Here is a 288,358-nt window from a genome sequence, read left to right on the forward strand (position 1 = left end):
GCCACCTTTCGGTACGGCGCAGGAGCGAAGGGACGGCAGCTGCTTTGAGCCATGGGGTTGTGGGAGGTGGAGAAGGAAAAAGGCCTGGACTATGTCTTTGCCAAGCTTATCTTCCTCCACTCCCACCCATGGCTGGAAGCAGCTTGCCCCCTCCTGCCAACATCTCCAGGCCACTTCTGGCCACTAACATAACCTAGCCATCTCCTGTTCCCAGGCTACAGCACAGGCAGGAAGAGGCTCTAGGCAGAGGATGCATTGCACACCAAGGCCCAGAGAACCGGACTTCAGAGACACCACGAACTAGTCCAAGCCAGAGCTGCAAGGGGAGCACCAAAGGGACAGGGCAGTTATGTACTCCCTGGGGGCAGGCCCCAGGGTGGGGATGAGTAGGAGATCTTGCATGTGCTGCAGCCTGCACTGGTTGGCTCCTCTTGGCCTGCACCCTAGGATGGAGGGTTGTGAGCTGTCTGGGGCACCAGCCCAGTCACGGGGGGAAGGAAGCAGCCTGCCAAGCTCTGGGAGAGCTGAGTGCTCTGATGGGGTCAGGTGCTGCACAGCCCGCAGAGTGGAATGTGCCCCACCAGCAGGGAGTGGGAATAGGAAAGAAAGGAGGGGCTGAAGCCAGTGAAGGGCCAAGCAGTGTGGTGTGGGGGGAGTAAGCGAAGGGTTGATAAGTGAGCAGCAGAGGCAACATGTAACCAGCCGGCCACTGTCAGCACTGACCAGGCAGCCCAAGGAGCAGCCAGCACCAAACTAGAAATGGGAGCTGGGTGGGCCCCTGATGGCTGAGAGCACGATGCTGCATAATACCCAGTAAGACTCTCTCTCCATATTTTGCCTTGTTTATTTCCTCTGCTTACAAGGCTAGCCTCCCCGGTGTAGGGAAGAGGAACGCCAGATCACTATAGGGAATTATGACCCCTAACAGAGAGGTAGCCAAAGCAGCAGAAAGGTAGCACTTTAAAGACTAACAAAAGGATTTATTCAGTGACGAGCTTTCGTGGGACAGATTGGTCTGGACCTCGACGACAGCTCGGTCTGGCCCTCGCCGACAGATCGTCCCTGACTAAATCCTTTTTAGTCTTTAAAGTGCTACATTTCTGCTTTGTTTACGACCTGTGTTATTTTTCTCTTTCCATACTGCTAGCCTCCCTCATGTGGAATAATGCCCTGTGAAAACTCAATTGTACAGGTGCTACAAGTGGACGATACGCAGATTAAGTGTCTTCCCAGTGAGGGATAATATCCTGTACAAATAAGTCTTGTCCTTTATGTCTTGTGCTTTTGCTGTTGATGTCAGTAATGCCGATGAGAATATGAGAATTACACCTATGGATCCAGGGTAGCTCTTGTCCCTAGCAGTAATATCAAAGGAGAATAGAATACTGTCAGAGAACGGGAACACAAATAATATCCCTCTCTAATTTGTGGGCCTAGCTCTGGCAAAAAGAAAAGGCCCACTCTCCAATAATCTTCTGAGCAAAAAAAAAAACAGTACAACAAATGCCAGCAATATGGATTGGTGTTACTGGTATTTTGATGGATGTGTTTTCTGTAGAGGATCAGTGTTTATTGGGAAAGAAAGAATTTTCTGTCCCAAACAGATGAGTGTGAGCAGTGAGTGTGACAAATGCTGCCATGAGTGATCGTGCATATGTTAGGCTATTTTGAGCGTATATGATTCCTGTGGGACGAGCCAAGCATATTTTCTTCTTTATAAATCAACCAGCTTTACTAACTTGAAGTCTCAGTGATACAGTCCTATTAAAGATATCCTACCCTCTTGACTTTTTTTTTTTTTAATCTTCGTTAATGTAATGCGAGTGGCCCTGATGCAAAGTGAATGTCCTTGGACTGATTTAATTGGTCAGAAATCTGTGAAATATGCCCCAGGCTAATTCACTTTGAGGGTTAAAACAATGAAACCCTGTAGAAAATAATATATTAGCAGGTAAAATGATGAATTAATAGCGTTACTCATATAGCATCTCTTCAGTAACAAGCATAGCTGAATTAATATCTTACTAGAGTTTTATTATTCCCTGAGAATTACAGCTACAGTGACACTATAGGCAAACCAATCTTTGCCTTTCTAGACATGGCAAGACGTGTGGCTTCTTGAGAGGTTTTTCCTCTTGTGATCATCGGGCAAGATTACCCCAGTTACAGAAGCATCTTCTTTATTATCCATCTTTTTCCTCATTCTGTCAAATTCACAGGCAGGCCATGCATTTACATACCAATTTCTACAATAAACCTGGGCTCAGGCAAATCAGTAGTGCACCATTTGCTAGTTATACAGATTGTACCTCCCTGGTCTGGCACAGTCAGGACCTGGCCATCCTAAACTAGAAAATTTGCCTGATCAAGGGAGGTCCCCTGCAACCATCCTTCCATCCCCAGCACCTGCTGCAGGCATGCTGATTGAGCTCACACCTTCCTGCAGTCCTCTACCTTGCCCAGCTACAATGTTTTGGGTAGACCAGCCTTTGCCTCCTGTTGCATAGCTCCAGCTATGGTCCTTGCCCCATGCTGCCACAGGCCTTCAATCCTAGCCTAGTGTCACCGTGAGGCTCTGACTCCAGCCCCCATGCTGCTGTGGGCTGCCCCAGTGCTCTTACCCTAGTTCCGGGCTGATGCCAGCCAGGCTGCCCACATTGTTGCAGCTGGCAGCCTGCCCATAGGCTCCCAGGCTACCATGCAGGAGCATCCTGGGTCCTGCTGGACCCCAGATGTTGCCAGACCAGAGAGTGACGATTTCCGGAGGTGCAACCCATCACTCTAAAACCGACTTATTTGGCAAGAACTGTTAAAAGATAAGCAGTCATTCTTCACGCAAAAATGCTTTATGCTCACACATTCAGCTACCGCCTTAGCAGCCCAGATAGTAATGGGGCAAATTCTGTTGTCAGTTTCCCTGTAGTTCCACCGCAGTCAATGGCATTCCTCCAGCATAAAACCAGACTAAGGGGATAGAATTCAGCCTGTGGTCTTATTTACGATGCATATCATCTATCTGCATGCAACTGTTTGTGCTTCACAATTGAAATATTTATCCCAGTGTGCTTTTCCTAGAGGAGAAAAAAAAAAAAAATTGGGCAAATCCACCAGACACATTTGCGCCTACATACCATTAAGTACATCAAAGGCCGATACCAAAAAGTTAGTACAAGTTGTCCCCTTCTGTCTCGGGAGCACAGAAACAAGCAAGTAGAGTAATATGCACTGAATTCTAGTCAGGGCACTCATTTTGGCCAAAAGGTTTTTAACTCAGCACCGGTCTGTATGAAACAGGGCTTTAAACAAACATCAGGGAAGAACAGGATAAACAAGTAGCTACCCCATATTCCAATCCCGAGCCTGGCATTAAAAAAAAGAGCCTTTGCTACAACTGAGAAGACATGAAATCGTTGGCTGGGTTTTTGAATTAGGAGAGAAAATTGGTTTAGTGGAATTAAGAGTGTGTACAGCAAACCACGTATTCAGCAAGCTCCAAATCATTAGCTGAGCCTTCTAAAACTGCAGGCAAAACCTGCCTCCCTGGTCACCCAAGAGAAAGAGAAGGAAAAGGATTTAAGGCCGTTGCAAAAGAAAAAAAGTAAGCAGCCTAAGGAATTTATAGATTTCTCTCTTCACCTGAGACTCCACTGTGCCTGTCTCCTGTCCCCCTTAAAGCCTCTTTCTTAAAGGTATTGTTTACACAAAGGTCAGCGAGAGTTGTTTGGATAGTTTTATTTTAGTTCATATAGGATTGTGTCTTCTCTCGTCTTTTAACGTGACTTGAGCTAGGAAAACAAAGTCACAACCCACTCCTGTAGTGTTCACGGAGCAATAGCTGGGATGAAATCAGCACCTTATCTGCTCCCAAAACTCAAACCAAAAAGATAAATATAGTGAGGTCTAGCAGATAGGGCACACAGAGGCACCAGACTGTTCCACTGTTCGGCTGGGTAGCAGCATTGGGAGTCATTTCACCTCTCCCCCCTTTTGTCTGTCAAGCTTATTTAGAATGCAAGATCTGCAGAAAAGGAACTGTCTTTCATCTGCATATAAGGCCTAACGAAACATGCCTCCACCTGAGTTTGGTCCTGCAAGCATCATTTTAAAAGAAATATAGGAAGAGAAGTTAATTAATTCATGTTTTATAGAGAGGCTTAAGCAGCTCACTTTATTTAGTTTAACCCAAGAGAAAGATACGGGATAGATCATAAGCAAATCACAAGTACCTACAGCTGTTTCAAGAAGAGATTTTGGATAGCTGAGGGCTCTTTAATATAGCAGAAAAAAAAGCATGAGATCCAAGGGATGGAAAATGTACCTAGGTAGATTCAGCCTAGAATTAAGGTACACACATTTAATTGTGAGGGTAATTAGCCATCACATCAACATTTGACTTAGTGATGTGATAGAGTATCATTTAGAGGCTTTAAATGGAGCCTGGGGCTTTCTGAGAGACACACTATACCTCAAACAATAGTTATGGAATTCCAGCAGAAGTTAGTGGACAGGATTCTATAGCCTGTGTTCAGATTAGATTACCAGCAAGTTTCCTTCTAATTCAAAATCTATGCCTTTCCCAGCAATGGCTAGTTCTGGGAGTCAGAGTACCAGAAGTCATGCAGAAAAGCTGGTCTTCATGAGATTGCCAGTCCAGTATTGGAAACCCAACAGATTCTGGTATGTTTGGATAAATACCAGAATTGCTGGGCGTTTACCCGAGTGCCGAACTCTTTGACTTCCATTCATTGCTAACCTGCATCTGTGCTGGGACAAGGGTGGAAAGGAAATTCCCCTGAAATGGAAATAAGTAAATGTAAATGGAACTGCAGACTGATCTTACACTGTAGTATTTTAATGGTGGTGTTAGGCAATACAGACCTAGACAGATAACATTCATCTGCAATATTGCAAAATTTGTTATTTCTACTAGAAACACAATGCTGAAAAATTATGAAATCCCATCATCTGAACAAAACTGTGAATTGTGAGGGTTTTACCCAAGGCAGACATGTTATGAACAGCACATTGTTGGTTTGTGAGTGTGGAAGGAGAGGGTAATCCTACAGGATTACAGGCTAAGGGACAGGTTTGCCATTCTCCATTAACAAAACACTGTTTTGTTCAACCTACTGATCTCAAACACTACCCTACATTCATTCTGGAGCCATCATAAATTGCCCCTTCAGAAGTCAAATGTTTTCTTTGAGGTTCAGAGATTGAGTTATTTGTGCTCCCTGAGGGGACTAAACTTGCAACCAGAGTTATCCGGGGTATTTTGCATGCCTGTGCTCAGATCAGCTAGTTTATCTAATGAATGAGATGTGAAATGAATTCCTAGGCTCCGGAGAAAGCTGGAGGAGGATTCCTTGGCCTCTCTCGAACTCCCTGCATTAGTCCTTATGTGCTATTGAATGTCAGAACCAAGCAAATACCTAGACAAAGCAATCCATCACTAAACCTTCTGCAAAGCATTAAGCACCCAGTGAAAGGGAAAAGCAGTTTTGGTCATTTGCACTAGAAACTTTTGCCACTATAGTACTGTGTGTTAGAGGCATTACTTTTTGCAACCTTTCTATCCGGAAAAGCCTCAATATAGATGTAGTTATGCTGGTATAGATGTACTTTTGCTGGTTCAGGTATAGCGTATTTTGCTCACTTAATTGGTATGAAAACAGAAAAGCAGTAAAGTAGCACTTTAGAAAGACTAACAAAATAATTTATTAGGTGAGCTTTCGTGGGACATACACACTTCTTCAGACCATAGCCCTACCAGAACAGACTCAATACTTAAGGCACAGAGAACCAAAAATAGTAATCAAGGTTGACAAATCAGGGGAAAAAAAAAAAAAGCCATCAAGGTGAGCAAATCAGAGAGTAGAGGGGCTGGCAGGGGGGTGAAGTCAAGAATTAGATTAAGCCAAGTATGCAAAAGAGCCCCTATAATGACCCAGAAAATTTGCATCCTGGTTCAAGCCACATGTTAATGTGTCAAATTTGAATATAAAAAAAGAGAGTTCAGCAGCCTCTCTCTTTCAAGACTGTTGTGAAAATTCCTCTTCATTAAAAGGCAGACTTTTAAGTCATTAATAGACTGGCCCACTCCATTAAAATGTTGGCTGATCAGTTTGTGGATCAGGAGTGCTTTTTAAGCATTCACTGGACCTAACCAGGTTATTCACAGATTCACGGGCACATTCTTGTGTTCCTCAACTAACATCATATATGCCATCATGTGCCAACAATGCCCACATGCTTTGTATATTGGACAGACTTCCAACTCTCTTAGAGAGTTAATGGCCACAAAACAGACATAAAAACACTGCTGATCCACAAACCTGTCATCTTACATTTTAATGAGTGGGCTATTCTGTTAACAACTTAAAAGTTTACATCTTACTGAAGAGGAATTCTCACACCAGTCTTGAAAATGAGGCTGCTGAACTCTTTTATATTCAAACTAAACACATTAACATGTGGTTTGAACCGGGATGGGAATTTTCTGGGTCATTATAGGGGCTATTTTGCATACCTGCCTTAATCTAATTCTTGATTCCCCGCTCCCGCTGCCTCTACTGTCTGATTTGCTCACCTTGATCATTTCTTTTTCCTGATTTGTCAACCTTGATGACTCTTTTTGGTTCTCTATGCCTTAAATATTGAGTCTGTTCTGGTATGGCTGGGGACTGAAGAAGTGGGTCTGTCCCGTGAAAGCTCACCTAATAAATTATTTTGTTAGTCTTCAAAGTGCTACTTGACTGCTTTTTTGTTTTGATAGTATTTGTTATTGGTATGGTTGAATGTGTCAAAGGCACTTCTGACAGACACGTCTGTGCTGGCATAACTGCATCTGCACCATGAGAATTTGCTCATATAGCAATGCTAGCCAACATTTTCTCATGCAGAAGAGGTCTTAGTTTGAAGACATGTAAAGCAAATTGCAATTGTCAGTCTTACCATTTGTCACTTCTAGAGCATTGTATGAAATCAACTTAGTGGAAATGACTTCCAAAATTCTGACCCAAGTTGTACATTCTAAATTGTTTCTAAATTCTAATCTCAGTTTGCACTCAGCACTACCTGGTTGCACCCACTCATGCATATTTTGCATGTTATTCATAGAAACTTTGGACCAAATCTTAATCTTGAGCAACTCTGTAAGAATAGAAGCTTCCAGCACCCAGTGCCACTGAAGACCAGGCTACACACTTTGGTACATAAATATGGATCAGTCTCTCTGGTACTCCCATAATCTAAATAATAAATGATACCTATGATTTCCATATCATGTACTTGGCATTTCATCCACGTTCTAGCCCTGCAACCTCAACCCTGCTGGGTCCTTTCCATCTCATCTGCATACTGTAGAGATCGGTGTGAGGAGAACCAGAACAGAGCAGAAGCCACAGTAACAAAGGCTCCCTGGGTCAAATTGGGCCCCCAATACACCTCAAAGACCCCCCACTCTTTTCAAATGAGGCCTTGGTGACACCCCAGTAACCCCCTTCGCCTTCTGTGGCTTGCACTAATTCTTAAACGCTTTTTGGTTACAAATCTATTCAGCCATAGCTATACAAAGAATCTAGATTCTATTGTACCCAACTGTGTCACTCCCCTTCTCCCTCCTGCTATAGCAACGGAAAGGACATGGACCTCCAGACAATGATTGTCATATGGAAGGGAGGGACTCTTACTCCTCAGTCTAGCCCCTGCCTAGAATGGCCTCTTCTTCTGTGCATTTCTGTAGTTTCCAAATGTAGCACTGAGGCGTCTAAGATTTCACGGCCTAGGTGAACCCTACTTTGGAGACAATCCTAAAAGGTGACTGGTTCCTCAAGTGTATGTAATAATCCACAGCACATTATTAAAGGAAACATTCTTTACAGAGCTAACAAACTCGAGTCCTAAACCCAGAGACCCCTAGAACTGCATAAACTACAGTAATAGTCAATGTTGTGAGTTCTTCTAATGGCTCAGAATCACTCAAGATTCATATTAAATGTTCTTTTTAGGCTTAAGGCTGCTTTAGAATTCAGTGGGCTGCTTTCTGCCTCTGGGACGGAAAAAATATCCCTCTGCCATATCGGCTTGTGAGTTAGACACCAAATCTCAATTCTTTTGAGGTTTGCCCATCCCTAGAATTCAGTCAGCACATAGTTATTCAGTAAATAGCTGCTGTAATTAAAGTCACAGTGAAGCAGTGGTCCGATTTGTCATTTGCACTTCATAGATGTAAGAGAGAGTGTAGATTAAAATCTATTAGTACAGTCTGACACCCAGGAATGTTTCAGTGGCAATAATTAAATCCCAATGTCAAACTGCTGTAAGTATTTCCCAAAAACTGAAACAGATGTTTCTGCAATCAAGTGATAAAGAAATCCTGAAAAGTTCCCCCAACCACACAAGGGGGCACTTCTGAGGGAAACCGCGGCACAACTTTGCTACCATGCTGTCTCTATTTGCCAGCAATGTTAAGTAGATACAAAAAAAATGGCCTGTCTTGTATTATTATCCTGGTCTCCAGTAGCACACCAGAAGCAGCACAATAATGTGTGTCAGGGGATGTTGGAGTAAAAGAAGGGTAATAAAAAGGCACAAGGCTTGTAAATTTGTTTCAGTTTCCAAACCCATCATAAATTAGTACAAGTGCCCAGATTCACTCATGACTCACAGAGCATATCCTTGTGTGGCTTTTATGCATTATATCAAATTAATAACCAGCAGTGTTTTATATGTAAAATATTAAATTATTGCTACCATAGTCATTCCATTGGTGTGGAGTTAAAATAAAAACACACCATGTGTTTTAAGCTCTGCCATGCTGCGAGATCTACACCCTCTGCCCTTTCTACATTTAACTATTGGCTTGGGGAGTTGTCTCATGGAAAGTGGCACCTCAGACGCTCCTACAAACACACTTTCCTTCATGGTGTGCTCGCCATGGAGTCGTCAGTGGAATGAAATGAAGAACTGTTTGAGCCACAGGGACATCAATTGGTAACAGACATACAGTTGCTGCTCTGATTCCCCAAGTACGAACATGTTAAGCAAAATTCTCCATTGGGCTAGTGTTAATCCACAGCAGTGCAGCTTCAGCAAAAAGAAAGATGTTGGGTCAAGTGTTCAAAAGCATGCCATTTTTGCACCATAACTGGGAAAATCTCTGTCTTTGAGCTCCCTCCCAACTGGGCACATTAAGAATTGTTGTACCTTCTAGACATCGAGCACTTTTACAGCTCGAGCACCAAAATGGGAGCTGAGCTCTTTAAAAAACTCTACCAATCAAGTTACCCAGAAGATGCAACGCCTGTACAAATGTCCTACTACAAAGCACAAGGACAGCAGCTACCACTTGTTTAAAGTAGCACATTTCATTATGTCAGGGTAATTGCTGGACTGGTACTGTAGCTTATTAGTGCTAATTTATTATCAGTGTTAAAGTGGTTAACTGTGCTGTTATTTCCTCTGCTACTGGACTTTATTGCATATCTGACGCACAGTGTTCAGAGTAAACCCAGGCAGCAAACAACAAAGGCTATTGCTTAATAAATATCCTGTGGAGGAACGTGATTGCCAGGTATGGGAAACGGAGCAGCATGCTTGTGGGGAAAACCAGGAGAGCAAAACTGTAACAGTTCTCGTCAGCTCACAGGGAATAACTCAAAGTCATTTATCCAATGGATTTATCCTCCTCTTCTGCTTGTAAAATAACTGTGCAGGTTGCAATTCTCACTAGTGTAGTAAGTTTTCATAATTATTCCAGACCTATCTGTTGCTGAGAGCCCTCAATTTTTATTATACAAGCTGCATTAATTAGTTGTGACTGGTAAAGAAGGGGGCATGGTGGGGAAGCACTGTACTATTGCTGTTCTCCCATTGGATGAGCTCCCAAGCACATCCACTGCCAATACTTGCAGTCAGTGGCACTCACAAAATGGTTAAGTTCTTTCACCCCTCAAAAATCTTTACAAAACACAAGCTTGACATAAATTAGTTCCAATAAAACTCAACTACTGGAAAAAAAAGCAAACAAACTCAAACAAAGGTGTGCAAATGTGGCCATGCACGTAACCTTAACATTAGTGGAAGTATTTTTACATTAATTTTCCCAACCATGTATTAAATACAAAATAAAATAGCTTTGACTGCCCAACACTGAAAGTTAACAGTGGAAACAGATAATAGAAAGCGGAACAAATAAAAACAGTTACCATACTATTACCCCAGTAAACTAGCACATCTATAATTATATGTATTTTATATACACACCCCCTCAAGGATTAGCATGTCACAGTCTAAATTAAATTATATGCTGTTTAATCATTACACTCAATTACATAGTTACAAAAAGTACTGAGCTGGAAGTGAAACTGATAGGAAACAGCCCTTTCAAGGCTTTCCTTGATCGCTATGCCAAAAGCATTATTTCCTTACTTTCCAGTTAAGCAAATTTCAGTGACCAAGTCTCATTTAAATAAACCAACAATGAGTCCATTTCTTAAATCATTGGAGTTTTCTTAGTTTCTTTAAGGATCAGAATCAAAGCCAATGTTTCTCAAATGACTCTCTCCATTACTGCATCTCCAACAATGGACATTTAGCACTATTCTCAGTGCCCTGTAATCTATAATAAATGAGCATATGATCCATAAATGGGTAACAACAGTTCACCAAATCGGTCAGCTACAGCATCCAATCTCTAGTTACATACACACCTACCTTTTCAATGAAATTGGCTAAGCAAGGACATGGGACTATGATGAAGTAAGCAACCATGACCCCTAAGTCTGATATGCATGTTAACCAGCCATTGGCTCACTTTCCCCAACATAAAATTTGGGAGAATGTGTGTTATAATTAATGCTATAAACTCACAACCACCTACTATCTTGGCTCAACACAGGGAGATACTTTTGTAACTGAAACATTTTCTAAGCTCCTTATAAGGAGCACTAGCTGATTTCCAGCCTATAAAACAATACTGCTAGGTACACATTTTGAGTACTGTCCTTATTTATGCTAGTGAGAAACATAAGAATGTAATATTTACCAGCTTGACTAAAAGAATATGCAGCCCCATGAAAGTATTTCTCTCTTGGCTTTACAACATATAAAAGGCTAGCTAGAGAAGGGCATGCTGGGAAATACCATTCTTAGAAAAGGGAAGTCCTTCTTCACAAAATAATCAGTATAACCTAGGTTCTCAGAGCCAAGAGTTAGGTATCTAAATACCTGTAAAGACTTGGTCCTGAGTGTTTATCCTGCTTCAGCAAAGATGTTAAACATGTGCTTAGATCCCAGTAATTTGGCTGGGACTCAGTGCTTAAGTATTTTGCAGAATGAGGTTCTATAATTACCTCTCCTGTGCGTGCAGCCCAAATTTACATGGTCCTTTCTTGCTATTAGGTCACATTGCAATCATACAGCTGATTTCCTGCATGCCATCAATCCTAAGGTCTCTTCAGCTTCCCTCCTTTTCAAATTCCTCTCTCTCACGGAGTATCTGTGCTCTATTTTTACTTCACGCATTAACTTGTGCTTTTCAAAGAGTCATCTGGCTTTATTTTCTGCTCATGCTCCTGTGAGTTTAGTTAATTAATAATTTTCATTAGGTGAATCAGAATTAGTGAAAAGCACAGGAGATTTGGACACTCATTCAAATCTAATTACTAAAATGCTGCTGCTGTTAGCATTTCTATCCCAAATATTCTTGTAATTGAGTTTTACTAGATTTACCATGAATGTATGTGGAACACAAGCCTTACACTGGCTTTGTGTGAATATTCACCTCAGAAGACTGACTATGAGGATTATGCTCATTCAGTCAGGAAGTAGAAAATCATGCTATATAACATGGGGTGCCAATTTAAGAAGGAGTTCTGAGCAGTGAACTCCTCAAGATCCTTCAAACCAATGCATCCAGCTGCAGGATCAAAAGCTAAGTGAAGCAAATATAACTGCCCACAGGCAGACTCAAACCTGGGACTCCAGAGTTTAGTGCAGGCACTTCTACAGTTGGAACTAAAAGGCAGCTCACCCTCAGCTTAGGCTGTAAAGGGCACTCATTGGCCTGCTATGATGTGGTCTCGGTGTCACTACATGGAACAGTGAACCACACATAGGTGTGTGAGTTGCACAAACACACCTTGACATTGTTTCTTGAATGCTGAATAGCAAGCTAAAGGATCTAACAAAACATCTAATACAACATTTCACCAAATAATTTTGGATGAATAAATGAAACGGGACAGATCCTGGTCTGCTCCTAGGTTTGAGTCAAGGGCTAGTCTAGCCTGTACAAGCTGCCAGCAGACCCAAAGCCATTGCACTAGCAACTTTCCCTGTCATACTCCTCAAACCACGCCTCCAGCACTAGTCGCAGGGGAGAAGACACCACAGGAGTCATGACAGCACTTGTGAGCCCTGGAAGGAAGATGTTGTTTACTTTAATCACTGTGCACCAGAGGAATCGCACAAAGGCCCTGCAGAATATCCAGAACCAGGGCCCAGCTTTCCAAGCTGTTTCTCATGGAAATAAATGTTTCTCCCATTGAACTTGTGTATCTTCAATCATATGTTTATTGCAATCCTCATGACTTGGCTGGCTCCCCAAAACAACAGATTTATGATTTATTGACAACTGCCCTGTGATATTTAGCAATCACCATAGATCATTTTTCTGAAAGTGCTCCTCTCTGACAGCCAAGTGAATTAGCGGTAACAGAGCTGGGAAATAAATTTTGAAAGACATTGTTTGGTAGGCTTTTCTTTCCCAACAGGGTTAGCCTAACTGCACCCTTGCTCTGTTCACATGTAGTAGAATAAATGTGCTGCCATTGTTTTTTCTCCCGTTTAAGATAAACAGTGATAGGAACCTGCATCAGTCTGTCCAGTGCTGTAGCAGAGAACTAACACAATACCATCTCAGTCATTCCAAGGGTATTTTTTCATGCCACTCATGAGTGAGCATTCCTAAATGATTTAGACAAAAGATTTGTTGGTAACACTGAACCAACAGGTGTTGATGGTTTTACACTTTACCTCAGTACAGTTCTCAAAAGAGCTGAGACATTAACTAGATGTTCTGAGAAAATGATGTTTGAGTTCCTTACACTGAAAAAGTGAGTAATATAATGCACCCATCTCTTTTCTAAAAAGGTGAGCCAGCGTGTCAGCTGCTATAAAATTTACTTTGGAGTTATACCAGCTGAGGATCTTGTCCATTATTTCTGCCTCGCTTGCTGATCTCTTCAGAATGCTCTGCACTGCTGTTCAGCAGATCCCATGGTTGATTTCCATTAACACTCCCTCATTTCCCAGTGCGGGGGTCCCCTAATACTTAAAGGGTCACTAACAAATTCCTACACACTGTAACCAACCTATATTTTTTCCTTTGTTGCCTCAAGATGCCCCTATGTTCCATTACTAGGAAGAACTGGCGCTCACTGTAGAGATGGTCTGGCAAGAGAAGATACATTACATCCATAACAGCCTGAAAGAAGAGGGAGTTAGAGTAGCAGCTGAATAAGTAGCAAACTGAGGAGATCCCAAGATGTCCTTCAGGAATTGTGTTTGTTCAACATTGAACACAGCTAAGGAACCTCATGCTCTGAAACCTAGACGGAACATAGAACAATCCTGTGGTAATATAAGAGACTAATTAGGTGTACAAATTCCAAGGCTGTGTTATGCATTTCCCAGTGTAGATTTCCTTCACTTCAATGTTGACAAGCTGTTGGTTTTTATTTTTAATTATGAACTGCAATCAGTTTTTGCTGTCAGTTATAAATATAGCACACTGCTGCTTAACTTCAGATGCCCTATCACCAATATAATTTGTAAGTATAGTCAGCTCAGTATCTTTAAAATAAAATGTTTTCTGTCAGGAAAGGGAAAAGGAAATTTTATCTCATCTGAAATAAATACAGAACTATATGGTTGTTGGTGAAAATATGGGTAGATGGCTATTATTAACATTGCAAGGGTGTTAAATTAATCCACATTTAGTAGAGCTTTTCAGCCCAATTTAATCATCAAAAGTAAGGCAGCAAAGATGGCCTTGTGGTTAGGGTATTTGATTATTACCCAAAAATCTGGATTCAATTTCTAGCTTTGCTGCATGATGGAGACTAAATCGCATAGCCTGCCTGTGCTGCAGTACCTGGTCTGTGAAAATGGGGATCAGGATCCTTCCTTTGTCTATTTAAAATGCAATTTCTTGGGGGGCAGGAAGGGTTGTGTCTTAATGGGAGTGTAAACAATGGCCAACACAAGGGAGCCCTGAAATTGGCTGGGGTCTTTTGGCATTACCATCATACCCTTAAATAACAGTGATAAAACAAAACTTGGCCTGTCGTAGTTCCTGTTCAGTCATTGCAGCAATGGCAAGCTAGCAAGCAGCTAAATGATGATTTTAGTGGAGGCAGCCCTGAATACCACTTTGAGGGCCTTTTTAAAAATAGCAAACAGACCTTTCACTGACTAAACCGAAATCCTAAAGGAAAGATTTCCCTGAGCAGTAAGCTTTGTTAACAGGCAGTATAACACCTTGCAATTATGCTACGAGGGGCTGCGTTCCTGTTACAGCAAAGTGTGCTTGCTGTGAATTTAAGAACTGGCATTGGTCCTTATAATAGGTAGCAATGAATCATAAATTTCCTACTTCCTCATAGATCGTTATACATTACTATCTGCTAGTTCAGCTCTCAAATCCTTGTATCTCATATCTTTCAGGGGAAAAGAAACGTATATCTCTGCGCCTTCAGAACTTGTGCATTATATTTCAGTTTTTCTTCTCTGTCCTTGAGCCAAGAAATTTCCTTCAGCAGCCAAAGCAATACTCTTGTCATTGAGAATTAAATCAAATCTTGCCTACTGGCCACACCACTGGGAGGGGCATGTCAATAGCACAGAGAGGTCAAGAACATGGAGGTTTCATATGAGAGACTTTTTCTAGGCTTGTTATGCCATTCTCTTCAGTCTGACTCCATTCTGTCTTGTTTCTGATAGCATGAAATATTCCTGTAGTCTTGAAAGGATCAAGAAAATCATAGAATCCTTGAGCTGGAAGAGCCCCCAGGAGGTCATTGAGTCCTATCCGCTATACCGAGGTTGCTGCTAGGCAACTTCTATATAGATTTTCCAGGAATACATTAGGTTAAGAAACAAGCCCCTTCTGCTCATCCAGCAAATCAGTGTCAGGTGTGCTCATTGCAACTTGGCTGTCATCCACCATAGTTAACATGCAGTTTCAGCACAAAAAGGAATTGAAACAGCTCTATGTCTATGAGTCCTGCTCATGCTGCAATTTAGAAACATCTCTGCTCTATAGCATCTTTCTAGGAAACAATTAAAATGCTGCATATTAAGTCAACAGGCATTATTCACTTTAATTAACTGTATAGCTCTTCTTCCCCAAACAATTTTGGTTTTTTGCCACATTGGAAGGTTTACAGCAATTAAAGTATATTCCCAAAGGGTCTGTTCCTCAGCCAGCACAGCCAGTGGATGTTTCCCCAGTGACAGAGTGTGGACCTAGCCCTGGCCCAGATTAAAAGACAGCTCTTTGGAGGGAAGGGGTTTAAATAAACAATTGGGATGATCTTTCCACTACTGTTATTGTTTAAAATGCTTTTAATAGCACTTCTCTTCAATAGTGCAGGCTGTTGGCCCATTCATTGTTAACAACAGAAAAAAAAATCTAATGGCCTTCAAAAGCGAGAGGATAAATATCTGAGTGTTTGGTGCTGTATGGAATACAATCAACAGTCCTTCATGAGGAAGGACAATGAAGCCGTGTGGGTAAATTTCTCATTGTGACCACTGTCTGCAAGAAAAGGGATGCATACATAGGGCTATTTATCTTCCCTATAAGACTTCCAATTGTATATTCCTCTTCCACCCAATGAGCCTTTTCTGCAATGTTATTAGACATCGTTGCTGTTCCTATTTAAAAAAAATAGCAGCATCATACAGCTTTCAAAAAATCCTTTCGTTCCCAAGAACCATTGGGTAAAGTAGCACATGACACATCACCAAGAGGATCCTATGAAGAAAGGAATGTAAACTAAACTATTTAACATTTGTATCAAGGACCAGAAGAAAATGTAGCAGCATCACTGACAAAGTTTGAAGGCACCAAAGAAAAAAACAATGGGGGAGTAGATAATGAAGAGGACAGATCATTTAGTCAGAGCAAATCTGGATTGCCTAGTATTTGACATTGGTGTAGTTGGTGATGGGCACAGTACAGGTTGAACCTCAGGCCCTGACTGGTGCTGAACAAGAGAATTTGCCAGCCCACAGGAGATTGATATTGTCTAACAGCATTACCAACACTTTCAATATTGCTGGGCTCTTAGAGGACATTTAGGAGTAAATTACAGGTAAATAACAGCACAAAACACTGAAAGCCAGGACTGGTGGCTGGAAGCAAACTTTATGAGATCATGGGAAACTTGGCCATACCAATGACACATGATCATCTGGTTAACTAAAATCATGCCAGATTATGGATGTTGCTGGAGGAGATAATAGTTATTTGTGGTGCCCAGAACTGAAGGGTGTTGACATGTGGCAAAGGGTTCATGGAAGAGACACAAAAATGATGACAGACTTAGCAAATTTGCCTTACAGCGCTAGACCAGGGAGCACAAACTATGTAGCTTATCCAAAAGTGGCTGGGTGACAGTTACAGTCTGTAAGTATCTATCATGGGTAACAAATATTTAATAATGGGCTCTTCCATCTAGAAGAGAAAAATATAACATGTGCCCATGGCTGGAAGATCGAGCTAGATAAAGTCAGACTGGAACTGAGGAGTGAATTTTTAACAGTGAGAAGCCGTGTCTACACGTGCACGCTACTTCGAAGTAGCGGCACTAACTTCGAAATAGCGCCCGTCACGGCTACACGCGTCGGGCGCTATTTCGAAGTTAACTTCGACGTTAGGCGGCGAGACGTCGAAGTCGCTAACCCCATGAGGGGATAGGAATAGCGCCCTACTTCGACGTTCAACGTCGAAGTAGGGACCGTGTAGTCGTTGCGCATCCCGCAACGTCGAAATTGCAGGGTCCTCCATGGCGGCCATCAGCTGAGGGGTTGAGAGACGCTCTCTCCAGCCCCTCAGCTCAATGGTGGCTGCGTGGAGCGGCCCCTTAAAGGTCCCCTCCCCCTCCCTTCCTGTGCAGGAAGCTGAGGGAATGTGCAGGCGGCAGCCCAGACACGCGGCCGGCCTGCACGTCCCTCAGCCACCCAGAACAGGGCCAGCACCTGCCATGGCTGCCCAGCAGCTCCCCCAGCGCCCCCAGGGGACCCCTCCAAGGGGAGCCAGGGCAGCCAGCCCAGCCAGACAGGCAGCCAGGCTGGCAAGCGGCAGCGGGGCCCCTCCTGGACGGAGGCCGAGATGCGGGACCTGCTGGGGCTCTGGAGCGAGGAGGAGGTGCTCCAGGTAATGGGGAGCAAGAGGCGGAACGCGGATGCGTTCGCTCGGCTGGCCGACGGCCTGGCTGCCCGGGGTCCCCCTACCCACACTCCTGATCACATCAGGAGTAAGGTGAAGGAGCTGAGGCAGGGTCACTCCCGGGCCCAGGATGCGGCCGGCTGATCTGGGGCCGCCCCCGTCACTTGCCCCTTTTAAAGGGAGCTCAGGGACATCCTGGGCCCCCGGCACATCTCCTTCCCTCCGGCCACCCTTGATACTTCGGACGACGAGCCCCAGCAGGCCCTGCAGCCGGAGTCCGCCCCGGAGGTAAGCCCAGCACCCCGGGGGCCCTCCCCCCGGAGCCCACTCCCGGGACATCGCGGCAGGAGAAGGAGGAGGTGGGGAGCTCCTCCTCTGCAGAATCCGGACTGCAGATCCTCCTCCTGTCATCCCGGAGCAGCAGCCGGGCCTCCACTCCCCGGGGATCTCCAGACCGTGGGAGTGGACCAACAGATATGTACCCCGCTCTGGTGTACACCCCTGGGCTTGAGGGGCGGGGGGGGTAATAGATATGTGTCCAGGGCCCCCCACATGCTCACATGGCCATGGCCCCAAAGACAGCAGGGCCATGTCCCTCACAGCAGTGCATCAGCCCCTGCCCCCCCGCCCACCCCGCACGACAGTGCCATGCCCCATCCCCGGGGCAGGGGGGAGCGGAACCTCGAGGGGCCCCCAGGAGGAGGGGGTGGGACACCCCGCAGCAGCAGCAGCAGCAACAGCAGCACCAGCAGCATGTGATGGAGTGGGGGGAGTGCAAAAGGGAGACTCAGGCTAGATATGAGCAACAAGAGCCGAATAGCTCCCAGGGGCAAAGGATGATCCTGGGGCTACAGCTGGCAGGTGACACCTCTGCCCTGAACAAAGAGGAGGGAGGAGCCGAGCTGGCTTGGAATTGGCGGGGGAGGACGGGGGCCACAGGTAGAGGCTAGGGGAAGGGAGAGCTGGAAGGCAGCCAGCCTGAGGAGGGGGAAAGCTGCATCCCAGAGGGGCACCCCTTGGGGTCTTCTCCCCAGGACGGGTTGGAAGGACTGTCTCTTCCGACAGCTGGTGCTGTCACTCCTGGGAGAAACTGGGCATCTGTGGCCTAAGAAACCTCTCCTGCTGTCAGACCCTGCGGAGTGAAGTGAGAGTCGCTCCCACCAGGGGACGGGGTGCAGTGCAGGGGGACCCCTGAACCCCATCCATCACAGCAGCATCTCCCAGGGACGGGGATGGGGAACCTGCAGCACAGGGCTGGGGGGACAAAGGCCACGGCTCAGGGCCCACACTAACACCTGTCTCCATTCTTCTTCCCCCCCCGCTCGTCTCCTGTGTCCCGCACCTGCACCATCAGAAGGACCGGAAGAGAGCGCGGGCGAGGCATCAGTGGTCCCGGAGACCCCTCCGGGGCCATCACTCCAGGCAAGCCCCTTGGCCGAGGACCGACCGGCCCCCACGGCGGGCTATCTGGCAGACCCCCCGCTCCACCACCAGCCAACGGCGACGGAGCCCCAGCTGCTGGCCATCCACCGTCGGCAGCTCGAGGTCGCGGAGCAGCACCTGCAGCTGCAGGAGTGGGCACTGGCCTGGCACCAAGAGGCATGGGGGGCCTACATGGAGACTGTCAACCGCCTGGTGGACTACCTGGCCCCCCATGCCGCACCGGCCGCCGCAGCGCCCAACGTGCCCACTCCACCCGCCGCACCACCAGCTGCTCCACCCATCGCCGTTCCGTCCGCCATCGCCCCACCACCCACCGCCGAGGGCCGGAGCACCGAGGGACCCCTGGAGCCAGCTGAGACTCGCCAGGCATATCTTCCGGTCCACCCCGCCCCCCAGCCAGCCCCGGACAGGGCTGCAGCCGCGGCGGGGCTCCCGGCCGCCCACGCCCAGTGCCGGACTTTAGGGGCGAGGGGCCCGGGACGTGGGCCCCCCCCTTGTATATAGTTGGGACTTATTATTTTGTGCCCCCCGTTTGCCCCATCCCCCCCATGTAAATAGTTCTCCCCTTCATCCTCTCTGGTTTTCTTTTTATTACTGAACACACTTTTTTATTACTATTGTTTTATTTGTACGTATTACTTTGGTTCCACACATGTTGCATATAGTTTGTTCTTGTTTTATATTTATAGTTAAAAAAAAAGTTCTAAAAGAAAAAGCAGTTTAAGTTCAGCCACAAGTGCGTGCTGTCATTTGTCCAGGAAAAGTGGGAGGGGGGGGGTGCGGTTGGGTGCTCCATGGTGTGGGCATTGGGGCAGGGAGTGTGGTAGACGAAGGGACGGGCAGTGGGGGGCCTGGCAGAGTTCACCCCACGGCCTCATCATCGAAGTGGGCCCGCAGGGCCTCCCGGACCCGGGTCCCTTCGGGGTCCACCTGCCGACTGGGGGCAGCGGGTGGCTGCACGTCGGCCCTGCCGGCCTCCACAGCCCAGCCCTGGAAAAAGGCCTCCCCCTTGCTCTCCACCAAATTGTGCAGGGCGCAGCAGGCACCCACAATCAGGGGGATGTTGTTGGGGCCCGCAACCAGGCGGGTCAGGAGACATCTCCAGAGTCCCTTCAGGCGGCCAAATGAGCGCTCCACCACCTGGCACACCTGGTTCAGGCGCTGGTTGAAGCGCTCCTGGCTAGCGGAGAGATGGCCCGTGTACGGGTGCATGAGCCAGGGCCGGAGGGGGTATGCTGCATCTGCGATGACGCAGAGGGGCATGGTGGTGTCCCCCAGAGGGATCTCCCACTGGGGGATGTAGGTCCCCGCCTCCAGCCGGCGGCACAGGCCCGAGTTCCAGAAAACCCGGGCGTCGTGGGTGCTGCCAGGCCAGCCCACATAAATGTCCTGGAAACGGCCCCGGCTGTCCACCAAGGCCTGGAGGACCACAGAATGGTAGCCCTTGCGATTCATGTAGCGTCCTCCACTGTGATGCGGGGCGCAGATGGGGATGTGAGTCCCATCCAGAGCCCCGAAGCAACTGGGGAAGCCCAGGGTGGCAAAGGCTGCGATGGTGGCATCTGGGTCCCCCAGCCTCACGAGCCTGTGCAGGAGCATGGCATTGATGGCACGCACAACCTGCAGGGAAAGCACATGGGACAGCACCAATGAGGGGTGAGCAGGGTGTGCGTGGCCCTGCCCTGCCCTCCTCTGCCCTGCCCTCCCTCGCCCTCCCCTCCCCTCCTCTGCCCTGCCCTGGCCTCCCCTCCCCTCCCCTGCCCTCCTCTGCCCGGGCCCCCCTCCCCTGCCCTGCCCTCCCCCCATGGGTTCTCTTACCTCCATAAGGACAGCCCCAACGGTGGCCTTGCCGACACCAAACTGCTGCCCCACGGATTGGTAGCTGTCGGGAGTGGCCAGCTTCCAGACAGCGATGCTGACCCGTTTCTCCACAGGGAGGGCACGCCGCATGGCGGTGTCCTGGTGCCTGAGTGCGGGGGTGAGCCACTGGCACAGCTCCATAAATGTCTGCCGGCTCATCCTGAAGTTCCTGAGCCAGCGGTCATCGTCCCACTCCCCAAGCACCAGCCGCTCCCACCAGTCGGTGATGGTGGGGTAGCTCCACAGCCACCGGAGTGTGAGGCGGGGGAGGGGGCGGGGTGCTGCAGGGTTGGGGGTTGAGCCCTGCTGCCCTGGGGGCAGCTCCTCCTCCGGTGTAGCAAGGAGGTGCTCAGCTGCCTCCCACATGGCATGGAGCAGGGCAAGCCCTGCTCCTGCCGGGAGGGCTGGGTGGACCTCTGGCTGCTGCTGCTGCTGCTGCTGCTGCTGCTGCTGCTGCTGCTGCTGCTGCTGGGGGTCCATGACTGCGTCGCCCGGGGTCTGTGTGCCTATGGCTCCTCAGACCGCGTGCTGTGCAGGCTGAGTATGTCTGGGAGGGGCCCTTTAAGGGAGCGGCTAGCTGTTGCCCCGGAAGTGCTAGTCCGCCCTGTGACCCTGTCTGCAGCTGTGCCTGGCATCCCTATTTCGATGTGTGCTACTTTGGCGTGTAGACGTTCCCTCGCTGCGCCTATTTCGATGTTTTGCTGTGCAACCTCGAAGCTGAACATCGACGTTGCCAGCCCTGGAGGACGTGTAGACGTTATTCATCGAAATAGCCTATTTTGATGTCACTACATCGAAATAAGCTATTTCGATGTAGGCTTCACGTGTAGACGTAGCCAGAATGATTAACAATTGGAAGAATTTATGAAGGATGTTGGTGGATTCAACATCACTAATAATTTTTAAATCAAGGTTAGCTTCCCCTCCCCTGCCCAAAAGTTCTGTTCTAGGAATTGTTTTGGGGACGTTGTACGGGCTGTGTTGTACAGGACAGCGGCCTGCATGACCCCACTGGGCCTCTCTGGCCGTGGAGTCTATGAAATGGTTGTTTCCAGAATACACTGGGGGTGTACTGAATAAGCTGCTGGATGGCCTGTCCTCCTGGACAGTTAGGAGATGAGGGTTGTTTCATATGCCTCTTGAAAGTTAAATGCCCATTATATTGGGGTGTCAGTTTTACATGAGGAGTCTCGTAGCACATTAAAAATTACCAGATTTATTTGGGCATAAGCTTTCCTGGGCAAAAATCCACTTCATCAAATGCATGATGGATCTGATGAAGTGGGTTTTTGCCCATGAAAGCTTATGCCCAAAGAAATCTGTTGGTCTTTAAGGTCCTGCAGGACTCCTGGTTGTTTTTGTGGATGCACACTACATGGCTATACTTCTCAGACCTGTCATGGCATTCCTGATATCCACATGAAACAAAAATTGGCAGCTATACTAGCTATTCAGTTGAAAGTGTAAATTCAATTATTAGCACTTAGTTTTGAAACTATTATTACCTGAATATTACTGGCTGTCAGCATGGTAGCTCCAGCAAAACAAAAAGCAGTCAAGTAGCACTTTAAAGACTAGCAAAATAGTTTATTAGGTGAGCTTTCGTGGGACAGACCCACTTCTTCAGACCATAGCCAGACCAGAACAGACTCAATATTTAAGGCACAGAGAACCAAAAACAGTAAGCAAGGAGGACAAATCAGAAAAAGATAATCAAGGTGAGCAAATCAGAGAGTGGAGGGGTAGGGGGGAAGATCAAGAATTAGATTGAGTTAAGTATGCAGATGAGCCCCTATAGTGACTCAGAAAGTTCACATCATGATTTTAACCATGTGTTAATGTTCCGAATTTGAATATAAATGTCAGTTCGTCCACTTCCCTTTCTACAAAGGAGTGATAATTTCTTTTCAGTAACACACATACCTTGAGGTCATTGACAGAATGGCCCATTCCATTAAAATGTTGACTAACTGGTTTGTGGATCTGGAGTGTTTTGATATCCGTTTTGTGCCTGTTGACCCTTTGTCTAAGGGAGTTAGAAGTCTGTCCAATATACAAAGCATCTGGGCATTGTTGGCACATGATGGCATATATGATGTTAGTAGAGGAGCATGAGAAAGTGCCCATGATTCTGTGAGTAACCTGGTTAGGTCCAGTGGTGGTATTTCCAGAGAAGATATGTGGACAAAGCTGGCAGCGGGCTTTGTTGCAGGGAAAGGTTCCAGGACTGGTGTTCCTGGGGTATAGACTGTGGCTGTTAGTAAGGATCCTCATGAGGCTGGGAGGTTGTCTGTAGGAGACAACAGGCATGTCAGCCAGGGCTTCTGGAGTGTAGCATCCTGATTAAGGATAGGTTGTAGGTCTTTAATAATTCATTGCAGTGGTCTGAGTTGGGGGCTGTAAGTGATGACCAGTGGTGTTCTGTTCTTGGCTTTTTTGGGCTGATCTTGGAGTAGCTGGTTTCTGGGTATGCGTCTGGCCCTGTTGATTTGTTTTTTTACTTCTCCTGGTGGGTAATTCAGGTTTATGAATATTTGGTAAAGTTCTTGTAGTTTTTGGTCTCTGTCAGTTGGATCAGAGCAAATGCAATTATACCTAAGAGCTTGACTGTAAACAATGGATCTAGTCACGTGTGCAGGATGGAAACTAGAAGGGTGTAGATAAGTATAGCAATCAGTAGGTTTTCGGTACAGCGTGGTACTGATCAGGCCATCCTTGATTAGTACTGTAGTGTCCAGGAAATGTATCTCTTGCATGTTGTAATTGAGGCATAAGTTGATGGTGGGGTGTAGATTGTTAAAGTCTCTGTGGAATTCTTCTAGAGCCTCTGTACCATACTGTACATACTATACTGTAGCTCCAGTGCTTCAATACAGTTTCTGTGCTCCTAATATAACTCTGCTTAAGCAGAAGAGAAACTCACCTAGTTTTCAAAACGAAAAAGCAGTCCAGTAACACTTTAAAGACTAACAGAATAATTCATTAGGTGATGAGCTTTCGTGAGATAGACCCACTTCTTCAGACCATAGCCAGACCAGAACAGACCCAATATTTAAGGCACAGAGAACCAAAAATAGTAATCAAGGTTGACAAATCAGAAAAAAAATGGTCAAGGTGAGCAAATCAGAGAGTAGAGGGGCAGAAGGGGTGGGGGTGTAAAGCTTAATCTAATTCCTGACTCCCCCCGCCCTTCTGCCTCTCTACTCTCTGATTTGCTCACCTTGATAATATTTTTCTGATTTGTCAAACTTGATCACTGTTTTTGGTTCTCTGTGCCTTAAATATTGGGTCTGTTCTGGTCTGGCTATGGTCTGAAGAAGTGGGTCTGTCCCACGAAAGCTCATCACCTAATAAATTATTCTGTTAGTCTTTAAAGTGCTACTGGACTGCTTTTTTGTTTTGACCATATATAGACTAGCACGGCTCCCTCTCTGTTATTATTCACCCAGTTTTGTGTGTGTATGTGTATGTGCGCACACGCGCGCTTCAGCTGTAGCAGTTCAGAGCCTTGCTCACCTGCGCTGGTGTTCTGTGTGTGCCTATGTGTGCACGCTGCAGCTGTACCAATTCACAGCCTCACTCACCTGTGCTTGCGCACCTGTAATTGATTCCTACAAGCCCATGTTTGCCATGGCATCCAGTTCCATTTAAATGCAGATGTGGACTAATGGCCAGACTGTGCATTTTGAAGAGAAGCCTAGGGACCATATTACTTGCTTATTCTGTGACCTGAATGTGTTTTGCCTTTTCCTTAACCACGTTTTTTTTGTTTTTAAAAATAAATAGTGATTTTTTTCCATGCCCCATTCAGAAGGAAGGGGGAGGGGAAAAGCTAATTATATCAGAACTGAAATGTAACAGTGGCCCTATTAAATAGGTAGCAGATATGTGCTATTGATCGCAGTTCACAGGAAAAGCTTGTCATGTAGTGTCAAGAGGTTAATGTAATTACAAGAGCGGGCAGCAGGATCAGCTGTAGCCTCGAAGAGGCGAATAACTAAAAGCTGCTTTAGAGACACATAATGTTGTCAAAGCATAAATAATTCATCCCAACATTCGAGAAGAAATTACTACTCCGTTCCAGCGTATTATTCAGCCATTAAAACCCTGCCCTTGTAAAGACTTTTGATGTAGTCATATTTCCAGTTCTAAGAACAGTTTTGAAGCATTCGGCTTTTATTAAGCTTTATATTGTGCCATTTTCAAAGTATTAGAAAGGATTTGAAATAGACTTACGCTTTGCTTAATAACCTCATTGCAGGTAAGAGTGAGGACTATATGGATTTATGAAGCAGCTGTTTATGCAAGTGAAGAGGAAGCTGTGGTATAATAGTGTGGATTTCTTGAACTCTCGTAACCAGGCAGAGTTAAACTGACTACAGTTATTTACTCCGTGCAGTTTAGTTGTAGCCATATTCGTTCTGGACTATTAGTGAAACAAGGTGATTGAGAGTTAATTGGGCCAGCATCTGTTGGTGAAAGAGATAAGCCTTTCAGCTCATCTGGAGCTCTTCTTCAACTGTTCCTGGCACCAAAAGCCAAAATGATGATCCTTGCAGCATTTGATGAGCTACGTCTCTGGAACTGCATAGGGAGGAGAACCATGAGAACTATGCACATGCACTGCCGGCCTCCATAACAGGTCCTTGACTCCAACTATTTGTTTGTTCTTAGAATCATAGAACAGTAGAACTGTAAGGGACCACAAGAGGTCATTGAGTTCAGTCTCCTCCCCTCACAGCAGAACCAAGTACCATTTAAACCGTTCCCGATAGATGTCTATCTAACTTGCTCTTAAATATCTCCAGTGATGGAGATTCTGTAACCTCCCTAGGTAATTTATTCCAGTGTTTACCCACTCTGACAGGTAGGAAGTTTTTCTTAATATATCACCTAAACCCCGCCTCCCCTTGCTGCAGTTTAAGCCATTGCTCCTTGTCCTGTTCTCAGAGGCCAAGGAGAACAATTTTAATTCCTCCTCCTTGTAACCCTCTTTTAGGTACTTAAAAACCACTACCATGTCTTCTCTTTTTTAAATCTGGATAAGCCCAGTTCTTCCAATCTTCCCTCCTAGCTCATGCACTCTAGACTTTTACTCATTCTTGTTGCTCTTTTCTGGACCTTCTCCAATTTCTCCACACCTTTCTTGAAATGTGATGCCCAAAACTGGACACAATCCTCCAATTAAGGCCTATGAGTGCTGAGCAGAGCCAAAGAACAACTTCCTGTGTCTTGCGCTCAACACTCCTGTTAATGCATCCCAGAATCCTGGTTGCTTTTTTTGCAACAGCATCACATTGTTGACTCATGTTTGGCTTGTAGTCCACTATGACCCCTATTAAAGTCCAAAACAATTGGGCATTGAATGGACTCCTCTCTTCACAAGTATCTTGGCAGTTTAAACTATGTGATTCTGTCAGTTGCCTTCTATTAAAATGTCCAATATTGAATGTGTTTGTAGTCCTGAAGCACTCCATTTTATAGGAGGTCACAACAAAATGACCCTAACGTGTGATAACACATATGTACTGAGAACCAGAATGTGGGATGTGTGGACCGGAGAGGGGGATGTGAGAAAGGGAGATGGTATACGGCATCTCTCTCACACACACCTCCTTCCCCACAAGAGGCCAGTACTGGTTGCAAGCCTTGGACTATCACCAGCACAGAAAATTCTCTCTGCAAGCAACTCATGAGGTACAATTCACCTCAAAATAAAGGAGTGTGGACTCATCTGCTTCTGCCCATCCCCTCTAAAGAGCTAATAGAAATGGCTAGACCTGCATACTGTGACCTCTTGAGATTCTTCCACATTTATGGCTCTCCACTTTACCTCCTTCTGCAATAATTCAGCTCCACACTGCACTCAACTAAAGATAAGGAATAACTGCAAGGATCTTGCTGATATTTCCTCATGGATTTGGCCCCCAGGGGCTGCGTCTACACGTGCACGCTACTTCAAAGTAGCGGCGCCAACTTCGAAATAGCGCCCATCATGGCTACACGTGTTGGGCGCTATTTCGAAGTTGAAATTGACGTTAGGCGGCGAGACGTCGAAGTCGCTAACCCCATGAGGGGATGGGAATAGCGCCCTACTTCGAAGTTGAACGTCGAAGTAGGGCACGTGTAGCCAATCCGCGTCCCGCAACATCGAAATAGTGGGGTCCTCCATGGCGGCCATCAGCTGAGGGGTTGAGAGACGCTCTCTCTCCAGCCCCTGCGGGGCTCTATGGTCACCGTGTGCAGCAGCCCTTAGCCCAGGGCTTCTGGCTGCTGCTGCGGCAGCTGGGGATCCATGCTGCATGCACAGGGTCTGCAACCAGTTGTCGGCTCTGTGGATCTTGTGTTGTTTAGTGCAACTGTGTCTGGGAGGGGCCCTTTAAGGGAGCGGCTTGCTGTTGAGTCCACCCTGTGACCCTGGCTGCAGCTGTTCCTGGCACCCTTATTTCGATGTGTGCTACTTTGGCATGTAGATGTTCCCTCGCAGCGCCTGTTTCGATGTGGTGCTGCCCAACGTCGAAGTTGAACGTCGACGTTGTCAGCCCTGGAGGACGTGTAGACGTTATTCATCGAAATAGCCTATTTCGATGTAGCGTGCACATGTAGACGTAGCCAGGGTGAAATAACCAAAGCCTCATAATTATACCTGGTTTTGATTTGAAAACATGCAAAGCTATACATTAATCCAATGAAAGAAAATAAGTTAGTTTGGATTTTACTTAAAACAATTTATTTTTTTCAGTTAGGCTGTTCTGCATTTCCAGTTCACAAAGAAACCTGAAGGCAGTCGAAGGATGCAAAAGCTGTGCTGCATTTTTCTCAAATAAAGGAGCACTCATTGATTGGGTCCTCCTATTTGTGTCGCAAACACTACAGGCTGAAGGAGAATCCTGCCCTTGTTGTATACAAAGACAAAACTCCCACTGCGCATATCAGCATAGCATAACTGAGTTTACCAGAGCTGTGTCGATTTACACTAACTGAAGATCTGACAAATTAAAAGCAATATCCAAGATTTGTTTCCCCTTACTAAGGATTTTATTTTATTTTGTTTTGGTCTTGTTTTGCCTTTCTCTAGTCTGCTCTCCCCACCCCCACCACCTCCATGCATTGCGGCACTTCCAGGAACAACTTTTGGTTAACTGAAGATCTGATTGGAGTCTGAAACCTCTTTGGTCAATGAAATAATGATGCAAAATCCAAACATTTGTACTTTTGTGAGGAACATATGTTTGATTTTTGTCCATTTAAAAAAATAATCTCCTCATCTTCTATAAGGAAGTATTATGGTCTTTTTTTATATAAATCAAAAGAAACAATGCTACAGATTACCGATGCTAAATCAGATGTGGATGGGAGGAAGCATGTAATATATTACAAACATCCGCACTTCATCTTTGTTTAAATCTAGAGACTGTATCATATAAATTGTTCACATGGTGGACTCGGTAACCAGCAACAGATTTTCCTTTCTTATGTATTTTTAAACGATGCTTAGTTAATACAGATAATATGTGGTGTGTTTTCAATTGAGCAGCTAGGATAAGGATTGAACACTTTTAATTTGACTTCAGTCTTTTGTTATGACTACAAGGATAAAACTCCTCTTACAAAAGCTTTGGAACTTACTATTTTCCATATTTTGGTGTTTAATAATCACTTTGTACTACATGTCTCATCTGTTTCCCTTCTTCCCTAATCTGCCTTTTGCTACTAAAACTTTATATACTTCTAGTCACAGGTCTGGCCAATTGTTGTACAACCCTCATCTAAAAACAGAGAAATGGAAGAGCAAAAATAGCTTTATAATACCTCTGGGCTGCTCTGACTGATCTCCATTTGCAATGTCCCTCCCAACATGTTCTCTATGTCAGAAGCTGCAAATAGTGGATAACTGGTTGGTCTGGCTCTGTGCCACCATATGCCAAGGAAACTTCCTGCTGGCCTTTTGGGCTAAATTTAAGATTCCTTTGCACCACCATTCTAGCACAAGCCAAACACTGGCCTTGAGTAAGAACTGACTATTTTTTTTTAACTATAATCTCTTTTTGAGAATGTTTCAGTTATCCAATCAGTCAACAGAAAAATACCTGTGATTCAGCTGACCAGTCACAAAAATAAGAAATTGCAGATAATTAAAATAAACTGTTTGTGAACAGATTGAAAATTGTTCATCCAGCCCGTTCATCGAACGGTTGCTAAAAAGGAAGATATTTGTAGTCATCTGGATTGGTTTCCAAATTATCCATAAATGGACAGGGGGCTACATTTGCAACGAATATTATTTGGAAGCATACAAGCAACTCAGCTATTTGCGTTTCACTCGTACACAAACCTAGAAGCACTAAGCTGGAATGCAAACCCAGCGGACCATAAATGAAGGAAAGGTTTGCAGAAAAACCTCAGCAAAATGAAGCCAGTGAATTTTGCATTACTGTAACGATAGGCCCCACCAGTCCAGCTACCCAGCAGCAAATATCTGATCGTGAGTTTTACCCTGTGCACTGACAAATACTGATTTCACATAGGTTATGTACGGAACTGAGATATTGAATAATCTTTCCATAAAATGTGCATGAAATTGAACCTGATGGTGGACACAAATCATTCATGAATAGGCCTTCCAGTTTCTCAGATGTACATTTCCTTACCTTTACTTCAGCTGAATATAATGAAATTACAATAGATTATGAGATAAATGCCCTATAGCTATCATTCAAAATGTAAATCTATATATCCATGGAATCCCCTTTTTCAGAGAAGCAGAACAAGTTTAATTATTCAGGTTAGCATAAATTTAGGCCTCAACAAAAAGAAATTTGAGTAAATTAGCAGAATGGTGGAATACTTAAAATACTGCTCTTTTACCCGAGAAATGAGGTTCAATAGCACTCCAGCTCTGCTCTTTATCCGCTAAGGTACCATGTGCTCAGAAGCAGCCTAGGTTGCATGCATGGTCTTGAATGCACTGCTACAGCAATGAAACTTTTCCAAGGTCTCCGAAAAAGTCTGCAGGCCAGAGCATTAAGAGATGTGTCTTCTAAGTGCCATACAGTTGGCCACATTCAGCTGCGCTGTAACATCTCTGAAATCAATGAGCATCAAGGCTAAATTTGCAGCATGGTCCTGAAGACGATGTAGTAATTGTATCAAGAGATAATGGGAATTTAAAGCACAATTATATCCATCCGCACACAGATAGGGAATTTATACTTGCACTGATAGCCAGAACGTGGTGATGGGTGCTTAAGGCTCAGACCCATGGCCTAGCAGATAGCTGAGTAGCCTATCAGGAAGAAAGGCTTGCACAAGATGCTTCAGCAGGACATGCAAAAACCAGTGGGCTACTTTAGAATTGCCTGAGTCCCATGATGGTTTCAGGCTAAAACTTAATTGTTGGAGGTTAGTTTAAATGCTAAAGGTTTCATGTCTTTATGAAACGTTGATAGCGTTAGCTATTTCATCTCAGACATTAGTCACAGGAGAGGGGAAAGTCATTGGCTTTGGACACCTAACAGCTCAGTCGATCTACCCACTCTCAGAGCATCTGAATGAATGTGTGAAAGATTGGATTCATGGCTAGAATGCTTCCTCTTCATGGCTGGGTGTGGTATAATTTCTCTAGCCTGTAGGCACCCCCAGCCAGTGTGTAGGATTGAGCCTAGGCACTCTAAAGCTAAAGAGGCCCAGGTATTTAGCTATGGCTATAGCAAACTCATTAATCGCTTGGTGTAATGACAGGGCACAGAGCACCACTCCCAGGAGGTGTGTGGGTTGTATCAGCATCTGCTTTGCTCCTCTGGTGGTTCACCTTTTCCCACGTGTTGAGATAGATCACAGTTTAAATCCACACCCCTTCTGGCATGTTAAAAGCCAAAAAAGCTGTCTATGAACTCAAAGACCTGGGTTGTCCAACACTTCTTCAGAAGGACCCCACTCTTCTGTTCACAAAGAATCTTCCAAAAGCCAATCCCTTTAGTCAGTCTTCATGTATCTGGTCTTCCCATTCACTATCAGGTTCAACGAGGCAGCAAATGGTCTTAAACTCTTGGCAGAACTCAAATGTCCCCAAACAAGAAAAGGGCAGAACTCTGCTCTCCTGCCAGATCAGCCCTAAGCTAAGCTGGTTGCTTCCTTCCTATTTTGTTCCCCACCCCTGCTAACTCCTACAGGTATAGATGAGCAGGGTCAGTCGGCATCCCAGACCCTCATTAACATCCTCCTTGTCAGTGTGGGGCCTGTCTTTGCCATCACAAGCTGGTATCCAGGCTGGGCACACTCCAGAACTAAGATCTCTTTACCAATATCATAAGGAGCACATAAACACCGTATCTGCCCCCAAGAATGCGTAACAGCATGCAGCAGAGACACGGTACTGTGCACAATCATGTCATGTTCAACAGCTTCTTTCTTTTTCTACAGCTTAGGGAAGCATTCAAGGACCCAACAGATCACTGTCTTTGTTTCATCTTCCTATTATATGGTCACGTAATTTAAGCAGGTCTGGTTTTCATTTATTTTTGAAACACACTTGTATCTGCATTGCTTGCAATTGTCACCCTCTGTGTGTCTCATTATGACCTGCACAAGCCAATGTAGACCTTAAACCCGTGGAGGATTAAGAAGTAAATCATTCTGCATTCAGAATATGTGCAAACAGAAAATCCTTGCCCAGTGGCAATTTTACGGTGAAGGAGGGTTGGAATTTAGTGACACACTAGGAAGAAACTGACATAAATTGGGACAGGTGAGTAGGAGCAATGAATTACTTTGAGTTAAGCACAGGGGAAAAAAAAGGAATAAATAAAATTATAAACCAGTCTTTTTTCAGTCAAGCCCAGATCTGAGTTCATATAGCCTCTCTGCAGATGGAATTTGCTTCAATTCCAGCAACTGATGGTTGCTGCAGTGCCAACCCTAACCATAGGCAAGGAAAGTCACCATTCGCACGGATGATGAAGCTTAGTGTGTGGGCTATTTGTCAATATGTCTATTGCCTCCTGATAAATGTGCGGGATCTTTACAAAATAAAAGTTTAAGTGAGATGAATTCCTTGCAAAATCTCAAATAATTGTATTTTTATTTCATTCACAGCCCAAGCAAGGGCCTCACTAGTAGACAAATGCCATAACTCTGCCTTGGGCACTATGATCAACATAATATGGCTCAACGTATGGCCTAGCATGTATTTCAAGAATACAAATGAGTCCCTGCTAGGCTTTCCTTCCTTCATTGTGAAGAGCCAGAGATTGTTCCAGTTGGCTTGCTGTTTGGTAACAAAGAACTTTAGAAAAAGAAGGGTAACGGAGCCTGCATCATCCTTTTATAAACTGAAACACTGCAACCCAGAAACAGTTCCTTGCTTTAAATGGAAACATACCTATTTATTTATATTTTTAAAAGCAGCAGGATTTTGCAAGTGTTTCTCATTTGAGCAATGACTACTTGCTTTCTTGTTTGTACATAAGCAGCCCACCAGGGTCTTGTTTAAGGTACAAACACTCCGATCACAAAAGCACCAAACAGAACATCAGATCAAATTTTCATCAACCCATTCTCCATTCACTCGCTAATTCAGATTTCAGGTGTGTCTAATGGAGGCCTTAGTCCATTGTGCCTCCATCAGCTACCACATAAGGAAACAACTTATGGTTTCTGTTTTCCAAGAACTGGGCATGTTGCATTTACCTCTGCAGCCAGCCATGCAGTGGGGGTGTAGTCCGCCTTCTCTTCACAGTGCCTTGCACCTCCTAGCAGGTACCAAACAGGATGTTCCTTGCGCTCGTCCACACAGCCATGGGCTAAATGCATTTTGATCATTAGTTCTTTTATACGTTGTGAGTGAACTTAGCAAAGAGAAACTCATAGGGCTCCCAAGAAAAGGGAACACGTCCATCGCTGGTGGAAGTAGACACAACAGGATGAAATCGGGGGAGTTGTACTAGATACTACCATGTCACACTTCTTTATGTATTGTGACAAACCCTCAAATATCCCTTAGGGGTCCTACGCATCCAGGCAGCTCCTTGTGGGACTCAGAGAGGCCCTTTTGTTGCCATGGAGCTTCCCAAGGGCAAGAATCTCCCTTTACTGAGCTATGTTCACCACAGGCCATTCTTGAGTGAGGGTGGAGTATGATCCTCTCCACCAGACTCTGGCTACACCAGTTTGACCCAAGTTTGGTACACCTCCAGGGGAAGGGTGGGGGGGGAGTCCAGTCCCACCCACTGCCCTGGACTCCAGCCTAGGGACCCTAGGAAGGAAGGGAGCAAGCAGGGGTTTCACCCCTGCTCCACAGCAGTGACCTTTCCCCAGGCCTCTGCACCCACCACTTCCCTCCAGTACCTGGTGGCTGGCGTCCCTTGGCTTCACTCAGCCTGTCCTGCTTCATACTTCTCTCAGCCTTCCAGCCTCCTTCTCTCTGGACCCTGCTCTATCCCTGCTGTCTGGGGAAAGCCTTTTATGGGGAGCCTGGAGGCCTTAACTGGTAGCAGGAGTTTGATTGTAAGCAGTGGCTGGCTGACTCCTAACGAGCCCCAGCTGCCTATCCAGCCTGCAGGTCTGCACCTGCTGGGAGCTTAGGAGGGGAGCAAAAAGGCATTCCTCCAGCATCCAAAATGTTAGCCCTCTATCAGACATTTGTTGACTGCCACTTCTGGTTTGCTATAGTATACTACATACATTTAGGCTGGGGATAGTTGGCAATTTGAAAGGAGCAATCAAGGACGATAAATCCATTGTGGAGAGACTTAATGATGTCTTTGCTTCAGTCTTCATGGCTGAGGATGTTGGGAAGATTCCCAAACCTGCACCATTTTTTGTGGGAAATGAAACTGAGGAACTGTCCTGGATTGAAGTGTCAGAGGAGGTTTTGGAACAAATAGGCTAACTTAATGTTAACAAATCACCAGGACTGGATGGCACTCATGCAAGGGTTCTGAAAGAACTCAAATGGGAAATTGCAGAGGTATTAACACTAGTTTGTAACCTGTCCTTTGGATCAGCCTCTGTACCTAATGACTGGAAGATAGCGAATGTAACAACAATATCTTAAAAGGGCTGGAGTGGTGACCCTGACAATTACAAACTGGTAAGTTTAACGTCAGTTCCAGGCAAACTAGTTGAAACAATAGTAAAGAATAAAATTGTCAGGCACGTAGAAGAACATAATTTGATGCACAAAAGTCAACAGGGTTTCTGCAGAGGGAAATCATGTTTTACTAATCTGTTAGAGTTCTTCGAAAGGGTTAACGAACATGCAGACAGGGGAGATCCAGTGGATATAGCATACCTAGATTTCCAGAAAGCCTTTGACAAGGTACCTTCTCAAAGGCTCTTATGTAAATGAAGTTGTCATGGGATAAGAGGGAAGGTGCTTTCATGGATTGAGAACTGGTTAAAAGACAGGAAACAGAGGGTAGGCAAAAATGGTAAATTTTCCAATTGGAGAGGGGAAACTAGTGGTGTCCCCCAAGGGTCAGTCCTAGGACCAATCCTGTTCAATGTGTTCATAAATGATCTGGAGAAGGGGGTGAGCAGTGCGGTGGCAAAGTTTGCAGATGACACTAAACTGTTCAAGATAGTCAAGACACAGGCAGACTGTGAAGAATGTCAAAAGATCTCATCAAACTGAGAGACTGGGCAACAAAATGGCAAATGAAATTTAATGTGGATAAGTGTAAGGTAATGCACATTGGAAAAAATAACCCCCACTATACTTACAGTATGATGGGGGCTAATTTAGCTATACCCAACCAGGAAAGCGATCTTGGAGTTATTGTGGATAGTTCCTTGAAAACATCCATGCAGTGTGCAGAGGCAGTCAAAACGGCAAATAGGATGTTAGGTATTATTAAAAAAAGGATAGAAACAGGGATAGGGATCAGGGGCTTGGGACAGGTCCAATGTGAGGAGAAGCTAAAAAGATTGGGACTTTTCAGTTTAGAAAAGAGGAGGCTGAGCGGGGACATGATAGAGGTATATAAAATTATGACAGGTGTGGAGAGGGTGGATAAGGAGAAGTTATTTACTTGTGCCCACAATACAAGAACTAGAGGACACCAAATGAAATTAATGGATATCGGGTTTAAAATTAATAAAAGAATGTTCTTCTTCACTCAGCGCATAGTTAACCTGTGGAACTCCTTGCCAGAGGAGACTGTGAAGGCTAGGACTATAACAAAATTTAAGAAAGAGCTAGGTAAATTCATGGAGGTTAGGTCCATAAAAGGCTATTAGCCAAGGGTGTCCATGGCCTCTGATTGTCAGAGGCTGGAGATGGATGGCAGGAGACAAATCGCTTGATCATTGTCTTCAGTTCCCACCCCACCCGCCCACCTGGGGCACCTGGCACTGGCCACTGACTGTGGCTACTGGGCTGTAAGGACCCTTGGTCTGACCCAGTATGGCCATTCTTATGTTCTCAATGTGGTATACATTGTACCAAGCAATTTGTGGGTCAGTGAAAGTCCTGTTATCGCCAGTCATATGGCAAAAGTAGAGTCAGGAAATATGCTTTAGGAAGAGGTGATACACTTTGAGCCTTCCTGGGAGTCCTGGCTTGATATAATGCTGAGTGTAAGTGAACCCGGCAGAAAGCCCTGTTTTTAAAAAGGAAAAAGAAAATTAAAAAGAACCAGCACAACTCCTAAACTGCAACACGGCAGACAGAGGCCAAAGCTACTCTGCCTGTGTGAGAAGTCCAGCCCACGTAGGTAGCCAACAAAAGGCTTATGTACCACTTTTGAGCCTTATGCAAGACTCAAGAGATTCCTAACTTATAAAGCCAAGTGGGACCATTGTGATCATCTCATCTGATCTCCCATATGACACAGGCTACAGGACTTCTTCTGGCCCCTTTTCCCAAGGGTCAATTTCACCTTCTGTGAAACTGGAAGCTGAAACTCTTATACGGCAGAGCACAGTTGGAGGATTTTTTCCAGTATGCATGCCAGAAAAATTATAATACCCCCAAAGAAAATTGCTGAGTTGAAGTGGGACTAATTTGGCTTCTCCTAACACATTCCCACTAGACAGAATAAAGACACTGAAGCCACCGTGTCTGTAAGAGCATCTAAGGAGTGTCTGGGAGAAGGGGATCTACTGTGAGATTGCTTAGCTGCAAGGTGTCACTGGCTGTCATTGGCAGAGTTTAGAGCCAAACAAAGAGATTCCATTGCTCCCAACACTTATCCTCTTTCAGGCTCAACAGAAGACACAACCAACCCCATTTGTATAATAAAGATAGATGCAAACAAAGGAAGCTACCACCCATGGACTAGATTATATGGCAGATCAGAGATAAGCCACATGGACTGAAATATTTCCCTGGCTGCAAACAAAGTGGCCAGAATATTGGTTTATAACCAATGTATCAGGAGCAGAAAAAGCTGAGAACAGGAGTTGTAAGGGTGACCCTGAAAGGAAGCAGAGAGACAGTGCAGGAAAGTTTGGAAAAGTAATGAAAATTTACCTGCTGTGTTCAAAGAAACAGCACTATATGTACATTTCTACCTTTTAGGCCAAGGCAAAGTTCCTTGTATACTGTGCAGCAGTTATTTGAAGGCCACTTTATGCATGTGAAACCTGGACAACATACGAGCATCATCTGAAGGCAGATGAACTATATAATCAATGCTGCCCCAAGAGAATCCTAAATATTTCTTGGGAGGATGAAGTCCTGGAAGAGTCAAACATGACCAGCATTGACACCATGATTGTTCATCAACAACTTCATTGGACTGGTCATGTGGTTCACATATCTGATGAGTGCCTCCCTAAACAGATTGTTTTCCAAGTTGAAGCAAGAACAGAGGAGCATTGTGGGCCAGCGGAAGCGATATAAGGGTGTGCTGAAAGCACACATGAAAAAGTGCGGCATCGGTGTTGACACTTGGAAGAACCATGCCTAGGACCATTCCCAGTGGAGAGAAGTAATCTGTGAGGGAATGGCACAATTTGAGAGGTCCCACCTCAGAGCAGATGAGGAGAGGCAGAGAAGAAGAAAAGAGAAGCCAAAACTACCTCTTGCCCCTCCAACAGATACTGTCACCTGCCCCTTCTGTGATAAGACCCATGGCTCCAGAATTGGGCTGATCAGCCATCAACAGACTTACAAAAAGGGAGGGTGACATGAAGACGTCCTGCTCGTTATCCAGTGATCGCCAAGAAGAACAACTCTTTATAACTGACATCTCATCTCAAACATTTCCTCCCTGATTCTCATCTCCAATGTCTTATCTTAATGGAAACATCCCTGCCAGGCCCTGAACTTTGATTAACCACTCAAGCCATGGAGGCAACAGCATGCCATTACAGATCATTCCTTAAAGTGGCACAGCATTTACACAAGAGCATCTTGACCACTGACCAACATCTGACTCTAAAAACAGGTCTAGCAGCCAGTCAACTAACTCCTTGAGTAAGGTGGCTTTTGCTAAAACAGCAAAACTGTGTCTAATCAATCACCCAAACCAGTTTCCTCACATAGAGGTCTGTTGTAAGTAATTACTGCTGATTAAGAGTGGGTTAAAGGAAATCCATTGGAGGCCTCACAAGTTCAGTCTGGTTATTAATGAATGAATGAATAATTAATAAGTCCTTTACTGGCTCCTGAGCTCAGAATTATACTCCATTTCAAACGGGGCTTTGTAAAGGATCTGTTTCCTAACCCTAATTTCTAGCTATTTATTCATTCACCTACAGGCAGAAGAGACTTAAATTGTTTCCGTGTTTATTCCTGCCAACATCCTCTAACCTGCAGGTTGCAAATGTGCTTATATTTGCATAAATCTAGCCACAAGCCCTTAGATGTATGTGCCAGATGTTTTTTAAAGTTAGACACTAACAAGATTTTGCTGTGTGCTTTAGACTGGTGTCACTGCAACGTAACAGAGATTTATTTCATGGTAACTGAGGGCAGATTATAGCCCTTGAAATTTTAAACATCTATCATTGAATCAATTCTTTCTGACTCCCTTTGTCCCAGCCTGAAGCAAAGCAGCCACTGTGCATGAGTAAGTACACTACAACATTCATCCCAGCAACCATATGTCCAGACATTATATCCAGTGGCTGTGTCAACACTAGCATTGTATTTTCAAGAGAGGCATGCAAATGAGGAGATTGAAAATGCAAATAAGGTACAGGTTTAAATATCTAGCACCTCATTTGCATATTCTTTCAAAAAAGCTCCTTTCGAAGGGAAAAAAATGCAGTGTGGATACGGCTCTTTCGAAAGTAAACCCCATCTTTGAAAGAACCCTTCTAACTGAAACATAATAGAAAAAGGGGTTCTTTTGAAGCTTGGGTTCACGTTCGAAAGAGCCACATCTACACTGCTTTTTTATTTTCAAAAGACACTCTTGCAAAAGGAGAATATACAAATGAGGTGCCAGATATGTAAATCTGCACCTCATTTGCATTTTCTATTTCCTCATTTGCATGCCTCTTTCAAAGTGCGATGTTAGTACAGACTCAGCCAGTGAGTTGAACAGGCACAGCACCAAATGCTCATTCATCATTCTTTTTCCTCCTTCGTTTTTTTCTAGTGCCTCGCTCAGTACCTTCTACTTCTTCATCTCCCGAGAGCAAGCACAAATAAATTCTTAATTGTACCCCCTGCCTTCTCACCCCACTGACCCATATGTTGAGCTATGTCTACACAGCAGTGTTATTTCGAAATAAGCTATTGCGGAAGAGATTTTCCAGAATAGCTTATTTCAGAATAATGCAGCTATACATAAAGGCTACATCTACACTAGCAATTTCTTTCCAAAGATTTGTCGAAAGACGGGGGTGCTTTAGAAGGATACTGTGGAGCATCTACACACCAAAACGTGTTCTTTTGTAAGTAAATTGAAAGCGTGTGGTGCTCCTTTCAAAATCACACTTCCTCGCCTGTTTCAGGAAGAGCGCCCCCCCCCCCATTCAAAAAATTCTTTCTAAAGAAAATATCATAGAAGCTATGCAGGGCCTTCCCTCCCCCACCCCACCCGAAGAGCAGCCCTCATGGGGCCTGATTTTTTCAGTCTCTGGCCTGTTCTTTTGAAAGAGCAGAGGCTTTGTAGATCTGCTCTTTCGAAAGAGCAGAGCACTCTTTTGATGTGCTTTTTTTGTGTCTGGACACTCTCTTTCGAAAGAGGTTCTTTCAAACGAGAGCTTCTGAAATGGTGTCTTTTGGAAGAGTTCTGTAGTGTTGATGTAGCCAAAATTTGTGTCAAAATAGTGCAGAGCTATTTCAAAATAGAGCATCCAGACACAATAAAGCCTATTTCGGATTACAGCCCTTGGGTGTACTACAGTTTGTTTTAAAATAGTCACTCTTCATTGTCACTGCAGCCTCTCATGTGACATATTTATTTCAAAACAGCCGTGTCTACACGTGCACGCTACTTCGAAGTAGCAGCACTAACTTTGAAATAGCGCCTGTCACGGCTACACGTGTTGGGCGCTATTTCGATGTTAACATCGATGGTAGGCGGCGAGATGTCGAAGCCGCTAACCCCATGAAGGGATAGGAATAGCGCCCTACTTCGACGTTCAACGTCGCAGTAGGAACCGTGTAGTCGTTGCGCGTCCCGCAACATCGAAATTGTGGGGGTCCTCCATGGCGGCCATCAGTTGAGGGGTTGAGAGACGCTCTCTCCAGCCCCTCAGCTCAACGGTGGCCGCGTAGAGCGGCCCCTTAAAGGTCCCCTCCCCCTCCCTTTCCTGTGCAGGAAGCTGAGAGAACGTGCAGGCGGCAGCCCAGACACGCGGCCAGCCTGCACGCCTCACAGCCAGCACAGACAGCCACCCCAGCTGTGATGGCCGCCCTGCAGCACCCCCAGCGCCCCCAGGGCCACCCCCCCAAGGGAAGCCAGGGCAGCCAGGGCTCCCAGGCTGGCAGCCAGGCTGGCAAGCGGCAGCGGGGCCCCTCCTGGACGGAGGCCGAGCTACGGGACCTGCTGGGGCTCTGGAGCGAGGAGGAGGTGCTGCAGGTAATGGAGAGCAAGAGGCGGAACGCGGATGCATTCGCTTGGCTGGCCGAGGGCCTGGCCGCCCGGGGTCACCCTGCCCGCACTCCGGACCATGTCCGGAGTAAAGTGAAAGAGCTGCGGCAGGGTAACACCCGGGCCCGGGATGCAGCCGGCCGATCTGGGGCCACCCCCGTCACTTGCCCCTCTTACAGGGAGCTCAGGGACATCCTGGGCCCCCGGCACACCTCCTCCCCTCTGGCCACTCTTGACACCTCGGCTGAGGAGCCCCAGCAGGCCCCGGAGCCGGAGTCCGCCCTGGAGGTAAGCCCTGCACCCCGGGGGCCCCCCCTGGAGCCCGGCACCGGAGCAGGAGGAGGAGGAGGGGGACTCCTCCTCCACTGAGACGGGGCTGCAGATCCTCCTCCCATCCCAGAGCAGCAGCTGGGCGTCCGCCCCCCCCGGGTGTCCCCTGGCCGTGGGAGTGGACCTACAGGTATGTACCCCCCCGGTGTACACCCCCGGGGTTGAGGGGCGGGGGTAATAGATATGTGGCCAGGGCCCTCCACATGCCCAGATGGCCATGGCCCCAAGGACAGCAGCGCCATGTCCCTCGCAGGAGTGCATCAGCCCCTGACCACCCCCAGCACGACAGTGCCATGCCCCATCCCCGGGGCAGGGGGGAGCGGAACCTTGAGGGTCCCCCGGGAGGAGGGGGTGGGACACCCCGCAGCAGCCGCAGCAGCATGTGATGGAGTGGGGGGAGTGCAAATGCGAGACTCAGGCTAGATATGAGCAACAAGCTGAATAGCTCCCAGGGGCAAAAGATGATCCTGGGGCTACAACTGGCAGGTTACACCTCTGCCCAGAACAAAGAGGAGGGAGGAGCCGAGCTGGCTTTGAATCCGGGGGGGGGGCCGCAGGTAGAGGCTAGGGGAAGGGAGAGCTGGAAGGCAGGCAGCCTGAGGAGGGGGACAGCTACACCCCAGAGGGGCACCCCTTGGGGTCTTCTCCCCAGGACGGGTTGGAAGGACTGTCTCTGACTGCTGTACTGTCACTTTTGGGAGAAACTGGGCATCTGTGGCCTAAGAAACCTCTCCTGTCAGACCCTGCTGACTGAAGTGAGAGTCACTCCCGCCGGGGGACGGGGTGCAGTGCAGGGGGACCCTTGAACCCCATCACAGCAGCATCTCCCGGGGACGGGGATGGGGAACCTGCAGCACAGGGGTTGGGGGACAAGGGCCACGGCTCGGGGCCCACACTAACGCCTGTCTCCACTCTTCTTCCCCCACTCCTGTGTTCCGCAGCTGCACCATCGGAGGAACCGGAGAGCACCGGCGAGGCTTCAGTGGTCCCGGAATCCCCTCCAGGGCCATCGCTCCAGGCCAGCCCCTTGGCAGAGGACCGACCGGCCCCACGGCGGGCAAGACGGCGGACCCAGCACCACCACCCGACGGCGACAGACCCCCAGCTGCTGGCCCTCCACCGCCGGCAGGTGGAGGTCGCAGAGCAGCGGCTGCGGGTGGAGCAACACCGCCTTCACCTCCAGGAGCGGGCGCTGGCCTGGCACCAAGAGGCCTGGGGGGCCTACATGGACACGTTCAACTGCCTAGTGGACTACCTGGCCCCCCCATGCCGCGCCGGCCGCCGTTGCACCTGCCCTGAGTGCTCCACCCACCACACCACCCGCTGCTCCGCTCGTCACCATGCTGGCCGCCGTCACCCCACCACCCGCCACCGAGGGCCGGACCGCTGAGGGAGACCTGGGGCCAGCTGAGACTCGCCGGATGTATCTTCCGGTCCACCCGGCCCCCAGCCAGCCCCGGACAGGGCTGCGGCTGAGGCGGGGCTCCCGGCCGCCCACCACCAGTGCCGGACTATAGGGGCATGGGGCCCAGGACATGGCCCCCCCCGTATATAGTTTGGACTTATTTATTTGTGCCCCCCATTTGCCCCATCCCCCCCCATGTAAATAGTTCTCCCCTTCCTTGAAATCCTTTTTTTTTTTTGTAAATATATGCATACTTTTTTTATTTTTCACTTATAATAGCTGGAAGTTCTTGGATATAGTTTGGTATTAGTTAAAACAACAGTTCAAAGAAAACCAGTTTGATTTTACAAACAAGTGCGTGCTTTTATTTGTCCAGGAAAAGTGGTGGGGGGTGTGCTGTTGGGTGCTCCGTGGTGTGGGCGTAGGGGCAGTGAGTGTTGTGGAGGAAGAGGGGGGGCGCAGTGGGGGGCCTGGCAGAGTTCACCCCGCGGCCTCATCGAAGTGGGCCCGCAGGGCCTCCCAGACCCGGGTCCCTTCGGGGTCCACCTGGCGACTGGGGGCAGCGGGTGGCTGCACGTTGGCCCTGCCGGCCTCCACAGCCCAGACCTGAAAAAAGGCCTCCCCCTTGCTCTCCACCAGATTGTGTAGGGCGCTGCACACACCCACAACCTGGGGGATGTTGGTGGGGCCCTCATCCAGGCGGGTCAGGAGACATCTCCAGCGCCCTTTGAGGCGGCCAAATGAGTGCTCCACCACCTGGCACGCGTGGTTCAGGCGCTGGTTGAAGTGCTCCTGGCTGGCAGAGAGATGGCCCGTGTACGGGTGCATGAGCCAGGGCCGGAGGGGGTACGCCGCATCTGCAAAGACACAGACGGGCATGGTGGTGTCCCCCACAGGGATCTCCCACTGGGGGATGTAGGTCCCCGCCTCCAGCCAGCGGCACAGGTCCGAGTGCCGGAAAACCCGGGCGTCGTGGGTGCTGCCAGGCCAGCCCACATAAACGTCCTGGAAACGGCCCCGGCTGTCCACCAAGGCCTGGAGGACCACTGAGTGGTAGCCCTTGCAGTTTATGTAGCGTCCTCCACTGTGCTGCGGGGCACGGATGGAGATGTGAGTCCCATCCAGAGCCCTGAAGCAATTGGGGAAGCCCAGCGTGGCAAAGCCTGCGATGGTGGCATCTGGGTCCCCCAGCCTCACGAGCCTGTGGAGGAGCATGGCGTTGATGGCGCTCACAACCTGCAGGGGAAGCACATGGGAGAGCACCAATGAGGGGTGAGCAGGGTGTGCGTGGCCCTGCCCTGCCCTGCCCGGGCCCCCCTGCCCTCCCCTCCCCTCCTCTCCCCTGCCCTGCCCTGCCCTGCCCTGCCAGGGCTGCGTCCCCCTCCTCCCCCCGTGGGTCCTCTTACCTTCATGAGGACAGCCCCAACGGTGGCCTTGCCAATACCAAACTGCTGTCCCACGGATCGGTAGCTGTCTGGAGTGGCCAGCTTCCAGACAGCGATGCCGACCCGTTTCTCCACTGGGAGGGCACGCTGCATGGCGGTGTCCTGGTGCCTGAGTGCGGGGGTGAGCCACTGGCACAGCTCCATAAATGTCTGCCGGCTCATCCTAAAGTTCCTGAGCCAGTGGTCGTCGTCCCACTCCTCAAGCACCAGCCACTCCCATCAGTCGGTGATGGTGGGGTAGCTCCACAGGCGGCGGCGTGTGAGGCGGGGGGGGGAGGGTCGGGGTGCTTCAGGGTTGGGGGGGTGAGTCCTGCTCCCCTGCGGGCCGCTCCTCCTCCGGTGTGGCAAGGAGGTGCTCAGCTACCTCCCACATGGCATGGAGCAGGGCGAGCCCTGCTCCTGCAGGGGCTGCTGGGTGGACCTCTGGCTGCTGCTGCTGGGGGTCCATGACTGCGTCGCCCGAGGTCTGCGTACCTATGGCTCTTCAGACCACGTGCTGTGCAGGCTGAGTGTGTCTGGGAGGGGCCCTTTAAGGGAGCGGCTAGCTGTTGCCCCGGAAGTGCTAGTCCGCCCTGTGACCCTGTCTGCAGCTGTGCCTGGCACCCTTATTTCGATGTGTGCTACTTTGGCGTGTAGACGTTCCCTCGCAGCGCCTATTTCGATGTGGTGCTGCGCAACGTCGATGTTGAACATCAACGTTGCCAGCCCTGGAGGACGTGTAGACGTTATTCATCGAAATAGCCTATTTCGATGTCGCCACATCGAAACAGGCTACTTCGATGTAGGGTTCATGCGTAGACGTAGCTAACAAGTGCTGTTCCTCATAGAATGAGATTTGCCAAATTCAAAATAAGCCATCTGTTATTCTGAAATTATTTTGAAACAGTACTTGCACTGTGTACATGCTCACAAAGTTATTTCTGAATAGTGGCCATTACTCTGAAATAACTTTGGTAGATAACTACGTCTTTGGCATCCCACAAAACAGCAGCAGCAGCACCCTCCAACATAAAAAGGGGTAGCAGGATGTGTTCCTCTTCCCACCATTATCCATCAGTCTCCTGCACGACTTCATTGGGCAAAAACCTCAATTTCATGAGGTTGCCGTGGGCACTCAGAGGCTATGTCTCCATAGCCCAAATCTTCGAAATGGCCATGCAAATTGCTATTTTGAAGATTACTAATGAGGCGCTGAAATACATATTCAGCACCTCATTAGCATGCCGGCAGCTGCGGCCCTTCAAAATTGCCGCGTCTCGCTGCTGTGCGGTTTGGCCAGACGGGGCTCCTTTTCGAAAGGAACCCGGGAACTTTGAAATCCCTATTCCTATCTGCTGACTAGTGTAGTGTATTCCTATCTGCTGATAGGAATAAGGGGGTTTTGAAGTTGCCAGGGTCCTTTTGAAAAGGAGCCCTGTCTGGATGAGCCACGCGGCAGTGAGCTGCAGCAATTTCGAAGAGCTGCGGCCACTGGCATGCTTATGAGGCACTGAATATGTATTTCAGTGCCTCATTAGTAATCTTCGAAATGGCCATTTGCATGGCCATTTTGAAGATTTGGGCCAGTGTAGACATGGCCAGAGTGACAAAGTGTAGTCATATGTGCAAACCTCCCTGAGTTGGTAACTCCGCTCTCATATGTCGTAATAGGTGAATGGGACAAAAATCGATCTCTGTAGTTCATCTGCATACCTGATACATCTTTTGTGTCTTTTTCAATTGTGACAGCAACAGAAAAAACTGACATATCTTCTTGAGGAACAGAAAGTGGTAAGAAAATGGCTGACAACCAGAAACGAGAACAAAAATGGAGATAAACACACCCTATCCATTCTAAGAAACCAAGAGGTTTCTTGTATCTATGGAAAAAAAAAAACACTTGATATATTTCAGTAAAATATTTATATGGATGTACTCAGTAAAAACTGGATTGTGGGGCTGTGTGTTTATTGTTTCTCAGGGACTACAGACCAAATGTGTTCTATTGGTAAGACAAACTATTCCCTCCCATCTTTTTAAGTACTAGTAAGACCTCTTTGGTTTAGGCTCTTTCCTTCTTGTGTGCTCAAATTCCACAGTCACAATTCTGATTCCACAAGAGTCTGATGCATGGATTCTGCTTTCTGTCACTCTTCCCTTCAGAGTATTTGCGTACCATGAGAATTGTCCACAATTAATGGATACTCCAGAATGGGTGGATGAACAATGGATATTCCAGCTCCCTCTGTTGAAAATCCTCTACACTTGTCCCCCAGCAGTTTCAGTCTGGTGTCACTCTCCATGCACAGCAGGCTGCAGAATAAGAAATGTGAGTCCCAGCACACAAACTGTGCAAGTGAGGGTGTAGGCTGTATGTAGGATCTGGAATGTAACAGAAAATCAAGGAAGCAAGTAGAAGATTCTCTTTGCTTAGGCTGATGTATATTGTACTAAGTGGATCTTCAATACAGATTTCACATTCATTCCCAACTTTGAGGACATTGTCTAAGTAAGAACATAAGAACAGCCATACTAGCTCAGACCAAAGGTCCATCTAGCCCAGTATCCTGTCTGCTGACAGTAGCCAATGCCTGGTGCCCCCAAGGAGATGAACCGAAGACAACGATCAAGCGATTTGTCTCCTGCCATCCATCTCCCGCCTTTGACAAAAGGCTAGGCACCATACCTTACCCCTTGCTAATAGCCATTTATGGACCTAACCTCCAAATATTTATTGAGCTCTTTTTTAAACTCTGTTAGAGTCCTGGCCTTCACAGCATCCTCTGGTAAGGAGTTCCACAGGTTGACTGTGCGCTGTAATGGTAGAATTCTAATCCATGTTAGAAACAAAAGTAATGGAGATTTGCTTTTATTGTCAACTTATAGGGCTCAGACTGCACAAACTGAGCAAATGGTAACTTCTTAGTGTGGTCAGTCTTCTGGGTTTAGTCTGATCTCATTTGCACCAGTGCAAATAAAGAGTAAATTGACTTACTCTAGACTTACACAGGCATCAGTGAGATCAGCTTAGTTCTGGATTTGTTTTCTTTACTCATGGCCTCCAAGAAAGACTTAAAAAAAAAAACTAGCACCAGTTTAGATGTACAAGTCTAGAAAGCCCAGGAGTCCAGCAACCCACAATCTACCTATATTAAACCATACAAAGACCCTTACTGGAGAGAGAATTAGACAATCTGTTAGGGCTTTCCAGGATGGGTGCTACCAAGCAATACAAAAGGAAATGATTACCGTGATTGAGGTAGCATCCTAACATATCCTCCTCATATGATCCACGGAATTAACGTAGCCACTCAGTTCATACTGCACAGGAACGGAACAGAGGAATGGAAAACACGTATTCCAAACAGGTGCACCTAAAGAGCTCACCAACACTATACCAGTTCATAATCTAATTTAATACACTGTTTACAGTGTAATTCAAACACAGGTTTACTATGTCATTTACAAGTGAGTTCTAAAATTAAAACAGCAGTGTGGGCTTACTTTATACAAAAATAGCTGCTGCATAAATGTTCCAAAGCCAATCAACTAATGAAGCTAGAGGTATTCAGTCAACCAGCGCTGATTAGATTTGGCAGTTGGCAATTGATTTTATTTTTTGTCATTTCAACTCCACCCACTTTCTAAACAAATTGAAGAAAAAAAAAGCTGGCAAGATTTTCCATCTGATCAGGATGGTAAGTGGGCACCAAGTCTAATCAATGTCAAAACTTTGAATGTTTACAAGACTTCAGGAGGTCTTGTAAAGCCCAGTAAGGGTTATGGGGGCCAAACTGAAGAACAAAAGCAGATTAAAAAACAAACAACAAATACACGGGTGTGGATGGGGTAGAGAAGATGCAGATAAATTCTTGACATCAGTATCGCTGCTGGTCATGTCTGTTTGAGGATAAGGTGATATACCCAGGTGCAGGGAGAGTGGAGATTGTGACTTCGGGTATCTAGTAATTGCTATCAAATAGTTTTCCCTACTAATATTCCCAGTTCAGAAGGAAAGCTATAACAAGGGCACACAAAGCATGAGGAGTGAAATGGTGTCATTATGGGTCAGCTTTTAAAATATAAAAAATATGCCACTGATACTTCTGAAAAATAATAGTTGGCTTATTAGATAGTTTACTCTTCTGTGGCTCAACAAAAGACTCTGTATTCTTCCTCAGCATTCACTTTGCCTCTTCAGGCATAACTGAACAGTCTGTTGCATGTTTGGATTGTTAGGTAATTGGAAGCACTTCTTGTTTATGTGCATCTGGTGGAGTGCCCATGTCTAAAACTCAGTTAATGGAAAGAGGGTGCATTCCCCTTGCCTGTTTCCAGTACACAGGAGATTAAATGTTGAAAAATGAAACATTGGTGCCCTTTGTCTTCAGTAACCACAGCAGAACATTCTAAAAGAGTGTGCAGAAATGACATTCAAGTCTCTAAAGATCTAATGCCACAATCCCAGCCTTGTTAGCCAAAGAAAATCCATCTGCACTCACAATATGAACCTGAAAAACAAATCTGATCATCACATAGAGGGTTTTGGCATTATTTTTCAAAAACTTAATGCTACTCGTGTGATTTCCTCTCCCACCACCATGTAATGGTTTCAATAGGAAAAATGATAATTAAAGTCTATAATGAGGTTCTACGTTTCATAGTTAATGGGACAGAACTTCAGCTAAATTGAAGTTAATGTTTACTGAGTACAATTTTTCCAGTTATTTCACTGGAAAATGATATATTCTCGTACAGAATAAAAAAGCAGTCAAGTAGCACTTTAAAGACTAACAAAATAATTTATTAGGTGAGCTCTTGTGGGACAGACCCACTTCTTCAGACCATAGCCATACCAGAACAGACTCAACATTTAAGGCACAGAGAACCAAAAACAGTACTCAAGGAGGACAAATCAGAAAAAAATGATCAAGGTGAGCAAATTAGAGAGTAGAGGGGTAGAAGGACGGGGGAGGTCAAGAGATAGATTAAGCCAAGTATGCAAACGAGCCCCTATAGTGACTCAGAAAATTCCCATCCCGGTTCGAACCTCATGTTAATGTGCTGAATTTGAATATAAAAGATTTCTTTGCTGTCTCCCTTTCAAGAGTGGTGTGAAAATTTTTCTTCAGTAACACGCAAACTCTTAAGTCATTAACAGAATGGCCCACTCCATTAAAATGTTGACTAACTGGTTTGTGGATCTGGAGTGTTTTGATGTCTGTTTTGTGCCCATTAACTCTTTGTCTAAGGGAGTTTGAAGTCTGTCCAAGGAATACCAGTCCTGGAACCTTTCCTTGCAACAAAGCCCACTGCCAGCTTTGTCCACATATCTTTTCTGGAAATGCCATCACTGGACCGAACCAGGTTATTCACAGAATCAGGGGCACATTCACCCATTCCTCAACTAACATCATATATGCCATTATGTGCCAACAATGCCCACATGCTTTGTGTATTGGACAGACTTCAAACTCTCTTAGACAAAGAGTTAATGTGCACAAAATAGACATCAAAACACTCCAGATCCACAAACTGGTTAGTCAACATTTTAATGGAATGGACCATTCTGTTAATGACTTAAGAGGTTGCGTGTTACTGAAGAAAAATTTTCGCACTACTCTTGAAAGGAAGACAGCCGAGCTATCTTTTATATTCAAATTTGGTACATTAACGCATGGTTTGAACCAGGATGGGAATTTTCTGAGTCACTATAGCGGCTCGTTTGCTTATTTGGCTAAATCTAATTCTTGACCTCCCTCCCTTCTACTCCTCTACTATCTAATTTGCTCACCTTGATCATTTTTTCCGATTTGTCCTCCTTGAGTACTGTTTTTGGTTCTCTGTGCCTTAAATATTGAGTCTGTTGTGGTCTGGCTATGGTCTGAAGAAGTGGGTCTGTCCCACGAAAGCTCACCTAATAAATTATTTTTTTAAGTCTTTAAAGTGCTACTTGACTGCTTTTTTGTTTTGATAGTATATAGACTAGCACAGCTCCCTCTCTCTTACTATTCTCATACAGGTTGAGCTTCTCTTGTCCAGGGCTCTCAGGACCAGACTGCTGCTGGACGAGAGAATTTATAGATGACGTGAGGTCAATATTTTCTAGCACATCACTCACACTTCCACTGCTTTCTGTCTCCTAGACGACATTCAGGGGAAATTACAGCTAAATAAAAGCATAGAATATTCAAAGCCAGGACTACTGGCTGTAAACAAATTTTATGGAATCACAGGAAACTTGCCCACACTCATGATCACCCAGCAAACTAGAATCATGTCGGATTATGGAGTTTGCCAGATGAGGAGTTCTGGATTACAGAGTATCAGTTTCATTTATTGGATGTGTTTGATATCATCTTTCCTTTCTACATAAAAGACCACAATCAATTTTAATAGTCACCTTATAACCAGGGGCATCAACCAAGTGTTACCATCTCCAAGGTGAAAAAGGGGTACTTGTTTAATACTTGTACATTGCAACTCTACACAACATCCTAAGCAGGAAGTTAATAACTTTTTCAATGATTTTCAAGAGAAGTTAAGATGGGTATTATTTTTATTTACATTTGCTGGTATATACAATTTTTAGGTATCCAAAACTGAGGTCAGTTCTGTACATCGATTCAGCCAAAATTCAAAATAAAAATTGAAATCAGGTTTGGAAATATCAAAATATACTGTTTTGCCCTGTTTGTTTCAAATGGGCTTGTTTTCTGAATGAAATATTCATTAGCATTTTCTAAATAAATAATCTCTGTCCTGAAAGGCAATCTTCAGGCTCAAAAACCACCCCATTAAAACTAATGCCAAATATCAAACCATTCAATGAAATATTACTGTGTTTGACAAAACAGCATTTTTGGACAAAAAAATTGTGCGGAAAAATTTGCAACCAGCTTATCCTGCTAAAAGAGGAAAAACAGATTAGTCTAAATTCTGCCATTAACTAAATCCTTGCAACCCATTTGACTTGAAGACATCCTGAAAAATGAAAATGGTAGTGAAACAACCTATCAAGTGGAGAGATGTCCTGGTGCATAATGCAGGGGAATCTTGTGGCATATCAGAATAAGTCAATGTACACATCAAATGGTTCTGAAGATGCATAATCTAATGGGCAAAATCTGAGTAGTTTATGAAATGACAAGCCTGAACTGGATGTATAGCCTTGTAATTAAACAATTAATTTTTTAATACCTCAGTGCTTCTCCATCATCATCGTCTACTCCAATGAATAGTTTCAAACTAACATGTTCTCTGGGAACCATATTTTTAAAATGCACTTATGTACTAAATATACAGATATGTGCGCTAAGGGGTCTTTCAAAAAGTACCTACAACCTGACTTCCATTGATTCCCCAATGACAGTGCCTCACTGGTGATTGACTTTCATGGAGTTGAGTTAGACTGCTGGAAGTGAATTGAGAGTCAGATTCTCAATGTTTTGTCAATCAACTTTTGACCAAAAATACACAGAAGTTGAAGGCAGGACTTTGGCTTTGAAGTGCCTAGTGTAGTTTGAACTGTTTTAAGGTACATTCTAGGGAACAGGATACTAAATAAGTAACTAAACACTTATGAAAAACATGGGTCTCATTCCATTGTTGGTCTGCTTTCAAGCCAGTAAACCACAGCAGATTACTGGGATATAATTGGCTCTTTTCTATTATACGTATAATACTTGCTTTATTTATATATATTAAAACAAGTTATTAAGTAGTCCCGTGGCTACTTTCTCCACATGTGCAGTTAAATACATGCTTTACTAAGTTGATTGGAATGGAATGCTTTAGATTTTAATTTTATATTCGAGGCAAACTTGTACATATTCATAAAGCCTTCTCTGAGGCTGCTGTAAACTAAGAATTATGTTCAGGGCCACTGCCAGAAATAAGATATGTCAGCAGTCTATTACCCATTCAACAGCAAATAAGTCAATGGCCCAAGGATACTTCCTTAAAAGGGAAAGGGTAAAATACCTAAGGTCAAGACCTCCAAAGCGTCTTTAGTTTCAATCACGGTGTCGAGAGTTAGTCTGAGTGGGTTTTTTTACAACTAAAAGAAGCAAAATGGATTCAGACTCTACAACGGTCCCAGCATCTGAAAATGTTCTTTTTATCAGACTATGCTACTCAAAGCAGTCTTCATGAAGCAAGCTGCATTCTTTGCAAGTAAGGGACATGACAACTTGCTCTAGGTATTCAAGCAGTTCACACCCTTTCGTCTCTTTTATTGTCATGTTGTATGGGGCTTTGTGTGGGGGTGTGAAACAAGTGAGCGTTGGTGGCACTGTTACTTTGGTGCAAGATGGGAAGAGCGCAAATGTGATCCATTAGCTGGACAAAATGGATAGCTTGACCCACTTTTGGTTCACAAAATCCTTCAAAACCTTTTCCTTTCATTCCAGTGTAGAATAAATGCGCATTTTAAAGCCTCTAAAGTTTTCCCAGTAAGGAAACTTTGTTGTCTTCCAAGGCAGCATGCATGCGCTCCATGGGTAAATGGTAGGAGCTTGATATTTTTTCCCAAGTATAAATCATACAGACGTTCACAGTATACTGCACAGAAAGCATGACCTATTTGGACTAACTTATCCATGTTGCAACTCCACTGACATCACCAGAGTTTCAGTCATGGTGAGTTTTCAGTTTGTTTTTCAAATGGATGAGTAAGAAGCTAAATAAATCTTGACGAGCAACTTTTCTGAAGAGCCACCTCCCTTTTTGTGGTGCATATGAATTGCATATAGTATTCTGCCTCCCTAACCAGGCTCATTAAGTGAACGCTGATAGGATTGTAACATGTGGTTCCAGAAAGTCTGTGTATTCCAAACTTGATACGTGGACTACGCAGCTGTGCCCCGTGGCAATGTTTGGTTGCATTTGCTGAACATGGGAGATTTTAGTCTGACAGTTGATAGAATTCCAAACAGTTAAATGCTTGGCTCTTTTCAGTCTATCTTCATTCTTCAAGAATGGAAACAAGAGACAATATCACTCAAATCTGTTTCCAGACAACTGCAACAGTAGTCTTAGCAAACCTGAATGAATGCAATGTAGCCTTACGTGTTGTCAAAGTTTGACTCAGACTCACAATTTATCAGACCACTCTGTTTTATTAGCAAAGCCACTCTGCTAATACATTTAGAAGTGAGCCCCCCGAGTGGGGCTTGTGTCTCTTAATTTATACAGTTTTTTTGGAGAACAAGTTACAGAGAAGTTACAGACAAAAGAAGAAAAAGATTTTAGTCACCACCCTTCGAGATCCCTGAGACCAGTCACGTATCTTCAATTACCTGCCACCCTTAACAATCTCCTTTAACAGCTTCCAGTTAACTTAACTAATTGCCCTTCACACCTTCCATTCTGATGCCTGCTTCTTAGACGTGCTGGCTCCATCTTAATTGCTTCTCCATTCAAAAGCTAACTGTCCCTACGTGTGCTCCCTCAGATACTTTGTAACATGTTTTGGCATGCCCTCTCATATACAATGTATCCAGCATGTCCCCTTATACAACGTTATACTTATACAATGTTATACTTCCACAGTGTTAACGTTATGTGGGCTAGAGAACTTCTCTTGCTGAAGTCTTCATTGTTACACAGGCCTTAATTCTACCTCAATAAGTTAAAACAAAACTCTGTGGATTATACTTTGAGTAACTTCAGCATTTCCTGAGTTAATGATTAGGGATCATAGGCCCAGGGCTTTTGAACACTCTCCCCCACGTCCATGGCCAGGACAAGCAGAATCCTTGTACAATTACACTCCAAGATTTGTCCAATGCTCTCTTAAAACAGATTGTTTGCCCCCTAAGTCCTAGTGGGAGGTTTTTTTTCCAAGAAGTTCACACCCCCACCCCCAATGGTTACAGACATTTTAATTTCATAGAATCATAGGACTGGAAGGCATCTCGAGAGGCCATCAAGTTCAGTTCCCTGCTCTCCTGGAAGGACCAGCATTATCGACCACCCCGACAGATGTATGTCAAACCTGCTCTTACAAATCTCCAAAGATAGCAATCCTATAACCTCCCTAAGTAATTTATTGCAGTGCTTAACCACCCTGAAAGTTAGGAAGTTTTTCCTCATGTCCAATGTAAACCTCCCTCAAGCAATTTAAGCTCATTTCTTCTTGTCCTATTCTCAAAGGTTAAAGAGAATAAATTTTCTCTTTCTTCCTTGTAACAACATTTTAGGTACTTGAAAGTTGTCTCAGCCTTCTTTTTTCAGACTAAATAAAACCAATTATTTCAATCTTCCTTCATGAATTGTTTTCTAGACCTTTCATCATTTTCATTGTTCCTTTCTGGACTGTCTCCAATTCGTGCACTTTTTTCAAAATGTGGCACCCTGAACTGGATACAATATTCAAGCTGAGGCCTAATCATGGTGGAGTAGAGCAGAAGAGTTACTTCTCATGTCTTGCTTACAACAGTCATGTTAAAACATCCCATAATGTTTGCTTTTGTGGGTGTGTTTTGCTTTTTCCCTCCATCACTACCACTTTGCTTCTGCAGCACATTCTATATCCACATTCCTGTTTAATACTTTTAATCTGTTTTCCCATCCTTTACTTCAGTCTCTTGCCACTTTCTGCTCAGCCTCGCCACCATCTCTGTTCTCTCCCCCACTCCACAGCCCCTGATCCTGTGTCTCCTCTTTCCCTCTTCTGCCACACGTTTCCAAGCACATATCATTGCCTCCACTCCTTATCATGAAAAGGTAACAAGAGCAGAGCAGATCACCAGTGTCCATTACCCAGGGATGGACTCAAAGCTTGAGTGTTGCATTGTCAGTGTTCCCACACCAAATGATCAATCATAAATAGAAGCAATAATTAGCAAATAACCACATTTGAGGTTCGTACAGCAACTACTTTATTATTTTCAAATGCAAACTTTTGCATTGTTTACTATTTTACAATTTTACAAACTAGGTATAAAAGACCATAAATAAATGACATAAGTTATGTGTACCCAAAATTCATGGAGGGGAAAATTACAGATTAAAACAAAATAGAAAATCTATATGTCTAACCCAGAGACTGCTCAAATTCATGAACCAAGAAATGCTGTTAGAATCTTTTACTCAGCATGAACTAAATTATAATATGCCTCAGACATTCTACTTTGACCGCAGTCCTTGCATATGCGAACGTACTTGCAGTGATACAAAAAAATAAATGTACTCTCTCTTCATTTCTTTGATTAGTATTCAGGATATTTTTCTGGTTATGAAAATGTCACAAACAAAAAATACTGCTTTTTAAGTTCTGTTTACTAGTTAAGTCCCAGCCTTTTTAATACATTTTTTTAAAATACACAGATTCGTCACAAAATTATTACAGCAAGAAACCTGGACGAACATCAACTGGCGACGTGGTGAGCAGAGCAACTTTTAACAAAGGCTTGCCATGCTTGAGAGACCTGTTGATGATGTCTTCTGTAAGGGAGAGAGAAGGTGGAAGCAAAGTTGTAGTAACTTGTTAATTTTTTAACCCAAGCTCCTTTTAGAACATTTGACTGCAACGTGAATGTGCTGGGTCTGCTATGCACAGTTCTGCTCCCTGATGCTTTGATAACGTTGTTTGCTTTCTGCCTCCAGCTCAGGCATCCGAGCTCTTCCACATCCTCCTTCTCCAGGCTATATTGACCTTGAATTTCTGGTTCATGAGAGCCGGTAACATTATTTTAATAATGAAAATAAAAGGGTCGGCAGAGAAGAAGGAAATAGAAATAGCTTTGAGACATTTCTTTAGCACTCCATTCACTGTGGCATGCTTTCAGAACATAGCAACATCCATAATTTTTCTTGGCTTTTCCAATGTATGCTTGTCTGATTGTTTCTCTGGTTATAGGTGCACTGTGCTACCTCAATAGTCCTCTGCAACCAGAAAAATGGTTGAACCTACCTGTTGCTGAATTCAGCACGTGGACTGGCAGCACATGTCCAAGACTCTAGCATAAGGCTACATTCTAAGGCTATGTCTAGATTACAGGGATTTGTTGACACAGTTTTTTGTCAGACGATATCTTCTGTTCTGTTGACAGATCACAGCCAAACTGCTACGTGGATTGCAAGAGTGATCTGTTCTATTGACAAAGAGCGACTGGACTGCCCATCTGCTCTATTGGCGAAACAGACAACTGGAAGCACAGCAGACAGGGCTGTCCAGTGTCCTGGAAGCCCCGTCTGTCGACAGAGGCCCCCCGCCCCCCGGAACATTCTCACTGGCTTTCTGTCAACAGATCTCTGCTGACAGAGGCATTATTCCTCACGGAGAGCGGGGTGCAGCTGTCGACAAAATTGATGCATTCTGTCAACTTACTGTCAACAGAACCCCTTTGGAATCTGGACTCTGCGTGGGTTTTGTTTTGCCAGCAAAACCCTCTAGTGTAGGCATAGCCTAAGAGTAGTTTACAGTGAACAGAGACTACTCTGTATTAATTAAACTTTTCTAAGTAGTATGGGTAGGTTGTTTGAACATGTCTTTTGGCCACAGAAATTACCTGGTACATTCACAAGTTTGAGAGGGGTAGTTTCAGCAAAAACAATCAGGAGTCCTGTAGCACCTCAGAAATTAACACAGTTTTTGGGGCATAAGCTTCCTGGACTGGAACTCACTTCATTCCAGACCACAGAGGCTCAGGCTCACATAAATCTGTTAGTCTTTAAATTGCCAGATAAATCTTTGTTGTTTTTTCTTGTACATTAATTCACCTATCCTTTGACTATGGAGTATAGGAACACGACACACTTTTGCAACCATTTTGTAAACAACTGCAATCTTAAACATATCTTGCAATTTTATTTCCTCAACTGTTGCTGGGAGAAAAAGTCTTTGACTGTCAGCTACAGGACACACATTTTCACAGCTGGCACACTGGGCAGTGCGAGTCTGTGAATGCATAAGAATTGCATATATTTGTTTGCATTCAACAATGTCTTTAAAATCTCAGTTTTGCAGATAAAAAGGGCTACATAAGAGTTCAATTGGATGGACACAGGCATTGTTGCCTCTCCCCTTTTCATCAAGACACTGGTGTTTTTGATCATTAACTGATCTTGGTAAGAATAAGCGATATTGGTGAAAAGCTTTATCACCGTTATAGATTGTATTACTTAATTCTTCACTTCCCAACTCAGATGAAAGTGCCCTTGTTTCTAGGCTGTGGAACCAGTCCTTAAGGTTAGCGTGGCAGCTACAAAATACATTTACAGATACGGGAATTTAAACTTTTTGTGTGTGTTTTCTTGCTAGTGTTGCGGACATGGTCCACTAGCCTGCTTTCTCATGCAGCTCGTCAACTAGCAGTGGATGGAATCCAGATCTCCCAGAGAGACTTTCGGCACCTTTACAGGCAGTTCTCTATACATGCAGTGATGCAGACGCACTCAAACACACACACACATGCTCATTTGGAAGAGGTCAGAAGTCCGTTATCCATTCTAAGTAAAAATATATATATTTATATCACTGTGAGGGCACATTTTGAATAACGTGTCACTTCACCAATGTATATAGGCAGCTCATGTGAACTGGGTTCTGTGTCACGGCATCTGACTTGGTGTCCATAGTAATATCTGTAGTGCTCTGTCACTGGCACTCAAACAAAATGCAACAGTGACATGTGGGAGGGACTACAAATGTATAAATAAAATCATAAGAAGGAAAAGGAGGAGGGAAAATCCCAGAAGTCTGAAGGGCTTTGAAACAGTACATTCCTCATATGACAACTGGAAAAGAGCTATTGAGCCTTATAGTCTCTTTTTTTGTCTTGTAGAAGTCCCCACTCTTCAGGGACTGATTCTGCTTACTGAGTGTCTGTTCCCCAGAATCAGAGCTGGCAAAGCAGGGCTTGTGGAATCTGGAAGGCTTCATGTCTGGTCCTTTGTTCTCCTATGGTCAATATGACCAATAGGAAAGGCTGTCAGGCCAAGGAAGCAGAATCTATTTTCCCTGAAAAAAGGAAACAGGAATGCATTAGACCAAATACAAACTTTTGGACAAATGCAACTATAGCACCTGGAGAGCAACCACTCAGATTTCCAAAGAAAGTTGCCACTGCATATTACCCTGGGTAATGAGGCTTTCTGCACAAAGCAGGCAGGAATAACTGGTTTAATTTTTTTTTAATTACACTCCTTGGGTTATTACTTGTATATAAGCATGAAGACAATATTCTGATTCACTGAATAATTTAAAAAAATAATTGAGGAAGAAAAGGATGCTTAAATGCAGGATTTCCAGTTAACTGTTCTATGTGCACTGCTTGGAAAAGTTAGTACTAATGGAAGTCCAACCACTAACAGTGCCTTCTGTTATCCTGAAGGATGTCATTGAATCTTCTAGGAGCAGTAGAGTTAATTCCCACAAATCATAGCAAGGCGTGAACAGTGGAGGATCTCCAAACGCATTGGAGAGAAAAAGTCCATTGTAAATGGTTTAGATGAGAAGGGGAACAGAGAACCACAAACACCATGCTAAGGCCACGTGTCTATGTGTTTTTGCATGCACATGTCCACGTCACGGCGGCAAAGAAATAAGGGATCAACACTGAATTTACTTTTAGCCCTGCCCCTTTCTGCTATTCTATTCAATTCCACAATGGCAAGGAAAAGAGAAGATTATTTATTGTGACAAAATGATGAATCCTGGGTGTACTTGCAGACAACATAACTGGGTAACACAGGTAGGTCCAACAAAATTAAAGACACTCCCAGTGTGTGGGAGAAATGACTTCCGAATAAGCCAAAGCGGGTTTTGTTTCAGAGTACAATTCACATGTGCACATTAAGAATTCCCACTGGAATTCACAAGCATCTTGTTGACTACGTTAAAGGCAATTCAGCCCGCCAATGCACAGTACAAAAATCAATGTGTGCTCCTTTGTAATACTTTTTGCTAGGAAGCTTTCATTCCCCTTGCAGCAGAATTGACATCCTGGAGTTTCCTAATGCAAAGTCCTAAGCAGAAACATCATTCTAGGGGAAAAAAAAATAAAGCTAAACAGGCAGAGGATTCAGCTATCTAGTGTTGTCATTGGGCTCACTGCTTTGCTTCAGATCAGAGGTACAGATAACTGACATTATCTTAATGAAGAAAAACATCATTTTCCATTTAAGTTCTCTTTCTGCCACCACTTCAGCATTACACACATACAAAATGGGTACACCAATAGGATGAATACATTCCATGAATGTAATTAAAGTACTGCTGGTTTCCTCCAGTTAAAAACATGCTCATGCCCACTCACCCCTTTCATTTGATCACAGTGAACTTATGGTATGAGTGACAGCACTGAAAACTGAGCTACTGAACTGCCTTCACAATTTCCATATTATAAATATTAAAATAATCTGGCCTTATTTCTACTAGATACCAACCACACAATTCTCCAAACTGTCCCGCATATTGGGCACATTTTGCTTTTATTTACAAATAGCCTTGACTTTTTGTAACAGATTTCCAGCAGGGGGAAGCTATAATGTCACTGTACTGAACAAAGGATATTTGCTGGTAAAGTACTGATGTTGTATCATTTAAATGAATCTCCAGTGAACTGGAGTTAAAACATGATGGTCTAAATAGTTTTTTTAAAAAAAGCTCAATTTACTCTCAAAAAGAACAGCTCTTATGAATAATGTTGCAGAAAGGTTTTTAATTTTACAGGTCCGAAATTTGGGATTTTGAACAACTTTCTTTCAGAATAAGCTAGGGCATGTGGACTGAAGGGAACTGTGTGGCTCCCACCAGCAGCAGAAATGTAGCACTTTAAACACTAACAAAATGATTTATTCGATGATGAGCTTTCGTGGGACTGACCCACTTCTTCAGATGAATTTCGTGGATCTGTCCCATAAAAGCTCATCACCAAATACATAATTTTGTTAGTCTCTGAAGTGCTACGTTTCTGCTACTTTGTTTTGTTAGAGCACAGACTAACACAACTACCTCTCTGGTTACTATTCTTACCAGCAAGTTATTGTTACCAGCGCCAAAAAAGTATGCCAATGACTTTGCTGTTACGGCAAGTTGACTTGTTCCACTCAGGTCAGCGCTACTGGATTCAAAATAAATGCAGTGACTTTAAATGTTAACATAACAGCCTCAAACATTTGTTGAAGCTGCAAATGTAGGAGACCAAACCCACCTATGACCTAAAAGATCTCACCATTTTTGAAATGTGAATGTCACCCTAGTAAAATTTTGTCTGTTACTCACAAACCCCAATAGCTAAACTGTGCAAATCAATGGTTAGGGGTAAAGAAATCTGTTCTCTACATCTCCACGTCAAACCACAAACTGATCGTGTGATCTGGCAAGGTACTGCTCTGGAGTGTGAAAGGGTCTTAGAAGGGAGTGTATATGTAATTTATGCCCAATGAAAGGCCTCTTTACACTGTCAGCATAGTTTAAAGGGGCCTTATTACAAATAAAATTCAAGCCCAAATGTGTCTGGAGTGCTCCTGATCTAACCAAACTGAACCCCCATGTGTTCAAACAAAGTTGCAATGCAGGGATCTCCTAGATTGTCTGATATGCAGCCATCACTATCCGCCAGCTCACATGAGCAAATGGAACAAAAATGCAAGTATAATTCCATTTTATTCCATTCTTGGTCACATAACATCACACATGTGCCAGCAGAGATGGAGTTTAAGACTTTAAAAAAAAAAATCAGAGTTTCACTTTTGTTTTTTCACCTAAGTAGAGTATTTCACGTTTCCCCAGACAGAGGAAAATCTTAGGAGTTGTTCCCTACCAATGGTACCTTTACCAATACTGGTGTTTCAGGTATTAGTGCCCATTTCTCTGGTTTATTCCACCCAATTACACAGTCTCATTCTTTACCCACCAGTGAGAAATCAAAAAGGAAATGGGTCAGACTCTTCCTGAGGAGCTGTGCATTAACATCACCTACTTCCCATCATCTGTATGCAGTCCACCCCAAAGGTTTGAAGCAGCCCAATTTCCACCATCAGCAAAGAGTGTATGCAACTGAATGTGACACAAGAGAAATTGCTGAGCTCTTAGTCTGGCATACTAGTAAAAGTTTATCCAAAAAAGTTGGGAACCACAATCCTACATCAATTTTCTTCTACGTGGTATTTATACGTGACCATATAGTTTTAAAAAATAAACACACAAGGAATAGAAGGGAGGCTATACTTTCACTGACCTGTTCAATATTTCAAGAGTGACTGCTCCTTGAAAGGGGAAAGGGATGAGTGTCTGGAAGTTTCACAGTCAAGATTGTCACAGCGGACTGTCAGTAAGATGTTTGCAAAAGGTTTAGACTTACAACTCAGTAGGGCGCAACAACAGCCAAGAACAAAACCCCTGGAAGTCCAGTTCTGTCCAGTAATCCTCAAGATGGGTCACTCCCAGTCTCATCCTGTAGATGGGTAAATCACTGATTCAGAGGCACTAATCAACCAAACAATACGCTCACTGCAGCTTCTGCACAGTATCAGTGACACGCTGGGTCTGCAGAAAATATCCTGGGGCCAATTCTTCGTTCCAGTGAAAGATGCACAACTGTGGTTTATCACACAAATAAAATTCTATGGTTGTAATCCCCAGGTCTTTGGGGGGAAGGAAGGAGTAATTATTTTTAAGCACAGTATCTGGCAGCAAACACAGCATCAAAACTTGAATGTGATGTTATATTTATATATAGATACACGTATTTTACATATTGTTGATCAACGGAAATATATTCCAAGAAACAATTTGTTCCAGGTCTGGTTTAAAATGACGGTGTGTCATTTTGGTAGCCCCTGCTCCACAGTTTCAGCCATCTGTACATCAAGCAACGCTGAAGATCTTTATTTCAAAGGGCCGGGAGACGAAGTAAAAAAAAGTGCAGTTCTTCAATTAAAGTGCATGGATGAGGTAAACTAATTTCAAGAGTTTAAGTTTATTCAGTACTGGTTCAGACGGGAACCATTCTGCCGTGCATCTGTTGCATTTGGGTCCGCATTGCCTGGACGCTGCCCAAAATCTTATTCTGGTGTGCAATGGTGGTAATCCCAATTCTTGCCAGATCCCTGATTAAAACAAGAGAAGAAGCAGAGGGCTGAGACCTTTGTGTTAAACGCTGACGCAAAGCAATATAGGAGAGTCAACCACATATAATACTGCAAAAGCAAAGCAGATGTAGAGAAATGTTTAATTAAATAACTGAAGGCATTGTGGAGGCATTTTAAAATTCTACTCTATCCAAATGAAAGGCATTCCATTCCTTTAATGAACGTAATGATATGCAGCACAAAGCAAAAGAAGCCGATTAAATCCAGATTTACCAGTTTTTGTTATACGCTGAGTACTTACTCCTGGTTCATATGCACCACAGCCTCTAGGGTTGTATAGCCAGCAGCTGTGAAATTATCCTTATATCGATCCATTTTAATGGCCTGGAGCCAATCCCCAACAGAAACAACGGTTGAGAATTCTGGAGAACTAGGATCCAACAGAGCAGTGTTTGGTCTAGGAACAGAAAATACATGGGCAGATATTAGCCGGTTAATGGAACGAAAGCTAGACTCCACAGTGATCATGCTCAGGGACTAGGCAAAACAGATCATTAGTTCACATAGAAGCAGCATGTTGCATGTAACTAGGAAAAATTGGGGTTCATGAACTATGAAATGTAACATGGCAAATTTAGCAGACAAGAACGGGACAATTTGCCCCCAGAATGAATTTGCTCCTAGGTGCCTATTGTTACCTTCAGCTGAAAATCAAATCATTGCGCCCTTTATAGTTTAAGCCCCACATGCAACAAAGCTCAGGGAAAACACTTTTATGGCAATGTGCTCAGGAAAGGATGAGTTCCTGGAAGGTAGAACATGTTCAGGCTACTGTATCTATCTCCTGTATACAGCAATTCAAGTACTTGAGAATCCCACATGTGTCACGCCTTAGTTAAGCAACTACAAAAACACCGCTGAAGTCTGAGCAGAACCTGCCAGACTGGATCGGAGCTCAAAACTCTGGGAGAATTCAGATCAGACATGTTTCTAACCAGGTTCGCAAGTAGACTCAGTGCATTCAAACATACTCAGGACAGCAGGGAATTAATCCCCTCTTTAATCTATCCATTCCTGATCAGCATGTGTACCAGTATTGGTGGGAATAATGGTCGCTTTGATCTTTTTTTTTTTTTGCTCTGAGGAATGTGCTTCATATTTTGCACTGCAGATATTCCAGAATCATTTTTTAAACACAGTCAGTGCCCTTATTAATAGCTCAGTTATTATTTTATGTATGTGGAAAACTTCAGTGTTTTTCATTTGGCCACTGTAAATTACTGCCATGTATCTAAACAAAGCAAATGCCATCTTGATCATTTATTTTAAAGTACACAGCATCAAAGGTGTGCAGCAGAGCTGTTCTACATTGTCCTGAGGGACACTGTTCTTAGAGATGTCAGTCTGTACTGAAAATGTTATTGATCTGATGAAGTGGATTTGTCCCACAAAAGCTCATCACCGAAGAAATCATTGTGTTAATCTTTAAAGTGCTACATTATTGCTGTTTGTTTGTTAGAATACAGACTAACACGGCTACCCCTCCTTTACTATTGACCCGAGGGACTGAATCCACACTGGTACCACTTACACAACTTTTACAATGCTTCACGGCAGTCTGTTCAGTGTCTGCTCATGCTATATGGAATGCACACACAATAAGCTGAAGTTTAATTATCAGTCATCAATCTCAACACATAAAAGCATATCTATACATTTGTTTGGATTTCATGCCCTGAGGAAAAGAAGTCTGCAGATGGGATTTGGATGCAGAGAGAAGGGATGCACAAGAGGCTGTAAACTATTGTAATAACTAAATGACGCCGAAGACATATGCTATCTGTGAGATGGAATCAAACCTAGTTGGAGAAAATTAAACAGTTGGTATTATGACTCTCTGATTCTTAAATTATTTAAAACGCAGAGGTGGATGCACACGCCAGGCTACAGCGGCAATTAGGGCAATCTGGAGGAAGTGTGGTGATGGTGGCCTCAGAGGGCTAATAACCTGTCTTTGGTAATGTAAATGGTAAGCAATAGTCACCAAGGGATTGACTAGTTTAAAAGTGAAAAACAGCTTTTTCCATTGTGCTGGCCTGCCGGTGGCTGCATCAGGACTTGTCTGGCCTCTGTTATTGCTCTGCTGATTCAGGGAGCCTCATTCCAGGCAGCGCAGAGAGTGCAGATGTTATTTTGTTTCAGTTCGGGGATCAGCTCATTTCTAGAATTTTTCTCCCCCTCCACCGTCCTTCTCCGCTAATATTCTTCTCCTTCCAGACCCTTCCACTTATTCACTGCAAGCAGACTAATTTTGCTTTAAAACCGGACAAAAACAATCTCAAATAAAGGTTCCGATCCCCATCCAGTGTCAGCTGCTGAAGTTCTATTGATTTCAGGATTCTGCTTATTTGTACCACCAGAATATCTGGCTTCAAATAAAGGTCTCTCTTTAATGGCTTTGAAATTTCCTTTGCAACATAACACACGATTGGTAGAGACATGAAACTGTCTTGCCGCAAAATTAAATTCAAATTCACATAACAATTAATCCACACTGTGAACTGTGCCCACAGGGTTTTGGCTGTAACCCTGTAACACTCATTTGCAAATCCTACCTAGGGTTTATAAAACTTGATGATGTATTTTTCCCTGTAGCAAACCAGATCACTGCTAGGTACACTGCACTGAAGCAGATCTTTTTTTTTTTTCTTCCCCCAACAAAAGAGAGACTCAGCATGTCTTGTTTAGCCAAGAAAGCATCACTTGATTGCATCAGGTCTTTTCAAAGCTAGCCTTAAATCTATGTTATAAATATGTTTGGAGCTTGTAGGATAAAGCAATTGTTTTCCTTATTCAGGTTTTGCCTTCACTGAGCCAGGCGCGTCTGGGCTCTCCAGTGCAGCTGGATGAAATGTCAGCATAACCCCAATGGGAAACAATCTTCCACTGGATAAAAAAAGACCTGTGCAGTCTAGCAAGTGCTGTGAAGCATACCTTAACGTGAGCACAGAGGTTTAGGTGAGTTACAGCTTGCCTGTCACCTCTAATGTAGTCCCTCATAGATCACCATTAAGAAAGCACGGCTGACCTGGAGTTCTCGGTGCCCGTCCTCTTCAAGCTGTTGGGGTTGCGGATGAGTTTGTCCAGCATGTTGACAATCTGTCCAAATTTAGGCCTGTCGCTGCGTTCCTTCTGCCAGCAGTCCAGCATCAACTGATGGAGAGCGATGGGGCAGTCCATTGGGGGTGGCAGGCGATACCCTTCCTCAATGGCTTTAATAACCTACCCAGAGCACCAATAAAACACAGTTAACAGAATTTCACAGAATGTAGCCCTGCAGAAACCATTACTGCTTGATCCTAAGCATGAAAACAAACCCACAATAAAAAGAAACAGTGTGGAAAAATAAATTCATACTCAAGCTGCTTGGGACCTACCTACTCATTTCCTTTTGAGAATTCAGAAATTAATTAAGGTTTGAACCCAGTGGAGCTGAGCATATTTGGGAATGTCTACGAGGGGAGGTCCAAGCATAACAGCATGGGGAAGACAATCACACACATTTCAGCTTCACAACCAGGATAAATATCACTGAGTATTGCTGCATTAGGTACGGCTGCTGACGCACACATGCCTCCAGAGACACTGCCCACTGATGAGCCAGACAAGAAACTAACAGAGAGGAGGGTCAGGGTATTACGGGAAAACAGCTGGGATCAGCGTTAAGCTGCTGGTCATGTAGGAGCAACGTGCGGCAGCAATCCTGCAGGAATTCCAGCCAGTTCTGGAGACTGCCCCTCTCTCAGCCTTTTCCCAAGGTGCAGCCTGTGCTCCCCTCCTCTTGATCCAGCTCAGCTCCACTAGCACCAGGGAGAGAGACCAGGCCTTGCTGTGGCTGGTTCATATGCAAAGAGAGACGAAGGCTCATTTCAGCTTCTTCCTCCTTTTCACATCACCATCTCAACAGCCACAGTCAAGCCTATTGTGTAGGTTAAAGTGCACTGCTTACCTTTCAGTGTTAGCATTGTGCCCCAACTGATCCACAGCCTGGCTCTACACAACCACCTCACACCCTCTTGTACATAGGGCTCATTACTAGGCGAGGGCAGGCTGGCAATCTATGGGATCGTTCCAAGATCCTGTTCCTACTGCCTGGTACCCACATCACAGCCCTTCTCTCCACCACAGCCAGAACAAAGATGTACCCTTGTTGGTAGGTTTTGCAGGGAGAACAAAGATCAACAGTCCATGAACCAATACTTCAATAGACTGAATTACGCTGTTACCCTTATATATCTCTTACTCATCCAGAACACTGGCTAAGACATGATGCTCAACTGTCTGCACTGACACTGACCATTCAAAGAATAAAGAGAACTAGAGTAGCCCAGGCATTCAGTCAAATACTCTTCACAAGCACGAAGCTCATTTTAAAATCATTTTCAAAGCTTTCTAGGCAACTTTGTTTCAAAGGAAATGCAAGTTAAACAACCCATCACCACAGTACTTTCTTTCTTTGCCTGTATGATTCTCCATGGATGATGGGAGCAGCACAATGCTTCTTCCTTTAGGGCACACAAAGGAAACAATAACTACCTCGCTAGTTGTGTTAATTTGGATACGTTTTTGGATCTATCTGGACTCATCAGACAGGGAGGGCATCTGCAAACCCACTTCTGTGTTGTTCTGGATTACCTGTCGTTGTTAATGGAAATATATTGTGTTTGTAAGGTGCATCTGGTGCTTCATTTTCTTGTAAAGCCTTGATGACTTCCTGTTGATACAGGAGGGCAAGGCAGGGTGCCAGGAGAGACATTCTCCTTCAGAAGGAAATGTAATTAAATCCTCTTTTTAGATTAAACACCATCCACCTATAAAGGCCCTTCGAAAATATTCAGCTGTACATAAAAAAGCGGGTGACTTGGAAAATGTTCCTACCACTGACACAACCATTTTTGCGACCATATATTCAGGTTAACTTTTCCCCCATTCCTTTATCTATGTCTCATTTTCATGGGAAATATTTGTTTTATTTAGTAAAAATTCTATTAGCACAGACCCTTATTAGCATTATTATTAAATACTCTTCTGAAATAGTAGCCATTGTGTGTACCTCCCCCAGCTCAGAATAAGATGAAGTAGTCCAGATGGTACAGTTAAAAAGGGACTTGCATAATTTAAGAACGGTCATTTAGTGAAGCTGTTTTTTAATACCCTCCTGGGGCAATTATACTATTGTCAAGGGGATGCTTTGAGTGGTAATCACCATTATACCTTATTTGTTTTGTTCTGACTATTGTAAAAGCAATAAAATTATCTGGACAAATACCAATAATTTCGAGTTACCATGGATTGGAAAATTAACTCTTAATAGGAAACCCCATACATGGAAGGTTCTCCCCTCCCCCATTGACCCTCTTAAGTGTATCATCAATATTCACATTCTCCCCTTTTTCTTTTTAATATAATGTTTTCTGAAGTCTTTTAAAGGAGAACTTACGAACATTTCAACCCCACTCCTCACTCTTCTACAGTAAATCTTTCATATCCAGCATTCTGTTATCTAGAACTCTCAAGTAACTCACATTTTAACCATAAGCAAATTTTAGTTATGTTTTCTATAAGTACAGATTAGTGAAAGTAAATACAAATAAATACAGCAAATACAGTATACTTGTACAGGGTACAATTCTACTGTTGTTGGTAAATAAAATACTCTGCATTTTAAGGTTTCTTAATGTCTAATCTCGTTTTTCTTTAGTGCTAGGCATTACTAGGTATACCTCTCTATTTTTCAGATTGTGTGAATATCCAGCAACGTCCCAATCCCAGGGCTGCCAGATATTAAAGAGTTTACTGTATTTCCTTTAAAACCACTATTTTTTAGAAACTATAACACATGGCATAAGTATAGAAGAACAGCAACATGTAACACATAGGCTCCAATTCAAGAGAACATTTAAGTACATATTTCATGTTAAATACATGGCTAAGCCCTATTGACTTACAAAGGCCGTGTCTACACGTGCCCCAAACTTCGAAATGGCCACGCAAATGGCCATTTCGAAGTTTACTAATGAAGTGCTGAAATGCATATTCAGCGCTTCATTAGCATGCAGGTGGCCGCGGCGCTTCGAAATTGACGCGGCTTGCTGCCGTGCGTCTTGTCCAGACGGAGCTCCTTTTCAAAAGGACCCCGCCTACTTCGAAGTCCCCTTATTCCCATCAGCTGAGGACTTCGAAGTAGGCGGGGACTTCGAAGCAGGCGGGGTCCTTTAGAAAAGGAGCCCCGTCGGGACGAGCCGCGCAGCGGCGAGGCGCGTCAATTTCGAAGTGCTGTGGCCGCCCGCATGCTAATGAAGCGCTGAATATGCATTTCGGCGCTTCCTTAGTAAACTTTGAAATCACCATTTGCGTGGCCATTTCGAAGTTTGGGGCTAGTGTAGACGTAGCCAAAGGGACTTAAACTTCCTTAAGTGCTGTCCTGAACAGGGATCCTTTTGAGGATCAGGGTTACTGTGTTTTCTGGAAGTCACCCAATCATAGTTTCAGAAGAGTACTTTATCTCCATTCAAAATCCAGGATAGCTCAACTTTATACAAAACTTGCAATAAAAGAACAAGTAGATCAGGTACTGTTCACTTCTAGACACTGGACACTAGACTGAATGAAGCAATGATCTGATACAATATAGAAAATGCCTGAACGGCCTAATTCTGCAAAGGGACATACTCTTGGCCCACGGGCCCACCCATGCTAATCCTTTGCAACGTTTCGGCACCACCACACTAGGTGGAAGAGGAAAAGAAGAAGAAACTGAAACAAAGAGGAATTAAAAATAAAACACCTGTTGGAAACTTACATCTTGGTTTGACATATCCCAGTAAGGTCTCTCTCCGTAGGACATCACTTCCCACATTACAATGCCATAGCTCCATACATCGCTAGCGGAGGTAAATTTACGATAGGCAATTGCTTCTGGTGCAGTCCACCTGATAGGAATTTTGCCACCCTGATAAAAGCAGAAGAAGACCAAGGCTGGTAAGCTATTGGACAGATGCTTCTTGTGGATGTCACTATGCCAATTCACTAGCTTCAAGACTGCAAGACAGACCTCTGTAGACAGATGCCATCCATCTGTTTTCTTTAGTCATGGGGATGCAAATAAGTAAATTGTTAAATGTATTTTTATCAGCCCACTGCCAGATTTATGCTTAGGGCTACACTGAGCATGGGAAAAAGCCAGGAGTTTATAAAGCATATATTAGAGGATTAGTATACAAAACAAATTAAGTACACACTGTTAGTGCAAGGGCTTGACTGTTTTCTTGCTTCCCCGTCTGACCTACTTGTCCCAACTCCAAAAATGTGGGTTTTATCGACTTTTTTTCAGAATAACAAAATAAAAAGATCAGCTGTAATTCAGAGGTACAATAAATCAGCTTTTAGGCTGCTATAGTCAGTATTAGAACATAGTTAAGTATCACATCACCTAACAAGACCACTTCCGATACCAGCAAATACTGGAGAGAGCTTCTTTTTTTTATTAAAGTACACACAAAAAAAAGGCTTGGGTATCTGAAGTGGGCAACTAGGGTTAAGTTATGTTTTAAAAAGAACTGCATGTTGTTTATCTGATTTTTGCCTTGAGTGATGCTGTGCCAGAGATTTCTCCTTTTGTTTATGCTAATGCACAAGGTGTTTCTAATTGAGCTTTTGGTTTCTTGCAGTCCCATCTGGGAACATTCCTGAGAGTTGAACAAAGATGTTTTATCTTCTTTGTTATAATTTATGTTGTTCAATTTTCTTTTTCTATGCAGCTTTTGGAGACACACTCTGCTCCCCACTGCTTGCCCTTTGTCTCTGTTTACCTGGCTGATAGTTGATTGTCCTTTGTGTGTCAGTCAAATATTCAGGATGGGGCTGTTTCAGACCCCATGGAAAGCAATGGGAATCCTTCCATGGCCTTCAAAGGGCTTTAGATGAGGCCTTCGTTGAATGCATATATGCATTATTATGTGTCTTTCTTGTTTGTTACAATGGGTTTTAGGATGCTCTCACTTCAATGAATTAGAATATTGATGGAGAATAAAACAAACAATTCTGTTGAGATAGGACTAGTGATTTTTTAAAGCATTTTCACATATTATCTATGACCATGAAGCAAATACCCTTCTTCTGTCAAACACAGATGTATGGACATGGCTTATATGTGCCTGTTATTTTAAAACTGTCAGTAAGTAGGACATCTTTTTAAGCTGATTGAGTACAGTGAAGCTCATCCAAATGTTCCCAACACTTTGTTACTGATACTAAAAGAAGACAATGTACTGTAATGCAAATTACATTGATTCACTGCAGTTTACTCAGAGAAAGCAGAGTGCTATATTTGCTCTCAATAAATTCCAGTAGTTTCTGACTTGCCCTGTATATTTGTCTATATTTTTATTTGCTTGAATACAGCTTTCCAGACCTCTGTTTCAGCCTCTCTCTCTCTCTCTCTGTCCCTCACCACCCTTATGTGAGTGGAAAATACCAGGGTTGTCCAGCATTTAATACTACATGAGTCTATCTTTCCAGATAATGAACTGTGAATTCATTAAAGGACGAGTAGAGAGATTAAACCACAAAAATGGAGTACTACAGACAATCTCTGCACTCGGGAGAACAGATGGAGAATGGTACATATTTAAAAATGAAAAAACCAAGCAATTAAAAAAAGACTTCATAAAACCTCTGATTTTTTTTCCTGGTACATGTTAATTTTAAAGGTGGTGGTAATGGCCGGAACACTGTCTGTGAGAAGCACTGTTGGTATCATTAATATTTTACAAGCAGACTCACTAAAATTAGGATAGCAAAATTACATAGCACTATGGTGCTAAAATTCTAGTAGTACTACACATCTACTCTCCACTTAGTCATAATTAAATATTGACTGGCATACGATTAGCAATAAACAGAAATTCTTCACAACATAAGGGTCTTTGTAAGTTACTAGGTATCCATGGCATAAAATGCATAAGAGCTGGAGACCTTAAGAAGTTCTTTAAGCACAGTTAGAAGAGAATCCATTTTAGGGGCAGGAATAGGTTGAACAGGTCATCAAGGCCAAGCTGGTGCAAACACTTAAGTAGACTGCTACATATGCACATGAGTAATAATACCACTAAATTAAATGGGACTTTCCACATACACTAAATTAAACACACAAACGTTTGCAGGATTAGGACCCAAAACACTAACTCCCAGTGTTAAACTCCTGTCACCACATCCTAGAACTGACGACAATGGGCCAGAACCTAACAGAGGTGTACTGAGGTAACTGCACCAAAATCAGTGGATCTACAATGATTTACTCTGGCTGAGATCTTGGCCCTAGCTACAATTCTAATGTAACGAAACAGGGTTTCACATGTGCATGAGATTATTTAAAAACAAAACAAAAACAAAACCATTTTGTAAGGAGGAAACGGCCTTTCATGACTTACCCTAGTAGTATAAGCTGCTTCAGGATCATCTTCCAGAACACGGGACATGCCAAAGTCAGACACTTTGCAGACCAAGTTGCTGTTAACCAGTATATTTCGGGCAGCTAGATCCCGATGCACATAACTCATGTCTGACAGATATTTCATTCCAGAGCCAATCCCACGAAGCATTCCTACCAACTGGATTACTGTAAATCTGCCATCGTTTTTCTGTGGTGGGGGCAGGGGAGGAAAAAAAAAATCACAAAGCATTAAGCTAAAAGCTACATTACTGCCACAGCTGAAGCTGGCAAAGAGCATACTCCTAGATCTTCATCTAGTTTGAAATGAAATGCAATGTTATTTCTTCACCCTCCTGACTAGTGTCTATAATTCACCAGTAAAGTACAAACCCAGAAGTTTTGTCACTGCTTCCTGTGATGTATGGAATATATCCAGTTTTAATGAATCTACAGCACTGCATGGCTTTCAACAATGGAATAAATCAAAATTGTGCCTATTAAATGTGGATTATTTAAGAACCCACATTTCAATGTTCTATCTACTCTACATCCCTCCACCAGTTACTGGCACTAGAAGAAAAAAAAATATATCAAAAAACATTTCCCAAGCACAAACATTCTTAGGTTTATATTCTCCTGTATCCCTCCACCAACTAGAACTAAAACATGGAATCAGAGATCGTTCCTCCATGTAAAACCACCTTGCATTTATTGTATAGCAGTAACTTACCCTGAGGAAGGCATCCAAGGAACCGTTTTCCATATACTCAGTTATGATCATTACCGGTTTACCTAGAGTTTTCAGAAAGAAAAACACAATTCCTTGATGAACACCAATGTTAATGAGATAAAAATGGGCTACACACGATTTTACTGCCAAGACACCTGTCTTGCACAATCTAATTTAATTTTAAAAGTGCCAAGCTTATGCCTCAGCTGTAGGAGCTGGAAAAAATATTATGGGACAAGAACATTGAAGGGCTCCATCTGGAAGGTTAACCCTGTAAGGTGATTTGTTGACAAGGTCTTTAACTAAAGTGGCCCATGGTCTCCAGGGAACCTATGAATGGATAATTGCCTGCTAAATATAACAAAAGAGGCTAAGGTTGAGGTGACCAAATAGAACTGTTTAAACTTGAAAAATGGGTAGGATAATTAAACTCTTTGCTAGAATATGCTTTTTCTATCAGAAGCAGACTCAGTGAGCACTTGGATTCTTTTCCTTTTTTTTTTTTTTTTAATATCAAAGCTTCAGGGGAGTGGAAAGCTGTCAGCAGCTCAAAGATACTCAGATGCAGCTTGAGATTTTGAGCATGCAAAACATAAACTCCTCTCTGCTCCTGACTTTCACAGTATGGAGCTTATATCCTGTGTGTCTTGCTATTTCTAAATGAGCCTTCTTCATTTCCCTCATAAAATAAACAATTCAATGAATTATGTCAAATACGGGGTCAGATGCAGTAGCAGCACTCATCTTTCCACAGTGCAACAGGAAAAATGAGCTTTAAGAAATGTAAAAATACTGTGTTACTGACATAGGCCAGTTTTCTCGTCACCAGTCTAACTCATAAAAATAAAAGTACAGTACAGTACAGTACAGTAAAAATAAAGACCAAACATGCACATATATGATGCTTGACATTTAAAATTAAATGGCCCTGATCCTGCACATGAGAAGCCCCTGCACTTTCAATGGACTTCGTGTTCAGAATTTGTGTTTGAAGGACTGAGGCCAATCTAATTACTCCTGTTTTTAAGACGTACAATGGGAGGCACAAAGGAATTAGGTGATCACCAAGTGTTAAACAACCAAAGCCCAGTCTCCAGAGCTGCTAAGTGAAGGCTCCAAGGAAATCAGCTCTCTCTAAAGTCAGAGACATAGAAGTGCTCAGCTCCTTGGAGTATCAGCCTCCACACAGTGGCAGTAAGAGTGGGAAGTTCATGCCTCCCAGTTTGCTGCTCTAACATTTGGACAAGCTGCCTCTACTTGTTTTTAAAGGTATGGGGAAAGGGATAATTCCTATCCCTGACAACATTTGTTTTTGTGTTTATACTGATAGGAACTGCTTTAAACAAGGAAAATTTACAGAGAGGCTGCAAACAACCTGCAACTGAGATTGCAGGGGCCTGCAGTGTAAAGACAGCACTGAGCTGGCATAAACACTCAACTCTTGTTTGCTCCATTCACCAGCAGTGTCTGCTGAGGACAATCAGCTATAAAAATTGGCCATCTGTGAAATATTTTAGCACTGAAAAGCTCCTGTAGTTATTTATACATCAGTGCATTTTTCACTCCCCAGAATGCCTCTCCTTGTAATTCTGCCAGAGGTGTGAAAAATCCACACCCCTGAGCACTGCAGTTAAGCCAACCCAACCCTCTCCTCCTCCTGGACATGAAAACACTGTTAGGTGATGCAAGAATGCTTCCATCAATCTGTCTAATGTTGCTCGGGAATGTGGCTTGCTACGGCACAGACAAACCCCTTCCCACTGATATTTCTGCACCCTGACATTATGCCAGCATAGCTGCAGTGCTGTAATTATGCCATGCAAGTCCCTGTTAATGTAGACACAGCCCCAATAGTCCTGATTCTTCTACCATTTCAGCCAGTGCCAAAATCTCTCATTGTCACAATGGCACACCACACTTGCTCATGCAAACTAGCATGTGTGTGAAACTGTAATCAGGCAGCTGGATACCTACTCATCTGATTCTCATGAACAAAGGTGAGCCTTGAGCAAAACAATTATGTGTGTGCGATCTTGAAGGCCTTGGCTGAATATTTGCTTTCTTACAGGAAAAGGCTGGGTAAGACATCACTCCCTCCTTCTCCCAGCAGGAAAATTCACCTATCTGAGACATCATCAATTAAGAATGGAAACCACTCTAATCCAATCTGCATATTTCTCTGTTTCTTTTACCTTCTGAAACTGTGACGGGCCCTTCCACAGAACAAATACATCTAAATGAGTTTTAATTAACCTCCCTCAATCAAAATACACTTTGTCAACTTAAAAGAAAGGGAGACTCTCTTTCAGTGCATTAACACACAATTCCATTATTCAGCTGCTGCTTGAGCAGTAGGGAAGTAGGAGGGGATGAGAAGGGCCAGGGGAGGGAGCAAGTTACCATCATCTAGTCAATTATGAAAGTACTTGACTAGCGGCCAATAATGCATTCAGATTTTCCAGCTTCCTCTCTTCCAACAGCCCCCCCGCACTGCTCCACCTCCACAATTCATCTTGCATCTTAGTTTTCAGTTTATTAAATGCTTTCATTTATCACAATCTTCAAAATAATCTACAAGAGGAACCAAGATGAATGTCTTCTTAAGTAGCACTCTTTACCAAACAGCCCCCGTTCTGAGGTACCCGAGCTGACTTGGAGCAGAAATGCTGCTTTCTGGGAGCCAGACACCAGGACGCACCCGGGTCAGCCTATCACCTCCTACATGAAAGTCTTAAATCATTTTAATTTGGTGAGAACTGCATTATGCAAATGACTCCAGTCATTTATAACTGTTACAGCTGTACTAGCTAAAGGGTTTTAGAGCCTCGGTGGGATGCCAATACAAAGGTCCCCCTGTTGCTTCTCTCTTTTCCAGAAGTGCTATGAAATCACTATCTGTAGCAAACACATCACCACATACTCGGCGCCCCCTCCCCACTTTTTTAAAAAGGCAGCAGACCTGCAAAGGTATTTAATTATAATATTATCTTGTAATTAAAGTACTCAGGGACTTGGCAAGGTCTGGCAAGCCACAGACTATAGCAGCCTAGAAGACTATTTTCCCTTGTGGAACTTGTATTTAAAAAGAAAACAATGGATTCTATACTAATTGCATTTCCAATCACAGCTAAAAAACATGCACATTCTAAGGGGGGATTCAAGGATATAAAGGAGAGACTTTCAAGATTTTCAAAGGCACAAATGAGCAGAGTTAGAAATTCAGTTCCCATTTGACATTCCAGAAAGGTTATCGCAGAATCATAGAATACTAGGACTGGAAGGGACCTCGAGAGGCCATCGAGTCCAGCCCCCGCCCCAATGGCAGGACCAAGTACCGTTTAAACCATCCCTGATAGACATCTATCTAACCTGTTCTTAAATATCTCCAGTGATGGAGATTCCACAACCTCCCTTGGCAATTTATTCCACTGTTTGACCACCCTGACAGTTAGGAAATATTTCCTAATGTCTAACCTAAACTTCCCTTGCTGCAGTTTAAGTCCATTGCCTCTTGTTCTATCCTCAGAGGCCAAAAAGAACAAGTTTTCTCCCTCCTCCTTATGACAGCCTTTCAGATACCTGAAAACCGCTATCATGTTGCCGCTCAATCTTCTCTTTTCCAAACTAAACAAGCCCAGTTCTTTCAGCCTTTCTTCATAGGTCACATTCTCTAGACCTTTAATCATTCTTGTCACTCTTTTCTGGACACTCTCTAATTTCTCCACATCTTTCTTGAACTGCGGTGCCCAGAACTGGACACAATACTCCAGCTGAGGCCTAACCAGCACAAAGTAGAGTGGAAGAATGACTTCTTGTGTCTTGTTCACAACACAACACACCTGTTAATGTAATGGGTTGGGTGTTTCACTGAAATTTGCCCTGTACAAAATATCATCATCACTGATTTTTTTTCCACCCTCTAGTTCTTTTCTAATATAAGTTCATTAGAAGTTATGGGCTCTCTTATCTTCACTCTACTCAGCCACTTTACTTCAATATCCAGATATCATTTCAATTAAATGCCATATTCTCATTGCTTTGTGCAGGGTTGGATACACAAACCTCCATCCATTGACAACAATGGATATAGAGGATTTGTTCTGCTGCCTACGCTGCCCTGAAAATGAATCTCCTTAATCTAGAGAATCCTTTACTTTTAGCATATAGGAGCTATACTATGTATTTTATTTGGAGCACAGCCATCTTAAACAGTACCCTCCTCTACTACAGAGTCTCAGTGTGCTTTCCGAAGTCAGACCCACATGAGTCTCACAGGTGTATTTCAGTTCTGGCTTGGAAACAACACCTGTTGAGCTTTGTCAGATTCTTACTCAGACTGGAATTCAGGGACTAGGTGCTAACCAGATTTAAACAAAATGATCAACCAGGTGTTACTGTAAAGGGAAGCAAAGCTATCACAGTCATAAATCAGAGACGGCATATAAGCAAGTCTCATACTAAAATAAAGACTACTTTATTTCAAAGACCTGCTTCTCACAGCTCTGCCTTGTACTTCAAAGTACACCGGCACTATCGTTTTGTTTGGACTTTTTTTTCCTAAGTATTTAAAATCCTTTGCTTACCATCTGCATTCACCTATCTGGTAACAAGCAATTCAGTCTAGCAAAAGTTTGAAAGATGCTTGCGCGGCAACCCATAAGAACTGCAATATTAATTCCCCCTAAAAATCTTGCACAAGCTGCCTGCAGATAGAGTATCAATTGAAACTATAAACCCATTTACAGCTGACAACAAGATTAATGGCTTGTCCTGCACTGATTTGCTCCTATTAGCTATCAGTGGATCTGCTCCATCTGTCACTTAACAGGGGAAAAATATAGGCAGATGTAATTTCTCGATGGCTTCCAAATTGGTCTTGTCAGAGAAATGACCTACTTACATTTGGTAACTACACCTTCCAAATGTATGATGTTGGGATGGTCAAACTGTCCCATGATGCTGGCTTCGCTTAAAAAGTCCCTCCTCTGTTTGTCAGTGTACCCAGCTTTTAGAGTCTTGATAGCCACACAAATCTCTCTCTTTCCTGGTACTTTGAGACGTCCGCTGCACACTTCACCAAATTCACCTGAAGGAAAAAAGACCAAACAATCAGCCATAACTACGAAACACATGTGACCCTCTGTCACCAAAATGTAATTGTTAAATGCTCTTCTGAAAAGTCCTGTTTGTTTTAGGGTGTGACATCAACAAGTTAGATCCCAAGATACATAACCATCAGCGAAAGCTGTGAGCATACACAGGTGTCTTGAAACTTACCCACACCTATGACTTTTTCAATCTTTATACAAGAGGCATCGATTTCTTTGGCAAATTCCCGCACAGCTTGATTTGGATCCTCGTACGTAAAAGGATCCACGTATGTTCTCACACCTGCAGGACAAAAATATTTTATTTGACGTCACTGATCTGCATGATGCTAAGCACAGAACATACAAGAAATAAATTCTTAATGGTATACAAATACAAAGAAAGCGTGCAGGAAAGAGTCACCATATCAGCCCTGGTTGAATGAAGAAGAAAGGACTTAAGGGAGAGTAAGATTTATTTTTAAATGCAAATTTTTCATTTCCTATCTACTGAAACACAGCATCAGGCTTTTGACAGTGAGAAAACTCCAGAAATTACTGATATTGGTAGTAGGCCAGTTAGCTGACTCCAGCCTTGTGACTTAGGCCTGGTCTATGCACAGTTAGGTCGACCCAAGGCAGCTTATGCCTATCTAAACATCAGTGTACACACTGCACTCTTGTCCTGCCAGTGTAAGAGCCCTATTGTTCCAACATAATAATTCTGCCTCTAGGACAGGCATTGGGCTTCTACTAGTGCACTTAGGGCAGAACAGTGTTCATGTAGACAAGTGGTCTCCAACTTGCTAGCCACTAGCCACATATGGTTACTTCGCCAGTTGAATTAGGCTAGTTTGCTTGAACAACAGACATATTTTCAGAATAATGTGGCTAGCTCGTGATAGCGGCTACTGCTTCAGAGCTGGCTGGACACCAGGGCTGCAGACACTATGTCATTTACATTGGCTGTTAGCTGTCTTGTCAATTTCTCAGCTCCAAGATATTGACAAGAAGGCTCTGCACCTAGAGCATAGCTGCCCCTGGTTCCCTGCCAGCTTGTGTCTGCCCAGCTCCCTACTCAGAGAGCCAAGGAGACCTGAATGGCTACCCCTGCCCCCAGCAGAATACAGGGAAGCAAGAATACACTAGGCAGCTAGGCTCCTAATGGGGGCCTATGTGAAAATGAGCATCCTGGCTCTCAGACCCACCTCTTCAATCAGTGGAAGGCCCACCACTGATAGAAGGCAAGGAACGTGGACATCAGCACTGCAGTAATTACTGTGGTGGATGTAAGGCGACTTAGCATAGGTCAATTTAAGTCTGTAGCGTAGTAGTGTAGACATACCCTCAGAAAATAAATGCATAAAACTGCCATTTTGGGGCCAGAGGAGTTCCGAGTTCAGACCCTAGGTTTGATTCATGACTTAATAAAGCTGTAAACACCAACATGTTCGGAGCGCTGTACTGATTGTATTGGAGACACTCGAAGCAAGATGCCATTAGCTGTGTTTGCAGAGAAGCTCTCCTGACAACACAGTGTATCCGAACCAGCATTTAGGTTGGTATGAGTTTTGTTGCTCATTGGTGTTGATTAGTCACACCTCAGAGGAACATAAGTTACACTGAAGTAACCTGTAGTGTAGACAAGGTCTGAGGAACATTCAATGTCCCCTTGAATTCATATGCGGATTTTTTTCCATCCATGTGCAGAATAATTTTATGTGCTCCAAGGCATGAGCAAATGTGCACCACCAATAGAAACAAAAACACTATTTTGCGCTCTGCTAATCAGCTGGGTGGTATTTGAACTTTTCTTGAGTGGCTGCACAAGCGCACAGCTTACAGAGAACGCAGCTCAATTTACTCCTAAGCACCTCCTCTGACCCTTCCTGAAGCATCCCCGACATACATACTGGGAAGAAAAGAATGTCCACCGTCTTCAGCCAAAAGCCGAGGTCGCTCAAACATTTCTGAGGGAGGGAATAATGGGGGATGGGGGGAGGAAAACAGGATGGCTGCATTAAAATCTCCCCAAAAATCCCAATGGCTTTTTCAATAAAGCTGGCTATTCAAAGTTTTCCTCATACTCAGAAGCTCTGTTTTCACAGAACAGGGTTGCAAACAAGGCAAACAGTGAAATATTCATCTCAGGAGGAATGTCATTCTTTATTTTCTGAACATAAGAAAACAGACATGCTTTGTGAACCAGATAAAAAAAAAACACAAGCACCACTGCCTTTTACCTTGATTCAAATGTTTCTCCTCATCCGCCTCTTGCTTAGCCTTACTGTACTTACTGCGTCTGTCGGAATGAAAAAGAGCATTACAATTCAAAATAAATCTCTTACAATCTCTTACTTAGAGATAAAATCAGAATCTTCATGACCTGCCAGGACTTGCATTGCTGTACATGCCAAGACCTATGTTCTGGGTTTGTCCTATAACAGTTGATGACTTAATTTACAACCAAGAGCAGAGCAAGCAGCTGCATTCCTTACACAGCTCAAGGTGTTACAGTCATCAACAAATGTATCAAAGGAAATACAAAAACTCAAACTTACATCTTTACATTTACGAAAAAGAAGGAGGTCTATTTTGTTGCTACATTTCTTTAAAACATCAGATCTTTGTAATGCTGAGGAGAAATTTTGAAAGGGGACTCAATTAGGCCTCCTGGTATTTTTTAGCATAATTAAATGTGGATGCAAATGGTAACATTTAAATGTCTTACTGATTGATTTGCAAGCACAATCAGGCAGACATCTAAATACTAGCCTTTGTAGGCAGTTCTAACTGCATAAAATTAGAAGTGAAATTTAAAAAGAAATCCCTTCCAGTCTATACATCTGTGAATAATAACGCAATAGGTGTACAGCATATTAAGTTTACACATTATTATTTCTACACATATACACACAGAGTCATTTATACTATTTATGTCTTCAATTTTAAAAAAGCATTTGCATTCAGCTTTAAGCATCCAAGTTAGTTTAGATTTGAGACAAATTAACATCAGAAACATCTTTCTAACAGGGACTTTTATACCAAAAGCTGGTAAGTTTAGATCTGAAGATTTCTGATATTTGGTAGCATTTGAATGTAAAGGTTTGGCCGAACCATTGTAAAGATGGAGGATAGTTGAAAAAACACAGACTCAGATCTAACGTTGGAAGAACCCAAAGCTGGGGGTTGTTGCTGCCCAACTTCCTCCATTGGTTTCCTCCTGCACGGACTTCCTAACCTCTGATCCCGTGATACTAACCTCCTTCATAAAGCACTCTGAGGTCTACCTGTGAAAAATGCTACCCTCAGAGCTAGGTATTGTTATACAGTGTTGCACAGGATCAGGGGATGCTCCTATTGACATTAATGACAAAGCTTCTAACAGTCCAGCAGGGAAACTGGGATGGGGAGCCACGGCGACTAAAATCAGGTAAGAAGCATGTGTTGGGAGAGTGGGACTGGCTAAGTAAGGAGATAGGGACTACTAGGGCACATGATGCATGGAGAGTGAGGAAATGAGTGAAACGGACCAGAGGAGCCTGTGGGGAGGAGACTGGAATTGCAGGACAACTATAACCCCAAGGAACTGATGGGTAGTGGGAGACCAGGACTTGGCCTGGAAGGAGAAACTAGGACTAAACTTGGGAAGGAGCCTGAGATTGGAATGAGAAGCATTAGGAGCGTGAACTAGGACTATGCAGGAGAGGGGAATGGGAATGGATTGGAAAGATGGGTGGCAAAAAAGACAGGAGAGGGGACAATTAAAGGTGATCGAGTGCAGGGGTCAAGTCTGGGGAAAAGAGAAAAAAGATTCTGTGACTATCACAGCATTATCCTCTCCAGAGCTTGGAATTCCACTGCTGTCAATAAATACCGATGCTATGCACTGGCGAAATACATCTCATCTCCCTTCAGTGTCTCTCCACGCAGAAGCTGACAACCTACTTCTGCTATCTGTTTCGCCAGTCGCTAACTTAACATTTGCATGCTTGCTTTTGCAATCATAACATTTCTCACTCAAGGGGGTGGGGGAGGAAAAACAGTCCACACTGCCCTTGATCCAGAACTCACAGCTCTCAATAATGTCATGGGAATTGTATTCCTACACCCAGGGCAGTATAGACACAAGTGCCTGTGAAGTTTCTTCTTTGCTAAGTAAATGAACAATAAATAATGTCAAATAGATACAATATTTAACTCCCTGACCACGGTTCGAGTTCAGCCGTTTTAATTGCCTGGGGACTGAAAGCTGTTGTGTGAAGTATGCCAAGTCATAACTTCGTCCACCTCCAGAAATCACAGGACCAAATTCTGCTTTCATTTCACAGGGGAAAACAATGAGGATTACACAGCGTGAAAGACAGCACAAAATGTGGCCTACTGTCTGTATGTATATAAGAATTGCTCTTTAACAGAGACAGGAATGTGTCAGCACCACTATTGTTGTGCATGCATAGAATGCTTTCAGTTAAATAAATGATCACCACAAAGCCTAACTTAGAGAAAAAGAGTTATTCTGAATTTCATGTGTGACCCCTGCAACCTAATTCAATTAATACTGACATGAAGACTTGTGAAACACAGCTTGACTGTGTATTACATGAAAGTGACTTTGTATTAAAATATTCCTGTTTATCTTGCATTAAAACTTCCTTCTAAACCCTAAACAAAAACTAGTCCATAGTACCCCAGGACATATAACAGGTAAAAGTAAGCATAGGAATTACTGTTCAAACAATATAATTGCAGCTTATTAGCTTTTAATAATACCTTCCAAACTAACTACCTGCTTCCACTTCTATCTTTGTCACCTGCTGACCTTTTTTCCTTGGCTTGGGGCGGGACACTGCTGTCTGCAATTGTCCCTGCAGAAAAAAAGAAAACCCTGAAAGCTCATTATTCAGTCATTGAGCCACAGGGAGGAGATCTGGATGTGAACGGACATCCACAGAGCGCTCACCTGAATGACAGAAGGAAACCTTTGTCTCAGGTTTGAATTCCATAATTATAGGGATTTCAGGGGTGGTAATTAAATAGGGGTGGTGTTCAGGAAGAGAATACAGAGGCTTTCACAAACTGCAGGGGTCAGAGATGCAAGCAACTCTACAGGTGAGACTTAGACACAAAGAAGAGGTGGAGCATTTTCTCTACAGGTCTGCCCCCTGAACAACAAAGCCAGGAATTAGTCTGCATTGTGGCGAAGCAGCATGCACTCTGGGCTGCTCTTTCAGCCACCGTATGACTGTGGGCACCTACACCATTTAAAACAACAGAGAGCTGAGGTTTAGAGCAGCTCTGATGAAAATACTGCCTGCCAGGGGAGCACAAAGCTGGGACAGAAGTAGTATGGTGCCCAAAAACTCAACAGCAAAGGTGGGTGACCCATTCAGCTAAGTACCCACCACCTGCCTCAGAGAGTGGGGTATTTGTTAGGGCCAGCAGTGAAGGGGGATACCAGGTATGTTCTCCCCTTGGGAGACTCTGGCCAGATGTGGGGCCAGCATTCCCCAGCACTCAGGATTTAACCTGGACTGGATGCTATGTGGAGCCTTTCGGCTCCATTCCAACTCTATCTAACTAGGAAAGAGAACCCAGCCTGACAGGTTCAAATAATAAGAGACCACAGTGAAAGACCTGGAATTTGGGGATGGGCTTTGGGCTCAAGTGACATTGTGAGACATTGTGGCCTTTTTCTGCACACTCCGTATCCATTTGGGGAGCACAGTGGGAAGTGTGCTCTGGCTCAGAGAGAGCAGAGTTCAGAGGAAGAGGTGAAGGAGAAACTACCTCAAGTTACAAGTTATTTGGTAAGGAGCCCTGGTGCCCTTGCACTGGCACTGATAAAATGCCTAGTGTAGGAGAGTGTGGGTGATGGGCAGCTAGCACTCCTTCCCTGTGCTAAAGTTCAATATGAGCTGCTGCCTGCCACATCACACCATGCTTGAGTACATTCTCATTCTGTTGCTGTGCCTGCAACAAATTGACAGCATGGAAGGTAAACCAATCTACAAGCCAAGAGAGCTCTTAACAAGACGTGTTTTAAAAAGAGTCACTTCATTAGATAACCAAAATGGGTTCATAAAAGCCATTTTTCTCCACCCAATTCCCTTCTGAAAATACAGCCTCATCCTCTAGCTCCAACTGCTCCCTAAAAGCTACATTTGACAATAATAGTCTGTGTTTAGCGAGGTGCTTGCAAGCAGCTTTGTAGAAATGCTCAAGCTGCCATCTGTCATTTGCTGTATGAATTTACATGACTTAATCTATGCAAGTTTAAACTAACACTTCAGTGGATTATTTCTAATGTTAACACACTCCCAGGGACAGAAGAGAACATATTATCAGGCTGGCTGGAAGTAGGAGGCATCAGGATCCTTAGGAAGATTTCTGCTGTGAAGATGAATTTTGGGTGTTTGAGCAACTGACTTGATTTAATGCTAAATGACCATATTAATCCTGGTTTTAACTGTGGGCACTCTAAATGGATATCCCTACCCCACATTTGCATAGTGGTATCAGTACACCTGCATGGCATGGAAGTGCATCTATCCCAGTGCAGACTTGACGGCACAACTGTGAGATGGAAGCCAGGTGTACACCAGAAAAGGTTTTGCTGGTATAAGCTATCCTAGCAAAAGTCCCTTTGTGCTGCTACCACAATGTCTACTCTTAGGCTTCTATTGGTATAGAAATGTCACAACAATTCACCTCTTCTACCCATATTGCCATCCTGGGAAAAAGTTTCTAGTGCAGATGTGGCCTCAGCTGCCTCGTTAAGGCACCTTCTTTTGAAAACTGGGCTCTGTGTATCAATAGCTACTCCCAACTACTGGCAGTGAATGTATACACAGGCAGCTAGTATTGTGATAAACACTCTGCAATGCACCAATATTCCAATAACATCCCACAAAGGGACAGCACTTTTGTACTGCTTTAGTGTTTCTCTTCTGTCTTTTCTCTTCCACAGTCTCCTGAGGCAAAGATGAGGGGCATCTTTGAACCCACCGTCACTTGACTAACTTTATCTGCATGCCCACCAGCACTTAGGCCAGCTTTTCATCTTGGCGACCAGCCTGCTCTTTATCTGTGTTTTATTCAATTTGAACACTTCTAGGCAGAGATAACTAAACCGACAGCCTGAGTGGGGAGAAGGATGGGCTGAGTGCGCATCAGCGAGTCTGTCAGCTACCTGGCTCCAGGCAGCCTTTCCTTTGACAGCTTTATGGCCGATACTAAAGAGAATCAATATGAGGGCAAGGGGTTGACATTTCATTTTCTAAAAAGTGATCCATTGAGGGCCAATCACCAAGCCATGTTTATCAGCCTTGGGAAGTGACATTTTTTTCACTGGGGAAGGCAGGGGAAAGGAATCATCTCAGAACAACTCGACAGGCTCAATTCTCCAAGGTGGCGACTCATAATTAGAAATCCAATGTATCCTGCTATCAATCTGGCCTTATATAATAAAGTGATCAATAAAAGCAGAGAGGAGATTAAGTCATCAAGCCCTGCTGATGCTATTTTCTGTTGCACTCGCTTTTAATAAACCTGTCTCTCTGCATTACATTTTCATATATTCTTTCCCTCTTTCTTCCTGTCAGCACGGATGCTTTGAGCTGAACACCCACAGAAAGCCATTACAATGCACGACTACTTACCAGATATTACAATCACACCGATTTAACTACTTTTTTTAAGATGATTTGAAGTGAAAGAGTAGATCAAAACCCCATTTATAGCTAATATTATCAGACCCCCACTAGGGAGAATGGGACAACTTATATTTTTTCCCCTCTGATATGCTGCAGTGATTTTTCTGATGGTTAAATCTGGTTTGGGGGGGTGGATTGGGGGGAGAAAGCAATGGGTGCTTGATGGGAGATTATGGTGCTGCCCCACCAGTATAAGCCCTGGGTCCTGATTAGTGTGTTACTGTATAACAAGTGTTGAGGGCCTTTGGCGTCTCTTCAGAAAAATCTTTCTTCCCAACAACGGAAGAACTAAACCAATGGCTGATGCAGACATATACAGATAACCAGAGCAGGGTATTAAAGCAAAAACACCCAAGCAAGACAGTTTAAACTTCTCAGTGCAGTTTACTTCACTGCAGTGCTGCTTTTTTTCCCCTACAGATAACAAAGCCAACCCAAGAAGGTCCCCTCTACTCAGACTCATTAAACTCAACATCAAATTACAATATCCTCAGTTCTCCGGGCTTGCTTCTCAGTCCCTGTTATTGAAATCAGCTTTGCATTTGAAGGGCAAATAGTGCTGGAACTACCACCATTACATTACATACTGCTGTGGTACTAATACTGAGAAGATCAAAGCTACATGGGAGAGGGCTTGTAATGCAAATACACTGTTTATGATGCTAATCAAAGAATTCAGCTTTGTTTGGCCCAGACAAAAAGCTCCCTTGTGAAAGGGATGGGGGAAGGCTTAAGTTCTTACCTCCTGCTGATAACAAAAGCAGTAATGAGAATGACCACGAGAACAACACTGCCAGCCACTGAGACCAGAAGCACTGTGGGATTGGTACCATCACCAATGATGGGGGAAGGAACTAGAGACAAAGAAGATATCAGTTAGTGACATACATACAGGTGACTGGTGCCCATGGGAGGATGGGGGACAGGGAGAGCTACCCAGAAGAACAGGGAGCGGGCACAAAGGGGCACCTCATTAGCAATTAAATTTTTGGCAGGGACTTGGGGAGGAGGTTCACCCCCAAGTGCGGCCACAAGTCACCTATGGACACACACCTAGGACACAGCCACCTACAGTACAAAATTTTCCCGGGCAACACTTAGTGCTGCATTCTGGTTTTCAGAGGCAGTTCAGGGTATTATCCAAAGCTAATCTCAGGCCTTCATTATGTATTCTCTCAACATAATTTTCCAGGAGGGCCCTAATTAGTTAAAGACATTATGTTTGATAATGGTTTGGGGAACTTCAACTTGCTGAAAACAAGGACTTCCTCTCCTTCACCCCCTCCATTCTCAGTCAGAGGGTATAATGCCTGTTTTATTGCCTACTGAATTGCTTCCCAGTTTACTTTATTGTTTTTAATGGACCACATGCTCATTCCTCACTGACACAAACAGAACAAGTTGTTTTAAAAAGTATTCCTTCTGCCTGTTGGATTGACTATGTAAGTTTTCTCATGCCAGGCCTGAAGGAACTTAACACAGAGTGACGTGACCTGAAGTGATTTAAATAGAGCTGCATAATAGAAATTAAAGAAACAAATTTGGTCATATCCTCTTGGGAAGCAAACCCTCCATTCACATTTTAATGGGGAACTACTTTTTACCTTGATTTGAACAAGTGAGAACCTACCCACAGGACTGCACAATCCACAAATGTCTCCCTTTGCAAACTTGTCTAAGAGAAAATGCACGAGCAAGGAGACAAACACAAACTACCTCACTGACTCTCCGAAAAATGGAGGGTATTACTAAAAAAAAGAGAATAATTGGGGTTTATCCATCTCTAAATGAGGCACTCCAGAAACTTTACACAAATAATTGATGTTAATGTTAAAGGAAGTTTAGAATATAAATCACCCATGAGTCAATGGGAGGAAAAAACTTCACAGCATTTATAGTGTGTACTTCTGCAATACCACAATTAACATGCAGCACTTCCAAATAGCTGAGCAAACTCACATTTACTAAGACAAGAGCAGTGAACAGATATGTTTACAAATCATAGTCCCTTGCAGGAACATGGCACAATGTGGATGCTACATTCAAGTAAATAAATGAAGGCAAACTTTTGATGAGAAACCCCATCAAATTCAGTGCACTCAGCGAAGTCTTCTATGAGAAAGAAAGACAAAGTGGAAGGCCTATATCTATGGTCAGTCCTCTGCAAATGACGCTGATGTTACCTGTGTTGGTGGTGAATTCAAATGGCCCACTGAAGTCCCCGTATCCCGCTGCCGTCCTGGCTCGCACATGAAACACATAAGAAGTCAAAGGGTTCAGGCCTTTGATATCTGTGTTCCTGGAGGCTGTCTTCACAATGCGATAGCTGCGCTCATTTTGGTCCTAGCAGCAACAGAGCACAGGGTGAGATTCACAAAAAAGTCTCCCTGCACAGTGAAACCTGGACCCCCAATTCACCGCCAAATCTGTTTTGAGGCTATGGTTATTAGTAATTGACTTTTCAAAAGATCCCTACAAAGGTTTTTTGTTGTCGCTGATACTAACATTGGTTTTAAAAGGGAATTTTGGAGATGGCCAGAAAGGATGATGGGGATGGTAGGTCTAATGTTCAGGTATCAATGACTGTTTCAGACATTGAACAGGGAAATTCTTTGGAAAGTAGCCATGTCTTCAAACATGATCCTGCTGATGAACAAATAACATTTTATTCTCACTGACTCTTTTCTTCCTCCCCTCTTCCAGCCAGGAGCTACATATCCAAGAAGCCCTTGGGAAATGTCTGCTAGAAAGCCAATGTCTTAAAGTCTATTTCAGGCTGGAAAATGTGTCAGAAAATGTTGTAATCTAGTTTCAGTGAAAATCATCTGCCCTTTTCTGGCTTTATTAAGGAGGCAAATAACAGATTACCTTAAAAAAAAAAAAAACGAAAGAAGAGAGGGAGAAGAAAGAAAAGGTAATTGTTCATTTTCCTGGCAACCTTGAAAGCAAATAGCTCTTTTCATACTCTTTTCATAGTTCTGTACTTGAAGAAAGACAAATTATTTTGTAGAAATAATGCCTCTCTACAACTTGGAGAGGCCGAAGAACATATTTTTTCCTCTTATTTTCTATTAAAAACCATCCAACCCACACCATCACTCTAAGCAGAAGCCATCGACTTAAACAGATCTTATTATTATTACTGTGTTACATGGTTCATTATTACTCTTCTATCTCTGACGTAAGGCTAATGTATCACTACTTCTCAGCTATATTGATTCTCATTATAAACACGCTCACTGTAAAAACCTGGCGCTAAGGGAGAAAAAAGAAAAACTCAAATACGCTGTTAGAGCAGAGTGCAGTATATTATTCTCATTATTCAGTGTAACTGCTCAAGTGTATGAAATCCCTAATTGGATATGATTATAAAGCCAAACCTATTTGGTCCTGAAAATGAGATCCTATCTGGGAATGGCTGTAATGGAAACAAACCTCATCTGATCATTTTGAGTAATACCTTCTCATAATATTTGACTTCATATTCCAAGATGACTCCATTTGGCCTGTCAGGTTCTAGCCAGGCCAATGCAACGCTGTGCCTCGTTATTTCTTTAGCCTGGATCAAAGCAACTGGAGATGGAGCTGAGAAGAAAAGTAAAACCGTATATTAGCAATATGTTAATTTTTAAATGAGGATTATGTATTTTTAATTGTAGCTTTCCTCCTCAACGGGCTGTGCAAATCTACAGTGCGTCCAGGAATTAAACATCTCTTGAAGAAAAGAATTGTGTTCATGCATAAGGCTGCTATTTTTGCTGCTATTATCTACAGCACAGTGAGCTCTTGTTCTTACAGAAAGATTGTCTAACAATGTCTAACAAGCCCATTCTTGGATTTTGATCCTTACGAGAGTGGGAGTCTCCAAAGCAACCTCATGGTGGTCCATATACTGTGATGTTACACCATGCTTGCAGCCAAACTCTAAGATACTAGAAGATGTCAGTTTATTGCTTACCTTTACTAAACATGTTGCATGAGGCCCAGGAATGGTTAGTTCTGGCTATGCAGCAATTCTACCTATGCACCTCCAGTACTAGCTGGTGTTATTTCACTAGCTACTACAATTACAAGAAACAGGATATTGACCTTTGGATCTATCCTGGTTCCTCTGAAGTTGAGGGCTTTTGCTTCAGTGAGAGCAGACAAATTCAACTCCTTCCATGAATTCTGGAATACCTGCATCTCACTTATATAGGCCAGTTTTTCAAATACCCTAACACATGTTGTGAAGTACCATGGTCTGTGTGCAGGCCAAATGAAATCAATGGGCATGCTCCAAATGGTCAGATTCTGACTTTAATGAGACTACTTGTGAAGCCAGGTGCTACCAACCATGAAGACGACACCAGAATCTGCTGTAGTGTAAATAAGACTCCAATGGTAACTATCTGTATACAAAAATGACAGCTAGTTATAGCTGGATTGCAGTGCCTTACGCTTTCAATTCCACAGAAAGAGCAGAAAGGAAAATATGACTCTGGAAAATTAGTCAGGTATCAAATACACGTCAGTTCAAATTTACATTCATGTTCAATAACGTTCAGTTCAACAATCAAGACAGACGTCCCAATGTACACTCCAGTCAGGCTCTTGATAGTGCTGAAGTTCAATTTTTGAATGGAGGGAGGACATAGCATTTTCCCTGGGACTATGACAGTAACAGATTCATGACTCTGTTGGGGAAATAGTTTTGCTGAAGATTTATGAACCAGGCTGCCCAGTTCTTGTTGTGTTGCTGTGTGGTCAAATCTCTAGCCAGCTGTTATCAAGCTCTGCCACAACTGACAATAACTGATACAAATGGTGGGGTCTCCAGGGATGAAGAGGACATTCGAGAATTTTTTTTTAATCTTATCGTACAAAGCCGTTCTGTATCACCAGAGATTAGAGGGGTTCCTAAATTGAATGCACTTCATTTTTTGTCCCCGAAACCTTAGAAAAGCACCTGATTTTTATTTTTATTTTTTTAAACTCTGGGATGCAGATCCATGAAAGCAGTCAGAAGAGAAAGGCGGATGTAATGTGTATCCCTGAAAACCACAGAGAACGAAATAAAAGGGTCACAATAAACAAAGGGGAAACTGAATGTGAAAGCTTTAAACCTGCTTGGCTGTATCAGACATCTCTGATGGGAGCGAAAATAAGCAGCAGGCACCACATGGGGCCTCTAAAGGAAGTCTCCCTCTTGAAGTGAAGTCATCAGGGAGCCTCTGCCTGATTTATCATTTGACAGCTTGGCACCTCTGTTAGAAGTGCCTCCAGACTCCTTCTCTCTGTCTGCTTCTCTCCATGTCTTGTGTGCATAGACAGATACTGGATGACAGAGGAGACTATGAACATAAACCAGCAGGGAGGATTCAGGTGTGTTCCATCCAGTTTTAGATGTGACATGTCTGGGATTAGGAGTGCAATTCTCCTATGGCTCCTCAACCAAGGGCACATTCTCCTCGCTTTCCTCTGCCGTAACATCTCTCTCTCTCTCTCTCTCTCTTTCTCACACACACACATCTCCCACAGAGAATCTGTCACTTATTCTGGTTTGACCCCAGCAAATCAGACCCAAAGTTCATGTCATGGCTTCCCTCCATCATCCTCTTTTAACACCCTCACTCCTCTCTTGCATCTCCACAGGCACAAATATTGGACTAAGAAGACCTCTTTCTCAGCAATCATGTTCTTTAGAAATACCAGACAATGTGTTTTAGCACCACAGTAAAATGACTGTTCACAGTACATGAATACACACTGATCTCCTCTTTACTTAGAGCACACAGCCCCTACGAGTTAGCCAATGATTTGCCACTTGTCTATATTTGCCTCAAAAACTGTCCACTTACTCTCATGCATTTCAGCATACTGAAGAGAAAAAAGTTGGTGCTAAAACAGGAATGGCTGGGCAAGGCTGCCATTGGGGAGGGGGGCAGGGAAAGGGGGCATCTTACAAAGGGGGCTCTTTATATCGCCACGGGAGCCCAAAGTAGAAAAGTTTGGGAGATGCTGAGGGCTGTCTGGAGGACAATATCCCTCAGTTCCATCCCTTCTACCTGAAGCCACACCCCTTCCAGGAGACCCAAAGCTAAGCTCCCCTCACATCGCCCAGGACTCAGTGAAGTCTGTCACCAGCCCTGTGGATGGACTAGATGGTCCTAATAGTTCATTTTTATCTCTAATTTCTATGAATTAAGCTAAATGATGCACTCTGCTTTCTCTCTCTTGTTCTTCACCAGTAATATGCTGATATATAAAGGGTTGTATTCTGTGGGGAGGATCTTGTGGATGTGTTGTTGTGTGGATCCACTTGTTGATCACCCTTGCTCCTGTGGAAGTGGCAAATTCAAGAGTCACAGGGACTATTACAGCTCACTGCTTGGAGAAGTTGGAAATGTTCCTTCCCTGTCCCCCACCCCAAACCCCACACAATGTTTCTGAGCACAGCCATTTGCTTAAGCTTTGTGCGTAGCCCGTCTTTTGTCCCATAAAGAGTTATGGCTGGAAGGGTGTCATTTTTGAGATAAGGGGAAGAGGATTTGTGCCATCCTAGGGTTTGTCACCACATTATCAATTTGGACACAATGTTGGTCATGACCAAACAATTTGCGCGGGCCAGGACAAACTGTGTTCAGAAGCACATCAGCTACTTGTGACTAGAACCCATGAAGCTAGGGATGCACTAGGTCAGCTCATTGTACTTGACAAAGGATCCTATGGAAATGAAGGATGTTCCAATGGTTATGGGAGTAGTATAGCATTCAGGAGATGGGGGTTCCTTTTTCTGCTCAGCCAGAGGCTTCCTATGCAATTCTGGGCAATTCAATGGGCCTCATCTCACCTTCTGTAAAATGGGGATAACTCAGAGCTGTGTTGAAAGAATAAGCCTACATCTATACTCCAGCCCATATCAATGCACTGAGATCAATCCACTGGTGGTCGATATAGCGGGTCTAGTTAAAACCCACCAAATCAACCTCAAATTGCTCTCCCATTGACCCTGTTACTCTACCCTGGACAAGAATAATGGAAGTCGATGAGAGAGTTTCCCCCATCGATTCCCCACAATGTGGAGCCTGCAGTAACCTACCTATTAGTATATTATTGACTTTTTGTTGTACTTTACATGTAGCCCACATGGGTCTGTGAGGTGCTCAGACATTACCATGATAGAGGCATCTCAGAGACAGACTTTTCACAAACTGGAACAGGCTAAAATTCTGTAAAGTAGGTAAACAAGTTCCTACTCCATGCCTAATAAGAATAACTTCACCTAACAGAGTAAAAGAGACATAGTTTCACAGATGTTTGTAGAGGCGGTATATTGTTCCCCCATATCCTCTTTCTTTATTATCTCTATTCTGCCTAATCCTTCTGCTCACTCATCTTAATTTAGATGTGTTATATGTGATTTATTTTAATTGATTTATAAACAATATACAAAGAGAAAATAAAACAAATGAGAGAATTCTCTGAGCTGAGCAGTGGAATGGAGTTCCAAAGCTCCTCCATCCACTCCTCCCACATCTTTATTTTCTAACACTGTACAGCAGAACCCCATTTATTAAGACGGAATGGCATATGTGGATTTCACTCATATAATTGAGGCATCATGTAAGTGATGCACACTGGAAACATAACCTCCATTATTTAAATTTAAGTTTTCAAGTAACCATTCTAGTGTACTGGAAAATTGATGTCATAAGCTAATTTAAACATCTTTGCTGGTATTGCTCTCTCGTCAGTTAATGAAACAGCTATAAAGGATAGCCTCACACAGTTACAACCCATATAGGATCCTGAATGAAATCTTCCCTGAACTTTCTTTTCTGGCTTTCAATCAACATGCCTCCCACTTCTCCAAGCTTACTATCAGAAGCAAGCCCCTCACAGACCAGTCCACACCAATCCAAAGAGGCTCCGGACTCTGCCAGAACACCAGATATTAAACTTGTATATATGTCTCCATAGCTTCACAGTAGTTCTCTCCCACTTCCCCATGACTGGAAATATGTTGACAAGCTATTTCACCTTGAATAGTTCCTTGAAATATGTGTTAACTGCTTGTATTAATTAGTCTCAGAGGAGTAACCACATTAGTCTGTATCTTCAGAAATAAAAAAGAAAGCAGTCCTGTAGCACCTTAAAGACTAACAATATTACTTATTAGATGATGAGCTTTCATGGGACAGACCTACTTCTTTAGATTTGGAGAATACTGACTGAGTATTCTGCAGATCTGAAGAAATGGGTCTCTCCCCTGAAAGCTCATCACCTAATAAACAATATGGTTAGTCTTTAAGGTGCTACAGGACTGCTTTTTTTGTTTTGTAACCGCGTAACTGGAAGCTTTGCTCTCAGACATCCACACAGCACAGCTACTGTGGAACTCTATTTCTAAAAGGAAACTCTGCCTCATGAAATCTGTATTATTGGAAGTGCTTAATCGAGAGAAAAACATCAAGTAGAACAGAAGTGAAACAAACTCAACTGTCTTTGTAAAGTAACAGAGAGGAAGCCATGCTAGTCTATACACTATCAAAACAAAAAGCACTCAAGTAGCACTTTAAAGACTAGCAAAATAGTTTATTAGGTGAGCTTTTGTGGGACAGGCCCACTTCTTCAGACCATAGCCAGACCAGAACAGACTCAATATTTAAGGCACAGAGAACCAAAAACAGTAAGCAAGGAGGACAAATCAGAAAAAGATAATCAAGGTGAGCAAATCAGAAAGTGGAGGGGTGGGGGGGAAGGTCAAGAATTAGATTGATTTAAGTATGCAGACGAGCCCCTATAGTGACTCAAAGTTCCCATCACGATTTAAACCATGTGTTAACGTGCCGAATTTGAATATAAAAGCCAGCTCAGCTGTTTCCCTTTCCAGAACGGTGCGATGATAATTCTTCAGTAACACACATACCTCTGGGTCATTGACAGAATGCCCCATTCCATTAAAATGTTGACTAACTGGTTTGTGGATCTGGAGTGTTTTGACGTCTGTTTTGTGCCCATTGACCCTTTGTCTAAGGGAGTTAGAAGTCTGTCCAATATACAAAGCATCTGGGCATTGTTGGCACATGATGGCATATATGATGTTAGTAGAGGAGCATGAGAAAGTGCTCGTGATTCTGTGAGTAACCTGGTTAGGTCCAGTGATGGTATTTCCAGAGAAGATATGTGGACAAAGCTGGCAGCGGGCTTTGTTGCAGGGAAAGGTTCCAGGACTGGTATTCCTGGGGTATAGACTGTGGCTGTTAGTGAGGATCCTCATGAGGTTGGGAGGTTGTCTGTAGGAGACAACAGGCATGTCACCCAGGGCCTTCTGGAGTGTGCCATCCTGATTAAGGATAGGTTGTAGGTCTTTAATAATTTGTTGCAATGGTCTGAGTTGGGGGCTGTAGGTGATGACCAGTGGTGTTCTGTTCTTGGCTTTTTTGGGATGATCTTGGAATAGCTGGTCTCTGGGTATTCGTCTGGTCCTGTCAATTTGTTTTTTTACTTCTCCTGGGCTACATCTACACGTGCACGCTACATCGAAATAGCTTATTCCGATGTAGCGACATCGAAATAGTCTATTTCGATGAATAACGTCTACACGTCCTCCAGGGCTGGCAACGTTGACATTCATCTTCGACGTTGGACAGCACCACATCGAAATAGGCGCTGCGAGGGAACGTCTACACGCCAAAGTAGCACACATCGAAATAAGGGTGCCAGGAACAGCTGCAGACAGGGTCACAGGGCGGACTCAACAGCAAGCCGCTCCCTTAAAGGGCCCCTCCCAGACACAGTTGCACTAAACAACACAAGATCCACAGAGCCGACAACTGGTTGCAGACCCTGTGCATGCAGCATGGATCCCCAGCTGCAGCAGCAGCAGCCAGAAGCCCTGGGCTAAGGGCTGCTGCACACGGTGACCATAGATCCCCACAGGGGCTGGAGAGAGTGTGTCTCTCAAGCCCTCAGCTGATGGCCACCATGGTGGACCCCGCTATTTCAACGTTGCGGGACGCAGATCGTCTACACATGCCCTACTTCGACGTTCAACTTCTAAGTAGGGCGCTATTCCCATCCCCTCATGGGGTTAGCGACTTCGACGTCTCGCCGCCTAACGTCGATTTCAACTTCGAAATAGCACCCAACACGTGTAGCTGTGACAGGCGCTATTTCGAAGTTGGCGCCGCTACTTCAAAGTAGCGTGCACGTGTAGACGCAGCCCTGGTGGGTAATTCAGGTTTATGAACTTGGCTCAATCTAATTCTTGACCTTCCCCCCGACCCCTCCACTCTCTGATTTGCTCACCTTGATTATCTTTTTCTGATTTGTCCTCCTTGCTTACTGTTTTTGGTTCTCTGTGCCTTAAATATTGAGTCTGTTCTGGTCTGGCTATGGTCTCAAGAAGTGGGTCTGTCCCACGAAAGCTCACCTAATAAACTATTTTGCTAGTCTTTAAAGTGCTACTTGACTGCTTTTTGGTCTTTGTAAAGTTATTGTTGCCACAATAATAGCAAGTTACAACTCCCCAGGCCCTATATAGATGTCTATAGGTAGACACATACATTCTAGAATGGTACAGACCGTGTAGAAATTCCACGAAACCAGTACATTTCAGAGACTAGATTGACCAGAGATATTTTGGTATGAAATACAACACAATTCCCTTGAACAAAATGGATGAGAATAACTTTCTTCAGTTCAAAGCTCAGCAGTTCAGCTCCATTAAAAACTTCACTCCCCTACTGATGTGAATGCAGCAATTTTCTTTTATCTACTTCCTCAATAACCTGTCATTAAACACCTACGAGTAGTTTTATTACTGTAGGGTTGTGCTTGCGGCCTACAAACAGAGAGAGAGCAGATCCACTACAAAAATTTCACCTAAGTGCCATAAAGCCATTTCCTAGGGCCAACCAGTGCTGAATTGTAACAGTTTCAGGGCAACTGAAAGGAGAGCACGGGCAGCACGACAATGTTTCATTACTGGTTGAAATTAATATCAGGAAGGTGACAACAACAGGAAATAAACATTCCCAACGGCTAAATGCAGTGCCTTGCATGTTGAATAGTAACAGACAGTATAGTATATAGACTAGCACGGCTTTCTCTGTTACTATTCAACATGCACAGAAATAAACAGTTGCATTGAGAGGTCTCCGGCCTGTAAGCAGCCATGAGTGAAAACAGCCCTTTATAACAGAATGAAATCTGAGCACTTGGATGTCAAAGGCACACAATGCTCAGTGTTTTAGTCAAGTTACCTTCTTAACCACAGCAGGGTTTACTTTCTACTACCCAGGATTTGAATTTAAGTGTATCATGCTTACTCAAGAGGTCTTTCACAGATCAAAAAATATACCCATAGTTTATACATTACCTCAGCTAAGTTCAAATGACATATTTAAATTTAATTACTTGAAGGTTAGGGTTTTTAATGCTTCCCCCTCAATTGAACATAATGCTTATTTGTTCTTATCAATGGCTATGTACTTTAAATGCTGTCAAGCGTCAAAATTAAATGCTTGAATGCACTAATGATGTTGCTGTGATTAAGGGTTTTACCTTCCAGGACACATGCTAAAAGCCTACTTCATTATTAATGACTTTTATATATTATACATGTGAGAGATTAAAGCAGAAAAAAATCATAAGAGAAATAAAATAAGATCTGTTTTTGTCAAATGAAGCTAATGCAAGACTCTTGATACCTATAAAGATTTTTCTCTGAATCTACATTTTGTAATATTCTTTTAAATCTGGTTTTGAAAGCTTTGTTAAGGAACCTGGCAGCATGAACAGGATCTGTGAAAAGGAAGATTCATAAAAGATTCCTGAGATCATGTGCACCAGATTCTTATAAACAAACATATTAGATAGCATCAGTTGTGAGCTATCCCACTGATGTGGAAGGAATCAGAATTTGGTCCTTCATTTTTACATGAACAAGACTCAATTAAAAGGGCATCTGCTCTGCTTTCTCTTAAATTAAGTTGTTCTGTTCCATTGCCTACCAATCTATGAAGTGTCTTACCCATTCCAGTTTCTTCCATTGTGATTTGGTGACTGCTTCTGAAAGTTTGGATGAGCTTAACTAAGTTAGGCTTGGTTTTCAATGACAGGCACTGACACCTGAATACAAACACTTAAGGTTCTGCACAATGACCTTCTGTAGGGGTGTGTTAAAATTTTTCACCCACAGAACCAAATTCTCCTCTCACATAACTACCAACAACTACCTGTGTAAAGCCTAGTTTTCAAATATAAATGTGACAACATGCCTGTGTGAAACATGCAATGCACATGAACAACCCTAATAACAAGCTAGCTATGAATGCACTTCTGAAAAACAGGGCTAGAACTTTGAATAAGCACCCTCTGTGTGGCTTGCCTCTCTCACCAACAGGAACTGGTCTAACAACAGATGTTACCTCACCCACCTTTTCTCTGGAATATCCTGGGACTGACACAACTACAACTACACTGCATATTCTTCCCTTCCATTACTCTTAACATTTTTCACAGCTCCATTTTCCATGCTGGATTCTGGGAACAGTGCATGCAGCCTAGTTAGGGAAACCATATCTCCCTGTCCCAGATACAGGACAGGAAGATATGGGGGGGAGAGGGGTGGCTCCTCCAGGGTTCCCCAAGCCCTGGGGAGCCATGAAGTGGGTGGCAGCCACCGGTGCTCCCCAGGCTATCCAAAGGTGCAGGGAGCTGGGGAACGGAGCACCAACCTACCCTATCTTCGGAGGTCCCCCTGCTGGGTCCCTCTTCCTGTAAAGGGAGAGCACATAAGCTCTCCACAAGCTCTCCGGCCAGCAGCTTCACCAGCGCATGCTGCTGAGGGAAAGGGTCAGCTAGCAGGGGGGACAAATATGGGGCAATTAGTCTCTTTTAGAAAATAAGTCAGAGTGCCTTTCTAGTGCCTGAAATACAGGGCTGTCCCACCCAATACGGAATGGATGGTCCCCCAAGCCTGGTACATTTAAGATTATTTTTAAATAGCATCTGCATTATCAGTACCTTTCTCATCTGAACCCATGTCTTATGTAATTACTACAAAACCTATTAACAAGGGAAAGAAGAACTACATGTGCTACGTGACTGCTGCTCCTTTTTTTAGTAAAAGAAGTTTGGTTGTTTATCACAGCCCCAGAAAGCCTCTCAAAACACTATAATCCTTCGCACAATCATCTTTCCTCTGCAGTCTCCTGCTAGTTATTGTCTCCTGGCAGGAAAGATGCTACTCTCCTCCAACTGGAAACACAGAGGCCATGTCTACACTAGCCCAAAACTTCGAAATAGCCATGCAAATGGCCATTTCGAAGATTACTAATGAAGCGCTGAAATACATATTCAGTGCTTCATTAGCATGCGGGCTTGCTGCCATATCGGTTGTCCAGATGGGGGTCCTTTTCGAAAGGACCCTGGGAACTTCAAAATCCCCTTGTACCTATCTTCTGATAGGAATAAGGGGATTTCGAAGTTGGTGGGGTCCTTTCGAAAAGGACCCCCATCTGGATGAGCCGCGCAGCAGCGAGCTGCGGCAATTTTGAAGTGCCGCGGCTGCCCGCATGCTAATGAGGCGCTGAAATACATTACAAATACAAATTCATTAGTAATCTTCTGAATGGCCATTTGCATGGCCATTTGGAAGTTTTGGGCTGGTGCAGACATAGCCAGAGAGTTTAAGAACAACATTTTCAAATGTCAATGTTGAAAATGAAGTCCCTAGTTCTACAGCTCTGGAACTGGGTGCCTAATATTGGGCACTCAAGGTTATTTTTTTCCTTAATTTACATGTCCCAAGTCAGCATGAAAGCTGGGATTCGTCTTTGCTCTCAATCTCTGGCCTAAACCAGGGAACTTATTGAGGGTCCCCTCTTTATGGCCAGAAGACATGCTAGTTGCTCAGTAGAAGAACCGACTCAGAAAGTTAGGTGACTAATAGCAAGCTGTTGTGGCTCTAATGCCATTAAATACAGGATTTGCGCTCATTACATGAGCTATACATGAGGTCGTTCCCTAAGACAAGGGGCATATGTGTTTTCTTCTCCAGACTGAAAACACGGTGAATAACTTGTGATGTTTAGGGTAAAGGAGGCATGACAAGCTCTCAGGTTAAATGACTGGTTCATACAGTTATATTTGCCTTCACAAGGAACAGGGCTAGAAATGTACGGTTTAAATAATTGTTATTTTTTAAACAAAAAAGCTTAAATTTCTCTCTCTCAGGACACTTGCCTGCACTGGGGGTTTTACAGAACCTCGAAAGCTGGCTCTGACTCACATCCAGTCCAACGTTTACAGGAGTGATGGGAACCTTTTTTTTTGGGTCGCAGACTACAGACCCACAGAAAAAAAATATCAATCAGGAGGCCACATGTGAAAAGCAAAAAAAACAAAAACAAAAAAAACCTACTCCCCACCAAAAAACTACTGACGTGGTCCCTGACTGAAAAACAGAAACAACAGACACTCCGCTCATTCTCCTCACAAACTAGCTCCAGAACCTGTGGGGCCAGGGCTAGTAGATTTTGTGGGCACCCACAGCCTCTGAGGTGGGGCCAAAAACAGGATTCACTGTGGAAGGGGGCTTCCAGGAAGTGGGGGTATAGGAGTGGGGTGCAAGTGCCATTGTTCTGGGCTGGGGTTGCAGGACCTGAATGATGGGGGTGGGGAGCACTTACCTGCACAGTTCCCCAGGGACACACAAGGTTCCGTGTCCACTACTGCTCCCAGACCCTCCCCCCCCACTGCTCCTACTGGCCACAATTCAGGCTAACCAGGATGGCTGGAGAAAAGCCTCCAGGCAGTGATTTTCAGTGCTGCTGTCCCCACTAACTGGGGGAAGAGAAGAGGAACGGCAGCAGCAGCAGCATGTGTAACCACTTCTTCCTCCTGCCAGGCAAAGCAAGGACCTGTTCTGACCCTGGCTTGCCTCACATCACCTCACAAGGCTCAGGGCTCTACATTCCTTAGCCCACACTGGTGGGGATGCTGGAGGGGAGGAAGTCCCAGGCCTTGGGGTCTGGATCCAAGGGCTGCAGGTTCCCCACTCTTGGTTTACAGCAAAAGTTGGGCCATTAACAAAAAAGTCACTTTTGAAAGGAACCTCGGTTTTAATTTGCAAAATGCCAAGTTTAAATATGCTGGTTGAATCCTGAAGCCATTTGTATGATCTTAGCTACCCTAACCAGGGATTTTCCAGTTTTCAAAGACATCTCACAGCCTTTAAAATCTACAAGCAGATGCTTAAGTATGACAGAGCTATATTGAGATTACCCGAGAGGATGGGTGACTTTTCGGCAGCTACATTGAGTCCTGTAGAACAAGCCCAAGTCAGTTGATTCAAGCCCCAAGACTCCCTAACATGTTTGTTTGTTTATTTGCTGTGTAAACATATACTAGCTCTCTGGCCACAGCCCAGCCTGGAGCATATATAAGAAGCTCTGATGCCGGACTCCGCTACACTGGCTTTGCACCCACATGAGAAACAAATGAAAAGAACCTGCTATTAATCTCCACGGGCCAAATTCTCATCTCATACAGTTATATTTGTGTATAGCTGGAGTAACTCCAAAGACTGGACTCTGTAACCTGCACTCCACATTCCCAGAGAACAGCTATAAACCGAATATCGACTGTGCTGAGCATCATTTAAGGGAGCAGAGTTTAAGGAGAATCCTGCATCACAACCAAGCATGGGGTCTGTTTAGTCTGAGCACTGCTTGTTTTCTTTCTGATAGATTGCTAAGAAATCCTGTTGGCATGTTCTGAGCTGGTTAACAATTCTTGCCAACAGAAACATGGCAGGATACGGTGTGTATATTTCCTATATGCATGAATGCCAGTTTAAAATAAACAGGAAAACAAGTCTTTCAATTCAAAGGCACTTTATAAAAATCTGTCTGAACACTACAACTGCTTGGGGGAGGCAAAGAAACAATCCTAAATGCTTATTAACACAAAATGGGTGGATGCATTTAGCACTGTAAAATGCTTTAAAGAAATTCTACAGCCGTAAGCAATTGGCTAGATTTGGAATTAGCTGCCAGCTTCCTAACCTGACCAGGAATTAAGTCACTGGACTCAGTGGAGTTACTTCTATCTGTAACCAAGGCTACGTCTACACGTGCACCCAACTTCGAAATAGCTTATTTCGATGTTGCGACATCGAAATAGGCTATTTCGATGAATAACGTCTACACGTCCTCCAGGGCTGGCAACGTCGATGTTCAACTTCGACGTTGCTCAGCCCAACATCGAAATAGGCACAGCGAGGGAACGTCTACACGGCAAAGTAGCACACATCGAAATAAGGGAGCCAGGCACAGCTGCAGACAGGGTCACGGGGCGCACTCAACAGCAAGTCGCTCCCTTAAAGGGCCCCTCCCAGACACACTTTCATTAAACAGTGCAAGATACACAGAGCCAACAACTAGTTGCAGACCCTGTATATGCAGCACGGACCCCCAGCTGCAGCAGCAGCAGCCAGAAGCCCTGGGCTAAGGGCTGCTGCACACGGTGACCACAGAGCCCCGCAAGGGCTGGAGAGAGAGTATCTCTCAACCCCCCAGCTGATGGCCGCCATGGAGGACCCCGCTATTTCGATGTTGCGGGACGCGGATCGTCTACACGTCCCTACTTCGATGTTGAACGTCGAAGTAGGGCGCTATTCCCATCCCCTCATGGGGTTAGCGACTTCGACGTCTCGCCGCCTAACGTCGATTTCAACTTCGAAATAGCGCCCAACACGTGTAGACGTGACGGGCGCTATTTCGAAGTTACTGCCGCTACTTCGAAGTAGCGTGCACGTGTAGACGCAGCCCATGATCAGAATTTGACCCAATATAGATAAGAAAAAATATGCCATCTAAACAGGGTAACTCTGTCCTTTTAATAGACTGCAATGGATAATGAAAGTAGCAGAAAGCGGGACACACAGCCATGACAATAGGAGATAGTTGGGACATCCCTGAACTTGATTCTGGGTTTCAAGCCTGTTCTGAGTGAGAGCATGAAGGGACCATACTGAAGCAGGAGCCTATGGGCTGAATTGAGGCTAGGGGCACGTGGAGAGCACACATTTTTCTATCCTGATAGAGAAGGCACCAGATTCTGTTCTCCATGAGCCATCAGTTTTACTTGTTGGTGTAGAGGGCAACCCACTGTCAGTCACTTCTCTTTTTGGAAAACCAGCACCACTGCCAGTTACCCAGGGCAGACTCTCCACAGGTAGTACTTGCTGTAAGGCATAAGGGTGAGTCTACCCTCTATCACTACAGCTTCATGCAGAACCAATTAAAATTCACTCCGCATTTTTAAAAGCAAATTCCTTCACTTGCTCATTTCCCTTCAGCCATCCTGCCTTCACTCTCAAGACCTAACATGCAACTATTATTGCCTGAACTTCAGCTCCCATTTCCAACTACCCTGCTTCTGACATCACGCCACTTGCCAGCTCCTCAAGTCTCCTTTTTATCTCCTTCCACTCAGTCACAGGAGTGCTGTCTAGTACAGGTGCATATATTATATGTAAGTAGTTACTGGGCAAGGTTCCAGTGGACAGCCCTCAAGAACTTGAAGTGCCATTTCTGGGTTTTGTAGGATCAATAAAACTTCCCGTTGTCGTGCACCACAAACAGCTTCCTGTGTGCAGCTTTTAAACCACTTCTGACAGATATAGCGTATCAGGGATCAGCAAACTATGTAAGATGTGCTAACTATGGTCTTTAAATACCAGAGTGACCACTTGACCCTTATTAGAAGGGATAGCTCTGGCTCCATGCCTAATTTCTCAGATCCCGTGTATGTCAATATGGAATTTTCTTTCTCTCTTTCCTCAGTTCTTAGTCTGCCTTTTCACCATGACATCTGAGCACTTAGTTATTTCAGCAGTAATCATGAAATGTTTAATGCACTATGGCATAAATGAATGATTTTGTTTCCAGGGCACCTCAGTGCTCGGCAGGGATCCCACTAATTTCTTCCAGCCATGGGTGGAATAAACTTTATGTGCACCACCAATAGAAACACATGCTGTGGATGCTATGGGTGCTCTGCTAACCAGGTGCATGGCACCTGAATCTCTCCTGGACGGCCGCCCAAGTGCCCACCTTGCAGGAAACAGTGGTGCCTATTGATATTTTTAATAAGTATTTTCTGTATTTCCCAAACTCTTGTCTTTTATTTGCTTGGAAAGCAGATGTCCAGATGATCCATACCTGGTGAATCATTTCCTTTGCCATTTAATCTCAGCATTAAGAATACTTGATTTTATAGACAGAACTGTTTAAAAGCCTGCCTAGAAAGCCAGATAAATACAAGCCTTTTGTCCTATTCACGTCAGTTTTTGAAATTCTCCCACACAGAAGTACCTTTCAAACAAAAGTATAAGATGTTGATCGTTCTGCTAAAGCACCTTTTCTTATTCAGGTAAATAGATTTTAGTCATCTTGGCTTTGAACGTGTCATGATCACTTCAAAAGAGTGAGGCTGAACCATTTGTGCTTCTCACATCATACAATACAAGAATTGCCAAGGACCACAGGGGAAGGAAGCTAATAAAATAATAAGCATTTTTACCCTAACAGTGATACAAGCAGGTCACACACAGGCTTCAAAAGCAATTGAAAGCTTTATTTCAAATATGCACTTTTTGAGTGTATTGTGCCTGCAATATCAAACAGCAAATATAAAGGTTCAGCTCCTAGTTTGTAGCCTGAGGGTGGCATGGTGTTTTTAAAGCCAACAAAGTTCCTCACCCAAGTTCACATTTCAATACGTAAATTTAAACTGACCAATATAAAGATTTTCATTCTATTAGCTATCGTGCCTAAGCGAGGCCACTGTCTTGCAACACAATGGTTACAGGATGTTTTTGTCCCTGGCATGGTCTCCAGTGCAGCTGAGAAACACTTCACATTGAAGCCAGCTTGATGGCTTTTCATCCTCACAGCTTTTAAAGAGATACACAGAGTCCTCTGTGCAAGGTGCCTGCATGACCACACTGGAAGATGGATCCCTCGGTGTTTCATGAATAGTTACAGAATGGATGCTTTGCCACACTGCCCTGCCAATGTGCCTTTGATACATGCAGACCTCATCTCTCTTCCTTACAGACCACCTCAAGGGATGAAAAGGGAGTCTACTTTCAGAAAAAACAGTGCTGCTACTTATAATCTAGTCTGTCCAGTTCTTTTGGATGGTCACATTCCTCTTTTTATTCCCCTGTATTTCTCTGGAACAGAAGCCCCCTTCTCTAAACCTGAAACTGGTAGTTAGCTCTAGATCAAACTATACAGCATATCATAACTAGATGATGAAGACACAGTCATTCTGCACACTGTATAATTTTGTAAAAACGAGAGCAGTCTTCACTCAATTCAATTAAAAAACAGTAATGAGGGATGGAAATTGGAGGACAATCCTTAAGCCTTGAAATATACAGGCCTAGAACTAAAATCTTGCTTCAGAGTGTCAGGAAGATTAGAGGAAGGTGACACTTTATTTCAGTTCATGTAAGGTTTTAGCTGTGTTGATTTTAGTTTTATGTGTAGTGCTGAAAACAAATGAATTATTCATCTTAACAAACCACTACTTGTGTCAAGTACAAAACTCATCTGACGGAGCAAGCACTTAACAAAAAAAAATCAAGATGGTGCCCTGAACAGAAATGATCAGGAAAGTGAGATAATTGCTAGGAATTTTTCCTTAATGTTAGCACTATTTCAAAGCCAAAACAATTTCAATGCTAAACTAACATCCTGTGAAGTCATGAGGAATTAAAACAGGAAAAAAGCAATTTTTTCAAAAAATTAGTTTTTAAACTGGCTGCAGACAACACTGAAGAGCACAGAGTCCATATGGATCTGCAAAGAAAATTCAGTGACAATAATGATCTTCACTTTGGCCTGCCACTCATAAATCTATTTGTGTTCTGATCCCAGCTTTTTATTTCTTGGCCCAGCATGCTTGTCAACTGAGGAAAGAGGCCTCCCTTTGCAGCAGGTCCACTCTCTTCAAATCATCTTCCTTGCTGCTTTTTTCCCATCGCTAGCCTAACTGCAGCGTTTTTAACTTTCAGCACATCCAACAGTGATGGCAACAGTGTGGCAGGTTCATGGAAATGCACTGGAGGGCTCTGCACATCATCATCTATGACAGACTGCAGAAACCATCCCCCCCCCCGCCCAGCAAAATCCTGCAGCACCCTACAAAATCCTACCAAACACCATGACCCCAATTATCCTGGGAGCTGAATGAGTATTTGTTAAGCATGCAGCTACTTGCATATTTAATGTGCCTACAGTCTTATTTATGTGCATACACCAAGTCTTGACAACTAGAAGGAAAGATGTGGCCTGTCAGTCCGCATTCACTGTTATGCTAAGAAAGATAAATGGTGACTGATTCAGAGGACAGATTTAAAGAACATGGCATGCTATCTAGACAAACACACTCATCCCAGGAAGCCATTGTTCTGGGCTGTCTTCAGATCTTGCCTTTATTTGTTTGCTAAAATGAATGGCTATACACAAAACATGCTTCATATACTAGACAACAGTTACATATAACCTCTCTGTCTTGCACATTACCCACCCAAACTGCTTTATGCTATTATAAATTAATGTGCTCCTATCACAGGCTATGATAGATTAAAATAATAAAACATTCAATGTTTCACTAATTTTCAGGACTCTTTGATAGTATATTGATATTCACTACATCGTACAATTAACTTTAGCACTTTTGCTCTCTACAGTAATCTTTCATGCAAACATTTTACAAAATGTAATACTGATGAAACCAATAAGGGATTAATACAAATTTCTGTAAAGCTTAGACTGTAACAGAAAAGTATAGTCTTTTCTTTCTTTGTGGCTGCGTCTACACGAGAGGGTTTTGTCGGTAAAACTGGGGTTTTGTCAACAAAATTCAAAGAGCATCTACGCGCACAATGTGTTTTGTTGACAAAACTCGGCACTTCTGCTGACAGCGTTCTGCCTCTCAGTGATGAGGAATAATGCCTTTATCAACAGTTTCTGTCACCAAAAAAGTCATATAGATGCTCTGGGGGGTGCCCTCTGTTGACAGACAGGGCTTCTGGTTCACTGAGTAGCCCTGTCTGATGAGCCTCCAGCTGGCCATTCCGTTGAGAAAGAGGCCACGCAGTTTGGCCGCTCTCTGTTGACAGAGCGGATCGCTCTTTTGATCCACTTTTGTGTGTGGATGTGACCTGTCAACAGAAGTTTTGCCAGAAGATCTCTTCTGACAGTAACTTCTGTCAACAGGTCTTTGTAGTGTAGACGTAGCCTCTGTGTGTGTGTGTGTGTGTGTGTGTGTGTGTGTGTAAAAAACACAGGAATATGGCAGGAATATAATTTTCTATTAAATTCTACAGGACAGTTCAAAAAGCCTAGAGAATGGTGATAATTTTCTGTTAAGTTCTATACAGACTTTTCCACAAGAGAATCTTTGAAACAAAAATTAGAATGAGACATTTTGGCTTCCTTTCCTTCTCTCTAGAATTATTAAAAAAATACTATCCTTGTTGTTACATAGAGATAACAAATATTAATCTCAGACCCACTGGATCAAAGTGCTCCAACAGCCTCAGCCAAATCAGCTATGAAATCAGAGATTTAAGATGTCAGTATTTTAATTTAGTAACAAAGGCGGATTACATTAATCTAAAGAGAAGCCATGGAATCCTTCAAGAGTGTGCAGATAGAGGACACACATTCACATGATTTGTTCTTGGGGAGAAGACACCTACTGGAGTCCTGCCATAGTAACGGAATACTCTCTTCCTACCAGTTCACACGTGAGGACAAATCAGAAGTGACATTTCTGAGCAAAGGAAATTTCACCAGCAATCTTAGCATTATGATAGTCCGGCCAAACATTGCCACTTTGATGACTAAGTCCATGGTGCTGCTCTATTTGGCCCTCACAGACTAATAAATCTCGCTACACAAAGAAAAACAGGAAACCATCAAGGAACAGAATCCTTGAAAGCGTTTTGCTTGCTTATGGATAGATCTGGGACTCCCTCTCAGCCCCCCAACAGCAGCTACTAACTAACCATTCAATATACAAATGGCACAAAACTATCCTGACCACACCCACAGTCAGGTCAACTAACTAACCTGTTTTTCAGTACAGGAGACAGTGCAGAAACTGGGATTCAGAGACAGGCTATATTTATTTGTGCTACATTGCATGGCATTTTAATTAGTAACTGTGAGGATTTAAAACCTCTGAATGGACACACAGGGGCAGTTGTGCAGCCTTGCTTTTGTGTGTTTCCTCTCTAAAAAAAATCCTGTTTGAGGACACCAGAGGGGGGTTAATGGAAGCTTTGATAAAGTTCTCTGAATCCTTTTATTGTTGCTCAACTACAGACTGGATTCTGGTGTCTTTCTGGCTGCTCTATGTAGACAGTAATTAATTCAGTCAGTTGAGAAGAAGCTAGAAATACAAGAAGTCCATATGAACATTTGGTAGCCATACACTGTCTTGTATGAATTGAAAACTCTTCTTTGCAGCTCTTTTGGGGAATCACTCAAATCAGAACACAAACAGAGACAGCATGGAGGGAAGAAACATTGCCAGGAAGGGAAAATATACAGCTAACTAATTCGTAGTAAATAAAACCCCATAGGGTCTGATTTCAGTACAGCTATTCTGAATTTGTTCTGGCATAACACAGATCAGGATGGACCCAAGGAATACATCTGGGTTAATAATAAAGGTTGGTGCTGCTAAGTCTTGAAACAATCTTTTCTGAGGAGGGCATATAAGAATTCCCTTTCCCGTAGTGAACCATCAGATCTTTCAAAAAAAAAATGTGACCAACTTTTATTTAAATGCTCTAATTACTTCTTGGCACTATCTGACATGCAACTTGTCTAAGCTGTTCACTGAACCCTGAAGCTGGTTATTTACTAAGGCTCTTTAGAAAGCTTGTCTTTCTCCCCTGACTGGGACTCATATTCTCCACCTTGAATACAAATTCATGGAAATGGGTGGTGCAGATGGCTTTGCCAGAAAGCAGGCGGTTGTTATTTTTATTATTTTTTTGCGTACAACTGCAATTACCTTACAATAATAATGTAATTCCTCCCAACAATAGTTTTCCTCTTAAGCTGGTAGAACATAAATTTATACTTACAATTACACCTTCCTTATACACTACCAGTAGAAACAGAAATCTGTGTATGAACACAGAGAGTTATTAACAAGAAAACTGCAATTCCTTATTCCAGAACTCTCTTTTACACACATAATTAAATGTGCCTGGGAATGAATTTTCAACTACCCATCACTCTAACTCTGAAATACTCTGAAATACAAATTTCACACTTAACCATCTGAGACAGCCAAATGCAAAGTATTCATTACCTAGACACTTACTTGTCTTCCACATAGTTTCATGTCCTGGAATTATTTCTTTGGAGGTTTCTCCTACACCAGTCATTTGAAAGTTCCTGAAATCCATTATTTGTTTTGCTTAAAATTGTAATGGAACAGGTCAACAAGGCTTCAAATATCCAATACTAAAAGCAAAACTTTCTTGGAAAGACAAGACAGAAAAAAACGGAACAGACCCTCAGCGGACGTAAATTAGCATAGCTCTATTGATTTCAATAATGAAGCGAGCATCATTAACACCAAGAGGCTCTCAGTATGGTCAGCTAATAAAAAAAAAAAAAGGTGGTTGTTTCTGTTTAGTAGATGAATTCCAATTCCAATTGTTAAGAATTCACAAAAGTTTACATTTTAAAATAATCACACATAATTTACTTGAATCTCTACCAAATCCTGATGCAAAACATTCAACACCTGCCACTGAACATATCACATGTTCTCCAGCTCTTCCCTCCACTAGCTCAGAACCTCCTTACCAAGAGAGCTCAGGAGCGATACTCTGCTGAGAAGTGCTGCTCCAACTCCTTTAACATAAAATGAAACACCTCTCATTTCCAATTCTCTCTTTTCAGGACTCTACAATGGAATTTTCTCCTAGCTCTGGCACAATCTGCAGCACAAGAAGAGCACAGCAGTCAGTGGAAGCACATGTCTCATGCACTGGACACCTGGCATGGCCTGGATGTTGTCCAACAATCACTTTAACTCACTATTTTTGGGTAGCAGACCATATTGTCTCCATGCAAAACAGGGGCAATGCAAGAAGCTTCCTCCTCATTTTGTGTGGTCATTCAAAGGTCTCTGTTGCTGGTCCAGTGCTCATCGGCATAGTACTATGCTTTGGTGTAATACAATACAGCACCTCCAAAACACAAGGAATCCAAAGCAAGACACACAGGAAGGTGATCAATCAAAATGTGTCATAACCATGAGCTGCGTGAGTCAGCAACAGCCTTGACAGAACATCGCACCAGTCCAAATGATAGGTCTGTAGCAGCAAGCACTGAGTAACCGCATGCACCCAATGCTGCGTTTACACACACACACGCACGCATGCACGCGTGAAGAGGAACTGGAACACTGAGTTCAGTGAGCAGGAACCAGGAATCAAACAGGACAAAGGAGCAGGAAGCAATAAGCAGGAAGGCAATATGCCCACGCCCATGCCAGTCATCCTAGTCTGCTAGAGTAGGCTCTTTAATCCTGACCCCTCTGACCTATTGGGAGTAACTAATTCAAAAGGTGTGGGGGAGAAAGGTGGGGTCACGGTGGTAGGAATGCGGTAGGAGGTGGAGCAAGGCTAGTAGAAAGGAATTTTGTAAAAAGGTGGATCTTTTCTTTAACTTCTCCCAAATGTGAGGGCATCTGATTGTGACAGTAAAGTGGTCTGTCTTAGGTGTCCTGACCTCCCGTTGTTACTGGATCTTCAGCCACGGAAACAAAATATTACCCCACTGACTTACACCTGCTATTGGCGACACTACTGCACATCAGACACAGGTCTAGCTATAGAAATCCACTCATTCATTGCCTCCAGGCTTGTTTATCATTCACAAATGAGTCACACCTTGAATAATCTTCACGTGGTAGTGTGTGTCGTAGCCTGTCTACTTACCGTGAGAGTTCAGGGCAACTGCAGGTGTATTTCCCTTCTGTGGTTTGACAAAGGCAGTCACCCAAGGTCCCCAGCCCTCATAGATCATCTCTACTGGACAGATACCTAACTATCTTTCTCCTTCACGACCACTGATCTTCCAGGCTGCACGCTTCCTTGCCCACAATGCGAGTTCCCCACAAGTTACACTACCTTACCAGACTTGTGTGTGTGCTTTGATCTTTCCTCAGATGCTATGCACACTTGTAATTGCCTGCACTTAAAACTTGCCTCACAATATATCCACAGATCCTTATAAGCTCCTTACAAGCAAGCACATTCATTCTTAAGCTGAAAGCCCTACAGAGAAAACACATTAAAAACAATAGAAGAGAACCTGCGCACCTGCTAGATGTTTACCAGAGGTCAGGTGAACCATCCTGTCTTATAGGGACTGTGTATGTCAAGTCCTTCCAAACTCTCTGCACGAATTCCTCACCCTCAGCCCTTGGACAGAAGTCCTGTCCATCTGCAGGATCAAAAAGATGACCCTGAGTCAGTTTAAACTCAGTTTATTTATCTAAAAGTCCTTTGTGTGTGTGTGTGTGTGTGTGTGTGTGTGTGTGTTGGACTGACAAAAATCCAGTTTCAACCAGTACATACAAGTGTCACCAAGTTGTGGTACATCTTTGGAAGTGGTACAATCTGCCTAATCAAACCTGTTGTTCATAGCTCACAGAAGACCTGTGGCCACCACACCACATCCCATGAGCACATCACTCCCCATACTGAGGAGTCTTGTTCAGACCCCCATCCTGGCAATCACAGGCCTCCTTCCCTCCCTACCTAAGCAATAACCTTTCCCTCAGGCAACCACAATCTCCCCAAAAAACCGCAGTCCGCTAGAACAATGAATGGTGGGCAGACAGGTGGAAGCTTTTGAGCAGCGGAGACAGAACTTTTACGGGAACTTGGCCCTCACCACTTTCAGAATGAAATGCAGAACTCTATTCTTTGACTCATTGTCCTTTCAGTAATGTTTTCAACACATACATGCTGACCCCCACTCATTTCCCCATATAAACTGGCATGCAAACAAGAAAATATACAGCTGAAGAACTAATTTTATTTTCACGTGGCTTACGACCTTATATGAAAACTTACAGTTTGTGGAAAGCCAGCGTCTGACCATACCCTGCACCATCCTGCTGTACGTTAACTGTCCACATGGACTCTGCTGTTGGGTGTTAAGAGTTTGCTTTGTAAAAAAAAAGCACATTAAAGTGTTTCTGCTCATTGGCTGGATCCATATGGTCACTTACCGCATGGAAGAACAGACTTACAACCAGGATTGCTGGAAACTAAACATTCGAGTAGACAAGTCCTAAGAATGCCCATGTAGTTGCTATGCTTTTTCTCAGTTCCTACAAAAACACACTTTGTAGAGCTCTCTATTTCACTGTGGAGCAATTATTTATTGCTGAGTTATGAATATCTAGGAAGAAGGGATAACATTCAAGTGGCAACAGTCAGGCCTTTAGTGATATTGGTATTCAAAAGAAAACACCAACAAGCCCTTAGCTTAGGTGAAATTCCCAGGTTTTGATCCAAACATGGGAATCAAACTAAATTTCTGCATGCAACTTCTATTGTCGCCAATGCATGCTGTCTGAGACCTTACATATCCATGGATCCTTATTGGCTTTTGCACAGGCTAAACCAGATTTGCAGAACATACGACCCCATATGCATTTTTTGTGCTGCATAGTGCAATGTGTGTTGAATGCTAATAAGCATTTGGAAGAAAAGACAGACTTTGAAAGAAGTTACACCAAAAGACAGAATCAGAATTTGTTCCCCTACCATAAAAATCCTGTAGAGAGGATGAGACATTTGGAAGCAAATATCCTGACCTCTCTGATTTTGAAAAATTCTAGTTATTTTAATAAAACTCCTTCCATGGGATCATTTAGATTTCCCTGTTTTAATAACTGTGCCTCAATAAGGAATGGGCAGGGTGGGAGGGGAGTGAAAAAAGTGTCAGTCTTGTTCTTTCCCACATTGAGCATGAATATCTATACTGGAGATGGTCACCACAGGTTAACAAAATCATAACCACTGAAATGAGCCCCCAGGGAATAACAGCTGATTTGCGTACACTCTGCAGTGGAAGACATCCGGCCCCAAGCGCTGACAACATAAACTGGAAGGCAAATAACTGCTGGGTTCTCTATGATATGGAGGGTTCAGAGAAACATATGGGTGGGATAGAAAGACAGGAACATATCAGCCACAACTCTCTGCCTCTGAGATGAAGCATCTTTGAGACAAGCAAACAGCTAGACAGCTTGAGGGAAGGAGGAGGGCGGCCAGAGATGGACAGAAAGTCTAAAACAATCGTTTTCCAGACTCTGAGCACCAGCACTTTACAAGAATCAGAGTCTGGTGTGATGAGGAAAAGCCCAGGTCTGGTTATTTCTGCAGTATTTCTGTCACAATTGGCATATCCTCTATGCATCTGTGATGGTCCACTTAAAGAGAAACTTAGCAGACGTTAACCTAACAACATAACAAATCATGAGGCAATCTGTTTGTCTATTCATAAACATCAGCCACGTAATTTCATCAAGAAAAAGGACTGAGGAGGGAGTCTTGCCTCTCTAAAATGAAAAGGAGGGAGGAAGAAGAGCATAATGATATTCTAGTTTGAATCTCATCTGGGGTTTGTTATTTCCCCACATTGACCCTCCACATGAACTGCTTCAGCATCAATATAGAACGCTGGACTCACTGCACTACGCAGCCACGCACACAGATAGGGGAATACTCTCAGTGAACTGGGCTGTCAGGTTTCAGACCTAAAACAGCATCAGCTGTATTCTAATAAAAACATAAACTGCACTGTGCCCCCCTCTATGAAACAAATATTTCTTAATTGCCATGAAAGGTCTCTTTATTGAGAGATTTACTTTTCATTTTAAACAGCTTCACAGCATTATCCTTTGGGAAAAAATAAGTATCTGAGATATGTATGTCATTCAGTCAGCATCCTGGTAGGTTCCCAGTGAAAGACAGCCTCTTTTTGACAAAGAATGAGAATGGTGTCTCTGCAGCTCTTTCTCAAGACTTTCACTTCACTTTTAGATGATAAACTAATGGTGATTTTATTTGGTTGTGAACGTAGAGAGCAGGCCAACTTCACCAGGGTACCAGAAAACACAGATGCCAGTCATTTGTTGTGTTCATTGCAATAATAATACAGCCAGTTGATTTAAACAACATCCCTTTTCATATTTTTCTTCTTTAAAATAGACCTATATTTCCAAGTCTAAGTGAGGGGAAGTGACCTGTGTGTCAGTCTCGTCAGTACTAAAAAAAATGTAGCATTCTGTAACCAAAGTGCAGAAAGCTGAGCTGAATTCCTTCCCAAAATTTCATGGCACTGAAGGGCTTTTTTTAACATTAAAAAGATTTTGAATTGTTTTTTAGAGACCCCTCAAAAATACCAGTGGCATAAGTTGTGTTTATTTTCATGTACACACTTTCCTGCAGCACTGGAAACCAAGAAGGACTGCTAAATGAAAAAAATATAGAGAAAAACAAAAGCAAATAGCCTAGTTCAGTGTCTCAGCTGAGGTGAGTAAAATGGCAAAAGCAAACAGAAAGCACAAATGCCCTTCAAGTTTGTACCTCTGCTGCAGCAGCAGTACCTATCTTCCAGCTCATATCACATACAGTAATAAATGTACTGACTTCCCAGTGCCTCTTCTCTGCCCCCACGTGCCTCCTCTGAAAGAGGCTCACACATACTGAGCATTTGATATCAATGTTTAAAAATCTACTCTAAGATTTCAGGAAAATGCACACTTTGCAGCTAGAAATCAAACTTTTTCTGAGAATGGCATCTCCTAATCCCCTTAGGAGGTACTTGTACACTTAACATGCAGCCCCCACACCTCCTGTCACCCTATGCTTTTCACTCAATAGACTCAGGGCCTTATATAGTCACAGAATATTTGCAGGAGTGAGGACCTCAAGAATTGACCCAGGAAAGCTCCTCACATGAGTAGAGAATCATGTTAATGGAGTGCATCTATTTTTCCTTCTGTCAAGTGTTGGAACATCTTCAGATAGACAGCAAAAATTTAATACGGTGTTTTAAATTCTTCCAGTTTTAACAGCTATAGTTTTATTGGCAAAACACCTTTTTATTATAGAGGCTTGAGTCTCATCTCATTTCTAGTAGCGTAAATCAGGAGTAACTCCAGTGAAATTAAAGCAGTTATTCTAGTGTAAAAATGGTGTGAGAGCAACAACATGCCTTGTGATGGAGATCTATATGGTTATATATTTAAACACCACAGTGTCCCTTTATAATGAAATATTACAACAGAAAATTGCTGCCACAGGAATTTTAGTGCACTCTTGACTCCCATTTACAATGATTACATGAATAACTACTTGTAAAAACCCTAGAGCCCAACCTTGCCAACCTCTACTCAAGTCAATGGGACTGTCTGCATCTGTGAGGATTAATTCCTGGAAGGAAAGATTTGTAGATTCAGGTCCCAAGTTCCTACTTTTCACATCGCTATCTTAGGAAGTTCTACGTCCCATGTGATGTGAAGTTGGGGTAGGGGTTCATTCCGGCACCTTTGAGTTGCTTTTCATTCACACTAGCATAGTTTCCCTGACCTCCTGAAGCATTTGATAGACTAAAAACAGGAAATACTTTCAAAAATACAAACCTCCTGATGTGAAGAAAAGTAATGAAGAAAATCAACACTGGTTTGCACATTGGATCAGATTCCGGTTGGAATATTAAATCATACAATGGCAGAATTTTTCACACAGTAGATGGATCCTACTGAATTACTGTGCATACATGCATCCACTAACCCCCACCCATGCTGAATAAAATAAAATAAAGAGTAATTTTTTGCTTTCCCTGAAGAAAACAGAGTTCCCACTGTAGTCCGCCTTACTTTTTCATATTCTGCATGGAATGCTTTCCCAAAGCTGCCTTCCAAAATTTTCAGTGTTTTCTGTTAATCCTGGAGATTTTAGTTACTTGCATTTTGAAAACACATCTTAAGCAATATCATCACTTAAAAGCTTCTGAAAAAAACTATGGGACTATGTTTTTAGAGTGGCTCTTTCTACAGACAGATGCAGATACAAATTTTGTATTTAGAACCCTGCAAATTTGCAGATATCTTCTTTATATCTGTGGGTATGGATGCAGATATCTGTGGATCATTTTTTGCAGAGGTGAATTCAGAAATCAAGTCTGTAACCTTGCAGGGCTCTACAAATTTTCAAACAAACTGTGACTCTAAAATTGTACTTGTAATTTTGCCTGTTTATTATAAATAAGTTTACTTTTAACGATCTACAGACTTATACAACAGTACATACACAAATCCATGTGATAACTTAAGTGATAACCATGGACTCACTCCTGAGAGATACTGGGTCCCTTTCATTTAATGAAAGATGACACCATTTGGTATGTTGCTGAAAGAGATATCTAAGGGTCTAGTAACAGGAGTCTGGAGATAGGAGTTGTGCATAAGCAAGTGCATATGTAAATAATTTTGTTCCCACACACTTCTCTTGTAGAGGCTGTATTTGAAAGTTTGTGTATGAATAAAAAAAGTTTTAAGTAAAATTTCTAAACAGAATCTGAATTAAATGCTGCAGTTCTCCCGCAGTACTGCGAAGTCAAGCAGAAAGAACCAAAACCAAAAAGTGGAAAGGAGTATGGTTTAAACAGAGATGAACTAAACTTCACTGTCTTGGAAGGAAGACATACAAAAAAGCAAACAAACAACCAAGCATAAATGGTGAGAGGTTAATTTGATATTAAGAATGATTTCAGTTCTGACAAACTGAAATGTTCGAAAACGTGGTTAAAAAGACATTTAACAATAAGATTCCACTCGTCATTTATAAGGGTGCATAGTGTAGGAAAAGCATGCAAGGAGTTACTGTCCCTGATCCTTAAGCAGCCCTGTAAATGCCGAGCAAAAGTGCAATTCCTATGCTTAGAAAAATGCAGACTGCTTCCCTGTAACTCCCAGTCTAGTAACTTCCACTGTTAGGAACCCACAAGATGCAGAGAGGATGCAGAGCCTCCATGCTCTGTACTACCAACAATGTGAGACTGGAGACTGGTACCATGCACCAGTAAAGCGCTCCAATGGGGAGAAGAGCATGGCACTGCCACTGCAGAATGCCTCCCAGTGTGGTACAGAGCTGGACTGTACCTAGTGCAGGGCTGTACCTAAAAAGCTCAGAATCAAACCCTTCTGTTTTTCTGCCCAGAGCTTAACTTTGAACACTTTTCCTTATAGGTGATCCTGAAAATATGGATCCCTCTCAGCTAGGTGGTTTGTTTTGGTTCTTTATATTAATGTGATTACAAAAAGATGAACCGAAGTCAGGACGTTTGCCAGAAACAAGTGCATTTAGAGGCCTACCTGCTTGGTTAGTCGTCACTGTGACTGAGACAGCCTGGTCCTGGCTGGGGTGTTGCTTGGACACCCCGTTCACTGCCCAGATTTCAAAGGTGTAGTTAGAGTGTGCCAGAAGGTCAGTAATAGAGACCTTGGTGGTTTTCAAGCCATTCTGCTGGGGACTGAAGTGCACGCCGCTGCCACATGACCGACACCGGTTGAGGTCGCCAGCCCCACATCTTTTGCACACCACGTTGTAGGAGATGTCGTCGCGACCACCATTGTTCTCAGGGGCGCTCCACTCCAAGTTCACTGATGTCTCATTGACGTTGGAAATGAGGTTCAAGGGCGCAGACGGAGGGCCTAGGAAACAAATGCCTTCTCTTAATAACACGTGAAAACAACCCTTCAGGCACCTCAAAACTCTGTCTCTGGTCAGCAATGAGCGTCCCTACTCCCACTGCAGTGAGAGTGGAGATGGCAGCATCCATTCACTAAGGTGAAAAATTAACACATTACTAATTAATAATCATCCCCTCTGGGAAAGAATTTTTTCAGACATTAATCAGGAGCTAACTCTTGATATCTTAAGTGTTATCACAGATTTCACAACAGGAGGGTTGTGAGGTTTTTTTTTTGTTTTGTTTTGTTTTTGTTTTGAGTCTCCTGATGCTCCCATCAAACTCACAAACTTTCGCTCTTATGTACCATCACCTCCCGTCTCAGTCAAGACAGCCACCATCCCTCATTCCTTCACTCACACAAAGATGGCTGCCACATCCCACTGTTACCAATTAGACTAAAGCCAGGCTGCATTCAGTGAAAATGGCAAACCCGTTAGCAGAGAGCTGGATAAAAAATTCAGTAAACTCCTTTATATCCGGCAGCCCCAGATATTTGTTCACATCAGGAGGTCTGACAGATATGCAAATATTCTGGTTAATAGAAAGGCACAAGTGGGGGTTAGAGCTCCCCCCGGCACAAGCTCATGCTCAATCACTGCCCCTGCCTTGCTGGTGGGCGACAGTGTAGAGCCACTTGAAGATGACGACAGGCGGGGGGGCAGCGCGGGAAGGGTCACCACACCATGCAGGGAACAGCTCTGGGTAGCGGACACCAGGTGGAAGAGCGGAGGCTGCACACAAAGGCAGCCCAGAGGGATGCTGGGCATACACTGAGTGGGCTGTCCCTGAGGGGTGGGGGCACTGCTCTGTAATTCACAAAACCCAGCCAGCACGCAACTTCCCCACTTTCCCGCCCAGTGTCTACTGCCCAGAGCTTCGGTTGTAAGCTATGCCGGTTATTTGAGCGTGCTGGTTACTCAAATACCAGATTAAAAAAAAAAAAACAATTTAGTATACCAAACGAAGGAACGCGGGGTGCAAGAATGAGATGAGTAACAAGAGACTGTTGCAGGTGATTTTGGAAAAACAATATGAGTGGGGCAGACGAGAACCAGGAGCAGAGGAGGGAATGAGAATGGATTTGAGACAGGAGACAGACAGAATGGCAGCCCTCCCACCACAGGTTTAGGACAAAGTAAGTGGAGGAGACCTCTACCCAGTAGCCAGTACACAGGTCTGCAATTTTTTATGAATTTAAAATAGGTGACTTCCTTCACAGGCTCCCACCTAACAGGAACATCCAAAAATTAAGTTTTAAACCATGTGATTTGAAAGCTGGTCTCATTTTTTTGAAGGCCAGACATGTATTTGGTAAGCTCAGATTTCACAAGAATGACTCAGAACACGTCTCTGAGGCAGCTACTTCACTATGCACCTCAGCACAACAACTTAAACAGGAACTAAGGAAGAATATAGTCTATGACTCAAATGTAACTGCCAGGAGAATAAGGCAGGCAGAAAGTAGGAAAGAGGGTTGATAATTGACTAAGATATTGAAGGCCCTTCTCTGAACAGCATAATCACATGTGCTTACAGTCTCAGATTTACATTTTATGACATCAGAAGGTACCAGGAAGCAACACTTTTCTATGGGGTCATAAGATAAAACGAGACTTTTAGAGCTAAATCAAAATTGGGGGGAAAAGTTGCAAGTTTTCTTGAAAATTCTGTCTCAGAAACTATATCAGCTCACCAACACTAAGAAGTTCAAAAAATTTCAACTTTCTATACACTGAAACAAAGATAGGAAGGAAAAAAATTATAAAATTCCATTCAATTTTTTCATTGTTTTTAAAAATCCATCAATTGTTTTGGAATTTGAGAAAAATGAAAAAATTCAGCCAATTTTATGAAGTGTCAAAATAAATTATCCATCATATGACAGGCAGCAAAGGAGTAGAAATACCCATCAGGCAATGACAAAGAACTGAATGCATCTCATCAAACTTCCATTACATTATTGCCACTGCAAAGAAATACAAAGGGTTCAAAGAATGGTAAAGGGACAGGTTTAATCCAGTTGCCCAGACTCAGCAGGACAAGAAGGCCTCAGCTTTGGAGCAGACTGTAGGGGCAGTATCCTCTACTCAGGAAGAGGTGATTTTTAGGACCATAGACATTTGCTAGGTCTCATGACACCAATTTGAGTTTTATGTACAGGAAGGGATTTATCAAGTCTCTGGTCTTCTGCTTGTGAGGTAAATGGGTGAAAGAAAAAGTTTTATGTAAGGTATCCATGTACTCCATCTCCCTAGTACCTGAGTGCCTCACACAGCAACTTTTCCAAGAGGAACTTTCTCTTTTTCCTCAGTTCATTGATATTAAGCTAATGTATTTACCTGAAATAAAGCGCAACCCCTTGGATGCATCCCAGCCTGTGAAACACCGCTTCTCTCTCTGTACCTGAGAGGGAGTGGAATTGGTGGGCTTCAGTGGGTCAGGTGGTCAGGCTACAGAAAGCATCTGCAGGGGGTAATCTGTATTCTTTGCTCACCACAGAGTGGCACTCAATGTGGTTTTTATGTATAATTCCTTATTTGTACTAAGGTAACACCTATTGCACTGAGGCACTGATCTCAACTGGGGCCTCTACGATCTGTAACTACACACAGTCACAGCCTCTGCCCTAAAGAGCTGAATGAGACAAAAGGTAGAAAAGAACAATTATTATTTCAGTTTTATGGACTGGAAACTGGAGGTCACACAGGAAGTATTGCAGAGACAGGAATGAATCCCAGACTTCCTGGGTCACAGTTCAAAGCCTTAAACCACAAAATCATCCTTCCCTTGTAAAAGTTGATGTAAAACTCCATGAAGGGGGAATGTGTCAGAATCAATCAAGGAAAAAGCATAACCATTGGATGTACAAACATTCATATCCACTGGTCAGAATAGCCCTTGAATGTGGTGAGGGTGAGGACAGTGGCTCGGGCTATGACTGCAGTCACAGACCTACTGCTTGGGCACTGAACTGCGGCCACAGGCAAGACTGCCATTCATGCCCCTCAGAGTCACAAAGCCCATTTGCTCAAGCCATGTCCAAGGATGCTTAAGTGACTAGATGTCCTGGTTTTACAGGGCAGTCCCAATACTTAAGGCTTTGTCTTCTATGCACATCTATTGCTTCCCACCCCCTCTCAATTTTTCACTTGCTCTCTGGTCACCCTAAGACCCACAGCATTTGGCCCTAGTACTTCCGTCTCACAGGAAATTTTGCCTTTTCAGCTGGCAGCAGTTTCATCATGACAAGAAATTTAAAAAGTTAAAATGTCTTTTGGTAAATAAGTAAATAAGTAAATAAATACACCTAGAACCAACAGTAGAAATATGTCCCAATAGACGGAGGGCAATTCAACCCGACCCTTGCCTGCAAAGGGTGCTGAATGCCCAGGGGAATTAATGGATCCCTGCAGATGCTAAGAACCTCACGGAATTAGGCCCTGAACAAACACAGTTGCTTGCTGCGTGGAAATGTTAAGTGTTTTAAAGTGAGACCCTAACATGCCAAAGAACCACTTTTTCTACTGCCCTGTCACTACACTTGCTAAAATGCTGCCATTCCTCAGCAGCATCTGGGCAATCTTGTTTGCACGTCATCTGCAAGTCTGGAGAGCTATGAGAAAAGATGCCATTAAGGAGAGTCTGATTAGTGCTTTGCCACTTCGAACAGGACCAGCTCCTAAAACCCTTGTTCTCTACAATTAATAATAATAATAATAATAATAAGTTCCATTGGCATCAATGGGGGTATTCATGAAGTAAAGAGCTAAGTATGAGAAAGGTTTGTACCAGCTGGCCTATAATATACAGTAGGGTCTCAACATTCGCGAGGGTTCTGCGTTCAGAACCCTCGCAAATGTTGATTTTCATGGGTGGTGGGGTCGGAGCCCCAGGAAGCATCAGCCATGGGTATTCCTGCCCCACAGCCCCGGGGAAGCAGCGGCTGCTGGAGCTCTGGCCCCGGAGAAGTGGCGGGTACAGGTGTTCCAGACCCTGAGGAAGCCACAGCAGTTGCCGGAGCTCCCCACCGTGCAGAAGCCATGGTAACTGCCGGCGCTCCCTGCCTTGGAGAAGCCATGGCAGCCACCAGCACTCCCAGCCCTGGAGCCCCCGGGTACCCGCGGCAGCCACTGGAGCTCCCCATCCAGAGCCCAGGGAAGCCACAGCAGCCACTGGCACTCGCAGCTCCAGAGCCCTGGGGAACTGAGACCACTCGCAAATAATTGAATGTGTGAATGTGGCACTCAGGATTGTCGAGACCCTACTGTACTTCAAATATCCTAAACAGCTGCAACGGGCTCAGACACTGCAGCCATTTTTGGGTTAAACCTGGAGTTACTTTTAAGTCCATTAAGGCTTTAAGATGCTTTTCCAAGACTCTATGTCCAGTTTCACGTGGGAAAATGTGCCACAATGAATAAAGCTCCTCAGAAGCAGAAAGTCAGTAATTAGTATGTGGGACAGGGCACGGCAGTGTCTAAACAGAGAAGCAATGAAGCGGAAAACTAAGGAAAGCAGATGCTTGCAGGTCACAGAAATGAGCACACCATCTCCAGTATGAGAAGGAAGATGCGGGGGGAGTTACCAAATGACAGTCTGACATTAAGGAAAGGAGCAAGGCAATTTCCTTTTCTCCTGAAGTATACTTGCTAATGGAGAAACAAGAATTAGGAGTGGGCAGAGCTTGCAGATTGACAAGCCCAGTTTCAGTCTGTTTTGTAAAACACTTGGCATTTTTTTCATCTCACTTGCAAGCCACATGTCCTTTGTTTTGCATGGTCGAGCTTCCTATGTGTATGAGAAGAAAACACCCTTACACAGGGGAAAACCAATCTTGCAATTTTTGATGCTTTTCTAAAAGCTGCAGGTGCAGGAATCTTAATAATGCATGTCTCATAGACAAACAAGGAAGGGAAGTTTTAAATTTTATTTGGATTCCATAAAATTTCACTTCATAACAACCATCCTAAAATCAATCTAAACCATGAGGTAACTTGAAGCAAACAGATGACTGAGTATAGCAGAAGAGGTACATTTCACTGTGCTGATTATGCCCAGCCCTTCATGCATGCACAAGGGAAAGGAAAGGCACCTTGCTCACTTAGCCTCAGCAACCTGGGCATAATCACACCCCTGGCACTCAAAATATACCAGGACTGTGCAAATCTAGCACCAGTCCTGGCACAGGACCCCCCAGAGTAGTGAAAAATTGGGCCACACCCCCATTACAGACAGCAAGACAGATCCTGTGTGCTTGGAGGAGATCCGATACTGCACTGTGTCAAAGGGTGGTGCTATGACTGTGTTTTCTCTGCAATCTTAGAAGCTCTGCCCCAGCCTGAGGTATTCCCATCGGGAATTCTCTTAATACTACCCACCATCATGATCTGTGACACACAGCCACTGTCAGTCACTTCACCCCCACACACCCTAAAAGTCCCAACCTGCCCTGCCTATAAATCCTCCCTGACCTTCGTAGCCCTTAAAAGCCTTGAGAAACAACCTGCACTGGGGCAGGATGGTTAGAAATCTGAATATCTTGTTTCAGATAATTGCGTGTGAACGCTTGGTCTGACTAAGGTTTAATATCGGGGATTTTACATGTTGCATTTTTATTTGTGATCTACGCAGCAAGGTGTTTCTCTGAATGCCTCCCTGTGTGCGTACAGGGCAGACAGTAAATTCAGTTATAATTTTCCACAATGGGACCAGATAGACTAGTTTGGCATAGGAAATACTGTTTTCACTAGACCAGTTAATTTAGTCCAGCCAACAATACATGGTTAAGAGGGTTGGATTAAAGGAGTGAAAGAAGAAGAGAAAAACGATTCCAGCAAAGCAGCTCTGGAGCCCCTTTGCTGTTCTGCATAGTGAGAGGCTGTAAAGCAAGGAATTGATAACATGGCTCTCAAGCCATCAAAACAGCCTCAGCCTGACAGGATGTCAGCATTCCATCTTGAAACAACTTATGTTCTGAAATCCTGGACAGTCTTTCAATGGGGATGGTACGTGTGGGGGTGTTTTAAACCAGTGATGACGTATATCTTTTCTTACCAAGGCTACTGAAGAACTTTTAGTTATATAAGGGAGAGGATGTATTTATCCCCTCTTTTCTTTGGATTTACGCAGACAAAGCCTTTAAGATAAAAAATGGTGTTTTCTTGTTAATGAACCTGAACAGTCATTACAGAGTGTCTTAGTTACTCCTTTTTTTATTAGATTAAAAAAATGATACTTAGCTCCAGCACGGGTTTGCATCAACGTCCGGGGGAAATATGCCCCTTAAATGTTTTTAAAGTGAATTCAGTGCTTGTGAGAGGTGCTAGATTGATCACACTGACAACTCACGTCTCTTTAGCCACAGAACAGATAAAGCACTGACAGCAGCTGTGAAAGTTTGCCCCCAACTGCCTTGCCACAGAGACTCAGTCCTGTAACAGAGATGGATTAGCACAAGAAACTGGAGGGTGTGGCTTTACCTCCATTTCAGACCTTGGCCTCTCTGCATGAGATGTCTATAAGGGTACTTGTGTGGGTGGCTTTCATGATTGCAACACTTCCCCATCAGGAACTACACTGACATTATCAGCAATTGGATGGTAACAATTTCTGAGTACGTAGCAACCTGAGCTAAGATTCTGTTTACTATATTGGAAGAGTGCATGTGTGTGGGTGCAGCTGTATTAAAAAGCAAACAGAAACCCACACTCTCCGCAGACACGCTAACGGAGGTTTTCCAAACAAACCCCACACGGCAAGGTCAGGCTTTATCTTAAACCGTTCAGTCTCTGACATCAGTGTCTCTACAAGGTACTCTTTCAGTTAATCACTCTTCAAAAGAGGTGGGGATTCCTAACTGGACTACTAAATTGCCCAAGAGAATTTTCACTGACTTCAGCGGATTGTGTATCAGGCCCCAACAGAACCTCATCTTCCTAGTTTCACTTCAGCCTTTTTTGTGTAATGAGTCAAAAACAATCAGCTATGGCTGTGCACAGCCAAAACCTCCAAAGGCTGAAAGGTGTTGAGTCCTCCTCTGCAGAGAGCCTTTAGCAGGCATGGAGACGGTTCAGACTCAGATTTTGAAAGCACTACAGCATCTAATTGGCTGAGGAGTCCCTGTCACATTTTCAGTTGGACTTAAATTTCTAAGCCCTTGTGAAAAATATGACTTTGCTGTTGCACTGCTCAGTACCATAATGCTTAAATCACTTTAAAAAAGTCTGCTGGGAAGTACCTAATAAGTACCCAAGTACCAGGCCTCACTCATAGGAATCTGAATCCATTCTTGTGCTGTGTAAGTGTGCCTGTAAAAGAACATTTTCCCATCATGATAGACATGCAAAATGTGCAATGGATAAGTATAGCTTTTGAATAGGTTCCTCACCCAGCATTCAGTCTACTTCTGCTTTGCAGCATGCTGCCCACATGAATCTGTCCTTGACTTACTTGACTTAAAACCTTGTACTCTTCATGGAGCATAGGTCATCTACAAGTCTCCTCCACTTCAGTCTGTCTTGGGACAAAACTTCTAGTTGACTCCAAAAGTACCCCCAGTTGTTGTCCTTCAATCTCATTAGATCTTCTCTATGCTGCTGAGCTCTTCCTCTTTTGCATTTGCTTTGCAGGTTCCAGATGAGAGCTTGATGGACTATGCTGGATGACAGTTTTCTGAGTGTGACCTAGCCATCCCCACTTTCTTCTCTTGATTGGAGCATCAAGTGATTCCTGTCTTGCTCTGTTCCAAAGTCTTGCCATTTGATGCAAAGGATGTACCTCACCTTGAAGGTCTGTAGCTTGTGATTTGAAGACTTCTTAGTACTCCAGGTCTCACGTCCATACAAGAGCCATACATCATATTTGTGTTGAAGAGCCACAGTTTCATCTTTTCAGATATTATTTATGAACTCCATATGGGATGAAGAGTCTTGGATGCAGCTGTTGCCTTCACTATCCTGACACTGATATCCTTCACTGTTCCTCCGTCTCATCCCGTAGTACTCCCCAGGCAGGTGAACTGCTCCACATCTTCCAGGTCATCCCGTCCCAGTATGATGCCGTTGTTGCTGGACTGGTTGAGCCTCATAGTCTTGGGTCTTTCCCTTGCTAATGCTCAGTCCAGCCACTGAGGCAGCTTTTTCTAGCATTTCAACCTTTTCTTCTATGCTTCCATGTTGGTGTGAAAAGAAGGTGACATTGTCAGAAAAATCAGTGTCTTCTAGCTGTTTGAAAAAAGTGTCCATCCACTGAATGCCCTGTTGATGGCCATCTGATGTCCTGCTCATAATCCAGTTCATTGTGATCAAGAACAGAAAAGGTGACAATAGGCATCCTTGTTGCACTCCTGACAGTATGCTGTCAAGACACCATTGTGAACAACTTGGCACATTGACAGTTCATACCTTGAATGGATCAGGTTAATAATTTTGTGTGGGATGCTACGGTATTGCATCAGTTTCCACAAAGTGTCTCTATCAATGCTGTTGAAGGTTTTTTCGAAGTCTATGAAGGTTATGTACAGAGGGGAGTTCAACTCAAGCAACTGTTCTATGATTACTCTGAGGGTTGCTATTTGGTCAGTACAAGATCTCTCACTTTGGAAACCGACCTGTTCTTCCCTGAGCTTTTTCAATTTCTGTCTTCATTCTCTGCAAGAGAATCTTTTTGAACACTTTTCCTGGAATAGACAGTAATGTGATGCCCCTCCAGTTCTTGCATTCCTTCAGGCTGCCTTTCTTTGGACGCTTGATAAGGTAGCCGTGTTTCCAGTCTTGTGGGATCTCCTCAGTGTCCCACATTTTCCCAAACAGATTATATAAATGTTGATTAATGTCTCACTACTTACCTGGATTGCTTCTGCAGGGATGATGTCTAGACAAGAAGCTGTAACTCACTGGCAATTCCCATCAAACATTAGGAAACCTCATACATGCAAAACAGACTTGTATCTTTTTTAACCACCCCGGTGCTGCCTTTGGCGGAGGGGGGCAAACTCATCTCTCCACCCTGCTATTGACAAGACAGATGCTAGCTTGAGAAGGATTTTTGTAATATTAGCACAAAATAGGATGTTAAGATGCCTCACTGCAGTTTAAAGCAAGACTAATCTTCAACCTTAAACCAAGTTTTATTGAGCACTGTCAAATTCAGCCAAATGTAAACCATGGGCCTGATCCAGAGCTTACCAAGTCAACGGAAGGAATGATTGGCTTCTGTGGCTTTGGATAAGCTCCACAAAATGACGTTCTTAACATGTGAAGAAGAGCCTAGTCCACTGCCTGGTGGAATTGTAAAAACAAAAAGACCAGAGTCACTGCAATCTGAATGGGACCTGGTATGAATAGGACTGTTTCAAATCAGTAACTCGGCTTTGAATAAACTGTAGGAAAGCCCTGAAGTTTTTCATAAGACTCAAGAACAACTTTGCACAATCAACATCTGGAAGTAAGTCAACTCCTCTAACAGCAGAAAGCTTAACTGGACACACTCGATTCACTGTATCGTAAGTCATAGAAAAATAAAATACATTTTTGTGTGAGGTTTGGAAGCTAGATCTTGCATATTATTCAGGAATAATAAAAATATAATATAAAGAAATGCAAAGAGGAATAAGATTCATAGCTAGAATAGCTCCCAGAACCCAGTCTTTTAACCATAACAGAGTATTTTTTAAATTCATCCCAAGTCTAAAATTGAACTCCCAAGAGACAATGTTCAGTTTTTCAGACTGGGTGAACAGGAAAACAAAACCTCATATAAAACAGTAAGATAAATTAATTTAAACTCCCATTGTTTCCTCATGGAAATGCCAGGGAAACAGGTGCAAGGCTGAGAGTTCAAGAAGAAGCATCTTGGTTCTCCTCTTTCTATTGTATAAAGGTTCATTAATCATGTACAACTTTGGAGCTGTCAATAATGCTTCAGTGTCTGAGATGTGAAGCCCTTCAGATAAGCCTTTGTTGTTAATCTCCCTCCTTTTGAAAGACGGGTTATAATACAGAGCAAACACTTGGGATGTGTAAGTTTTGACTCTGAAATAAAGCCCAGGCTTTCCCTTGACGGTTGTATATCTGGCTGCCACTAATTGCTTTCTTTCAGCAGTTGTGGGACAGCTCTCTGGATGCTGCAGGCTAGTTTACATAAGGGCTGCCATTTAAGGCAAGTATTGCTTCTTAGCTGCATGGGCATCACTGGTCATTTGTCATTCTAGGCTATTTGTTTTTAAAACTGGGAGAGCTAAAGTCAACAGTCCACTAACTGTAACAACCACTGGGAGATCAATCATTTACTACTTCACTGTCTTTTTGAGCACAGATTAATATTAGCTCAAGTTTTTAATAGATTAGCCGCAGCATATAATTGATACACAAGGACCCAATAACAAATTTTTTACTTGGGCAAGACTCCTTTTGACTTTGGTGGGAGTTTTGCCTATGAGGGGCTCTGAAAATGGGCCAGTCCTGGACGTGCCTTGACCAAGGACCAAGAGGTTACCATATACCTAAGGCTTGGTCTGATTTAAAGAACTATGCCCTTGGTACTTCCACTTTCCTGAAGCTAAGGCAGTTACTGCAATGCTCTAATTATTAATGTCCCATGGGAGGTTTGAGACACACGTCACCATTGTGTAGTCTCTCTCAATTCTCCCACCCATAACTACCCTAGTGACAACTACTGATCTTTCTAAACCAGCATGAGTGTCAGCTCTGGCTCTCTAACAGCATTAGGAAGCATGACCATATCCTCTCTAACTAGCTTAACTTTAACTGCAGCTACAGCAAACATTATCCAATTGCTTTTTAGATTAAAAGCAATGAAGCACGTTATGAGATGGCAAAAGGTTCTTTGGACATTTGATAGGAAAAGGTCCAACCTGGAAAAAGAGATAACGTCACTGTCACTGGTGAATCCTTTACTTTGGCAAAAACTCAATTTACTTCAATGGGAATTTTACCTGAGTATAGACATCAGGATTGGGTCCAAATCAGAGTCTCAAATTAACCCAGTAAATAGACGTACTAATTTAAATATATGGAGAAAGAGAGGCAGAAGTTGGCTAATATTTTCAGGGGATCTTGCATTTAAGGAACTTTTGATTTTAGCTTTATTATAAAGACTTACTCACACAACTTTCCTGACTTTCCATTCCAAAATACTTCAAAAGGGTTCAAAAATGCTCTCTGTGTTTTTAAAATGTTCTAGAGACTTGTTCCAGCAAGTCAACCCCTCTCTTGTCCTACACTCAATCTTGCCTCTCCTCAGTCCAACTACCTTCTCCTGTGAAGCTCCTGGCAACTCAACTCCCTTCCAATATAACTGAAGGTAACCGATAAAATATTTTTAAAATCTCATCTAAACCCAAACCAACAACAACAAAAAATCTCCTTTCCCAAGCCACTCCCTTCCCTATTGCCTGTGTCCTATGCAAAAATGCAGTTCTTTCTCTCACCTCTGTTGTGTGTATCAGTATGCAACCCAGAAGGGTTTCAAGATAACAGTAGGGATGAAGGAAGTTCTATTGTTCCTTAAAGGTGAGACAACATTTCATATAATTAAATCTTTCATAAAGGAACAATAAAAATAGTTGTTTAACTGTAGTCTTCTAATGAGCAAGGGAGGTTTAGGTTGGACATTAGGAAAAAGTTTCTAACTGTCAGGGTAGTCAAACACTAGGCAGGTTGTGGAATCTCCATCTCTGGAGATGTTTAAGAACAGGTTAGATAAATGTCTATCAGGGATGGTCTAGACAGTACTTGGTTCTGCCATGAGGGCAGGGGGCTGGACTCAATGACCTCTCAAGGTCCCTTCCAGTCCTACTATTCTATGATTCTATGAATAAGGTGGGGCAGAATTATTACATTTGGAGATACTGTCTCATGACAGGAGGATGTAAAATAAGGGTGGTCTCCTGTATAAGTTTCAGTGGCTGTGTCTACACTAGCCCAAAATTTGAAATGGCCATGCAAATGGCCATTTCGAAGTTTACTAATGAAGCGCCGAAATACATATCCAGTGCTTCATTAGCATGCGGGCGGCCGTGGCACTTCGAAATTGACGTGGCTCGCCGCCGCGTGGCTCGTCCCAATGGGGCTCCTTTTCGAAAGGACCCCAGCTACTTCGAAGTCCCCTTATTCCCATCTGCTCATAGAAATAAGGGGACTTCGAAGTAGGCAGGGTCCTTTCGAAAAGGAGCCCCGTCGGGACAAGCCGCACGGCGGCGAGCCGTGCCAATTTCGAAGTGCCGCGGCCGCCCGCATGCTAATGAAGTGCTGAATATGTATTTCAGCGCTTCATTAGTAAACTTCGAAATGGCCATTTGCACAGCCATTTCGAAGTTTTGGGCTAGTGTAGACATGGCCAGTGTAATTTATACCCGACCACACTTGCTCTTTCACAGCATATGGTACAACTGCTCAACAAAGGGCTCAGACTGTATTTCTTATTATTGGAAAAAAATAGTGTGGGAGAAGCCCTGGAAAGAAAATATGAAGAGGTCCATATTAAACCTGCCTGCAACACACTACAGCTTTTGTGACCACATTACTCCTTAACTAGCTGGTTCTTCTTCACCAACAATTGACCTCAAATTCTATAAAATTTGCACAGGTGACAATCAGAATTTGTCTGGCTGCGCAGTAAGGCTACGTCTACACGTGCAGCCAACATCGAAATAGGCTATTTCGATGAATAACATCTACACGTCCTCCAGGGCCGGCAACGTCGATGTTCAACTTCGACGTTGCTCAGCCCAACATCGAAATAGGCACAGCGAGGGAACGTCTACACTTCAAAGTAGCACACATCGAAATAGGGATGCCAGGCACAGCTGCAGACAGGGTCACAGGGCGGACTCAACAGCAAGCCGCTCCCTTAAAGGGCCCCTCCCAGACACAGTTGCACTAAACAACACAAGATACACAGAGCTGACAACTGGTTGCAGACCCTGTGCCTGCAGCATAGATCCCCAGCTGCCGCAGAAGCAGCCAGAAGCCCTGGGCTAAGGGCTGCTGCCCACAGTGACCATAGAGCCCCGCAGGGGCTGGAGAGAGAGCATCTCTCAACCCCCCAGCTGATGGCCGCCATGGAGGACCCAGCAATTTCGACGTTGCGGGACGCGGATCGTCTACACTGTCCCTACTTCGACGTTGAACGTCGAAGTAGGGCGCTATTCCTATCTCCTCATGAGGTTAGCGGCTTCGACGTCTCGCCGCCTAACGTCGAAGTTAACTTCAAAATAGCGCCCGACGCGTGTAGACGTGACGGGCGCTATTTCGAAGTTGGTGCCGCTACTTCGAAGTAGCGTGCACGTGTAGACGCAGCCTAAAGGTCTAAGTTTAAGAAACATGGACATGTGCATTCTTTATGGAAAAATGTAAACACCTGTAGTAAATGTGCTAAATACATGCTCAGATGACCACTTCTGTGTGGAATTAGTCTTTCATGTGTGGAGTTATTGTGAACATAATTTGCAAATAAGTATGTAACTGCACCGACGCCTTTGAAAATGTAGGCTAGTGTTTATCTTTGAGATATTTTATATGTAACAGAGGATGGAATCAAGGACACATATGAGAATATAACATTTGCAAGATTAAAGTCTTTAGAACTTACAGAACTTTTTTTAAACCTTGACCTTGGGAACAAATAAGGACAGTGTTATTTTAATTTACATTCAAATTTTAGCTAAACAATCACACAGCACTACTGGAATCCACATTGAGTTTCCACTGTAGATTGCTCATCATTTCATTACAGTTCATTATGCTGATAACTGTCAGAAAGCATTAGAAGCAGGGGGCTTGAGTAATAGGACTGAAATGGTAATTTAAAAACAATATACTTTCTGGAGGAAATGCAGAAGTGCACTAAATTCAATTAGAAGAGGTGAATGTAAAGACAAACTAAGTGATGTTTGCTGTTTGAAGTAAGGCTCTTTTGATTTCTTGATAACCTAAACTGGAGAAAGCTTTTTTTAAAGCAGGCACTTTTACCATGCATCTTGCTAAATTTGTCCTCATTAACTCCACACTCCTGTGATATAAACGGTCTTTAAAAGCAGCTGTTTTAGGAATATTTTAGTCCATGCCAAACTATCAATCAGTTCTTGTTTGGGTAAGACGACAGACTAAATTATTCAGGGTCACTTACTTAGAAAGATCTCAAGCTAGATAGTCTATGCTAATAATTTCTTCTTTCTAAAATTCCCTCATTCACAAACCATTAATAATTCTGACCAACAGCAACACAGAAACAATACAAGAGTGCCACAGACTGACTTATAATTTGTGCACAGTTTGTTAACGAACAGGGAAAGAAACACATAGGGTAGGATCATCTCTCATTAACTTAAGTAGAAATTATACCTGCCTGTGCTACATCGGAATTTAGCAAGTAAAAAAGAAATTTAAAATCTGTGTGCTTGTGCATTAAAAGAGAAATTCAGAAATGAAGAGCGTGACTGTTAAACTGGTGGCTTTCTACCTCTCATAGGTGCATTTATTGTGAAGACAATTAATACCTCATTAAGGTGCTAACCTTTATGACAGACTCATCTTCTTTGCAAGTACTGAAGCATAATGAAGGTCTGAATAGTTCCATTCATATCGCTTTTGCCATGCTTTGGGGGGAGGGGGAAGATTGTTTTTGACAGTTTCTGCTCAAGTGTACAATACATCAATCATGCTGCCTCCTTGCGCAAGAGCCCAGTCCCTGACTTAGCCTGTGAGGCAGATCCAAACTAAAAAGGAGAATTTTGTGTAAGAAGAGAGATGGTTCTCTTCCCTTGGTGATGACACATCAGCGATTATCCCTCAGAGAGGAAAAAAGTTCCCTTCTGTCCCACATGTAAACGATTCTGTGAGTGATTTGTATAACCAACACAGGACAAAAGAACATATAACATTTTCCTCACCAAATCTTTAATTCAGTGGGTGTGTTCTCAGATTATTCCAAGCTCTGGGGAACACATTCAGCCCAGTGCATCAGAAACTGGGTACAATTTTGATGGACTTGAGAATTGTGTAAAAGGGAATGGAGGAAGATCTTTAAATTCTCTCTCACCCATAAGCACAATCAGGCTAATGGAAAGCGGCAAGAGTCTTCTTCCTCGAGCCGTCAAAGGGAAAGATACAAGCGACACAAGAGCAGCCAATGGCTTACTAAAAGAAATTGATACCAAAGGATCAAGCCTATAGAGAAACAAGTCCTGGGATGACTCAAGTTCTTCATCTTAAAAGATTTTGAAATAATAATATATAGTTTAAAAAAGGATCAATCCACAGTCCATTCCAGGTGCTTCCCTCCAAATTACCCAACACTACTTTTGTCCACCTGGTCTAATAGGTCTCCAAGTGAACAGGAACCTGATTTTACAACCCACTGGAGCATAGTCTATCTTTTTAGCCAGAAGAATGAATCTCAGATACTGTGTTTTATTTCTTCATTAGTGTGCCGTCACACTGAGCGATTACTAAATGAAGGTCTGAATGAGAATACCTGGGTTAAAGAGAGCATAATGAACAAAGAAGGTACCTGATTATTATGGCTGTCAGCACAAGGGAATTGGCTTTGTCACCTGGTTTAACCAACTGGTAAGAACTGATTAGTGTCTGAAGTCAGTTTGGAAAAACAACAACAAAAAACCCTTAATGTTTATGCACCTCTCTGTCTCCACATCTTATGAGGAAAGGCAAAATCGGGAAGTTCTTCTAGAGAGGTTACTAATACACAAGGTCTCCGCATGACTTCCTAACTTGCCCAGAAGGTATTGGCAAATTGCTACGTGGAGGAGATTTGGGAAGGAGGGGTGGAGTGGGTGTCTCTTGCAAAACCCATCTTGCTGTGAAATGCCTTAACATGCTCACACAGGGATGCAACTTTGTTCAGAGCCTACTTTGTTGTGTGTGTCATAAGCACACATAATCATAAACAACATTAGAACATAGCTACAAAAGCTTCAGAGGATGGTGGTGTTGGTGGAGGAGGTGAGGTGCTTGTCTGCCCTCTCCTTCATAAGCAAACACAGAAGTAACCCGATTGTTCTCCTTCCCATTGGGCCACACTGAAATAAACCCTTCAACCATTTCTACCAATCCCTCAAAACAATTCCATGTCACTTATCTTACACATTTACGTGGCCTTTCTTGTGATGTGGACAGGTTCAAATCCTAGCACTTGGCCATAGTGGGCACAGGATAAACTCACATTGTCCCAGGAGACTGACCATGGTTCATCCCCAAATGTGCCAATGTATTTGGTCCTGTGCGGCCTCCTTGGCTGTGTGTGCCCAGTGTTCTCAACAGCAGAAACGAGGAGTGGAGGGCAGGGCTGTGCCCCATTTCTTCATCCCCACCTTTCCGGGGTAAGGCTACAAGTACAATCTGAGAATGGCAACTGCGGTTGTTACAGACTATCACAACACACTCAACCTTACCACAGACAAAGCTGGTCAGAACCTTAGCCACAGTGATTAAAACTTAGCAAGCATGGACCTTAGCGCAAACAGATCGTCTGCAGGAATACGCTTCACGAGAAAGAAGCATACCTTCCTGTAAAACCATTTCCTGGATATGACTCACTCTTTGCCCTTTTGTCACCTGTATAAACAAGGTCTCCTCACCTCAAACGTTTGTTTGATAGTGTCATTTTTGGTGGGGACTTCATTCATTAGAAACTTTAGCTGGTATAATAATGGTACATTCACGGGTGCAGTTATTGGAAGTGAAAGGCCAGAGTGTAAAGATGTAAAGGGCTGCTGTAACAGTAATGAACAAAAAATTGGATTACACTACAAAACTAATAAACAAAAAACTCTCTCTCTCTCTCTCTCTCTCTCTCACCACGCTCCCCCCTCAACCCTGGTGATTCTGGCTCCAAAAGTGGTCTACATGACCTTCAATGGGAGCCATACAGAAAGAGATACCCGAAAAATATAGCCTTTATGTTCATTAATTCAAAATGTTATATTCGTGTAGGTGCGTTTACATCAGGATAAGCAAACTTTTTATGTCGGGCCCCTAACCTAATCCAAACCAACAGAAATTATCGTTATGTTCAAATGTGGGGGGACTGTCTGCGTGTATGAGAAAATAAGTCTGTAGAATGTAAAAACTTTATGAATTGGTATCTAAATGTGAGTACACAGACATAAACACAGTACCATATTTCAAAATTTTTAACAAGTTGGACGAGCCTGAGACCCAGCAGCCAATCATGCTGTGCCCCACTTATGAAATTCCCCACCACCACCCCCTGAGAGCCTGCCCACCACTTTGCACACCACTGGTTTAAGTCCCACTTCTTCAGCAGTATGACACACTAACATATACCTGGATTGATACTTATCAACTTACACGTGCTCACTGCACCATCCGTCTTGTTATCCCTGACAAAAACATCTCCTGTTTCCTCATGATTTGGAGCAACTACAGGATTTACAGTCTGCACACATGCAGTTTGAAACCCTGTATGTGTGAGGAGCACAAGGAGCCAAGCATCTTGGTATGTAAGACTGCTACTGCCATCATTAAGGAGACATGCTATAAATTTTATGCTAGTCAACACAGAGTCTCATTAAATATCCAGATATTTACATTCGCCCTAGCAACTGTAAGCAAATATAGCATAATTTCTACAAGCACTGAGGTTACAAAGTAGAAGAGGCAGGATAGTGCCCAGAGCTAGGACTCAACGAGACACAAGTTCTGTCCCTTTCTCTGCTATTGATAACAACGACAGATGAGGCCGAACCTCAGGTAATTATTGCTGAGCCATCTACTCTTACTGAAAAGGATTTCACCTCTCGTTTATTTACAAATTTTATGTTATGTTTTATGTTGGGAAAAGGACTACATCCCGATGCATTACCATTATTTGGTTGAAGGAGAACTGTTACTGAACACTGTGGCTGTGAGTTTCTCAAAGTGGGATGTGAATCTCAAGGGACAATTTTTCATATGAATTAGTGTGGCAGAAAGAATAAATAAATAAGAGTCCGACTTACGAGTGCAGGGCATAGAAGCAGCATCGTTTTCAGCTCGGAAAAAGCCCCGATCACAGGTGCAGGAGGTAGAGCCTTCCCAGATGGAGTAGCTGTGGGATGGGCATTTGGCACAGGAAACATCTGTGGAGAGAGCCTTGTAGTATCCAATTTTGCAAGCTGGAAGGAGAAAAAGCAATGGAAAGTGTTATTTGCCCAGGATGTGATAATAAAACACTGCCTCCTTTAGTCAAACTCTAGCCAGGAGACATTTTAGAAGAACAACAAATCGTGTCTACATAGGCCTAGGTGAGAGGTTAACACACCAAAAAGCTCTTAGTTGCTCGCCCTACTTCGAGGGATGCCAAATTCTAATTCAAACAAGGGCTCTTTAAGAATCTGGTCTTTCCATGTTACAACAGCACCTACAAGCACATTTCCCTACCAGCTTTGCTGGGAAAGCTGCTTCACCTTTGTGGTATACCTGGACTTACATGTCACTCCCGCTTCTCACCTGCACTCACACACACATGCAGCACAGTAAACAGGGTACAACTGCTTAATTCCTTGGTCACTTTAGGGAATGGCAGCTGATAGTCTGACAGTGCCAATTTTGGAGATGGAGTGGAACAGACACCCACTGTGATTGGCAGAAGGGGTACAAGTCTAACATGTCCGGAAATGGCATGTCTCCCTTCTGGCAAGGCAGGATTAATTTGGCTTTCTCCCTCAGGGAGGAAATCAGCATGTTCTCAAAGCCAGGGTATCCAATAGCTGCACTGCTGGCACTGAATCCCTGCACACTTGGCAAGCTTTCAGTGACATCATCTTCACAAAGGTGACACTTACACGGATGGCTACTTTTACATCACTGGGAAAAAGCTCATTAGTATTGTTAATAGCGCATTTTAATAGGGGGCTCTAGGTAGGGCATCCTAGAAATCTGTGCCGTGGCAAAAGAAAGACGGCAGCCAACACCACTGGCCTTCAACCCTTCTTCACAGAACAGAGCCACTGGCCAGGCATTTTTTATGAGGACAGAAAGCGTAAGAGGGAGGATTACTCCCCGGGGCTATATCATGTCTTTGCTTTCACAGCTCTTCATTTTGCACCTAGACTATCCTTAGGGGGCTCATGCTATTACCCGTATGCCTCCAGAAAGGAGCCGGATGTCCCATACAAAGCCCTTCTTCCTTGCTGCACCCTTCCAGTTGTGGGGTTTTTTTTCCTTTATTTCTTTTATTTTTATGATACATGCCCTGGGCAAGGGTTTTTAGCACCACATTTGTGAAGCAATGAGTTCCTTCACTCTTCCTAACCAAAGACATTTAAGGAATTTCCTTAACGAGTCTAAACTTCATGATGTGTAGCACACTGTCAATAAAAGCACAAATCTCCTCCTCGCTCACTTGGGCTGTCACTGGACCGGTGAATCTTACATAAACGTGCTCCTCCAGCGACTAAGATTTATGCTTCCGGAGTTTATACGCATCATATAATTAGATCAGGTTCAGCTTGCAAGGTGCTTTTCTGGCTACACTTCAAATGGCCTTGGGGTTTCGATTAAAATCAGAAGCCGCTGCTTTGGCAGGAAGAGAAGAACTGGGGTCAACCCAGCTTCTCCACATCAAATACAATTAGTTCCTGAACACAAATAGAAACCCACTGGGTACAGGCTGTCAGTCAATCAGTCACAGTAAACAAAGGCAACTTGTGTAAAATGGGTTTTCTCTGCTTGTAGTACAAGGTGCCAAAAGAAAGCTAAACTACCTTAATTTTTTTAAACATCTGAGTTGCAGTGTTTGATGAACGAGCTCAAATTCTGCTAGTAGCCTCAGTGCATTTGGATTAAGGCCACTGACATGTACACAAGAGATTCTGATGCGAGTTACACCAGTGTCAGCTGGTGGTAACTCAACTGAAAATGTTGGTGCACCTGGTTTACATTTGCCTAACTTGCATAATAAGCATGCCCTAATCCTGAAAACAACAACTACAAAGATGCAGACAAAGAGCATTTTTTGCAATGTAAAAAAATGAAAGGGAGATGAAAAAAAAACATACAACCTGAGACCTAATTCCATTGTGCTGCAAACTCCCTTTTGACATTTAATAAAAAAAAAATTAAAAAACAAGTGTCTAGCTTAATTGCATCAGTAGCTCATACAAATTATAAAAAGAATGACTATCATTTGATGTTTTTCAAATACCCAGACACATGGCAAACAAAGACAGATTAAGCAGCCCCACACAGGAGAAGAAAATTCTGTGGAGGCTTTAACATTTATATCACAAAAACAGGAAGATGCAGCAGTTGCACATTTTGGGAGACAAGCCCCACATTACATCCACTTTTCAGGCTCCGGGGTGAGGAAGGAATTAAGAGGATGTGGGAGGAGGGGGTTGAAATTCTAAAATTCACAGGACTTCTCTACTTTTCCTAACACAAAATAATATTTTGTTTTCTACTACATTAAACCTTGGTCATTAATATTTCAGGACCTGCAGAAAGCTCTCTCTAAATACAGTGGTTGCTTCTGAAGCACAGAGCCATTTTGCTTCGGCTATACAAAAATCACTGACTAACAAATTGATGGTTTTCTTCACTTCATCATGTTCACAGATGCACTACATTTCAGCATTTAGCCTGTAAGACTCCTTGAGAATACGCTGCATTTATTCAACAATTCTTTGCTCATTGGAGTTCTATTGTATTTTCACTTAAAAACTTGATCCTAACCCTGTCAAGGGTATTCTCACTCTGAAGTACAGCTGACATACCTATTATGACTAGTACTGGACTTTTAAAAAATAAAAGCTAGGATATTATACAGTATTTTTAAATGTTAACGAATAAGTAGACAAACAAGTGTGAATAGAACTCCCTCCTTGAAAGTCTTCAGTGCTTGCTAATGACAATCCTTCATTTTGTTCCTTTTCTGGGGAGGATTTGCTAGATAGGACAGGGCATGAATGGTATTCTTACACAGCTTTTGAGAGATGCCATTGAAAAAAAGATTAGTTTACATGAGCAATACAAACTTTGAATTCAATTCCTTTAGCTCTTTCTTAATTAGTTCTATTAGGTTTTTTTTTTTAAAAGGGGGAAAAAGAGAATCTTTTCTTTCATTTAGATCACCCACCAACATAATACGGTTATGTATTAAGAGTTATCCTTACTAGTTGCAAGGAAATTCTTAAACAGAAATATTTTCAGTGTGACATAATTGTGACATCTGTATTTCTTGTCTGAGAAGATGAGGCTAAAACAAAACCTGGAACCACAGCTGCATAAATCCCCAATTTTAAGCAAATTATTTTATTTATCTTTTGCAATCAGCCAACACAACTCTGTCAATCTTAGCAAGGAAAAAAAAAGAAGTCCTGCCATTCTTACAGTTTTTACTAGGGTTACCTACTAGAGCAGCACTTTGGCTGAGGAAAAATGAAAAAAAAAAAAAGCCCAACTTTCACCAAATGTCAAAGGGATTTGAGCGTATAACTTCCTTAGGCTGCTTTTAAAATCCCAGCCTCCCATTATAGACTCCTGTTTTCAGAAGCTCATAACTTCCTGAAACAATTCATGGGCAGACTGAAGTTTGCTTTGCTTGTTTTCAGACAGAGTGAATTTTCTATTGCAAAATCGGAGGCCTTTTCGTTCAGCCCACACAGAATTAAGAGAAGTTGAAAAATAAACAAAACAACAAAAACAAAATAGTTCTCCTAGCTGATAAAATTCTTCCCATACTTAAATTATTGCATGTAAATTAAAGCAACACTGTTGACAGGTTTGGAAGAAAATAACTGAAAACTAAAAATTATACATCAATTTATTTATATATTAGTTTTATTTCACACTGTGGAAAATGCATATATTGTCACCCAAAATTTGCTCCTTTTTTTTTCTTTTTGAAATTTTAATTTAATTTTTCATCAAATATTTTTAAATAATTGAATAGCTCTTTAGATGGTGGAAAATGAAATCATTTTTGGCCAAAAAGAAAAAAAAAATCCACTCCAGTTTTCTCACTGAAGCAAAAAATATCTATAAAAAAACTTAAATCTAGGCGATTTCATACAATTATTTATATTTCTTTTGGCTCTTCCTTGGTTGATTTACTTCCCTTTACCTTGGTGACCCTCCCTCCCTGTCTATTCATTCATTAGAAGGCAAAGACTACTTTGGGTGTGGATAGGGGAGTCTCTGTGGGCTAGACCTTTTGTGGTGGATTTCAGTGGCACTCAAGCAAAGAAAATGAGAGATGCTAGGGTCAGCAGGTTGCTGCTTAAGCCCATATTCCTCTCTATACAAGAGCTCTCCTAACAGTCAGATAGATTAGGGAGCAATATAAGACCTAGTCCTAGAGGAAAAAAGACTTAAGGATTTACCAGCTAACTCACTGCCACTGCAGAAGCACATTGTTAATGGAGTAAATGGGACAGATCACAGCTTCTGGATGTGAAGCTAACAAAGAGAAGAAGGTAAACGGATAGACAAAGGGTCAGATTCTTTGTTGGCATAACTCCACTTAGTCAATGGGAAGGTCTGGTACCTACATTTTAGATTTTTAATTCTTTGTGCAGCAATGCAAAGAAAGTTACTGGTATAGTAGAGGCTTGAAATGAGGACATTACGGGTGTATAAACTCCGGAATGTCAACTTTTAAAAAGGTACTTGTTAGCCTTCATTTGGAGCCCTAAACCCATGAGAAGCTCTAAAAGAATGGATCTGGAGCCTGCAGGGACCTCACTGCAGGATCTGGACCTTGGTGCGAAATCCATCCATCCCCCTCAGAGGGTCAGCGTTGGGCCAGCGTACCACTTCAATTCCACTTAAATCTTTATAAATGTGACCAAGTGAGTGGGGACACAATAACCTCACGATGTGTCTTCTACCGTCTCCGGTTAAACAGGAAACAATAATATTGCATTTGCACATTTGATTGCATTTTATAGGCAAAGCACAATCCATCTGCTTAAGAGAAAAATTAGATAGTTGGGTAAATAAACTTAGAACCTGTTTAAACTCCCCTATGGTTGCAATAGCATACAGGGTCTGTGTCGATACAAGATGAAGTGAAAAGATCCTGCAGCGATAGACAGCTGAGAAGGCTTGGGTAGGGAGAAGCTAGTGGAGTCTTTCCCCACTACCTCCCTCTGTCAAAACTTCTCTGCATTATCAGTCTTTTACTGCAGGGAAAGGCTCTGTCAGCTGGGGCAGCAGGATGCTATACTGCTAACAATAGTAGTGGAAAACATGTAAGGCTTTGCTCGAGTATGTAGAGAACCACAGAGGGTTCGGGAGTGTAGGCTTATGGTTCAGGAATGCAGACCATACTACTCTTGTTATTTAAGCAGTGCCTTATCATCTACATTGCTATCTACACCAGTGCTAGCTGAGCGTGGGCTCTCTGTAATCTATGAGCTGTCAGAAGCGTAGACATACCCTAGTTTCTTGAGCTTAGATTTGATTTAAATGACCCCACACCAAAAACACTGCTTAAAGCAGCGGCCTTCATGGATGACCCTAATGTGTTCAACAAAGAAAATGTAAACGCTCGAAGGAAGAAGATCTCAGCTTCAAGCATCCAGTGAATTAGTTCTCAATAACAACAGGAAAAGAAATGGGTTTTCAAAATTATTAAAGCCTGACACCATTTTCTTAAAATCTATTTTGGTTATTGAGGACTGGTTCTCTTTTCAGCCATGCCTGCTACTTCGGAAATATTTCCAGTTTGTATTCTAACTGCGCATAGGAGAATGGAAAGTTTTCATTTTCAACTCCTAATGTTCTTTTCGCTATTTAAATGGGTGGATCTTCTTTCTCAAATTTTCACAAAACCACATCTGCCATATGAGCAGGCAGCTTCTTCTTAGCTCTCTTTTACTGTTATTACCATTTCTAAGCAGATTTTTGTGTGTTAATTATAGAACTCAATTGTTCGAATAGTCTCTTTTGATGAGCTTTCTGCCCCGCACCATGAACCCCTCAGTGATTGTACAGCTGTTTTAGTTCTAAATGTTCATCAGGATTTTCTAATTGTCAAGCTGTCCCAGCAACTAATTCTTTTGACCTAAAAGTCAAAGAAAAGGAGTCATCCTTGTCTCCCCAACATTAATATAATAGGACTTCCTATGCCCCCCTCCCCCACCATTACCTGTGCAACAATGCTTGTCCCAGCTGCTGCCAGTCCAATGCGTAATTGGGGTTTGGGTTAAATGAGAAGATTTTGAATAGGATGAATTAATGAGATTAATTAAGTCGTTCTTCTGGTCCAAACTAGTTACTTACTGTAATGCCCTTCAGGGTGATGATGAATAAAGATCCTCAAAAGCCAGGAGAACAAAGAATAGTTAACTTTCTCTCAAGCCCGTTTTACATCAAGTTGTAGAATTCCAATGTGATGAACGTGATGCAGCTTCCAAATAAAGTTAGCTTCCTTTGATGATAGCACTGTCAGATCTTTGTCTCCTATTGCTAATGACTTCCTATTTTCTACAAATTACAATCAGTTCCATATCTCTAACTCACATCACTGGTGAGAAAAAAAAAAGGCAATCACTTGTAGTAACCAAGGATAATTTTTAGCTGAGTGAATTTAAATATATATTAAAAAAATACAAAGCACCAACAATAGCACACTGGATGGGTGATGTAGATTTGCTGGTTGGTTAGATGGTTTTGGTATTGTTTCTAATTGGGTACACTTCTATGAGGGGCTTGAAGACAAAAATCACAGGAACTTAGGGTGAACAAGGGACTGTGATCATCAGACCAAGCCAAAGGATATCAATTGATCTGGACTGACACTATTTGCGATACCAGAAAGGTCTCCGTATGGTCTTCCCTGGCTTCCACACCCTTATCATTTCTGTCTTCAAGGCTAAACAGGCCTGATGCTTGAGTATTTCCCAAACTTTGCTCTTGAGTTGCTCGTTTGCCCTAGGAAGTTCAGGGGTGTCAATGGCCATTTCCTTCATATTCTACCTCTGTGAGGTCACCAGCGAAGGCCACTGTTCTTCTCCAAATACAGAAGATCTTCTATAGGATGATGGATAGGAGGCATGTCCCAGAAAGCGGTCAGGTCCTGTCACAAAGGAGTAGAAGGAGCAAAAAGTTCCTATCCTCCAGTGAAAATAACAGCTGGTGAGGAAAGTATCCTAGTGCAGCTGACGGTAAGCAAAGTGAAGGCCCATAAATCTGATGCTTGACTGATTGAGCCTTCTCTAGTTTTAACACTAGGTATTTAGGGGAGAATCTATCTACCTCTGATTTTAGATCAGTTTTTTATTCTGGTCACAGAGTGAAAGTTGTTCCCTCTTCCACTTCTCCGTACATAGTGGGGGCTGGTCCAAAAGCTTTCAGCTACAGTTGCCAGGCATCTGGGTTTTTACCAAAACACCCACGCAAAAAGGAACTCTGGTGTCTCCAGTTGGCACCACCAACTGGGGCATCAAATGTCCAGTCAGCAGTGCAGCAAGGACCACGGGCTAAGGCAAGCTCTCTATCTGACCGGTGGCAGACACTATGTCCCCGGGCAGCCACCATGTCTCCATACATTGCCCTCATGCCTGTAGATACCACCTGCGCAGAGCTTATTTGCACCCAACTAGCCACCTCCAGGAATCATGGTAAACAATGCCGGGATCCCATATCCCAAACCACTGCCCCATCTTGGAGACCCATTCCACATCCACAACTTCTCTCCTGGAGCCTTAAGCGCCCCCCTGGACCCCAAATATTTCATCCTCAGCCCCGCATACCAAGAGCTCACACCCCCTGCCAAGGCCCTCACCCCTCTGGGAAAGAGCTGAAGAAAGGCCCCATACAAACTCTACAAACAAGCTGAAGTAGCTACGCCAGTGGGTCCCCCAACACCAAGAGGAAGGAAAGACCTAGAAGTGGTTGGGATGAAGGAGTCACTGGTAAGAACGCTATGAGCAGGCCTGCCAACAGAAAGAGGGAAGAGTCAAATGAGACAACTGCCCCAACACTTGCAATTCAAATGGGCCTGGAGGTTCTGGTCACTACTGCTGCTGCTGTCGTGGTGGTGGTGGCCAGTACCCCGGGTCCTTTAAGGCACTGCTAGAGAGCTGCTCTGCAAAGCTCTGAGGGGTGGGGCGGGGCGGGACCATCACCACTGTCCAGGTGTAAGCCACACACCTACTGTGTGTAGTTCACTGGCCCATGTAGTGGTACCTAGACCACTTACAGAAAGAACACATGAGTCTCCTCTATAGCCTTAGCTGAGAGGCAGCTGGCTTTTAGCTCTAACTGTAGAGGCTCATAAACTAAACTCCAGAGGTCCCAGCTTTGAGTCCACCTGTTGGCCGTTACACAGGCAATGCTGGGGAATGGCTGCCCCAATCCTACCCCTTCCACCCAAGACCACCTCCTTTTCTGAGGGCACAGAGTCAAGTCCCCCTCCACATCTTGCCCGGGGGCCTACAGAAGCTGTCGGCACCCCGGGTACAAGAATTCCTCGTGCAGACACAAACTGTACAGAAGCAAACCAGTAAGGGGTAGTCAGCTGGCAATTCCTGCCTGAACTGAACTTATGGACAGCCAAAATTTATGCCCCCACCAATCAAACCTTACTCAGGGATTTGTTTGCAGTCGCAAAAATTCTCTCCTGTTACCCATTTGTCATTCACTCCCGAAGTCGATCCTTTAGCTGTATACTATGAATGCCTCGGAGAACATGCCACTACGTGCGCCAGCTCCACCTACCCTGTGGAGTTGGGTTATTGTAATACAGTGACTCAGCTGTCAATAAAAGATTACTCCATCAAGTGTGAATTTACTGCTTCTCTTTCCGGCACCAGGGGAGGGGTCAGTGGCAGGCAGAATGAAAGCCAATGAGCAGCAACTCACAGGCACAGAGTGTCTGGGTTTACCCTGTGAGAAGCCTGATGATTGTAGATAGCTGGAGTGGCACCTCAGAACCCACCACGTGCTAGTCTTAACAGCGCACCTGACATACTACCAGAGATGGGTGTTCAGCTTGGCACTGGCACCCCCACCCCTGAGCTGATGATCACACGGGTGGTAAGATCTCGCTACAATACCAGGGGTCCAAAACCTCCAGATGGCTGCAGAACCCACCAACCGGAGGCAGGGGGAGGGGAAAAGGGGCAGATGCTGTTGGGCCTCATGTTGCAAAAGGGCCTGGAGCTCCAGCCACTGCTACTTTGGCAGTGGCAATGAGCAGAGCTCTGGGCCCCTTTGAAACACTGTGCCTCTGCTGCATGTGGGGCTCTGAGGGAACATGGGGTGGGGGGCAGGGCTGACTGACCTCAGCCCCACCCCTTCTGCCCTTGGCCCTGCCCGTTCCAGGGCACAGAGCCGGGTCCTCCTCCCATCTTGCCTCAGGGCCTGCGGCTGCCAGTGCTGCTGAGTGGCTGACACAAATTAGGGGTGAGCAAGATGGCAAAATGCTAATCAGTGGTTGGAAATGAATAGCCTTGAAAATCCAAGGTGTTTCCTTCTGCTGAAATGGAGCACCAATGCTGACCTCTACTGTGGTCTCCCATTAGTCTTCTGGGAGAAGCTTATCCTGAGCACTGGTGTTACCTACTGTACTGCTCATCTTCCTACTTCTGTTGTATTATCTTTAATATACAAGAACGTCAACTTAAAAAAAAACAGTGATAAAGATTGTGCCACTGTTAGCCCAACACAGAGCACCCGCAGAACAGGAGAGGGCAGCTGATACTGAAATCAGTTTGAAAAGACACTGGAAACAAACAAAATCAGACAGACAACATTTAAATTAGAAAGGTCTCTTCCTTCCACAGATAAAGGGACTTATTTGCCCTTTTACCCTCTTCAGGTTATACTCTGCAGAACCAATTTTCGAGTCTTACTGATTTCAGACCATATTCTTTGCCCAATTAGGGGGATCTAGACCCCCACAGTTTATGTGCCCATGCTTGAAAACTGTGTTGTATAAATTCAGTGTCATGGCCCCTCCAGCACAGGGTGCTTGTACAATCTCATCACACGACAAAAGGAGTCACTCCTTGTGTTAGGGCCTGAATCAGCCACCATCACTCGCTCTGAGCAGCCATTATTCTACAGACAGTTCCATTTGCTAAGTAATACTCACAAGAAGAAAATGTCCTCTCAGGTGTAATGCACTAAAGTAGCCTATTCTAATTGTTAATGAATTTTAACCTTAAAAATATCGACGGTAAACCAAAATTAATTAGGCACATAACTCAGCCATCCATTCATTTTAAAAACTGCATCCCCTTTCCTTCCACAGTATTTGTTTATTTCCAGTAAATCCCTATGCTTGTTTCAATCAAAACTGGCACCTTATCACTGACTGACTTATCTGTTATCTACTATCTAGAGAAGACAGGCCTGAGAAATTGACATTGACTGCATCACATTTCCTTTGAAATAATGGAAGAACTCCAACTGACTTCAACAAGTCCAGGATCAGGCCCTACAGGGAAAAAGTTACTGCCAAAAAGCATGCAAAAGAAATATCCTGAAATTCATAGTTCACCACTGAATGTAACAAAATTATTGAGCAAAGCTTGGAAAGGACTGCAAAGGTCACCATCACCTTGAAATGTGACTTCAGACAGAAAATGTTGTGCCTACTGTAGCCATGAGTAATGCCAAAAATTACTAAATCAGGGAGTAGTAGTTTTGGGGGAGGACTCACTCTATTTGCTTAGGGACTCTTGACAGCATAATTTATATTGGCAGTTTCCCACTTGTGTTCATGGTCATTTGTACTTCTTGTCTCACTCGCTAGCATGATCAACATCTCTTTCAGGAGTTGCTTCCAGGCAATCCATCTTAGTGCTGAGTGACAATATTCCAGCACAACTGTATTTTGAGTGAGAAAAACAAGCTTTTGATGAAACAAAATTTCTCCCAGAAAGTTTCCTGAAAATTTTTTGATTTATTTTCCTCTGATCACATGGTGCAAAGTGAAAATTTTTCATAGTGAGAAAATAAATTCTGACCAGCTGTATTCTCTTACCCAAAGAGCACACAGTTAGGTCTGCGCTATGAACCACCACAAAGGTGAAATGACAAGAAAGCATGCAGGCACTGAACAGATGGGAAGGGAAAGAAAAAGGACCAGTGGGTCTCACAGGCTGCCAATCCTGCTGGTTTCACTGGGAGTCTTCCAGTTCTGGTTCTATCTCCCAGAGATTTCTGAAGTCAAAGCAAGAGATTGGCTGTTAAACTCCAGTGGTGCAGTGGGGCTGAGGTAGGGTGCCTGTCGGCTCTGTCCCCATGCTGCTCCTGGAAGCAGTCAGCGCCTCAGCCCTGGGGCCCCAGGATGGCCTAAGGCCTCTACATGCTGCCCCCACCCCCGAGTGACAACTCCACAGCTCCCATAGGCTGGACCATGGCCAACAGACATGGTGCCTGCTGGCATGAGCCATGTGCAGAGATAGCTGGCCTCACTCCCAGAGATCACAAGGAAAGACATGCTGGCCACTTCCACAAATGGTACAGGGGCAGCACTGACAAGGGAGCCTGCCCTAGCCCTGCTACACCACTGACTCAGGTAAATGCCACCCAGCTGGAGTCTGCATCCTTCATCTCCTCCAACACCGAAACCCCCATCCCTGAACCCCCTCGAAGGGCCTGCATGCCCTCTTACACCCCAACCCTCTGCCCCATCCTTGATTCCCTCACACACCCAAACTCCCCTTCACAGCCCCCACCCCTTGTGCACCCCAACTGGCTGTCCCAGCCCTGAACTTCCGACAAGAGCCCACACCCCCATTTGCCTGCTAACCTCCTGCCCCAGGCTCAGCCCACAGTCCCCTCCCATACTGCAACCCTGGAGCCCATCCCAGTGAAAGTGAGTGTGCAAGAGAGGGGCCTCAGGGAAGGGTAAGGTATCTGGATATGTGTAATTTGACAACTGGCAACCCTAATGCGTCAGCATGTATCGCACGGCTGCACCTTGCCCTATAAACATCAGTAGGGCCCCAGTTCAGCCAAGCATTTAAGCATATGTTTATCTTCAGGCTTGTGGGTGGATTGCTGAATTGGGGACGAAAAGAAAAAAAAGGTCTCAACATTTGCTGTTGTGATTAAATAGTAAACGTAAGCCATGTCTACAAGGATGCCTTATCAGAAACCTGAACTGTTTGAAATGAGCGGTTTGGTCTCTCTTTAATGCCAACCTGCATTTCATACCAGCTAATGTTTGCGCCAGTAGCAACCAGGCCTTTAAACAACTGCTGTCAGGGGCACCTTGCTAATTTCAAACAGCTCAAGCTGCGCCTGTGCTCTGTCACAGATTTCATCTGGCTGTAGAAGTTTAGTAGCCTTCTTCCAGGAATCAGGAGCTAGTGACATTCCGGAGATGAGTCAATTAATCACTTTCAAATAATTAAATAAAAAACAAAAAAAAAAGTAAAGGGTTTCTTTTGAATATGAGTAAGAAAAGGAGTTCCAACCATAATTAACAGCTAGGCGGTACACAGCCCAGCATTTTGTTTTGCACTTAAACATAAATTAATGTCCTTTTTATTTTACCAGCAGAAGCAGCGAGGCTTTCCAGCACAAACCACAAGTTTAAATTTTTACAATGTACTCTGGTGAAAGCTGATTAATTGGCTGAATCCCTACTCTAACAAGCTATAATCCTTTTGTCAGGAGACCCGCTTACAAGCTTCCCTCCCCAGTCAGTGAAAAAGCATTGATGGGAATGAAGATCTATATCTCAAAGCAGTGGCCAGTCAGCCTGGGATTATCTCTAATTTCTTAAATCTTAACAGCTCTCTAAAAGGGCAATTAAATTTCCAAAGTTAGATGAAGTCTGCGATAGAGCACAGTAGCAGCTCGAGCAGTTTGAAGCTGTAAAGCCTAACATTTAGCCGCGACCGTATTACTTAAAAGGTCCACTTGTTACTGACACAAGCATTAGCTGTCATGGACTAGATGTCTGAAAAAAAAGATGCCAATATGGTCTATAAAATAGCATAATTGTGCCAAATACATATTAGCATGAACAATTATTTTAAGTGAACCAATAATATATATGAAATGATGAGTTGTCCAAAACTGTTTGAAATCATATGACTCTTAAAATTTAATTCCCTATTCTATTTAATAATTATGGCCTTGATTCTGCCCACGAGTCCTCTCGCACAGCCCTCCAATCCTCAGGCAGAATCCCACTGACTACAGCAGAACTCCACAAAGCTTCAAGGGTCTATACCATTATTAGAACTTAACACTCATTTTGCAATAGTACCTTGAATCCAACTGGACTGGGGGCAAATGGTGTTAGGTGCTGTACAAACCCTTAGAAAACTATAGTTCACTATACAAAGGCTAGCAGATCTCACACCCAAGTCAGAGCCTCCCAGTGCATTGCAGAACTGCCATGGAAAGAAACTAGCAACCTGACAGTGGTTTTAAAGGGCACTGTTTACTTGTGCTGATGAATGATTTTAGAACTACAGGTTGAACTTCTCTAATCTAGAGCCCTTGGGACCTGACTGATGCGAACAAGAGAATTTGCCAAACCATGGGAGGTCAACATTGTCTAGCAACATTACCTACACTTCCACTGAAAAACGTTCTTAGAAAACATGTAGGGGGCAAATTACACCTAAGTAACAGCACAAAATACTAAGAGCCAGGACTGGTGGCTGTAAAAAAATTCTACAGGACCACGGGAAGCTTGGCCACACCCATGAGAAGTGGACATCCAGCTAACTAAAATCATGCTGGACATGGATGTTGCGGGACCAGAGAGTGCAGAACCAGAGGGATTCATCATGTGTTAGCCAACAGAGGTAGCAGCATGATGCAGTGGATCAGACACTGGACTGGAAAGCAGGAGATCCACAGTCTGTGCCTGGTTTTGTCACCGATCTGTTGTGACATCTTGGGCAAGTCACTTTCCCTACACTTTCCTGCTCCCCCTATCATGCTTTGTCTGTCTTAGCTATTTAAGCACTGATCCTCGAGAAATACATGATCTGCTAACATGCTGCTAACAGTGACGAGAAGGAGACTACACAGCGCATAAAGCAACGCACGAGCAGGTATGTGCGCAGGACCATGGCCATAGAATGTAAGCTCTCTGGGGCAGGGACCATCTCTTACAAGATACGTGTACAGTGTTCAGCACAGAGGGGTCATGATTTCAAATGGGAACCTCTTGATAATGTTTTATTCATTTATTTTATATGTATTTTTACTTTTGGCATTAATATACGCCATCGCATGTATAATCAGTCCCTGTAGATACACACGCATATGATTGAAACATTTGTATAACTATCATTAATGTTAGGAAAATGTGGCAGGGGGGCATTATTAAACCTACATTTGGGGCCATAGCATATATCTGCTATATACAACCTAAAACCAGCCCGAATGCCTTTCACTGAGTCAGTGTTGCACAGGTTGACCTATGTGGGGAAGTGAAGCCTGAAGAGGTAAGAGAACCTCTCCCACACCAACCAAGGGGCAGACTGCAGCTCACAAGCCTGGCTGCTGTATGGTGGCTGTTAGCACAGATCATGGGGCTGCTGCATTTTCCTTCCACCACTCTCACCATTGTGTGTTTGGCCAGTTGACCTATGGCAGAGATGGCCAGACCTACTGGCCTGCCAAGCCACATATGACAATCTTCAAAAGCTTGAGAGCCAAGGCACTCTGGGCTAGGGGTTTCAGGACCGTGAGAGGTGCCTGATGAGGTTTAGGCTTCACTCCTGCTCCTGCTGAGGCCCTAAACTTCCCACCCCAGTCTGGTGGATGGGTAATGTAGGGGAAGGAACTCCATGAGCCTCACGTTAAGAGGAAAAGAGCCACATGTGGGTTATGAGCCAGTCTGGACACCCTTGACCTACAGTCCCAAACCTGCTGAATACACCTCTGCCACTTCTCCTGTCACAGCCACCTTTGCTAAATGTTGTAGTGGTATTGACCATGACACAGTGTTGCTTCCCCTGCAGCGTTGGTCATTCCCTGAAGAATGGAACTCTGACAGTTTTCAGAGTTCCACCAAGGGGACAATATTTGGCCTCTGCTATGGCAACTGGCAGTATGTTGATTAAAATCAAGGTTAGGGAAGCATTCACATGTCATGTTAAGTTGTTACAGTGGATTTGTTTTTTGCCACATTCTAGAGACTTCCTGCTCAATGGCAGTAAGGCATGACAAAAATGAGGACATTCTGCTTCCACAGTGCATTGTTCGGCATGGAGGTTTAGGAAGGTTGCCTAGAGTTCAGGCAAGATCAAAATCCACTGCAAAGTTACTATTCTGCTCCACCTTTCCATGCATCAGAAAGCCACTCCAATTGATAAGGCAAACAATTCTTCAAAACAAACAGCACTGCAGACCTCTTGAACATTAGAGTAAATAGATGGATATACTTCTGAAAGATACACATAGTTTTTACAGGGATGCTTATCAGCCCTTGTCTAAATAGTACATCAGTGAAAATGGTGGCATGCAAGTCGCAATCCATTAGCTACTCCACGCTTGATTACCCATGACATTTCAGAAAGGTTCACACATTTGATGAGGTACTTCTGTTTTCCTTATCCTCTGATATTTGGGGTGCGTGATCAGTACCAGCTCATTAGAGATGCAAAGGTTACCACACATCACGGTTTAATACAAATGAGTAAGGAAACAGATGTTTCATTCCCTTTCTTCCTCAGACTCATGCAGACACAATGTTTTTCTACATTTCTATATGCAACTTTCACCTGTAGCAACAAGCTTGTTCCTTCTTTGCTGGCTGGTTTAGATCAAGTTCACAATCACTGTAACACCCAATGCATTCTTTTACCAAAGCACTACATCATGCAGTTGCAAGGGACGGCCTCAAAGAGTTCAAAAAGGCTTTCTCCATACTGTATGTGACTTCTCCCATTCTGTTCTATGCACAACAGACCAGTGAAATGAAAATGCAAACTGGTTCCACAATGTGCCTGGCTTGCAAGTACTACAATTTCACGAAGCGAGCTTTTCAGTTCTGATACAGTCCTGCCAGCATTTCCTGAAATGGGGCATGATCTGATAGTTCAAGCAGGAAACTAGGGGTCAGGACTCCTGGGTTCTATTTCTGGCTCTCTCACTATGGATTAGATCATAAATTTCAAACACAGCCTCCAGTAATCCTTTCCTGATCGTGCATGGAGGGTGAGCAAACTGCTCCATCCTGAAAGGATAGTACAGCCTTCACTGCACAGCCTGCCGGTGCACTGATGGAGCACGGCCCAGACTTCTCCTTGAGCAGTCTTAGGTTACTCCTTGAGCAAAGGGGCCACAGTTGTGACTCACCTTTCCTAATGTGGGCTGATCAGAGTGGAGATGGAGGCAGACAAACCCTCTCTCCCCAGGGCACTCACATAATCACAAGCCATATTCTGCCTCTCAATTTGCCTCAGTTTACCTATATGTAAAGTAGCTGGAGCATGTATAATAATTATCTCAAAATAAGCTGGGAGTATTAACTAATATGTGTAAGTCACATGGAAATCATCAGATGATAAAGTGGCATGTAAGTCAGTTGTTGTTATTCCATATGAAATAAAACCCTACAGCCAGTAACTTGATATGTGCAGCAGGGAGCATGTGTATCCGTATCTTCCCTTTGGACTGTGATGGCGAAACTTGTAGTGATTCAGTCCTCCAGCTTTTTCTATCAGAGGTCTTCAGCAATGGGGGAGGGCAGAGAAGTGCAATTCTGTAACAGCTTTATGCTCCCGTCTCTGAAATCCACTCTCACTAGAAATCAAAAGGAACAGGAATCGGATCCTGCTGAAGATTAGTTCAGCCAGAAAGAGCAACGTTGCAGGGCAGATGAACCCTCCCACCTCTGAGGTAGCTATAAGGTGGAATGCATTCTGGCAACTTTTGCATTTTTTTGCCATACTTCGGTTGTCTGGGAAAGCGCATGCTGCCAAAAGCCCTTGCAGGTGAATTCTTTGGCCTTTTCATGTCCCTATGATTTAGGCTGATGAGTTGCAAGTGTGTTTATCTAGTTGTTTGCAGGATTATTAATGAGATCAGTGAATCCCTTCCATGTATAAATTATAAATCACCTTCAGCGATGCCTGGCAAATTACCAAGTAATGTGAGAATATACTCATTTGCCTGTGACAGTCCTTTGCCACAAACAAGCAAAAATGAAGCAGGAAGCTATCTGGGAAGATATAGATCACTTGTAACCCCAAGACAATCTGTTATGTCATGAATGGAAATTCTGATTCCATTAACCCCCTCTTAAACTGGGCGCTATGATATATGGAAGGAGACACCATAGTTGGCACACTTACAATACTGGAAAAAGGCAGAAAGCAACCAGCATAATAAAACAATAGCTACTTCGCTGTACTGTTTCTGTTCAGGTTTTATGCACATTCAAAACGTTTTCATAATTTTTTGTCTTCTGGCATTCTCTGTGTAAGGACTGCAACTCTCCCACTCAAGGGCAAAACTCTCTACCTTCCTGCAGAGGATAAAGATGGGAAATAAAGGTGCCAGAATCTGTGGACCTCTCCCCTTATTACCACCTCCCCAGACAACAAAAACTTGAAGAATGAACTTCCCAGCTAGATTCTGACAATAGTAGTCCCTCGAGGATTGCATTCCCACGCACGCTCTCATAACTCGAAATTCGCATAAGTCAGGGGGGTGGTCCCCCAGCCCCCCAGCTGAATGCACGTTCTGCAGCCAGGCAAGCAACAGGAGCTCCTTTTGAAACGTAAGTCCTGGGGTTGGGGGTGGGAACTGGGGAGGGTTAAACCTGGCAGTGGTTTGGGGCTGTGGGAGGGGGACAGGCGTGTTAAGCTCAGGGTGGGTTAGGGCTGTGCAGGGGACATGACTGAACTGGAATCATGCATGGGGGGTTTGAAACAGGGCAGGGGGGCTGAGCCAGAGCCACGCACAGGGGTGGCGGCCCCGGCTGCGAGGAGTTGAGACAGAGCCACGCGTGGGGATGGTGGGCCAGAGCCGGGTGGAGCGGGATTTTGAGTTGCGCTGAACTCGTGCTAATGCAAGTTAAGCGCAACTCAAAATGGTGCATTTCAATGGTTTACTGTACATCATTCTTTACTGTAGGAAATTCATGGGGCACGCAGTTAGACTACAGGTTTCATTTAACTTCTGAATAGTCTCTGACCCTACACCAAGCCATTCTATAAAGACTCCTAATGCAAATACAACGGTAAGTTAAGGGAAATGTGAACTGTGAATGGAGGGCTAGATGGGGCCAACGCATTTCTTCAGGCAGTTCATGTGCCTGTGCCCTGCCCAAAGTTGTTATTTATCAGTTACACCATGGTATGGCTGAGGCTGCAGTCAGGGATGGAGGCCCCACTGTGCTGGGTGCCATGCACACAAAAAATGACATTACAAGTAATTAAAATGCAGTTTCAAAGCCACATTAGTTCTAGAACAAGTAACAATCCACTGGGTGACCCCAAAACTAAGCTCAGAGCTCTCAAGGTGCTGGTTAATGTTAGATGGTTGCTGGCATGAGCAAGTAAGTGACTGGTAACTTTCCGATCGGCTGAGCTAGACCTAATATGTTCTCTGGGGAAAAGCTTCCTGCATAGAGTCAGAGCCTGTTAGCCAGCCTCCTGCTGCCAAACAAACCCAGTTAAAAGGATGATCTCCCTTCTTGCTCATCAAACATAACTGCTTACCACGTTCCAATCAGTGACAAACTGGGCAAACTCACTGATGGCACAATGGGACTGCGCTGGTTTCACTGTGGCATAGTTTAAAGACAATGAGGCTGGATTGCTGTAAATCAGGGTCTGAAGAGTCTTTCTGACTGATGATAATGATGCAGCATGAGCAGGAAAGAATACAGGTGGACTTTCATCCCCACAGCTGATGTTCCCAGGCTGGTAGTTAGGAAAAATCTGATTTTACTCGTAAGCCAAGGGATGCACCAGCTACCGTAGAAGGAGCACTGTCGTGATTTTAGGTTATTGGGGGACATTCATCAGTGATGTGTGTTAGGAAGCTTGTTCAGACATAAACTGATACAGAAATTAGAAAAAACTGATTAACATGGAACATTAACCTGTTAACAATACCTGTACAGTCCTTTCCAGAGCAGAATCACATTTTAAGGGCCAGATTCTCAGTTGGTCCAAGCTTCACTGACTTCAGTGAAGCCATAGCAATTTATACAAGTGAAGGATCTGGCCCTATGATGCCCTCAAACCCCCCTATATCCTCACCTACTGACGTGTAACCTACATCACCTATGAATTCAACCTGGTGCCTTTCCGAGATGATTAAAGCTATTGGTTTACAGCTCTTATGACATTACTTTTATCTAGTTTCAATAACCCATGTTAAGACTTAATTTTGCTGCTGTGATTAGCAGAATGCTATCAGTAACATCCCAACTGTGCATGAAACGGATTTACACAATGAGGCTTTAGTGTATCACTGACAGAGTAATCTTACACCCAACAAAACAAATAAATTAGCCTTTGTGTGTGCAAGAGTGTCACTTGCAAAAACACACATATTTCAATTTCCTATTGATGCCAAATTCACATGGAAAAAAAATATCTGCTACCAGATTTCTGCCAGGAGACTGCAGATGTTTTTTCAAGATGTGTCTCGCTTTATGTCTACCTGTTGAAGGATTTCTATAAAATCCATGTGAAATTTGATACAAAATATGTCTTCAGTCTGTGTACTTTTGTGATCTCAAGAGGTATCGTGTGATCAAACTCAAATCGACCCAATTTGAAACAGTACCATGACTGCAATGAAATGTGCACATGCAGGCAGCGCAAAAGACGACTGTACCCAGCGTAGAGGCGATGTTCTCACGCATGATTACTCTCCAGAAATACTAAAGGAGGGTAAATATTGGGGAGGGTCAAGAGCTATTTAAGCTAAAGAACAATGTTGCCTCAAGAACACAGCTGGCCATGAACGAATTCAGACTTGAATTTAAAGGGTTTCTAACCCTCCCAGGGGAAAGGTTCTCGAACAGCCCTTCAACAGGAGTTGTTGGGAGAAACAAACAAACAGTCTAACCGGCTTTGAGAGAGGGCTGGACAAATGTTCAACTTTGTGACAGGGTTGCCTGAGACAGCAGCAGGCAGGACCCAGCAATCCTGGAGCTCACTTTTAGTCTATGTCTTATGGTTTTCAGTGTTTCACAGCTGGGCCACAATTGGGTCAGGAAGAGATTGTTCCCCTACAATATAGTACACTTCTCTTTCTCTATCTCTCTCATTTCAAGAGGACAATCTCCTTCCTCTGGAGCACCCAGGAGGTCTGGGGAGGAAGACATTAAACGGGAGAGCCAGGTCTCTGAGGTGGCACTGAGCTCTTCTCAGTGCTTGGCTGGCTGATTCTTGCTCATATGCTCAGGGTGTAACTGACCACTAGATGTGAGGTTGGGATGGAATTTTTCCCTGGGTCAGACTACAAGTGACCTTGGGGTTCTCACTTTCCTTTGCAGCATGGCATACAGGTCAGTTGCCAGGATTACCAGTGTATATCGCAGATAACCATTTTCCTGGCATTCTAGGGGATTTGAATATTGGTGCCCTTCGGTTCCTCCTATTCTCTGCCTCTGGGTTACTAGAATTTGGACTGACTTCCATTTTTGGAATTCCCTCTATTTTTTTTTCCCATTCACAGGTTGTAAGAAATTTTATTTGCATCAAGGCATATGTGGATGTGCACCACCAGTAAGAACATATGCTGCCGGCTGTGAGTGCTGTCGGCGCTCTGCTAACCAGCCGGTTGGCACCTGACTCTTTCCTGGGTGGCCGCCCAAGCACTCAGCTTACAGGGAACAGTGGTGCCATCTCAGAGGGCTGGATGGTATTGGTGGCCTGTGATATGTAAGTGGTCAGATGATCGGGTGGTCCCTTCTGGTCTTAAACTCAATGACTCAGTGAAGTTTGTTAAGATGCAAACTAATCATAGAATCATAGAATGCTAGGATTGAAAGGGACCTTGAGAGGGCATCGAGTCCAGACCCCGGCCCTCATGGCAGGACCAAGTACTGTTTAGACCATCCCTGATAGACATTTATCTAGCCTGTTCTTAAATAGCCCCAGAAATGGAGATTCCACAGCCTCCCTAGGCAATTCAGTACAGTGTTTGACCACCCTGACAGTTAGAAGCTTTTTCCTAATGTCCAACCTAAACCTCCCTTGCTGCAGTTTAGGCCCATTTGCTTCTCATCCTAGCCTCAGAGGCCAAGTAGAACAAGTTTTCTCCCTCCTCCTTATGACACCCTTTCAGGTACCTGAAAACTGCTATCATGTCCCCCCTTAATCTTATTTTTCCAAACTAAAAAAGCCCAATTCTTTCAGCTTTTCTTCATAGGCCATGTTCTCTAGACCCTTGATCATTCTTGTTGCTCTTTTCTGGACCTTTTCCAATTTCTCCACATCTTTCTTGAAATGCAGTGCCCAGAACTGGACACAATACTCCAACTGAGGCCTAACCAGCGCAGAGTAGAGCAGAAGAATGACTTCTTGTGTCTTGTTCACAACACACCTGTTAATGTATCCCAGAATCACGTTTGCATTTTTTGCAACAGCATCACACTGTTGACTCATATTTAACTTGTGATCCAGTATAACCCCTAGATCCCTTTCTGCCTTACTCCTTCCTAGACAGTGGCTTCCCATTCTGTGTGTGTGAAACTGATTGTTCCTTCCTAAGTGGAGCACTTTTAATTTGTCTGTATTAAACTTCATCCTGTTTACCTCAGACCATTTCTCCAATTTGTCCAGATCATTTTGAAATTTGACCCTATCCTCCAAAGCAGCTGCAACCCATCCTAGTTTGGTATCAATGTTGCACAAAACACTGTTTTCACAGAAGCACAGGGAGCTTTGAAAGGGCTAATGCTTCACGTTTTCAGTTTCACTGCAAAAAGACTTTTATTTTTACTATTTTAGCTCAGTACTGGAAATTTTCTTGTTTTGTAAAAAAAGAAGATGTACCAAAACTTAGCTTGCTCCCCATTTCAGTAACTGGGACCTTGTGCCTCTGTTTGGTGAAAATCCCCCTGGCATCAATGGCAGCTTTGCATCTATCAGCACTGCATTGTACTCAGGACTGCAAACATTTACTACCAGCTGCAACGCTTTCTACAGCATGGACTGCCCCTCATTTTCTTTAGCATTCTTTCTTTCTGATCCCCATCACAGTGAGATCTGACCCCAGTTATCCCAAAGATAATAATGCTATAGTTCCCACAGAAGCACAGGAAATGTGTCTACACACACAAAATACTACTACTTTAAATATCCTGCTACAGTTTAAGTGGCTGTTCTGATAAAACAGTACAGCCACTCCCATCCACGCCTTGGAGATACCATGCAAGTGGTATCAAAACATAGTATGTTGCTATGGCTGAGCCTGTAGAGGAAAGGGAATGAGGGACCACTCACTGTAATAATTACTGTGACCAGCAGGAAGTGTTTGCAGGATCAGGTCCACAATAATTTCCTTTACTAGTAACAACTTTCCCTTAGTGGGTAGTTAACATCTTGTAAAGCTTTACAGATCAGATGCATATCCCACCATATGCTCTCCACAAACTCCTACGAATAATTTTTCATATGAGGTATTTACCAAAAATGTTATTTTCACTACTATCCCTCTGAATGTTGTAAAGAGAGGTGGTTTTCTGTTTCATGATAGACTCTGTAATATTTACTTAAATTTGTAACATGGTAACCCTATGTTACTTGAAACATTAATTTACCTGTCTAGTAGGTGCCGTTAAACAAATTTCTAAATAAAACTGGGCACAAAACACCAATGAGCACTGATTAACCTGATCTTTCAGAGACAGTCGGTTAATAAACAGACATGGTTTTCCTTGCTTATGTTTGTTCATTTAAAAAAATGCATTGGATGCATTTTCTATTAAAAAGTAATAGGAAAAAAAACACAGTACAGGAGTGCAATGAGTGGAAAGGGAAAGTGGTGACTGCAATGAATTAGTTATGGCATGTCTGATGTTTCAACTTCATTCATTACAGAGGGTTTTTGTTTCGCTTTTTTTAAACCCATGTAACAGTGGAGCAGCCAATAATCGTTAAGTAAATTTATACTATGTCATGAAGAACTAACTGCTTATGTGAGATCAATCACTAAAACAGGAGAAACCATGGATATTTTCCTGTATTTTATGTGTATGCCTCTGCCCACCTTTCATTAACATACCACTTAACCAGGTCTGGTTTGTTTTTTTTTAAGTTGCTTCTAATTCAGTGGAGAAGATACATCAACCTATTCTTGGAACAGCAGCATAAATCACCTTTACCACCATAAAGCAGGGTCTGACTACACCAATATTTAATGATAACATTCTCACCAATGTGCTACAAATGGGAAAATACACCAGAACCTGATATTTGCTTCAGGGCTTCACTGGAGTGTGGTACTTGAGTGCCTATCAAATGGATTCTAGCTCCCAACTGCTTTAAACCAACAGAGAAAGCAGAACAAAGGCAGTCATTCATGCGCAGCAACAGCTCAGTTCAACTTGTTTACAGCACAAAACTCCTCAGAAACCTGGCTTATGGTGCTGTCCAAATTCAGGGCATCTCAATTTTGTGCAACAGACCAGATATTCCTCATTGCAAATTTTGGGATCTCCATCAGAATTCTGATGTGTGGTTTGCTGTGGTGAAAAAGCAAAGCTACCAGTGATTCGTCCACTCATGTAAGCACACAGCATCATGCAAAAAGTGAGGGTTACAAGAAGCTGAGTACACAAGACAAAACATAGTAAGAAGGTTCTCAGAACTGTTGTTAAGCAGCAGTCTCAGCATCTGAATACTTGAATAGCAACCTGCATATTAGCATCATTAAGTCAGTTGAGCCCAAAATTCTGCCACGGGTGAGGGGGGCTTTAAACACACTCTTCTGAACTTGACCACCCTCACTGGCACACACTGAGCCAATAAAACAGGGAATTTGGAATTCAAAGCACTCTAGTGGTCAAGGTCAGAGATTTCCAGCTCTGGAATCCTTCCTATGTGTAAAATGTGAAGCAGCAGCTCTAAGAGACAGATTTCTACCTTTCACCTTCTGTAAACAGCAAAAGAATGAGCACAATCCAGACTTCAGATTCTTAGGGGGCTTCACGGCCGATGCATATCAGCAACTTGCTAAGTTTTGCAGTAAATTATGTGGAAATATGAGCTCAGCAACTGCCACAGGCAACAAGAGTTGGATATAAATGACAATTAGAAAGGTGTGTCCAAATTCTTGAGATATGAGCAATGATTACATGCTTGTGAAATTTCACCTGCGTGGGTGGAAAGGGGAAGAAGGGTAGGAAGAAGCACTGCCTTGAAGAAGCAAAGTGTCCGGTGTTAACAAAATAACATCCATCTATCTATCTATATCACATCCACAACTTCCATCATCTGCAGGTAGTAAATCATAAAGGCTGTGGGAATCAGTCTGAATCAGCTCTCATTACAGACATACAGCAAGGATGGAACAAAATGTACAGTTGCACAATCTTGATTATTAGTAAAAGTTTTTTTAAGCTAGTGCAAAGCCTATTTTTGTGTGTGAGTGTGTACGTAATAATGAAATTGGGCTCCATGTTTTTACAGGTCTTAGCAAGTTCCTCCCCATACACTATTATTTAGAGGGCATTTTAGGAAAGTATAAGGAGCAGACAAATGTCTACCTGTTTTAGGTCTAGAATGAAAGAAGACACTGATCATATAGTCACTTTTGTCTGATGAAATGTTTAGCAACATCCATTATAGTCAACAGCAGCTAAAATGACTAACAAGAAACAACATGAAATCACATCATGGGCTTTGGCAAGCTATTAAAATACATCACTTTTCACAGTCAAAACTAGCATATCCTACCGGCCTTGATTCCATCAGTCTATTCTGTCAGCAGTAAAAGCTGTTTTCTAGGGCATGGCATTTTCCATTAATGTAATCTGATTTGCAACTGCATTTTTGGAGAGTTAAGGTGAAAGTGAGATACAGGGAGAGGGCAGCCAGTAATTCCAGATAAGGAAGTCTACAATCCTCATCTAGGGCAAGGTCGAAGAATAGCTGTCTATGAAACACTCTGCAAATAACAGCTCACATCCTGTGTCACATCAGTGTGCTCCCAAGACTGTACAGCTAGGGGGACTTGAAACAAGCAATAATAATTCCACAAAATGTTCAAACTAAATATAGCATATGATGTGCTGGATTGATTTTAACAGCCGAATATACTTTTAAATCTCTGGCTCCGATAGGCTTATTTTCCATATTAGCTGAATTCCTATATATGCCTATAAAGTGCTGATTATGACAAATTCTGACTAACAGTAAGCCTGTTCCTACTAGTAAATTAAAAATAAAATAAAACAAATCAAACCAAAACCTCATGTATTTTTTAAAAGTGAAGACAAAAATAACACACACAGCTGAGTCTTAAATACTGTCTATTTCCAAAAATTCTGGTACCACACAATAAAATAATGGAAGAACTAGATGTAATTTACTGTGGCAAAGATTAGATTTCCTATTATCAATTAAAAATATTAACAAAATAAATATTACCTCCATAAAGCAATAAAAAACTAATTTTATATTAACTATATTTTTATATCTGGATAACCTGCTTATTACTCTGATGGGAGCATTCTGATAACAGGCCAGGTTCTTCTCACACTGACACCAATGTACATGAGGAGACTTGAAATCAGTGGAGCAACACACATATAAATGAATGGAGAATCAGGCCTTTAGGTACTATGCTCTGAGAAAACTGATAAGGAAATCAATTTTAAGTGGTAAGTGGAAACTGGCCACTATGGGTAAGAGACATCTCTGATGCCAACTCTCATGGTTTAACTTCAGGTCCCTCATGATATTCAAGCTGCGTCTACACGTGCACGTTACTTCGAAGTAGCGGCACTAACTTCGAAATAGCGCCCGTCACGTCTACACGCGTCGGGCGCTATTTCGAAGTTGAAATCAACGTTAGGCGGCGAGACGTCGAAGTCGCTAACCCCATGAGGGGATGGGAATAGCGCCCTACTTCGACGTTCAACATCGAAGTAGGGACGTGTAGACGATCCGCGTCCCGCAACATCGAAATAGCGGGGTCCTCCATGGCGGCCATCAGCTGGGGGGTTGAGAGATACTCTCTCTCCAGCCCTTGCGGGCCTCTGTGGTCACCGTGGGCAGCAGCCCTTAGCCCAGGGCTTCTGGCTGCTGCTGCTGCTGCAGCTGGGGGTCCGTGCTGCATATACAGGGTCTGCAACTAGTTGTTGGCTCTGTGTATCTTGCACTGTTTAATGAAAGTGTGTCTGGGAGGGGCCCTTTAAGGGAGCGACTTGCTGTTGAGTCCGCCCCGTGACCCTGTCTGCAGCTGTGCCTGGCTCCCTTATTTCGATGTGTGCTACTTTGGCGTGTAGACGTTCCCTCGCTGTGCCTATTTCGATGTTGGGCTGAGCAACGTCGAAGTTGAACATCGACGTTGCCAGCCCTGGAGGACGTGTAGACGTTATTCATCGAAATAGCCTATTTCGATGTCGCAACATCGAAATAAGCTATTTCGATGTTGGCTGCACGTGTAGACATAGCCTCAATGTTTTGTTTGAAACCCCAAATCTGGGAAACAACTGGATTATGTGAGAACCTTGCCTGACTTTTTTTTTTTAAAAAAAAAAAAAAAAGGGAAATAAGATTTTTAAAAAGAACATTTTGGACTTGCTTATTGTGGAGAAAAGCTTGAAATCATGGCCTACATGATTCCTAAAACAACAAAACTCAAAAGTTGAATATAAACTATATGCACTTCATTGTTTAAAAAACAAACCTTATGTTTGTAATCACTTGGAGTCAACAGTACTGTTCTGGTTTCTACTAGAATATTATACCAGAGTCTTAAAAAACAATTCTACTTCTAGAATTGTATCTGAATTAAAAAAAAATGTCCAGCTTGAAGAGCTGTCATGAGTTTTAGTAAAATTATGTGAGAAAACAAAACTAAAATATATTTCAAAAATAATTCAAAAATAATGCATGCCTTTAAAAAGATATTTTTGTGGCGGTGGTGGTGTTGCTATAATAGGCTGGATAAATCAGCTGATAATTCACTCTCCATTACCAAAGTGCATTCATTCAGAAAGATCTTAACATTTATTTCAGAATGTAAATTTGGGAAAATTAAGGTTCTCAGATGGCTTGCTAACACAGACAGCGTGTGTTCTTCAACAGGGGAGGCGATCACTGATTAGGACTCACAAGGTGAATTTCAAACACCACTCAGTTGTCTGTATGTTCCGAATACCGAAGTCCTCTTGAAAGATGAAATAAACTGATAGCCTAAGACTGAACAATCTAGCTTATCCCCCAGATGTCATGGACAGTCTGAGGTCAGCTTTTAACATCCTAAGCAGGCAAATGGCTCAAAAACTAACAAGACATTTTATCAATATCAAATCACTAACAACGTCCATTTGCTTTCCTGCAAACCAAGCAGTTATTCGTTCCTTCTTTGAGGCACAGACTGCTTTATAAACAAAACAAAAAAAAATGTACGAATGTATTGCACATTCAGCCACTGCTGACTCTTCCAGCATGACCATTATACATAGTGTGGAAGTAAACAAAAGTTGTCCCAAACTATCCAATGATTTACATTAATCTGAGTAGGAGCCAGTCCTACTGTGCGCTGAGCACTATACACTCCCTCTGACTTCCAAGAAACGCTTGAGGATGTTTCCAAGGTTTTGTCACTGGCATTAATGTCGAAAAACAGAAACGTGGTCTGAAGAAAAGCATTTGCTTCATAGTATTTAGAATAGTTAAAACTGTGTTGTGTCTGACTATTTAAAATTAACGTAAATTCAATCTTCAAACCCCAGCAGTACTCCCACTCTGAACCATCTCTGCAGGTCTTTGAGATTGTTAAAAAGATACAAATACACTTCCACAGCTTCTGATTCTCTGTCCCATAAGAGTTATACTGAATACAGGGAGGGAGGGGAGAAGGCAGAAGTGGCTCAGATACCATGATGGCAGGTACACTGTAAGAACCTGGGTAACAGAACTTCTGACACTTCTGTAGCTCTCCATATTCTGGGGATGGTGGGGTACTAATTGCTTGGTTCCTGAGGAGAGTTAGAGCAGCTTCAAGGCCACTCAAATTTATGCTCATCTCTAAGTCACTGCAACCACTGAGAAGGAAGGATTGCAGTGGGATACCAACAACATCCTCCAGCCACATACAGCATGCTCTTTATTCTACAGCTGGCAAGCCGGGGGAAGAGCTTTGTATAGTCAAGAAAGGTGCCAGTGACCTACATGCCTTTTAAGGAAGCCCCAGGATAAGTGTATTTCCTGGGGGGGAAGGGGGGAACTACACCATCTTATGGCATGTTTCACTCATCAGAGAAGTATAAAATGTACCAATTTGCCATGATGCAAACTCAGGCCGGCTATGGACCTGATCTACAGCCCAACTCTTTCCATTAATTTCAATGGCCCATGTCAAGTAGAGACAAACACACACTGCCATTCTCACTTGCTCAAGTAGTACTGATTCATATTGCAGTTACCATGCCACCCTTTTCAAAAGTACTTAAAGTATAGCGTGGCTTAGGGATGAGCCCAGAGAAACTGCACAGTATCTGTTCCCCAAAATAGTATTTCTGACTGCAAAGCACATTTGGGTGACTCTACATTTACAAGAGCAACGAAGGGTCCTGTGGCACCTTATAGACTAACAGAAAAGTTTAGAGCATGAGATTTCGTGAGTTAACTCACTTCTTCAGATGCTGGTCCAGCATCTGAAGAAGTGAGTTAACTCACGAAAGCTCATGCTCTAAACTTTTCTGTTAGTCTATAAGGTGCCACAGGACCCTTCGTTGCTCTACAGATCCAGACTAACACGGCTACCCCTCTGATACATTTACAAGAAGAGCTAAAGTACAATACCAAAATTGCTTTCAATTTTCATTATTCAATGGATTTGCTTGCTCACTTACAAAAATCACTAAACACTTCTGATTCATCAAAAGTAACAATTTTATATACATTTTTCACTTTTGCTAACTTTTTTGAATCACAGAATCCTAGGGCTGGAAGAGACCTCAGGAGGTCATCAAGTCTAGTCCCCTGCCTAAAGCACGAACAATCCTATTGAAATCATCCTAGAGAGGATTTTGTCGAGCCAGGGATGGAGATTCCACCACCTCTGTAGGTAACGCATTCCAGTGCTTCACCACTCTCCTGGTGGAATAATCTGTCCTAATATTCACCCCACAACCCCTTTACCCTCCTCTCCCCCATAATTTGAGACTTTTTTCTTGCGCTTGGAAGAAGACAGGATTAGCATAAGAATCAAGAGAAAAATAGCTACATCCAAATTATGATGCCATTACACACTCTTTTAGAACAGCATCATGAACCTCATTCTGATTTCCTGCTACTCCTCACTTACAGCAGTGTGATTCCAAGCAAGAGACATAAGTAAACAGCCACCGGTCCAAGATTATTGAACCTAGTGCACCTACCAAGTACACATTTTTTTTTCCTGTGGTAGAGATGTTTTTATGCACTGTGTATGCATCTTGGTACAGTTAGCTGACAAAACTCTTCATGTTCAAAGTCAAGTTCATTGTGGACAACCATCTTATATTGGAGACACTGGTAAATTCCAGGCTTTATTCCTTTCTCTAGAAGTGCCAAATGCTGAACCCTGCTGCATGCCTTATACTACTCCTTATTAACAGGTGCAAGACTCATATTATGACGTTTAGGACACATCACAAAGATAAAACTTGTTATGTGCCAGAAACATAACTCAAATGATCAGTCTTTTCTTGGCACTTCACTGAACCCATGAGTTTATGCTGGCAAGCAGAAAATGAGCTGTACACAACTTCACTCTGATCTAGTAAATAAACCTATAGGCTGGGTCTACACGTGCCCCTTCCTATCTGTGATCGGAAGAAGGGCTTTCGAAAACTGGGGGGGCTCCTTTCGGAAGGGCCTGTCTCCATGGGCGGCGTGCTATTTGAAAAGCCACACTTTCAAATCGCTGCGGCCATCATTATGCTAATGAGGCTCACTGCAGAGCCTCATTAGCATCTTTCGAACTCGCTCATTAACATGCCCCTTTTGAAAGGAAGGGGCACGTGTAGCCCCAGCCATAGAGAATTCAGATTCAGTTACAGAGTTTAAATTTACAACATTTACAGCACTGCAAAAATCTGGTGACAAATGCCATTTTCAAACAGAACATAAACATTAACATACATAAGCTGAAAAAAAAAAAAAAAGAAAAGTCGATCTTCTACCCACCTATCAAAACATATTTGGGAACTTTTTACATAGCCCTTTATACACATGTCAATAAATCTGATCGCAGCTCCATTTGGCATTAGCAACCCACTCTTACAAGAAACTTTCATCCTGATGCACTGAATGGAAAAATATTTGCTTTACTAGATATTTTCATATGTTCTGCAAACGCACAAGTCTGGCTGCTACTATTACTGAAATTTCATTTGCAGCAGAATGCCTCATCCAAACAACAAATGGTGCAAATTACCAACAGCATAAATGACTCCATGAAAGCAAAAACTTCAAAGGATCTGGTAAAGCTATTTGTATGTGGGGCCTGATCCAAAGAACTATGTACTCAGCTGGACTCTTTCCATTTGCTTCAAGGATTTTGAATCAAGCACCTTGCATTTGTTGTCTGTACAGTTGCAGATAAGATGATTGTGAATTCTGATGTGTTCTGGCTTATCCAGATGATTTTATGACTGTGGACATTGGAGTCTGAAATATACCTCTTACGTCCCTCCGTCTCTAGTCCTCACTTCACAGCAAACATGCTTTTCTCCCTTGCCTATAACTCTTAATTTCTTTCTACAAGTGCTGGTACTTTGTAATAATATTATTTAGTTCTGCAAAGTGTGTTCAGATACACAACCCACATGAAAGGATTATCTACTACAATGCATACAAATACCAGCTATCTTGTGATCTGTGAAAAGCCCTCAACAGGCTTCTGCAAAGAGTATGCACCTTGTTGCGCACCCTGGTGGTCTTATGGCAACCCTGCACACACCTCAGCTTCCATTCTTGAATGTACAGGTAAATGCCATGCAAAGTTTTTCCAACCCATTCACAGCAGTCTGGGCTAGAATCTGATTTATTAGCTTAACACTCAAAATTAAACTTAAAGAGTCTGCCTCCAGTGTCTCACAGGGTACAGCTGAAGCTTCCGCGGTCTGATCAAACTCCCTTCTGCTTTAGCAGGTTCCGCATACCTGTTCTTAACTAGAGAAATTCCCCTGGTCTCTGGGTCTTCTCTAAACTCTGTCCCATCCTGCAGTCTCACTGCAGCATCCTAAGCTTCTCCCTTTCTGCAGCCACATCCCAATCTTCACAGGAAATTGACCAATTTCCATCAGGAGGGGATCATTTTGTAATCAGGACTGGATGGGTCCCAAGCACTCGAGTCCAAGGGCAAACCTCCCTGTTACTGCTTCTAAACATAGAAAGAAGTAAGTACAAAATTGATCTGCAGATACCCACATCTGCAGGTGAAGATACTTGCAGCTATAAAGTGGATAAGCCACAAATTTGCAGGGTCATAGATACAAAATTTGTATCTGCATCTATGGCTACGTCTACACGTGAAGCCTACATCGAAGTAGCCTATTTCGATGTGGCGACATCGAAATAGGCTATTTCGATGAATAACGTCTACACGTCCTCCAGGGCTGGCAACGTCGATGTTCAACATCGACGTTGCGCAGCACCACATCGAAATAGGCGCTGCGAGGGAACGTCTACACGCCACAGTAGCACACATCGAAATAAGGGTGCCAGGCACAGCTGCAGACAGGGTCACAGGGCAGACTCAACAGCCAGCCGCTCCCTTAAAGGGCCCCTCCCAGACACACGCACTAAACAGCACAAGATACACAGAGCCGACAACGAGTTGCAGACCCTGTGCATGCAGCATGAATCCCCCGCTGCAGCAGCAGCAGCCAGAAGCCCTGGGCTAAAGGCTGCTGCACACGGTGACCATAGAGCCCCGCACGGGCTGGAGAGACAGCGTCTCTCAACCCCCCAGCTGATGGCTGCCATGGAGGACCCCACAATTTCGACGTTGCGGGACGCGGATTGTCTACACGGTCCCTACTTCGACATTGAACGTCGAAGTAGGGCGCTATTCCGATCCCCTCATGAGGTTAGCGACTTCGACGTCTCGCCACCTAACGTTGAAGTTAACTTCGAAATAGCGCCCGACGCGTGTAGCCGCGACGGGTGCTATTTCGAAGTTAGTGCCGCTACTTCGAAGTAGCGTGCACGTGTAGACACAGCCTATATCTGCAATAATGAGTCACAGATATCTGTAGAGCCTGCAAATCCATAGATAAGTGTGTCCAGTGGTACATTTGAGAATAATCAGTTCAAGAAACATTGCTTCACTCATTAGTTTTGTGTTTCCAACATAGTTCTTCATTTGGTTACAAATACAATACTGTAATACCTTCTTCCAAAGAAGTAAGAAAAGGCTTCTCAGAGTAAGTGATGGGAAACTGTGAGGCAAAGAAAAAATTATAAGGATCTGTCACAGTACTTACACATTGAATAGATATGAAGATAATGAATCCTGTGCTTGTGTAAAAGAGCTTGAATAATTGATTTAAGAAACACTTCATTGGCTGACTGGAACACATCATTAAAAGAAGGCTTGCTCTGATGTACACATTAAATGAATGCCCTGTCTAGCCTATATGTATTAAATGGAAAACACACACACACACACGCACACACACACAGGAATAGAGCAAAAATATACTATGCTGTGTGTGTATTTTTCCTTTCTGTCCATATTTCAGAGACATAAACATTCCTCGTATATCATGGTTAAAGGTTTTATTTCTTGGCTTCCACGGCTTAGGTAATGATATCATAACTCAAAAATGGTGCAAGGCCTGGTATACTTCTGAACTCATAAACAATTTTAATACCCCTACTCCTCCTCCCACCAACTCACATAAATACTATACCAATACAACCCATCTCCTTATTAGATATCTACTTATTAGATTAATTATCTGCTTAGAGAAACAGGTAGATCATGCTGCACATTAAAATCAGTCTAGGTGCAAATGAAACATTTCAGCTGATGTGAACAAGGCCATTTTTCAACATGATGTAAACCAGCAAAACTGGAGGGCTGTGGGTAGAAATGTGATATTAAAACAGATTACAGAGTTACAGACATCAGCATGAATCTGATACATGTCCTACAAGAAGGAACTCATGGGGTGAGGACCTTTAAAAGGATTGTACACCTTAGGAAGCAGCTGCTAGCTAACTGCTCCAAACCAGATATGCCAGCTAGCACTGACGGAGCCATAAGCACCAAGAGTCTTCCCAAGGCAATTGATGAAGGGAGGAGGAAATGTTAGTCTGGTGGTGATGAGTCAGATGAGGAACCAACCCCCTCTGTTCTCATGGCAGCTCTGCAAGGACTTGTTTCAGCCATTACTAGGGCCCTACCAAATACATGGTCCATTGTGGTCAATTCTACAGTCATGGGATTTTAAAAATCATAAATTTCGTAATTTAAATCTAAACTTACACAGTGTTATATTTGCAGGGGGTCTCCATCCCAAAATGAGGTGGTGGGAGGTTGCAAAGTTATTGTACAGTCCTGGGGGGGGGGACTTCTAACCCTTACTGCCGTGCTGCTGCTGGTGGCAGCATTGCCTTCAGAGCTGAGCAGCTGGAAAGCAGTGCTGCTGGCTGGGAGCCCAGCTCTGAAGGAAGAATCACAGCCAGCACAGCACAAAAGAAAGTGTAGCAGAGTATGGAATCACCATCCTAACATTTGACCTGCTACCTGCAGAGCTGGGTGTCTACAAAGTGACAACTGATGACTGAGGGCCCAGCTCTGCAGGCAGCAGCAAAGAAGTAAGGGTGGCATGGTCTGGGATTTCCACCCTTACTTCTGTGCTGCTACCAGGGTGCTGACTTCAGAGCTGGGTATGTAGCCTAAAGCTACTGCCTTCTGGCCACACAGTCAACACAGAAGTAAGGACCTTCCTGAAATAACCTTGTGACACACATCCTCCCACAACTTCCTTTTGGATCAGGCCCCCCTATTTGAGAAACACTGGTGTATCCATGAAAGCTATGAAGTATAGGGTAAATGCACACAAAGTCCAGATTTCATGGACAAAGACCAGATTTCACAGTTCACAACACATTTTTCATGGCTATGAATTTGGTAGGGCCCTAGCTGTGAGGGTATAGTGATCCCAAATAGCCATACAGGGCCAAAGTAGGTGCAAGAGGAAGAGGAGGAGACTTCATGTCTTCAAGGTCTTTGGCCCAGAACAGCTACCAATTATCCACTCTATATTCACAAGTTTCTGCAGATTATTTGAGCTAATGTGTGGTTTATGTAAGAGCCAGGGGGCTAATATCCACATCATTCCATTGTAACCGGGAGTCAGGCTTTGGACCTGGATAAGTAAAAAAAGAACATCATCTAGGTATGACAACTTTTTTTTCCCCAATTATTTTCCAGAGTATGAAGCCAGATTCGGATATCTTTAGTGGCTTTGAACAGTATTTTAGGTGAGCGGACCCCTTGAAGCCAAAGGAATTGCTTGTGCAATGAAATACTACTCAGTGTGAGAAAGTATATCAGATTCTGACCCCCCCTTACAATGAGGCACAAAATGAAATCAGCTCCTTTCAAGGTATATTATTTTTATATATCATTTCAGTATATTTATTTGTTATTGCAGAGTTACTCCTGAGATTCATGACTATGACCACAGGGCATTAAAGAATTTATTTTGAGAAATCAGATATTTTTAAACCAGATGTTTTTGTATAGCAAAGAGTCATCTCCATTTAGCCATGTGACAATGAAATTAATTCGGTATTAACCTTCTGGTTTTCCAACATGTAATTCGCTGAAATATATGGGAAAAGATTAGGCTACTCTCCAGCAAATACAGAGCTACCCAGGCTAATTTTCACAGTGTTTCTTTGGTATGAGATATTCCCAATCCACAGAGACGTGGCTGCCAACATCTCTGTTAGAAATTGATTACAGCATCACAACACCAATGCTTGAGTCTGCAGGCATTACAGGAGGCCTGGGAAATACTAAGAGTCCACTTTGCTATATCTTGGTATTTGCTGATAAATCTAGTTGTTCTTTATAGAAGATTTTATACATATATATCTTTCAACACTAAAACAGATGCCACAAACGTGACCTTTCGGTCATCTTCCCATTTAATTCAGCTTGTCCTCTGATGATCAAATTCTGCTTCATAACACCTGTGCAATCCCATGGCCTTTATTAAAGTGACCGGGTGTAACTTACAGCAGAATTTAGCTAAAACTCTGCAGAGGATTCTGTTTGAGGACTTAAGCTGTGGGAAAGAAAGGTGACATTTTTAACCCCAACCATAAAGCTACCATGATGTGATATGTATCACATGTTGCATATGTTCAAGGAGTTAACCCATCAAGCACATATCTTTTTTTGTTATTTAGTAGAGCTGAAGGACACTTTACTATCAGTCACTGAGAGAAAGAGGCAACAAAATAGTTGCTCTTAAAAGAAGAGCTTTGTTTTTAATTATTGCAGGATCATCTTTCTCTAGAACTTAGGAAGAGAAAACAGTGATTGACAGAATGTCTCTGGATTTCAAAGAGCAAACTTCAAACCCAACAAAAGGGAATGTTTACACAAGAGTAAACTCATCCAGCGAGGAGTGCTAAGAAAACCTGCATAAATATGCCTATTCCTTAGTCCCATATAAGAGCATTTCAAAAACCAAGATTCAGCATTGGTGTACTCAGAAATCAAACAGCCATGACTGCTGTAGAAGTTTAGCCCCAAGTACACATTATAAAAATGGGAGATAGCAATGAATTTTCAAGGAGATGAGACACACCAAAGGGTAGATCCTGGCCCCTGACACACAGGTGGCATGTGTGATATAGTGGGGGTGGAGGATGTGTGTATGTGCGGCAGGCTGAGTAGCTCAAACAGGGTATGGAATCCCCTGCTGGCTGTAACCTAATCTGTTAGGTAACACCTCTCCCCCCAAACAAAGAGCAGGGTGGTGCCCAGCGGGTTTTGAATTAGAAGCAGGCAGTTAGCGAGGAGAGGGGGAGAGGAACAAAAGCAGGCAGGACCCCAAGCACGATCTCCAGGCCTGGGGTTTCCTATGGGGGATCTCCTCCCGCAAACATGGGTCAGACAGACCACCTCTGGTTGTCTGTACCAAGCTGTGTATCTGTCATCTGATAAACCTTCTGTTCCACCTGCTGAGTGAGAGTCACTTCTGGCTGTGGATGGGGTACAGAGCTTGGGGGGCCCTGAACCCCATCACAGCATGTATAAGGGATGACAGTCACCTGTTAAGCGCCCCCCCCACACACACACACCCCCAAGTACACAGACATGTCTAATTTACCCCCACAACAGTAATCAGATACAAAAGTACCTCTAAGTACCTTTTACAGTACCTCATAGAGGATAGGGACACCATTCCAACCCACCCTGGCTAAGAGCCATTAATGGACCTAGCCTCTGTTTGTCAGAGGCTCAAAATGGATGTCAGGAGAGGGATCGCTTCTGTGATTACCTGTCCTGTTCACTCCCTCTGGGGCACCTGGCATTGGCCTCTGTCAGGAGACAGGACACTGGGCTAGGTGGATCTTTGGCCTGACTCTGTATGTTCATTCTTATGATCTAAGAAATTTCCCTAATATCACAAAGGCCTAGTCAAGACTGAGAAAGGAATGCATGTTGAACCTTGTATTCCATATATTTGGGACGTGTGGGAGGGTGGGTGTGCAGGGTTTGAGTGTGCACTCAGTAGCATACTTTTCATGGAGAGAAAAAAAAAACCCCACCTTCCAATGATGTAATCTTTGCTAATCTGTGTTAGAAGGCCTTTAAGGAGAGATTGGCCCTTTATGGAGAGATGGGTCCCTCCCTGCCTACGACCCACTTAGCTTGTTTCTCAGATGGAGAAAGCAAAGCAAGTCACAATGGCAGGCAAGTCATGTTGCTAAATCGGATCATAGAAAGGACCAGTGGCTGCTCCTTGATAAAGTGCAGAGAGAGACTGGAAGGAGGTCTGAATCATGGGTGGTTCTACACAATCTCCCCTGCCCTCTCACGCAGAATGCCTGGGGTGCAAGCCTGTGCGGAAGACTGAAGCACGGAGAGAACTGTCACAGACCTCAGCAGAGACAGGTGTAAGAACCCTGCACCCAGTGTTGTGAGACAGCAAGGCAAGTTGGCTTGCAGGTCTTATATTTCCTTGTGAACTCTGTTTATAAATTCAGACCCTGGAGGTGTCTCTCAACACATGAATGCCTCTGTTAAAATTAGTGGGGAACCCAAGGGGGGAAACTGAGGCAATAGCTAGCCTAAAGTCAGACTGGGTAGATGGCACTGTGACAATATGATATGAAACCTCATGGGTGAGGTAATAATGTTTTATTGGGCCAATACAGCCACAATGCTACTGCAAACATTGAATATTATCTGTTATAGGGAGAGAGCCCCTGATGAATGAATTACGGGACTGCATCGGCAGACCCACTCCTAATTTTAATGATGTTATTATGACTAACTTCGACACTTACAATCTACAAAAAGTAATGAGTAAGTTCAGTATGGTCATTTTGAGTGGGCAAAGCAGAAAGTAAGTGTACAAACAATATGAAACAGTTTCAGGTAGAAAAAGCCTGAGACTGATTTGTTTTCTTGCTGTGCTGAGAAGCCATTATGGTCCCTTCATTTCAGGCAGACTAGGGTGTAATCTGGATCAATAAAAGGGATTTTTTTAATGCTGGGTTGAGGTCAGGGAAAGCAACAATTTTCAAACAAGTGTCATTTACTAATTGGAGTTTGCAGAGCTGTCAGGGAAGTGGCTTGCAGACAACAATGCCCCTGCTGGGAAGGAGGGATACCCTCTAGAACCTCACATCTTCAGAGAATTCCTGGGAGGAAAAGAAGGATGACGGATATGAATTGTTAGTCCCATTTGACAGATAGGCTGGTTGAGGCAGTGACCATTCGTACACTGCAGAAGTATACAGTAAATTCAAACATCCTTGGTTCCCAGCAGACACACCTTTATCTGTCACTAAAAGACAGAAGCAAGCAATTACAGTCAACTGGAAAATTGGGCAGCAATTCTTAAAATAAATAGTAATAATCTCCTTTTCACAGAATATACAGTAATGTAACCAGAACTGGGCCAGTTTGCAAACTGTATTTCACCATGTAAGCATTTGCCGTACTCTCCTCTTATAACTACTCCAAGTTCACCCCCTTTTGTTTACTTGTCTCTTGAAAATGATTGAAGAAATCTCCTGCATGCACAGGCTAAGCATTACAAATGGAGTACGCCAATATCTAAGGAGGAGTTCAATCAACTTGTGCCCTTTATTGATCTCTTGTTTCTCCCTACTCTTTCCTTCTAATCCTCTCCATAATTATATGAGCTGCTTGAGCTTTCCAAAGCTGTCAGTTTCTCTTGACTCCATTTTTAAATGGCCATCCTTGAAAGAGTCTGGGCACTGGATCAAGCTGTCTCAGCTTGATTGCAGTATATCCATGTTGCCCACACTGCTATCGACAGTCCTCCTGAATCATACTGGCACAGCTGTCAAGAGGCTTCTAGCGCTGCTCAAATTCTCCCCTCTGAAGAGAGAGAGAGAGAAAGGAGGAGGGAGAAGGAGGGAAAGGGGAAAGTATTGATCCAATTCTTTTAACATGCTAATTTGCCTGGAGGCTGTTTCAATCACTGCCAGACCGGACACTTCAAAAGGAAACTGTTTTCAAAGTGGGGATGTCTTTTTCAACTACAGAAAACACTTAAAACTGAAAACAAATGAATTCAAGCACCAAGTTCACAGAAGCCCAGCTCGACACTTTTTTCATCTCTCCCGCCAGATATGTTTTATGTCTGGAAAGACAGACTTGTTAATTAACACTTTACAATCTGGTCTGGCAGGAAGTTTGAGGTTTTTTTTTTAAATGATTATTCTGCAGTCTTTAAGAGGACACTTGGAAACAAATGCAGAGGTTTTTTTAAATACAATTTGTAACCTGTTGAACAGTTTCATTTTTTTTTTTTTAATTATTTAGTTTTTAAACCAAGCCTCCTGTTCTTCTCAGGATAAAAATTAATCTAGCTATAATTAAACTGCTGTAATTCATTAACAGCATCAATGCTGATGAATGCTTCAACCTTTCTTAAAATTTAGATAATAGAGAAACAAAGCCAATTGTTCAACGATTGAGTCGGAGTCTGATGAGAATGTATAGCAAATATTATTCTCCCCCTTCCAGTACCCCCCAAAACATCCATGTGCAACAGATTCATTGTTAAACTATTTAGGAAAGATGCAGAGTTATTGCTGGAAGCCTTTGTTACACACATGCACTGTCCTCAATCAGTGGATAAATACAATGCAGAGAATGGACATGTAGACGAAGTCCACTGGTTACATCTTGTAAGTCTTGAACTATGCTACATAGACAGAACGTTTATGAAAGAACTGAAAGCGGTGAGTATTCTGCATGTTTCCAGGTCACAAGTGTGCTTTTGGTGGAAAGTAGAAAGGGTTTCTTTTCAAGTTCACGGCTTTTGGAGCTTGGGTTCCAATTGTGGCCCATTTACAGAGACCGGACACAACTAAAAAGTTTAGAGCCAGATCTTAATTTTCCCAAAGTGGAAAAGGATTTATATATGGGATACCGATTAAGGCCCTTAGCTCTTATTTATAAGGCTATGCTTCTCATTATGGAAATACATCCAGGAAAGATCAGAGCCCTTTAAAAAAAATGGTAATTCAGAAAAAAAGTAGCTGGGGAAATATTAAGTATTCAGTCTAGCCCATTAATCTGTAACAAAGCCCAGCAGATAAGCTCTCCAGCCAAGACCCTATCTTAACAAAGCGCCAGGTCTTGCCATATTTACCTTTCGTCAATATCGTGTTAGAAGCCAGCATTTTGTAACCTCTGAGCTCCTGGAACTGAAGAAGACAGAGCCAATCTGCAGCCAGTGGAGAACATAGCCAAATACCAAATGGCAGAGAGCCAACTGTAAAGTGACACTTGGCTCTGGGGTAGGCAGTTTCATTGGGGCAAACGTGTTATTCACAGAAATAAGGCATGAAGAGATAACGCCATAAAATACGAACAAAATGGAACTTGTTTCCTTGCCACTAAATTGTTAGCTTTATAGGACTTCATGCTGAACAGTATGAAAAAAATCCAATTTGCTTTGAAGCACATTAGTCTGTCTAACATCCTAATTATTGTTTACATTGCCATTTGCCTTCTATTAAGAATTGAATAATTACCCTCTGCTTCATAGTTTAAAAATACAAGCAAACAGGATTATCTGGGTAATTAAGACACTGTACTGCAGTCTTGTATTAGGACTGTGTATTCACATATATAAGGGAACCGATAATCACCAACTACTTTAGTTGAAATGGTAATTTAAGATTTTAAGCAGACAAGTCTGTAACATATCAGGAAACTCTTCCCAGGCTCACCTCTAGAGAGGCTTAGATCAGTCTGAAGGAGGAAGCATAGCCTGATAACTTGCTCTGGGTTGCACAGGAAGTCTATGGCTGATCTTGGAACGGAATGCGTATCTCCAGAGTCCTACTTTAGTATCTGAGTTATCTAATCGCTCTGTGCTTCCATTCTGTATCTATCAAAACGGGAACGGCATTACTCCCTTTCCCTCTTCCCCCAATACCTTGCCTGTCTTGTCTGTTTCGCTTGTAAAGTTGTTGGGGTAGAGGGCCATCTTGTGCTAGACACGGCAAAACACGGCCCTGATCTCAGTCAAGGCCTCCAGGTGCTACCAAAATGCAAATCTTACTTTCACTGTATCCTCTGAGAGAGACAGAGAGAACATACTCAGTTTTCTCTGGGCACTAATGACTAACTCATGAACCACATACCAAGCATACAGTGCCTCTCAGTATTATTTAACTCTAATAATCCATTCAACTTTGAACAGCACCATTTCATTTCCTTAATCACTGCACTAGGCAACACCAAAGATTTTGTGCATTTTTGTTGTTGTTTTAAACACCCCTTCCTCTGCTTAATTATGCCACACAGTCTGACACTGTGCAGTTTCCAGCCCTGTGAACTTATCTTAACATTAAACACTAATTGGACTTCAAGGTCCAATACATTTATAGTTGCAACAACAGGAAAAAAAAAAGTCTCTGTTTATAGAATGCAGCCGCTAACATGATCACAGTCCTAACTTCATACTGTTGATTTATAAAACACAAAATTAAAAACAGTGCTTTCAAGCAAATACAGTACATGCATGCAGCATGTGTTCTGACTTAAATCAATAAACCTTTCAACAAATCCATCCCAAACAAGCCTGGGTTTGGGCAGCATTTAATGAGTCTCAGCTTTACTGCAGACCAAAAGCAATTTTTATGTAAAGTTAAAGGGAAAAAATAAAAAAGGGAACGCTACTTAAACCAAAATATACGGATACACGTGTAATTAGGGAGCTCACAGGGGGCGATACTCTTTTTGGAGAGATTCCTTTTTTAATACAGAAATGCTGGAGTTTCATATGCACAAGTTTAAACAAACAAGGACTAAAAGCTGACTCCTCTCCATCCCCCAAACCAATAATTCTGGGCCCAGTTCATTCCTGTGGCAAGTCCAGTGAAGTCAAAGGCATTATACCACATTTGAATTGGCCCTTTGCTTCGGAGTCTTCTCCAGATACTTACGCTTATATTTCTGGGAAGTTCCAGTTCCTGAAATTAGTTTCCTTAGAGAGGATGTAGCTACAAGGAAGTCCACCCACAACCATTGAGAGTAAATCACACCCAGAAACATGCACTCTCCTCCCCAGAAAAAGAATTACAAACAACACCTCAAGTGATCAGTTGACAAACAAGCCAAGAGTTTCAAGAGGTAGCAATTTCCCACATGTCAGCTAGAAATGAGCAAGTGGGCTCCCTCATTTAACAGAGAGGGACAATCAAGCACACTTAGGAGGAAAAGAGCAGCGGTATAAATAAGAACGCCTGCCAACAGCGCCCTCTCTATCTCGTAAAGAAAGAACTTAAACCCAAATGGAATTAATTTGCATGAAATCTGACTCTTCAGGTTCTGCCTAAACAGAAGGAGATATTGGCCGTGCTGTTTGCAAAGGAAGCCCTCATCTCCTTTGTGAAACAGGGAAATGGGTGTGCTACTTTGCATGAGGGTGTATACAAAACATGCAAATGAGGAATCTGCTGCACGCAAAAGGAAAACTGGCCAGACAGCTGACGATCCCCATTCACAGACAAAACGTTCTCCTAGTCTCCAATGGCAGTAAAGAGAAGGGAACCAGCATGTTTGCTTCCCAGGGAGGTGAAACAGGCTCTGAATATTCATAAAATGTCCATTTAGTCATGGGAAAGTTAATTGTGTCCAATTCATGAAACGATATGATCTTGTCTGCTGCCCAAAAATACATATAAAAAGGAGGCAATGTTATGGGATGAAACGAGAGAAGATATTTAGATCACAATTTGGGGGAGGGGGGAGAGCAGATTCTCAAAAGAGACAAGTGTACAGCTGAGATTTTCGTTCATCATTTCTTCTCACAATGAAGTCCAAGATCATTGGACCCTGGTCTTAGGCAGACAGAATAACTCATTGAGAGACAAGAGCCATATATCTGGGTCTCATCACATGAGCCAAAACCTGAATTCTGGAGATTTTTATCCATAAATGTTTTTCCTTGTACTTACAAAAACAAATGAACGTTGCTATAGAGCCTTAAAATAACAAGTTCTTTTTCCATTTGGTTTTGAGGAATATAGCTTGTTGACCCTTCTTCCTCACTAATAATACCCCATTTAACAACCAGATCCAGGTCTCACATAAATAATAGTTTAGTCACTGTTTCCAAATGGAAGCAGATCCACAGATATGTGCCAAGGAATATTTTACTGGGACCTTTTTAGATTTACATCTAAGGGGGGAATTTTCAGTCTGCCAAATATTTAACTGGACATCTTGCACCACACTGTGGCACAAACTCATACAGGGAGCTATGTTTACGGGCTCTACTAAAGGAGAACACATTCAAATCACTTGCTTTACAGAGCTAAGTCTTTAAATTAATTTGGTTCAGGCAGACTGTCTCGTTACAGCTCTCCCTTCCCCCACCCCCAACAGCTTCTCTCTTCCAGTTTTTACTTTTTCGGTTGCCAAAAAATAATCAGTTTGTAAATCTATGAATGGTGAACTCAATTCTCCCCCTCTCTAGGTAACGGTCACAACTGCCCTGTGCACAGAATGCAGGTAGATTATTTTGGCACAAATTTGGCCCCCATCTAAACAATGCGCTGCAGAAAAAATGAACAATAATTAAACTCTGATCCTCAGGTATAAAAATGAATTGCTTTTCTCAATAATCACAGCTATCCTTCAAAGCCATGGAGATAAAAGCAATCATATTACTCAGGCGACTGCATCTTAAGGTTGCCATTATCAAAGGTAGGAAGGACAATTCCAAAAACGGTAGGAATATGAAAGGGCAACTCTAAGCCCCATTTTAAACCAGTTTGGATTTTCTACCCAAGTGACCTATTCAGAACTCACAATAGCAAGTGGGTATGAAGATGCAGCACTTTGTGCTCATAACCTTTACACAAAACATAGTAAAACTCTGGATTGTCTCACTTATTTATACTAAATGGCAGGTCTCAATAGCATCAAAACCATCCCGGATAGTTACAAGCTACTACTTTCATAGTCTATTTTTCCCTTTTGCTTCCCTTCCAAAATATACAGGCTGCCATTTTATTGTGATAAGAAAATTACATTACTAAATCTAAACCACACAATACTCATGTAACAAAACAGTTTATATCACAGTGATATAGTCAAGCTACATCTTTTAAAAAAAAAAAAAAAAAAAAAAAAAAACACTAAGGCTTGACTTTCTCTAAGAGCAGTAGCCTTAGCCTTGAGTTAGGTCATGAGATAAGATAATTTTACATTTCATTTATTAACAATATTCTCCATGAGTTTTTTCTTTCTAAAAGCCGTGACCACAAATGTGGGGCGGGTGGAAGGAGACAGAGCGGTGAGAACAGAAGAGGGAGGGAAGAGAAGTGTGTGTGGATGAAATCAATGGTCAATTTACCTTCTTTCCACCTCCTGGGTGTTAAACCTGAAGCCTCCATCATGAGTGCAGAATGACTACTCAACTAACTGGTTCTGTGTGGGTCAGTGTCAAATATTCCAGTGTTCCACTGTACCTACAATATCTGCAAATGCCTGAGAGGAATAAAATTTAAGATGTAATTTTTCCCCTTCCTTGATTTGACAGATGACAAGGTCTCAGTGGAACAACTGTCCTTTGGAAAGCTTGTCAGAATATTTTCCAACAAAAGAGGGCACATTTTTTGCAATACTTGTTACACACACACACACACACACACACACCACACCAAAACAACAACAACCACCCCACACCAATGCTGGTTTTTTTGACCTGCTCTAATCTTCAAACTATTCAACAGGTTCAAACTGCTGTTAACTGCAGACATGCATTTTACCTGAAAAAAGAGTTGCTTAACACTATGAGGTTGTCTTCCACCAAAGACTAAACAAAATCAGCTCAGAAAATGTTATTCAAGATCAGGAGCTGGAATGAACTTGCATCTGCTTTTGGGGCAATCCAACCATCACCTTATAAACTCTGACATGTCTCCTCATTCTTGGCCTCCATTAGCATATACTGCTGCAGATGAGAATGACAAGAGGAAGTGTAGTTTTGTCCCCAAGGCTTCTGAAGTCTCCAGCAGATGACCAGCGTTAGATCTCACAACAACAGGGGAGCCCCCCCCAACCCTACCCTAACTATTCTTGTCCACCAAGCCTTTGTCAAAGTTTTAAGATCTTAATCAATCAACTCTGACCTCAGGAGCACAGGAAGAAGATGGATGAGGAAATGGATGACCTCTGACCTACTCTTGTATTTGTCCTGCCACAGTCTACCCATCGAAAAACAATTGGGGTGGAACTTGCTTCCAAGCTTCCAGAGGTAGACTGGTGCCCTTTTGTAGCTTTTGCACACTTAAGATCTTTCTTTGGTCCTCACCAGCCCCTCAAAAAAAAAAAAAAAAAAAAAGATGGGAAACATTCCAACTTCTTACCTGTCCCCACAGAAAACCTGCAAGAGCAGCAAAACTGCTCAACTGTAAAATTAAGTGGACTTTGGATATGGGAAATGTGGAAACTTCTACAGCAAGGCCAAAAGCCAAGCTGGGATTATACTCAGTAGAAATCAACAGGAGGTGAATTGTGAACTTTATTGAAAACTTCATGAAGCAGAGTAGTTCTGGTAAGATACTCCAACTCTGGGAATGGCACCGCCAAAAGGGAAACCACAACTAAACAGCGATGAAACTATTTAAAAATTACTTGATGGCTTGCATCTTTTGAAAAGAACTTCAATGGCCTAGCTTTACACAAGAGTTTCTTTCTCCTTTCTGTACATGACTCCATCAGATTTCTCTTTAACTGAGGAAATGGAGAATCAGGTTTTGTGGGTCCAACTCTCATGGGTCCAGTTGAGAGTTTACAGGAAATCTAGCTGAAGATGCTAATTCTCAATTTCCATTCCAAAACTGCCCCACCATCTGTACTGCATGCCAGTAAAACCTCTCCGAATGACTTCCCTGGAACAACACAGTATTTGTCATGCAATTAGTGCATTGAGTTTGAGCCAGTAGCTTTATTAAAAAAAGAATAGATCTGCATCAGTCAATCTGACCCAATATTGACCCAATAGCCCTTGAAGAGAACTCAGGATAATCTCCATGCAATAAACCAAGATGCCTATTTCATTCACCTCCTCCTCCCACAAATTGGGTTGTAAAAATGTCAAGGAGCCTTGCCTACAAGTTATTGGGCCATTTCAAAATAATAAAATCTCTCCAGCCACTGATGCTCTCCACAACAGCCGTGTGTGTGTTTACTGACATACAAAAGATTTCCAAGCTTCTGCCTCATAACATTCCATAAAACAGAGTAATTTACTGTAAATAGAGTGCCCTGACATTGTGCTGTTAATATTTCAATTCTCGCTCCAGCCATTGTAATTTTTGTTTCCGATGAGATAGGCTTATGTTTTTCTCCAAATTAAAATGTTAGAATGAAGGCTGAGATTTGTGCTTAGCATGGCTTTCCTGCCAACAGTTAATTCCAATGCATAACAATGAACTTCACATTGGCTGTAAATTATCATTTTAAAGAATTTCAGTATGGAATTTAAGGAAAAAATAGCCCGTTTCATAAACTGGTCTAGTAGAAAATCTTCCAGTTGCTTCTGTTATTACCCCATTCTCAATCAGACCACAATATTAAATTTGCCCTAGGAAAAATGCCCAAGTAGTAAAACAGAAGACTGTCCACGATGACCAAAATCATCTTTCCAAGCATCTCAGAGGACAATACAAGGCCCAATCCTGCAAAGTGCTGAGCACCCTTAATTCAGCACTTTGCAGGATTTGGCTCATTCATCTGCGCAAGAAATCATTAAAGGCTGATCTTTATTTATGCTCACAAGTAAGGGTTTAGCAGATCAGGCCAGAGATGTCTAATAGTTTATTTATAAAATAATAGTAAACTCTTAGGGGGAAATGTAAATCTCCTTAGAGATAATCTGCCTTTTATATGAACTTTAATCCCTAATTCTGCAGGGCCTATGATGGGGGAGAGAGGGGCTTTTAGCATTTCTAAGAGTATCCTAGCACCTCCATTGTAACGACAACAATAGAGACCCTCTGAGAAATGAATATATTTAAACAAAGGCATCAGTATCAAATATCAAACGATTATTTAATATAAAAATTTGCAACAAGTGAAACACCAAAGATTTACACTTCTGGAGAAGTTAAAGTTACCAAAATAAAACACAAGATTCTGCGATTGATTCTTTTCCCATTTTAATACCAAAGTTCTCTATTTCATCCTGAAGGAGAAAAATACTTTACCTTAGCAGTTTCTCTGCTTAAACTTTGTTTGTGAAAGAGACTGTCTCTTTAAATGATAGTGGCTTGAGCTTATTACTTTTGCGCTCGATTTCGGTGGCCACACCAAGCTAATTCACATCCAAGGGCCTGTTAGCAAATGTGTTTTGCCTTCTGCTGACTGTAGTAACATCATTTGTTTTGTCACTATTATACACTTTTTAGCCTTGCCACCTGGAGCTACTGCGCTCTCTCATTAGACACCACCTCGGTCCCACTGCGTCCCACTGGGGCTGCTAATTACTGGCTTTACTCCATTTACTTCAATCTCTGATTCAATTACCCACACTGAGGCCTTATAAAGAGTGCAATAGGACTGATCCTACCTTGGCATTCTCCATTGTGTTCATCATAGCCAGCATTGCACAGACAGTTGCCAATGGGTACCAGCCATTCGCCATCTGCCCCACAGTACATTTTTGGCACATCCTTCTCTTCCGAGTTGTTCACACAGGAGCCACGAACTTCCACTAGAGAGGACGTATCTGCTCCAGTGATAGTGTCTGGAAACTGAGCCAGGTTGCGGACCGTCAATGGACACTTCTTGTAGAAAACACGGACAGACACCAAGGCAATGCAGGCACCTACATCCTGAAAAGCCAGATAAAACCCCTTCTTGCTCAATGGGCCCACATCACGTATCTCTGTGTTCAGCTTCATGATCCTGTCACCGATGTCCACCTGAGTGAAGCTCTCATCGGCAGCAATGGTATCAATCTTGGCAAACAGGCTCTCGCGGATATATCGCTCTTTATCATTGTTGGATTCATAATAGTAAAGGTTAAAAGTCTCTTTGCAAGTTCCCATGACACCTGGCAGGCTGTTGCAGTCTCTCAGTGTGAATTTAATTTCAATATATACCCTCTGAGCCCCCTCGCGGGGAATCCAATCAGTTCGTAACCAGTTGTTTTGACTGGGTTCCATCACATTGCAGACTTGATAGGTGCGGATCGGAGTGTTTTTCTCATCCATAATGCTTACTTCCTCCCACTGTGAAGAGCCAAAGTGAAAATTACGTCAGTGTTAATAAACGTAGACCAGCTTTTCACTACAGAACTAAACCTTCTGTTTCCACTGGTAACATGCAGCTCACTTGTTTTCTGTTACAGAAAAGTCATTAAACCAAATCTGTAAGTGTTATATCAAGTACCTAAAAGCACTCTGCTACCGGGAAAACAAGTTCAAAATTAGATTGGTAAAAGCAGATGACAAAAAGCAAACAAAAATATATCCCACTGAGCTAGACGAACAATTTTCTTATATTATACTAAAACCAAGAGTCCCCCAACCAGATCTGGCCCAGTTTTGCTCAGCACATACGTCTAGATAGCTCCTGCACTGCAGCGTGTGCAATCTTAAAAGACAGATAACGTGTTAATTATTCCCATTTTACAGATGTGAACTGAGGCACAGAGAGAAAAACCATGAGTTGCCTAAACACAAAGGCTATGGTTACGATACAGTGCTCAGCCAACAGAGTCACTGTTGGAAGAGATTTCCGGACAAAACTTCTGTTGACAGAGTGCGGTGCGGCCACACACAAAAACCAATCAGGAGAGTGCTCTGGTCTGTCCATATGCACCTGGAAGCACAGCAGACAGGGCTGTCCATTGTTGTGGATGTTCTACCTGTCAAGAGAGGACACCACCCCACCCCGAGTGGCCACACAGCTTTTTTGTTTTCAGAATGTGTTGACAGCAGCGTTGTGCCTCAATGTTTTGAAGCATAGCATTGCCAGCAGAAGTACTGGGTTTTGTCCCGATATTGTTGACAAATCTCATTTTGGTTGTGCATGCACCACAAGTTCTGTCACCAAAACCAGGGTTTTGCTGGCAAAACTCACTAGTGTAACTGTAGTTACAGACTGTGGTAGAGCAGCAACTGAATTCAGATTTCCTGGGTCCCTATCCAGTGTCTTCATTAGGCAGGATGGTTTTGTGTCATTTCTCTAAGCTTTCAAAAACCAGCTACAATCAAACTCCCCATTACACCATCCTAAATTTGGCATGGCAATAGTACAGATTTAGCTACAAATGGGTATCTATTATGAACATTGCTCTACTGGGGTGAAATTCTGATCCAAACCTATAAGACTTTTTTGCCTTTGACTTCAATAGGGGCACCATTTCCCTCTGCTTGAATTGTTAAAGACAGGGACAGAGGAATATGATGAAGATATTGTCAGTTAATTAGCATCACAGACACAACTTATTTATCCCCTTTTATTTTCACACCATTGTGGAGTTAGGAATCTCAGGCAGTTAAATTTACAGTCTAATAAACACTAACATGTAATAACGCAGTAGCATGCTTTAAATATGCATTGATGTAGGGATTTCCCTATTTGAAAGGCTAGGGAAAATGGAAGCAATAAATTTAACCCGCCCTCCCTTCCCCCCCCCCCCCCCACAACTATACTCAAGTCAGAGAAGTTATGTGAAAAATGAATTTGGCTGGTTCCTGTGTGTGTGAACCAATGTTTCAGCAAAAGTGTGATGAACATGCCATAAAAGAAAGGAAATGGTAAGTAACAGCTTTGAAAAAATGTCAGAGATTATGATAATCACATATTGCATAAAAGAAAGCCACCACAGTGGCCTTCTTTTGTCTCTTTTTCAGAAAGAAAAGAATCATGGTTCTGCTGAATTAGGAGGGGGAAAAAATCCTTTTTAAAACATTTGTATTAGATAATAGCTACACTCTGGCTGAGATTCCAGGCTGTACAATGAAGCACGTGAAATTAGGCTTGGAAAATTGTTATAATGCAACTTTCCAGGAGCTTCCTACAAATGTTTCTGAAACTATCAAAAAGGGCTGCTTTGATAAATGGTAACTTTTTTCAAAAAATGGTGGGTCTCAGCATATAATATCTTTCATTCTCTTTTATAAGAATTGCTCAGCTGCAAATTCTCTTTCATGTAAAAGCATCCAACATAGCTGAATATGCTTATGGATCTTTGACAGTTAGCACCATGAGTTAAAATTTGTAAAGGGGGTAATATTTTAGTTTCTGCCTCCAGATACTTTTGAATTAAAAAGGAGGGATGTGGGTGGGGGGGGGAAGCCCAACACACAGCATGTCTCTCCATGTTGCAAAAAAGGGAAAAACTGGAATGTCATCTATCAATGTAAAATGTAACATGGAGTTAGTTACCAGATAGAGTTCTTTAATTTGCAGCTGCCACGAAACTAGTTTTGTGTTACAGGGCTATACTTATGATCCACTACTTTCAATTCTCCTATCGTGGGACGGTCTGGACTTCTGAGTGTGTGAGTGGGCCGGATGGAGGGAAATAAAGAGTTCTCAAAGGGATTTCCTTCATCATTTTCACACAAACAGAGGATCTAGTTATAGGATTTGATCTGAACCCACTGAAGTCAATAGAAAGACTACAACCAAATTCAGAAAGTGTTGGGTCAGGCCCTCAGTGCAAAATACATAGCCTTTTTTAAAAAAATCCGTTTCTTATTTAATTTAAAAAAAAAATAAATCTGTCAGCAGCTGAAAACAATTAAGAGTCCTAAACTTTGAAGCACTAGAGTTTATATACAACTCTAAATGTCTAGTCAAAGAAATATATTTTTGCTTTCCAGCTAAAACGAACTTTTATGATCCAACTTTTCCCATGGTTTAATGAGGCACAGAAAAAAGCATTCCGAGCATAGAATCTCTCTTTCAACTGTGAAATTTAAGAGTAATCTGTTAATTAAATTTAAAATGCAATGCTTTAATTCCTCCAGGGTTACTATTTATACTGGTGATGGTTTGTTCCATTCACTGGTCAATGCACTATTTTTACCTCCAACGGCTCATATCAAAACAGAAAATGCTCAACATCTATAAAACAGGTTTTTACTACGTACAATGAGCTAAACACAGTAACAAGAAAACAAACCAAACACATAAGGACTAAACATCAGGGGTTCTTTTCAAAAGGGAAAAAAAGAAAGAGACAAAGGGAGTTCTTTTCTATTGCTTTGAAATAAATTTGCAGCCTAAGAAGTTATAATAATTGCTTTCCAAGCGCTCTATGGCACAGACAGACCACATACTCCTTAAATTTTTCACTACCAGCTTAAAAATAGAACACACAGAGGTCAGCTAGTGAAACCAGTCACGTCCACAGTAAAACAGTGCCCATTTCCTTCTCAAACTCGAGGAGAGCCTTCCAACAGGATGAAGGACTGGGGAGGTTGGGTGGGGGAAATCAAGTAAGTATTATAAACACACACAGTTTCTTTGGTCATCAATTCTGTTACTGACTTATTAAAATACTTTAATATATTTTAATCTACACTGTAGGTACCCCTCGGTGAAGCATAAGAAAGGCTCTGTCTGAATCATTGACCTTTCCAGGGTATAGAATTAACAAGGAAGCCTGACTCTCACTGAGATAAGGCTGTACCTTTCCCCACTGTCAAAAGATGAGGGCAATTGCCTGCAATCAGCAGTGAATGTGTGCTGTCTACACCGCTAGAGACCTGCCAATCACTTCCCTTCTCTTTAAAAAATGGTCTCCGGCACTGTGCAGCATTCTACAGTCAAGTTCAGGCAGAACAACAATGGTGGGCAAAACAATCCTCCATTTTCCCATGTTATGGTTAATTCAAAGCTTATGCATAATGCATTAGTAAAATAAAGAGCCTCACATTCCTTCCATTTGCTACTGTTTCCTTTCCTTCTTATGTGGGTGGGGGGGAAGGGGTGGAAGGGAGCAATGTTAGTCTACAGTATGTTCACTAAGGCACTGGAAGAATCCACTTACACAACTACTTAACTTTGTGGCCCTTTATTTTTCAATCATTTTGAATCAGTAATACAGTGCTTGTGTTTAAGAAAGCTTACTTCTTTACTCTTAAAGAGCATCCGGGTATATTTAATATGATGGGGTGTACATTGCAAGCCCTTCAAAAATTTTACATTTTCCTATCGAGAAAAGGATTCTGGTTGCTTTAATACATTGCCCCCCGCCTCCAGTCTCAAATGGCCCAATCCTTCAAGGTGCAACACGTCCTTAGCTTCTATCTAGTCCTACATAGTCACTGACCCGGGGGGATCTGCTGGGTCACAGCAGCATCTCCCAAGAGGTGCTCTGAACCATGTTGGATTGGAGCCATTGTAGATAGCAGCCAAATTATGCCAAGCAATACTTAGCCAAATTTGCAACAAAGGTTTTGCATATAAAGGACTAAGCTGAAAATTCCTAACTCCAAGCCCCAAATACCTGACCCTTCCTTTCCAACCTACAACAATTCTGTTGATTACAACTTATTTTAGGGAGCCCTCAATAGAAATTCATATAATTTGCCCACCTAAAAGCTAAAAAACACCCTAAGATTGAGGTTGATCTATACAGGGATTCAAACATAATGTTTTCACTTTGAAATGTATATATTTAACTACTGCACCTTCACACCCTAAGAAAGGTCTGGTACTTTGTTTATTGTTTCCTTCTCCCCCACACCACACTCTCAATTTAGAAATAGAATAGCAATGGCTCTGAACAGAGACTGCCCATGGATATAACAATTACAAGGGTGGATTCCAGTTTGGTCACCAGATCACATTTCTTGTTGGTATGTCAGTTTTAAATAGGCATCTAAGTCCATGCTTTGACCAAACTCTGAATTTTGAAACCCCTTCTCTACCTTTTTGGTTTCTAGTTCTTCCATGATAGAACCATGAGAAGGGAGTATAGGATTTCTTCAACAAAGTGTAATTCACTTCAAGGGTCATGCAAGAAATCTGACCTCCCTACCACAATCAACAATAATCAAGCCATTAGGACTCTCCAGAATCGTAGTAATCACTTCATTTTACCCCTTTTGAACAGACAGCAATTCAGCACTTACCCCTCCTTCCAAAGGACTTGCTATCCACCCAAGTTCCCCCTGAACTGATCTGGAATCCAGCAGGGTAACTGCAGAAACACGGGGAGGGGGGGGGGGAGGAAATAGATTAATTTCCAGTTGCCAAATGTCAATATAATAGATGGTATTTACCAGAGCGTTTCCATCATGCAGAACATGACCATACCCACCTTAGAGCTAAATGAAAAAAACTTTTTTTTTTTATTATGTAGGTATTTACATTGACTTGATTTTCACTCATTTGAAACCTGAAGTAGTTTTTAAGAGTATTTAACTTCCTTAACCATTAAAATTTCTTCCAAGAGTAATGATCTAACATTGTTAGTACTCAAACCTGTTGGTTTTTAAAATGAAGAATTATTCCATGTAAGACAACTAGAAAGGATAGAAGATATACAGCAAACAAGCTCCCAAATATCTACTTATGCAAACCTTGTATTTTACATTAGACGATACAAAAAAATGTGAAAAAAAATATTGTTTTTTTAAGATTTAGGATGATCACATAATTCCTGATTCTTGACTATAGCTGATCCATAAGTGACTTTGTAAGGGATTCCCTATTTATTCTGTTTCCTATTCCAGTTTGATATTTACCTAACTTATACATAAATGAGTGTTTTTTAGAAAGAAGGGTGAAATAAACTGCTTAGACATTCAGAACATGTGTGACATCACAAGCGTCAGATAACACTGACATCACATTTTGGATGTTCTGCATTTGTATGAAAATGTGTTTGCTCTTTTAAAAAAAAAAGTTGAGTTCACCATCTGCGTTTATAAGAGTTCCAAGAGTAAAAAAGAATAGCCCACCAGGTAATTTTAAACGTCCGGTAGCCCAATCTTGCAATTCCTTCCAGTACTATGTGCATAGTACGCAAGATTGTTCACCTAACATAGAGTTAACTACACACACAGACCAGGTGAAATTCCAGCTACTTGGTCTTTCCACCTTAAGCCATCCTATCCTGCAAAAGCACAGATTTCAAAGGCACTGTAAATTAAGGCTCCAACTGTAAAAATCCAGTGGCAACCCCCACTGAAGGAAGGGCTCAATTATTAATCTGATCATTTATGGCCGTCAAGGACGAATGTGGAATCTGTGTTTTTAAATGGCTTTAATTAAAAATTATCCTCTCCTACCCTTCCATCTTGCCTTCCAGGCACATGTTGTAGATTTAAGATGCCAGTTAACTACGTTTTAAAACAGTTACAAGACTAGCTCCTTCTCAAAACCCCCTCATTCTTTTTTTGCCCTTGGAGAAAAACACTGCTACATCCATTTGGATTAATGTAAGGTGGATTAGGGAGACAAAGGGAACAATGCAACCCAATTTGCCCCCTCCCCCCAAAAAAGAGGAGGGAGAAAAGAGGGGAGAAAAGGAAACGTGAGGAGAATGGAAAGGAGCGCGAACTGAAGAGGAGGGGAAGAGGCCAGAGTAACCCACAGCAGCTTTTCCATTCTCCTCTCAAGTTTAAACTCTGGGATCCGCGTCTGTGTCACTCGCCGAGCCGCTTTACAGCTCTTGACTGGTCAGAAAGGCAGGGGGCGGTAGAGAGAAAGCGGGCAGGGCCAGGCGAGTCCCTCCGTGGCTGCACCGGGTGGGAGATAAGCCGCAGGGAATCAGCACCACTCCCGGCCAGACGTGGCCAGGTCTCGCGCCGGCAGCACCCGCGTGGGTCCCGGCGGTTGTGCCACACTCCCGCAGCTTCGCCTCCGGCCGGCGGCCAAGGGCAGGGGAGCCCCCACGTTTCTCCCTCGGGCGGGTCCCAGCGGAACCCACCGCCCGCAGAGGGCTGCGGGAAGAGCGGGGGGTGCTGTGCGGCCGGCCACTGGCTGATCTGCAACCTCGGCCGCTCCGAGCCGCCTGGGGTGGGGGGGGACAGGGTGCGAGCGGGCGGGGGCATCGCACGTGAGGCGCTGCTCCGGTGTCAGGTCTGCGGCAGCCCGGCCGCAGGGGGCCCACAGCGCCGCAGCCGCGTCTGGCTCAAACTTTCCTCGCCGGCGCTGGGACGGGAGCGTGCGGGAAAGGCGCCGCGGCAGCAGCTGCTGGGACCTTGCACCCGCTCCGGCCCCGCGCGAGCGGCTGCGCAGCCCGCGATGCCCCTAGAGGGGCACGAACTCTGCCCCCCCGCTGCAGCGGTGCCCAAAGCCGCAGCCCGCCCAGGCCCCGATCCTGCCCCGGCTCCCCTACCTTCATTGGCCGGATACACCCGCGAGCCGGTGACAGCGCCGCAGACCCCCCAGAGGAGCGAGCAGAGGGTGACACGGACAATCCCAGCCATGGCTCGCCGCTGCCAGCGCCGCTCCGGCCGCCTCTATCCCAGTGGAATAAATGCTTCAATGGGGAGGGCAGCAAGCTGTAGACATTGCCAAGGGGGCGGGGCAGGCAGCTGACGCGACGCTGTCCATCAGCCCCATCCGCCAGTCGGAGTAGCTCGCGGCGGCTCCAACCCCACCCCCTGGGCCCGCCCCCACCTGCCACCCCAGCCGGGCTCGTGCGCACAGGGCGGCGGGCTGGGGTGGGGTGTACGCCGCCCTGCAGGCAGCGCTGGCCGGCGGTGCAGCCCCGCTCCCGGCTTGGCACAGCGGGTGGAGGGGTGCGCTGCTGCCGAGCCCAGCTGCGGGACGGCGGCGGCGGCGGCTAGCGAACGGGCCCCAAAAGTACCGGCCTGAGTTTTTATTTGGTCCTTTTCAACCCAAAACTCCGGCGCACGTGAGCCGCGGGGAGCCGGGCTGGTCAGCAGCGCTCCGGGTTCCGTTTGTCTCGCTGGGGCAGGGCCCTGCTGCACAGCCGGACTCCGGCGACCTGTAGGTGGTTTGCAGCTGTTAATTCCTTGTCAGTCCCGACCAGCCCCGAACCCTCCTTCTGCACACAAGGCATCTGCTCCTGCACGGAAGAAGTGTCTCTCCCTTGGGAGCCGGGCTTTTCTTCTGGGGGATGCTACAGCGGAGGTCTGGCACCGTTTTTCTGTGAGAACACCAGAAAGATGGTCACCCCCAGTCCTGCAGCGGCACAGGGTCGGGGACATTAAACCTGAGCACCCCAACCCCTATGAGGACTCATCATATTTGAGTTCAGCCCCCTTTTTTCCAGGAAAAAAGCAATGCATGGGAGGGAAACTGACAAATCCCCCCCCCCGCTTCCCTGAGCATGGGCTGGCACCGAAAATATGTGCTCCGGCCCCATGAATCCAGCAAAAACGGCAACAAAAAGGGGGATTCCAAGTGTGAAGAGCCACAAACGAGAAATGGTGCAGGAAGCGTGCAGGTTGGCATCAACAGCAGCGGACTGAAAAATAAGTCCCTGGAGCTACCAACTCCTCAGAGCCGCGAGAGGACACTCGTGTAGAAAAATCGAAGACGTGGGCGCAAGGTGGACTATCCACCCGCCAAGAAGCCTTTCTGTCTGCAACAGCTAAACCCGTTTCTCTTGCATGATCATTGAATAATGCACACTGCAAAAATAGCCTCCTGCCTTAGAAGCCAGGGCAGGGCGTGCTATTTCCTGTGATATTTACACACGCACACACAGAGAGAGATTTGCAAGTAATAGTCTGACACACGTATTCGCTGCACATTCAGGAGTGTATCAGCCCCACTGAACAGCTGAAAGTCGGCAGAAGAGGTTGTGCCCTTTGGCGTGCAGCCTCCTGGAGCATCCTAGCCGAATCAGCACGAGGTGGGGGGGGGGAGTTTGCAGTTTCTTGCTCTTTTGATTGTTTTCGCCTTAGCGCGTGGGCTCGGGATTTCCCTACCAAGCTTGCAAGCTCAAGGCTGGCTGCATAGACTGGGAGCACAGCGCAGAGCTGGTTCCCCAGCGAAAAGTTTCTCATTGTAAACCACGAGCGCCACCTTGTGGTCTCAGGGAGAGCGGGGGAACTCAGACAAAGACGTCAAGGTGACATGTCAAAGGAGGGGGTTTCGTTTTTCCCAAGGCGTTTGCACTGAAATAATTTCCTGGGGTCTGGGTAACAGGTGCCACATACTCCCTTTTTCCCTGCAGAGTCGTAATCCTGCAAAAGCTTCATGTTGCTGGGGTGATTTTACCAGGGAGGAACTCCCTCATTTCGCTAACCAAAACACAAGCAGACCTGGAGCCCCTTAACGACTGACAATTTTATTTGTTATGTAATGAGCTTTCATGGGTGAGATCCACTTCGTCAGATTTGTGAGCAAGTACGTTGATAAGCCCCACATACATAAAATTAGTGGATTTTCCTCTAACCTATTGTCAGAACGAAATGTGGGATAGTTCTGAAGAAGCACGTGTGAGAGAAATGCCCACTGCTGCTCAGCTAGTGAAGGGGCTGTCCGTGTTATTAATTATGATTAACCCATATTTCCTTTGCTTTCATGATTACCAGATGCTAACAGCTCACCAGTTGCAGCCTCTGCAGGGCTGCCAGCTAGAAAAGTGGGTTGGACTCTTTGCTCTCATGTTTTTTTACTGGGGGAGAAGAGGATGGTAACAAAAATTAGAAAAAAATCAAAATTTTGGCTTTAACATTTGCAAATATGGGCAGTTAAAATAGAATGTTCAAGTGGCATTTCCCTCTGCTCTTACAATTAAAAAATAAATAAAGGGGGGGTTGCTTTAATTGGAATTTTAAAAGGGTGCCAGCCCAAATGTCTACCAGATTTGCATCTTTTAGGACAACACCAGTGGTTAAATTGAGAGGGAAGGAGGAAGCATTTCCTGGCTGCTGGAGAAGTTCATTTCCACCTCCGAGTGCTTGCTAAATGATCCTGGACACTGCCAGAGGGTAATTATATTCCTTTGCTTGGCTTCCCCACCCCTTCCTGGACCTCCTCACACATTTTAGAATGAGCTAGATTGCCCCAAATGGCAGGTATCTTCCAACCAGCTCTGTACCTTCACCACCTGCTCTTCCCACTTCAAATGGTTCAGATGAAATGCGTGTGATAAACTCATGTAAAACAGTCACCATATGTCATTTATGAATGCAAGGCTTGATCTTGCACACCAATAGGAATGTTCCCTGAGGATGAGACCCTCAGTTTTTTGCAAAGATGTAAATTCCATTTTTTTTAATGCACAGCAGCAGCCTGTGGAAGTTTTTCCTTTTGTTTTTTATTTGTTTGTTTGTTTTGGTTGATTTTTTTGAAGCAATGAAACTGTAGTAATATGACTTTTTCCCACTCCTTTGGATTCTGCACATTGAATTTTAAACAAAGCCTTTCCCAGTGTAGCTGCCTTGCATTAGTCACCTGCAGTGAGTTTAAAAAGAAAAAAATAAGATCCCCTATGTCAAACAGTCTGCAGAAGGAGGGATCAGTAAATATTCACAGGCTGGACAGATGTAACAGCTCTTTGGGAAGTGTAACAGTCTGTAGTGCAAAACAATCAAGTTTTTGTTCATTCTGTGAACACTGTGGACCACAGCAGTTAGAGAGATTCACAGCTACAGCCACACACATTCACGCATACACCCATTTTTTTTATTTATTTATTTTAAAGCATATATTCTGATGGGGGTGAAGAAAAAAAGAATGGGCTGAGAGTTTCAAAGCAGAGCAGGGGATTTTGATTTGAATGGGGAGGAGTGGTTGGACCCCTGCAAAGCTTTGAAAAATCTCAACCAGGAGACTTTTTAAAAATTTTTTCTAAATGGATATGTACAATAAGCCTCTGGTTTTAAAGATCCCTAGGTATTTGGTTTATTGGCCAGTGTCATTGTGGTAAACAGTGCTCTTTAAAAGTGTATTTGTTTTAAAATTATCTGAACTTGTGCTTTTCATGGAAGTATTTCCTTTCTTTCAAAAGAGAAAATAAGAAAAATCTCAAAATAATTTATTCCAATGTAACAGTTTTGCAAAATGTTGTGCTCTCTCTTCCTCTCTCTCTCTCTCTCTCTCTCTGTATATACCATTTTTATTATTTGCTCTAACATTGATCAATTAGTGATTACTCATACACGCACACACACCCCTATGTATATAGTGCTTTTCTTCTTTAAAATACATTACTAAAACTAGGTAATGTATGCCCTGTTGCTACTGGGTTCTAATCTTTCTTTACTTTGAAAGCAATTGAGTTTGGAAATGCTTTGTTTCTTTGCTGAATTGCACCCTAAAGAAATAATTAAAATACCGATTGTTTAGTTTAGGCTACATAGGGATTGGAAGTTCATCCTTAACTCATGCTATGGATCCAAGTATATCAGGGGTTAATGAGATTTTTGCTGCATGTGGCATGAAGAATCTACCCTATTCTTCTCTGCTAATACATCTTAGAAGCAATAGATGATCCTACATCCCAAGTTTTCAGTGAGACGACATAGTGCAGTAATCACAGTGCAGAGCACTAAATGTTGGCAAAATCAGGCCCTGCATAAATTGTAATAGTTAAGTCTGGTGGGCAGAACGAAGGACAAGAAATGTGTGGTGAAGTCTTGTCCCCACTGAAGTCAGAGGCAAAATTCCCCCTGAATTCCAAGTAACTAAGATTCCACCTCTAGTCCTGATTCCTGTACTCTGAGAACTTCCTTTGAATTTAATAGGAATTTGGGGCACACATCAAATGCAAAATTGGCTCAGAGTTTGATTCCCTCTGCCAGAGATTTGTTGGAGTAAGTGTGCAAGATCAGGCCCCTAATGCCATCAGTCCAAATTTCTTAGCTTGGTGGATCAACTCCAGATTTTGAAAAAGATTTGCTGAGTGATGTAAAATGAATCACTGTTGAGCCTTTAACTCTAGATTATTCAAAGATGGCCTGCAGATACAAGATGGTTCAGAAAACTACAGATGCAGAATTTAAAGTGTAACTATCATTATTCTGTAAACACAACACAGAACCTTAAAACTGTTTTATGATTCAAAAGCTATATTTTCTACATACTAGTATCTTGAACAAATACAAACAATGTTTTAATACAACTTTCTGCATCCTAAGACAGAGACTAAATTGATGTTTTCTGTTTTGTTTTTGTTTGTTAGGCTCTAGTTAGGATAATTTTTGGCAACATTTTAAATGGCTGTTTTTATAGTGTGTTAATACTGTTCAGGTAATGAGGTTGCTATGGTCAAGTTCCTGCCAAACACTTATTTTGGAACATCCACTACTAGCAGTATCCTCAAGATAACTTTGATGGCTAGTGTACTTCATTCTTGCAGTAGAAAATAAATCCTTTAAGTGGCTGTTCAGATAATGGAACTTTGAAACTAGTCCTTGCAAAGTGAGTACAGCGTTTAAAGTGTAGTTCCAGAGCTTAATTATCTACAGGCTTTCTTTGCCTAATGTTGGGGGGAGAGGTTGAGTTTATCTCCTGTTTGGCTATTTATACAAAAATTAAGCCACTGATTAATAAAAGCAGTCTGACTATTTCTATTTTCATACCTCAGAGGCTTCCAACAGATCTACTAGAAGTCAATGGTAACTTTATGGAAGCAATTAAACATTCAGGAAAAGCACCTCCCTCTGTGAAAACAAAATACAGACCTTGCTAATAATGTTGGAAAAATTAGTCTTAACTACACTATTTTAAATCATATGTATTACATTACTATCGTTTTTATTTAATAGGATAAGGGGCTTTCCCATAAAATCACCACACACAGTGAAAAAGAGGACTGTAAATGGAGTACACTAGAAACAGACAATTCTATCAAACCCCACCATACTATTTTCTCCTGTCCAATTGTTTAGTCCTCAGTAAACATTCACAAAAACCCCTACCATATCTTCCTTCCCTTGTATATCTTTAATGACAACTGTACATTCATCTCAGTTCTAATATTTAGAATTTAATATTTAGACCAGTTCCGTTCTCAAATTAACTCCAGATTGTAGAGTAATAAGCAAAATCTCAGAATTTACTCATTAACATTTTGTTATAGCAATTGGCATCTGTTACTTTTTTAACTGCCTATTAACAGATCTGTCTGATCCATTGTCAAATTGCCTCGTTATATTATTATGCCCCACTATCAGAAGTGATTTAACTTTGATAGGAACTAACCATGTTTGCACTATAATCAAGATTACATAATTTAGGCTATGTCTATTTTTAATATTCAACACCAGACACTAGAGCGATCTGTCAACAGATATCTTCCGACAAACCTGTCAACAGATTGCAGCCAGACTGCCAAGCGGATCAAAAGAGCCATCCTCTCTGTCGACAGAAAGCTGCTGGACTGCCCAGCCGCTCTCTCTCAGTAGAACGGCCAACCAGAAGCATGCAGACAGGGCTGCCCGGTGTCCTGGAAGCCCTGTCTGTTGACAGAGGGCCCCCTGGAACATCCAAACAAGCCTTCTGTTGGCAGGATCAGTCAACAGAGGTGTTCTGCTTCTTGGGGGAGCTGCAGAAGGTTGTCAACAGAAGTGCCAAATTCCGTCGATTTACTGTTGCCAGAAAGCCTTGGAAATGCGGATGTTCCATGGGTTTTGTAGACATAGCCTTGGATAGCTAATTTAATGCAACTTTGCAAAGCATAGCCAGGTTTGCTCTATAGTCTTACTACTTCTTATTATTCACTTTCAAAAGTTTTGAAAACCATTTTAATTTGAAGCACATCTTGTAATAATTATGATGCCATATTAACTGTTTGTCCATGTCTATTTCATAGAGGTCAACCATGACTGAATTATTGAAACCAGTTTATAAGTCTAAAACTCACAAATATTCATGCACACACATATACAACAAACACATTTCAGGATGTTTTAGAGTTTTGAATGTTTCACTTTGAAATAATTTACAATTATATTGCTTGTATATTATGCTTTTTACATTTATACTTTTTATTTATTCTATTATATTACTTTTTCTCACTAATAATATTCCAAAATATTCGGACTATATTATGAAGTTAGATAGTTGGGTATTTACATATAAGGTTGGTTGTAAATGTATTTTTCTGATTAGTGTTTCTTCTTAAACATATGACAATAAAACAAATACATATTTGTTGAGCTGTTTTACATCTGACAATTGTAATAATAATAAATGCATTAGAGACCAGTAAAGAGCTGTGATTTAGTCCTAGCATTCTCGTCTTTTTCATTTAATCTTTTCAGTCCTCTGCTTTTCCATGTCCACCTACTCACGTCCGTCCATCTCCCCAGAAGCCTTTTGCTGTCATTCAAGTGACAGCCTCAGTAGGAGGTTTTGTGTGTTTGTGAGCCTCCTGAGGCTCAGCACAACATTTAGATGGAAAAGGAAAAAAGGAAACACAAGATCTTCCTTTAGTACAGTTCCACAACTGGAGTGGGGAAAATCACCCAGTCTTTCAGAAAAGTACTCTCCCACAAAAATGCAAGCCCACTCACAAAACGCCCACACACCTTGAGCTCTGCATAGTTATTTGGAATGCGGCGTAAAATCACAGTAGGAAATTTAGCATTCATAGCCTAGTTGTCAAAAAGAATAATGCACAAAAGATGGACCTTTACCAGGCTGGTCACCAGAGAATTGCTATAGTTTCCTTCCTAGTACATGTCTTGAGATGTGTCTAAGATTTCCCTTCTTGGATTTACAGATTCTTAACTGACCTGTGAGTATTCATATATTTGCTGATAAATTACTTGAGAAAATTTACTACTAGTAATGTGAGGATAATTGTTGCCTTTATTCATTATAAGCAAAATTTTACTCCTCATTATATAAAGTTGTATTAAGTGAACATTTATAGGTGGATAACAGTTTAGTTCTGCAAAAGACAAATTAGAAGACTGATCCTTATTGAGGTCAACTGAAGTTTTACCATTGACCTCATAGACTCATATTGTAGCATGTTGTCAGACTTAAGCATTTCAAGTTGGTTAGGGTTCTTTTATTATTTTTATTACAGCCTTCACAGAGACTGCAGAAAATCGGACATTGTGATTGTTATAACTGGGTACTATGACACACTGAGGATAGATAGTAGTTTTGCTTTCTTTTCTCATCAGTGCTGGATCAGCACATAAATAGATAAGAACCGTAAATGAAATGTAACAGGATGTTAACGATAACAGTAGAAGCACTAGTTGCTACCCTGCTATTTACAATATTCTTCAAATCTCAATGTCAGAGTGAAATTTATAATATACCATTGTCAGATCCTAGAAAGAAAATTAGGTCACATAAAAATATTTATTAATACAGCAATATTTATGGTGCAGGGGAAAAGTGAAAAGAGATAGACCTACCAGAGGAAAAAATTATATACCAGAATGTCAAATCTGGTATTACAGCTTTTTATATAATAAGCACATCAAAAATAATAAATATAAGTGCCCATCGCTGTGAGATGTCAGTAAGAACAGTTCATTATGGCAATCAGCCTGGTTAATACTGACAGGCAAAAGGCAATCTGCAGTTATTTTATGTAAAAGTGTAACCAATAAACCCGTTCAAATAACTTTATAACCATGGGGGTTGCTTGCAATGCTGGCACTGATGCCTGGCAACCCAGCAAGGAATGTTTGTGCATATGCAGTATTTGATTTAAAGGTTATTTAAAGTTGTTGAGGTTAAAGAGGCCTTAATTATTACAAATGCTTCTGAATCTCATTGGCTTCATAGTGCCAGTCTTCAGCTGTTTTTCTCTTCTAATTTATTATCTTTGGGGAGTATTAGTAACCTTCAGAGAAACAGTTATTCCAATGAAGATTTGGGACTCAGTTGTGCAACCCTTCTTTATGTTGGCAAGCTCTTACTCAGGTAAGTAATCCTAAAGGCATGAGTAACATTACACAATCAATCTCTGAATGAGTATTCCTTGGGGTGTTTGGAAAAGAGTGCACAGAAGAAAACAAATATAACTGAATAGTCTGTGAAAAATCATACAAAGGCTGTTTCTTGCACATTTAGACACGTCAATTACATTCAGACTGAAGGTTAAAAAGAACGTGAAGACACAGAGTTGCAAACTGAATGTGAGCAATAATTCTTTTAAAATCAGAAGTGCTCATTTTACCATGAGAAATATAAGATTTAGTTAGACAGTTTATCTTTCCCTTTCAACAACAAGATTATGTAAATCTTTTAAGAACACTGAGCCAGATCCTGTCCTCCTTGCTCAGGCAAAGCAAGATCTTACTCTAGGAGCACTTTGATCATTTACTAAATCTAAAGGAGGGACCAGAATTCGACCATCCATGTAGAGAAAAATACGTTTGCAATTAATATTACTGAAATATCAGGCTTTCAGATTTGGTTTCAGACTGAGATTTCAGTTTTCGCTCACATTTTACTCCAAGAATTCCTAAAAGAAAAAGAATAAAGTACGGCTATTAATATTAAACCAGCACACATTCTATATAAACCTCTACTGATAGACTGCGCAGTGAAATTGCCTTTCTCTGAGTTACATTTTTGGTAAAACATGTAAGGAAAAGAGTGACAAATTTCTGAGTGGCAGAGTTCTAATTTGTGTTTATTCTGGGTGTTTTGAGACAGAAATCTTCATGGAGATCATTTATGCAATGACAGCACAAATCAAATTGCACCCCAGACAGGCTCCCTACAGAGCACAGGAGATTTCTGTCACTCCTAATGGAGTGTAAACCCTAATGAATGCAGATTAAACCATTCTATCCAAGATAGACTATCACACTTCCATGAATGAAATATTTCCAAGCATGTGGATGGAAACCAATTATTTCTGCAATGTATTTAGAATAAAAGACAAAATACTCTTTATTTACAGAGAAAGTGGTTTTGTGTTAACTGTGGAAAAAATGGCCCTAGCCTTTCCTTTAGGCTGAATATAAAATGCTAATATTTGCTATCCTAGAAAGGAGAATTGATCTCTGAAAAATTTCCAGATATGTAAGAGAGGTTTGTATTCAGAAGATAAGAGAAAGATGGCTTAGTTGTTAAAGCCCGGAACGGCACTTTAGAAGTTAAGGATTTGTATAACTAGAATTGCCACAAACTTCCTTTGGTACCTTAGACAAGTCACTTTGATGGAGTTTTTCAAAAGTGACTCACAATTTTGGTTCTCTCACCGTTTAGATATCCAACTTTAGATGTCCTGATTTTCAGAAACACTGGAACACAAGCCTTGTGAAAAATCAGACCTCTATCACACCTCAAACATCTGAAAACTAAGAAAATCAAAAATCAGTTGGGCTTAAAGTTAAAACTTTGAAACTTTGCATTTAAGTTTGTCACCAAAATCTTTAAGTAACTAGCCTGATTATTAGAGTTTCTGAGTTCCATGGTTGTAGGAGCTCACCATTTCTGAAAATTAGATCACATATTTAGATGCCTCCAAATTGATTAAAGACCTTCACTTTACACACCCATGTTTAAATCTTTTAGCCTTAAGCTAAACACAACTCAGTTTCCCATAATTTCTAAATGGGGAATACTTTCCTCAGGGATGTGAGTCATAATTCAGTAACATTTGTAAAGCACTTTGGAATTTTATATTGGAAGTTGCTATACCTAGTGGTTGCTCTTAAATCATGCTATTTTTGTCTTAGATAAACTTACTTCAGCATCAGCAACATTCACTTTATTTCCCTATCCTTGTTGTAGGTAATAATTTGCAGATACCAAGTAAGAGACATGTTTTTAAGTCTGACCACTTGTTGTAGGAGAGGGAGGGGGCAGTGAGAGAGAGTGTACACGTATGTGTTGTTCTCTACAGCAAGGAATGCAGCAAATGCTCAGGAAACCTTACTTAGAGTAGAAATGGTAACTAAAGGTGAGTACTGTGTGGAGCACCTTCTACCTAAGGTTCTCCATGAAGAACAGTGAGAGAAACTGGCCTTTTATTGCAAATAACTTGCACTCGTTAATTTCCTCTGTGTTTTAAATCAATCTTTAAAAAATGCTCTGTGCATAAGATAAAGACATCCTGAGGCCCGTACTTAATCAGCTCACGCCCTCACTCTCAGTGGCCTTGACAGCATTCCATGCGCATAAATCGCTTTTGAGCAATTCCTGTAATTTATGAGGTACAAATTGACTTCTCTCATTCCATCCGTTGCATCAAATATTTTGTGTACGTCTGTGGCCATTGATTGAAAAATCCTATTCCCCTGTCAGGTCTGAATTTCCCTTTACCAGCAGCTATTTCTCAGCATTTCAATGGGACTCAGACAACAAAACACTGTTCTCTTTAAAATTGGGCAGGACTCATGTTGGCAGAAGGAAAGTGGGGCAAAAGGGGCAGTTGCCCCCAGGCCCAGCATTTCAAAGGGGCCCCAAGCTCGCCATGGCTAAAGTAGGAGTGGAAGCAGCTGGAGTTCCAAGCCCCTTTGATAGACCATGGAGCACTGTACCACCACTTCACCCACAGCTCTGAGAGAGTATGGGGGGTGGCCAGGGCTGACTGCCCTAAGCCTCACCCTTAGTTCCAGCCCTTCTGGGGGTTGGGATCCAGGTCCCCTCCCACCTTGTCCCTTGGGCCCATGGTGGTTGTCGGCACCACTGGCAGGATTGCATAATGAAAAAAAGAGAAGCGACTCATCCCCCACCTTTCTTGAAGCATTCCACTTTAAACCCAGGTGTAAACTAGTAAAGATTTGCTGGAATGGCTTTGCTCAGTACAGCTCTTCTGGCTAACACTTATTGGGTAATTGAAGCTTCTACTGGCAAAAATTATGCTCTGGTTTGCTGAGGGTAAAAAGCTACACCAGCATTGGCCTGCTAAACCGGGGGTTGCGAGTTCAATCCTTGAGGAGGCCATTTAGGGATTGGGGCAAATAGATGTCGGGGTGGTGCTTGGTCCTGCCAAGAGGGTAGGAGACTGGACTAGATGACCTCCTGAGGTCCCTTCCAGTTCTAAGAGATGTGATAAAAGCACTTTTTTCTGGCATAAGTGCTTCTTCACAAGAGGTTTTGCTAGCATCAGAAACATCTGATGTCGTCAGACACATCCCCCTAACCAATGTTATTATACCAGCAAAAGTTTCCATTTGTAGACTTGGGCTAACACCAAAAATATGAAACAAGTTCTGCACCAGTAAGCACATTGTGAGGAAAGGAGCTTGTCAATGATTATATTTGCCATGAACTGTCAAGATCTTCTGTATTCTTCCTATCTACCAATCCAGAAGTTTGTGATGGCACAAAGAGCAAGAAAATTGGAAGTGCTAGTGTGCAAAATGTTGGGAATATCACTGTGGATTAAGGGTGAAGTGGTAATTTCATTAACCATTTTCTACTAAGCAAAGTGGTTACTGTTTAGTAACTGCCAGTGAACATTTCCTCTTGGCAAATACCATGGAAAAGCAAGCATATAAAGGCTTGCAGGTTTTCCTTTCCCAAATTGTGATACTTGCTTCCAAATACATCTACAGGACAAATTAGGGGGCAGAGGGGAACAGGGCTAACCAATTTAAGCTCCATCCTCAATCCTAGAATACCTACCTTTTTGCAAAAATGGTCTGCAGTAAAACAGCAAGTAATGTTTGTTAGCACTAGGGCTCAGAGATAATATTCATGCCTCAGAGATATTTTTCAAGTTATTTGTAGGTTCAGGGAGACGCCATTTCATCAAGTCACATGTAGAAAATTTTCCTTACTACCATAATGAACATTTTGCTGGGGTCACCGGGGAATTTGTTAGGTTGCATAACATCAAAAATCCACTCAGACCAGTCCATTTTATCAGCTAAATTCCACATAAAAAGTGTGTATGTATTTTGTTGATACCATGCATATAATATGCTTGTCCTGCCATGCAAAGAGCTCTGCAGAAGTGTAAACCACTTATATACAAAGGCAGTGTGTACACCTGAAGGTATGCACAGATCATCCAGAGTGTACGTCAGTTCGGAGGTGATGTATGGATGAGTACACAGGGGTGGGATCACATACATCCCCCGGTGTCAGGTCCCCAACACCCTCCATCAGTGCCATGCTGCTTCCAGTGCATGTGGGGGGAGTCCTGCTTCTCCCCACAAAGCATTGTGTCTTGAGAGCAGCACAAGGTTCCCATCTTGTGCTGCTCTGGGGCCACCCAGCTGCAGGGGAGGTGAGTGAGACTGCCCCTGCATGTACTGGAAGTGGTACAGCACTTCCGCAGAAAGAGGCAGGCAGGGGTGGGGCAGAGGAGGGGGTGGAGCAGGGGTTGGGAGAGGGAAAGGATGCACGGAGCAGGGGCAGAAGTGGGAGGGGCATGGGCTAGGGGCATGTGGCTGGAGCCCCCCTGAATTCCCCACACGAATCATCTCTGTGTCAACTCATTTAGATATTTGCCTTATTTTACAACAGGCTACAATAAAGCACTAGCAAAATCCATACAAACTAGAAGTTCATATTGACAATGACTTGTTTATATTGCTCTATCTGCTTACGCTGAAACGTAGGTACAATATTTATAATTGATTTATTTTATAATTATATAGTAAAATGAGAAAGCAAACACATTTTTAGTAATTGCACGCTGTGTCACTTTTGTATTTGATGTCTGATTTTGTAAGCAAATAGTTTTTAAGTGAGCTAAAACCTGGGATTAGGCAAGACAAATCGCACTATTGACATGGGTGTAGTAGCCTGGAAAAGTTGAGCACCACTGTCCAAAGGAACCCGTGTGAAATGAACTTCAATTTTGTGAATTAATATTTATGGTGAAGAGCAAAACTGCTTCAATGCATTTCAAGTGACTTTCAAGTAAATATCATTTGATGATAGGCACGGCTTCAGTATGAGAGTCTCTGTCTCTCTCTCACTCACACATACACATTTTGAATAAGCAATGGTTTATTTAAGGTACTTGTGTGTAGGCTGGAGGACAAAGATCACCCCTTTGCTCATGGACAGAATGCAAGCCAAGCTATAACACTCCACAGCTGTTTGGCCATGCCTTTGTCCAAGCCAACCCAGCTTCTGTCTGGTTTAAGAAAACGGTGAAAAGTCAACTTCTGCCATGAGTAGCATTTATGGAATCCCGAGCATGTGTAGGACCTGATTCTTATCTCACACACAGGGCTAAAAAATCCAACTGAAAATGACATCACTGGAGTTACACCAATATAAAATCAGCGTGAAAAGATCAAGCTCAGGCCATGAAGCCACCTGTCTAACACAGAAGGACTATGTTGGTTCCTTTCCGTTAAGGGACTTTTCTCAGTTCATGTAATGATGCGGGGAGGTGTCCATTTTACAATAATAATGTAAACATATTTTTAGCATAATTAGTGAGTGCACTAGTGCTCAGTAGAGTTGACATGTCCTCGAGCAAGTCAGTGGTAATCTAATGAATCAGCAAAAGCACTGACAAAGTTCAAAATATTTACTGTAAACAAAAGTTACTCCTGTTTCCAATGTTAGAATTCTATGATATTTTAAGCATCGATTATAATCCCTATCAATTGTGATTAAGTTGAAAGACACTTACCAAGCTAAATAATATTTTAAATACCAGTTGTGCAGAATCTCCTTAAATATCCACCATCAACAAGGAACTGCTACACAGAATTGTTGCGTCTTTTAAACAATGGAATCCTCTACAGCTTTTTAGGCTAATGTGACCCTGCAACATGCCAACTGGCTGCTTTGTTATTTTTGCCTGTGCATATTAAATGATTGGAAACAATGTAAATGGAGAGGTTCTCTCCGTGGAGCCCACTTTCTAAATTTTTCCAAACAGTTATTTAGAGCTCCAGAAAGATCTATGTGTATCAATCCATCTGTACCTACTTTTATTTTTACATGTTTACGAGTGCAAATCTCTCAGTGTCATAAGGTCTTCATAAATAAAACAACCTACTTAGATCTGCATGTTTTGAATAACAAATCAGCCACCAAACCAACAGATGGATACATTTTTAATTAGCTAATCAGCTGTTGCCTTTTGGTTTGAAAACTCGTTTCTTTTAAAGAGATGGAAAAGTAATCAAGTTAATTCCAAAATCATAATGGCTCTGTGTGTTGGTACATCAGTTCAGATCCCTGGCTGTGTGATAAAGTGGAATGAATGCCATATTTTTATGTCAGGGGAATATTAAACATGAAATATTTTAGAGGTCTTGCAAGAATGTTGTTAGTAGTTCTTTTTTAATTTCATATTTGGCTACTTATACAAAGCATTCTCATGTGAACAAGACTATATAATCCAAAATAATTTGTTATGTTGCTGCTGTGACACCTTTTAATCTACATACAAGACATCCTCTTGTGAATATAGAAGGGTATGCTTATTGGAACAAGTGCACAGTGCTGCTTAAAAATAATGGAACGAAAGAAACTTTGTGAAAATAAGTAATGCATGAAATTGCAAAAATATTTTTGGTTTGGGTCAAAGAATGAAATCTAGTACGAGTAAAGAAAACTGCATTCCAGAATAGAATGTAAAAAGAGAACCCATTAAAATACATGTTTAATATCTGTCTAAATATCTTTGCTTGGGGCACATCTAGCACCAGAAGAGCAGTCTACGTGCAAAATTGCATCTGATCTCTATATTAATTTTCCACTATTGAATAGTAATAGAGAGGTAGCCATGTTCGTCTGTATTCTAACAAAACAAACAAGCAGTCAAGTAGCACTTTAAATACTAATAAAATGATTTATTATGTGATGAGCCTTTGTGGGACAGAAGTAGGTCTGTCCCACAAAATCTCAACACCTAAAAAAATCATTTTGTTAGTCTTTAAAGTGCTACATGACTGCTCTTCCACTATTGAGTTAATGGCTGCAACTGGCTGTGGTGATTCGTATTCCAGTTTAAACCAGGCTGATTTTGAATTATCTTAAGTCAATTTTCAGTAGGTTTAAATTAAACTGAAATAAAGTACTATGTTTATATGAAAAAAAGAGTATCCAAATAAGTGATTTTGCCTATTTAGCTAAAAGTGTAGACATGCTCAGTAGCCAGTGTAGTTCCACTATATAAGGGAGGTAGATTTTTCCCAAGTCCACCTCCTGTGGGGTTCAGAACCCTTCTGTGGGAATACACAGAAAGCAGGTATAGACCTAGCAGGGGTGGTTGGACAGGGCAGGAGCTAAAAAAACTTCTGAGTGGATCCCCTGATTCTGAGCATCCATACTGGAGCTGACTGTGGACAAGGAGGGCCAATTCAAACATAGGGTTAAAGTAAGCCCTACACATAACAAACTCCAAAATACTGTAGAGGTTCAGTGTTCTTTTGGGGGAGATCTCGAAGAGTATTAAGCAAAGGCATTCCTGTTGATATTTTCTTATCAAGCCTTACGGGTCTTATCTGCATCAAACTTTCCACAGCCTTCTGAGATTTGCTGGCCAAAGAATGTCATGGACACTGGACATAGACCAACTACTGAGGAGACAGGATACTATTATCTGGAAACCTAGCAACTCTAGAAAAACAATCCACAGTAAACTCTTTCATATGTGGTATTCTATCATCTGGAACTCTCAAATAAACTACATTTTAACCATAAGTAAATTTTAATTACTTTTTCCATAAGTACCATACAGTGAAAATAAACATAAACAATTACAGCAAATACAGTATAAGTTTACAGTGTACAATACCAGTGTTGTTGGTTAATAAAGTACTCTACATATATTATCTAGACTATTTGAATATCCAGCAACTTCTCAGTCCCAGCGCTGCCACATATGGAAGAGTTTACTGTAACAGGTTGTTGCAGAGCATCTTAGCACAAACAGGTGAGGAGAACTCACACATCCTCTCTGCTCAGTCCTCTCACTAATTTCACTAAGGCGACACAGTCCACAAGAATGTCTGTGGTTCTAAGGATTCATTTATACCTAGAAGAGACAGACAGTTACCATAGTGTCATTGCAAGTAATATATTAGCTGACAAATGAGAGAGTAACTTCTCCAGGATGAGACCTTTTTAGCCTTTTTGTTGTTGTTTTTAGGGGAGCTCAGAAATCACCTTTGGCTCAATGGTCCACTTGTCATTCTTCTTAACTGAACTTGGAAATTGGCTTAGCAGATGTAGCAGTCTTGGTGCTGAGACACTTAGCATTTCAACCCCAGTAAACTAAATCAGATGATCTTTCACCAGGACATTGGGGGATGTGCTGAGGAGTCTCTTGATCACCAGGTTCACCAGGAAGCAGATCAGCAACAGGATAGTGTAATAACCAGAATGAAAATGTTGTGTCTCATGGCCTGAAACACCACCTATGAACTATTTCAGCAACACTGGGCAAGGCTATGGACCTTCTGTGTCCAAGAAAATGCTTTTTCCTAGCTAAGGCCCTAAGTTCAATGAGTTGTTTGCATACACTGACTGCAATTCAGTAGCTCCTGCATGCACTAAGGCCAAGTTTTTCAAAATAATTTGGCATTTAATGTTTGGCTTTCAAGCAGCTCTTCAGGCAACTAAATAAGTATTTGGGACCCTTACTAAACGTAGGCTTCTATTTTTGAAAATCCTGGGCTAAAGGAAAGTACTCCTTTTTGCTATTAAAACAAAAAAACCAAACAATACCCACATACCCCAAGCAAATCTGATACTGAGGGGAAAAAGCAACTTGTGAAAAATGGATCAAATTTATACCTGTTTCTTCTTTGGCTTTAGTAGCACAATACCAGAGATGAATGTGTCCCATTTTGTTTCAATGTACCTTCTAGATCTTGCTGAATATTCAAGGTCATGTAAAAACACCTATCAATTTCTCATAAATGAAACTATAAAACTTCATTTCTGAAAGCTTCCTTCTGGTACCTTTTTGACTGACTAAATAGAAAATTCTGTATACCCAGAGCTGACAGATAAAAGAAGAAGGAACCTGATTCTGATTTCATTTGTACTGACTTCATACTGATTCAATTCCTTTGACTTCAGCTGAGTTACTTTTTTCCCTACCACTGTGGGTATAATCAGAATCTAGTTCTTCACATACTTTGAAAATGTTTAATTCTGCTAAAAGGTTCAAGATTCTTCTCAAAGTTTTGTACCATTAGAGTCTAATTATATTTTACACGACGTTTACTGTGGCTCAGAAGCCAACTGTGCAAACAGTGATTAGCTGAAACTTTAGAAAATAATCCACTGTCTGTTGATCTGCAAGGATTACAGCACGTAAAAAGTGTAGTAGGGGAAATCAAGTTAATTCTAAATCACTATGTTCGCATTTAAATAGAAAATACAGGATCCAAGAATATTATAAAGACATACCATTTGAGAATGCCATTGTGTAAGGGATTTTTTCTTTTAGCTTTATAGTTCTCTTATTGTGCTACAATTTTCCATGGGTCTATTTTTAGACATGTTATACTCCACTATCAGAAGGAAAAGGAGACTGTGATTTCATTATTGCTTCTAACCTTCAGCTAAAAAGGGAAAAAATTCTGGATATTCTGGGCAACTAAATGTCCTTGTGAACTCCAAACTCACATTGAAGCCAATAGCAATGACAGGAGCATACAACAGTGGCTTCCTTGAGTGCAGTGGTTTGACCCACTTTAATTTACACCAGTGCAAATCAGAAGTAAGTCCACCCAAGTCAACAGTGCAACATTTAACTGTAAAGGTGGTGAATATAAGAGTAAGATTATCCATTGGTCATTTTGGGTGTGCAAGAACTGAAGAAATGGAACAAAACACCTTTGCTATATTTCAGCTTCAGCCTCAGAAGTTACAGCTCAAGTTGACAAGATAAGATATAATTTAGCTGCAGTAATTTGCACAAAGTTATTTTAATACTTGGAAGAGGAGTCCTGTCAGTCAGACTGTCTTTCTAACTTAGATGAACACTCCCCATTAGATGAGCGCGACAGTCATTTTATTTCTCCGGACTCTTTCTTGGTAGATTTTGCTCAGTACAGTGGCCTACTGCTTACTGCAACAGATAAAGGTGGAGCAACTCCACTGAAGGCAAGAGAGTTACGTCCGTGTAAAAGCGGTGCACATGAGAGGAGAATTAAGGTTGTTCCATTTAAGAAAGCTGCCATCTTGCATCAGAAGAAGTATCTGAGTGAATTTCATAACAATCTTTTTCCATGCCTATTCCTAAATGCCATTCTAATCTACCCTCCAAGTTATTTATTATTATTATTTATTTTACTACAAACTTAAGAGTTCAAGCCACAAAATTCTATTGCTTAATTATGTCTGCCTCTCATTAGCATTTTTTTTGTTTAAGCCATTTCTTTTACTGTTTCCCAGTTGATTAATGTTATTTTAATTTTGTGTTATAATCAAAGAGATGAAATTAAGTCTAAGATTTAAAAGCTTTCAGCAAAAGTGTCAAGCTTGGACCAGATGACCATATGAGAGTTTCAATGTGCCGTTTGTGCCCCGGTATTGTTTGGAGGCAGTTCCTCTGGTGCAATAGCGCTAACATAATTATGAGATCAAGCAACATCTGGCGTATTTGGCACCCGGCTCAAAATCGATTGTTAGCCTGTGTCAAAAGATGAATGCACCTCGAGTGCACATTAGGGTGCGCAATCATAAAGCTTGCATTAGTGAGCAAGGGAGACAGTGACATACTTGGGTCTCATCACCCAACAAAATTGATGGCCCACAAAAGAGCAGTGGCAGAAGGCACAAAAGTGCTGATGCCAGAGAGACTGACACGCTGCGGGCGGTGCTTGACATCTCCGGGCTGAGGGCTGTTGTGTGCTGTGATTTATGTCACCGTAATGATTGATTATTTCAGATCATTCCCGTTCTATCATATCTCTGAGAAATTCCCCTCTCTTCAAACATCTTTTTGTTCCACCAACCCTAGGCTGCAGATGGTATCAACCCACACATCTCCTTTGTTTGGAGCTCACAGAGAGTGCCACCATTCTTTTGGACGGGTGCTTATGGTTGAACTGTTAGTGTCCAATTAAGGCCAGAAAGTATGGCTCTGGGCACTTTAACTTCTTTGTTCTTCTGCTCCCTTAGGAATTTCATTTGGTGCAACAAATATGCTTCAGTTAGGACTAAAGAGATAATCAGAAAAGAAAGTCACAGCCTTCAATTCCATTGTGTGTGCAGTTTAAAAAGAAAGTCATGTATATATCTACTTCAGTAATGCTAGCTAGGTTAGCAGCTTTATATATAACAAAAGAAGTCGTCTCTTTGATACATGATAAAGTATTTGTGTGCACATGTGGAGTGCGATCTCAGCTTCAGGATTCAACCTGCCATTGTCATAACTCATACCATCCAAAGGTTACTTCTTGCTAAAACTTCTCTATTCTAACAACTGAGTGACATACATTTTGCCAGCCTAATTTATGAACCAAACATTTTTCCTTGAGGAGATACATTTTTTAGGTTATGTGGTAGTTGCTACAGCTGAATCTGTCACACCACCATAAAGGTCCTTCTCCACAAAAATAAATTATCATCTCTGGCCTGCAAGATCCCAGCAGACTCAGCACAAAGTCAATAGGCAAAGCCTTCCCAACTAGGAAAAAACAAAATGCCTCCAAGGTGTCCATGAAAATCTTCAGTTCATTTCACAACTGAGCCATTCTGTGGGATGTGAAATATCTATGACTCAGCCTGGGGATAATGCAGACTCAGGAATCTAACCAGCTTTAAGAAAAAAAAACCCTGAAGTTTATACATTGGTGTTTAGCATGACTTTGTGCCAGCCTACCATCCACAACTAGACGTGTATCTTAGACATGTCATAGTCACACAAAGCTGTGGGTGGGCTTGGGAAAGATATAGAACTGACTGGATGATTTAAATATGGCTAGGTGGAATTGCTTTTTCAGAATACTACACAAATAAGTCCTAAAGGTTTTCTATTATCTGAGGTCCAGATCCTCAAAAGATTTTTCCATTGATTTCAGGGGAAGCTATGTATTAAAATGATTTTTCATTTGCATCTGGGTCTTAGCCTTTCACACTTTCTACAACTTCCAGGCAGGGAAAAAATGCATTCATTGCTAGTAATAGCATAGTAATGTCATATTTGCTCTTTTTATATTTTCCACTCATATATAGAATAAAGTCTATCTGGAGCGTCCCAGCTCAATTTCCTTGAATGAATCATAGAATACTAGAACTGGAAGGAACCTCAAGAGGTCATCAAATCCAGCCCCTGCACTCATGGCAGGACCAGGCACCATCTAGACCATCCCTGACATAGGTTTATCTAACCTGCTCTTAAGTATCTCCAGTGATGGAGGCATTTTATTCTAGTGTTGAACCACCCTGACGGTTAGGAGCAATTTTTCTCCCTCCTCCCTGTAACACCCTCTTAGGTATTTGAAAAGTGCTATCATGCCCGCTCTCAGACTTCTCTTTTCCAGACTAAACAAATCCAAGTCTTTTGAGTCTTCCCACATAGGTCATTCATCAGATAACACCAGCAACATCACATGAGAACAATATTAAAAAGCAGGTGAAAAGACTTGATTTAAACAGGTTTAGAGGCAACATGAGTAAGTGGATGGGCACAACTCTTTGAGAGGGCCTGAGGGCTGTCACCCCACCCAACTCTTCACTTTCCTATTTATTTATCCCTCAAAGCAATTGCAGGGCTCATGCATCCTCAGTTCTCGCCCCCACCCTCCTTAACAGTTTCTACATAGTTGAACCTAAGAGAAACGAAGACTGAGACATAAACATCTATAACCTCAAAATGCATTCATCCTGTTCACCTGTTCGTTTGCTTTCACATACATCATAAGCCCACTACCTCCCACTCACGTAACACCTCACGTGTAATGGTGCTGAGTGACTTGGGGCAATTTCACATCCTCCCTTTGGTGAATAGTTCTATGCAACATGTAGGCTATGTCTACCCTTGCCCCCTACTTCGAAAGGGGCATGGTAATCAGCCAGATTGGAGAATACTAATGAAGTGCTGCAATGAATATGCAGCGCTTCATTAGGCTAATTCTCCCCATGGCAACTTTGAAGTGCCGGCATGCCGTGTAGCCATGGGCACTTCAAAGTTCCTGTGCTACTTCAAAGTGCCTTTACTCCCCAAAATTTTACTCTCAAACAGTAAAGAAAAAGAAAGGCATAAAATAATATGCAGGATGCCAGTCAAAAGAGGTCATCTTTTTGTAAATACCATCTTAATGACGTAAACATCTCTGCCAAGAGTCTGGCAGCCTTTCTCACACCTTGCTCTGTGAATAGTAACAGAGAGGGAGCCGTGCTAGTCTATACACTATCAAAACAAAAAGCAGTCAAGTAGCACTTTAAAGACTAGCAAAATAGTTTATTAGGTGAGCTTTCGTGGGACAGACCCACTTCTTCAGACCATATCCAGACCAGAACAGACTCAATATTTAAGACACAGAGAACCAAAAACAGTAAGCAAGGAGGACAAATCAGAAAAAGATAATCAAGGTGAGCAAATCAGAGAGTGAGTGATCCTCACTGAGGTAAATCATGGTGTCAGACTCTGTGTCTCTATTTACACTTGTGGAAAAGGCTTCCATTTTGCTGCAGCACTCTTCTACTGTGTTTTTCTTCACACAAATGTCAAAAATTAAACAAGATACAGGAAAATGGTGAATAAGGCTCACAGGACTAAATGTTGCTTCTCAGCTTAAATAATTCCTGAATTATGCTGCCAAAGCAAGTTCCGATTCACATTGTATTTCAACACATCACAGTTAGCCAGAGAACCCATCTCCAGCCTGAAGATATTTATCAAGAGTACACAGAACCTGCATTTTGGAAAGAGTGTTCCATGGGTGCCTTTGTATAGATTACAAAATATATATACGTAAACGTGTGGCTCAACCTCCCTTGGGCACAGCCCAGCCCAGCCCACCTGCAGTTAGAGTTTGGACTTCAGATTGGCTTCTATATGGGTTTTAGAAGGGGGTAAAATCAAGCTGGAAAATGTCCCAGGCCTCATCTGCTCAAATATCTTCTGGTGTATTCTCTGTCCGTACGGCCACCTAGATGACACACCGTATGGGAGATTTTGTACTACAAATACCTCCCCCCCATTATTCATGGTTTAAATGTCTTTCTTACATTAAACTCATTTAACCAAGGGGAGTGATATGGGAATGCAGGATCTGGTCCAAGAAGTAACTATTACAGGACTGCTTGGAAATAGTGACCATAATATAATAATGTTTAATATTCCTGTGTTGGGAAGAACACCACAGCAGTCCAACACTCTGGCATTTAATTTCAAAAAGGGGAATTATACAAAAATAAGGAGGTTAGTTAAACAGAAATTAAAAGGTAGAGTAACTAAAGTAAAATCCCTGCAGGCTGCGTGGAAACTTTTCAAGGACACCATATTAGAGGCCCAACTTAAATGTACACCTCAAATTAAGAAACACAGTAAGAGACCTAAAAAAGAGCCACCGTGGCTTAACAACCATGTAAAAGAGGCAGTGAGAGATAAAAAGGCATCTTTTAAAAAGTAGAAGTCAAATCCTAGTGAGGAAAATAGAAAGGAACATAAACACTGCCAAATTAAATGTAAAAATGTAATAAGAAAAGCCAAAAAAGATTTTGAGGAACAGTTAGCCATAAATTCACAAAACAATAGTAAAATGTTTTTTAAGTACATTAGAAGCAGGAAGCCCACTAAAAAAGCAGTGGGACCCCTGGACGATAGAGATATAAAAGGAGCAATCAAGGAAGATAATGCCATTGCAGAGAAACTAAATGATTTCTTTGCTTCAGTCTTCACAGCTGAGGATATTACAGAGGTTCCCAAACCTGAGCCGTCCTTTGTAGGTGACAAATCTGAGAAACTGTCCCAGATTGAAGTGTCAGTAGAAGAGGTTTTGGAACTAATTGATAAGCTAAACAGAAACAAGTCTCCAGGACCAAATGGCATTCACCCAAGGGTTCTGAAAGAACTCAAATGTGAAATTGCGGAGTTATTAACAGTGGTTTGTAACCTATCCTTTAAATCAGCTTCGGTACCCAATGACTGGAAGACAGCTAATATAATGACAATATTTAAAAAGGGCTCTAGAGGAGACCCTGGCAATTCCAGACTGGTAAGTCTAACGTCAGTACCGGGCAAATTAGTAGAAACAAGAGTAAAGAATAAAATTGTCAGACACATAGAAGAACATGATTTGTTGGGCAAAAGTCAGCATGGTTTCTGCAGAGGGAAGTCGTGTCTAACTAATCTATTAGAATTCTTTGAAGGGGTTAATAAACATGCGGACAAGGGGCACCCAGTGGACATAATATACCTAGATTTCCAGAAAGCCTTTGACACGGTCCCACACCAAAGGCTCATATGTAAATTAGGTGGTCATGGGATAGGAGGAAAGATCCTTTCATGGTTTGGAAACTGGTTAAAAGACAGGAAACAAAGGGTTGGAATAAATGGTAAATTTTCACAATGGAGGGGGGTAACTAGTGGCGTTCCCCAAGGGTCAGTCCTGGGACCGATCCTGTTCAACTTCTTCATCAATGATCTAGAGAAAGGGGTAAGCAGTGAGGTGGCAGTTTGCAGATGACACCAAGCTGTTCAGGATAGTCAAAACCAATGTAGATTGTGAAGAACTTCAAAAAGATCTCAGCAAACTGAGTGATTGGGCAGAAAAATGGCAAATGAAACTTAATGTGGGTAAGTGTAAGGTAATCACATTGGGGAAAATAACCCCAATTACACATACAATGTGATGGGGGCAAATTTAGCTACAACAGATCAGGAAAGGGATCTTGGAATTATAGTGGATAGTTCTCTGAAAACATCCACGCAGTGTGCAGCGGTAGTCAGTAAAGCAAATAGGATGTTAGGAATTATTAAAAAAGGGATAGAAAATAAGACTATCATACTTCCCCTGTATAAAACTATGGTACGCCTGCATCTTGAGTACTGCGTGCAGATGTGGTCTCCTCACCTCAAAAAAGATATACTGGCATTAGAAAAAGTTCAGAAAAGGACAACTAAAATGATTAAGGGTTTGGAAAGGGTCCGATATGAGGAGAGGCTAGAGAGACTGGAACTTTTCAGTCTAGAAAAGAGGAGATGGAGGGGCGATATGATAGAGGTATATAAAATCATGAATGGTGTGGAGAAAGTGAATACAGAAAAGTTATTTACTTGTTCCCATAATATAAGAACTCGAGGACACCAAATGAAATTAATTGGTAGTAGTTTCAAAACTAATAAAAGAAAATTTTTCTTCACACAGTGCACGGTGAACCTGTGGAACTCCTTGCCAGATGAGGCTGTGAAGGCCAGCACTCTAACAGAGTTTAAAATAGAGCTTGATAAATTTTTGAAGATTAGGTCCATAAATGGCTATTAGCCAAGGGTAAAGTATGGTGTCCCTAGCCTTTAGTCAAAGGCTGGAGACAGATGGCAGGAGACAAATCGCTTGATCATTGTCTTCGGTTCACCTCCTCTGGGGCACCCAGCGCTGGCCACTGTCGGCAGACGGATACTGGGCTGGATGGACCTTTGGTCTGACGCAGTATGGCTGTTCTTATGTTCTTATACACAGCCTTTTGTCACCAGTAGCATAGCAGAGGATAGCACAGACTGTGAGAATTATGCCATTTGTCACGTGCTCAGCTACCATTTAAACTCTGGTATTGGTCTCAGACCACTCTTACTGATGACCAGAAAAAAATCACCATACTATACTCTTTTCTTGACACTCACAGCTCAGCGGATTGAATGGACACAGAGCCTAAACCTCCCTTACATCCATAGAGATGGTCTTTTCAGGGGAGGTTTCAGGCATACTGAAACCCCTACTTCTCATGCTGTGTCAGTATTGTGAATACAAAGAAGATTTCAGTTTCAGAGCTATCTGGTATCTTCCCTGAGCAAGAATCAGATTAAAGTTCATATTAATAAACCAACAATAAAATCCAAAACACCACCATGTATAACGATAATGAATTCAGAGAATTGCAAACTTGCCCCTTTCTCTCTAAAGAGATGTTTGTATGCACAGAGATGGAGGAACATAGGTAATATGACAGCTGTTGGGAAAGCAGTGAATATTTTCAACAAAATATTTGGAAAGATATGCATTTCTTTTCAAAACAATTCATGGAATAGTTGTGATTTCAGCAAAAGAACAAAACCACCACCACAACAACAAAAATAATCAGGTTCCAAAAACTAACAAATGTTGGTTTTGGTTCTAGTCAGCTATGGTTTTCATGCCAACACTTAGGTGATCTTTTAGATATTGAGCACTGGGGCAGTAAATTCTGAAAACTGGAACTTAATGTGCTACTCATTGGAAAGCCAGCATAGGTCTCGTGTTCACAGGCCCCATAGGGTTGAAAAAAATAGGTCAGAGGAGCCTCATCTGGTATACACAGGTACAGCCCTTTTCAAATCAATGCCTCAAGATCCTGGGGAGTGACCAGTGTGAGTGGCCCAAATATGGGAGATCATCTGCTGAGGTAAACTAAAGCATGCCACCCCAAAGATTACTAATGTTGACCTCTGGTAGTTTCAAAGCAGAAGATTGTTTAAGTCTTTGGCAGAATGGGACCCCACCTTTTTATGATCCTGAGCTCTGACATAAGAGGAGAATGCCTGAATTAAAGGTGGGTGGTATGTCTGGTTGAAGCAGGTGGGGTTAGAATGAGGTCTTCCTGTCTCACTGAAGCTATTGAACTCAATGTGTCTCATATCTGAGCCAGTGAATTGCCTGGTAGTCTGCCGCAGCTGAAGTGGAAAAACTCCTTTTCACCAGCTATTCCCATATTTATCAGTAACATTTGCAGTTGAAATCCATTTTTTGAGTTTGCATCTTATTATCCCATGTGGCCGGGGCAACGGAGTAAAGGCAAACTTATAACAGTGCAGGACCTGGTTCACTGTCTTCCCTTTTCCTTCTTAAAAGCTGTTTTGAAGGACACAGCTGGGAAGGAAGTTTCACGTAAGCATTCAATTCTAGTTCTGCTCATCTATTTCTTTGTTTAATTTTCATTACAGAGAGACTGGGGATGTGAGATGTATATCAATGGCTCTGGGACTAGATATGCCCACTGAGTGAAGATTAGCAGTCTTTGAAATAACTGAGGAATTCCAATAGGAGCATTTCATGTAAGTGGGTCAAAATAAAATGAAAGCTGTCCTTGGCAGCTTTCAAATACACATTTGGCTTTTCATGTTTCATACTTCCTTTTTCAGAGGGAAATAAAACATAAGCTCCTTTTCTGCAAGCACCATTTTATTTTTAGTATGATCTCAACCTCTGTAGAAGATGTGCCACTCCTGTTATTCAAACAACCCCTGGAATATGTACCCCTGGGCCTGATTCTCATGTACATTAAGGCCGCTTTACTTTTCTGCGCACTTTGCATTGCCAGAGTGGGATAAAGGGCTTTTGTGTAAATGAGACTCAGATAGCTGTAGAGGCAGAATTTTATTTGTCTTCACAGATTAAAATGGGAAGTCCATTTTCTGAGGCCAGGACTGTCTCCACTGAAGGCATAAATCCCATTTTCTGTAGTAGCAGATCTGGCCCTCTTAGTACTATCTCACTTGAATGATAGTGATGGCGGTTATCTGCAAGCATAGAAAGGTGGTCCCTTGGTCCTGAGAGGAAGGGGATTAGATTACACACATTTTCAATAGTACCATAGTAACAGAGAGGGAGCTGTGCTAGTCTATATACTATTAAAACAAAAAAGCAGTCCAGTAGCACTTTGAAGACTAACAAAATAATTTATTAGGTGATGAGCTTCCATGGGACAGACCCACTTCTTCAGATCATAACCATACCAGAACAGACTCAATATTTAAGGCACAGAGAACCAAAAATAGTAATCAAGTTAGACACATCAGAAAAATTATCATCAAGGTGAGCAAATCAGAGAGTAGAGTGGCAGCGGGGGCGGGGGGGGGGGGAGAGAGTCAAGAATTAGATAAAGCCAACAATGCATAAGAGCCCCGATTACAACCTAGAAAATTCCCATCCCAGTTCAAACCACGTTTTAATGTGTCATATTTGAATATAAAAGAGAGTTCAGAAGTCTCTCTTTCTAAACTGTTGTGAAAATTCCTCTTCAGTAAGATGCAAACTTTCAAGTCATTAACAGAATGGCCCACTCCATTATAGTGCTGACTGACAAGTTTGTGAATCAGGAGGGTTTTTATGTCTGTTTTATGCCCATTAATTCTTTGTCTAAGAGAGTTTGAAGTCTGTCCAATATACAAAGCATCTGGGCATTGTTGGCACATGATGGCAGATATGATGTTAGTCAAGGAACATGAGAATGTGCCCGTGATTCTGTGAATAACCTGGTTAGGGCCAGTGATGGTATCTCCAGAATAGATATGTGGACAAAGTTGGCAATGGGCCTTGTTACAAGGAAAAGTTCCAGGACCGGTGTTCTTGCAGTATAGACTGTGGTTGTTGGTGAAAATCCTCATAAGGTTGGGAGGTTGTCTGTAGGAGAGATCAGGCCTGTCACCTAGGGCCTTCTGGAGTGTGGCATCCTGATTAAGGATAGGTTGTAGGTCTTTAATAATGTGTTGCAGTAGTTTTAGTTGGGAGCTGTAGGTAATGACCACATTCTCATGTTCCTCGACTAACATCATATCTGCCATCATGTGTCAAAAATGCCCAGATGCTTTGTATATTGGACAGACTTCAAACTCTCTGAGACAAAGAATTAATGGGCATAAAACAGACATAAAAACCCTCCTGATTCACAAACCTATCAGTCAGCACTTTAATGGAGTGGGCCATTCTGTTAATGACTTGAAAGTTTGCATCTTACTGAAGAGGAATTTTCACAACAGTTTAGAAAGAGAGGCTGCTGATCTCTCTTTTTTATTCAAATTCAACACATTAACATGTGGTTTGAACTGGGATGGGAATTTTCTTGATCATTATCGGGGCTCTTATGCATACTTGCTTTATCTAATTCTTGACACACACCCCTCCTTGTGCCCCTCTACTCTTTGATTTGCTCACTTTGATCATATTTTTCTGATTTGTCAACCTTGATAACTATTTTTGGTTCTCCGTGCCGTAAATATTGAGTCTGGTATCGCTATGATCTGAAGAAGTGGGTCTGTTCCATGGAAGCTCCTCACTTAACAAATTATTTTGTTAGTCTTTAAAGTGCTACTGGACTGCTTTTTTGTTTCAATAGTATCATTGTTTTAAAGCCTTTTGCCAGCAAAGTACATTGAGTTGCCCATTTCTTCAGCGGTGGTGGCTTTGCACAGTTCTGTCCTTGTGAAGTGGTGCTCAAGCCAGATTCAACTGCACTTAGAGGACCATTCTGATGACCTAGAACTAGTATAGATGTTCCTATACCATCACTTCTTGGCTGTCCACATTAGGTGCTGACCTGCAAACAGAGGGTATATAGCTTGTGGGTTTCTTTTGCCCCAGTGACTTCTAACTTCCACATTGTCCCTCTTGGGGCCATTAGCTGCTGGCCTAAATTAGAGCAAATCTTGGGCTGTTCTAATTTATATGAAGGAGCTGGATAGTTTCTCAACTGTCTCACAGTCAGTTACATGCAAAGGTGACATTTCTAGCAGGTGCTTTGTCCACAGCCATCAGAGAACATGTCCAATATCTCAAACTCACCAAAAGAAGAGCATGCTGTTAATGGACATCAGAGGTATGGTTCTCATTCAGCAGAATTAGCCCACTTGATTTCACTGGGACTACTCACATTCCTAAACATTAGGCTTGTGTAACTGGAACCTATAACATTATCTGTAACAAAAATGACTACATATAAATGACACATGAAAAATATTTATGGCATAGTCCAAATGGAACCCATTTTATAGAATAAAAAAGCATACAGTGTTATATGGTATGACACTAAAATAATTATATTTGGAATGTTTCCAGTGTGTAATTTACATGGACACTGACAAGTCCTTCAGGCTAAAAAGCTGTCAGTTTTTAAGTGAGTTTATTTCTCATTGACAGGTCTGCAATATGAAGTGCAGTAAGAATTCTCTATAGAACAAAGGACTGTATTGGAAAAAGCACAACAAATTTTCCTATACTTCTCTGTCAGTGTGTTTCGAGCATGATCAGAATTAGGTCCCTCTACAGCGGAATAAAGATCATTATCTGAGACCAACATGATTTTCTTCAAAAATGAGATATCCCATTTTTGGTGTAAAGGATTTGACAAACCCCTTTAAACATTATGAACCAAATAACATCACTAATAAAATGGGGCAAATTATTTTCTTAGTTACATTCATGCAATTCCATTGATATCAGTGAGGTTGCCAGAATATGACTATGGATAAAATCTTGTCCTCTATGTTTAACTGAGTGAAAAATGAAGAAAATATTGCACTCTTTTTTCATGTGAAATTGGGCCAGTCTAATTTTGTGCATTCTCATGAACCATGTTTAATTCCTTGCCATAACCCTGCTCCCCTCACAGCCCTCTGGCCTCATTCTTGAAGCTGCATACAAGCATCTTGAAGTCAATGCAATCACCAGGGAAGTCAATCAAATCTGCTTGCTTGCAGCAACTGCAAAAGGAAATTCAGTACTGCTCTAGACGTAGCATTGCAACATATGTGTCCTCATGATTTTGATCATCGCCATAAAAGATTATGGGCACAGAGAGGTAGCCAAAGTAGTCCGTATCTTCACAAAACAAAAAAGCAGTCCTGTAGCACTTTAAAGGAAGACAGAATGATTTATTAGGTGATAAGCTTTCATGGGACAGACCCACTTCTTCAGATCTGAAGAAGTAGGTCTGTCCCATGAAAGCTCATTACCTAATAAATCATTTTTTTAGTCTTTAAAGTGCTACAAGACTGCTTTTTTGATCTATAAAAGATTATGGAGATGGTATCTATTGAATGTATTTTCATGCATGGGAACAACTGGCACCTCCAAACCCTCCCACAGATTAATTCTACAATTTATAGCTAGTTAGATGTGAGGCTTTAAGATGAGCACGCTCCTGGCTCAAAAAAATAACTCCATGCAAGTGCCTCAGACCTACCAGGAAATTAATGAGCTAAAATGAGTGTGGATACCTTTTCTGGCCTGCATGTGTGTTATACGCACAATAGCATAGCAAATGGCTCTGCAAAGATGCTGGCTGTAAAGCACTGTTTGAAAGAACATTCATTGACATGCTAAATACAGTTCTCAATACACAGGCATCTTTAGAATGTGTGTGCTTGCAGGGTGAGCACTGACAGAAGGCTTTTCATATACTCGTGCATGTTTTTTTTCCTTTTTTCTGGGCTTAAGAGCTAAAATTGCAATCAGACTTCAAACTCCCCGAAGTCCAGGGATGTGAGGTTTTGATTCAGATCACTGACAGAGATAGATGCCAGCAAAACTCATTCTGTAGTTAGGTCCAGATTCCAGTTTTCCCCAAATTCAGGTGTAGTGCCCTTCTTCATCTGGGAACTAGGCAACATTGTTTCAGAGACCAAATTCTGCATTCCAGAACAGAGGCAAATCACAACTAGCTTTACTTGTGTCCAGAGATACTCTGCTGTAACTGACCAACATCTTTCTCCAGACTCTTTCTAGGGGGAGACTCAGGACTTCTGAATTTTCATCTCAGTCACTATTGTGTCGTTTGCTGTTCAGATCCTCTGAGCAACTTATTTAATCATTTCTTTTTAAAAAGTCTTATAAAGACCTCTGGGCACATGGACATAATGATCTTTTAAAATCACAGCTATATTCAACTCCTGAGTAAATATGTAGTGAATGAAAGCTCTCATTAGCTGCACAATTCTTAAATGCATTACATAATTTTATTGTAACTCATTCAGTTTTTTTCTAATGCCCCCTTATGTCAAGTACTGCATAGCGTCTGCATGTGAACTAAGCATTTGTTTTGGCCAAATCAGGTCTTTAAAAAAAAGATTCTGATTTTTCTTTGAGCTCATATGATGACTTTTGCCCTGAATTGGGCCAGCATGTGGTTAGTAATACCACATTGCTGGTGGACTCAACATGTTTTTTTTCCACTTGCCACAAAATAAATGTTTCTTTCTCACATTGTGGCAGTTCAATTTCTCATTGAGCAGGTTTTGGTTTTGTAGAATTCTCCATTCACACAAAACACTCTGTGCTGGATGAGCACTGCTCTTCTTATTCATGGGAACTACATTCACATCTTTGATCTCAGATGAGATCTCTTATCCATATTTTGTTCTATTTACGTCTTTGATTTTATTTCTTCTCCCCCCCGCCGCCTCCCGCATAGGCTGCTTTTTTATTTGAAAGGCATTTATCCTATACCTCTTAAAAGATAAGAGGTGAAATATTGATGGACATATACCATGCAACCCTGCAGACCATAAGGCACTGAACAATTTCTTGGGAGCAGGGCGGACCTTTTTTTTTGCCTCCTTGTTTAAATGAATAGTAGCACACCGTGCTGGTAATGTCAAGCATTCACTGAGGTAGCTGAAAGTGATATGTGGTACTGAGAAAAGTATATTAAAAAACCCCACCAGCTACTGCTATTACTGCAGTGACAGCAGATTACACTGGAAAAAAGGAGACATGCGGGACCCTCTAGTGTGCATGACAAAATCTGGTTTCCATGACAACATCTGAAGGGGGGAGGTAAGAGTGGTGCAGATCAACACAGAGCTCCAACAGCCTGATTGGAAAGAGATGTCTGTAATTTAGCTTGACTGCCTTGTTATGTAATATATTTTCTGAACTATGTAAATGACTTTGGAAATTTCTGCATCAAAAGCGCCCTGACAAGAGAGAATTGCAGCAGGGACTGACACCTTCCTGCGAAGCAAAAGGAGAATTTTAGATTTGTGGAGGACCTGTGACCTCTTGTATTAGATCAGTGTTGTGAGATTATTCATTTCAAATGTACCACAGATCTCCTTACAAGGCTATTTTTGGAACTAGTGAGGGGAAGGTACATTTCTTAGAGAAGAATACTGTATTGTATGCTGGCCCTTCTAGTGATTCAGCAAAGTCTGTAAGCTCATGCTTATTATTAACATCTGATGCCCGAGAGAGTTAACCTGAAGTTTGTACCTAAGCCTTTAGTGTTTTGCTGAATCAGAGCCTTACTACAGTTTAGAATCAGGCCAGAAAAGCCACATTTACAGGGTCAAGGGACCAATTCTGTGATGTGGCCTAAATTTTATTACCGTGTTTCAAGGGGATTCAGTGGAAAGACCAGGTGCTTCTTGTAGTTATGAGGGAAAAAAACATGGGAAGTTATGTAGCATATTGAACAGAAAAGAGGCCAGGACAAGTTGTTGTTTTTTTTGTTAAACTAAAACCACGTGAAGCATTTTTCAGTGGCTGTGTTGTGAGGGCTGATGTAAAGCGTATGGAGGGCAGCCGAACAGTAGAGAAAAAAAAAGACCAGGAGGTGAGCATCGTTCACTTTTCCTCATTTACCTCACACATAAAATACTTCAACAGTGATAGCCGCTGTGATGGAGTCATGGGATGACTCCACAGTTAGGGATGAATGACAGTTTCCAGTCTAGCTCCCGAATTAATCTCTCATTACTTAAGGAAACATTTTGGGGGAGGAGCCTGAATTTTCTCATTCTGCAGGAAATTTGTGTATTTGTGGTGGGGTAGAGGAGTTTGGAAGGTTGTTGGCAAAGCCGTTTTTGAGTTCCCAGAGTTTACGTTCCAAATTTAATTATTCAAGACAAACTTCTTAATGTCCAAAGCTGTGCCAAGTCCCCTGGCACAGACGTTAACATCTAGCCGATGATTTAAAACAGCATGTTCCTCTGAAAATGATGATAAAACAGACATAGTTATATATTCTTTTAAATGTTGACATCAGTTTACAGAACTTCCAATGCACTCATTCTCTTACTGTAAAGATACGTTCCAGCCCACTGGTTTGTGTGTATGATTTAAACTGATACCTCTAAAAACAACAACTATAATGTATTTGCAGACTTTGGCTAATAGTATGAACCCCATGTAAGTGAGGACTAATTACCAGAAACTATATGTGCAATGTGAAACCTGAAATGGGGCCCTAACAGTGATTACATGGTTATCATTGAGAGGAATTGTGGGGCTTACAAAGATTACAAGATCCCTGACGCATGTGCGCCATGTAGAACTGGTAAGCTCAACTAGCAATGCCTGAGGGAAGCTTATAACCTCAGAAAAAAAACACATGTTGTACTCATGCTATATACTTCAGCAGTGGATCTTGTAAATCCCTGTTCTTCTGCCCTTAAAAGCACATTTGACACTCCATTGACATTCTAGACTCTGCTGACACACAGGCCTCTCAAGATTTACAAGTTCTGCTGGCCAGGTATGTGGCATTTATGATTTCTTCGAGGCCTCAGTTATGGCTGTTCTTATCCAGTTATGAGAGTCAGGACCACTGATGGGGGAGCAAAGACGGCAGTTGCCCCAGAGCGTTGTGATTCGTGGGATCGTAGCATTGGAAGGAGGTCATTGAGTCCAACCCCCTGCTAAAAGCAGGATCAATTCCAACTAAATTATTCCATCCAGAGCTTTGTTAAGTCTGGAGTTTAAAACCCCCTAAGGATGGAAATTCCACCACCTCCATAAGTAACCCATTTAAGTGCTTCATCACCATCCTAGGGAAGTAGTTTTTTCTGATACCCAACCTCAACCTACTTCACTGCAGCTTGAAAGCATTGCTCCTTGAGCATCCCCTCCATGATTTTTCCAGAGACTGAGATGAGGATGACTGTTCTGTAGTTCCCCAGATTCTCCTTTTTCAAAGATGGGCAATACATTTGCCTTTTTCTAATCATCCGGGACCTCCCCCAAATGCCATGAGTTTTCAAAGATAAGGGCCAGTGGCCCTGAAATCACATCAGCCAACTCTCTCAGCATCCTCAGATACATTAGATTCAGAGCCAGGGATCTGTTTATGTCCAGCATTTCTAAATAGTTCTTAAACCTGTTCTTTCTCCACTGAGGTCTGCCCATCTCCCCAGATTGCGCTGTCCAGTGCAGCTGTCCAGGAGCTGACCTTCCCTGTGATGGAAGAGGCCGTAAAAGCGTTGAGTACTTCAGCTCTTTCCACATCATCTGTCACTAGGTTACCTCCCCTATTCAGTAGGGGTCCCACACCTTCCCTGACCACCTTCTTATTGCTAACATGCCTGTGGAAACCCACAGAGGCTGTTCGTTCTGCTGATGGCAGGAGAGTTTATATTCAGTTTGAACATAGCTATATTTTCTTCAGTTGTGGGGGATAATGCCCCATCCCTCACTTTGGCTGCGGCCACACTACCCCTCCTTTTGGAGGGTCTATGGTAATGTGCCACAAAAGCCCCTTCTTCCCATTTGATTTTGGGAAGAAGGGGCTTTCAAAACCAGGGAGTCATTTCAAAAGGCCCCCAGCTATACGTGTGGTGTGCATTTCAAAACTGGCAATTTCAAAGCATGTGGGGCTGCCATTATTCTAATAAGGTGCTGCATATTCATAGCAGTGCCTCATTAGCATATCCCAAAGTAACGCATTACCATAGACCCTCTGAAAGCAGGAACTAGTGTGGCCACAGCCTTTGCGTGGACTCCCGTATGTAGGACTAAAACTTTGTTGGCTTTAGAGGGGCAGGCTGAAGTTGTTGACAGTTCTGCCAAGACAGCTGGCGGAGCTTGTAACTCTCAGGAGCATCCCTGACCCAATGCAGGTGTCACAAAAATTATGAGAAGAAAGCTCAACAATATTTGCATTATGCACATATGAAACCACCTCCCCTCCATATGTTGCTGCGTGAAAAAACTAAGAAAGTACCAGAAAAACCTTCATTAAGACAAAGTTAACATGATATTATATATTAACCATTATTAGATCAATTTAGGTTTTTAAACCCCACAGAAAAGTCAAGAGATTCAGTTAATTACCAACCTTTATTTTACTTTGATATGTTTGTCTATCTCCATCAGCAGGTCATACAGCCCTGCCTCCTCCCTTCTTCCCTTTCCACCCCATGTAAGCTGGATCTACAAAGTTCTGTCTACAGAAGTCACTATTGACAGAGTTTTGCCAACAGAACCTCTGTCTACACAATATGTCCACACCTAACAGGGGCTCCCCCCCATCAAGGCCCTCTGTTGACAGAGAGTGGCCAGACTGCCTAGCCTTCTGTCAACAAAACAGCCAACTGGAAGCTCTGCAAACAGGGCAGCCCAATGAACCAGAAGCCCTCTCTGTCAACAGAGGGCCCCCCCAGAGCATATACACTGTTTTTGTGTTAACAGAATCTGTCTACAGAGGTGTTATACTTTGAGGACATACCTCTGCCAGGAAAAGGGCTGTGTCCTGTCGACAGATTCTAGACAGAACACATTTGTAGCGTGGACGTTCCTTAATTTTGTAGACAGAAGACCTCTTTTGTAGACAGAAGTTTGTAGTGTAGACACAACTTCAGAGACAAACTCAGACCCCTTAGAGGTGCCAGAAACACTAACATCTTCCATCCTACCGTCCACTTACTGGTCAGAGATCTGACCCTCTCACTGGTAGCATCTCTTATCTTTTATATATACATTATTCAGAGACTCCATCTATCCAACATCCAGCTATGATCCGGATACCCCACTCATTTCAATCCAGTTTCCTCAGGTGAGCTGGCATATTCATTTTATCATTGTATCGTCCATCCAATTAACAGTAGTTAGACATCTCACCTGTTTTTGCAACAAATGCCAAAATATCCCATGAGAAGGGCCATCTTTGCTTATCCAAATGATGGGTATGGCAAATCATCGTGTGCATGCTACAGAACCAGAAACATGAAAAAAAATACTAATATTTGTTAGGTCACCTAGCTGTACCCCCTGCCAATGCAGAATGATTCCCTACAGTATGTTTTATAGTGCTTTTACATGTCTGACTTTCAATGGCCCAAAAAGCATGGCTCCTACCACTGCCCCATGGACACTGTTCCCCATGACAATCTCATGGATCTCTGGTATTCAGCCTGCATTTTTGCTTTTCATTCCATTAACCCTCATTCTTCCCCTCTATTTCATCCTGTCTCCTCTCCTGCCTTCATACTAGCATCTTGATATTGCTTGTGGCTTTTATCCTCTCCATTGTATCACCACATATGCCTACTTTCAACTTCTCCTCAGAAGACAAAATATTTCCAGTCCCTGATAAATTTTACTGCACTCCTCTGAATGGCCTCCAGTTCATCTGGTATACAGACACCCAGTGCTGAATTCAGTATTCCTGGGAGACCCTCCTCAGCATTGTACAGACTGGCAGTCTCCCTATGCCCCAGGCAGTACACAAGCGCCATCTGCTGCCTGCCTTCTGTCTTTCCTGCTAGTCAGTTGCCAACTCATCTGATGTGAGATGTCTTAGATATTTGTAAGATATTTATGTCAGTGTTCTTTCTAAAGGCCAGACGGATGGGCTGAGGAGGCACATGTCCTGGTCCTTTGTCCTATCAGCCCAACTCCTATATGTTGCAATGAAAACATATGGCTGGCTGGTAATAACCAGGTGTATGCTGCTGGATTATAAATGTCTTCCCACATGGGGCCCACAAATTACAGACCCTCCATAATCCCCCTTGACAGCCTGTTATTATGTAGCATCAGTATCTGATACTGGTCAGGAGAGTTGTATAGATGATATACAACAAAATATGCCATAGCATGTTCTGAGGTCTACTGGGTAGACATGAAGAATTTTATGCCTGTCATTAGAGCTCCAACTGAGTAGGAAATGGTCATCCTCTAATCCTTACAGTTGAAGGGTGCTGTAAGTGGTGGGGGTCTCTTGCCCCACGATCACCTGTAGGTGGCTGAGGATATTGGCATCAGACTATGTTTGATGTGGGAAACACAACGAACTTTTCAGACTTTATAGCATTTGCAGAAATTTGTTACTAAAGTACATTAATCAACTTTTTTTCTCTCATATGTAATTTTCTCTTATATGTTTTCTCTCATACGTCATTTGAGAATAGTCACAGAGACGTAGCCATGTTAATCTATCTTCTCAAAACAAAAAAGCAGTCCTGTAGCACTTTAAAGACTAACAAAATAATTTATTAGGTGATGAGCTTTTGTGGGACAGACCCACTTCTTCCTAGGGAGGAAAGCAGAGAGAGCATAAGCAAACAAATGAAATCTTCATGTCCACAAGAAAAAAATACATAAGTCAGAAACAAACTTTCGTATGTTGGAAATAGTTCTCTGTGATTACTCCTCTTCCTTCTCCTATGGAAATGAAATTCATACATCTTTATGTCATTTTTACAGTTTTACAGGGACTCAAGAAGAGCTGTGGGAAGCTCAAAAACTTGATCCCTTGCCTCAACAGAAGTTGGCCCAGTAAAAAATACTACCTTGGCTCGCTCACGTCCTTGGATCAACACGGCTACAATAACACTGCAAACAACAATGCAACTTCAAGCTTTTATTGCAATATGAAATCACTGCACACCTGAATTAGCTAAAATGTGATACAAAAATTAAGCAACTATCAAACCAGTTTTTTCCCAGAAAAAAATTCTGTTCATTTTAGATTACGCAGAAGGATTTGGTTTTTGGGAGGCTGGATTCATATGTGGTTCACCCTCTCAAAGCTCTTCTCAGAAATCTTCACTCAAAATATTATAGCTGAAGAGAAAGGGGTTAACAACTGTTAATACTTTTCAACTGCAAAGAATTACATCATGATAATTTCTTTCGCTATGAGAGTTCGATCTCTTAGAAAAGTATTTTAATTCCAGGTTGAACACAATGGTGTGAAAGCTATAATTACCCCCTCTGTTCCTTCTCTTGAGAAAATAAAATTCATAATTCTTCATGTCATTTTTACAGTATTATATTCATGCATTCAATAGTTCCAAAAGTTTTATTTTTAAGAAAGTTATTGGTGGTATAATAAAAAGTGGAAGTTAATTTCCTGCAGCTTGAATCAAAGTGTGCCAGTGTCTCAAGATACGATGTTGTAGTAAATCTGGAAAGTTAATGGAATATTAAAATCTGCCAGTTGATCTTTTGGGGGTTGGGGGAGGAATGGTTCATCATCTGTGGTTTGAGAGCTTTGTGGGAGTGGCAGCTATGTAAATCACCAATTAACCATTTCAAATTAAAATGCAAGTGGACCTGTCCTTTCCACTTACAGAAACGAGAACCGCATCGCAATGATCAAAGGCTCCTTCTTGTTTTTAATTTGTAGGTAAATAACAATTACCCATTCCTTTTCAATATCGGATGGCAATGTAATCGTGTTCGAAACATAAACATTTATTCTGTGTTTTGCTGGAGAGAATAAAACGTTGAAGGCACTGCGGATTCCCCAAGCTCCTCGACAGCTGTCATTGCTATTGAACCCAGCTCTAACAACCGAAGAGAGCTCTATTGGTAAACTGTTTTGTGGGGCCCCAAAGATACTCTCTCCAATTCACACAAGCATCTGCTGCCATATTTTGGACCTTTATTCCTTCCCACTTGGACATGTGGCTTTTCTTCTTCCTTATCAGCACCATTTGGCAGCTTTTTCACCACTGTAATTTGAAACTTTTGTTTCCAGGAAATGAGCAGGGAAGATACATTTTTGCCCAGTGTGAGTGTCTCTTTCTGGTTGAGCTGTGTGACAGTAGAGCCCAGAGGTTTGAAGAGGGAGTTGCGTGACTTCAATAAAGCTGGTTGAATTTGTCTTGACAACAATGAAGTTCTCCATGCTGCCAAATTTACACCATTTTATGTTAAAAGTATTAGAAGGCTGCATCACAATAAGGTGAGTTCTCAGTAAATGATAGGGTCGTGGGTCCCAAACTCCCATCCCTATCAAATGAGGTTCTCCTACAGACAACATCATCGTCATAGCTGAGCCCCTCCCAGCCCTTTATGCACTTACCTCTCAACTCCCCTCAGGTGTAGGGAAGTGCACTTATCACTACTTTACGTCTGGGTCTACACTAGAGTTTTGTCAAGAGAAGGGGCCTTCTGCCAACATAACTCAGGGAATGTCTACACACTTCTGTCTACAGAGTCTCGACAGAACTCTGCATTTGCCTCAACAGTATTATCCCTACAATGTTTGAGGCATAACGACCTGTCGACAGAGTACTTTCGACAGAAGTGCAATGTAGGCACTTCTGTCAACAGAGAGGACTTCCAGTTGCTGGGCAGCCCTAGTGTAGACACAGCGTACAGGGGGGAACTCAGGGGCAGTGAGCTAAAGGCTATGTCTGCACCTTCAAGCATGCGGAGGTGCAGCTGTACCTATTCAGCTCTCCCACTTGGAACACGCTCACGTAATCATTTTATGCCAGCAGGAAAGAGCTCTCCCATCAATATAATAAAACCAGCTCAAAGAGCGGTGGTAGCTGTGCTGGCAGGAGAGTGTCTCTCACCAGTATAGAGCTGTGCACTTACGCCAGCAAAACTCAGGTTGCCCAGGGCAGGATTCTTGCTACTTAGAGGCATGAACTGATTGGTCATCCTAACTGCAGGTGTAGACTGGGCTTAGGATGCTTTCTGAAGGGCACACAGGCAGTAGGTGGCAAAGCCAGTGACTGAACCCAGGTCTCCTGAATACCAGGCTAGTGGCTTAACCTTGAGCTCATTTCTCCCCTCCAACTAGCTAACTCGTACCTGAAAAAGTAAGCTGCCCTGTAGCACCTTAATGATTAGTGAATTGATTTATTAGGTAATGAACTTCTGTGGGTTCTTCCCCACGAAAGCTCATTACCTAATAAATCAAACCAGTGGTCATTAAGGTGCTACGGGACTGCCCCTTTTTTGTGAAGCTACAGACTAAGAAGGCTACCCTTCTGCAAAAAGTAGGCTCTGCAGTCACCATCCACATTAATTATTCAAAACCAAGTGCCTATGCTTGGTGTGTGTTACCTCACCAGCATTCAGCCCTGCTAGTATATAATGAAAAGAAATAAGGCATGAGCCCAAGATAAGGAACGCAGTAAGAAGACAAGTTACATGATTTTTAATTCTTATGGATAGGTAAGAGATAAATTATGCTCTTGACTGCACCCATACAACCAAGTTGATCCCACCAGGTCATACATTCTCTAGTTGGATCACTGGCTCCACAGATATTATAATTTAAGATCACAGCTTGCCAGCAGAATCCAGACAGGTGATGGGAGGGGCAGAGCATGGTGGTGCACCATTTTTGAGCACAGGGGAAATCCACTATCCTCTTTTCTAAAGTGCATACGCTCTCATTTTCTTTCATGCTATGCTATGACCTTGAACCACAGCCACTGCTCCTTTTTTGTGCCCTTGGACTTTAAATCAGTAACTGATTCTTCACGCAACCTGAGAACATGAGAATGGCTATGAGCTATGGTCTATATAGCCCAGTATCCTGTCTTCTGACAGCGATCAGTAGCAGGTGAATGAACAGAACAAGGCAGTTTTGGGTGATCCATTTGTAGCCAGACAAAGTCTCCCTCTTACAAGCCAGCTTGCTCGCTGCCCCCCACCCCCCCAATGAGAAGCACACAGGGCACAGAAACGGCAGCTGACAGCACAGTCTTTGATGCCCTCATTGAGGCCCAGATGTGCTAGCTCATCGTGACCCTGAGAAACAGAAAGTACAGATAGAAGGCTAACAGGCCAAACTGTCAATGAGATGGGGGGGAACCCTCAAGAAATCACCCCAGCTGGCATTGATGAATTTGATGACCACACAGCCATCCCAGAAGGGGAAATCTCCACCCCCGCAAAAAGAATGTCCTGTACTCTCAAATTGCTTATCTCCTGTCTTACAAGTGCAAATTAAGTAAGAAATGCCCTTGTAACAAACTGGCGTCACAAAAGACAGACCAGCATAATCTGGCACCTTAGATAAGAAAGAGAATACGTAACCCAAAAAGGGGTATAAAAGGTGGGCCCAGCAGAACTCTAACTTTGAGTGCATTCCACCAACTACCTGCTGGTCGGGTCAGGTGATTGCCTCCCGAGGTCCACAACTGGGGACGCCCAACCTCGTATTCGTCTTTCCGCGGAACTGAGTGACCGATCCGGCTTGGCTACGCTGGTATCAAGAGACGCAGAGAGGGTAAGATACACCCATGCTAGGTCTCCGTTTTTTTGTGCACAGCTAAAGAATTAGAGCTCTGTAACTAGAAGTCGTTGTGTCAAGATATCATTGTGTTAGATGGTAACAGATATCTTTGTATTGGATTGTAACGTAACTTGTTAACACCTGTACTTTGCTAGCATATAAGAAGTAAACAATAGCCTTTTGTAACCACATGCTTATAACTGTAGCTTAATAAACTTGTAACCAGTTAAGATCTAAGCCTGACCCTGTTATCCTTTTGTCACTACAACACAGCCAGCACAACAAAGCTGTGTCTACACGTGCACGCTACTTTGAAGTAGCGGCACTAACTTCGAAATAGCGCCCGTCACGGCTACACGCGTCAGGCGCTATTTCAAAGTTAACTTCGACGTTAGGCGGCGAGACGTCGAAGTCGCTAACCTCATGAGGGGATCGGAATAGCGCCCTACTTCGACGTTCAACGTCGAAGTAGGGACCGTGTAGACGATCCGCATCCCACAACGTCGAAATTGTGGGGTCCTCCATGGCAGCCATCAGCTGGGGGGTTGAGAGACGCTGTCTCTCCAGCCCCTGCAGGGCTCTATGGTCACCGTGGGCAGCAGCCCTTAGCCCAGGGCTTCTGGCTGCTGCTGCTGCAGCGGGGGATTCATGCTGCATGCACAGGGTCTGCAACTCGTTGTCGGCTCTGTGTATTTTGTGCTGTTTAGTGCAAGTGTGTCTGGGAGGGGCCCTTTAAGGGAGCGGCTGGCTGTTGAGTCCGCCCTGTGACCCTGTCTGCAGCTGTGCCTGGCACCCTTATTTCGATGTGTGCTACTGTGGCGTGTAGACGTTCCCTCGCAGCGCCTATTTCGATGTGGTGCTGCGCAACGTCGATGTTGAACATCGACGTTGCCAGCCCTGGAGGACGTGTAGACGTTATTCATTGAAATAGCCTATTTCGATGTCGCCACATCGAAATAGGCTACTTCGATGTAGGCTTCACGTGTAGATGTAGCCCAAAAGAACTGTAACTGTTTGGTTACTACAGCCTGGCCATGGGTGAGTGCGCTCGCAGCTCCCTGCTCTAACAGTAAAAAAACTGGGTTGCTTAGGACCCAGGGGAATCCGTCAGCCTGTCTTGGCTGCTTGCAGCGATGAGCTCCCTGTTCTCGCCATTTTAAATTCAGATGATAACAAGGGCATAGTTGGTACCTCACCGTACATTACCCGGCCAGCGGCTAACACCATTCCCACTTCTACTGGTGCTTAGGGACACCAGAACTGCTTCCATGAACAATTTCACTTACAGATGGACCTATCCTCCATGAACGACCTAATACATTTTTGACCTCAGTTATAATGTTGGGCCTTCACAACATCTTCTGGCAACAAGTTTCACAGGTTGACTGGGAAAGTATTACTTCCTTATGTTTGTTTTAAATCCGCTGCCTAATAATTTTATGGGGTTGTCCATAATTCTTACAGGGTGCAAAAGGGTGAACAACACTCCCTAATTCACTTTCTCCACACCACTCATAATGTCACTGACCTTTACCATACACCCACTCCCACTTAGCTCTTTTCTAAGAGGAACGGTTGGAGTCTTTTTAATCTTTCCTTATTTGGAAATTATTTCATGCCCCTAATAATTTTTGCTGCCCTTCTCTGTACCCTTTACAATTCAGTTGTTTTTTTAAGAGCTAGAGTGACCAGAACTGCACGCAGCATTCAAGTTCTGGGTGCCCCTAGAATATCACAGCAGTATTATGACATTACTGGTCTTATTTAGGATAGCATAGGATAAGATAGGATAGACTTCATTCTTTCTGCTAATGGATTCTAATACATTTCTCTTTAATTGAACAGGAGGTTGCATTAGCTTTACTGATACAGGAGTGGGTAGGAGTCAAACACTCAGTACCTCTGCCCAGCACACTCTCTATAGTTCTTTCATTGTAATTTTTGTGGATATCAGAAACACGAGCTTGTTTCTTCCCTACATTTTAGAGGCAGAAAAGCAGGTGGCATGGACAGTGGGAAAGTGACAGTGCTGGGCACTATTACAGGTTTTCTCACTCCAAAAGGTGGGGCACTAAGAGGTGCTACTTAACTGCACGGTGCTGAGGTGATAGGGATTTTGGATGAATGAAGCAAAGAGAATAGTTTTCATCAGCTAATACTTCAATTGTGGTTCTTTATTTCACACCGTAGATGAGGAGAAATCAAGGACCAAAAGAGAATTTAATAGAGATAGAAGGTATTGTAATGCTCATAATATGTATTCACTTACCAAACTGAATATAGTTAACAGCATAGTGTATTTATGTAGCAGTTTTTACTGGGTGTGTCTACACTGCAGTTATTTCAGAATAACAGCCGCTATTCTGAAATAACTTTGTGAGCTTCTACACAGCAAAACTGCTATTTTGAAATTATTTCAAAATAGCTGATGTCTTGTTTGGAATTCTGTAAAACTCATCCTATGAGGAATAATGCCTATTCCAAAGTATATATATCTATAGATATGTGTATTTCAGAATGGGGATGGAGAGACAGAGAATAGGTGCTATTTTTAAATAAGCTATAGCGCGTCCAGGGCTCTAATCTAGAATAGGCTCTATTGTGTGTAGACACTCTATTTTGAAATACCTGAATGTTATGTTGACACACACTGGGCTTGTCTACACTAGCCTCCTCCTGCAAAGGGGACAGCTAATCAGCCTGATCAGAGTTGGCTAGTGAGGTGCTGCAATGCATATGCAGCACCACATTAGCACAATGGCCGCTGTGGGAGCTTCGAAGTTGCTAACTTTGAAGCACTGACCGGCAGTGTAGCCCCAGGCGCTTTGAAGTACATGCCAAACTTTGAAGCTCCCTTACTCCCAAAATGTGATTCCTTATCTACTGTATCTCCCATACCCAGAACAGCATAATGGTTTCCCAGTACCATAGTGGGAGGATGGGGAGAAGGAGTGGTGCACTGCCTGCTGCCAGAAGTGACCAGCTGCCAGTGTCCCCCCGATCCAGCTCCACCTACCTCCACTGATGGTGCGTCAGTACCCTTTTGTGGTGGGAGAGCTATCTCTGGTTTTAGCAAGAAGAGGCTTTCAAAGTCTGGGGGGTCCTTTCGAAAGGCCCCTGTCTACATGGGCCGTGTGCATTTCGAAAGCGGCACTTTCAATTCGTGCATGGCCACTGTTATGCTAATGAGGTGCTGCATATTTATGTTAGTGCCTCATTAGCATCTTCCCAACTCACTCATTACCATGCCCCTTCCAAAAGGAAGGGGCTAGTGTAGATGTAGCTTAAGAGTACTAGTGTGTATAAAGTCATTTAGCTTTCCTGTGCTTATTGTGATCATTCATGAGCACAGACGCATATATTATAAGTAACTATCTCACCCACACTCAACATCATCACAGTATAACACATGGTGAATTTTGTCATGGATTAGAGATTTTAGTGTATTCTTTCTTGTTTGTTGCTTTTAAATAACCTACAAGACAATCAAGGCAGATTGCAATGATCCCTTTGTTGTTATTTATCTCCATACACAAACATTACCTACCCACTAAAGAAATGCATTCACCTCAAGGGTGCAATGCGTTAGCTGTCCAGGCCTGCCAACAGGGGCAGCAGGAAGAAGGAAGCACCAAAGGGAATAAATGCCACTGGGCCCAGCAAGACAAAGAGGCCTGCAGCAGAAGTAACGGCTGGAGTCACAGTCCCTTTAAATCACTGCTGGAGCACCAGATGGCACGTTCTGGGAAGCAGTGGGGTTGGGAGGGGTGCCACCTTCTGAACAGCAGTGATGGCTCCCAGCCCTGCCCCTTCCATCAGCAGCCCCACCCCTTCCTGGGTGCAGAAAAGAGCCTGCCCCCACCTTGTGCAGGGGCCCCACCAAAGCTGTTTAAAAGCAACACTAGAATGAATGAAGCATCTCAACAGGCAGAGCTTCAGGGCGGGACAGAAAACAAGAATGGAGCTTATGTGAGCTTTTGAAGTTTCAATAACCTACCAGTCTGATAACTGGTGGAGAGAGGGACAAGAGAGACCTGCTCCAGCTGTTTAGACTGGTGTTTAGGGCAATCACTTGGGATGTGACAGGCACAAATGTAAGTCCCTGTTCCGAGTCCCACACTGACTCTGCACCAGGTTATTGCTATTCTGGGGTCTTTGAGAACAACAAGAAGTCCTGTGGGACCTTATAGACTAACAGATATTTTGGAGCATAAGCTTTTGTGGGTAAAGACCCTCTTCATCCGCTGCATCTTCATCTTGCTTCTGATGAAGTGGGTCTTTACTCATGAAAGTTTATGCTCCAAAATATCTGTTAGTCTATAAGGTGCCACAGGACTTCTTGCTGTTCTGGAAGATACAGACTAACACAGTTACCTCTCTGAAGCTATTCTGGGGTCTGTCTCTCTGACCAGAATTTCCACCGGGGGCCCAAAAAATCTTAATCCCAACAAGAGCCTACTCAAAACCAATACATTTCCATAAAAAGTTTCAGTTGCAAAAATATCAGTGAAAACATGTTTTGTCATAAAATTCCTGACAAACTTTCCACAGCATTCCCCTTGGACAGCTCACAACACAGGTTCAATGAACAGCCCTTCTTACCTAGGCAGCGAGTACACCTGCTTTTACAAGGTGCTGGTGTTTGTGAAACAGCCACTAATCCTGACTCTTTCAGATGGGTAAATTTCAACAACATGAAGGATTTAGCTTAAATTTAACAGTATATCAAGTGTCCGTGGAAAATTCAATAAAGGACCAGAGATATCAATCCCATTTGGGGTTAAACAAACTGTGAGGAGAATACTGTTGCATTCAAATAAATGACAAGCTAACAGCCAAACTAGAGGACTGCAATCTGATGGCTGAAAAAAAATTTGACTGAAAAGGTATGCTTTTGGGCTAAGAAAACAGAAAAACTAATTAGACAAGAAGCAACCGTGAACAAACACGTTAGCCGAATCAATAACTGGAACTGATCAGCTATTTCTTTAATTGTGCCAGCTGGGCTGTAGTGATGTGCTTCGCAGAGCTTAATTACCCATTTCTGTCGTACAGCAGAGTTCTGTTTGTTCCTCGCCACCACTTTCTTTTTCTTTTATATCAGTAGCTCGACATATGCCACCAAAGAAAGAAAAACAGAGTTGAGAAATTAGTGGAAAACGGCCCATCCTAGATGAATAATCAGAAATAGCCTGAAAGACTTATGCCAAATGTGATCTGATAAGAAAGCGAGCTATCGGGGAAATGTAACTAATTTCTTAATTTAAAGGACATTATGCACGCTGCATAATGCATGCAACGCCACATTATAAAAAAAATTAGGACCCCTCTCTTTCATAGTCCAAACGTGTGCAGTGTGGATTGTTCTAATTTGTAAAGCTATGATTGATCCAAGGGTAGAGTTCTATCACTAAAGCAGTGAAGCCCACGTTCAGCTGCCTGGTGCCATTAGGAAGAAACAGGGCAGACAAAAAGTAAAGCAAATAAAGGGAGTAGGGAAAGGAAGATGTTCACTGATTAATTACCAGGGGAAAAAATTCTGAATGATGTTTTCTCCTCTTTAAGGCTTGGTCTACGCTACTGAGCTAAGTCAACTGCAGATACACAATTCTAGGTACAGCAATTGCGTAGCTAGAATCAACTTTTCTGCAATTGACTTACTTGGCTGTTCATACAGAGGGAGATAGACAGGAGAGTTTCTCCCATCAAACTCCCTTACTCCTTGTGATAGAGGACTACAGGGGGTCAATTGCCGTTCCCAGATAGTTCAATTTCACATGTCTCCACTAGGAATGTGAAATCAAACTCTGGAAGATCGACCCCGACTGGGTCAATTGTCCTGGTGGTGTATACATACCCCAAGTCACAACAAAACATAAACAAAACATAAAAACCTAAGAAATTCTATAGTTCTTTGGTTATAAGGAACTGGAGGAAGCAAAGTATTTTTGATCTACCACGGTGCATAAGCAGGTCTCCTTCAGAAGAGTTATCACCAGGAAGGTGAAAATTAAAGGAAGTATAACATTTTAACCAGTGATGGCTGAACATCATGCGAGTCAGACGTCTGCATCAGGAATCTGATTCCAAGCCCACTGAAGTCAGCAGAAAAACTCCAGCCCCATGAAAGGCTGGATCTTTTCCAGAATCTTGTTCAAAGCCACCTAGACTCTTTGTTTTTCTCTTGCAGAATTCTGATGTTTTCTGATTGTGTCTGGCCATCTCACCACCACAAGAACAACTTTCTCCAGAATAATTTTTACACTTCTAGTGCTAGTCTCAGCCCAAAGCGAGAAGTGAAAACATTAGGCTGCATCTATTTGCATGGGAATACTGTGATGGGAACAGCTCCTCTGACAGAACCCACACACACAAACTCAGCTTCCACTATGAAAACAGCACAGCAAGGTCTGCTACTAGTCCAGCTTGCACAAGAGGGAAGAAGGCAGTAGACACATGCCTTTGCACCTGTCCTCCTTTCCCTACTTACTGGTGCTTGAGGGGAGGGTAATGAGATCTGGAGCCCATTCCTGTGTGCTGATGTAGAAGGAGATACACGAGTTAAAAACCTGGGATTCAGGCTCAGAAATATCAAATGGCTGGCACTGCTAACCTTGACATGGCTCCTGTATAGGAACCAGTCTCCCCACATGCTATGGACTTGGGAGTGAACAGTCAATTCTAGCAACCCATAGGCTATTCTCAATGCACATAAATGTGTTCAGTGCTAGCAACCATAATCACCACTAGCTCAGAATTCCAACGAGCAAAACTATTGCCCAAAAGTTAACACAACTTTTCCAAACTTTAACAGTTCAGGATTGGCTTGTATTTTGCAGGAATATTTTAGTAGGCTGTTATTTTACCCAAACCAGTTCTCTCATGTTTCATTTTAAGTTGCTGGCGGAAACGATATGATTTAAATGATATTATTTTCTTGACCTGGCATATCTTTTCATGCACCTGCTTTTGTGAGGAAATAATCAAAGGGGTCCACATCTGTGTGGGAAGCTCTCGTTGGCAGATGTCAGTGCTTTAAAGAGAGAAGAGGTGTATAGCTGGATTTATAGTAGGTTAGGGAAATTATAAAACAAAAGACTATTCTCCCAATGATAACAGAATCTTCAATCAAGACTAGTCAATTATCTTGACAAGGAAAATAATTTTATATTACTTGATGATAGGATAAAAATATATTAGGTGATGTATTATCCCATCAACAGTCACGTCTTTTTTTGACATGCGATATTTTGTGTGGGCATTTATATGAATTATATAACACATACAGAATAGGATCATAGGAAATATGAATTTGATCATTTTACATGCTTCAGAAAGTGATTAAGTTTCCAAGCATTCATGGCTGATCATGTACTACAGACACATTTTCATACATGAGAAACTAAATCAGGCTATTAATTATGGATTCACACACATGCTATTAGTCAAGTAAATTCAGTGGTGGGCAAATGCATTCTGTGCTTAGGATGAGCTCCACTGTGGCCTGACATGGCTTTGCACACAGGGTAGTAGTGGGACCGGATGGGGAAGAACTAATAGCTCAGCAGTGAAAAAGACCTAGCAGTGCTAACAGAACACTTCACCTCCAGAAGTAGGGTGGAGAACTCTGACTGAATCTGTTCCAGGAGATTCTTCCCACCCCGCAACATAATATACTGTCATTTCCTTAAAATAGCCTCTTAAAATCTCCAGGATTGCTTTCAATATTCACTGGGAGATTGATGACAATTCTGCAAGACTCTGGGCCAATCCTGGTGAGTTGGCAACCCTACATAGAAAGCCAAATTATTCCAGTACTTAACATGGGGGGAAAGGAATTTCCCTGGCTATGAAACCAGAACACTTCCTTTCCAATTTGACACAATAATGTTTCACATAACTGGCAGTCTAGGCCTGAGCTTCCCTTCTTAGCACTCCAGTGGGAATTTGTATTTTCAGAGGTATACAACCAGCTTTTCACAATTAGGGATTTACAAAATGCCATGGCAGGGGGTTTATAAAGCGAACAGAGAGTGCACAAAACAGGAACCTCCTCAGGGCTGAGTCCAATGTTGCTTCAGAACTTAGTCTGCATGCTTGGGTATTGCAGCCAAAAGTTCTCTCAGGCTTGACACTGGGTACTCTGAGTACAAAACATGCTGACAAGGTATCTGTTAACCACAAGCAGTTTATTGCTCTGCCCAGTTTTAGAAATAAACCCTTAACTAAAAAAAGCAAAAGCATGACTGGAAAGCAGCATCTCACATCCCTTCAGCAAGTTGGGGACCCCAGTCAACTGTGGATGAGTGGGAGTTCTCTAGTCTTCTGAAGCACCAGTGCCATGGTCCACCAGTGAGGTCCAAATTGCATTGGTTTCTGTGCTGGTTATATACAGTTTTTCTGCCTCATTATACAGTTCCGTTAGGTCACTCATTGCCATTTGCGGTATTGCCTTAGCTGTCAGTTATTGTTTCCGTTACTTCTTGTTCTTTAACCCTGCTTACATGTTTACCACATCTCCTCATACAAGATTGTTGCATGTCTGTGCCCTTCCTCTTACCTTTCTCTACAAAGTATTCTGCTACAATGCCACTGCTTATCTGGTTTGGTAGTTTTTCCCTGAGGCTTGTTCCTAGCTCATTAGACATGGGATGGGAGATGTGCCTTATCACCCCTAAGCTTTCATGTTCAAAGGTCTTCTGCAATTGACCACTATACTGGGAAGCTCCTCCTTTATACTATTATTTGTGTTACAGGAGTGCCTGAAGGACTCAACTGAACTCAGGGCCCCAGACTGCTTGGCAATACATGAAAACCTGGTTGGAGGCAAATTCTGCCCCAAACATCTTGTACTCCAACTCGGGGTCAGCAACCTTTCCTAGGCAGAGTGCTAAAATTTGACCTTATGACCTCTATGTATGGTTTGAGTGCTGGTGATAATTTTTTAAAGTCACTAATATTCCCACTTACAGCAGGTTCATTCATAAATAGAGAGGCAGAGCTTTAGCGTTTAGGTGGTGGTTGGTTGCATTAGCTGGTCTTTTGTTAATCCACAGCAGCACGGCTTTGAGCAAGCCCCTGGCTGCATGGGGAGGCAGGGTGGTGCTGAAGTCCCACCTCACGTACCAATGAAAATCAGCTCATGAGTTACTCTTGGCACCAGTGCCGGGGGTTGCTGGCTCCTGCTCTGACTAAATGAGAAAGTCAGTATTAAAATCCCTATTTTACACATGAGGAACCAAGGTACAGGCAGATGAGTGACTTGCCCAAGAATTCTGTCGGAGGGAAAGGAATTAATTTCAGGTCTCCCAAATCTCAGTACAGTGCCTTAAACCACAAGTCCATTTTCCTCTCTCCTTTGTAGAATGATAACTGAATTTAATTCCAGCTATCTCCCCATGTGAAAAAATGACCTGAACTGACCTTGGCAGTTGGGGATGCACACAGAATATTTGACTTTTTTGCATTACATCCAGCTACAAAGTTACTATCTGATGTAACCACCGTTCAGGGATTATACATTTGTAAATGCCAAGGTGAGAATTTACTTTGAAAGGCAAAACGTTTTAAAAAGCAAAACAGCTTTGAGATACGTTAGGCAAAGCTGTCATTGACAAATTTCTGCCGGTGCAATTTTTTCTCCTATAGCATGATCAGAGAGCTAAGTACAGCAGTCAATATGTTGTAATCAGCCTAATGATTGCCTAATAGCTAAATTAAGAGAGTGACTCTTAATCATGCAATATGATGCCAATAGTCTAGCACTGAAACCTAGACATGAAGCAAAACTCTTTGATTACACTTCACATTTTTAAAGACCTAATTAACTTTATAAGACTTCTTGATTTTTTTGAAATCTTTAATAAACAGAGCGTAATATGAAAACTGTATAGAAAGCTGCAAGTGTGTTTCTTAGTCATATTAGTATGCTAGCCCCTTGAGCTATATACAGGCACATACAAATATATAGATCTGGTACAATGATGGAATCCAGAATTGTTACTATTGTTAAAAAAACTTTTGGTATCATCTTTTTAATGCTTTTTATTAATTTTCCATATAAATTAATGGAAAATCCCTAAAATATATATTTCACTTAAATGGTCTTACCATAATACAATCCATTAAGCACAATGTTATCTATTCCAGAACCATTTCACAATGAACACTAAATGAATTTGTTCCTTTGAAATTCAGAGAAAAAAGAGACAAGGAAAAAGCCCAATCTCAGATACAGACAATATAAAACAGTAACAGAAAGACAAATGAACCAATGTAATCTTCCCTGTAAGCATCAATATATTTGATTAGTTATGTACCAGTTCTATTTTCTTATTAAAAAGGGATTCCATTAAAATTACTATGTGATTTTAAACCCTTTAGCTGTCAGCTTTCCTTAGTGAATTCAGAATAAGCCACTAAATCCCGGAAATCATTTTGTTCATTTTGTTCAGTCCAGTCCATTTGGATTTTGCACCTCTTAAAACCAGCACTCTCTGGTCTGGCAATATCCAGTAGGATCCTGGATGCTTCTGGACCACAGAGCCTGGGAGCCAAAGGGTGGGAGGGTGAGCCAGGAACAGGGGCAACAGCCTCGACAGTCCAGCTGGAGGGCAGCACTGAGCCCAGTGGGAGCCCCAGGGAGCATGTGGCCAGAGCCAGAACCCCATGGCAGCCTGGCAGGTAGTGTGAAGTTGGAGCCAGACCCACAGCCCCGCAGCAGTATCATGGGTTTGGGTTCGGAGCCACAGTCTTGTGTTTCTATTGGTGGTGCACATATGTGCATGCTTTGGTGCACAGAACAAAATTTATTCTACACTTGAATGGAAAAAATTCAAGAGAACATTGCCAACAGAATCCCACCAGAATGCCAGACCATGGATGTTGCCAGACCAAAAAGTCCTGGGCTGGAGAGGTTCAACCTTGTTTAAAGATTCAGTGTGTCACTCTCTTTTTTTGAAACAAAGGTACATGTCAAAATAATGTTTAATAATATGCATCCAAAGTATCTTCCTGGACACCTGCCCAGAGTCATTAAAATAGTTGGCAAAATATGGAATCTGACAGTACAGGGACTGAGTGGATGGTTTGTCATTCCTAGGGGACCTAGCTTTGGCAATAAATTTGGATTATGTGTCTGTTATTTGAGTGTGTCAGGACTGTGCCAAACACACTTTGGAATATCTAATAATAATAATAAATGAATACTGTTCTGAGTTAGCAGTGGAATTCTAACAGCAGGTGTATATAATTTCCTCATGATCCCTTTACCATATTACTCAATGTATGTCTCGGAAGAGATTAACCATATTCAACACTTGATCCCACAAGTTCGAATACAATCTAAGTGAACTGTGTGCCAGCAGCGGAATGCTCAGATCACAATGATATCCTTCGTTACAGAGCTGAACCAAAAAAATAAAAGTTGATAACAATGGCCACATTTACTTCTGCTGTAAGTGGTCACAATTCCATTGCAATCAGCAGAGTTGAGCCTGCTAATCCCAGCTGTCAGTTTGCCTCAGAAAAGTCTTCACTAAAGGGTGGGTACTAGTGGTTATTCCTCACTCTCCTTTTTTTTGAGCTGTAACAGTCAATCTGAAGATTTACTAAATTCTTCAGACTCATGCAAAAATATGATTAGTTCCTGCAAGGGCTGTGCCTTTAATTTATAATGTAGCACTTAGAATGTTTACAACAACTATCTACTTGATGCATCTCAGAAACAGCAATCAAATTAACACATAGGTTATATCTGAAGAGTAATGAAAAGCTTGTTTGCTTGTTGTTAAGATGTGCAAATATGCACAAAAGCCTTTGGCACCTCTAACTATTGAAAATCTGTGTGAGAATGTATACAACAGTAGACTAGTAAGAAGCTTAAAAGATTCAATACAGACAGTGGCTCAGAGATTCAGACATGAAGTTAAATTACAGACCTCAAGAGGCTAAATTACAGGCCTCTAGAGATGATCAGAACTGGCCTGTGAGATGCTTCTGTTCTGGTTAGAAATGGGGGATTATGGGACGTTATGGCCAGGGTGAAAATAACTTAAGATTTGTTACAGGGACTGTCCTATTGCAAATTGGGTCCCTGACAGCTCTTTAAATAGTTCCCTGCTGGCTTTTGCCCCAGCTCAGCCAGCTCTTGTGGGAGCTGCACAACAGGGCACACCCACTTCTTAGCACCTCTGATTGGCCCTTCTATTTATGGCTCCTGATGGAATTGGGAAATGCCTTTTACACAGTAGAGTTAAAAACCACATCCATAAATTTTTAAAACAGCCCCAGCCAACTAGCAAGCCAAAACAACCAAACTCTAACCGAGCACTCTACAACCTCCTTTTCAACGTCACTTCAATATGAAACACCGTAAAATATTTGTGTTGAGTTTCAGGTCAAGGTGTCAGATTAATTTCCATTTTCTCCAAACAGTTTTGCTTAGCTGTAATGTTTGTGAAATCTGGCACCTTTCCTCCAAGAGTTGCAGAGGAAGCATTTGGGTGACAATTCTTTCCATGGTCACTTTTTCCACTGCTCAATTTACCTATTGTTCACTTCATCTACGTCACTCATTTTCTAATTTGACGTGGAATAAGTAGCAATTTAAACAAGCTCAAGGCAACACGGTGAGGCATTACAGGTTAAACACTGCAGGTAACAGTAATTTTCAGGTTCAGTAATTCAATCACTTTCAAGGTATCTCCAGAAGCTACTTGCTCAGAAGGGTCACCCAAAGACGCTCTGAAAGAGCTTCATCTGCATCTGTGACTAACACAAGCTTCAGTGGCATTGCTGACATTCTATTACTTGTGAATGATAGAATGAAATTCACCTTGTGGAACAGATAGACAAATGTGGCAACATCCCATGATAGCATCCATATATGTCATCAATAGCTGTGTCTACACATGCATGCTACTTCGAAGTAGCGGCACTAACTTCGAAATAGTGCCCATCGCGGCTACACGCGTCGGGCGCTATTTTGAAGTTAACTTCGACGTTAGGCGGCGAGACGTCGAAGTCCCTAACCTCATGAGGGGATCGGAATAGCGCCCTACTTCGACGTTCAACGTCGAAGTAGGGACCGTGTAGACGATCTGCGTCCCGCAACATCGAAATTGCCGGGTCCTCCATGGCAGCCATCAGCTGGGGGGTTGAGAGATGCTCTCTCTCCAGCCCCTGCAGGGCTCTATGGTCACTGTGTGCAGCAGCCCTTAGCCCAGGGCTTCTGGCTGCTGCTGCGGCAGCTGGGGATCCATGCTGCATGCACAGGGTCTGCAACCAGTTGTTGGCTCTGTGTATCTTGTGTTGTTTAGTACAACTGTGTCTGGGAGGGGCCCTTTAAGGGAGTGGCTTGCTGTTGAGTCCGCCCTGTGACCCTGTCTGCAGCTGTGCCTGGCACCCTTATTTCGATGTGTGCTACTTTGGCGTGTAGACGTTCCCTCGCAGCGCCTATTTCGATGTGGTGCTGCGCAACGTCGAAGTTGAACATCGACGTTGCCAGCCCTGGAGGATGTGTAGACGTTATTCTTCGAAATAGCCTATTTCGATGTAGGCTTCACATGTAGACGTAGCCAATATGTCCAACAGACTGTCTGCAGCCCTACAGATTTAATGAATTTGGCCAATATATTCAAACTTGGGTGGCTCAAATTGGGCTCCAAAATCCATATTTGGGGACCCAAGCTAAAGGGGTCTTTGTTTCAGGGAAGCAGAGCACCTAAAAATTTTATCAGGGCCAATGAGGGCTGCAGCTGATCAGTAGTCTGAAAAATGAGCCCACTTGTATGTAGGTTTCCAAGTATGGGTTGACAATGCCCAAGTTGCAAAAGTGATGACCACAAAGGGTACATGAGGGATTTCATTCTGGCAGGGCAGGAAATGAAATTTAGTCTCTTTTGAGCTAAGAGGAGCAATTGTGAGTTGGAGGCAGAAGAGGAGTGTCAGCTATAGTTGCCATAAGCCACCTCTATACATTCTGACTCTGGCTGCTGTTAGTGCCAGAGTGGCGCCAGAACAACTCAGCCCATTCATGGATATCTACAGGCAGCAATGCGACCCAGAATCTCAGCAGTTCTATGCACTCTGACCTGCCCCGCTCAACCCCAATGAGCACTTTCCACACCCAGCCTTGTGTACTTCCAAGTGTTCAGAGACATCCTGTGCAAGGCCTCTACAATGCCCTTAAACAATGCCTTCAATGGGACAAATTCCCTACCAGCATGCTAGGCATGTTTCCCAGTCCCTTGGCATGGCCACAGCAATGGACAGGAGATGGGATATCAGAGAGAGAATCCTTGCCAACCTCTCCACATGCGTAACATTGTTCAGAGCACAACTGCTAGATCAGATAAGCAATGAATATGGTCTAAGTGATATTGCACACCACCAGCTGTCATAATGGAGCAGCATGACATTGTTCAGCACAGGTAGGGCTCTGATAGATGCTCACTTTGTTTGCTTTTTTGGATAACCTGGAAATATTTATGAGAGTAATGAGTGTAGCCAGTGGGGTGTCTGCTGTGCAACTTCCATTAATAACCAGTTGTATGACTAAATCCCTTCATCATACACTAAAGAGGTACCTCCTGTTGTTCAGTGCCACTCAACCCCCAACTTCTATCTGGATGACGTGCTAGTATTGTTCTAGCATATTTTGCAGGTAGCATAGACCATATATAGTAATAGAGACTGAGCTTTACATATATTTGCTATGTGTATTCCTTTGTATATTTATTATATCAAGAGTCAATATGATGAAGGCTGCATTATGTACTCACATCATAACCAAACAAGGTTTGTAAGTAAGAGAAAGATTGTGGATCTCCCTTTCTGACCTGCAGCAGAGTATAAGACCAATGAAGATAAACTGAAGGAGAAAAGGAGATAAACTGCTGTTGGCATTACGCAGCAACAGATTATTTCTCCACTTAGAGCATGGGCGGGGAATGTTTTTTCGGTTGGGGCCACTAACCCACAGAAAAATCAGTTGTGAGCCACTGAGAAGCAAAAACAACCCCCCACCCCCAAATACCAGCCTCACAGATGAACAGCAGACATAAGAGACATTCACCTCCCTAACCTCAAGCTACACCCAGGGCCAGTAGATTTTGTGAGGAAATACTTAGGCTGTGAGGTGGAGCCAAAAATGAAGGGTTCAGCACAAGGGAGAGGGCTGCTGGGGAGAAGGCTGGTGGCCATGTGGGATCTGGGTGAGGAGGTAGCACGCAGGAGTGGTCTGGGGGTGGTGGGTCTGTCTAGGAGGGTTGGTGGGCTGGGTGTGAGGGGTTTGGAAGTCAGGAAGGGTGCAGGAGTCGGCTAGGGACCAGGGTACAGGGTCTAGAAAGGAGCAGGGCGGGGGATCTGCGTGGAAGCAAGGGAGGGTGCAGGAAGGATGTGGGGAGGGATGCATGTTCTGGGTGGGAGGGGGCAGGAGATGGAGATGTGAGCACCTACCTAACACACAGCATCAGTGGGGCTGGGGGCTCCGAACTGCTCTGCCTGCTTCAGAAAAGTTCCCCTGTCAGTACTGCCTCTCCCATTGTCCGTGATTCAGCCAATGGGAGCAATGGGGGGCGGTGCTGGCACAGAGTGCTTTCTGGTAGTTCAGCATCCACTTCCCCCATGCCTGGTAAAGCCCATGGGCTGGATCCAGCCTTTGGGTTGCCTGGATTGGGCCAGCGAAAATCAGGGCTTCCCCTCTGCAAGCAGCATGAGCTGGCCAGAGCTGTCACTCCAGCCATGGTGCCCCACCCTCCCACGTGTCCAAAACAGCTCACCCCCTACTGTGAACAGAAGCAGTGAGAGCTGAGCCCCAGCCTCATGGGCCACAGGCTCCCCAGCTTCTTAGAGCAAGAGCAAGGAATTGAGATGCTATAGGTTAAACCGTGACTCCATCAACATCACTGGCATCAGAATATAAGAACAACCGTACTGGATCAGTGGCCCAATGGCCCATCTCTTCCACTATCGGTCAGTGGCCAGTGCCAGCTGCAACAGAGGGAATGAACGGAACAGGCCATTTTCAAGTGATCCATGCATTGTTCTCCAGTCCCAGTTTCTGGCTGTTGGAGCTTTAGAACATCCAGCGCATGGGGTTGCATCCCTGACAATCTTGGCTTATTGTCACTGATGCCCCTATTCTCCATCCATGACAAAACTACCACTGACTTTAAAGGGGACAGGACTTCAGCCTATAAATATTATTTTCCTCCCTGGTCCGTTCATGAAGGCAGCTCATCTCTGTGTAACTCCTTGCTAAGGGGGTGGAAAAATACAATCACACCCTACATTTTGATCTTTCTGAAAGGGTAGGAGTACTCCCTTTCTCTCCCTTTCGATGTTTGTACAGGTATTAGATTTGTGTATACTTTAGCAGCTAATTAAGATGTCAGCTTACCCACTAAACATGGAGCTTTTATTTCACCAAGTAGTATTTTCATACATTTCTAGATGAATGTTTGAGTTTTACATAATAACTGTATAATAACCAAAATATATTCTATTGCAATTAAAGCTCTTTCATTGTCTTTACTCCTTAACTGAGACTCAAAGATTGCACAAAATCATAACTAAACCTAAGGAAAATACTACGTATTTCTTTAAGGCATGTCTTTGTTACAAGAGGATAATAATAAAAGACCATCATAATACAAGTCGCAACATGGTTATCCCCACTTTATGTAATGTCTTTTTAAAACTAAATAAAATTAAATAAGCTGGCTTATATGTGAAAGATAAATGGAGCCCCAACCTTTAACCCCACCTGAGATCTCAGATACTGAGTGATGCATGCACAATACTACCTAATAATTCAACCAAACTTTCATATATTTCATCCTAATTGTGTTAATCAATTATACTGCTTGACTGATTGGATAATTTATCCTGGTATGAAAACCAGAACTTTGGAATGATAGATCGATGAGCAAAAAGAGATAAACACAGGAAAACAAATTTTTCACAACAGATTTTCTTTCTTAACGTCAATTTTTTTCCCCCAAAACAAAGGCTCTTTATGCTCAGAAGAGATGGGAATATGGAGATGACTGTAAAGAACAAGGATGGTCTAGTCCTCAAAATAAAGATCTATGGTCATACCTTCCACTGCTGTAAATCAGCATAATTTCAGTGAGGTCTGACTGATTTCTTTCTTAAGAGGGCTCATTCTGTTTTCCTGGGGAAATATTTGCATAATAATGAACTTATGCCATTTTTTCCTTTATACATACCATCTAGGCATGAAGCAAAAACCTGCATATCTTATCAATGAACGCTGCCTCTGAAGTTTCTGGGAATATTATGTGACTGAAGTGAGTATGACCTGTCCATGACAGATAACTAGTTGCACTTGCCCATTGTTACTATGTTATTCACATCTTTATACATCTGATCTGTATTTTCGCCCTTATTTTTAAAAGGCATCTCGACTCAGCCACTCTTTTTGAACATTTGTTTTTGCTCTCATAAGTAACTGCTTCACATCCCTACCACTAACACCCCCCAGGGAAATTAAGTGATGCATAGGGCTTGTGCTAACCCTAGGTTGGGTGTATATGTTCTATGCCAACCACCAATGCAATGTTTTGGTAACATGCATCAGGAAGTGCAGGAGAATCTAAATATTTGGACCAGGCCGTGATTCAGACCAAACTGTTCTGCTGTCAGATATAAATCATACAGGCCGTGTCTACACTAGCCCCAAACTTCGAAATGGCCACGCAAATGGCCATTTCGAAGTTTACTAATGAAGCGCTGAAATGCATATTCAGCGCTTCTTTAGCATGCGGGCGGCCGCAGCACTTCGAAATTGACGCGCCTTGCCGCTGTGCAGCTCATCCCGACGGGGCTCCTTTTCGAAAGGACCCCGCCTACTTCGAAGTCCCCTTATTTCCATCAGCTCATGGGAATAAGGGGGCTTCGAAGTAGGCGGGGTCCTTTCAAAAAGCAGCCCCGTCGGGACGAGCTGCGCGGCGGTGAGGCGTGTCAATTTCGAAGTGCCGCGGCCGCCCGCATGCTAATGAAGTGCTGAATATGCATTTCAGCGCTTCATTAGTAAACTTCAAAATGGCCATTTGCATGGCCATTTCGAAGTTTGGGGCTAGTGTAGACGTAGCCATAAAAAGTTAATAGGTGAATTAACTGGGGTGAGGCTTTTTCCTAGTCAGATACTGTATGAACTTGATAACTTCAGCCCCATATAAAGATATATGGAACTAAGCAGGAGCAGTCTCAGTGATTTCCTGATTATGTGCTTTATAGAATCAGGGCCTTAATGCATGAGGCTTTTTATCTCCCCTATCTTAATCAACCTCTTCTGCGCTTCTTTAATTAAGCAGTATTAATGTAACTTGGTATGTGTCCTTTAATGAGCTCATATTGCCTTCTGTGAAACAACCCCTTGCCCCCTTCTATTGCTGTTACATTCAGTAGATTCTCTTATCTGCTTAAGGCCATAGATAAAGTTAGTTTAGCACATGCGGTAGGCTACGTCTACACTACAGCAATCTTTCAAAAGAAGTCTGTCCAGAAAATCTCTTCTGAAGGAACTTCTTCTGAAAGAGTGCATCCACTCACAAAAAAGCAGACTGAAAGTGTGATCTGCCCTTTCAAAAGAAAGTGCCTGCACAGCCCCTGCTCTTTCAGAAGAATGGGACAGGGATTGAAAATTCAGTTGCCATGAGGACAGCTCTTTTGGAAAAAAGGGCCCATGGAGGCTGTGTCTACACTTGCATTCTTCTTTCAAAAGAGGCATGCAAATGAGGGAAATCGAAAAGGCAAATGAGGTGCAGATTTACATATCTGACACCTCATTTGCATATTATTTCAAAATAACTTCTTTCGAAAGAAGAAAACCAGAGTAGACACTGCTATTTCAAAAGTAAACCCCATCTTCAAAAGGATCCTTCTTCCCTTTTTTATGTAAATTTGCATCTCATTTGCATTTTCAATTTCCCTCATTTGCATGTCTCTTTCGAAAGAGGAATGCAAGTGTAGACACAGCTGGAGCGTCTACACACATTTCCTTTCTAAAGAAGGCTCTCTTCCAGAAACAGGAGTGGAAGAGCACTTTTGAAAGGAGTGCCATGTGCTTTTGATTTACTTTTGAAAGAACAGTTTTTGTGGGTAGACTCGCCACAGGATCTTTTGACAGAGCCCCCTTCTTTCGAAAAATCTTTCAAAAGAACTAGCTAGCGTAGATGTGGCCTTTGCGTGTAGATGCTCTGCTAGATATTTTGAGAGAGCCCCTTCCCCGTCTTTCGAAAAATCTTTCAAAAGAACTTGCTAACATAGATGTGGCCATATTGTCTTTCATTTACAATAGGAAAGAGCTAAAATATTGCACAGTGCGCCTGATCCAATTTCCATTAAAATCAGTGGAAGACTTTGTACTGATTTGAATGGGTGGTGAAACCAGCCAGCATTGAGGTTAGCAAAGGCAAAGCTTAGTTTTCTAATCCATCTAGTGAACTCTAAAGCACCATCTTTGTATAGCTTGTTATATCTATCACAGAAGTTGTGAGTGCAGCTCTCACTGATTCATAGGTTACTTGTGACATTTGGATCAGTCCAAAAACCTGCAGAAAAGACACGAGGAGTCATAGAATAACTATGTGTGGCACGCTTCATGATGGTGTGTGTTTTAAGTACTACCATTCGCTTCAGTGTTATTCTCACACCTATGCCAAGGTATAATGTGGGGGAGTTTATTGAACATGTGGAAGAAAAATCCTGGGTTGTGTCCAGAAGTGCATTTTACTAGCCTGGATTCAATCACCTCTTTATGAGACTAAGCTGAACCAAAACCACCTTCTTCCTCCCCTCAGCGCTCATTTTTACACAATACCTTTTCTTTTTGAGGTAGAATGACTATTTATACTCCACGTCATTTCTACCTCTCCAAACTCAGCACAGGAGAAATTCAGCCTGGGCAGGAGGCCAACACAAAAGGATCATACATGAAGACTGTGGAAAAAGGTCCAGATCTTCAGCCGGTGTAAAGCAGTGTAGCCCATTAAGGAAACTGATTTATTCCCAGTGAGCCTTTCACTCCATAACTTTAGAGTGAACTGACTTTAAATTCCCAATAATACTAAAAAAATCTGAAAGTAAAAACAAATTGACTCAGACTTCAGTATCTTATCTGTAACCATGTTTTATTTTCTGTGTGGTTTTAGACTGTTTAAATAGCTATGCAACATATTAACATATGGAACTGCAATTTTTTATGCATCTCAGTGTACTTTATCAGTTCAAGCTGACAGCTATGATTTTTGAGTATGATGGAAATGCAATAATTAAATGTATATGAGAGTGAATGCAAGGTCTGAAAATGTGTAACTCTTTCTTTGGAGTTAATGTATATATTTCCAGAATAAAGCAATTATTGTTTATTTATGAATATGTCTTCAAGCTACAAGATTATAATATTCCTGACTGCTTGCAATGAAAATTATTTAGTATTAGGCAGACAAGAAAAAGCCAATTTATCTGTCCAAGTGATTATCACTAGAAAACTGATCTCAAATAGCACCTGAATACAAAGAATATAAATCTGCCAAATAGATATAAACAGTGTGTCCCAAAAGGCAAAACAATGTGTGTAATTGTCAGTCCAGACTGAGATTTGTTGTTCAGCACCAGATTACACAGCATGTCCAAACAGAGCAAATTAAATTATGCTGCATCTAAATTAGACCTCTTCCAATGACAAGATTACTTCACCTCAACAGAAACATTGATCAGAGTTAACAGCATCTACTAAATATGACAGAAGAATCTACTAGAAAATTTAGAAAACCATTCATCCAGCTAACCCCTCTTCCCCAAATCCTTGAGGTACAAACATATGACTGATGGTTATTGAGTGAGAAGGACAGTGACAAATCTCACTGCTCTTGTAATATTCATCCATTAAGAAATTCATAATGATAGCTGGTAACTACATTCAGATGTGATGAAAAGTAGCTATTACAGTCTACAGCCTAGTCTGTCTGTTCTTGACAAGTCATTGCTGTATCTACTATATATTTGTCGAATATGCATACGTGGACAGAACCTTATGATCTAAATCCATAAAAACTCAGTTTAATAAATCATAATACATAAAGTTTCATTAACTGTTTATTGATTTGCTGTCTAGTAAAAGCGACCAGCAAAAGGAAATATCAAAAAAGGTGTGTGTTCTACTGTGCTTATTTCACTGTGTATAAAGAAGACCCAAAAGTTTTAAATATATATATCTTTAATTGTAGAATATACTGTCTTGTCTCTGATTTTGATGGAAGTTTCCTTGTAGGAGCACAACAAAGAACAACAATGAAAGCTTTCCAGCCGTTAGCTGAAGGGTGCAGAGTAGGCAATCTGAACTATTACAAATGAGATCTTTGCTCTTCCAGAACAAAAGATAAAAGAATTAAATTAAAGACTTCCACCTCTCTCAATGTCTCAGATTTCTTATTGGATACAGTTTCATAATGGTACTGTTTCTCCAACTAATACATCAAGGGAGACATGGGTAAGCAGTCCTTGAACTTCTAAGGAAGGAAGACTTTAGTAACAATGAACTCATGCTTCCTCCTTTCAAGACTTCTTCTAGATCGTAAATGAGGAGTAAGGAAGAGGGGACGTTTCATCCCTACAAGATGTTGTGGATCACTTTTAAGGATGTGCTCCTGAGGGATGTTACGCATTTGCAACTCTTAACTGATTGTAATGGGAGTTTGAGCTGGTGAGCACCGGGATGAGGCCTGAGATGCATCCTGTAGGAAAAGCACAGTACATTTTGGGGCCTACAATGAAGCTCCCTTTTAACCTTGCAATATCAGAAATTTCTTAGTTTCCTTAAATATACAACATAGATCAAAATCCAGAATCTTGGCAATTTCTCCCAGCTTAGTTATGTTTATGTCCTGATCAATAACTCTACAATTAACAGCATTAAAAATGAAATAGGATGTGTAGGGATGTGGGAAGGGGGATTTTTAACAGTCATGGTCAGTCCCTCAGCTTAATCCCTCACTGTAAATCAACATTGTTCCATTGACAACAATGTTGCTATGCCAATTTACAACAGATGGCCCATTGTAGCTAATGAACTAATTTAAATCCATGGTAATTTGCCATAAACTTTTGAGTTTAAGTGATATTTGCTCTTCATTTTTTCCTACTTTTGCAGATATGGAAGTTAATTAAAAAAATGGGTCTCTTTGGTACATTTAAGGCAAATAACATTTTCTCTTACTACATCTGTCCAGTCTGAAACAACATCATAATGGCTATGTCTACACGTGCCCCAAACTTCGAAATGGCCATGCAAATGGCCATTTCGAAGTTTACTAATGAAGCGCTGAAATGCATATTCAGCGCTTCATTAGCATGCGGGCGGCAGCCGCGCTTCGAAATTGACGCTCCTTGCCGCCGCGCGGCGCGTCCAGACGGGGCTCCTTTTCGAAAGGACGCCGCCTACTTCAAAGTCCCCTTATTCCCATGAGCTCATTGGAATAAGGGGACTTCGAAGTAGGCGGCGTCCTTTCGAAAAGGAGCCCCGTCTGGACGCGCCGCGCGGCGGCAAGGAGCGTCAATTTCGAAGCGCGGCTGCCGCCCGCATGCTAATGAAGCGCTGAATATGCATTTCAGTGCTTCATTAGTAAACTTCGAAATGGCCATTTGCATGGCCATTTCGAAGTTTGGGGCACGTGTAGACACAGCCAATGGTAGTAACAAAATCAGAGCCCCATTCTTCACATTGTCAAATCTGAGTGAATCTTTAAACAGAAAGACACATTTTAAATTTGCAGAAGGGCCTGACACAGGCTTTGAGACTGCTCCAAGAGCACACAATAATATGGGACTGAAAAGATGTTTAAAATCCTCTGGATTCTGGAGTAGAATCAAGAGTGTATTCCTAGTAGCCAGAGAATCTCAGAACCATGTTCAGAAGCTCAAACTTTTTTTGCTCTCAATCAGATGAAAAGGGGAGGATGGCGGGGGAAGGAGGGGCAGGGGGCAGGAAATAGCTGTAGAAACCAAGATAGTAAATTGTGGCTTTTAATGAAAAAAATAGATAGATCCCATTTGGGTGACTGACACAGAGCCCACAGAGATACCAGTTCTGGATGCTGATTTTATTTGGGTATTGTAACCTTGTTGAAACGACTATCCTGCACTTGATTGGGTTCCTGAATGACTAATCATCCTGAAATCACTAGAGTGAGCCTCAGAGACATTGGCTGCTGTAGTTGGACAGATTTAATCTTGAACTGTCTTTCCTCTGCATTGAGCTGTTCTTCAAGAAAACACAAAATCTACACTGAGCATACAGTTCAAAGAGGGCAATTTTAAGACTTAAATTAATAAGCAAGCCAACAATCACTGAAAATACATTTTGCTTTGGGTAACAGACAGGATATTTTTGTTCATTTTTGATGCAGTGCCAGGGGTGTATAGCATTACCTGGAAATATGTCCCATCAAGCATGATAAGAGACTATGTGACACAATACAACCCAAACCACTAAAAGGAAAAGCACAGATCCTTTTTTAAAATAAATGTAATTTTTGTTTGACAGTTCTTATTCTATCTACTACCAGTCTATTAAACCTTCTGTTTTATTAACTGTGTCCATCTTCTATAAGAACAAGAAGAAGTCCTGTGGCACCTTACAGACAAACATATTTTGGAGCATAAGCTTTTGTGGGCAAAGCCCCACTTTGTCAGATGCATGAGGAGATACAGACCAACACAGCTACCTCTCTGATACTCATCTTCGATAAAAGTTCCAAATAAGAGCAGGTAAATGGCACCGAGAATTGCTGACTATTATTATTAAATATTTCAGTAATTCCTAGAAGACTTATAACAGGTCAGAGCCTGATCACATTAGGTGTTGTATAAACATGTAGTAAAAGACCATCCCATCTTTAAAGCAAAAATGCAAAAACTACAGAAACAAACAAATGAACTGGAAGAAAGGAGGATATGGCAGCAGTAGAAAGTATTTTTGCATAGATTTGCTATGTGAACATTACAGTTCACTCAGTGCTGTAAAATATACCCTCAAGGGCAAATATTAAAGCAGGTTGAAACATGAAAACAAAAGTAACTCAGAAACATTGGGTGAAAATAGGAATTGTGCTCCAATCTCTTGGGGTTTGAAACTGAATCATTTGTCTTTTATTTCTGAGTGATTTTTCTTTTTTACTAAAAGAGTTAAGGTTTTCACATTTTACTAAATGTTGGGTTTTAAAAAATTGACCTAAATAGCTGGGTTTTGGAAAATGAAAAATATACACTATTTTAGGAATGGGTTTGATGCTCTTTCAAATAAAAACTTTGTTTCAGCCACTTCTGGAGAAATATGTAGTTTAGGAAGAGCATCACCTGAGAGAAGAAAACAGACTCTGCAGAAAGTCTAAACGGAACTAATCCATCTAGCTATCAATGCACATTTCCTTCTAATCATCAATTCATCTGCTCACCTGATACCACTGCTATGGTATGAGTTCATGAAAAGCAAGGAGTGGTATTATAAGAGAAGAGAAAAGGCAACCTTGGTATTAGCAAAAGAACTCCACCAGATACACAATTTTATCTTTTTTTGAAGCAGGGACTATCCTTTTGTTCTGCATTTGTCCACTGGTCTCACTCACTGGTTTATTACTTGGACTTCTATGGTAAGGCAAATCAACAAGAGTAATGAAGATTTATCATTACCTAGAACCACAATGACTAGAAAAGCAAGAAAAAGAAAGAAGATTCTTCTCTGAGACACATTGAGATGGACAACAAAGGATGTTATAATCTTTTGGGCCCTAAAGCAAAGTGTGAAATAGTTGGCACAAAACAAAAAAGAACAAAACAGAACAAAACCAGATGAAAAGTTAGGCCCAGTAACAACTCTCAAGAACTAAAAAGGCTCATGAGGATTAGGAGTTGTATTTCTGGAAATGTTCTTGAAAAGGGCAAGGGCAAGTTAAAGTATGCCAGATCAGAAGATTCCTCTTTATATTATGGAAAATATGTGCTGAATCAGAGATTGATTTACAAGAGGATAGTGACATCAAACATTCTTTTGCATTGTCTACCAGAGTATTATATAGAAAACAGGAATGCGAGGAACTCATTAGGTTGAAATGCAGCTCCTTTAGAGACCTGATGTACACCTCACTGAGAAAATAATGGACTTGCTTCACTCAAGAAGGGTAAAGACAAGCCTTAAACAACCAATAAGGACAGTCTGTGGTGTGAATTATTGTATACTATCTGTCAGTCACGGAAACCCATCTTAAGCGGTCCCTGTGTATGGCCGTTTCTACAACACGGTACTTACCAAACCTGCACATTTGTAGTTATGGGTGACATCCTAACCCCACAATGCAGAAAGCCAGCTGACCCTTGGTGGACTGACCTGGTTTCATGGCCAAAGAACACAGCCGGAATCCAGAGGATAAGCTATATAGCATCTCAATACTGCCCTCTAGCCATACATATAGGCCGTTTCTACACAGGCCACTTCCTTCGGAAGTGGCATGCTAATACACGGAGCGAAAGATGTTAATGAGGTGCGGATGCAAATTCCCCATGCCTCATTAGCATAATGTCACATGATTTGGAGTCTGGAAGACTGTTCTTCCAGACTCCAAAATGCCATGTAGAAGCGCGGCCCCCGGGGGGGCTTCCGGAAGGAAGTCCTCCTTCTGGAGGCCCTTCTTCCCAAAAATTTTCAGGAAAAAGGGGCCTCCGGAAGAAGGACTTCCTTCCAGAAGCCCGCCCCCCCCCCCCCCCGGCCTGCGCTTCTACTTGGTGTTTTGGAGTCCAGAAGAACGGTCTTCTGGACTCCAAATCATGTGATATTATGCTAATGAGGCATGGGGAATTTGCATCCACGCCTCATTAGCATTTTTCACTCCATGTATTAGCATGCCACTTCCAAAGGAAGTGGCCTGTGTAGAAACGGCCTATATGTATGGCTAGAGGGCAGTATTGAGATGCTATACAGCTTATCCTCTGGATTCCAGCTGTGTTCTTTGGCCATGAAACCAGATCAGTCCACCAAGGGTCAGCTGGCTTTCTGCATTGTGGGGTGAGGATGTCGCCCATAACTACAAATGTGCAGGTTTGGTAAGTGCCATGTTGTTAACTAATCAATGTATCTATTTTAGGAGTTTCTATACAGCTCACCATTCTTATCGCCAATGATGTAGTAGTAATCAGAAGAAAAATATAAAATATTTTGTGAAGTGCAAATACACACCAATTCCTTAAACTCTACAGACAAGACAGCTGCTCTAAACTAATGGATGTTATTTATAATGTCGGATTGGTTGAAAATATAACAGATCATATAATGGTAAATGAACTAATACATTTTCATCAACTTTTGAAATGAGTCATTTATCTTCTGGGCTACATACAGAGTCATGACACCAAACGATAAGTTTTCTCTCTTTTACTGTCAAACTAAATTTTGGTCAATCCCCAAATTACTGGGAATCCAAGTGAGAAGTTGTTTTACTCCAGAATGAAAAGGTAAGGCAGGCTGGCTAGCCAGCTTTGCCTGAAATGGTTTTAATCTTTTGGAGGCTTGGCTGAAATGAAAATGTATGGCAGTGTCATCTTAAAACAATAACGTACAGACCCATAAACAATACCATTGACTCACAGTGTTAACACCACATTGAGAGTGTTCTGGTTGTTATGACTTTATTTACTCACTTTACTTCTCCACACAGAACATTAACATTCCCTAGGCAACTCGATGTTGTGAAGACCACCAATTTAACAGAGTTTAAAAAAGAACTGGATAAATTCATAGAGGTTAGGTCCATCAATGGCTAGGAGCCAGGATGGGTTGGAACGGTACCCCTCGCCTCTGTTCGTCAGAGGCTGGAAATAGATGTCAGAAGATGGATAGCTTTGATGATTACTTATTCTGTTCACTCCCTCTAGGGCATCTGGACTTGGCCTCTGTTGTAGACAGGATACTGGGCTAGATGGACCTGTGGTCTGACCCAGTATGGCCATTCTTATGTTCTTCTCTTTAGCCCACTGGCCATTTTAGTTACATACATGAATTTCTTTTCATTTCCTTCCAAAGACAACCAACCTTCCCTCACAACTCACAATAAAAACCCAGGCCTATATTAACCCTTTGTAAAATGTATCTACTCTACAAATGTCTGTCATTTGTCACCTGATTAATGGCCAAGGCTTGGATGGACTCCACTGGGAGAGAGGGGGCAATGCCCCAGAATGCAGGGCTTCTGGCCTCTGCATGGGAGATTCTGGCATGGAAAGAGTTCTTCCCACCCATCCTTTCCTAGGGCAGGCACTCCCCATATTGCACTCACACTATGCCCTAAGTTCCCATTATCTGTTTTTGGACACCTTGCCCCCCCAGCCTCCTTGAGAAGCCTTAGTACCATGCCCACTTTATTCTCTCAGACCTGACAGAGAAGACAAACAAATGGAGTACCAACCTATCTTCTCAGTCCCAGCCAGCCTTGCAGCTGTTGTGTAATGGGCACCAGACTGGACTCGCTGACAGCCAGAGTATCTGTGTTAAAATCTGTGGATATACTTATATGTGAAGCGTCTGACTGATTTTTTGAAAACAAGGGCACCCATGTCTATATTGAGAGCAAATCTACAATAACAAAGTGGTCTGTGTTCATTTTCATGCCTCAAAATAAGCACAATGAAAATTTCCATTTCAAGCATCCAAGGGCATATACTTTTAGGTAAGACTAACTAACTTTTCAAAGATATGAAAAATGCCTTTAAGTGAAAGCTCTATGACCAATGTTTACTGGCCAGATACTTATCAAACTATTGTTTCAACCATTTGTGTATATGGCCAGATCTGGCAGATATCTGTACCAGGGAGGTACGAAAGTGTTCCTTATGATCTGTAAAATAATCTAGGTATTTTAACGCAGGGACAGATTTCCTGAAGACCTCAGAGCCAGACCGTGGGGACTCAGTCCTTACAAAAATCTGTCTGGCCATAATGTTCATTACTGTATTATGTGAGCACCATCATGTATTATTACTAGTCAAGCTGCTTGCCCATTCTTCATGTAAGTGATTTAGAATGACATGATTTGGCCTTTTTTCATTCTTAAATTACTAAATCATTTTAGGTTTGGTGTCACTTCTTTCCCCTTCTGTATCACATTCCATGTTCTATTTTTAAAAAATGTCTTGCTTTATTTTTTCTTATCATGAGAGTATTTTCAATTAATCATTTCAAGGGACATTTTCTTACCATGAGGTAGTGTCCTTATGTGTACTGATCACTGTAAGGCTGTGGCTGTGGCAGAAGGAGGATCAAGTAGGCTGCTTACTTGCTATCACTTTAGAAATAAGGATTCACAAATTAAAACTACCACCATAAAATAGTTTGTGTCTCTAGAGCCTGTTACAGGTGCCCACGCACCTCTATAGCTATTAAATAAATAAACAAAAGAAATCTGCATGCATGTCGAAATAAAATATTCTCAGTCAGTTTCTGCCACTGCTCCTCATGGGGTAAAGGATTTTACTCCACGAGTAGTCCGATGAGTTTCAATGAGGTTACTTGTAAAGAAGAAACAGTACTACTCAGTGAGTGAGGATGGCAGATATTACTCTAAAAAGAGGAGTAACATTTAGGCTGTGGCCACACTTGCCCCCACTTTTGGAGGGGCTCTGGTAATGTGACACTTCAGAAGATGCTAATGAGGAGCTACCATGAATATGCAGTGCCTCATTAGCATAAGGGCTGCTGTTCGTGCTTTGAAAATGCCGCTTTCTAAATGCACACCACCCATGTAGCCGAGGGCCTTTCAAAATGACCACCCTGATTTCAAAAGCCCCTTTTTCCAAAGACCAAATGGGAAGAAGGGGCTTCCAAAATCAGGGGGCCGTTTTGAAAGGCCCCCAACTACACGGGTGATGTGCGCTTTGAAACGGGCAGTTTCGAGGTGCATGCAGCCACCATTCTGCTAATGAGGTGCTGCATATTCATTGTAGCACCTCATTAGCATATTCTGAAGAGCCACATTTATAGAATCATAGGGCTGGAAGAGACCTCAGGAGGTCATCTGGTTCAGTCCCCTGCTTCAAACAGGATCAGCCCCCACTAAGTCATCTCAGCCAGGACCTTGTCAAGATGGGACTTAACAATCTTGAGGGATGGAGAATCCACCACATCTCTACGCAACTCATTCCAATGCTTCACCACCTTCCTGGTGAAGTAGTTTTTCCTAATCTCCAACCTATACGTCTCCCTGTTTAACTTCAAACCATTACTCCTTGTTCTGCCATCTGACACCACTGAGAACAGTTTTTCACCCTCCTTTTTAGAGCTTCCCTTCAGGAAGTTGAAGGCTGCTATTAAATCACCCCCAAGTCTTCTCTTCTGTAAACTAAACAAGCCCAAATCCCTCAGCCTATCCTCATAGGTCTTGTGCTCCAGCCCCTTAATCATTTTTGTTGCCCTCCACTGTACCTCCTCCAGCACATCTACATCCTTTTTATACTGGGGATAGGGGGCAAAACTGGACACAATATTCCGGATGTAGCCTCACCAGTGCTGAATAGAGGGGAACAACCACTTCTCTATACCTGCTCAAAATGCTCCTCCAAACGCACCCTAGTATGCCATTAGCCTTCTCGAATACAAGGGCACACAGTTTACTCATATCCAGCCTTTCATCCACCATATCTCCTAGGTCCCTTTCCACTGTACTGCTGCTTATTCAGTCAGTCCCCAGCCTATAACAATGCTTGGGATTCTTCCGCCCCAGGTGCAGGACTCTACACTTCTCCTTGTTGAACTGCATCAGGTTTCTTTTGGCCCAGTCCTCCAATTTATTCAGCTCACTCTGGATTCTCTCTCTAGCCTCCAACATATCTACCTCTCCCCCTAGTTTTGTGTCATGGACAAACTTGCTGAGGGTGCAAACCAGTTCCTCATCCAGGTCATTCATAAAGATGTTGAACAACACCGACCCCAGAACCAAGCCTTGCAGCACTCTTCTTGAAACTGATCACCATGCAGATATTGAGCCATTGACCTCTACCTGTTGGGACCGACCGTCAAGCCAGCTTTCTATACATCTTATAGTCCAAGGATCCCATCCATATTTCCTTAACTTATGTGCAAGAATGTTGTGGGGGACTGTATCAAAAGCTTTGCTGAAGTCAAGGTATATCACATCCCCTGACTTCTGCATGTCCACAGAGCCTGTCACCTCATCACAGAAGCTAAACAGGAGGGGCTAGTGTGGCCACAGCCTAAATCTCACTCCTCTTTTTAGAGTCATATCTGCCATCCTCACTCACACTGAGTAGTACTGTTTCTTCTTTGCAAGCAACCTCATTGAAACTCATCAGACTACTCGTGGAGTAAGATTCTCTACCGCATGAGGAGAAGTGGCAGAAACTGACAGAATATTTTATTTTGACATCCATGCAGACTACATTTGTTTATTTATTTAATAGCTATAGAGGTGCGTGGGCACCTGTAACAGGCTCTAGAGACACAAACTATTTTATGGTGGCAGTTTTCATTTGTGTATCCTTATTTCTAAAGTGATAACAAATAAGCGGTCTACTTGATCCTTCTTCTGCCAGTGACAGCAGAAGTGAAGCCTATTCTCTTGCTAATTTATTTCTTTTTCACCTCCCCTAGCTTCAGCAGAGACCAATGTCACCAGTGATCTATCTCTGTTATAAGTTCTTGTGGCAGCCTCTTTTGCATTATCCTTACATATAAGATAAATCAATAATGAATGATAGAGGTGCCGCTGTCTCTGCATTTCACAATGTCTAATTCAATACCAAGAACATTAGCTTATTTTTTTAATCTATACACTTAGAAGAGTGGCAAACTAATTTCAACTGCTTAGTTAACTCTTCTTTTGATTGCTGTGAAAGAATTTGAGGCCAGATCCTACCATCATAGCCATCTGTCTTAGATGATGTAGACACTGTAAATCCATCCCTTTGGCTAGATGACTCTGGTGGCTTTTCCCCATCCTGAAATTCCAAGTCAGTTTCAAAGCTCTTGATGACTAAAGTGGAAGCTGGATCAGGTCCTTTGTTACTAAGCAAGAAATAAAAATTCAGATCTGAGGCACATCTACGGAGTACAGTGATTACACAAATTATCTGGGCAAGACTTTGCATGAAATACATTGGAGGGTAGGGATAGGGTCCAGAGTGACCTAAGCTGCGTCTACACGTGCACGCTACTTCGAAGTAGCGGCACCAACTTCGAAATAGCGCCCGTCGCGTCTACACGCGTCGGGCGCTATTTCGAAGTTAACTTCGACGTTAGGCGGCGAGACGTCGAAGTCGCTAACCTCATGAGGAGATAGGAATAGCGCCCTACTTCGACGTTCAACGTCGAAGTAGGGACCGTGTAGACGATCCGCGTCCCGCAACGTCGAAATTGCTGGGTCCTCCATGGCGGCCATCAGCTGGGGGGTTGAGAGATGCTCTCTCTCCAGCCCCTGCGGGGCTCTATGGTCACCGTGGGCAGCAGCCCTTAGCCCAGGGCTTCTGGCTGCTTCTGCGGCAGCTGGGGATCTATGCTGCAGGCACAGGGTCTGCAACCAGTTGTCAGCTCTGTGTATCTTGTGTTGTTTAGCGCAACTGTGTCTGGGAGGGGCCCTTTAAGGGAGCGGCTGGCTGTTGAGTCCGCCCTGTGACCCTGTCTGCAGCTGTGCCTGGCATCCCTATTTCGATGTGTGCTACTTTGACGTGTAGACGTTCCCTCGCTGCGCCTATTTCGATGTTGGGCTGAGCAACGTCGAAGTTGAACATCGACGTTGCCGGCCCTGGAGGACGTGTAGACGTTATTCATCGAAATAGCCTATTTCGATGTCGCAACATCGAAATAAGCTACTTCGATGTAGGGTGCACATGTAGACGTAGCCCTAGACATACTGGAGGATTGGGCCAAAAGAAATTTGATGAGGTTCAACAAGGAGAAGTTCAGCGTCCTGCACTTGGAATGGAAAAATCCCAAGCACTGTTACAGGCAGGGGACCAAATGGCTAAGTAGCAGTGCAGCAGAAAAGGACCTGGAGATTATATTGGATGAGAGGCTGGATATGAGTCTACAGTGCAGCATATTGGGCATACTGGGCTGCATATTGGGGTGCACTAGAAGAAGCATTTCCAGCAAACTTAGGGAAGGTATTATTCCCCTCTACTTTACACTGGTGCAGCCACATCTGCACTATTGCGTCCAGGTCTGGGTCCCCCAGTATAGAAAGGATGTGGATGCATTGGAGCAGGTTCAGCAGAGGGCAATGAAAATCATGAGGGGGCTGGAGCACATGACCTATGAGGAGAGGCTGAGAGATTTGGGCTTATTTAGTTTCCAGAAGAGAAGACTGAGTGGTGATTTGGTAGCAGCCTTCAACTTCCTGAAGGGGGGCTCTAAAGAGGATGGAGAGAAACTGTTCTCAGTAGTGACAGATGGCAGAACAAGGAGCAACGGTCTAAAGTTACAGAGAGAGGTGTAGTTTGAATATTAGGAAAAAACTACTTCACCAGGAGGGTGGTGAAGCACTGGAATGTGCCACAGAAAACGGTTGTAGAATCTCTGTCCCTCGAGGTTTTTAAGTCCCAGCTTGACATAGTCATGGCTGGGATGATTCAGTTGGGGTTGATCCTGCTTTAGGCAGGGGGCTGGACTAGATGACCTCCTGAGGTCCCTTCCAGTCCTAGAATTCTATGAAATAACTGAGCACCAGCTTGATACAGAAAGCAAGAACGCTTGACAGACTACTAGCAAGCCAACACCTTGACAGTTACGCATTTAGTCTGAGATTATGTAAAGCAGTTTTAATTATAGATCTCAGTATAAAAGAGGTCAAATACCCTATAATTTTCAATTTTATCTGCAACTCTGCAAGTGCTGCTTCATACAGAGCGTGTGGTAGAAAAGCTATTTCAAGGCTTACTGTGTCTGTGGAGGCTGGGGGGAGAGAGCATATCTGAAATAGAATGCTAGATTCTGCATGGTACAGAACAAGACATTAGATTCCATACTCAGGGCAACTCTGTGGGCTCTATGGGCTTGATTTCCAATCATATTCATGCACTGTTTCAGGATGGATTCTCCCAGGCTCATGAGCAGAGCCCAGTGTGGATGTAGAAATTGTATCCACACCTGATCTGCCCATATGGATGGTCCATGGATACCTGCATCCCTCGATATGGACATCCGCAGGTTTGCTGAGCTTTGCTCATGAGTTCTCTTCCTATCTGGACTATAATATACTTCTTTCTAATGAGCTCCAGCTGCCTTGAGTCCAAGGCCCTTGAGTCTTTCCTGCCAGTTCCCTAAATCCTGCAATAAGAAAGAAAAGGAGGAAGGGATTTTGTGCCCTTCTAACATCTCCCCATGCCCACTGTCCAGCCAACTCTTGGCATCTAGATGGGTAACAAAGCCTGACACAGATGGATTTGCTAATCAGTATTCACATAATAGTGAAACTAATTTCAACATGCAGTTACACCCCTGCACATTCTAACTCAGTGTGTGAGCACCAAAAAAGCCATCTGACACCCGTTGGGTACTGAAATTAGGCATCCATTTCACATACAGTCACAGAAATGGCATATGCACATATAGACTGACAACCATGTGTGCACACATGGGCAGTTTAGAAAAAAGCAGGCCCTGAGTGTTTTCTGTAAGGTCATTGAGGTTGTAAAGCGGGCTCAGAATAATAAAACTTCAAAGGTTCCCATCACAAGCCAGAGGATAAACAGTGGAACTTGTCCGGCCTGAAGAAAAAATGAAAGAACAATGATTAATATGTTATAATGGACCCTTTCATCCTTATCTCTTCCAAACTATGGAATGTTATTTCTGGCTTAGATATTCTTGATCAAGTATGAAGAATCATTGATTGGGTAAAGTGCTTGATTTAGCCTATTTTTATTCTATTATAGAATGACGGAGAGAGGTTTTAGACGAGAATAAAATCAATATGGTGAAAAAGTAGAACTTGGCAGAGCAGCTGTAACTTGGAATGAAAATCATATACTGTGGGGCTGAATTGTTCAATGAGAATTAATAAAAGAAGGGAAGAAAGAGACTACAAGGAGCTTATAAAGCTTTGGGGATTCACAGCCTGCAATCTTCATGATCAAAGCATTATAGATAATAATATCTTAGATTTAAAAAGAACCCTTCAACCGGAAGAATCCCTGGTTGCTTTCTATGCAGTGCACTAACAGACAGAATTAGATATAGCCCCAAAGATATCCTTTGTGAACAAGAGGTAAACCTGAGTATGTGTGTCCTTGCCTGGAGGTGCCAAAATACTGAGCGCCATCTCTGGTGTGTGCTACCCTCTATCAGGGCTCAGATGGGAGGTGTGGGGAGTCTGGCAGGTCTCCATTAGATTCCTCCCCTCCAAAACCAGTGTGCTATAGCAGTATGTGCGTTTCCCCCATCACCATGCAATGGAAGAGTCACAGGCTTGGGAAACCTGACAACAGAGCTGCTACAGAAAGTGTGGGGAAGGGGAAATTATAGCAAGTTAGGAGCTTGTCTTTATCCACACAAAATAATAGTCTTCTAGATGCTGTAAATTGAAAGGAAAGGCACATAGCAGATACATCTTCCAGGCTGCTAGCCGCTAATCTAGGATGGAAATGCTCCCTCCTACTTCTACGTTACTTATTTATGCTGTACTGTATCCAAAACCTCCACCCAAGCTCAGGGCCTCATCATGCTATTCTCTGAACAAACCGAGAGGCAGACATGCCCCATACAGCTTGTCATCTAATTTACAATGAAATGAGCTCAAGAAACAGTAGGATGAGAGTGGAAGAGGAGAGTAAGGGAAGCAACAACACCACAGGCAGCTACATAGGCTACTGCCTGGCTCCTAAGTCATTGGAGAATTGATGTTCTATGAACCACGTCAGTTACCCTGAACTCCAACTCCTGTAATGGACTCAGACCATAAATAGTCTTCTAGAAGCTGGGAAATTCTCCAGGGGCAGGCACCACCTTGCTTAGTCCTGGGTAGACTTACACTGGCCACCTTGCAAACCAAATTTAAGATGCATGCTTTTAACTCTGCTGCTTTGGTCTTTCTGCCTTGCAGTGCAGGCCTCAGGCACTTGTAGCAAGGCTGCAACAACATAGGCAACACTGGAGGCTGCTCCAAGTTATGTCAGAAGCTGAAATGGTCCATAATAAGGAGGGCAAGAAAGTGGCTCTGCTCCTTGCCCCTGGGGTGCACTCCAAAGAGGTGAACATGTCCAACTTCATTTACAGTCATTCTTCCATTTGACAGCCTTACTGACTAAAAAATATTGTGTTCATCACTAAGAATCACTGTCTACATTGTGTTGATTAGGAACAGCCTTGCAATGTGAGAGGGCTAGAAATGCAGCTGGAGCCTGCATCTCAAGGTAGATCTATGCTGCAACTTGTGGCTGGGCTGTGCCAGCTGATGGGCTCTGGCTAAGGGGATGTTTAATTGCAGTGAAGACATTCATCCTCCTGCATCACAGGTTCCTAGAACACCGGATCCAGCCCAACCCTGAGATTCTACACAACGCAACCATTTACTTAGCCTATGGCCCCAAGGGCCAAGTCAGCACTGCCCATGTGCCCATAACCCCTTCTTGCTCTTCCTCATGAGCAGTCCCTGGGGTGACCACAGAGGTTTACAGTGAGCTGCCACAGCTCAACCAGCTCTCTCTGTGGCGTCCAACCAGTTTTGAAGCAGTGAACTCGCCACATTATTCTGAAAATATATGTATTGTTCAAGCCAGCTAGCCACACTCAAGTAGGATAATGGCTGGCATGTTGGACACCATGGATATCTAAATTGTTTGGATGGGGGCCATCCCACCTTCTGCCTTCCTCTGTCAGCCCTAGCTGGGTTGGTTTCCCTTTGGGACTACAAGACAACACTCACTGCCCTTCCCTGAAGTAGGAACTTCAAATGTCCCTCATCCCAAGGCAGGCAGGGATCAGTTCGCGGCACCCATACAAAAGCCAAGGTTGAGCCACCTCTTTGTGAAAAAGGGGCAGGTCCAGCTCCCACTGAGATCAAGATCAAGCTGGATCCAGGTAAACAAAATGAACAAAAATACCAAAACAAAACACTGCTTGGAGGCTATTTGAGCCAATGAATAATTACTCTTTGATGTGCACATAAATGTGATAAAGATCAGGGCAATAAATTCAAAACAAAATAAAGGAAATTACAAAGGGATCTTTTACAGCTAGGCTCCATTACCATCTATCATAAGCAGATTAAATAGTAATTGCTGTATGAAGCAGAAAAAAATATATAGTGGGCTCTAGAGAATGAAAGATCACTGTGGGCTCCCATTTTATTATAGGTCTTGCTTGTGGCTGGATAGCAGTGATGGGATTTTTCCATCATTGCACATTCAATTATTTTTTCAATAACAACAACTTTTTCCTAGAAACATTCTTCTCTCTGCACATTTTCTGCTGTTAGCTTTAGTCTTCCAAGTTTTCTTTTTCAATTTCATTTTGAAATATAAATATCTTGAAATAAGGATTGACTCTTTGGAAACTTCCGACCACTGTATTCACTCTGGTTTTAATGCATGGGTGTAGATAGTTTTTCTGCTTCAACATATAATGTTTTCTATTATCTATGCTTATTGGACTACTATTGGACTACCACAATATAAAGTCGCTAACATTGTTAGAAATTACATTGCCCATATATTTATTTTGCCTGAGATTGCTAGAGGTCTAAAGAAGTTAGGCACGAAAAACACGCTGGAATTCAATCGGAAGTGAGCAAGTATTTTCAATAGGCACCTTTGACAATTACTCCCTTAATGCTTAACTTGACCAATATATTGAATACAAGACGATGGACAACAGCTGAGTTTAGTGGCCAAGACTTGGCACATTTTCTATAACAAAAAGATGTTGGAGACAGTTACAGCATTTTATGGAAATAATAAAAAGTATTTCTGCATTGCTGCATATTAATTTTAAGAAAGCAATTTCATGAACAAAAAGTCCTGGGTAAACTTAAAGAGGAGAAAGTGTTGAAAGCAATATACCTGACTGCTGTATGTAAAGGAGGCTTAAATAAAGAGCAAACTGCAGCCATCTAGAATAAGGAAGCTTGGGAAGGGGCTGTAAAGTTTTGGGTGGGTTTCGTGGGGCAGGTAGAAGAATAGGAGACAAAAGACGAAGGGTTAGAATGATTGTGTACTAGAGGTGAAGCAAATATCCTTGGGTCATGATGAAGATTCAGTTGCTAATGTGCTCTTCCCTAAGACATTTGTGTATTCTTTTATTTGTATCAAAACAAAAAGCAGTCAAGTAGCACTTTAAAGACTAGCCAAATAGTTTATTAGGTGAGCTTTCGTGGGACAGACCCACCTCTTCAGACCATAGCCAGACCAGAACAGACTCAATATTTAAGACACAGAGAACCAAAAACAGTAAGCAAGGAGGACAAATCAGAAAAAGATAATCAAGGTGAGCAAATCAGAGAGTGGAGGGGTGGGGGGAAGGTCAAGAATTAGATTGAGCCAAGTATGCAGACGAGCCCCTATAGTGACTCAGAAAGTTCCCATCACGATTTAAACCGTGTGTTAATGTGCTGAATTTGAATATAAAAGTCAGCTCGTCCACTTCTCTTTCTAAAACGGTGCGATAATTTCTCTTCAGTAACACACATACCTTGAGGTCATTGACAGAACGCCCCATTCCATTAAAATGTTGACTAATGGGGCATTCTGTCAATGACCTCAAGGTATGTGTGTTACTGAAGGGAAATTATCGCACCGTTTTAGAAAGAGAAGTGGACGAGCTGACTTTTATATTCAAATTCGGCACATTAACACACAGTTCAAATCGTGATGGGAACTTTCTGAGTCACTATAGGGGCTCGTCTGCATACTTGGCTCAATCTAATTCTTGACCTTCCCCCCCCACCCCTCCACTCTCTGATTTGTTCACCTTGATTATCTTTTTCTGATTTGTCCTCCTTGCTTACTGTTTTTGGTTCTCTGTGTCTTAAATATTGAGTCTGTTCTGGTCTGGCTATGGTCTGAAGAAGTGGGTCTATCCCACGAAAACTCACCTAATAAACTATTTTGCTAGTCTTTAAAGTGCTACTTGATTGCTTTCTGTTTTGATAGTGTATAGACTAGCACGGCTTCCTCTCTGTTACTTTTATTTGTATGTGCTTGTAACTCCAGTTAGATATATCTTTTATTGTTTACATATTAAAGCACAGCAGAATACAATTAGAGGATCCTAGGCACTATGATAATACAAACAACAGCAGCAAACTATTTTTATATATGTATTTGTTTGTTTTATGGGATCATATCCATCAGTAGAAGAAGAGATGAATCCATCCATCAAGCCAGATCCAAAACGCCTCAAACTGGGAAAATAAAAATTCTAATTCTGGATGCTAAATTTAAGCCTAAACCCATTTCTAAATATTAGATTTTGTAACCTGTTATCCATCCCACCCCAGCTGAGTTGCTATTTCTTAACATTTCCCACTCAAACACTGAAATGCAATGATCACCACTTAAAATGTTGCATGTTAGAAGTTACGTATAAGATCAGGTATGGAGAAGGTAATATAAAACATATGTAGGTACACATCTCCTAGAGATGGTAGGGACCTTGCGAGGTCATCAAGTACATTCCTCTGCCATCTTGGCAGGACTAAACACCATCCCCTTCTTTCCTCCCACCCATTTGCCTCAGATCCCTAAATGGCCCCCTCAAGGAATGAACTCACACCCTGAGTTTAGTAGGCCACTGCTCAAACCACTGAGCAATCCCTCCCCCTTGTTTGCATATCATAAATTGTCAGTTTATTTGTAAAAAAAAAAAAAAAAAAGAAAATAATTCTCAGGCAAAAAGGGGTAAATTTCTCTCTGCACTAATCCTGGAGATACCTATTCACAATGAAACACCAAGCAACTTCATCATCTGTCAACATGCCTATTATGAGAACACTAACAACTTCTACTGAAGTCAGCTGAACTTGCTTATACCCACCAAATCTCAGAGCAAGCCTTTTGTCTCTCACCCATTGAGTTATTAACTCCAATTCTGCTAAGCATCCAGCATGTTTTAACCAGATCAATCCAATGGGATCATTTATCTTCTCTAAATTATGCATTTGCTTCAGTGGTGTGTTGAACTGAAGTTTTTGTGTCTGGGCACAGATATTTCAAACTATCTAGGGAATCTGGTGGCCCATTCTGAAGATCTCAGCCACCGACATGATTGTTTAAAATCTTTCCCTCCTTGTGGAGCTGCTACTTCTAGAAAAAAATATTTTAACATCACTCTCTCAGGTTGTTTAAATCCATTTCCTTAATGAGGCTGCTCTGACTGTTCTGGAGTCAATCACTGTAACATCTCTGTACTTGATTAATTAATTACCCCTGTACATCGTAATCAGGAAAGCATGCAACTCCCCCTTCCCTGTTTGAAAATTGCAGTACGGTGTCGGCTGACTGCAGAGCCAGGTTGAACAATGACACTTTGAAGCTCATAACTCTCTTTGTTCTGTTCAGGAGAGAAGCAAAAATAATAATTCCGTTCCTAAAAGCTCTATTTTATCTTAAAGGCACTTGAAAGCACATCGCGCTGAGAGAAAGGAAGTGTTATTGCTTTAAGCTTGCCAATAGCTGCCATTCGGTGTCCTGTTAAAATTAAGATCCTTCCTATTGCAAAGGAAGTGTTTATGACAGGATTCACTGCACTAGTTTTATGTAATAAGCAATTAAAACTTCGTAAGCGTTTCCCACTAACATTTAGCGTAACTGAAAGTGATAGGAATAATAGTAAATCTTGGGTTCCACTGTAAAAGAATAAGTAACTTTTTTCCCTTTGAAAAACAAGCACAGTCTGATCAGAGAGGACTATAAAACACAAACCCATTTTATTTCTATCTTCTGAAAACACTGTTAGACTTTATTAACCACTAGCTAAAGCAATAACGATTGCTAATGAAATTCAGAAGATACAGATTATTCAGTGTTCAGACAGACCTCTTATGAGAAATGTAAATGAATTACCTTGTGTTTGAAGGCAGCAAAAGAAGAGACCCCAAGACACTAGAAGGCGGTGACGGGGCTGTCAGAGAAGAGTTGATCACAGAGTGATAGACAGCTGCAGATGAAAAAAAGGAATTTTGGGGTTAGTGAATAACTCAAAGGAATATTATAGGAATCAGAAACCATTTTAGAACAGTATAGCAATGGTGAGTCTTTTATTCCAGCTTGTGAGCACTGAGAAAGCTAATCAGAACTGGAAAAAGTTTGAGAACCACTGTGTTATTATAATTATGCCTTTGGTCTGGTCATCTGAGGAGACTGAATCTAGGACCTCTGATCTAAATGCATAGTCTTCTGCCATTTGAGCCAAAGTATCAAGGCCCAGATCCTCAAAACTATTTAGGTTACCCAAACATTCCAGTGGGCGTCAGAAGCCCAACTGCTTTTAAAGATCTGAGCTCAGGTCCATTACCCTGGAGACAGCAGAAGATTCATAGACCTTTTACTTGGCCTAGCCACTGGAGGAGAATGAGGAAAAAGACACACACAGGATTTATATGAGTTATATCAACAATGATGAGCTACTGTCTGATGCTTTAAAAGATTAGTATTCTGGAGTGCCTGAAGATTTTATTTTAAATTTCAGGGCAAATTTTCCAAAAATGCTGGGGGAAAATGGTTCTTCAGGAAAGACTCGTAAGTATGTCTAATAACGTCACAATAGGTGACATGATAGCTTTTCTTGGACTAACTTTAGTTGATAACAGCCAAGCTTTTGGACAGCTCTTCCCTCCAGGTGTGTGAAAGGTATGACCTCTTCAGTCACAGGACAAATAGAGGGGGTTAGACCCATACAGCTACAGCTACAACTACATCATGGCATATAACAGTATCACTTCTTTCTTGGAGTGTATCTACACTACAAAGTTATGCTGATGTCCCTTAGATCAACATCCAGCAGCCATAGGAAAGAAATTGTTTTTACTTGTCCACACCATGTTCCTTTTGCGGCTGTGTAATTCCTCATCAGGAGCGCTTACACTGACTGACTGACAGTATGGTAAGTTGGAGGGTGGCTTTTGAAAGCCAGTTAGCATTACAGTGTCCACACTGACACTTTGGTGACGTAACAGTAATTCTATGCCTCTCAGGCAGGTGCTATTATAAAAGGCATTTTTCCTTTGGATACTTAAATAGATCAGTATAAGCTGCCTTGCACTGACTCCACTCTGCAGTGCAGATGAGGCTTCAGACAAATTGTCTCATGTATGACAATGGGAACCTTATACAAAGAACAAAGTATTGGAATCAGTATAAATCCATGTTACAGCAAATGTAGTTGAGATAGGAAACAACCAAGTACTGCTGCCCTAATAGAACCTTTCTGGAAAGAGGCAGGATGCAAAAAGACATGCGTATATGTGTAGCATGAAGGGAGTTTAATTAACTAAACTTCAGGTTTGCATTAGTTAGACAGATGTCATGTTTTGACAGGGTCAGTTCAGCACTTCATCCTTCCATGGAAAATAAATTGAGTACCGTGCAATTTATTGAATGTGGATCTTTTAGATGAGACCTTTAGAAACCAGGGAGAATCCTTTAGGCTCTGCATAAAATTAAACATCTCATGGTACTTTTGATTAGAAATTAATTTTACATTAATATTCTAGGCCAATCATTTCTCCGCCTCCTCTTTGTTCCGCCCACAGGCTTTTGATCTATATGTATTGTTTGTAGCTGTAAAATGCTTTATGAAATGTAGGGATGAACACTTATATTGATATAAGATTTTCTCATATATATGTCTCAATCCAAGCCTATTTTCATTAGAATCCCAGAATTCCCTCTGAGCATCTGTGACCATTAGAGCAGTAGCACTTTAAAGACTAACAAAATAATTTATTAGGTGAGCTTTCATGGGACAGACCCACTTCTTCAGACCATAGCCATACCAGAACAAACTCAATATTTAAGGCTCAGAGAACCAAAAATAGTCATCAGGGTTGACAAATCAGAAAAATTATTATCTAGATGAGCAAATCAGACAGCAGAGGGGCAGAAGGAGGGATTTGCTGACCTCAATAATAATTTTTATGATTTGTCAACCTTGATGACTATTTTTGGTTCTCTATGCCTTAAATATTGAGCCTGTTCTGGTATGGCTATGGTCTGAAGAAGTGGGTCTGTCCCAAGAAAGCTCATCACCTAATAAATTATTTTGTTAGTCTTTAAAGTGCTACTGGGCTGCTTTTTTGTTTTGCTATCTCTGTTACTGTGACCATTAGGTGATCACTACATGGAGCTCATTAGCTCTGTATCAATGTTCAAACAGCAAGTGAACAAACTTCAAACAGATGTAACCTTGCTTCAAAATTACTGCTCCCCATTCTTTTTTTTAAAATTTTTCAGTATATCCCACACCAGTGTACCTTTGCTTGTTACACAGGTCATAAGTACTGCTCAGTGCCTTCAACTCAAATTCATAGGTCAGGACTTCTCAGCTAATGGTGTGATTTGTTTCTGAACTTCCTGGAGCATTTTATAACACTTCAATGTAATCAAATGGAACTGAATCCCTTGCAGTGATGAGAGAGATCATTACAAAGGGCTCTAAGCCAAAACCCTTTTGTATTTTGTTCAGGCTCTATTGGACTTGTATGGTACTTGTATTTCATTAGTCTGTGAGGATGATCTAGTATTGTCATAGCCTCTGTTTGTCCTATCAGCTAAGCCCTAATTTGTGACCCACTTGGGCACAGACCAGTGATTCCTAAATTTTTTGGCCTGAGGTCTAACCTGCTCAATGCCTATCTTTCCGCAAACTACCAGCCAAGCACCCATGATGACAAAATGTATTCGCTTAGCTCTAAATATCTTAAATACAAATTTATTCATAGCAAGCTAATGGATCATAAAAATGTAAATATGCAGCTATAACATAAGGGAGCATCTATTTTAAATCTTCATTTTAAATAAAGTAAAATATTAATTTATGTCCAATACAAAAGGGTTCAACATTGTCTTTGTATATGGCAGGGGAGAAGAACCTTTTTGGGTTGGGGGCTACTTTGACCCACAGAAACACCAATGCAAAGATGAGAAGCAAAACCAAACCCTACTCTCACTGATGTAGTACCCAACTGAGACACCTCACTTCCCTTTAGATCCAGCCCCAAAGGGCAGGGGAAGAAGGACTGAAGTTCAGGGCTTCCCACAGGCCAGATTAATTCTTCTGGGGACCTCAAACTAGTAGATTTTGTGGGCTACCCTAGGCTCTGCAGTGGGGCAAAAATGAGGGATTTAGTGTGAAGAAGGGGGTGGCAGGGGAGCAGAATGTAGAGAGGAGTACAGGGTTTGGGCAGGAGGAAGGGGTTGGGGTGAGACTCTAGGAGTGAGGGTGGTTGTAGGAGCAGGGCTGGGGGTGGAGGGTCTGGTTGGGAAGGAGGGTGAAGGGGCGGGGAGGGAGTAGAAGATCTAGGAGGGTGGCAGAGGGAGTGCTGGAGCAGGGTGGGGATGCAGAGTATTGGCAGGACGGGGGGATATGAGGGCGATGGGGCAGTCCAGGGTCTGGGCATGAGAGATGTGGGGTTGGTTTACCTGGCTCTGCATCCCATTCTGTTCCCAGGCCCCATCCTACACTGCTCCCATTGGCCAAAACTCAGCCAATGGGAGCAGTGGGGAAAGATGCCTAATGAAGAGTTTCCTACATTGCCATTCCCACCCCCCAGCCGCAGGGAGTGGGAGCACTAGTGCATGGAGCTGCTACATCAGTCCACCAGCTGGATCTTTTCTGCAAGGCTTGGAGCGTTTCCCCACCACCCTGCAGTGGGAAGCTGGCACTGGTACTCCAGTCTTGTGGGGAGGACTGCAGGGGTGCAATGCCAGCATGGGCTCCCCATTGCAGTGAGGGGGATGAGCCCTGAGCTAGTGAGCCACCTGCAAAGTAGTCAGGGCCTACTAGTGGGCCACAGACCACACTGAGAACCACTGGCATGGACAATGCTTGCTCCACCTGAGTGGAAGAATGGAATAATTCTCCTTGCTGTGTGTCCTAGCTGAGGAACAAGGCATGATTTCACTCCTTGTTAAAGACTGGGATTCTAATAGAAGGAAGGGGTAGAGCAAAGGAACGACTGTGGGTTCAGTCCAAAGGAGCCTGGGTCAAAGCATCACAGGTGTATCTCAGGAGATGCACTATGCAGGACTGAAAGACGTGCCATGTTGACTCAACTACAGCGCTTCTGAGGGTTGTTGCTAAGGCAGAAGCGCTCAAGTTTCATTGCACCATGATCTCTTTCTGACAACCCACCTCCAGTTTCCGCACACTGAAGACAGAGGTTATCCATCATTTTACAAGGCCAATAAAAATGAACAGTGTTTTAGTAGTACAAACGTGAATTACTACCTATCCTATGGCCATAGCATCGTCCTTGTAGAGAAGGGAGAGGCGTGTTGGGATTTACATAGGGTTTTCTGTGCAAAAGACAACTCATACTAGTGGACTCAAATATAAGCTACACAATGCAACCACACAGTGGCCAGGGCAGATAAGATACCCACTGCCCCTTAGGTGGGCAGTATGGCAATTTGCATGTGAGGTGTAAAGCAGTCATCTGCTTCCCTGGTCTGCTGTGTCAGCACACAAGGGGAAAATCAACCACTGCAGAAAAAAAGAACTAATGCCTTAGCTCAGCTCGCCCCAGGGACAATCCAGTCCTCTCTCTGCTCCTACAACAGAGCTGCAATGCTGCCCCCTAGCAGGCAGGATACCAACATGCCACTCCAGCCTAAGAGAAGTGAGTCAGGCAGGGAGAACAGCTGAGTTGTTTGAAAGCTGCTGCTGCGACAAGAAATTAGAGCCAGTTGCATTGATGGAATCATTATCCAAATTCCACTCTTGATTTGTTTAAAATGTCAAGCTGCACAATAATGCGGAAAGAGTTTTATTTTAAAATTCTCATCATAGATCATTAAAAATCACTAGCAGGAGCTACCTGTGCATCTAAAACAGATTTGGGATCTTCACCTCAACAGAAGATTAAAATTAATGGGAAACTTTCAAAGACAGAATTTTTAACATATATCCTTACTATAGTACTGCAGCTCATCATTACAACAAATACAATACAAAATCATCATGAAATAGAAGTGAGTGAAAGCAAACCTCAGATAAGAGCTACATAAAATAGCAGCAACAGTAAATAAGGCAGTGCCAAATCCAATTTGTCTTGTGTGACATACTTAGGATTCCTCGCTTGAGTAATGTGAGCAGGTTTGGGGCCTTTGGGTAATTTGTTTGATCATTTAACATACAGCAAAACTCATTACTGGTCTGAGTTTTACAATACATACCTGCATGTTTGTGCTGGAGTCTTTCTTCAGACTCCAAAACTCAAAGACCTGATCCCCTCTGAAATGTGCCTTTGACTTCAATGGGAACAGGATTTGGTTAATTCAGAACTGTAGGAATTTAAGCCATATGCTGCAAGAATGAGCCACGTGTGCATCCAATAACAGAATGGTGAACTTCAGGTGAAAGAGATGGGCACAGCCATGGAGAAAATGTGGCCCTTTGTGAGAAGGGGATGTTGCTGTCAATAAGAAGCACATGAGAATGCCAAAGACTGTTAGGAGTGGGAATGGAAAACTGAAGTTAATGGGAATTCTATAAGCACATCCCTGGATGCATCAGGATTCTTAGGGTAATATGATATTGAACTCAGTGGGGGCTTTACGAGTACATTTAAAAAATGAAATATAATCTAGCATTAGGACCCTGAGAGTTAAAGGGAGACCAATCTGTGCTGGGCATTATTTGGACCATGCTGTTTTCACAAGAGAATATTTGTCTATTAAACATGAATTTTCCAGGCGAACCTTAACTGTGAAAGGGGGAAATATTTTCACAGTTCTCCACCCTTGGTTTTAATAAGAAAGATGGCTGAAAAAATCTCCTGACTCTTCTTCTGACACTGTAATAGAATAAAAGCAAAAAGGTGTTCCTGCTAAGGGATGCTCTGCAACATTAATTTAAAAGGTGATCATGTGGGCGGGGGGGAGGGCAGGGGAGTCTGAAACACCTGTTGAGGGTCTGGTTTACATATTCAGACATAGTCTGCTAAAGAATTTTTTATTTCCTCTCTCCAAAGTGCACGAGGGTCTAGCACAAACTAATTTCCATTTTCTTTGTGAAAGATCATCATGATTACCCTAGGAATTTACTTCTCAATAAAAATGAGTTGATAGAAACGCACAAGCTTCTATTATTACCCATACTTCAGAAGAGAATTCAAAGCACTTTGTTTACATTGCTTTTATGTTAAATTTACTATTTAGCTTAGGCTGACAAATGATTTCCAAAGGCAAGGTCAGAATATAACTTAATGGCAGCTCTGAACGTTGCTGCACACTTCTCGAGCAGTGCTAAGCACCTTTACATTTCATTGAGCCGCAGTCTGCTCTCACTGACTTCAACAGAGCTGGTCAGTACTTTGCAGGACGATGGTCTTACGTAAATTATAGACATTGGAATAATTCTCGGCGACTCTAGGGCCAATTGTTATGGGGATCCCAACTCATTCTCCCTTTTGGGCTGCTCAGCTGTCTGAATGACAGGATTTTTGCAAACACAGATTAACTGCACTGAAGAATCTTGTCCCATATCTTTTAACATTGTGGAAATTGATCTTTTAAATGTTCTGAATGAATATGGATAAAGTCTGCAATCATCTGTCAATGGTCTGTAAGGTGCATTTGCATTGCTTAATTAACTTTCTTCTGTATACATTACATTCTTCATCCTATGAGATGTCTGGCAGGTAAAGCACTACAAGATGGCAGTTCTTTGTCTTTTCTAGAAAGGCAAATTGCTTTGTTCAATTACACTTTTTCTTTCTCTCTGGACCAATACACACAACCAAGAATTATCTTTTTGCAGATGTAAACATCTTTGTATGTCCCCAGTGTGTTTCCTGGCCAAGTGCTGATAGTCCTTAGATTTTACTTTGGGTTTTTGTCACCACCCAGATAATGAAAGAAGCATTCATTATCTCTCACCATTTAATCAAGGTAATAATTATAGGCACTGGATTTGAAAGGAAGAACAGGAAGAAAGCTTTTCAATCACTGCCCTTGCATTTCAATAGAAGCCCTAAGCTGTAGAACAAGGTGTAAATCAGTTTAAGAACACAGCTCTGCATTCTATGCACTGTGGTTTACGGCTCCCCAATGACCTTCATCTATCTTCCTTAGCTGTAGAGGTGTATAATTGAGCTAAAGAGAAGCTTGAATAATGAGGTTGTGAGTGGCACCTCCACTGCTGTTTCTTAATAGTGCAGCAGCCTTGCAGCCCACCCCACCCCCCCAAAATAAAACAAACTACTCCTGTGGGTCCAATTCTTCAGGGTGACACTTGCTGATAATCCATATTTTAAAATAGAAAGAAGCAGGTTTTGGCAAGCAAATATCTTGTACTTTTTTTACTGAAAGTGTGTTCCCAAAATACAATTATGTGAGCCATCTTCAATATCTGCTCACAAAAATATGGAGAAACCAGAAAATAGCTATACTACTTTCAGCCACGGAATTTTGTTTAAAAGTTTCTCTCTCTTTCTGGTGGAAGTGAGAGATTTTCCTATCCTTTCCTCTCAGCTGTGACAGTGGCTATAGGTTGCCTTCTGGGATGGGAAGTTGCCAGGATCTGGAATAAATTGAGATGCTGATGTAGAAAGCCACCCCTCCCCCCACATTTTACTATTAATTACTATACATGTGGTTTATGTAATTAGAGCCTGTTCATGACACGCACGTGGGGTTTAGGCTGTCTCCCCGCCTTCCCTAAACCCTCCTTGTCACAAATGGTAGCCAATGAGAGATTTAGCTCCTTCCCAGGTTGAACATAATGGAGCTTCCCAGTTCTCAGTGGAGTGATAGGTACATGTAGGGCTCTAAGAGTGTCCTGTGATTAGGTGGTGAGGGGGCAAGTGTTTCTTCAAGCGGGAGTGTGGAACAGAGCACATTGTTGCCTTTCAGCATACACCTACACTGTTGCTGGGACTGTGTCCTAGCATGGGTAGACACAGACACATTACCTCTCATGCAGCAAAAGCAATAAAATTAGTTTTGTGTGGCAGCATGGTCTGTAGGTCCAGTTAGCCACCAAAAAGTCAGGTGGGATTGTACTCGGGTGGGTAGCCTGAGCCAATCAGACTACTACCTTTGGCATGCATGGTCAGCGTTAGTGTGTGTATGCTTGCCTGTACATGAGGTCAGTGACCTCAGGTCGATCTCCCAGGGTTCAAATTCACATTCCTAGTGGTGATGCATGAAATTGAACTATCAGGGCTCAACAGTCAACCCCTGTACTCTTCATTATTGCAAATTTCTCCCATCAACCTCCCTCAGCGAGGATGGCCGGATAAGTCGATGGTGGATATGTTGATTCCAGCTATGCAATTGCCTTAGCTGGAATTGTGTATCTGGGATCGACTTATATATGCCACCAGTGGCAGGATGTTTCATTCACAGAGTGATGTCAAATGCAGGTTAAATTGAACAAGCAGAACTTCTTTAAATTCTGTGCACTGCCCTGTCCACGTGGCTGGATTGCTTCCACCTAACTTGTTGGTGTCCTCTCTTTCCTGAATAACCGCGCCAACAGGGAACATGGACCCATCACCCTCTGACTCCAGTCCTGCAGGTCATAATATACTGAGGCTACCCCAATGTTATAGCTACAGCTGCAGAGAGACCTGATGGGTGTTGTCAGGTAATCACATATATCAACCACAAGGAATTAAACTGCAACCATTGCTTGACTGACTGTGCTATAGAGCTGGCCAAAATGTTTTGTTGAAGGGTATGACAGTCTAGGCTTAATCAGTTCATTATGTGATGGGGCCCCTTGCTCTATGGAAAATGGGTTACAAATATGCTTTAAACAAAAGGTGGCTTGTGACCTATCATTTGTATTGTAATAATCTGCTGGATCTGTAAATCCTAGTTTTGTGTACGAATCATTTTTGTAGTTAAAATTGTAAGTACTCTCTACATAATTGTATTCCAAATGTTTGTTTCTGTGAAGACCTCAACAGGAGGTGTGGATACCCTTTCATGAGAGTATGGCTTGGGACGGGATAGCAGTACTTTGACCACTTAATGAGTGTCCATCCACACCTGAGGAACATGTCTGTGAACATGCTATCCAGCAGACTGGCAATGGCTGGTTGCCTAAAAAGGACTTGGAGGGGTGACCTGCTCATGTGAGTCTCCATCTTGGAGTATACACAAAGAGAACAATGGATTTCCCTCCACAGGTAAAAAGTACTGGAGTTCCTTCATCTTTGGCCTTCAGTTTCCCTTGGAGATCGCCTGACACAGTCTAAGAAAAACAAAGAATTGTCCTGGAGACCCAGGTCAGGATAAGAACATTTCTGACCTGAAGATTTCACCTGATAAGAAAAGCAGCTCTCTAGGGTAAGGTCTCCTAAGTAAGTGAATTTTTAAGGGAATAGAATTAGCTATGCTTTCACTCTTTTATCTTATTTGGTAACTCACTTTGATCTGCTTGTCCTTATCTGTAACCACTTAAATCCCACTGTTCAGCTTAATAAAAACTCTATTGTTTATAATCAATCACAGTGGAAATTGTTATTACCCAGGGAGAGCTCCCACTGTGCATATCTCCCTTTCTTTGACAAAAGGGGAGTACCTAATGAGCCTTCCCTCTGTAAATATTTCATAAAGAGACAGAGAAAATTATCTCAGGTTTTGATCCCTTGTGGGGTTCGGGGGTGATTCCCTGGGTGCTGTGCCCTAGAACTGCATCCACCCAGAGCTGTGGTTAAACAATGTCTGCCTTGAGCTGCAGTGGGGTAGTGACTCCAATGTTTGTGCCTTGGCTGAGCGAGACCAGAGGATCTGGCTCAACAGGCCAGGATGGTAGGGGAGTCCCACTGAGCAAGAAGGTGGGTATCTTTGACATGATCAGTATACTGATCCAACCAAAGGTGCTTCTTTAGTCAGGTGACTATGAGAATGAGACTCGAATGTTCATTGATCTGTAGCATTTCTAGATTATATATAAATCCCTTTCACACATCTGCAGTACCGAGCCTGCCCTGAAATTCACTACGCACAGGAGCAGCGCCCCCTCGAATTTTTTCCATTCATGGAGGAGTAAATTTTGTTATGTGCACCAAAGCATGTGCAGATGTGTACCACCAACAGAAACACACACTGCCCACTGTGGATGGTTGTGGGTGCTCTGCTAATGAGCTGGGTGGCACCTGAATCTCTCCTGAGCTGCCGTCCAAGTGCTCAGCTTACAGGGAACACTGCACATGAATAGACCTGACTCATGGAAACGGTCCCACTGAAATCAGTGCAGGCTCAGTCTCTGCATGAGCAACAGTGAGTAAATAATAGTTCTTTGTGTAAAAGCCCTGAATGTTTTGGTTGAAAAACAGGCAGACCAGGACCCCCTTGTGCTAAGTATGCACAAACACCCAAAAAGAACTGGCCCCTGATTTAAAAGCCATTTGAAAGCAAAGAGACACTTTAATGAGAAAGGCCCATGACTGGCAACAGACACTTATTCACAGACAGTTCTCAGCAGGTGAGTGGAACAGGTGGGAGGGTTGGGACATAGAATCTGCTCCCAGCATCCTCCCGTTGAGGAGGTACAAAGAGCTAATGAAGCCATACAGCCATGAATCTGTCCAGCACGCAGGCTAGCTAACCCGGTTGATTCCAGGCACCAGATCTGGACCCCAGTGCTTCCTATACTGGTTGGGGGAGCACGTGACTCATGGAGAGGTAGGTATCCTCTTCACATGGGGAGCTTGTAAATTTAAACTCTATTACAAATCCAGAGGAGAGGATCTGAATTCCGACCTGCGAAACAGAGAGAATGCACCAAAATGCTCCCCGCCAGAATGCAATTTCTTCAGCTTGAGGCAAGAGGTAACAGAAGAGAGAAAGAGGAGGACTCGAGAAAACAGAATCCAGACTAACGTGCTGAAGTAAGAGCCAAAAGGCGGCTGTGCAAGCTGTCAAGCGTCTTTGTAGGGATACAGACTGAGGTAGATGTACAATAGGCGATGGCTAAGCAAAGTGCAAGGAAACAAACAGCGCAGCATTCGCCACTGATATTTTACTGTTTACGTAATAGTTTTAAAAATTTCACATATGACACTAAAGAAAGCATGTGCAAAACGGAGAGTGAAAGCTATGTTCTCCAAAAAGCCCTGGAGATTAGGTGACAGAGATCCTGAAAACCACTAACGATCTCTTATGGAAGCCTCAATTATGTTAGCGAGCACTTTCTCATGGGAGTAATACCATCTGCTTTAATGGGTTTCCTGATGTGAGTAAGGGTATTGCAGTCTGGTTTTAAAAGGTCTCTAAAATAAGATTCGGAGCCCAAGTCAATGCTAATACAAGAGGACAAAGAAAGCTCACTGGCATTAATTGAGTTTTGTCCAGGGGGGAGTTAGACCCTTGAATTCTAGGAAGGTACTGTCTCAATGCTGTATTTTACATATATGAACAGAGGCTGGGGAATACAGAACAGCTGGAGTACCAGCCTCTTCTCCACAGCAAGCCATGCGACTTGAGCTGTAACAGCACGCACCACATCTGCGATATAGAATGTACCTTCACGACAGCCTAAAAATGTCATTAGAGAAAGGGAAATAAAGGTGCTAATGGTCCCGCCTGGGACTTGCAGCCTTCAGGTACAAAAAATACCTGTCTGGTAAGAATCAGGTAGGAGGCATTTGGGACTTTTCATTTTTACACCTACCTACATTGGTTACAAAGAATACTGTATGTTGAGTCTGATGATTTCCTTGCATTTGCTCTGACATGTGGCTGTCGTCTACAAAGGAAGCATGTGGATGTTTCTTTTCAGCTTCCAGCCACTCACGCACCTGGTGCACAGGCCTGGAGGTAACAGAGAAATCAGGCAGCAAGCTGTCACATACTGTCTTCAGATTGTCTAGCTTTATGTTGCTGTGAAGAAGTAAAGAGTAACTCTGTTCATGTTTTAGCTGTGCAGTCTGTGCTTGTGGGGTCTGGTTCCACTCTTGGATAAGCCACTGTAATCCTGCATTGACCCCATTCAGAGGAGCTACTTTGGGTTTACACCAGTGTAACTCAAAACAGTATTGAGCCTTATGTCTTTCCTGTCAGAACAAAGCAAGCAGTCCTGTAGCACCTTAAAGACTAACAGTTTTATTTGGTAGGTGATGAGCTTTCATGGGGAGACCCACTTCTGCAGATCTGGAGCAGGGCTCTGAATCTGAAGTGAGTTTTTCCCACAAAAGTTCATTACCTAATAAATAAAATTGCTTGTCTTATAGGCTATACTAGTGAGTTCTTTTGAAACAGGTGAGGCTCTTTCAAAAAATCCCACAGACCGTCTAGACACAAAATTCAATCTTTCAATATTAAATCAGAAGAATGCAGCACTTTTTCTGGCAAAGGAGCGGTGGGGAGCAGCAGTGGGGCTCACATGAGGTAGGTGGGGGTGTGGTTTGAGACTGTGGGAGGTTTAAGCCTAGGAGTGGGTGGGGGAAAATCAAGATTTATTTAAAAAAAAAATACCAAGGGAGAACTCCACTCCACCTTCCGGTTTTCAGTTGTCTTAGGTCACAAAGTCTTATTCAATTGTCTAAATAGGGCACCATCTCAAAAAATAGGTCACCATCTCATTGGTTCTCTGTGCCTTAAATATTTTGAGTCTGTTCTGGTATGCCTATGGTCTGAAGAAGTGGGTCTGTCCCACGAAAGCTCATCACCTAATAAATTATTCTGTTAGTCTTTAAAGTGCTACTTGACTGCCTTGTTGTTTTGATAGCATCTCAAAAAAGGTTGGGAGCCTCTGAGATTCTACAGGAACCAATCCACTGCCTGCATGTTAGTCACAGCTCTGCTTTGGAGAAGAATCAAAAAAGCATACAAACTTCCGTGCTCATCCAAACAGGCCACGCCACGATGCCATCTGCCAAGGTGTCCTAAAATTTGCCATCAGTGTCTGTGATCATCTCAGGCCCACAAGTAGAAGCTTCTCTGAATACTTGACAACTTCTTTAAGTGCACTTAATTACTGAAGGAAGGAAAAATGACTGCATAATACAGGCAAGAGAGTCCCACAGCTCTACTTTTTCATTCTAATTATGTGAGAATCTCTGATATGCATTGCTAACGTGGGTAGAATGGAGCCCTAATTGTGTATTAGCTGGTTCTGGACTACTGCAAAGCTGAATCAGCAATCACAAGGCCCTCTTCTCCCCACCCTCCTTGTCTCTCCTTCCCCTAATCTGAAGTCATTGCTGAAACATTAGGTGGTGGTGCATTTTCACCAAATGTCTATTCAAACCCCAGAGGAAGAAAAGTAGGCAGTATATTATGCATTTAAATATCATTTCTCAAGATGTGGGAGATTGCAGAGTGATCTAAAGGATGTTAAATCCAACTTATTACACTTTAAATAGTCTCTGATAATCATGGACTGATTTTTTTAAATGGCAAACACTTGAAGGGTGAAGAAAAAAATTAGCTACAGAGCTTTCCTCTTATCCTTTTATTTTATTAGCAAATTGCTGTTTATTCAATCTGTTGGACTCACAGCCCTGGATACTTAAATCTTCTGCTTACCCACAAAGACAGCACATCACAGGCAGTGGCAAAGCAACCTCCTCACCAAAATAATGCACCTCAACCTTGACCCAGAGGCATCAGTTTTAGAAGGGGGAAGATAGTTCAGTCTGTACATTCATTCACTGTGGCTGCTTCTACACTAGCAAGATCTTTCAGCAAATCTGACCCTTTTTCAAAAGAACACACAGGGCATCTACACACAAAGGCTGTTTCTACACATGCCGCTGCTAATAAACAGCCGGAATATACTAATGAGGCATGTATGTAAATTCCCAGTGCCTCATTAGCATTAGGACACGTGATTTGGAGTCTGGAAGACGCTCTTCTGGACTCCAAAATGGCGTGCAGAAGTGTGGCTCCCAGGAGGTCTTCCAGAGGAAGTCTTGGGAAGAAGGAGCCTCCGGAAGGAGGACTTCCTTCCATAAGACCTCCTGGAGGCAACGCTTCTACATGCCATTTTGGAGTCCGGAAGGGCGTCTTCTGGACTCCAAATCACATGACCTAATGGTAATGAGGCACTGGGAATTTACATATGTGCCTCATTAGCATATTTCTGGCTGTTTATTAGCATGCCATCCGAAAGTGGCATGTGTAGAAACAGCCAAAATGTACTCTTTTGATCTGAAATCTAAAAAACACAGCTCTTTTTCCGGAAGCCCTTTTCTGCTCCCAGATCAGGAAGAGCGCCTCCTTTCGAAAGCTTCTTTCGAATAAAAAGTGTGTGCAGCTGCTCCATGGGCCCTTTTTTTCTCAAAAGAGCAGTCCTCATGGTGCCAGATTTTTCAGTCCCTAGCCCGTCCTTTCGAAAGAGCAGGGGCTGTGTGGATGCTGTCTATCAAAAGACCAGACTGATCTTTCACTCGGTTTTTGATGTGCAGACGAGCTCTTTCAAAGAAGATTTTTCAGAAGAGATCTTCCCAAAGCACTTCTTTTGAAAGATTGCTGTAGTGTAGACGTAGCCAAAGTGACCTAGTTCTGAGCTCATTTGCATACTAGTGTAAATCAGGAGTAACTCTATTGAAGTTGGTGATCTAAAACCGGTGCAAATGAAGAGTTGGGGCTCAGGAAATAATTTGGCCCTCATTGTGCTAAGTGCTACACAACCATATGAAGAGGCAGCCCCAGACTCATTTAGCTTATAATTTAAACTAGCAATACAGACAAAAGGAAGGAGGAGGAAGAGAAGCACAGTGTAGTCACTCAGCCAGCCAGTGACAAGTGAGAAACAGCCCTCAGGTCTGTTGAGTGCCAGGCATTTGCCCACACTCTGTCTGCATTAGCAGTTATCACCAGGAATACGCGTTCATTATCCTATTACTTCTTTATGCTTTTACAAGTACGCGCCTTCGTGGTGTCCGAGCGTCTAATTTGAATTTCTCTTTATTAAGATTTATGAGGCCCACCAGTGCGGGAAGGGGGGCAACTACCTGGAGGCCCAGCAATGCAAAAGGGACAAGAGTTCCGGGCTGCAGCACTGGTTTTCAGATGTTGTGATGGTCTCAGCTCCAGGCCCTTTAAACTGCTGTTGGAGCGCCAGGGAAGAGGGGCTACACTCTAGTCACCCTGAGCCCCGCCCTTCCCCTGAGACTATGACCTTTCTGGGGGCACAGAGCACCCCTCTACCTTGCCCAGGGGCCTGGTAAGGTTGTCACCCCACTGACTTTCACAAATAATAGGGGAATATACAGCACTACCTTAGGTCGTAGGTCTACACTCAGAAATTAGGTCATATTTGTTACGGTCAATTTGCTAGCACCTACATTTATGAAGTCGAGGGTGCATGCCTACACTGGCATATGAAGTCGCAGAAACACGTCCCCATTGGCGTTGCCAGGTTCAACTTTGTCCGCAGCTTATGGTGGGTACCTATCACACAGTTCCTTTGGCCCCCTTGCATGGTAGGTTCCTATCCCAGTGGCTGATGGGACAAAAATGTGCCAAGGGTGGCTCTGTGTGCGTGCTTCATCAGCATCTCACAGTCTTCTTCTTCTCCGCCCCCCGCCACACATCCCTTTGGAAAGCAACAGCAAAAAGTGTTTTCATCCCTTTTTCACATCCATGCAGATGCCCTTGCAAGGCTAGCATGGAACCCATACAGTATGGGCCCCTTAAGCACTGCGCCATAGCATGTGCAGAGCCTAAAGCAGCCTTCAGAGTGATGAAGATTCTGAGGAGGGCACAGACATACACATATCCGAAACACTGGAGAGGAGGAATGAGGAGAAGCTGGCTGCACTCAGTGCTTCGTACACAGTGGAGCGCTGGTTCCGGTGCCGTAAAACAAGCTCAGACTGGTGGACTGATGGACCTATCAGACTGCTGGACCCTACCCGATTCCTATTCCCCCTCCTGCCCAGACTCTGATCCCCCTCCCACACAGACCCCTCCCCTCCAGCCCACTCCTACCCCCAACCCATTCTGCACCCTCCCTTCCTCCCACCCAGCCATAGCCTGTTCCTGTACCCTCCCTCCTACCCAGAACCCGAACACCCCCAGCCAGCTCCTACACCCTCCCTCCCACCCACACCACCCACCTATAGCCTGTTCCTGCACCCTCCCTCCCACCCAGACCACCCACCTATAGCCTGTTCCTGCACCCTGCCTCCCACCCAGAACCCAAACACCCCCAGCCAGCTCCTACACCCTCCCTCCCACCCACACCACCCACTCATAGCCTGTTCCTGCACCCTCCCTCCCACCCAGAACCCAAACACCCCCAGCCAGCTCCTACACCCTCCCTCCCACCCAGACCACCCACCTATAGCCTGTTCCTGCACCCTCCCTCCCACCCAGAACCCAAACACCCCCAGCCAGCTCCTACACCCTCCCTCCCACCCACACCACCCACCTATAGCCTGTTCCTGCACCCTGCCTCCCACCCAGAACCCAAACACCCCCAGCCAGCTCCTACACCCTGCCTCCCACCCACACCACCCACCCATAGCCTGTTCCTGCACCCTGCCTCCCACCCAGAACCCAAACACCCCCAGCCAGCTCCTACACCCTTCCTCCCACCCAGACCACCCACCTATAGCCTGTTCCTGCACCCTGCCTCCCACCCAGAACCCAAACACCCCCAGCCAGCTCCTACACCCTGCCTCCCACCCACACCACCCACCCATAGCCTGTTCCTGCACCCTGCCTCCCACCCAGAACCCAAACACCCCCAGCCAGCTCCTACACCCTTCCTCCCACCCAGACCACCCACCCATAGCCTGTTCCTGTACCCTCCCTCCTACCCAGAACCTGAACACCCCCAGCCAGCTCCTACACCCTCCCTCCCACCCGGACCACCCACCTATAGCCTGTTCCTGCACCCTCCCTCCCACCCAGAACCCAAACACCCCCAGCCAGCTCCTACACCCTCCCTCCCACCCACACTGCTCGCCCTTACCCTGTTCCCGCACCCTCCTTCCTGTGCATACCGCTCACCTCCAGTACACCCCTGAACACCTGACTGTTACCCCTAGCCCACTTATGGGCCTTAACTCCCACTCAGATCCCCTGCCTCAGCCCACTTCTGTACCCTCCCTCCCACTCACTCCACAAAGACCCACCCCCAGCTTGCTCCTGCACGCTCCCTCCCATGCAGATCCCTGCTGTCCAGCAGCCCCCTCCCACACACTAAACCCTGAATCCTCCATATTTGGTCCCCAGGAGAGTTAACCTGGCCTGGGGGAAGCCATGAACCACATACCACCTTCTCCACCCTCCTGCCCATGATGCTGCTCAGTCAGCGGCTACATCAGCAAGGGTTTTCTGGGGGCGGGGTTGTTTGTTTGGTTTGTTTCTCACTTTTATGTGGTCCCTGACAGATTCTTCTGTAGGTCAGTGGGCCCCTGGCCTGAAAAAAAGATTCCGCACCCTCTTATAAACCTTTCCCTGACAACATCTGCTCAATGTGCAGCAGTAGTCAAAAAAGCTAACAGACTTCTAGGAAAGGGATACATACTAGCACAGAAAACATCCTCATAACACTACATACATCCATGATACACTCACACCTTGAATACAACATGCAGTTCT

General features: G+C 42.8%; 1 protein-coding gene across 3 annotated transcripts; it reads right to left on the minus strand.

Annotated features, from left to right (window-relative positions):
- Nucleotides 1–53,285: 53,285 nt before the first annotated feature.
- EPHA4 (EPH receptor A4) lies at nt 53,286–189,154 on the minus strand. Of its 3 annotated transcripts, none has more exons than XM_075004633.1 (18): nt 189,039–189,154; nt 186,826–186,893; nt 181,299–181,962; nt 133,864–134,019; nt 115,483–115,821; nt 87,440–87,564; nt 86,163–86,322; nt 84,722–84,833; nt 78,508–78,566; nt 76,455–76,568; nt 76,078–76,263; nt 71,178–71,239; nt 70,446–70,655; nt 67,817–67,966; nt 64,043–64,236; nt 61,256–61,411; nt 60,225–60,972; nt 53,286–56,878 (listed from the first exon to the last, which is right to left on the minus strand). In XM_075004633.1, exons 1-17 carry the CDS (start codon nt 189,127–189,129, stop codon nt 60,858–60,860), a joined length of 2,961 nt encoding a protein of 986 aa, XP_074860734.1. In that variant the 5' UTR covers nt 189,130–189,154; the 3' UTR covers nt 53,286–56,878; nt 60,225–60,857. The 3 variants fall into 3 exon arrangements, with proteins under 3 accessions (XP_074860734.1, XP_074860733.1, XP_074860735.1); XM_075004632.1 differs by having other exon boundaries at nt 60,102–60,972; XM_075004634.1 differs by lacking the exons at nt 53,286–56,878; nt 60,225–60,972; nt 61,256–61,411; ... (4 more) ...; nt 76,078–76,263; nt 76,455–76,568 and adding an exon at nt 78,097–78,234.
- Nucleotides 189,155–288,358: the final 99,204 nt, after the last annotated feature.

This window comes from Carettochelys insculpta, chromosome 10 (genome assembly GCF_033958435.1).
Source record: "Carettochelys insculpta isolate YL-2023 chromosome 10, ASM3395843v1, whole genome shotgun sequence".
Taxonomy (NCBI): domain Eukaryota; kingdom Metazoa; phylum Chordata; order Testudines; family Carettochelyidae; genus Carettochelys; species Carettochelys insculpta.

Excerpts from the sequence above, each read along its gene's own strand:
- EPHA4 (XM_075004633.1), bottom strand. The coding sequence starts at position 189,129 with ATGGCTGGGATTGTCCGTGTCACCCTCTGCTCGCTCCTCTGGGGGGTC. Across the intron at positions 76,569-78,507 it reads GGAGAAACATTTGAATCAAG|GTGTGAGAACATACGTGGAT; the intron begins GTAAAAGGCAGT and ends TTTGTCCTGCAG. Across the intron at positions 70,656-71,177 it reads CCTTGGATGCCTTCCTCAGG|AAAAACGATGGCAGATTTAC; the intron begins GTAAGTTACTGC and ends CCCCCACCACAG.